Source organism: Ochotona curzoniae, unplaced genomic scaffold, assembly GCF_017591425.1.
Source record: "Ochotona curzoniae isolate NIBS_2020 unplaced genomic scaffold, NIBS_Ocur_1.0 contig_4792, whole genome shotgun sequence".
NCBI classification, from domain to species: Eukaryota; Metazoa; Chordata; class Mammalia; order Lagomorpha; family Ochotonidae; genus Ochotona; species Ochotona curzoniae.
This window is the reverse complement of record NW_024466389.1, coordinates 5,932,491-6,213,993: the sequence shown is the minus strand read 5'-3', so window position 1 is coordinate 6,213,993 and position 281,503 is coordinate 5,932,491. Positions and strand designations below refer to the sequence as shown.

Genomic DNA, 281,503 nt, shown 5'->3' with positions numbered 1-281,503 from the left:
AAAGCGCTGCCTAGCGCAAGACCCATTAATTTCCTGACGTGTGCAGCGGCAGTTTATCTGTGCGCCTCAGCTGTGAAGGGTGCGGGGTGCCCGCTTCTTGGGCTACTCGGAGCTTTGCCAGGGCCAGGAGGAGTGGGGACCCCGCGAGTGGCTTCCGGCCCATCCATTACAGCCGGCTGGCGGGGTCTGGCTTTCAGCGCTGTCCATGGGTGAAATTACGTTACATTCTGCCTGGTAATGAGGTGTCGCCCGCTGTGGCCCAGGGCCAGGAAATGGGCTAGCAGAGCCACCCCGCCTCCGCTCTGCGGCCAAGACTGATGTGGCCCAAGCAACGGGGCAGGAGGTGTCAGGGCAAGAAGGAGCCAGCAGAGGCAGCGGCGGGCAGCACCCAGGCGACCCAGGGCCATGGAGGTTTGTGGGAGGTTGCGTGCATGTTTAAGAAAATGTTCTTAACGGTTTTTTAAAAATCGCTTTCATTTATTTCAAAGGTAGGCAGAGATATACAGAGATCTTCCACCTGTTGATTCACTCCCCAGATTCTCTCAACAGCCCGGATTGGGCCAAAGCTGGGCACCTGGAATTCAATCTCTCTCACATGGGACTCCTTAGTCCTAAATGGGTGTCAGGGACCCAGTCTCTTGAGCGCCACCTGGTGTTTTCCAGGGTGTGCGCTGGCGGGAAGCTGGGTGAGGAGTCAGGGTTCAAGCGGGAAGCAGGTGTCCCCCGCAGTAATTGACTAGTGTGCCAAATGGCTGCCCTCCCCTCTTGCTACTTAAAAAACTTTTCATGTATGCTTTCCTTTATCTGGGTGGCAGAAAGAAAGAGACTGAAACAGACAAGATCTTCCACCTGCTGATTCACTGTCTCAATGCCCACATCAGCTGGAAGGGGACCAGGCTAGGACCAGGATCAGGAACAACAGTCCCGATTGAGTCTCGATTGAGTCACCCCCTGCCGCCTCCCTTAGCACCTTAGCAGGAAGCTGCAATTGGAAACAGCTGACACTGCAACGCACACACACACACACACACACACACACACACACACCTGTGCTCAGGTCTCAGGTTTCGCTGCCTCCTGGCAGGGGATACATCTGCCTCTCTCCAGCTCTGGTCCTTGTGTCCCCAGGGGCCTTGGGAACAGCCAGGACTTGAACTGGCCCCGTGGAATGATGTTTGGACATTGCAGGTGACAGCCAAAGTTGTCTGTGTCACCAAGCAGGTCCCCTTGTCATTGGATCAGAACTCATGCACAAAGTGTCCTTGTGATCTAATGACATCTGCAAAAGCCCGAATTCCCAATCAGGCCACGCTCTTGGGTCCTGAGGACTTAGGGTTCCCATGCACCATTTTTAGCCACCCATCTGTGACAGCAGAGCTGGCATTTCCCTGACTGCTTGGTCAAGGTCCTGCTGTCCGCTTGGAGCTGCTCATGAACTCTTGATTGGTCCCTGCCAGCACAGGTTGGAAGGTCTGGTTAGGCACCAAGGGACTACTGAGAAGACAGGCTCTGAACACAGCCAAGAACGGACAGGCCCCAAATCTGGATCCCGGCTCAGGAAGATGTTACAGTCACTCCTCCTGGACCAGCACAGCAAGGGTCATGGCGGGGAGGAGGAGGACATGGAGTAAGGACGTCCAGGACACCAAGGGTCTGCAGTAGGGACACATGGTACAGAGGGAAGGGAGGCTTCCTGGAGGAGGTGACTCAAGAGCAGAAAGGCAGAGTTACATACAGAGAGCCAGATCCTGCATCCGCTGGCTCATTCCCCAAATGGTCCCAACGGCCAGATCTGGGCCAGTCCAAAGCTGGGATCCAGGAGCCTCCTCTGGGTCTCCCGCATGGGTGTAGGGCTCCTAGGCCTTGGACCTTCTGCTGTTACCCTCCCAGGCCATTATCAGGGAGCTGGATCAGAAGTGGAACAGCCAGTACTAGAACTGGCATCCACATGGAATGTCCACACCACAAGTGGCGAATTAGCCCACTGCACCACCACACTAGTCCCAGAGAAATAAGGATTTATTTTTGTCTTCTTTAATGTGAACACAGACTAGTGCTGTAACTGGCTCCATCCTCTCTAACCTGGGGCAACATGCATGACCAGTCTCCCCTGCCCGTCATGCTTCCCTGTCCCCATTCTTTCTGGTCAGATTCTAGTTGCTCCGAGAGTGTCTTGGTGGGCTCAACCACGATCCTAAGGCCCCTGTGAATACAACAAGAGTCAAGCTCTGTCTCTTCATAACTGAGCATCCTTGGAACCTCTCTGAGCTCCTGACCACCACTGACTTACCTCACCCCACTGGATCATGGGAAGAAGATGGTTGGGAACCTAAAAGGTCACTGTGAGAGCCCATCACACTCGGGCCTCCCCACCCCCAGCATACCCCGCCTGCACCTGCTGCCTGCTCCACTCTCTCACCCCCGGGCCTTTGCACCAATTGTGTTCACCTGCAGTGTCCGCTCTCTGTCCCTGTCCTCTGGCAGGTGTGCAGCTTTACAACTTGCTGACGGGTGGCCTTGGAGAAGTGACCGGATGTGTCTATGGATCCGTGGACGGCAGCTTCTATGAGACATGGCTCATGCCTGGCCTGCTTCCTGGAGCTGCCATGAGAATCCGATGAGGTAATGTCCCTAAGGCTCTTTGCACTGCTGGCACTGGCTGACGAGGGGGCAGGGACGGCTTCCAGCTGGGACGCTGCTGGTGGCCCCATGCTGTCCACCAGGGAGGGGCAACAGGGCTGAGGGCATGAGGCTTTGGATCTGACTGCAGATGCAGGATATGAAAAGGGAATCAGGACCCTGCCTCCCAGAATGCTAACCACTTGTCATCCGGCCACACCTCCAGGCTATGCCCGGGTCACCCGCCCCACCCCCTGCATGCCCCGATATCCTCTTGCAGATGGGCGACCATTTGCCTGGAGTCTGCTCAGCTGCTTCAGAGGAACTCATCTCAACCCCTTGTCTTCCCCGGTCCTCCTGGCCAATCCCGAGAACGTGAACTCTACGGAGCACCCCCAGGCTTTCAGGCCAAGCACGGACTGGCTGTTTCTTGACGAGTTAACAAATGCAGCACTCAGCGAATGAACACTGGGAGAGGGAACCCAGGACAGAATCATTGGCCCTGGTGGAGCAGGGACCCACAGAGGCTCTCAGCCACCCTTCCGGCCTCTGTCCTCTCCTTGCAGGGTGGCAGCTGCTCTGCTCATGACCCCTGGCCCTAGTGGCTGGGACTTGCCTGCTGTGGCCTGCCTTTTCTTTCACCTCCGTAAATGGAGTCCCTGACAGTTATTTCTGGGGCCAGGAGAGGTGGCAAGGATGGGGTTGATCACAGCGAAAGGGGGTCTCTCTAAGCTATCCGAGTCCTGCTTCTTCTCCCCCGTTCCCCGGAGCCCTGTATCCTCACCCACTGGGTGGGTTCTCTGTGGCTCGCCCCCTGATATTTAAGAAAATTAAGGTCATGTCCAGCTACTAAATATTTGTCTAAGCTGAACAGAAGCTGGTGCCAGAGAAAAAGAGCTCGGACTTTGTGTGTGAATAAATTGTCTGGGGTGGGTGGGAGCGTGGGGAGCGGGCTAGGAGCTGCATGGACCAGCATCTGGTTATTGAGCGCAGAATGGGCCTCCCAGGCTCTGGTTGGTGGTGCTGTGGGGGTTGGGGGAGCTGCTGGGGTTCCTGGCCATAAAATCTTCGCTCTTTCCCTTCTCTCTGTGGATGGAGGAAAAGGCAAACCTTCCCCAGGAAGAGATCTTGCCCTCCTCTGCCAAGTTCAAGATCAGTGACCACAGGACCTGGCCTAGCAAGGTGGGGGTAGAGTCAAGGTTGCAGAGGAGTTCCAGGTCACTGACCTTATGACCTTGAGGTGGGGAGATGGTGTGGTATGTGAGGTGCTGGAATGGGAGGGGCAATGCATTGAAAAATTCTTGACCTTCACAGTGCTATTTGAACCACGGGGTTGGGCGAGCATGGGGATAATGTGCTACTGTAGCCGTGGGAACCAGGTGTAGCTGCTGATGTATGCCACCCAGAAGTCCCTCCACAAAAGTACCACGGGGCAGGCATCTGGTGCAGTGGGTAAGGCACTGCTGGGGCTGCTGGCACCCATGTCAGGGCACCTGGCTCATGCCAGGGTCCTTAGCTTTCTGTGACTGCACACCTGAGAGGTGGCAGTGATAACTGAAGGGCTTAAGCCCTGCCACCCACCTGGGGGACCTGGGTGCACTTCTCCGTGGCTAGCTTCAACCTAGCCCAGCCTTGGCTACTGTGGTCATTTGGGGAGTAGACCTGTGGATACAGCGTGTGCTCTCTCTGCCTTTCAAATCAAAATTCGAAAATAAAATCAAACTACACCGAGTGAGTGAATAGAAAGGACCCTGGTCCAGGCCTCAAAGCCCTTGAACCTGCCTCCAGCCCTGCCCTAGCACATGTCATCCAGGAAACTCCCTGAGCTTTGGAACTCACTTCTATGAGCTCAGCAGAATGGGCTGCAACTCATTTCCTTGTCTCCGGACTCTAACTGTCCCATGCAAGGTGCTGGCTCCCCTTACTCCACACCCCTTCTTTCCATCTGCAAGCTGTTCTGGCCAAGACTGGTGGAGCCAGTGCACACCCCGCACCCCAGCAGATGGTTAATACAGTCGGGAGGAGGAGAACTGCTATGTGCTGACACCGCTATGACAGATTGGGAAGAGCGACAGAGTTAATATCCTGCCGTTTGCCTTCCCCAGCCCGGGGACCAGAATTGATTAAATAAACGAGCGCTTTGTAGGCAAACCGCCGCAGGTAAGTTGTCTCCTTCCGCTGTCACTGTCCGGCCCCTGCCCAGCTTGCCCCAGCCTGGGGCTGGCTCCACTGGGCATCCTGCAGAGCACAGGCATCTGGTCCCCTCAGCTCACTCCATGCAGAACCCTGAGCCAGCAGGTGAGATGGGCTGGGACAGGCTGGGGACGTGGGGGTGGGGCAGAAGAAGAAGAACTGCACAAAGGTAGGTTGCAACCCTCCCTCCCTGGCGGGGCTCCCAGTGTCGTGCCTGCTGCATGTATGCTCTGTTTGGGGCTGGGCCTGGGCTAGACAGGGCAACGGGAGCCCATGGCAGAAGCCCAGGATAGTAGAGATGGGGAAGGCCCTGTCCAGGGGTCTTTGTTGCTGAGCCCTGCCCCTGCCTCCCTGCACATAGCTCTGGCCCCATCCACCCCTGCCGGCTCCTTTTCTAATTCTTCTGGCAAGCAGCTTAGGGAATGCAGGCTGCTAAGCCTGGAGACTCGGGAGGCAAGGGACAACTCAAGTGTGGGGACTTGCAGTGGAGTGCAGCTTCAGGCTCGGTTCAGCCAGAGCACCTGACTCGCCATGGCCAGCTGGGGTCCCTGCACCCCTCCCTGAGTGATGTGCAAGACCACAGAGCTTCCATAGGCATTGCTTCCCCCACCTCACTACCCACCACCGTGGCTTTGATCCTCCCAACCACTTACAATAATCAGGGTAGCTCCTGGTCCTTTGCTTTCTGTAACGCTCAGCTCTTACCTGCCCGTCTTCTCAGAGGAGCATACTGAGGTCAGAAAGGGGCATGGGCTACCCGAGGTCATCCCATGGCGGCCCAAAGCCCAGGCTGCCTGGCTGTGTCCCATATCAAGGCTTGTCCCATCACATGGAGACACCTGCTGGGGGTGGAGGAGATGGGGGCACAGGGGCAGGCTGCAGCTAGGTCAGTGGCTTTGGCTCTGAGCTCAGAAACAGAATATGAGAGATGGGACTCGGGGCCTTCCATGCTCCTAGGGCTCTGCCGAGACATCACGGACTGATGGGACAGGCTCTGGAGTCAGTGCAGCCAGGGCTCTCCCATGGACCTCAGGCCCTCTGAAAAGCCCTCAAGTTTCTCAGAGCCACGTATGTTGAGAATGAAGGCATTGTCCCTGTGCCTGTTCAGGCTGACCCTGGGTGACCGAGTTGCCCTCTGGTCCCAGGTCTGCTTGTGGCTTGTCTGAATTCCAGCGCTGAGTTCCTGAGTGCCGGGCTGTGTTCCACCATCAGGCACCTGAAGAAGCCCGAAACCCAGTGAATGCCCAGCATGGATCGGACACTGACAGGTATGTGGCTGAGGCACCTCTGGCACTCGGCCTCATCCAGTGCAGACTTGGTTGGTGGTCCAGCAAGGCAGCCCTTCCAGAACTTCCTCATGAGGACTGGTCAGTAGTCCCTGAGACACCTGCCCCCAACCGCTGGGATCTCAGAGCTTCTGGGAGGAAACAAGAAGGTGTTTCGTCTGCTCTTTCTCTTTCAGCCTGGGACACACCTGCTCACAGGTATGACACCGCCCAGTTCTGCTATTCTGTCTTGAGCAAGCCCTTCCACTTCTTGCCTTCCTGTCTTGTAATCGAGGTGGGCAGGTGGAGATGAACGGGAGATGGGACTTAAGAGAGTAAGGAAGCTGAGGTCCATGCGGAGCTGATGCCTGCCTGCCAGTCCTGCTTCTGGCAGCCACAGCCAGCGGGGAGTGTCACGTCTGAGCAGTTAACTCCTACTAGGGTTGAAATCATTCCTGAGGAATGTTTATCAATTCCTTTTCAACCACGGCTCAGCAGGGTCTGCCCTGCCGGGGTGGTGTGGGACACAGTCTCCTAGGATCCTTGCCATAGAGCCGGGCCACTTGGACAAACAGCTTCTTCTTTTTTCTTTAAGATGTGTTTATTTTCATTGGAAAGTTAGATTTACATACAAAAGGAGATACAGAGAGAAATATCCGGTTCACTCTCCATGTGGCCATAACAGCCAGAGCTGAGCTGATCTAAGGCCAGGAGCCAGGAGCTTCTTCTAGGTCTCCCACACACGTACAGGGTCCCAAGGCTTTGGCCCATTCTCTACTGCTTTCCCAGGCCACAAGCAGAGAACTTTATCGGAAGTGGAGCAGCCAGGACATGAACTGGCACCTATATGGGATCCTGGTGTGTGCACGGCAAGGACCCCAGCCACAAGGCTACCGCGCCGAACCCAACAAACAGCCTCTTTCCCTGGGGAGCCCACAAAGGAGGACACCCTGCAGTGCCAGGCTTCAGTTTGCCTGAAGGTACCCCATATGGGTTGGAGCCACGAGGAGGCGAGAAATGAAGGCCACCACATTGCAAAGCACAGCTTCTGTTCTGGGGGCAGGTAACAGGTGGGCTTAGCAAGCATTAGAGGGCCTGGTAGGGGAAGGGGAACTGCGGCCAGGTCACTGACAAAGAGCTCCAGCAGTGGCTACAACACATGGTTATTAGAGAGGTCCTGAGATGCAGGGCAGCCTGCTCAGGCCACCGAGGCTGCTCCATCCAGCCACACACCTGCTGTTTGCCCTGGCCAGCGAGGCTGGGACCCAGTAGAGTCTCCTCTTTGAAGGCCTGTGAGGAGGACCAGAGACTCGCAGGACTGCCTCAGCTCACAAAGCAAGCCCTGGAAGAGTCAGGGACGTCAGCTTCATGCCCAAGGCACAGCACAAGCACTGGCCCATGGGTATCTCCTGCATCCCAGCTGGGCACAAGAGACCCCTGCCATGGCTTTAGAGCTTGTGCATGCTGTAAACTGTTCTCACAGCACACAGAGCAGAGACCAGCCACCAACCCTTGCCCCTCCTCCTATCTCTCTGCCCCCTCCTCTTTCTGGGTTGGAGCAAAGACACACAAACTTTCCCATTTTAATCAGATTTATTCATTTCCTGGAAAGGCAGTTGGATAGAAAGAGGGAAAGAGAAAGATCTTCCAGCCTATGGTTCATGCCACAATGGCCAGACCAAAGCCAGGAGCCAAGATCTGAATCTCCTGTCTTGGTGGCCCCAAGGACTTGGGGCACCATCCATTGCCTTCTAAGGCGCACTAGCAGGGAGCTGGATGGGAACAAGCACTCTGCTATGGGAATCTAGCATGCAGGTGGCACCTTAACTTGCTAGTGCCACAGCCCTGGCCCCCTATTGTCACCAGCCTTACGTGGTCAGCTGAGTGGCACACGTGGCCATCAGCACATCCATCTGCAGACCTTTTCCTCTTTCCTGAAAACCCAGTCACTGTCCTTTGCCAATCCTTCCTCCCTCCCTCCAGTCCCCAGCCAGCTCTGTCCTATTTTTTGTCTCTGAATTGGACTGCCCCGGGTCCCTCCATGAGCAGGATCTGTCCTCCTGAGCCTTACCCGACTCTCTCCCCAAGGCACCCACCTGTCCCGATTCCTCAGTTCCCTTCCCTTCGTGGAGGAGTCTGGTGCCTCCTTCAACAGGCTGCCTTCTTCTCCAGCTCATTTTCATTCAGGAAGGCCATCGTTTCCCTCCCAGTGCCTAACTGTGGCATCCAGGCCTCTTCCCTGCCCACTGTGAGCAAGCCTGCACACTGGGCACAGAGCTCCAGTACACATGGTGACTCTGGCCAGACTTCTTGGAGTGAAACTGCTGGGTTAAAGAGCTGCATTTTTTTTCCCCCTAATGCAGTTCAGTTTAAGAGGCAGAGAGAGACAGATTGAGTTCCCCTCTGCTAGTTCACTCCTCAAATGCCAGCAGTGGCTCTCACTCCAAGTCTCCTATGTGAGTGGCAGGAACCCAATCAACCAGAGCCATCACCACTGGCTCTCAGGGTCTACACTGGCAGGAAGCTGGAGCCGAGATCCAGTCCTGGCTTTCTGCTGTGGAGTGCAGGTGACCTAAGCACTAGATCAAACACTTGCCCCAGGTGTAATCCTGAGAGATGCTTCTGTCACCCTCCCCCCTGCCCAGGGTAGATGCTGTAATGGAGGCAGGGGAGGGACCCTGGGCAGTGAGGGCAGAGAGCCTGGAATCCAGCCCTTCCCTGCTTCTTGCAGCTCTCCTGGCCATCCCCTGAAGCAGGAAGGGGATCCCCAAAATCTGCTGTCCTGGGTCTCCCTGCAAGCTCTCTCTGCCTTGTCCCCAAGCGGGAAGTTCAGGCCAGGAACTTTCCTCACAGCTTGGGGTTCCCTGACTCCCTGGCTATGTTATAGCCCCAAGACTAATTGAGCAAGCTGGGAATGGGGAGGCATTGCAGACCTGGAGGGAGGATCTAAGGAGGAGGAAGAGTAGAGAGAGGCCAGGGACATTGCAGGAAAACAGCTGGGGGGTGTGATGGAGCGAGCTGCAGGCTGTATGGGGCACAGCAACCCCCTCCTTTGCCCTCTTCGCGGTCAAGAATTCCAAGCAAAGCAACAATAAACTAAGATTCGCAACCCTTGCTCACCAAGCTCTCACGTGGGCTCTCACATGGGCCAGCCCTAACACTGTAGGTGCTCCCTCGACTCTTCGCATTCTCCAGCTCAGATGAGATCCCACTTGACAAGAAGAGGAAGCTGAATTGAACAAGGCCCGCTGATGGGCCTGGCCACACGCTCCACAAGGATGCAGCTGGGAGTCTGGCCTTCCTGGCCTGGCCTGCAGCTCCAGACCCCCATCCAACTGGGGCAAGAAGCCTGGCTTTCAGGACAGAATCTGCCCTGTGCTTGTAGGGTCACCAGGTTCCCTCACCTTACCTCCCAACAGATGGAGCTGGAAGTTTCCAGACCGCGCTCCCTATCTCCTTGCTCAGTGCGGTCATGTGGCTGTCAGACTGCAGGTGTGCTGAGGTGGTGCTGGCCACTGCCCTGGGGATCAAGGCAGAAGACGCATCCACCAATCCAGTAGCTACTGGGAGGTGTGGACGCTTCTGGAAGCGAGTCTGGGAAGTCAGCTTCAGCCTCTTCCACACCACCACCCACCTAGACCCACCTTGGGACAAGCACAAAAAGCCATTAGCCCCTGATTGGACCACTCGTGTGACTGGTGGGCATGGACCCCAGACTGCAGACCACCCTACATCTCTGCCCTGTAAACCACTGGCCCCAGGGACCTGCCTAACTCCTCCTCTCGGGTCCTAATCTTATAGGATTCATTGCTGACAATAATTAGGTCTCACAAGAATAAAACTTAAACGAGTCCAAAGCCTTCAGGGACAGTATTAGTGTGCTAACTCTGTTTGTGGTTTAAATATTAATGTCAGGGTGTAATTACTGCTCCTTCTGTCGAAGGCAGTGGTTTGGAAATTATCAGCCCTACAAATGGGGCTCATCCATCCTGGATGGCAATGTTCAAGGGGGAGAATTTGGCATTCTAGAACATTCTGGAGCACTTAGAATGTGGGGCATTTGAAATAGTGATTACATAGTGACAGCTGGAGGCCCAATCTGGCCAGCAAATCTGTTTTAAAGCATTAGCCTACAGCACGTTCCAACACAAAGCAGAAAGGTGTACAGACCTAGAAAGATCATTTCTCGTTGAGCTTGGGGAGTCAGAGACGGGAGGGGAACTTGCCCTGAGTGGCAGGTTGTCCCTTGGAGATGGATGTCCACCTGGATGCCGTAGTCCTCATCACTCCCTATCATACCCTCTCTGGATCATTTCACCCATTTGTGTCATGTTTCTGGGCCCTAAAAACACTTCATTTCCACTTGCCGCTCCTCCTGGCTTAGTATCTTGAAAGTTCAGAAGTGAAGAGGGTTGGAACCAAAGAGCTGTGGCTCCAGAAGCCCTGGAAGGAAACCAACTGTCCATCTAAGAGAATGAGACAGGCCTGGTCAAGGGCTGGGGATCTGTCTTCTCTGTCCTGCCCACACACTGACCTGCTTGGTTGGGGACCATGCCCAAAGCACATTTGTTCCAGAAATTACATCGTCAGGAGAGCGAGGGTGAGGTCAAAAATCTTGAGTCTTACCTCCACAGGTTATTCTCCTCCTAAACTGCCCCTGCCACCATCCTCCCCATTTCCAGCCTAGAGCGAGAGCCATGGGTTGGGGCAGCTGGCAGGTGACACTGGACAGAGCCATGGTCTCACACATTCTGGACTGCCCACCTTCTTATTTCCTTCAGGGCTCTAAGAAAGGGAAAGCCCTTCACCATGGGGCCCAGCATGGTGTGGCATCTAGTTCAGAGTGAGCACCCACCTTAAGGTGGGTGCTGAAAGGGCAGATTAGGGCTGGCAGTGACTTTAACACTCCAGGGGCTGCCGGGTGTGGCCAGAACCAGCTGAGCAGAGATGCGGACAGGACAGCAGGACAGTATAGCACGCTGTGGGGGAATCGTAGGTTGACACCAGCTCGGGCACCCTACCCTCCTCAGGCACACTGCCCTGCCCAGGCAGGATGGGCGAGGAATGGGAGCAGAGGTCAGGCAACCAGGCACATTTTGCAGTGGGCAGTGTAGTGGAGGCTGGCGAGCAGCTGTCTGGCTGAGTGGGTAGTGATGGACGGGGTTGAGATTCTAGCAGATGGAGGAGGAAAGCAGGTGCAAGGGCAGAGCCCCAGGCAGAGAGGCTGGGACGGGCTGCGGAGGGCCCAGGAAGCAGAGGCGGGAAAGGAGAGAGTGCAATTCATTTCACTTCATCTCTGTTCATTTTGGACAAATAGAGCAGAAACTGTGGACCAAGGGAAGAGGAAACAGGGCATGAAATTGTGCTGGGCCTGGTAATAGCTCCACAGGCAGGCGGGCCGGGGTTAATAGCCCACCACATGGCCTGGCCCGCCTGGGCACTGGGGGCGGCACAGCTGCTTGCTCCCCTGCTGCCCTGCTGGAGGAAGCTCCCTACACGTTCATTCCATCCCTCCCACGCACACACCCCCCGGGGGCTAAGTGACCCCTGAGCCAGGAGCTGCTGGGAAGACTGATGTCACACCCAGGAGCTAGTGAGGCCACTGGAAGGGACCTTGGAGACCTGGTGAATTCACATCACGTGCACCTAGATGGCCGGGAGCACTTCCTGGGGCAGCCTCTGGCTGCATGCTGGCTGCAGACACTGCCCCTTCCCTCTGCAGGAGCCTGGGGGGCTGGGAGTGGAGGAGGAGGTATGGGAGAGGGGCAGACCCTGTGGGATGTGGGGATGGCAGAATGACCTACATATTTGACCGCTATCGCTGGGGACACCTTGCTGCGTGTACACATCAGAAAAAGCTGTAGACACACAGAACAGAAGGCATTCCCTGCACATGAACTCTGGGGGCCCCCTGTCCAGGTGGTCCTCCAGGCACAAAGCAGGGGTGAGGCCAGGGCAGGGCCCCACGCACTCTGGGGCCCTGCCCCTCTGACCCCATATTTACCCCCCAGAAAGGTAAGCCTCCCTCCAGCTCAGCCCAGCGCTCCCCTGGACCCATTGGCCTTAAACTAAATTACACCAGCCCACGTGGCAAAGCCACCGTTCTGGGCCCCAAGATCAGTGTCAAAGCTGGAGTCTTAGGCCCTGTTTCTGGTGCCTTTCACAAGGCCAGGAGCTCGTGCCTGGCTGCCAAGCCCCTGGGTCCTCCTCTCCCTGCTGACCACTGCACATCTGCCTCCTCCAGCTGTCCCTGTCTCCTCTCCTTGTGTGTCCCCTTGTCAGGAGGTGGGGAGAGGAGGGACCTGGAAGGAGGGGCTTCCCTCCACCACTCCGCCGTGGACAGACACTTTCCCTGCTAATTTGGCCTTGACACAGCCAACCCCATAGCCACGGTCATTTGCATGCTCCAGGGATGACAATATTTGATGTTATCAACTTATTACAGCCCTAATCACCATGCAATTTCCTGCTTTCCAAGCTTCCAACCACACTGCTACCCAAAATAAGCCCACTATGAAATTCTCGGCTGAGAGGGAACCAGGTGGCGATCCCCCAGCTGAGGGGTGGTATGACATTGGACCTGCATGGACCCTCCTCCTTCCTCTTCCTGTTCATCCCTCCTCATCCTTTCTGTCTGCTCCATCTCCTCTCTTCTCTTTTTCTCCTTTCCCTGGAGGCCCCACTCTGTCCACATCACCCATGATGTGTGCTCTCTGCCTGGCTGCAGCCTTACCACTGATTCACTTCCTGGTTGTCCACCACGAGCACAGCTGAGCCAAGCCTAAGCCAGGATCTCCCTATTGATCACCCTGCTGGTGGCAAGGACTTCATCTAGCACTTGTGCCATTGCTGCCTCAGGGAGTGCATGTTAGCAGGAAGCTGGGTCTGGAGCAGAGCCGAACTCTAGCAGAGAGCTCCAAAGCAGAATGTGGGCACCCCAGGCCTGCAGGGCACAGCCTGCCGCCAAGTCCTGAGGGACTGTGGGCACTGCAAAGCCCCAACCACCGCGTGTCTGGTCATCCGACAGCTGCCCGCTACAGCCCAGTGAGGACCCCAGGGCCAGGGGTTCCTCACAGCCTCCTGTGCTCACAGCCAACACCTGCCAGGGACGCAGTGGCTGCTGGTCTCATGTGAACATTTACCTGTGTACCGAGTGTGGCTGGGTCATCCTCCGGGCGTCTGCCAGGGTCGGTGAAGAGATCCTGTGGGCTAACCAGGGAGCCCCTGGGGGAGCCATGGGACCAGCCCAGCCCACTCAGCAGCTTCCGGCCCCAAGGTGGAGGCCCCGACTTTGTATTTGTTGTTGGTGACTGTGCCACAGGTAGTAGACCTGGAAGAGAGGATGGGAAAGAGTCCTGGGGTATGCCCGCGGAAGGGCTGCTGCAGGGGCTCAAGGAGGGGACGGAGCCAAGGAGGGGACAGGCAGCCGGGTCTTCCTTGTCCTCAGCCTCATCTCCTGGAGCCCAGACAGCAAGAGGCAAACAAACAGGCTTGCCCCTTCAGGTCACGAGAATTTCTGGCTTTTTAGAATTATTTTTATTTGAAAGAACAACAGAGAAGGAGAGATGTTAAATTTGCTGGTTCTGGTACCTTCCATGAGGCCAGCGCCCCATGCCCAGCTGCCGAGCCCCCGGGTCCTCCTCTCCCTGCCAGCCACTGCCTGCACATCTGCCTCCTCCAGCTGTCTCCTCTTCTTGTGTGTCCCCTTGCCAGGAAGTGGGGAGAGGAGGGACTTGGAAGCAGGGGCTTCCCTCCACAGCTCCACCGTAAGCAAGCACTTTTCCCGTATAGTCACAAGGGACCGGTCCAGACTAAAGCCAAGAGCTAGAAACTCCATCAGGGTCTCTCACGTGGGTGCAGAAGCCCAAGCACCTGGGCCGTCTTCTGCTGCCTTCTCAGGCCCATTAGCAGGGAGCTGGACTGGAGACAGAGCAGCAGGATTAGATGCTGGTGCTCCAAGTGGTGGCTTAAGCCACAATGCCACAACACTGTCCCCAAGACAGGGCTCATGTACACCCAGCTCCAAGCAGATCTTCGATGAACTTGGAATATTGGGTATCTCAGTGCACAAGCAAAGATGTCGACAAGCCCACCCCTGGTCTACAGGGCCCTATCAAGGGGAATCACCTGCAGGAGGCAAACCCTAGGCCAGACCTCGGGAGACACGGACCTTCCATTCTGACAACCACAGAGCTGGGGTTCGGGGTCCCCTCCCCAAGACAGCCTTGCACAGACAGCCCCCCACACCCTAGGAGAACCCTGGTCACTAAGCACTGGATAACCAATACTCCTCCAAGGAGATGATCACTAAATACTCCTACAGTTATCTGACAAATCGCACCCTTTTAAGCTGTCACAAAGAGAAGAACCTGGGCTTATGCCCACCCTTGCTGGTTCTCATGGATTTCCAGAGGTGATCAGCAGGTCATCTTGGGTCCAGCCGGCCGAGGAGCGCGGCAGGAAGGACAGCCTGGGGGGAGGAACAGGGAAGCCACCCATGGGGAGGCTTTCCCAGGGAAGCAAAAGGAAGGAGGTGCATGAGGGAGTTTGAGGGACCAGCTCGGAACCAATGAATTAAACATTTGTGGAGCTCTTTCATAGCAGCTGCTTGCGAAGAGGGGAAGTGCTTTAATTAATGAAGCACAGTGAGAGGAGCGAGCTGTTTTTCCAACATTACACCCCAGGGCTCTGAGAGCAAAGTCAACAAAGCCAGAAGCCCACAGCCCCCTGCCAGGGCCCGGGCTGGGAGGGGCAGGACCACCCCTCTCCTGCTTGGCAGTGCCAAGGGGATCCCCGAGCAAGTGGGGCTGTCCTCACCCGACCTCCAGCCCCAGCCTCCCCAGCTGAGGTCCCTGCCCCAGCAAGACTGCATTTGCAGAAGAAAGAACCCCGGACTAAAGGTTGGGGTGGTGATGTTTTCAGCTTTAGTGTGATTTCAAGAAAGTCCAGTCTTGGGGCTGGCAGGCTTTGGGGCACGTTAAGCTGCCACCTTGGACAATGGCACCCTGTATTGGAGTGGTAATGCCAGTTCAAGTCCAGACTGCTCCACTTCTCATCCAGCTCCTTGCTAACACATGTGGGAAAGCAACGGAAGATGATCCAAGGGCATGGGACACTGCCATTCACGTGGGAGACCCGGACAGAGTCCCAAACTCCTGGCCTAGCCACAACTATTTCAGCCATTTCTGGAGAGTAAATCAGTAGGTGGAAGATCTCTTAGTCTCTCTCTCTTTCCATCACTCTACCTTTCAAATAAGTAAATCTTTTTTAAAATGCCAAAAAGAAGTAAAATTCCACCTGTAGACCTTGAGCTCCTATCGGTTGTTCTCAGCTGGGCTGTGAAGAGCCAGCAGGTTTCTGGAAAGATGCCTGGGCTGTCTCGGGAAGCAAGGCACACGAGGCCCAGAGTGGCTTTGCCGGTAACTACGGATCTGCTGGGCTGTGCACGTGCTAGTCTTTGAGAAGAGAATACTGCAGGTTTGACAAAGCTGAATGCTGTGGGCTTAGATGCTTCCCGCTATCTCTCTGGGAGCCTGGCTTCAGAGTTTGCACCTGCTTGGCACCAGGCACCAGCTGCTGGGAGCTGCAAGGAGATGAAAGGCACCCAGCTTCTTTCTGGGGGACTTCCGGTCTAATCCAGGTGCAGCAGACATGTGGCCTGTGCCCCCTAGCTTCTGACTTGATGCCTTTGGCGGACATGACTAATTAATCTCAGCCTTCTCTCTGAAAGAGGTCGGCTATGACTTCACACTCTTTTTCAGCCACGACTCATCCAGCAACTTGGCTACATGGAATAAAATCTCCCCCTGCTGTTCTGCCTCACACAAGAGGAGTGCACATTCCTGCTTGTCCACTCACTCCGCAGGTGTCTGCTGAGCCTGTACCCTGGACCGGGAGCTGACCCACAGGAGCAGCGGTTCTGGAAGGCCTGACAACAGGGAAAGAGGTGGGTGAGAAACAGGCAAAGTGAAGGGCAAGGGCATCTCAGATGGAGCAAAGGCGTCCGGACAACTCCAGCTGATGCGGGCAGGTGGGCGGGCAAGGGGTACAGGGAGAAGTCCCCAGCTGGCCCTGACCAGCCCTGGCTGTTACAGGCAGATCCAGCAGGTGGAAAAAGCTCTCTCTCTCTCTCTCATGCTCTCTCAAATAAAATGAAGAATGTGTAAGAAAACAGAGTGCTCTGAGCCAAGAGACTAGCTGCCCATGGTCCCTTGGCTAGCAGGGTCCACACCAACTCTCTCACCTGTCAAACTGTTTCCTGTGCTTCTCCCCCTCCACTTCCGGCCACTTCCAGGCTGATGTCTGAGTGTGTGGGTATCAGGGGCTTGGCTCATGAGCTTCCTGTCCCGGATAACTCAGAGTCTGAGAGGAGGATGACAGAGGAGCCCCCTTAAACTTGACATCTGGAAGCCAACACTCTCTTCCTTTTCCCTGCTGGGGGGCAGAGGAGACACAGAAACCAGGCCCCCTGGCCTCACTTCCTCCCTGAGAAGTACGGAGAGGGGTGGGGGCGCATGCACAGAAGGGTGCAGCCAAGACAGCAGGGGACAGGTGGCCATGGGCTGCCGGTAGCTCATGGGCAGCCCAGAAGGGCAAGGAACTGCCCAGCCGCCGTGGGGGCCCAGGACCCTGCCACCACCCGGGCCCTCTCGGTCTCACCATCCATCTCTCTTGTATCTTAACTGACCTTCTAAAAGCTTTGGTCCAGATGACAAGAGGGGGGAAAAAGCCACGGTGTTCTCACTCCAAACCAAGGAACGAATGGCCACAGAAAATAGCATCCCGTGAGCAGGTGGGACCTGGGGCCCATCAAGCCTCTTTGTTTCACTTGGCTGGCACAGATCTCCCCACAATCATGGCCCGGCATGGCCTGCCAGTGGTGATGGAGGCAGGCGGGCAGCCCGTCCTTCACATTCTGCCCATGGGAGACACAGCCCGGCCTCCTAGCACAGCACAGACGGCAGTGCTGGCAGTGGGCATGCTGCTTGCGGGCCCAAGCCCCACCTGCTGCTGAGGAGCCAGAAGGGCATTTGGACACTGTTTCCTAAGACAGAGGGTCCCCTAGGGGTCTGGGAAGACAGAGAGAATCTGAGCACCCCCACTCTAAGAGTGGGAGTCTGGTGTGGCTCTGGATGCTTGGTCCCAGGGGCCTTGCTGGAGGCGGGCCTGGAAGTGGATGCAGACAATGCCTCCTCTAGAAGTCCATGTCCTGGGCACCTGCTCTGCTCCCCCCACAGGGCTGGCACGAGCTCCCACAGCTGTCTCCTGCTGCTGCCATGAGAACCCCCAGGGAGCCGTGCAGGTTGCAGCCAGCAGCAGGGCCAGGTGGGAACCGCAGGTGGTGGCGAGGAGGACAGAAGGTAGAGGATACCGGGGACTTGGCCCTTCCTAAACCACACGCCTTCATTCTGTTGTTCCTGCAGCCCAGCCCTTGCTCTGTCCCCTGCCCGAGAGGGCCAAGGTGGTGATGAGGATGCCAGCAGGGGTGGGCATATGCCCAGGAGCTACACTCCAGGGACCCAGGCGGAAGGGTCTGGGCTGGTCACTGGCACCCCAAGCCGTGTGATGACTCAGCTCTTCAGGAGGGTTTGCACACACAGAGGTAGCGACAAGTTCCATGTAACCCGCTTCCCATCATGCACCCAGGACAAGGGTTTGCCACGCACCTGCACCACAGCCTACTGGGATTGTAGACCCCACCCCAAACCCCCCCTTGACCCACTGTCTGGGATTTGGGGTGTGGTGAGGTAGTGATCCATTCATACAACCTGCATTGTGCTGGGATCTGGGGGGCAGCGAGGGGAGCGGCTGGGAGCCCCCTGGGGCTCCAGGCTGACACACCAGAGCACCGTGAATTTCCATGCAATTAAATGAAGGATCTTAGGAGAGATCACCTTGGATCACCGGTGACAAATGTCCTTGTGGGAGAGAGGCTGAGGGAGAGGGGAGGCCGTCCGGGACGCAGGCTTCCCGGGGCAGGGAGGGCAGGGAGGGGAGGAGGGCAGGGAGGGAGGGAGGGGAGGAGGGCAGGGAGGGGAGGGAGGGTAGGCAGGGAGGGCAGGGGGTGTGCAGAATGAGGATATACTTCTGCTGTTTGAAGATGTCAGGACCCTAGCCATTTCTTACTGCAGCCACATTAGGAAACCCACATGGAAGCCACCCTGTGGGAACCAGCTGAGGCTGGAGCAGAGGGAGGATGTGCGAGTGTTGGCAGAGAGGATGGGGCAGTAGAGTGGGAACTGTAGAGGGGCTGGTGGGGAGGCCGCACAGTCCTAGCCTCACTGCCCGGGATGGAGTGCAGAAAGGGGAGTATGAACAATTGTTTGCGGGTAGGGGTTTCCTGGCGGGCAGCAAGTCCCAAAGGGAGAACTCTGTGTGGGGAAGGGGGAGAAGGGAGTGCTTTAACATAGCAAGTTAATCTTCTACCAACAACACTGGCATCCCATATGGACGCCCCTCTCTTTCCTGGCTGCTCTACTTGCCATCCGGCTCCCTGCTAATGCGCCTGGGGAAGTGATGGAAGATGGCCTAAGTGTCAGGGCCCTTAACATCCCATGTGGAAGACCCAAAAGAAGCTCCTGACTCTTGGCTTCAGACCCGCCCAGCTGCAGAAGTGAACTGGTGGGTGGAAGATCTCTCTCTCTCTCTCGTAAATCTGTTTTCAAATAAAAATAAATAAATCTCTAAAGAAAGAAGCATTCAACACTGTAATCAGCATTCCCAAACTAAGAGCTTTCCACACATGTTCTCTTTCCATCCTCTTTCTGCTAGCCCCATTGTACAGATCAAGAAACCGAGGTTCGATCACACATCACCAAGCTGGTGAGAAGCAGAGCTAGAATCCGACTGTTGGAAGGCGTCCCTGAGACTCCCTCATATCCAGTGCAAAGGGAGGGTGGAGGAAAAGAAAGAAGAAAACTCCCCTAAGGCTCCCAGGCAGGAGCAGGCTGCAGCAGGGCTTGGGCACAGGCCCCCCGAGGCTCGTGAAACACAAGCCGACACTCACACGATGCCCCGTGAGTTACCTGCCAGAGCTCAGAGATGGGGGAGCTGGCTAGCGTAGGCCGAGGGCTGCCTCCTCCACGCCCAGTGGAACAGGTGAGGGCCACGTCAAGGTCACCAGGGTCCTCGGCTGCTGGCCCAGGGAGAAGCCCGGCACCCCCCACGAAGACCATCAGCCAGGCCAGAAGCCACCTGGGCCTTGGTGACACACCTCTCCACTTCTCACCCTCTTCTGGATTCACAGTGTCAACACTGCCCGAGCAAAATTAGCCACACGCTGGCAGCTCATTTTTAATTGTTTCCAAATATGCATGCTAATTATTATGCAGTCCTAAATAGGAAGTGATGGCAGGAGTGGCGAGTCAGCCTCTGCAACACGAGGAGTGAGGGATGACACGTCCTCCACGGCTGCCTCAGGGACTCAGCCCCCGCCTTCTCACCCGGCCTTCTGTCTCTTTCTGTAGCTGTTCCTAATAACCACATCAAGCCGGAGAGCGGAGCAGGGGGCTGACACCTTCCATAAAACCACCGCAGTGATCGGGCCCCAGGGAGGCTGGCCTGACGGGCAGCAGAGCAATGGAACATGGCGTGGGCGGCGGCAGTGAGGCCAGCCCTGCTGCGGCAAGGAGCACAGGGGTGCACGCTGCTGCTGCCCGGGGGCCAGTGTGCTGGCGGGGTCACAGGAGCGGACCAGGAAAACAGAGAGCAGGAGCTCACCCCTCCCCCTTCATTGTCCCAGCACATGTTCACACGCGCGCGCACACACACACACTCATGCACAACCACACTTGTGTTCATATGCACCTTCATTCAGTTCACCTGTATCTCCAACCTTGGAATGAACCGTCAATCAATAGCACACAAATAGTGAGTGTTGGGCCTGGCGCGATAGCGTAATGGTTAAGGTCCTTGCCTTGAACACGCCAGGATCCCATATGGGCACTGGTTCTAATCCCGGCAGTTCCACTTCCCATCCAGCTCCCTGTTTATGGCCTGGGGAAGCAGTCGAGGATGGCTCAAATCCTTGGGACCCTGCACCCACGTGGGAGACCCAGAAAAAGTTCCTAGCTCCTGGCTTCAGATAGGCGCAGCACCGGCCGTTGCAGCCGCTTGGGGAGTGAATCATCAGATGGAAGATCTTCCTCTCTGACTTTCCTCCTTTCTGTACATCTGCCTTTCCAATAAAATAAATAAATCTTTTTTTAAAAAAAAAGATTTTTTTTTTATAAAAAAAGATTAAAAAAAAAAGATTTATTAAAAAAAATAGTGTTGGCTGATGGGCTATATTTGAAAATTCAATCAAAGCTATAGATTTTGTGCCCTGGACACACGTGCAAGTTCAGGGGCTTCCCAGGCCCCCACAGCCTGTCCAGGTCCCCTGGTGGAACTCTGGGCCAGAGTGTGGGCTCAAGGTGACTCACCTGGGTCAGTGTCAATTCTATTCCTTGCTGAGTCAGGAGGACCTTACACACACCCGGGCCTCTCCAGGCCTTGGCTTCTGGGCCCTGTGGTGACAAACAGCTTTGCTGAGAGGCTGTTGACAGGCGGAGCTCACACACACACGTGGGCACGTCGTTAAGTACTGGGTCCTGAGCCAGACACAAAAGACGCCAGCGCTGGCCTCTCAATCCTAGGAGAGAACGCGCGGGCAGCACCGTAGGTCGCTGCCGCTCTCTAGCCATCAGCGCTACTCCTCACAGAGCTCATTTCTGGATTCTCGAGTTTGTTAAAAGCAGAGATCTAGAGCTGTGAGCTTTTAACCATAAAGGGAACCAAGAGCCCTGGCCCCACCCCCAAAGAGCTCCCCCCACTGGCCTCTAGCAGGTGGCTCTCCTGTGAGGGTGGAAATGACCAGGAGGAGTGGTCAGGAAGGGCTACCCAGGGAGTATGCCCAGAGCTGAGACTGCACAGCAGGAGGAGTTGGCACCCAAAGAGAGGCAAGGCAGACATGGAAGACAGCGTCCAGCTGGGGGCCCCAGAGCCAGCTCTCTTCCCTGGGACCCATGCCTTATGGACCACTGCTTTCTCAGCACCCTTCACAGCTCCCACATAACAGGTGCATGAGAGAGGCCAGCAGACGGGTAGAGAGGGCACACTTCCTGCCACTGGCACTGGGGGTCCAGACCTGCTCCTGGGGTTCCTCCAACAGTGGTCAGGGACTGCATTTCGGTTCCCAGCAAAAGGCAACTGATGAGCAGCGGACACCAGGGCAGCAGAGAGGCCCCACCTGGAAGCCAATTACACTCCCTGGAGACTGGGTAATTGAGTCCTCCACGCTCTGCTCAGAAGCAGCACTGCAGGTGCTGGGCCAGCGACCTGGAAGTCAGAGTGTGAAGGGCATTTGCTCTCCCTGCCCTGCAGAGGGGCTTGGCATGATAGGGCCAGGGACTGTACCAGGGCTGGGTACCAGGAAGGGGCAGGGGGTGTCTCGGGCCTGGCAGACCTTACCTTTGCTCCCGATGCGCTATGAGTCACGCAGTGTGCTGTGGTATCACTACCCTGTCAGAACCTCAGTGTTCCCACCTGTGAACTGGACACTAGACACGCCAGAGACTGAAGCTATCCACCCACAGCTTAGCGCAGTCACTGTGTCCCCCCGGGTGAGGAGGGGATGGCAATCGAAGTCCCTCCAATCCCACTGGCGGTGTGGGGTCAGGGAAGCCCCCAACAAGCCTAAGGCCACAAAACCACATTAGGGTCCTAACTAGGCCTCTCCTTAGAGTCCCTTCCTGGCTATGTCACAGGGACCACCCAGAGGGGTGAAGCTCCTCTGAGACCATGAGGAGTTCTCTATGGGTCATCTCCTAGGGAAGGGCCACGGGTGCTCACTGGTCTGGGACTGTGGGACTCCAGGACGTAGCTGTGAACAAGCTCTGTGCTTGTTCTGGTCATCTTGGTAACTGGTCATCCCGTCTACAGTTCCCTGTGCAAGCAGGAAGAGGGCAGCTGAGCTGTGGAGAAGGAAGTACACCTGTCTGATTCTGAAATGAAGGGCACCTGTAGCCCAGGACGGCAACGCCGGAACTCAAAAGGTGCTGCAGAGCAGGTGTGTGACCTGAGATGCAGCTTTGAGACTCCAGCATCCTATATCCACTTCCTGAGGTGGGGTCCCAGCTCCAGTGCCTGGTCCCAGCTTCTGTGAGAGCAGTAGGTAGTGGTGACAACTTCTAGTTCCTGGCCACCCACATGGAAACCTGGATTGAGCTCCAGTGCATGGCTCCGGCCGCAGCCCAGCTCCAGCAGCACTGCAGGCAGTCAGGGGAATCAGCTAGTCGACAGGAGAGCAGGCAGCAGGTCTCACTGTCACTCTGCGTCTCAGACAAACAAATCCTGAGAGGATGAAGGAAGGAAATCTGGACCACATGGATTTCTGGGGTAGAGGCCTACAAGGGAAGAGGCCACGAGGCACCGGTGTAGCCAGGGGGTTCCAGCACAGCAAGCCGGCAGGTGAGGGGCAAAGAGAGGAACCAGAATGGAAACACGATCAGAGACCGGAGACGCCAGATCACAAGGAAACATCGACTTTTATGCCGAGTGAGATGAGAAGCAGCTGAGGTTTGGCAGAAAAACGTCACAGGGTTTGATTTATGCTTTCAGAGGATCCACCTGGCTGGGGGGGTGGTGCGTACAGAGAAGGGGCGGGAGCAGGAGTGGAGGGGGGCTTCCCTGAGAGGAGTACAGCCAGATGAGGCTACGAAGATGAGAGGGGGAGTGGAAGAGAGAGGAAGTGAGACTGCCTGCAAGTGTCTGGCTGAAAAGGATGCTGCCACTGTGCCAGGCTGTAGGCGAGAGGATAGGGGCAGGGCTGGCCAGCCCAGCAGAGGCTCTGCTTTGGTCAGTTAGCATTGCAACGGTCTGTGGTCCTCCAAATGGAGACACTGGGCAGGCAGCTATATCCACATGTGCCTGCTGAGATTCAGCTAAAAGCTGAACTGATTTTGGTGTGTGAACCCACCTTATGGGCTGGTGTTACAGCAGAGTGGGTGACCCCGCTGCCTGTGACACTGGCTTCCCACAGGCACACCAGTTTGAGTCCTCAGTGCTCCACTTCAATCCACCACCCTGCTAACGCAGCTGGGAAAGTGGTGGAAGTTGGCCCAAGAGCTCGGACTCTTGAACCCACTGGAGAGACCCAGAGAAGCTCCTGGCTTTGGCATGGTCCAACCCTGACCAGTATGGCCCTCATGGCTGTGAGCCAGTGGATGGAGGATCCGTATGTATGTCCCTCTGTCTCCTCTCTAACTCTGCCTTTCCAATAAATAAAATAAATCTAAAAAATAAAACACCTCATGATCTATGTGCAGACATGGATGTTGAACAATTTTTGCACAAAAGCAAACTTAACTCAAAAGTATCTTTTGCATGAACTTTTTGCGGTACACGGTATGGGTTCAGAGTTCAGGGGACATATGGAGGCGGAAAACAGGCATTGGAGGACAGCTTGAAGTAGGGGATGTTTGGATGAGTTTCTGGGGAGTGAGTGGAGGAGGAAAGAGAAGTGCTGGATCTGGGCCCTGGAGCACTCGGAGTTAGAGGTGCAGCTGATGGAGAAAGAGCAGCAAATGGACAGAAAGGATGCCAACCTGCAGACAGGTGTCCTGGACGCCTGGACGTTCAAGAGGAGGGGATGCTGAGGAGCCAACAGCTGATTGGAGGCTGAGCAGGAAGCAGAGCAGTGAGGTCGGAGGTCAGCGGGGATCCTGACAGGTGGCTTTGATGGAGCTGGGGTGGATTCCAGAGAGATGGGAGGTAAATGGGGAGTGCCAGAGAGGGTGAGGGTGACAACTCTGCCTCACATTTTTACTGTGAAAAGAAAGAGGAGAGCTCTGGACTGCAACTCCTTGCTGTGCGACCCAGAGCCGGTTGCTCTACTTCTCTGAGCTTCAGTGTTCCTCTAAAAGAACGAAAGTGATGGGACCTACATCACGGACTCACAAGAGGATCTCAAAGACCCATGTGCCAGCAGAGCTGGCAGCTCCCGGGCCGTGGGAAAGTGCCCCCAGGGGCTCCCAGCCCCTTCCAGGCTCACCCTGCGGTCCCTCCCCGTCTCCCGCACCCCCACGTGTGACCCTCGGGCACCTCAGTGATGAGAGCGAGCCCTGGGATCGTGCTGTTCCCAGCCGCGCTGCCCCTGCCTCCCTTCCCTGCGAGGAAGCACAGATGAGTGACAGTGACCTTATTAGAGAGAGAACATTAAATCTACTCCGCTTGATTTTTTTTTCTTTCAGAGCAAATTACTCACCGGTTTGGCACATCAGAGATTATTAGCGGTGTCTCACTCGAGCACGCTCCCAGCTGAACTGCTGGCTGGACTGTGGGCAGTCTACAGTGCAAGTTGAAAGGAACACACCAGCCTGAAACCTGCCAGCAGGCAGGTCAGTCATGGAGGACTTCCTGGTGGAGGCAGCTCTGAAGCGAGGAGGACTGTGGCTGGGTAGAGAGGCTCCCCAAACTCTATTTTCTCTTCAGCAAATATGTGAGCAGGTGGATTTGATTGAAGGTTCTTGAGTGACTACCTGCCAAGTCAGAGCCACCCCTGGCCTCCCCAGAGACCTAGCCCCAGGCCAGAGACCCAGCACTAGGGAGGTCTGACTCACAGTGATGAGGGAAAGGGCCCCGGGGGCACAGAGAATTGGACCAATCCACAGCTGCCCTTCTGGACATGGCTGACGCTGCTGTTCTAGCCACAACCCAGTGGTCAGCCCAGGAAGGAGGCCGGGGCATGAGAAGGTGAGGGCATGGAGCAGCCACCGTGAGAACGGCTGCAGCAGGTGCAGCTCCAGGCCCTGCCTCTATGCGGACTCTGGGTGGGACTCCTGCATGGTATCCCCGACCCCTCCTAACACCCTCCAGGAAGGTGCCAGTACACCATTTAGCAGACACACATAACAAGGGCCAGAGGTGTTGGCTAACGTGGCCGATGTCACACAGCTGAAAAGGAGGCCCAGCAGGACTGAACAATGACTGAGCAAAATCTAATGTGTAAGTCCAGAAGGGAAGCCAGGACTCCACAGGGCGCAGAGTCTGGGCCACTTTGCATATTGTGAGCCAAAGGCCAAATCCACTTACTCCTTTCTCGTGTGGGTTCTAGAACTTCAGAGGTCACACGCTAAAAATCACTTCCCAGACTCCCTTGCAGCTAGGACTCTGGCTACCAAAGAAGTTGTGCCAATCAGATGACCAGTATTCAGGTCCTGTTATCCGCAAGCCAGCTGTGCTCTACAGATTGCCAAAGCAAGGGTCATGGCCAGCTCTTGGGGGCAGATTCAGCCCAGAAGGCAATGGGAGTGACAGGGAGCAGGGACCCGGAGGGTTCAGAAGAGGCGGGCAGTCCAGAGAGGACCACAGACAAGGCTGTGCGGGTAGATATTCTGGACATCAATCCTGTCTCTGTCCACCCGCCCCCTGGCTGTGTGACCTGGCCTAAGTAACCAGACCTCTCTGTGCCTCTCTAAAGTGGGGGTCCTATGACTATGTCATCATGAGGCTGGTATGACATCACCAACAAGACCTGGTACAGGAGAATGTCAACACCACAGCCTAGCATCTGTTTACACAAAGCTCAGCTCCCGGGAGGACAGCTGACATCAGCACACAGTCCCCTGCGAGGCAGGGCTCCCAGGCTACGCCTGGCAAGTTGGGGGAGGGTAGGCGGTGAGGCCACATCCACCCTCCCTCACGGTGTCTCTCAGGGAGGCAGCAGAGTCTCTGCAAGCCCACAAGCGCAGGGCATCCCAGGGTGCTGCCTCTGCCTCACCCCACCGCCAACAGGGAGCTCTGAGCCCTGGCACTGTGAGTTCAAGGGAGGGGTTAGGAGCAGTCTGGGCGGGCTTCCAGGAAGAGGTGACACATCTAGGCCTGAAGTGTGACAAAGGAGAGGCTAGCCAGGAGAGGGGGGGAGGTTCCCAATAGCCAGGGTGAAGGCGTGTCCTAGAAGAAGGGATTTGGGCAAGTGTCGTGGTACTCAAGACGCCTCCCGTGAACCAGGACAGGCCCCGCCCTGCTCTGGGGCATGTGCGGGCAGTGCCTCCCCTGAGTCACCCCTGCAGAAACTCCCAGGACCTGTGACTAAATTCTGAGATCCAATTAAGGGCCTCACCACTAGGATTGTCTGTGTGCGCAGGCCCCGTCTGCTGCTGGGCTGGTGCGTGAGTCCTGCTTGCTTTGAAGGTGGACAAAGGGCAATGACCCCAGACACCCAGCAGAAGCACAGTTATGGCTGTTTTCACCTAGAACACTCTGGAAAATACCCAGCCATGAAATCTGCTTTTAGCTTCTCACTGCTGACACTGTAGATTGATGCACTGCTTTAAGCCACCTCGTTGGTGGGAATTTTGTGCAGCTCCTGAGCAGCGAATCCAAAGGCAGTTCATATGGGGTCCTCACCCAGGACCAGGGCAGGGGTGTGGACACAAGCCTGGGTGCAGCTCTTGAGCATGGTGACATAAGGTTCTGCTATGTCCTCTGTGTTACCAGAAATGCCCGCTGGGTTCTTTCCTCAGCTTAGTACGGAAATAAAAAGCTGGGAATCTGTTGCTAACAGAAAGGTTTATTTGCGAAGGGACCAGGGAGCAGGGAAGGGAGGGAAGGGGAAGCACCTCCAGAAAGGAAACCAGGAGGTGGGGTGCCTCTCGGAAGAGGAGGGAGAGAGAGACACCAAAGGTTTGAGGAAGGGTCTTGGGGTTTTAAGCATTCCCTGACCCCTCCTTGTTGGGTGGGGAACTTACAGGTAAGGTGTTTCCCATTGGTGGTCTCTTAATTAGTTAGAAAATGGGTGGGCAATGCTGGTGCCGCCCACCTGAAGGTGTGGCCAAGACCTGAGCAGGCCTGGATGCTCTCACTCTGTGTGGTCCCCGGTGCTGTCCACTCATCACACATGGCTGATGCAGTCAGGGTCCTGGAATTCTTATTTTCTTTTATATGGATTTAAACTGCCTTCACCACCTGCGCTGGAGGCTGCTGGATCACACAGAAAGTTCTAGTGCCCGGGGCTGCAACTCAGAACCGAAGCCCAGGGGGTGAAGCTGAGCCAGCAGTGGGGGCCGTGGGCCCTCACCCCGCTTGCTCTGCAGGGCTCCGTCTTAGGGAGGGAACCCTGCCTGGGGACCTCTCCAGGCCTTTATGGTCCCTGAAGTCCCCGAGAGAGCCTGGCTCCACTATGCTGTGCTGACTCACATTCAAGAGCAAGACCCTGCGCCCGTGGAACCAGGAACCAAGTCTTTCCTGAGCCCAGGCATTGCTGCTTCTTTCTATTTTATTTCATTTCGTGAAGATTTGTGTGTTTACTTGAAAGGCAGTGTGAACACAGAGAGAAAGAGAATGAGAGAAGCTTGCACCTGCTGCTTCACTCCCCAAATAGCCACAAGCGTAGGTGCTGGCCAGGAGCCTGGGACTCCTCTGGGTCTCCCCAGCGGTGGCAGTGCCCAAGCCATCCTTCCCCGGATATATGGGCAGGTTGCTGGAGCAGAGCTGCAGAGCCCCCAGGCAGAACCTCTGGATTTCTCGGAGATTAAAGGCACCTGGCACCTGTTTCCAAGGAACAGCCTGGTATTGTTTCCTGGTTTTCCCACCTTCCTGCCCTGCCAGGAGACTGGAGCCCCTGAGAGGAGATCTTGGTGTTACACCCTGAGTATCAGGGTGCATTTTTCTGAGGGTGCTGGGGAGCTCTCGCCAGGTTTGTAAAGGGTTCTGTGAGCCCCCTACAAAGACTAAGCACCACTCTGCTCCGAGGGGCCTCCAGGAGACCGCCCCTCTCTCCTCCCAGCCCTCTGCCTCCCCTCCCCTTCCTCACCTCCGCCTGAGCCTGGCTCTCCTCCCCTGCCCTTTCCCAAGGCTCATTCATTGGGAAGCAAAGAGCCTGGAGCCAGGCACACTTCCCAAGGGAGCTGGAGGGGGAAGGAGCAGGAGCGAGTGCGTGTACAAACACACCGATCTCCAGAAGAGAGGAATTACGTGAATTACAATTGATTTTCCACCGTTAATGAAGCATGAACCCGTGTGATTGCATCTTGAAAAGATTTATAATTATTCATTGAATCTTGGAAGATAATTAAACTTCATTAAGCACCGACATGACAAGCAAGACCTCCATGCACAGTGGCAGATCCGAGCAGAAGATGCAAGATGAGGGGCCCTGCCAGGGGGCGAGGAAAGAGAAGATAGCGGCGGGGTGGGTGGAGAGAAGGCAGTTCCCTGGAAAATGCAGCCCTCCCAGTCCTGTCATTCTTTCTCTCTCCACTCCCCCCACAGGGTCCCCCACCTTCCTGCCACCAGCTTCCCCCCAGTTCTTGCTGTACCCCTCCCCCTCAGCAAAGGTAGCCTTCTGGGAAGACCTGTGGGTGCCACCACAAGATTGGGGATGCAGAGCCCCAGTGTTGGGCATGTTGCATGTGGGTGAGCATGCATGTGTGTGTGTGTGGCCTGTTGCCCACAGTGTGTGGATGTGTCCACGCAGGGATATGTGGTGGCCCATTGCATGGGGGTACACATCCACGCATTCTGGAAACCCATCCAGCCAGAGAGGTGCCAAGTGGCTGCCTTTGCGGGGGGTCGGGGGAGAGGCACAGGCGGGGGAGGGACTCGCTTCCTGGGGACTTGCCTGGCACTCACAGCTACAACCCACGCGGCCTGAGGACTGCTTAACCCATTATCCACAATCCGTTCAGCGGAACATCAGGACTGAGAGGCAGACCCAGAGCCACGTGTGCTGGGGACAGGTGGCTCCAAACAACCCAGTCTTTCCTGGGGAGGGTGCAGAGTCCCATGAGGGCACAGGTGTGCGTCCATACACATGTATGAATGTGCGTACATGTGTGTGTACACATACAATGTAAGATTGATTAGGTCCAGTGTGAAGAAAATTCCCCACCGTGCTTCTACAAGCCCTAAAAGAGTCAATCCCAACACAGAGGTCCTTCCTGGAGAAGGCATCCCATCCTCGCCCATCACCTACTCCAGGCCATCCAGCTCTTCTTCGGGATCTCCTTCAGAGGACCCCCTCCCCTCCTTTCACCCATCCTGGCCCCTCTGCCAGGCTTCACTCACCCTCCTGAATGATGCCATCAGACTCCCTCCTCCTGGGCGCCACCATTGTGGCACAGCAGGTCAAGGTTCAGCCTGCAATGGACCATTGTGGCACAGCCTGCAATGGTGGTGTCTCGTTGGGGTTCTGGTTCCAATGCCACCTGTTCCGCTTCTCTCCCAGCTTCCTGCTGAATGCACTAAAGGAGCCATGGAAGACAGACCATGTGCTTGGGCCTCTGCCGCCCACGTGAGGGAGCTGCATGGAGCTCCAGGCTCTCATCTCCAGCCTGGCCCAGCCCTGGACATGGTGACCATTTGGGGCAGTAAAGGAATAAAGAGAAGGTCTGTATCTCTTCTCTCTCTCTTTCTGTCGCTCTTCCTTTTAAATAAGTAAAGTTTAGAAAAGAAAAGAAGACCTTGCCCCCTTCCAGGTTCACAGCCTCTGTCTGTGAATTTCTGGTCTCTCTGCCCAAGTGACAGAAGGAAAGAAGCTGCCCTGGGCTGTCCTAGCTGTGTCCTTCTCCTCGAGTTGCCTCTGGCGAGCAAGAGGTTGGGCCCAGTGTGGGCCTGGCCCACATGGCAGGGCAAGGCCATGAGCTCACTGTAACGGACAGATGGTGAGCCAGGAGGGAGACTGGACTGGTGCCAGGGGCTATCTGTCAGGCAGGATGGTGGAGAGAGGAAGCCAGCGCTGAGTCCAAAGGCTGAGACCCCTGCTGGAGCCTGCTTCCCAGCAACAACCCTGCCACCTTGTGACCCTGTGGCCCCTCTGTGCCTTGGGACACTGGTTCCCATGAACTGGCCCTAGAGGAGCAGAGTCTGGCAGGTGTCTGTCAGGTGCCTGCAGGCAGAGGCGCTAGTGGGGCAGCAGTGTCGCCCCGGTATGCTCTGCATTCCCCCTCCAAAGCCTCCACCCGCTTTCTAGGGCTCCTGGGTCGTGATGAGCTCTCAGGAGCAGGTACCACGCCCCATGGGTCTCTGAGTTCTTTCCCTAACCCAGGATGTGGCCGAGATGCTTGAGGAAGTATACATGCCACAAGCCAGAGAACCAAGAATGAACAAAACTGGACCAGGGTCATTTTTCTTTAAAATAAATAAATTTATTATTAATAATAATTGTTAATAAACTTATTTATTTATTTATTTATTTGAAAGATTTGCAGAGAAGACAAAGACAGAGAGAATCTTCCATTGGCTGGTTCACTCCTCAAATGGCCACAGTGGTCAAAGCTGAGTCAATCCAATGCCAGGAACCAGTAGCCCAGAGGTCTCCCTCATGGGTGCAGGTTCATCCTCTGCTGCTTTCCCAGGCCAGAAGCAGGGAGCTGGATGGGAAGTGGGGCAGCTGGGATTCAAACCGGCGCCCCTATGGGATGCTGGCACTGTACCTCAGTACATCTAGACTGGCTGGATCGGCTCCTTCAAATGCTTGAGATGCATGAATATGCTTGTGGACTCAAAAGGACCTTTTGGAGACCAGAAAAAGCAGGGATGCCACTTCAGAGCTGCATGTGCCCTGGCATGGAAGCCAGCACGCTCCTGGGGGACCCTGGCCAACTCCGAGCTTCAGTGGCCACACCTGGGTTAGAGAAGCAGGGATGAGGTCTGAGGGGGGCCAGGTATGGCTCCAGCCACCCATTCAGCACAAGCATAATCGCCTCATGTGGGCAGGGAAAGGCTAGCCTGGGTGCTGATGGGAAGAGGAAAAGAATAGGGGAGAGTCATGTATCAGCCTCCAGGAGGGCACCAAGACTCAAGCTCAGCCCACTGTGGCACGATTGCACACCAGAATTCATTGTACATACCACACAAGCATTTGCCCTGAGAGTTAAAATGTCCAAGTCCCACCCAAGTGCCCGGGTTCAATCTCAGCTCTGTTCCTGATTCCAAGGCAGAGGCCGCAGGCAGTGGGTCAAGAATGGGTCCCTGCCACCCATGTGGGAGACCTGGCTGGAATTCCTGGCTCGCAGCTTCAGCCTCACCCGACCCCAACCACTGGAGGCATCTGGGAAGAGAACTAGCACATGGAAGCTTTCTCTCTCTCTCTCTCTCTCTCTTAAGAGTGTCTTAAGAATCAGTAAGAAACACACACACACACACACATACATATATATGTATATATACATAGATATATATGTATATATATATATATATATCTATATATACTCAGCAGAAACAGCTACAACCAGATGGTCTGCACAAATGGCAAATGTTGAATTATCAGAAATTAAACAGATATGAAATCATGCTTCAAAAAGAAACCTTGGGGATCAAAAGTAGGACAATGGCTAATGAGATTATGAAAACTTGCCAGGTAGATCTGAAAAAGAATCCAATAAAATCTCTAGAAATGAGAAGTATAATCATTGAAATTAGAGAATTGATGGATGGATTAAACAGATGCTGAGACATGGACAGGAAGAGAATTGGTGAATTGGAAAAGAGATTTTTTTGAAAGATTTATTTTATTTGTATTGGAAAGATAGATTTACAGAGAGAGAGAGATCCATTTCCCAAATGGCTGCAAAGGCAGAGCTGATCTGGCCAAAGCCAGGAGCCAGGAGTTTGCTTCTGATCTCCCACGTGGGTGCAGGGGCCCAAGAGCTTGAGCCATCCTTCACTGCTTTCCCACACCACAAGCAGGGAGCTGGATCAAAAGTGGAACAGCTGAGTTTTAAGCCAGTACATAAATGGGAAGCTAGCATCACAAACAGCAGCTTAACTGGCTGCCAATGCAGCGGGGACTTGAACCAGCACCCAGATGGAATGCCAGTGCCATAGGCAGAAGCTTAGCCTGCACTGCACTGTGATGCCAGCCCCTGGAAAAGAGACTTTTAAAAAAAAGTTTCTTTTAAGACAGCAGAGAGAGACAACGAAATGGAAAAGAACAAGAGAGGAAGCGCCTCAGGAGGTAAGGTGAGATGACAAGCCTGTGTAATCAGAGCTCCCGAAGGAGGCTTTGCGGAGTCTGGGGAGCAGCGACCTCACAGAGAGAACAACTGAATCTTCTGGCATCTGGAAAAGCTCCAGTCTTCAGGTTCCCCAGCTCACAAATCCCACGCGGGCTCGGCCCCGGAGAGTGCCCACCTGAACATGCTTCGGGAGCCCCCAGACTGTCACAGACAAAGGGGAAGATCTACAGAGCCTCCAGACATGGAAGTGAGAGTAGCTTGTTAAAGAAATGTCAGACCCATCACGGGTTCCCAAGGAAGCTCTGGGAGCCGCAAGGCGCGCAGGAAACCACCTGTGAATTTATAACTTCGGAGCAAAATCAAGACATTCTCAGACAAAAACTATCACAATTTGCGAGCCAAGATCTCACTAAAGAATAAACTCCAGAACAAAAGAAAACGACTCCAGCATGAAGAGGAGAGATGCCAAAGAAAACAACGGAGTGAAAAAAGCGAAGGTGAACGCTGGCTGTTTGCTACACGGGTGCGAAAGCCAACGAAGACGCGGTCATGAAAACGCAGGTGGACAATACTATGTGTGTTAGAAGGATGTGCCTGCGTGGGCACGTTTTAAGGAGCGGGGGTTGTGGAGGAAGTAGACAGAGTCATGAGTGACTATCACACTCCAAATACGCATGTTCTGTTTCCTGAGAGGATTACAATTGAGCAGATGTTGCATGCGCTGAAAATGCAAAGGGCTTCAGAGAACTTTCTAGAATGCTCTAATTGTTCCCTATCTTGGTCCGAGTGGCGATTACATGCGTGAGTGCAAGTGAAAAATTATTAAACTTTCTACTTGCAGAGTTGTGTCCTATGCACTGGGCGTCTGGCACAGAGGCTTAGCTGCCACATGGGACACCCACATTCCACATTGGAGAGCCTGGGTACCGATCTTGGCTCAGTTCCCAAGTACATCCAGGGAGGCAAAAATGATGGCTCAAGTATTTGGGTCTCCGCTATCTAGAGGAGAGAACCAAACGGAATTCCTGGCTTCAGCCTGGGTCCCTGGGTACCAGGGAGGTGATGGAGAGGTGGCCCTGGCCTCTGGGCACCTCACATGCCCACTTGAGCAACTGCACAGCTGCTGGCCCCAGGCTGCCCCTGCCCCCACTCCCACTCCCCGCCAGGGTCCCAGCAGCGAGCCCCACCCCTCTCTCTCACACTTTACTGCCATTGTCAAACATAATGATTCTTACCCTGGAGAGAAATTGGGTTCCATTTTATATTTTATTGCCTCAAAAAGGACATTTTTTAGCTCCCCGCAGTCCGCAGCCGGCAGGAGTAGCACGATAAATCTCAGAAAGGTTCCTGCTGAGGTGGATGCGCTGGCGAGCGGGCCATGGTGTTCCAAGCAAGCGCACGTACTGCTGTGCCACCCGCACTACCTAGCCCCAGCCCTGCAGGGCCCGGGCCCCAGGCCACCTGAGCAGCCGTGGGGACCGCGAGGTGGGAAGGGGCTGTGGCTCCAGGCCCCAGGGAAAGGCCAGGTGCTGCCATGACTTCTTCAGCTTGGGCTGTGTGCCGGACGCATGCTTCCTCACAGGCCCTGTGACACAGACGTGTGTGTGTGCATGTGTGTCTGCGTGTACGTGTGAGTGTGTCTGTGTGTGTGTGTGACCCCAGTATACAGATGAGGGAGCTGAGGCTTCTTTTGGGGGATTCAAGGAGCAGCTGGGAAGGAGCAAGCCTGGATGTGATTAGGGAGCTTGCATGAACCCAATGATGCTTTGGATAGAGGCTTCCATTCAGTTCCCTTCCAGTTGGCCAGGGCAGATGGCAACACAAATCCCACCACTTCCGGGGTGGCAGTCACCCTAAGCCCCTCAGGCGCTCAGCAGAAGGCCTGACCCAGTTCTCCTACACAGGGCATCCTACAGGAAGAGTAGCGACATCTGCAGTAGCTGCCCCAACTTACTGGTGTCCTGGTACAAGGTCCCGAAGATAAAGATGGAACTGGGACTAGACGGTAAGGCCCCGGCCTGGCTTCTCACCTGGCATCCAGGAGGGGAGGGGAGGGAACTCCTTCCAGCCCCTGTCGTTGGGGAGGGGAGCAGTCTAGGCTGCTTGCGCTGATGGCCGCACCACAGTGAACACGCTCCAAAATGCCCAACTGCACGCTTGACATGGGCTTGCGTTCTGGCCTGAATGTTGGACCTCCACAAATTCACTTGATTAAACATTGTTGGCCTTTCCCAGTCCCCTGTGAGCCTCTGATTGCGCACGGGAGTTAACGCTAAGGGATTCAAGGCCCCTGGCTCGGATGCCGGGAGGAATTCGCTGTCTCCTCTGAGGACGACACTCAAGAGCATCATTCCTTCCTTCCACGGTGTTCTAAGCCAGCACTGGCACGTGAACTTGACACGGTCCTCTGGCTCACTCCCCAGATGGCTGCAACAGCCAGAGCTGGGCTGGTCCAAAACCAGGAGCCAGGAGCTTCTTCCAAGTCTCCCTCCTGGGTGCAGGGTCCTAAGGCCACAAGAAGGGAGCCGGATGGGAAATGAAGCAGCCCGGATTAGAACTGGCATTGTGACACAAAACTCCCTCTCTCATCTTCCTCCTGTTTGTTCTTCCTCTTCCATGTCCCATCCCTCCTCTGGGAGACAGGGATGCCAGAGGAACTACAGTGGAGAAGGGAAAGGGGGCCCAGAGAAGAGGGGTGGGAAATGAACGAACCCACCCACCCTTAGGGGGAGCCCCCAGAGACCTGGGCGGGGTCTGGTCCCTCCCCAGTGTGGGGAGCCTGCAGGGCCAGAGCGGCTCTTCCAAGCAGAAGAAAGCCAGTTGGCGGGGCAGGGGAGAGAAGACACATAACTGAGCCCAGACACTGACACCGCCAATTGGAGGAATGCAAATGACCTCACAGAACAGGTGGCTTTTCTGGTCAAACCCCAGGTGGCAGTGCTGAGAGCAGGTGTCTGAGCTGGGTGGGGCGCAGCGGGGCAGGGGGTGGGGCGCGGCGGGTCCTGAGTAGCCCCGGGGTACCTCAACTTCACACTCCACAGCACCGCGTGTCAGCAAGTTCCACCCAACGCACCAAGACCACGCCCCTGTCAGGATGTGGCTTGCGCTGCGTCGGGAGGTGGGGGGGCGGGAGGGGGAGAGAGAGAAAGGAGGAGAGGAGGGAACAGTGCAGGATGTGGTGGGTTAGGACAGGTGCCCTGCATACCCGCTATGCCCTCAGGTCCTTGCCTTCACCATTCCACCACCACAGGGTCTTAACACACAGGATCTGTGGGTGGGTCAGCTGAGAAATATCCAAACCCCAGAGGGTAGCTGCTGTCGTAGGTCACTCCAGGCCAGCCTGCCCTGTCCAGGTGGCTTTCAAGGGGAGGGATTTGGAGCAATTTCCTCTCACTCATCTGGCTGGAAGTTGACTCCCCAAGGGAACCTCCTGGCTCATGGCAATTCACTGCTGGTGGAGGTGGGGCTAGAGCCGGGGCCTCCCCCACACTCTCTGCCAAGTGCCAAGATGTGGTTTACAGCAGTGGCTGCAACCCTGGGGTCTCCAAAGGTGTCGTTGCTGCAAGCAGGGTGATTCCCTCCGCCACCCCACATGTCCCCCAGAGGGCAAGCAGGCAGAGAGCTCCCAGCACACAGGGCCACACCTGTGCCCGTGAACTTCTGGCCCTAAAGGAGGTAGAGGTAGGGCAGGGAGGCAAGGACCCCGGGGAGCCTCAGAGCCCAGAGTAGACAGCTAGAAGACTTCCTGTAGGTAGACAGGGTTCCTGTTGGAGAAAAGAGAGGCCTGATGGCACCCTAGCCGCTGGCACCTCCTAATCCAGAGAGCCTGGGCTGTGGGGAACAGGAGGGGACAGTTGACAGAGAGCATCTGCCACACAGCTGGACACGCCCTGTCACAGCAAGAGTGAAAACAGCGACCAGAGGGACGGACGTGAGCCTCCCCAGAGTAGGACGCCTGCAGTCTCACCTCTGATCCCTGGCCATCCTCCGTCCTTTTCCTTATCCACTTGCTCTGGGTCATCCCTGGCCATAATCCCACTTCACAGATGAGAAAAGTGAGGCCCAAGCAAGCCAAAGGCATTGTCCAGATTCATTGAAGCAGAGAGTAGGGCTCTGGAATCTCAGGAGGGAGGAGGCATCCAGGCTGAACTATGCAGGCAGAGGACAGTGCCAAATGGGCTTTCCTTCGGAGAAGCAGCTCCCAGGAGCATCCCCATGCAGGGCTGGGTGGGAGGGAGAGAGAGAAGACGGGAGGGAGAGAGAGAAGACGGGAGGGAGCTCAAGGCTCTGCCTGCAGGGCTGCCCTTCCATGGGCTCCAGATACCCCCCACCCCCTGTTCTCACTCTGCGAATCCAGGCCAGCCCACTCCTGGGCTCCAAGGAAAATGTCCCTGGCATCACTCCACCCAGGGCCTGTGGGGGCTGACCTTGACCGTGGAGGCAATAGGAGCCGAGCCAGCTGCCAGCCTCCAGGAAGGCCAGGGCCAGAGCCCAGAAGCGGGGAGCGGGGAGCAGAGTGAGTCCCGGCTGCCCAGGGTGTGACACAAAGCTGCTCTGTTTCCTGCAGGAAGGGGCCACAGCGGGACCTTCGGGGCAGGGTTGTGGGGCTCTGCGCAGACACTCACCCTCTCTGGGCAACTGGGATTATGGGACACTGAAGGTCTTCTCCCTGCCTCCCTGAGCAAACCCAAACCATGAAGCTCTTCCTGGGGAGGATACCCTCTACCTCTCCAGGCAGGGAGCCCCAGGCCCTGCCCCCACCTGGGGGAGCACTTCCTTCTAGTACCTTCCAGCACCTTCCAGCACCTCCCCTGCCGTAGCCACACCCAGCTCTGAGCAGCGCAGTGCACTGGCCGTGCCTTTGGCCTGGTTTTTCCCCTCCAGAGGCCCTGGTCTCAGCCATTTGGCCAGCTCAGGAAGCACCTGTCTGCTGTTGCAGACCCCTACCTTCCACCCTGTCACAGCTGGGAGGCTTCTGGAGAGGAGCCAGTGCGGGTTCATCTCTTCACCCCCACCGCACCTGGCAGAGCGCCTAGAACTCTCAGCCCTCGGCCAAGGCTGGCTCCGTGGACAGATGGGTTTGGAGTGGACAGCTGGGTGGGTCGAAGTTCTGCAATGAGGAAAGTTGAATTCCATGCTGTGGCAGCCTCACCAGTGCTTCTAGAATCCCTGAGTTGACATTCCCTAGACAGGACGGCAAGCTCCCTTCTCCCAATCAGACCTGAGATGGCCAGAGCCCAAGAGGCGAGGAAGCTTGGGAACTTGGGAGATTGGCCAACCTCCTTCCAGCACCTGTGGCTGTGGGGAGCCAGCGATGTTCTTGGTCACGGGAAGGTGGGAAGCAGAAAAGAGAGAAAGAACACAGCCTGTGTCTTTGAAAGACTTTCTGGAAGTCCAATAAGTGGCTTTTCACTGGCCAGAACTCAGTCACCTGGGCACACTCGTGTCTGGGGTCTCTGGTTGGTTTATGTTCCCTGAGAGCCACAAGTGAACACGAGCATGGAATATCTGACTTGGAGCAGAGCTGGCCCTGAAGAGGCCCCACCTCAGCTGTCAGCGGACCTGTGCCAGCAGCCCCCAGGGTTGGAAACCAGCACTGCCCATTTTGCTGCTTGTGGTCTTAGCTACTAAGCACTATCACCCGGAGTTTCAGTTGTAACTTCACCCTGGCCTGGCTGTGTGACCCTAGGAGAGGCCTCGGAGCCTCAGCCCCAGAAAATTACAGCAGGTGAGACAGCTGATGGAGGAACAGATGTGTGCCACATGCAGCCCGATTCCAATGCGCGTGGCAGAACTAAGCAACCAAGGATCTCAATGCTTGAATCACAAGAAAAGTCCTGGGCCCCAGTGTCCCCTAGATGTAGTCACAGACCATGCTGATGGGACAGTTCATTCTGCAGTAAGAGGGGGATGCCTGGATTCCCTAGAAAAGTCCATTCTATAGCCCAGCGAGGGGGTGAGGACCCCAAGTTCTCCAAGATGCCCACGAAGGGTCTGGCAGAGCCCTTCCCCATCGCTGCCAGCTGGTCCAGAGAGGAGCTGACTGCAGAGGAGGTTGCCCATTGCCATGGAAACCGAGGCCGGAGCCCAGCACTTACAGCACCCCGCAGCTCCCAGGCTACAAGGCGAATGTGCTGCCTGTGTGCCCAGATGTTCTCCCACCCAGCTCATGCACATGCAGACACACACATGCAAAAACACGCATGTACACACACAAGCACACAAATGCAAAACACACGCACCCCCAGCAACGAGCTGGCTGATCCAAAGGATGAGCAGTGCTCCCTTCCTCGCACAGGGCTGTCTCCGAGGACCACTCTGGCTGGAGACGGCAATCCCTGTGGTCCAGGACAGCAAAGGCTGTCTCTTTGATCCACAGGCCACTGAGGACAATCCTGGGTTGTCACTCAAACAAAGTCCCCTCCATGGGCCGTGCCGTTGCGTGGTGGGGCACACAAACTACTGCCAGAGGCAGTGGTAAATGAGTCTTATCCCAGCCAGCACTCTGCGAATACAGCAGCGTGCCAGCAAGCCCCTACAGTTCCTCCTCATCACTGAAAGGGAAAGACGTCTTTCCAGAGAGGGAACATAACAGGCATCACCCTTCCACAGGACCACAGGCAAGGCCAATCAAACGAGGACACACTGGCACAGCACACCTCCAGTCCCAGGGGCATCGCACGCACTGCTTGGAATTCCCACCAGAAAGGCCAGAACAGAAGCAGGGCACCAGGAAGGCATCAGACACGTGCAGGTTGTAGGGCGTTTCTCAAGACATCTGATAGGGACTCATCAAAATGGTGCCAGTGACAAGCAAGACCAAAGGCCTTGGTGTAAGGAGAGGGACGGACAAGGCACCGCACCATCCCTCGGGGGAAAACCAGCTCCCAGAGAAATCCTGACTGCAATGTGAGAGTGAAAGGGGTGACAACAGCCGTGTTGAAGTCCTCCGTGCAGGAGGGGTAGGGTGGGGGGACACGCGGGAGGAAGCCCTGGTGTGGTGGGGATGTGCACTGATTGTCAGGAGTGTGTGGTCAGGAGTCTAGAATTGACTCGAAAGGAATCAGAGCAAAAAGAGAGAGCCGAGTGATGAATGATGCAGATCCGAGCGAAAGACAGATCCGGGCCGGCTCTGTGAGCTGCACCTATGACTGAATTGCTTCCATCACAGAGCATAAAACTTAGGGGGGGCCTCTAGTGAAGCTAGGAAGACACGGAAAAGGGCCCAAGAGCTTGGGGTGTAGGCAATCGGCCCAGGTCCCTGTCCTGCTGCCTGGTGGGCGTGCCCATGGCCCAAGGCACAAGTCCTAGGCCTGAACCTTGAACATGACCTCTGACCTCTGACTTGACCAGAAGGTCAAGGGAAACACACATATCTTGTAGCCAATTACCATGTCTGGTTGGAGGGTGAGGGGCCTGCTGGAAGACGCTCTCCTGCCCTCCCCTCCCTAAGCCTTTGTAACCCTGGAATTAGTTCTCAACAGACATTCCTCACCAGCTTGTCTCTGCTGGTTCTTGCGGCCAAAGAACAGGCCGTTGCCTCACCCTCAGTGACCGTGGGACCTGCTGCCAGGCTTAAACCCTGAGAACTGGCAGCTGAAGGGGGACTTGAACCCTGGGTTGGGTTCCTGCCCCCCACATAGGAGACGTAGATGGAGCTCCAGGCTCCTGGCTTCAGAGTACACGGAGAAATGGGAGCCGAAGGACCAGTGCTTCTGGTTGCTTGGCCTCCAAGAGCCACTTTCCCCAAATTAGTTCCTTTTGGGGATCTTGGCATTCCCCACAACTTCCCACAAGCTCCCTTCGCACTCTCCCTTCTCACGGGAGCGGGAACCCCTTCCTCTCCTCCAGGGGGAGGCAGACATTGCAGGAGTCTCCGGATCAGGCACCCTGTGGTGGACCCCTCCCTGGGCTCCAAGCTCACTGCTTTGCAGCCAGCACCAAGCGGCTAGTCTCTCTCCCTGCTCATCTCCCCTTCTCTCTCACTTTCTGTGGTTACTGAAGTCGCTTCTGACCAAAACCGCCCTCAGTGTCCAGACCAGACAGCACCAGTGTAACCTTGGGATCCTGGGAGAAGCCACACTTAGTCTTCCCAACTCTAAATGTGGCCCTTTAAGAAAACATGAGGCTTGGACCCTGCACAGTAGCCTAGTGGCTAAAGTCCTCACTCAGTTCATGAAGAGTCAGCTCCAGCCATTGCAGCCACTTGGAGAGCGAGACAACAGATGGAAGATCTTTCTCTCCATCTCCTCTCTGTAAATCTGACTTTCCAATACAACCAAATAAATATTTATTTAAGAAAAAAAAAAGCAGAAGGCTTTGCACTGCTCTTTGTAACAAGAATGGTAGCACTTTCTGAGTAAACAGACATTCCTGCACCCGGTGCTCAGAGTTCATGGCCTGTGACATTCGCACAGGTGCTCCAAGGGGCGGGGTGGGGGCACCCAGGAGTGACTGATGCACGGTGACAGAGAGGAGCTGCCTATACTGGACCTCCTAAGACACTGTCTCCCTGGGTCACAGTCCTAGGTGGAGGCTGTGAGGTTTGCCAAGCATCACCCAAGTGCCCAGAGGAACAGAAAAGCAAAGTGAGTACAATGCGTTGGCTCCCAGGCCCTGGACACCTCTGATGGCCCACACTGCTCGTCTCTCCCACAGGGAAGGAGGCTGGCGGGAAGGCCACATGGCAGAGAGACCTGGGGAACTAGGAGTGCAGTTGGGCAAAGGGCCGTGCAGGTGTGTGATTTCAGGGGGCACTGGGCTGGACTGGCCTGGCCTTGGAGCCTCCTTGGGTCCCAGGGTCTGGATGCTGCTGGATGAAGCATCATGGTTGGAGGGGAGTGGACAGGAGCTAAAGGAAAGTCCCTAGTAACAATGGGGCTCAGGGCAACCATGCAGCACCAGAAAGGCCTGGGGTGCTTACCCCAAAGCAGAAAGTCCCCAGGCCAGGCCCTACCTTCCCTATGATCTCCCCCATGTCCAGTCTTGCCCAGAGGTGCCACCCTTCCCCACACCCCACCGTGCTCCTTCCTGGCTCTGAGCAAGTCAGAAGACTCAAGGAAGATGGACTGGAAGAGACTGGCAGCTTCCACAGAAGTAGTAACAATGAAACCAGGAGACAACTGAGTGCGGCAGACAACTTACAGCTGGAGTCACTTGAGTGAGGAGTTCCAGTCGCCATGCAGTTGCCACTCTGACTCAGAGGGCTGTGTGAGGGCTCAGTGAGCAAAGATACCTCTGAGTGACTTAGTCGTTGGCTTGCCCATTTTGCAAGGAAGAAGACTGAGATCAAAGTGAGCTACCTGCCCAAAGTCACTCAGTAAAAGATAAGGAGTTAAGCATTTGATCTAGTGGTTAAGAAGCCTAAACCTCACATGGACACACCTGGATTCAGCCCCCGGCTTCACTCTCGGCTTCCGCCTGATGCCAAGCCTGGGGGACCGCAGGTACAGCACAGGCAATTGAGCTTCACCAGCCCCTTGCGAGACTTGGTTGGGAAACTTGGACTGAATTCCAGGCTCCGGCTTTGGCCCTGAGCAGTGGGCAGGGCAGCATCTGCAGGCATCAGCGTAGTGACCCGGAGATGGGAGCACTCTTTGATAGCTGTTTATTAGATTAAAAAAAAAAGTCATCAACTCCAACCCACAGGCCGTGCTGACAAGGGCATGCCTGGCAAGGATCCCTTCAAGCTATTGGCCCCAGGGATGTAGCCAGGGGTGTGGCAGGCACTTCCTGAGACCACCCACAGCCAGGTCTGAGGAGGTCAGAGTGTACGGGGTAGAGACCCAGGGTCAGGGCTGCGGGAAGGTGACCGAGGAAGGAAGCATCCAGGATCTCACTCCTTCACGGCCCTCTCGCCGCCAGCTCCAACACACTGGGCTCAGGCAGGACAAGTGTACACTTCTGGGTGGACCCAGAAGAGGCGCGAAGGACAGTGACATGGCCTCCACAGTCCCCAGCAGCGGGACTCCCCAGTTCCTGCGGTGCTGCACTGTGACCTCAGCAGATGCTGGTTGTACACCTGACCCCACCACTCAGCAAGTGACAGTGCTTGGTCACTCCCCCTCTCTGAGCCTTACCTTTCCCAAGTGTGAGCTGGAGATTAGGCAAGTTTTGTCTTCCTAGAACCCCCTGAGCATTCAGGGAAGGAAAAGTTCTTGTAAACCACACTGCCTGGAAACCTGAGCCTATTACTGTACTACACCAGTGGGTGTGAAATGTGCTGGGAGCATCTGCCAAGATGAATCCCAGGGCAATGAACTTCACAAACATGAGTCATCCCCATGCGCCTGCTTTGTCAGCCTGGATGCTGGTTTCTTGGGGGCTAAGTCCACAACTCTGCCTTTCCCACCTTTTTCCTCATCAGCTGCTGTGCCTCCTCCCCCTCCCATCCCTCCGGCATTCTGCACGCCTCGCTGCAAAGCACAGGAGAGGCTGCAACAGCTCCCAGCTGACCCCTGTGGGCCTGGTGTCCAACCAAGGGAAATGGTGATATCCACAGGAGATGCAGCTCCCTGAGACGGTCGCTTGCTGGTCTGTGCCCTGTGTTCTGGGGGGTGTGGGTGGTTCCTGTGCTTGTAGGATCACCCCACAGCTGTCGCTGTCAGGCTGATCGGGGAGGGCCCCAGCACTAGGAGACCCAGAAGTAAGCTAACGCAGCTTTGCCAACAGAGCATCAATCCCCAGTACAGATGGTGCAGCTTCAGGCCAGAATTCAAGGGATACAAGCCGTCATCATTCTGTTGCCATAAACAGAGTGTCTTCCCACCCTGGCTGTATCTGCTACCGAGAGTCGCAGGACCCCAGCCTCAGCTGGAGAACCCTGCCCTATTTGGTTCTCTCTCCACGTCTTCCATGTCCCTTGGTAAAGTGACCTGCAGCATGCATTGTCAAGTGCTGGATGTATGATTGGAAGAACCCAGAAAGAAAACGCTGTGTTTCCTTCTGAGTGAGATGTGGGAGGCACAACGTGCAAAAGGCTTGGCCCTTCTATGGAGGGGCTGTCCTGCTTCCCCCAGCTTCACTGATCCCCGCTTCTCCTGAAGCGCCTCTGCTGTTTCTCAATGTTTGTGTTTTTATTTTCACCTACTTGAAAGGCAGAGTGTCAAAGACATAGAGAGAAAAGCATCTTCACTCCTCTTGTTCACTTCCCAAACGGCTACAAGAGTCAAGATCAGACGAGGCCAAAGCCAGGAGCCTGGCACTCCACGCAGGTCTTCCATGTGGGTGGCAGGGACACACGTGCTGGGACCATCATCCGCTTCCCTCCCAGGATGCATTATCAGGGACCTGGGTGAAAAGCGGAATAGACAGAACTGGAACCCACAGTCTGATATGGGATGCAGGCACCACAAGCAGTGGCTTAGCCTGTTACACCACAACACTGGCCCCAGAAGTATGTTATCACATCAAAGCTTCCGAAGAACTTGCCACTTCCTGCCTAGCCAGGCTGGCTTACAGAACATCACTATTGGCATAGACCAAGGTGTGTTGCTGCCGTAATGGACCAGGGTGCTGTTCCATGGAATGCTGAGATGGCCCAGAACCTTTAGCCTAGGGTTTGTCCATGTGACTGCACTGTGGAGCAGCCTGCTTTTTGTTGCACAAACCATCCCATGTATTGCAGGCATCAGCAGCATCCCAGCCTCTGCCCTTGGCTGCGGGAACATGGCCACACACTGCCGAGTGTCCCAGCTGAGCACCAGTCTGAAACTGTCATGACTGAGGGTGGCAAAGTCAGCAGTGCCCAGAACAGTTCTGTACACTTGTGCTCTTATTCGTCCCATGTGAAGACAAACACATCACGATTCCCAAGAGAAAGGCAGACAGAAGGCATTCAGCAGCCACGTGCCATGCACCCAAGGCTGTGCTGGTGCTGGGCAGCCACAGCCCAGTCAGACACAATAGCACGTCACAGTGGACATCACTGCCTGGTGACATGCAGTGATGCATGCAGGTACACCATCTTCTAGAATTCAATTGTTTGGTGTTATTTTGTTTTGGTCCCATGGGATCAAACTAGTAAACTGAATGAGAATAAGATAAGGGTCCTAATCGATGCATCCCAAGTCTTTCAAGGGGCTGCTGGCCCGGCTGGCACAGCACGTCAGGCCACAGCTTGCATCTCATTCCAGGACTGGTTCCAGTCCCAGCTGCTCTACTTCCCATCCGGCTCCTTGCTAATGGGCACATCGCTTGGGCCCTTATGCCACATGTGAGGAATTCAGATGGAGTTTCTGGTTCCGGTTGTACCCTGTGCCAGCCACTGCTGCCATCTGGGAATGAACAAGTAGATGGAAGATTTTCTCTCTCTTTCTCAAATAAATAAATTCTTTTTTAAAAGATTTATTTATTTTTATTACAAAATCAGATATACAGAGAGGAGGAGAAACAGAGAGGAAGATATTCCATCCAATGATTCACTTCCCAATTGACTGCAATGGCCGGGGCTGTGCCGATCCGAAGCCAGGAACCAGGAACTTCTTCCAGGTCTCCCATGTGGGTGCAGGGTCCCAAGGCTTTGGGCTGTCCTCCCAGGCCACAAGAGGGAGCTGAATGGGAAGTGGAGCTGCCAGGATTAGAACTGGTACCCATATGGGATCCCGGGCGTGTTCAAGGCGAGGACTTTAGCCACTAGGCCATGCTGCCGGGCCCAAATAAATAAATTCTAATGGAGAAGAAGGAGGAGGATTTAATGCATCTTGGCATATGATGTGACATGAGTCTCCTCATTCTTCTCTTGGCCAAGACAGAGACCATTTCAGAAAGCTGTGTTTGATGCCAGGGAGCGGGTGGGTTCATGGACCCAGGGACCCACTCTTGTTCAAGCCTGGGCTGGGACTCTCATTTCTAGCTCCATCTACCTCTAGTGGGAGGAGGTGATGCCATTTAATCCCTGTACATCCATGTCATCCTGGACCTCACAGCCACTGTCCTGGAAGAGCAGGGTCGTCTGCCTCTCATCAGGGTTGTTAGCCATGTGAATGGCTCCAGGTCCCTTGACACAGGGCTGGGGTACAAGATGGAAACACTTGCCAGGTGCCATGGGCTCCTCCTTCCTAGGGGTGCAGCTTCTCCCTTGTTGAATATGTTCCCATGCCAGCTCCATCCCACTAAGGGACCACTGCTTTGCCCTCTGGCCTTCCACCCTTCAATTCTCCCAGCTCTGTGAAGGACCTAAGCTTCTTTTCCCTGAGAAGAGTGTGTGCAGGGAGTCCACCTTCAGAACTCTCGCAGGTACCCACCTGCCCTCCGAGCTGGGTACGCAGCACAATACATCTGCCTGCCTGGCCGAGCAGGCTCCACTCCATCGCCAGGCTCTGGGATCCCAGGCTTCCAACATCCCCGCCGCGGGCAGTTCTGTCACAGCAGCTGTCAGCTTTGGCTTCGAAAGGACAGCCGTCATTGAGCTCAGCAGCCACACTGTCACCCCTGTCACTGGTGCATGGCAAATGGTTGTCCTCTGGGTATCCGCCAGGGCAGGACTGGCAGGTGGGCTTGCTGGCTTGCCATGCCTGCTGCTCCAGCCTTGTGATCCTCGTCTTGCCATCTGCCATGGCAGCACTGGCATTTGCAGTTCACCTGCCGTGAGCCTCTGCTCCTCTCAGGTCTCAGAGACACATCCCAGCAGGGACTCAGCGCCGTCTCCCAGGGGCCCCATTGGGATGCTGAATCCTACCTCCGGGGAGGGTGTCTCTCACAGATGGGCTCTCCCCTCCACCTTCACGCTCCATCACCCTTGATCCCAGCCCTCTGGTCAGTAAATCCCACATCAACTCCACGGGTCTGAGCCAGTGAAGGCTGCCTGCCTCCGTCGGCCACCTCAACCGAGAGTCCCATCACTCCTTGCTGGCCATCTCGTAACTGGCTGACAGGTCATTGGGTAGAAGAGGAGGGTGAGACACAGCCTGAGGCAGGTGCCCTGCAGGCAGGGCAGGAATGGGCTGCAGGCACAGACCCAGAATATTTAGGAGACTTGGGGTGTTGAGGGTTCCTGGGTGCAACAACGCAAATGTCCCCACCCACCTGGATGTCATATCTCAGTGTCCACTCCCAGCCATTGAGGCCATGACCATAGCATAGAGAAGCCGACTCTCTCTGAGACTGGCCTGCCCTTCAGCCCTTGCTGCCCTCCATATATAGGAGTTGGGAGTTTCTTGACCTGGGTGGCCTCCGGGGAGGCCCTCTGGGTTTCACACCCTGAAGGTGGTGACCCCCTTCAGCCTTTTGTAGCCTTCTGCAGGGTCAGAGTGCTGTCTGACTCAGTAGTCTTCATGATGCATCAGGGGTCTGAGAAACTGCACCTCCAGGGTCTTCCTGCCACGATTTTCTATCCCAGTTTACCAGCGGTGTTAGGGTTTCTTTTTAAAGATTGATTTCTTTGTTTTAAAAGCAAAGTGACACAGACAGAAAGTGAGAGATTCCATTAACTATTTCACTCCCTAAATGGCCTCAACGACCAGGTTGGACCATAGCAAAGCCAGCAGCCTGGGATTCCATCCGAGTCTCTCATGTGGGTAGCAGAGGTCCACGCACTTGAGCCTCCTTCCGCTGCTTTCTCAGACATATAAACAGGAAAGCGGGTTGGAGCACAGCAGCTGAACTCCAATATAGGAGCAATGCAAAATCCCACAACAGTTTGAACAACACCACCACTCCAGCATAGGGGTGAGTTTCTCATGGCTAGCAGGCAGGCCCCCAAAATTTGGTCTCATCTCATTTTAAGCTCCGCATCCACAACCTCTGATAATGTTAACCACATTCCTGCAGAAGAACCCGGAGGTCAAATCTCCTGTAACGTGGCAGAGCAGAACTGGACAGAAGCTGCCCTGTGGCGTACTGGGTGCAGAAGTCCCAGCGGTGCTGGCAGAGGTCCAGCAGCCTTCCAGAGCGGCCACCAGTCAACAGAGCTTTCTTGGTTCTCCAAACAACCCTGCGAGGAAGGATGCTCATGGTCTTCTGGCTTTAGATGAACAAACTGAATTCAGAGAGCTGACAGTGACTTGTCCAAGTTCATGGGCTTTTACTGGTCCAGCTAGGATTCCTTTCTCCCTCCAGAGACCTCTTCTGGTTTGTTCAGCATCTCCTGGGGGGCTGAATTCTCTGCTCAGCAGAAAAGAAGTCAGGGAGAGAGGCATTCCCCCAGCTTCCAGACACCGCAGCTCATCATTTCCATCCACTCTCGGTTGACCTGAACATGGTCACGTGGCCCAGACTCCCACCCCCCTGGTTACAAGGGAGGCTGGGAATGTAGTCTAGCATATACCCAGCAGCATATAACTGATTTGGTTCCAATTTCAATCACAGGAAGAAAGTAGAGTCTCTGTCTCTGGCTTCAGGAACGGGCAGGGCAGCCAGAGCCCATCTGTCTCAATCAACTGTTTGTCCTCAGACTGGAGGTCACAGACACTCAGAGAAGCAGTCCAGGGGCTCACTTAGATGGCCCAGGGTGTGTAAGGAGCAGATTGTTCGGATAGAAGCCCGGCCTGGACCCCAGGAAAGAGGTGCACACAGGGACCTGGAAGGTAGAGGCAGCTGTGACTCCAGCAGAAGTGAGTGAGGCCAGGGGCAGGGCAGTGTGTGTCCCTGGCATCTGTGGAGGCCAGGGGGGCTTTCCCCGCCCAAGGAAGGGGTCAGCACACACTCCCATCTTGCTCCAAGAGGGTCCTGCACCATGCGGCCAGCCAGAGGCCACATCCAGCCAGGCACGGGGGGCTCCAGAGCCAGCTGTCCTGCTCCTGGTGGGCTTGGCTCCTGTGCAGCCCCGAGTAGGAACAAGCAGGAATTCTCCCCGGACCAGAGTCCCCAGGCCCCAGGTTCAGGGTCCTCCCGATCCCTCTGCCTGTGAGGAAATGTCATCTGCTTTACATGAGACTCTGAGAAGCCCAACAGACAATAAACTTGATTCTCTTGCTTTCACTCTTCTTTCCTGGCCTTGTCAGAGTTAAGAGAAAAATAATCAAAGCCCAGATGTGAGTTCTCACCTGCAAGCTCTCCTTTGCCAATCAGAGCCTCCAAGAATTGAAGATTACAAATAGCACTTCCTTCCATGTGGGTAGGGCTTGGGTGCCCACAGGTGGCATCCAAGAGTGTCTGCCCCTTAGCAAGTGACTTATAAAATGTGACTCTTCTACTTCCTCCCCAAGACCCCATGCCATAGGGAAAACTGCCCACTGCCCCCCGACACACACATACACACCCCCTGAGATGTCAGGACAACTTGCAAGCTGCTACCTGTCTTGGGTCAGGAGGTTCCAAGTGGCACAGCCATCAATAGTGGGGACAGGCCTGAGTTCAGAAAAGAGGCTGACGCATCTTTCTCCCTCTTTGTTTTATTCTTTTTAGAAAGGCTTATTTGATTCATTTGAAAGGCAGAGTTAAAGAGCAAGGGAGAAACAAAGTGAGATTGTCTGCCTGCAGGTTCAATCCTTAAATGACTGCAACAGCTGGGGCGATGGAGGGCGAGGCCCATGCCAGCAGCCTGGGACTCCCAGGAGGTTTCCCATGCTGGAGGCGGGGGCCAAGCCTTTGAGCTTTCCCAGGCACATTAACAGGCAGCTGGATCAGAAGTAGGACAGCCAGCACTCATGTAGGATGCCAACATTGCAGGCAGCAGCCCAACCCACTGCCACCACAATACCAGCCCCTCCCTCATTACATTGAAGCAACAGTGCAACTGCCACTCAGCCAGCTCTCAGCTGGGAAAAACTCATTTCAGCGTCTGGCTTCTCCCATCAACCCCCAAAGGAATGGCTGTGCCATGGAAGATGGCTTGCTGACAGCTGGATTGCCAGAACCTGACTTACCAGCAAATTATAGGGGATTCTACTGTAGGAAGTGAGAGGGTGGAGACTGCAGGAATGAGTCCCCATGCCCCTGGCTGGCTCCCCAAGCAAAGACCAGATGCACAGGGAGCTGGGAGATCACACCCTATGGAATTGTGTCTGACTCAATCCTTAGCCAAGGGACCTGACTCCTCTGGGCTCAGCTTTCCAGTTTGCCGCCCTCCAAGCGCTGTGTGGGGAACGAGTTTGGCAGCCCCTTGAGTGCTCCACACAGCACACGCCAGGGTGAAGTGGCTTTCAGTAGGATGTACAGAGACAGGCCCAGCTCAGCTCCCCACGTGACTGCTAGGTCTAGGCCCACTCCCTCCTTCACTTCCTCCCTGGATGATCCAGAAAAACAAAGCCAGTGGCTATTCTTCCTTAAGTATGGAATTCACTGGGAGTGGTGGCCCTGTTCCGAAGCTCAGGTACGCCTGCTGAGGCCAGGGGCCGTCCCTGCCCACAGGGAGACTTGCATACCTGATTTCGGGGCCAAGTCTGAGTGGGTCCTGAGACAGGCAGGATCCCCATGACCCCTAGTAACTGATCTGGGCAATGAGCAGCCGCAGCCCCTGGAGCTGAGCAGGAAGGAAAACACACCCCGCCTGGGAGCAGCGGTGCTTGGAATGCTTCACACCCGCCAGTCCTCCAATGCAGGGCCCACTGCGGCCAGACCCGGAGGCTCCTGGGGCTCCTAAACGGCAATCCGCTTGCTCAGCAGCGGCAGCCCGCTGGTGAGCCACTTGCTGGGCTGAGCCAAAGCCGCTGACTCTTCATCCAGCGCTCCTTTCACTCCTGCACACTGCCCAGGGGCCCTGTGGCGGTGAATGGTCCCACAAAGGAGGAACCACAATCCAGGGACCTCCCTATCCTCCGGACAGCCCCCACTGCCCACAGCACCTGCCGTCGTTAGAGAGAAGGAAGGACCCAGCGGTGACCAAGCAGGGCCATCCCAGCTATGAAACCCACGGAGCCTTAGACTGCAAGGTTTTAGAGTAGGTGTCTTGGAGGCTGACAGGCAGAGCACAGGGCACTGTCTGCTCTGCTTCCAGTACGATGCTGCTTCACCTTCCAAACCTCAAGTTCCTTGTCTGTGAAATGGTCATGGCACCCAGACAACCATTTCTTGTCAGGTCAGCGTGAAAACTAATGCAATGAGACAGGTATCTCCCATCTGCTGGTTCACTCCGCTGATGGCCACAATGGCCAGTGCTGGACCAGGCCAAAGCCAGGAGCCAAGAGCTTCTTCCAGATCTCCCACGTGGGCACAGTGTCCAAAGGTTCTGGGCCATCCTCTGATGCCCTCCCAGGCCACAAGCAGGAAGCTGGACGGGGAGTGGAGCAGTGGAGACATGAACCAGCGCCCATATGGGTTGCCGGTGGGGGCTGGTTTCCTGGGTGAGTTGGCGGGGACAGGGAGAGGTTTCTCTGCTTGGCTTGCAGAAGGCCACCTTCTCCCTGTGTCCTCACATGGCCTTTCCTTTGGGTGTGGTCTCTGCCACACTGCCACCAACAACACTTCTGCCACATTAGAACTCTACATGAGCTCATTGAGCCCCAACTACCTCCTTATAAGGCCTAACTTCCAATTCAGCCACACCAGGGAGAGGGAACCAGGCCTGTTCCTGACACATGGGAAGACAGATCCTGCTCTGCAGGATTCTCCTGCCAAGGTCATGGCCTGAGAGTGGAGCACCGCTGTCTGCCATGAGGGATGAAGTGGCAGTGGTAAGCTCACACACCCGAAGCTGCTCCTGGGGCTCCTCAGCTCAGCCATGCCCAGCCCTGAGAACACACTTTACATTTAGTAACCTATACAAGTCTAGCTGGTTCCCCCAAATATTTACCACATGATGGTTTCATGGGCACAGACGCGTCAGACTTATTGGAATACCTGCCTGTCTGTCAATCAACTATACGCCAATATCTCCATAGAGCTGTTCTACAAATAAACACATGGATGATTGACTAGGAAACTGATTGGTTGATGATTGATTGAAATACCATAGACCTCCAACATGGCATTCTGAATTTAATCTTTCCTGGATAAAAAAAAGAAATAGGAAATCAGTAGAAAAGCTGATGAAATTGGAATGAAGCCTGGAGTTTAGTTCATAGGATTGCCCTTGCATTAATTGCTTAATCTAGACATACATACTGCAGTTGCCTAAGATGAAAGTGTTAGAGGATGCTGAAGGGGACACGGGGGTTCTGCTGCCTCTGTAGCTTTTGTGTAAACCTGGAATTATCCTTCCCCACCCCCAAGGGGGGAAAAGCAAGCTAAAAGCAGGGGCTGGTATTGTGTAGTACCAGGTAGTACCAGGTAATGCCATTACCTGTGACGTTGGCATCACATGTGGGTATTGGTTTGCATCCCACCTGCTCCACTTCCCATCCATCTCCATGCTTGTGACCTGGGAAAGCAGCAGAGGATGGTCCAAATGTTTGGGACCCTGCACCCACCTGGGAGACCCAGAAGAAGCTCTGGGCTCCTGGCATCAGACTGGCCCAGCACCGGCTGTTGTAGCCATCTGTGGAGTGAACCAGCAAATAGAAGATTTTCTCTTTTTCTTTCTCTCATTCTTTCTCTGTAATCTGACTTAATAAATAAATAAATAGGCATTAATAAACATGCCAGCAATATGGCATAGCAAGCTAATCCTCTGCCTGTGGCAGCAGATCCTATATGGGCACTAGTTCCAGTTCCAGCTGCTCCCTGATGTGCCTGGAAAAGCAGTGCAGGGCCCGGGTGCTTGAAGCTTGAGCCCACATGGAAGACACATGCATTGGAGCTGCTCAGTTCTGGCTGCTGCAGCCATTTGGGGAATGAACCAGCACATAGAACATCTCTCTCTGTCTGCCACTCTGCCTTTCAAATGAAAAACAAATGGATTAAAATAAATCAAATAAATAAATAAGCCTAAGAATACCTGCATCTACACTCGCCCCACCTCGGGGCTTCGTTAAGCTGCAGGGAGAGGAATTTCTGCGAGGAAGACCCTGCTTTCATTTCTCCTGCTCTAGGAAATGACCCCCAAAAGAGACTTCAGCTCCCAAGGGGAGAACTCCAGGACCACTGTAGTGCAAATGAAAGGCTGGGCTGGCAGGAAAAGGCCAAAATCACCCCAATTTTACAGGCCCCCAGCTGCTCCCCCAAACCACCACCACTTCACAGGCCTCCAGCTGGTCCCTGGTGCTGGGGACAGACAGCCTGGAGCTGCCTGGCGGCCACTGGCCCCATACAACTAACAGGCACTTGCCACACGACTAAGCCAAGCAGAAGTGGCTGGAAGAGTTGACTTAGTACAAAGAACAAAACACAAAATATTCCAGTTACAATCCTTCTAGCAATTACGTATGGAGACACTGCCATCCTAGACAGAGACTGGGTGAAAGGAAATGAAGTCATTACATCTGTTTCTTTTTTTACATGTTTCTCATGGGGCTGATGCTTGAAATATTGAAATTGCTGGCCTCGCATGCAGCTGGACATGGCTGATGGAGAGGGAAGCAGGCCTTGCGAGGGCCTTTAAGTCTAGAAAGCAGGACAGTGTCAGGTGCAAACTCAGGCCCAGGGTGCCCACAGCGGATGAATCCAGGCTGCCAGTGCTGTCACCAAGGCCAAGACCTGTGACGTCAGAGGCGAGGAAGAGCATTAGAAAAGAGGCAGGGTTTACACAAGACCCTTCATGCAAATCTAACCTTTCCACCTGCTGAGCCGTCAGACTGGTGTTTACAGCAGCCAGGCTGCCTGAATTAGAGCAGGCAGCCAATCACAGCAGCCTAGGGAAAAGGCTGGAGGGTCCTGCACCTGCCAGTACAGTCCTCGCCCACAGGGACAGGCTGCAGCTGGGGGTCCTTCCGAGAGCGTCAGGATACCAGACACCCGGGACTGCTCTCCAGGTGCTTGCCCACCTTGGGCCTTCTGTCCTCCTAGCTCCTCCACTCTGAGGCTACGCTTCCTGCTCAAAACCCTAAGGGAAAGAGGCTTCGAGCACCCAGCTCTATGGCTCAATAGGTAAATCCTCACCTTCCACGTGCGAGGATCCATGTGGGCGCCAGTTTTAATCCCAGATTCTTCCCTTCCTATCCAGCTCCCTGCCTGTGGCCTGGGAAAGCAGTAAAGGAAGGCCCAAAGCCTTAGAACTCTGCACGCACATGGGAGACCCAGAGGAAATTCCTAGCTCCTGGTTTCAGATCAGCTTGGCTCTGGTTGTTGCGGCCACTTGGGGAGTGAACCAGCAGACGGAAGATCTTTCTCTCTGTCTCTCTGTCTCTCTGTCTCTCAGCAGGTGGCACATGAGAGTGAGAAGGTAGACAGGTCAGGGCTGTGGCCCGGAGTTCTGGAACACCAAAGCCACATTCTCCAGAGAAAGCAGACCTCCCTGGGAGCTGGTAATCTTTGCCTCCTGATGCTGTAGACCCAGGGCCGCCCAGCAGGCGGCGGGGGAGGGGGGGGTACCCCAGGATCACTGTCAACCCAGGGCAAAGTGGGACCTGGCTAACCACCACCCAGACCCCTGTTGCCTCTGGGCCAGCATGCTGAATGCAACTAGTACCTGCTGCCCTGGTCCCGCATGGGTCTCTCCTTGCTGCCTCTCTCATGCCCCCAGCCACCTGCCCCAAGGCTCTCTCTACCTGGGGTGGTGAGGACCCCCGTTCAGAGCCTGCTACATGCTGCCTCCTTATGGACCTGTCTTGATCAACTAAGAGCAATAGCCCACAGGAGATGCTGTGACTCAGGGCATCCCTTTAAGGGGCTTCTGGGGGGCAGAAGGGGTGCCAGAGGTCAGTCGTCTTCTATTGGACCCCAGCATAGCCCTGCTGAGGCTTCCCCCTGCCCCAGGGAAGGGTGGCTCAGCTGCCAAAGCCAGACCCAGACAGAAAGGCAGTTCCCACTCTGCTAATTGCAGTTCCCAGCTGCTGGGCCCTCCCCTGCCCCTCCTCCTCTCCTCCCTCTCTCCTTCCCCTACCTTCCAAGGACAAGGACGCAGAGCTACAGCCCCCCTGGGCCCAGCTTGTCTCTCTCAAAAGGAGTTTCTACAATGCAATCCACCAGCTAACAGTTGCATGGTGGCTGGCACAGCCCCTAGGGGACAGGTGGCTAGGTGCAGCTGTCGGGGACCCTGGGACGCCGCCTAGCCTAAGGAGCTGCCAGGCTGGAACACAAGCAGTCATTCATTCATTCTTCACTCTACCACTTCTTCACTCAGCCCCACGCCCCCATCAATCAGTCCCTGGAGCAGACATGTGTGGGAAATCCCCCAAACCCCAGCCCTCTGGCAGTAAGGTATCCCTTGTCTGGTCCAGCCTGAGATACCTTCATTGTCCATGCCCTGCTGTGGCCTCGAGGGAGCCCTCACTGGTGGGTGTTGCAGTCATGAGCCACTGGAGCCTGCATCCGCCTGGGAGTCTTGATTCGTAGAGCAACTTGCTGGGAAAGCCCCCCCAACCCATCATAACGACCCTGAACAGACCAGGAGAGGGCTGAGTGTCAGCAGGCTAAGTCACGGCGTGGGGCCTGATTGTGAGCAGCACGGCCTCTGTTGGGGTGGTGTAGGGGAAAGGACTGACTAACCACCTGCTTCCTGTTCCCTGGTCCCCAGCCCTCCCTCCCCCCCGCACTGGAGGCCTGGCTGAGTGTGTGACAGCCCTGACTCCTTCCCCAGAGGGCCTCATCAGGCCGCTGGCTGCTAATGGCTTCTGCAGAACTGACAAAAGACATGGAGCGACAGAAGGCAGGAGCTGACCCCACAAGTCAGCAGCGGACTGGCTGCTCCAGCACCTGCTGGCTGTCCCCAAGGAGAACTCACTTCCCACAGCAGCGCTGTCAGCTAAGGACACAGCAGGACACAGCATCACAGGGGCTGCCATCCTGAGGGCAGGGTGAGGCTGCAACAGGGCCCCCACTTCAGAGGGCCTCAGAAGCCCCCCCGGACTCAGAGGAAGATGCTTGCGGCCAGGGGACTTCCCAATCACCCTGATTGCACGTGGCTCAAGGCATTATGTGGGGCCAGAGTTCTTCAGATTCCCCCCACCATCACTGAGAGAGAGAGGGAGAGAAAGAGAGAGAGGATGCCTGGGACCCTATCTAGAACCCTCCACCCCGGCCAAGTTTCCTTCATGGAGCACCTGTTATGTCTGAGCCTGAACCTGCTGTCTTCAGCCCAGGCTAAACCACAGTCACCACTGTCAGGGAAAGACAAAAGTAAAATGGCTCATTTCATAGGAGTGTGCAGGAGGACTGCATAAGCATACAGCCCAGAGTCGGTGCTTGTGCTGTTTCCTTTTCATAGAAAGACATATCTGACTCATTTTAAAGACAATGTTTATTTATTGATTTGCATCTGCTTGAAACACAGGATGACACAGAGAGAGAGGGAGAGATCTTCCATTTGCTAGTGCCTTCCCCAGATGCCCACAGCAGCCAGGGCTAAGCCAGGCCAAGGACAGTGTCCTAGAACCCACCCCACCGCCCCGGGTCTCAGGGACCCCTGTCCTTGGGCCACCATACTAGCCAGAAGAGGAGCAGCCAGGACTGTGAGATGGGATGGGCATTCCCAGGGGGCAGCTTAACCCTTGGAACCACTGAAATGCCTGCCCCGAGAGGAAGCATCTTAAAAATGATCATGGAAAAAGAGAATTGAAAGATAAGTTTATTTTGGTGCAAACTGGTATTGGAATCCACGTGTGGCTTTTTCATAACCTGCACTTTTGTCGAACTTTCTGAGTTTCTTCATCTGCAGGGAAGACTGCTGAAGGCACAATCAGTGGATGAAGGAATGACCGGGAAGTTCCAGCCATCTGGAGCTAAGTGGGGAGCGTGTGTGTGTGTGTGTGTGTGTGTGTGTGTGTGTGTGTGCGCGCGCGCGCGCGCGCTGGGGATAACCTCACCATGCAGGTGCAGCCCCCTCCCATCTGTTCGCAATTTCACGACTGCCTTAACACTCTGTTCTATTGCCAAATTGCACCTGACCATGTGTTCTAGTTCAGGGGTCATAAACTGTACCCCTTTACTTGTAGGTAATTGAGCTACTTGTGGCAATGGACCAGAACACTCAAAGCAATGTGGAAGTCACCACTTAAGGCAGGGGGAGCAGAGGAGAGGACAGTGTTTGGGGGACCCTGCCCCTGGTGACTGCCTGGTGACTGTGCATGGGGAAATTGGCAGCCCCCACCCAAGCTGATCACTTCCATTACCCCAGGGGCTGCTGGGAACAGATGGAGAAGGTAAGCCAAGGACATGAGGCAGGCTCAGCCACAGACTTCCCAGCCCAGGCCTCACCTTTTGAGCATCAGCCCCACAGCCCTGCCTCTGCAAGGAGAACAAGCTGTCCCTCCTTGGCCACCACCATCCTTGCCATAGGCCATGCTGACAAATCAGGCCGTGTGTCTGTGTGCAGTTTTCTTGCCAGCTTGCAAGACCTTTGTTGCAAGGACTGAGGCTCAGTCACCACAATTCCAGGTACTCAGCCATCAGGATCTAGGGGCTTAATGGATGATGGGTGCTGAGAGGAGAGCTGCTCGGAAGACACAGTGGGATAACAGCAGGATAACAGTGGCCACTCGGGGGCTGACCATCTGCATAGGGCCAAGCTAAGTCACTCCAAGACGTCTCTGCTCACCGAGTTCTCACGCAGCCCTCTGAGTCTGGGATGACAAGGAGCCTGGGGTGGCCACTGTGTGCTGGCCACCATCACGGCTGAAACTCCCCACTCAATACATCAACTCCAGCTGCGGTCTGTCCACCATTCCGGCTTACTGCCTCTTAGTGGTTCGTGCTTCCTGTTCTCTAAACCTTGGTTTATTCATCTGCAAAATAGGACCTGCCATGACTCTCAGGTTCCTACGGAGCATGTATTTGTGGGTTCTCTAATAGGTGAAGCCCACACAGGAACCTGCCCTCGAAGCCACATCCCTGACTGCCCCCAACAGTGACTCCTCCAGGTCCCTGGCACGTGCTCTGGGCACCTGTTTTCCTTTGAGCTGGGATCACCCCTTCCCCACCCCCAAGGATGGGGCTTCCTTGTGTTTGTAGGGAACCTGCCTGATCAGTACAGAGTTCTGCAGTGCCAAGCTTGCCAGGGACAGCTGCGGGGTAGGGGACCCCCTTTCCAAGCCCCCTCCCACCTGCCTCCCAGCAACTTGTCCTCAATACAGAATACAGCACCACGCAGGAGATTGCCTCGCAAGCCACTCCCCCCCGCCCCCACCGGCCTCGACCTCAGCCTGGGGCTGTCAGACGCCCCAGCTCTGTGTTCCCACTACGGAGGAGAAGCATTCTTTGAGGCTTTTCCAGGCTATGAGGAGTTAAGATTGAAATGTCTTACAAATCAGGTTTTATCCAGGTTGAGGTGAAAATTCTCAGCTGGCTGAGCCCTTTCTATCAGGGTGGGCTTCTTGGAAAAGGAGGGGATTCAAACTGGTAATGAAATGAGAGGAGGGAGGTAAGGAAGTCTACATGAGGGCAGAGCAGGAAAAATGACGTTTTCTTATACATCGGAGCAGGAGCCAAGGAAGGGAAGAAAGGCGTGGGCAGCAGGGGAGGGGGCACTGAGACGGAGGTCCTACCCAGAGGCTGGTGGGGGGGACAGAACTGTCCGCTTCCCCCTCCCACCCCCCCACCCCCGTCTCCCTCCCTTAGCTTGGTTTCCTTGTCCAGCTTTTATGGTTGCAATCAACCTCTCACTGAAATGCTCCCCGTGACCCTTACAAGGTCCCAAATCCCTGAACTCCCGAGTCCCCATCCCCTGCACACAGCCCCACACTGCCCACAGCCCACTGTGCCTTCTTAGGGGACATGAGCTGAACTGCCTCTCAGCACTGACTTGAGCGCATGACAACCTCCGCCCCCCCACCCCCAAAACCCACCCGGCAGCCTGGGAAGGAAGCGTGGCAGCCGGGCTCCCTGCTCCAAGCTTTGCAATAAACACTGCCTCTCCCAGCATCCCAGGCCACTAATTGACTTTCTGAGCACAGGACAAGCTGACCCAAGACAGAGGTCGGTGGCCACCCCCCTCACCAGGGCTCAGGCTGCCGACAGGACCATTCAGGAAGCAGAAGCAGGGAAGGCAACCCCCGACCCCTCACCCAGGGCTGAGACTGCAGGGGAGAGGAGGAGAGACAACCCCAGCCCACAGAAAAGGGCCCTGAGCTGCAACCCAGGAATGAATGGTCTTGCTAATTGGCCATTTCAGTTTTTTATGTATTTTCATTAGCAAGATAAAATAACAGCTAATCATGTAGCTGTCTCCTCATTTGGGGAATGAATGCTCGTTAACCACCTGAGTGTTCGCTCACAGCCATGTGGCTGGGTGAGAGGGGGGAGGTCCCAGTCAGGACAGGCTCGGCCTTCAGACTCCAGGCAGAGATGCTTCCACAGGCCCAGGTCCCGCAGCACCTGCTCCACGGGCAGTAGCACACGGAGGACCAGGCTGGAATCCTCCAGCCAGCCCGAGGGATGCTTCCTGTGGAACAGGGAAAGTGGTTTCAGCCATTTGCCCCTCACTTTGCAGACCCCTAGTCCACAGAGCCCTCCCACCACCACAGCTGTCTTGAGACAGGTGCACTGAAGGGGTGAGGGAGCAGGAGGGAAGCTGAATCTCCATGGTGACCCCTTCCACTCCACTCCCATTCAGAAGAGGGGGAAGGGCCGAGGAGGTCTGGTTGGTGGGGAAGTGGGGCAAGGGAGCCCTGTTACCCAGGCAACTCCCTGAGGTCCCAGGCAAGGGCTGGCTCCTGCAGGGGGCGGGGCTGGTGTTGTCATGGAAACTCCTCTGCTGCTCTGGAGGGAGGAGGCCTGGCTCCCCTCCCAGCCCTGGGGCATGGGGTGCGGGAGCCTCTCTGGATAATGTAGATGAAAGAGTGGCAGCCTACTGGGAAAGAAAGTTCCAGAAGATATTGTGCTCTCCCCTTGACCTTTCTGTTCCCTCCCCACCACCACCTCACCCTGTCCTTGCTCTCAATCAGCCTGGAGAATTGGCCGGAACCAGCTTTCACCCTGTGGCACTGGACCCCGTCTCTCCACCCTGTGGCCCCTCTCTCTCAATGATGCCGATCACTGCAGGCAGCAGCTACCCAAGGGTCGCCATGACAACCAGCCAAGCCTTTGGTCTCCATGACAACAAGCTCTCAAAGTTATTTTTATTTATTTATTGGGAATTTCAAAGGATTTTCCACTCCCTTGCCCGGACCTGGCATCTGGGAGATCGGGGTGGCACCATCACTCTCCTCTTAGCCTAGCAAAGAGCAACACTAAGTCCAGGCGTGTTGGAGACGGCAAAACCCCACAGTGAGGCAGCTGGTGTCACTTCCCACAGAGCAGAGTGGCGCTACCCTTGGTTCCCAAGACAGCTTCGGGGGGTGGGTGGACCGGTCGAGACACGTCGTGCTGCCCTCCAAGGAATAACTGGAAGAAGTTACAGAAGCAAGTGTACAGACCCCAACAGAATGGAAACAGATGGGTGAGGATCTCAAGGGCAGAGGGAAAGCCAGACAATGCCAGGCTGGAGGGGCAGTGTGCGTGTACACACACACACACACACACACACACACACACACACACACACGGTACCACAGTGAGAGGGCTGCAAATCTAACTCAGAGCTTCCTGATGGCCACAGCAACGAAGGAAACAAGATTTACAGAGTCCATAAGGACAAAGGGATGGGAAGATGATGGTGCTGGGGACACCTGCCTACAAGGAAAACAATGAGACCGCATTTCCCGTGGAGAAATCTTTCCACTCGGACCTGACCCCGCACCTCCAGTTGGTTTTGTTTGCTGGCTCTGTCTGGTTAGCTTTCTCAACCCTCAGCCCACGCCGTGGAATAGGGTGCAGTTTATCTCCAGAAACCCTGGAGGACCCACCTGGGTGAATAGAGACCCCGACACTGCAGTTTGTCTGCACCTAAAACCATGAAACACGTCCCAAAATAGCTTTATCAGAAGGAATTTCACAGAACAGGATCCATCTGGGTCACTTGCTCCCTGCCAGCCTAGGCCAAGGCTCCGTGAACCGTGCTGTCAGACCAACCAGTGTCTGAGCCCTTTTAAGCCGGCTAAAATCTTGGCCACACCTTCAAATGGGTGGCACAAGAATTGCCCAGCCATTTCCTAACTGGTTGAGAGACCACCAGTGGGGAATGCCTTCCCCGCAGGTTCCCGCCCAGACAAGGAGGGGTCAGGGAACACTTCAGATCCCCAAATCCTTCCTCAAATGTTTGGTGTCTCTCCCTCTGTCCTTGCAAGAGGCACCCCACCTCCCAGCCCTCTCCCATGAGCTGCTTTCCGCTTCCTTCTTTCCACATTCACCTGGTCACTCCACAAATAGAACTTCTGTCTGCAACCAATCCCCAGCTTTTCTTATTTCTATGCTAAGCTGAGGAAAGAACCTACAATGAATCACCTACCTCATTCTCCCCACCCCAAAGCCCTCTAGCCTGGAGCTAGCCCCCTCCCAACCCACCTTGGGTTTTCCGGGCAACTGCCTTGTTTCCAGGCCCTGAGAACTGCGTGTACCCTGGAGAAACAGCTCGGTAGAGTCAGGTGGGAAAAAAACACGTGTCAATGAATTCATTGCTAACCATGTGCTTCACTTCCTGCCGGCTTCTGCAGGTGCAGCCTCCCCAGCCACTCCCCCAGCTGAGGCTCACAGAAATGAACTCCCTTCCCCAAGCTTTTCTTCCCAAGATCTCCAAGCTGCTAGGGGGCAGGTGCATGCTTCCTCTACCTGCCTCCCCCACTAGGCCCTGAGCTCAGCGAGAAAAGACTGCTTCCTCTGCCCACTGCTTCCAGCCACACATGGCGTCCCCCTCTTGGATGCTGCCATTTCCCAACCCATCTGAAGGTGGGCATGGCCCTGTGACTTGCTTTAGCTCGTGAAACGGAAGCAGAAGTGACATGTCACCCAATATAATGGCTCAGTGGCTAAATTCTCACCTTGCTAGCACCAGTTCATGTCTCAGCTGCTCCACTTCCCATCCAGATCCTTGTTTTGGCCTAAAAAGCAGCAGAGGCTGACCCAAAGCCTTGGGACCCTGCACCCGCATGGGAGACCTGGAAGAAAATCCTTGCTCCTGGCTCCTAGCTTCAGATCAGCTAAGCTCTGACTGTTGTGGCCACGTGAGGAGTGAACCAGTGAATGGAAGATCTTTCTGTATCTCCTTCTCTCTGTAAATTTGTCTTTCCAATGAAAACAAATCTTTCGTTAAAAAAAGAAGTGACATGTGTCATTTCTTTTTTTTTTTTTAAAGCATTCATTTGAAAGAAAGAGTGACAAAAGGAGAAGAGACACATACCTGCAACAGCTGAGGCTGGAGCTGGGCACAGGTGACGTCCATCTGGGTCTCCCACACAGGTGGCAGGTGGCCAAGCACTTGAGCCATCATCTGCTGGCCCCCCAAACGTGACAGCAGGAAGCTGAACTGGAAGTAGAGCAGCCAAGGGTTGAACTACTGTGAGTCGGGCATTCCCTCCACAGGATGCTTCCAGAAGGAAATGGAGAAGGGAGAGATGAAGCAGGCAGAGGAGGGGTCTCCTGACATGCACTTGGATTTGTGGGAAGGGCAGAGGCTCCAGGACCCGGCAGCGCCCTCCTGTGGCAGGTTGGGTAAGTGGGTTCCTGTAGCCCCCTCACACACTGGGGTCGCTCACAGAACGGGGATTAGCGGGCTGCTGGGAGTCCCTCCCAGGCTGTAGAGAGGACAACCCGGGGCCAGGAAGCTGGGAGTCATTTCCCCCTCCAGCTGAAGGCTTTTTCCAACCAGATGAATAATTCATTGTAAATAACTTCGGGACAAGTGGAGTCTGCCTTGCCACCTGATTATATGTATTATTGAAGGCACCTGCTGTAATTTTTCCTCTTGCTCATTGCTTGCATGGTGGGCCCTGATGCTGAGTAGCAAGTGCTGGGTGCCTGGCCTGGGACCAGGAGCCCTCCCTGGTAGTGTGCTCCTGGAGGGAGGGGAGGAGGGCCAGGGACTTTGGCCAGGTAGGGAGGAGGACAGGAGGGAGAGAGATGCAGGTGTGTGGTCTGACCCTGGGACCGAGAGCCTGCACTCTGAAAACCAGGGACAGGCTCATGTCTGAGTGATTTCGGCCTCCTGGGCTACAGAAACACACAGCAGGGGCCGGCTGCTCTCAGGAACCCCAGCCAGGCTCCCAGGCGACGAGCCATCAGTGTGTCTCGCCCGCCTTCGGGATGGACCAGCTCTTAACAGGGGAGTAGTTGCAAGGGCTTCACGCCCCAAGGGTCTTTTCCTCCTGTTGACCCCTCCAAGAGTGAAGGCCGACACCCAGGGTGCAGGGGGACAAGCCAGAGTCAGGGGGAGGCGAAGAGGAGGTGGGGAGTGGGGGGAAGAGGAGTGGCACCAAACACAGCACCACCCAAGGCCAGGCCACAGCTTTCTCCCAGCCCCACGCCCAGAGTGGATGCAGCCATCAAGGAACACCCAGGAACAACATCCCAGCCCCTTGTCCCCAGCTCTGTCCTCGTGACCTGCCTGTGACGCACACACTTCTCTACATGCCCCCTAGTGTTATTCTGCACAGACCCTCATTTGAGTGGGAAACTCCAAGGGAGAGGTCTGAACCATGAAGCTGTCTGAAAATGCCCCCATAATAGCCTCATCTGCAGGGCACCCAAACACCCGTGGCAGCTGAACAGAGCAAACTGTGGGTGCACGTGACCATGGAGACGGAGTTGGGGGAAATTCTACTGAGTGAAGGGAATCAGCCAGCTGCCAAAGGCTGCTGCGGTCACTGCATGCCCAGTTTATGCTCATGAATACAACATGGGGGCTGCTTGCAGTGCAGACAGTTGAGCTGCCGCCTGTAATGCCAGCATCCTGTAAGGGCATAGGTTCAAGTCCTAACTGCTCCACTTCTGATTCAGCTTCCTGCTAATGCACCTGAGGAAGCAGTGGAAGATGGCCCAAGTGCCTGGGCCTTTGCCACCTGTGTGGGAAACTTGGATAGAGTCCCAAGCTCCTGGCTTTGACCTGACCCAGCCCCAGCCCTCTGTGGCCATTTAGGGCATGAGACAATGAATGGGAGGTTGATTGCTCTCTCTCTAACTCTGCATTTCAAACAAATAAAATGATGACATGGATGGAGATGGAGAACACAGTTGTGGTTCCAGGCATGGGGTCAGGGTGGGATGAGGGTCCGGTGGATGGGTCATAGAAGACTAGGGACCCTGGTGCCGACAGAGCTGTTCCGTCTGCAGAGGTGCCGATGCACTCGCGTGATGAGGATGCAAAGTTACAAATGAGCCCACGGAAAACTGCTGAAGTGGGCAGGAGATCGAGGGACTCCATCGTATCTGTCTCCTGGCACACTGTCGTCCTGCACTTGGCAGGGTGTTGACATGGGTGACATCGGGGGCAAAGTGCACAGTGCCCATCCCGCTTCTTATACTTGCAGATAAATCCATGATTCACTCAAGATCAAAATTTTCATCATAACTTTGTGTATGTGAGAAGCTGCCTAGTGACTGCTCAGCCAGGGATGACACCATCCACCACTTCAGAATTTTTTTGTTTTGTTTTGCTCAACTTGAACTTGGCATGAATAAATCACAGCCCAGATCAATGCAGTTCACACACTTCCATCTTCCAAGGGCCCTGGCAGAACTGCGCCGTACTCTGTCACATTGCTGCCCACACCTGCCCAGCACGTCCCTCCCCTGCAAGATGAAGCCCTGCGAGAGAGAGAGGGCACTGACTCAGCTCTGCCACTCTGGGCCTGTTAGTGACCTCATCCAGCACCAGTACGCGCACCTGCCTTACAGGTGCTGCTGGGGCTGGCACAAGCAGGGGTTGCAGGCAGAACCCCAGAAAGGAGCCGTTGCTCAGGGGTGGCAGTGTCACTGTGCTTGGTGAGAGGTGAGCAGCTAGGCGGAGGCTTCACTTCCAATCCAAGGCCTCTGTCCACCTCACCTGCCTGGGCCCTGCTCCAGCAGCCCCTCTAGGCACTCAGCAGCAGCCTGGGTAGTGTAGGACTCAGATGGACAAGGCTGGTCCCTGGGGGTGGGCGGGGGCCTCACGTGTCTGTGCGCCGCAGCACAGGGATGCATCCTGGAACTCCCCCCTGCACCAGAAGCAAAATCAAAGTCGCACAATCCAAGGTCCGTGGCTGTCTCCACCGGAGATGCTCTGCTGAGTTCACAGTATAGACAGCTCAGATGTGCAGCCCTGTATGTGCCAACCCCTCTGTGAGTGGGCAAGTGGGCACACACACTTGAATGCTCACACACACACTCATGCTCACACTCACACAACACAACACAACACACATTCACTCATCCTCACACTCACACAACACAACACACATTCACACATACATGCCACACATACATAGCTTGGATTCTCAAGTAAAAAGAGTACTTAAAAAAAAAAGATTTAGTTTTTTGCACGTTGCAGCAACACAGCACCCAGGCTTGCAGAGGGCCTAAGAGATGACATCAGCAGCGACATGTAAGGACCTGGGGCTCACACTCCGGCAGGCAGAGCCAGCATGGAGATTTCCCTCATGTTCTTGTCCAGGCAATGGCAAAGGGGGAGGCCCCTAGGTTAGCTTTTTGGCTTGGTGTGTTGGTGGGCCAGACTTGAGGAACTTTAAATGGGCCTGGAACTTGGTAGTGCAGAGGGGTATGGTTCCAGGCCAGTGCACGTGCCAGAAGCTTGGGACCCTAGTGGACAGGCAGAGCTCCAGGCCAGCACACCACCCCTCCACCAGAAGACCGGGCTTCAGAAGGCTGGGCTGGGAACTCATACGCTCCCAGGAGCAGAGAATGTGAGCTGATCAGGGAGAGGGGAAATGGGATGAATGGGAGGGAGGACCTCTGAGGGAGTATGTTGCAAGGAATGACTTCTGAGGGGTTTCCGTTGGCAAGGTCACTCTACTTGCAGGTAAGCAAGGGAGATGAGACTGAGCAGTTTGGAGGGAAGGAAGCTGAAGGGAAGCTTATGGGTCAGACAGATTCACCAGCCCACGTGGAAGGCTGGGCTAGATAGCTGGATCACCGCCGACTACCACTCACCAATGCACTCTAGGGCTAGAGCTGGGGGCCTGCCTGGCAGGGCTAGATCACAGTACCTGCCAGTGAGAGTTGGAACAGGGATGGGTGATGTTAGGCTGTGCTATAACACTAACCAACATGAGAGAGAGCTGGGTTTGGGGGCAGATTCTGTGGGGAGTATGTGGGCCCACCCTTGTAGACTTCCGTGTAGACTTGCAATATCTGCTAGTTTGCTTAACAGCTGGGAGTAATGATGAGTTGAGCTAGGCGTAACCATAGAACCCTCCAACATTCACAGGTACTGGGGTTGGGAACAAGCCTGGCTGTTCCAGGCTACAACATCTGCAGGCACACCCAAGAATAGGGTGTGGGGCGGGTCAGACTGCAACATCCAACGGCTCATACAAAAGCCGAGACAGAGGGAAGATTATGCCAGGTTAAGGACTAGCACCGCTGGCTCATGTGAGATCTGGTCTGGGAGTGGGTCTGGTGGGGGAACTTGGGAAGCTCCCCTGGTGGGGCAGAGCTCCCCCCAGTGAGCATGTGATTCAGACCTGGGTGTTGGTCAGGCCAGGCAAGGCAAGGCAGCTGCACTCATCCGTAAGTGTGTGTTTGGTTCTGGAGGGGGATAGACTGGCCAGGATTCAGTCAAACCTTAGCCCACTGGCACGTGTAGGAGCCAGGCTGGAGTGCAGGTCATGCCAGACTCAGCTAGCACACCTGCTGGTTTGCATGAGCCAGGAATGGGAGCAGACTGGGTAGGGCTAGGCTGCAGCACCTGCCAGGAAGAGCTGGAGTTCACCGGGTTGAGCTAGGCTTCAACGGCCACTCACATATATGAGAGCTGAATGGGTTGTGGGACAGATTGGGCCTGTCTGCGGCACATGCTGGCAAGCACAGGAACCAGGACTGGGAGCAGGCCTGGTGGGGATTCCAACTAGGCTCCAGCTCCTGCTGGTGTGAGTGAGGGCCGAGTGTGTGGTGGGCAGGGTTGAGCAGGGCCATGGCATTCATTGGTTTACGTAAGAGACAGGACTAGAGATAAAACTGACCGAGCAATGGCAACGACCAGTGTGTGCATAGGCTGATGTGGATGAAGGATTGAGCCAGACCCTGTACTGACAAGCACACACACGAGTCAGGTCTGGGGTCACCTCAAACAAGGTTTCTTTGGGGATTCCCCAACTGAATCACTGGACTCAGAACTCCAGCCATGGGGACAGTGGCAGGATCTGTGGTCAGAAACAAGAAGAACAAAATTTTGAAACAATGGTCTCACCCACTTTCCCCTAATCCTCAACCCTTTCTACCCTAACCAACTGTGTCAACATCATCAAAAATAAAAGTTAGATTTTGTTGTTGTTGTTGATTTGAAAAGTAAGGAGATCATGAGATCAAGAAGTCTGTTCCACACACCGATTCGCTTCCCTGACAACAACAGTCAGGGTTGGGCCGGCCTAAGTCGGGAACCAGGAACTGCATCTGGGCTTCCCCTGGGGAGGGCGGGTCCAGGGACTTGGGAGCAGGAAGCAGATCGGACACGGGAGCAGCAGGACTCAAAAACCAGCACCTCAAGACATGAGGCTGGCCCTGCAGACAGCCACTTGACTGCATCACCATGCCAGCCCCACGTGGGGACTTTTTGAACGGCAAGGTCACTCCTCGCAAATGCCCGTGTTGCCGTACGGAGCCTGGGTCCTCACCTGGGCCAGGCGTGAGCGAGGCAGCGCATGCGGCTGGGACACGGGCACTTCCATTATTTATGAAGTGTTCCTTATTTCACGTATAAATAATCGATGACTGCAAAGTGTGGCAGGCACTGCCGTGGAATATTCATGAGCCACATTTGCGGGGATTTCGGCTGCCACCTGGGCTCCAGATTTACATACATACATACACACACACACACACACACACACACGCCCCCAAATGAAACTCATTGTAATAAAGATTTCATCTGTCAGCTCTCCGAGAGAGAGGTAGATTCTATGTTCTTGGCAGGGGGCTCGGGTGCCTGGGGGTGCCTGGGGGTCCCTGCAGACCAGCCCCAGCCGGCAGGAACGAACAGGTGGCAGGCCTGGATCTTGGTAGGGGCGGCCATCAGGGACTCCAGGCACAGACCTACCGGCTTTCCCTCCCTGTGCCTCCCGGACCCCCGCCTGACTTTCCTCCAAGAAGACGCAACCTCAGAGTCCTGCGTGTTGGAAAAAGTCATGTTCCTCAGGTTCCTGTCTCCCCAGTCCAGAGAACAACGGGACGTGGCCTCCTGCCCTCCCGGGCTCACATGGCATGCGCAGGCCCTGCCCCTCCCCAGCCTCTGTGCTCTCCATGCCTACCCTGCCAGGTACTCTGTCTTGCCCTCTCCCTCCTCTTTCACAAACTGCTGCACCCTTCCCTGCTGGTGCCCAGTTCCTTCCTTCCACCTTGCCCCTCAGTGAGGTGCCACTTCTCAGACCCGCCTGTGGCAGCCCTGACCACAGGATTGTCCAAGATGCCCAGGCTGGCTTGCAAGCCCTGTGACAGGTTTGAGACTGAGCTCAGTTGCAGGCTCACTGTGTGTCCTTGGGTGAGTTGCCCACCCTCTCTGGGCTTCCATACAGTTAGAATCACAAAAGCAAAACTGAAGTTATGCATCCAGGATGCCAGGGCCCAGGCCTGCTCAGTCAGTGGACAGCCTTGCTCTTCCTGTACGATTCCAGTAGCTCCCCAAAGCCCTGGAAGCCACAGGCTGGCAGCAAAGCCACCACGGACTGGCCTTGGGAGCGCTCGTGCCTTCACCCCACTGCTGAATCTTTCACCAAAAAAACCCAGTGTGGTGGCAGGATCGTGCGTCCTTACAACGAACATGGCACTGTAGAGGTATTCAATCACAAAGGTTTCTATGACCCCTGACTTAGGGGGCAATGCCCTGCCCCTTCCCCGTTCCCAGGCTGCAGCCCAGGCCCCCGGGTCTGCCCTCACTGGTGGTGGAGGCACCGGAGTGGACTTGTCCCCTGCAGCCCGCCCCATTTCCCCAGGTTCGGCCCAGGGAGTGAATTCTGCTTTTGCCATCGCAGCCTGGAGAAGGTCGCACCTGGGATGCAGAGCCCTTCCTCCAGAAAGCGAGCAGGATGCTCTCAGGCTCTTCCTGCCCCTTGCCCTGCAGAAGCACCTCTGCAAGAAGCCCCCACCCTCAAGGAGATCGGGCTTGAGTGTTGATTGACCGTGCTGGCTCCTGGGCCGCACAGGTGGCGGGGGAAGGGACCCTACCCAGACCCAGACACACACAGTGCAGACATCTGTGCAGGAGGCCGGCACCCCCTGCCTGATCCTTATGCCAAGCTAGAGGTGGGTGCCGCGGCTGTGATAGGGAGCTGGCCAATGCGGCCTTTCATTCTCGTGGAAATGGGAACTACATCTCGTAGCTGAGGGGACCGCAGGGACTTCAATGCCGGCTTCTCTGTCTCTACTCCATCACTCTGCCTTCCTGCAGTCCGACAGTGCCCAGATTGGCATCGTGTGGATTCACAGCCCTGATAGGTGTTATGTATCATTTCCTGTATGTGCCTGCAGCATCTCTGTACCCCAAGACCACCAGGGACCCCAGAACCAGGATCTGACAGGAAAGGATGCTAGGGGCTAGGGAGCCTGGTTTAGAGTCCTGGGTGTGGCCCAAGACTGCACCACGTTTCCCACACCCGCCCCTTCAGCTGTCAGCTCTCTACCCCAGCTCCCCCTCTGGGCCTAGCATTAGGGGAGGCTGCTTTCCCGGCTCCATCTCTGATCCATGCGGATGAGCCCAGGGCAAGAGCCACCTTCATCGCCAGCTCACTGCACAGCCGGTTCCCTGGTCTGGCTCCTACAGCCACAAGCCTGATCCATGCCTGACGCTGGAGCGAATCTTAGCAGGGATTCCAGAGGGCCCAGCTGTTCTGGGCAGCTGCAGGGGAGCAGGAGGCCACGCCACCCTCCAGGGTGGAGTCAGTTCTGTGTCATGTACCAGCTTGTGCAGCAGGTGGAAGGGTGGAGGAGAAAGCCACGGGTTCAAGGACGGAGTTGCCACTGCAGAGATTAGCTCTGCCTCCCGCCCCACCGCGCTCTGGGAAAGGGTCCCCTGGGAAGTCCGCTCCTGTAGAGGATGTGGCTAATACGAGGGGAGGCTTTCCAGAGCCCTGAGGTTAACTCTGAGCTCAGCATGGACGCGACAGTGATCGCTCAGAGATGTCTGTGCTGGCTGCTGCCTCAGAGAAGGCAACCATGCAGCCACTTCCTGGGCATTCTCAGTCCTCTGGGGAAACACTGATAGTGTCACTGCGAGGTGGAAGGGTGTCTCTGCGTGTGGTTTCTTTTTTGAAAAATAAATTATTTATTTGAAAGGCAGAGTTAGAGAGAGGGCGAGACAGCTCTTCCATCCATAGGTCTACTCCTTACTGCAACAGACAGGGCTGGGCAGGGCTGTAACCAGAAGGCAGCAGCTTCCTCCAGGTCTCCCACGCCCTCCCATGCTCCCAGACAACCCAGTAGGGAGCTGGATCAGAAGTGGCACAGCCGGGATTTGAAGCAGTGCCAACATGGCATACTGATGTTGCAGGCAGAGGCTTCACTTGCAATGCCACCATGCCAGCCCCTTGAGAGATATTTTCATAGCTGCTTGTAAGGCGAGGGTCAGCTCAGCCCCTTTGCTTTGCGCCATCTGACTTGTTTGCTCCCAGCAGGCACAGACCCCACCCACCCTGTGGCCACATTTCCAAAACAAACATGCAGCCACCAGGTTGGGTCAAGGCTGCGTGCCCTGAATCCCTCTCTATATCACGTCTCAGATTGAAACAGTGGTAGCTGCGTGGCAGGGCGCAGATACAGGGCTGAGCGCACAGCAGTGTGCAGCAACAGGGCCTCAGCCATGCTGCTCTCCAGGTCCTTAACACTTAGAAGCTGCAGGAAGCCCAGCGGGTCCCGGATGTGGGAGCTAACAGGCCTGGGCAGGGGCTCCATGAGTGGGTGGGACAGGGCACTCTGCTTTATGGATGGAGACACTGAGCTTTGGGTGAGTTGAGCATCTTGGGACAGCGGTCATGGCCAGGCAGGTTGCACCAGTGCTCGGGATGCTCAGGTCCCGTTTCCGAGTGTCTCGCACATACGAGTCCAGGCTGCTCTGCATGTCTGACCGACCTTCCCACCAGTGCACTCGGGAGGCAGATGGCAGCCCCCGTGCCTGGGCCCCCACCACCCACGTGGGAGACCTGACGGAGCCCCCGGCTCCTGGTTTCAGACTGGCCCAGATATTGCAGCCATTTGCAGGGTGAATCAGCAGATGGAAGAGTTCCCTTCTGCCCCACCCCTCTTCTGTCCCTCTGCCTTTCAAACCAATGGGTGAATCTAAAGCAGAAAAGGCTTGTGTCCTGTCCAGTAACATCTACTGGGGCCTCTGGGCAGAGCCCTGACTTAACAGACCCTGACCTTGAACCTGCCCAAGGTTCTATGCCCACTTCACAGAGAGAAACCAAGCTGGCCCCAAGCAGCTTCCTTAATTCACACAGCAGCTCGGCGGAGGTTGGCACCTGTCCCTGAAGGCCCCGCTGCTCTCCCCACCCCACCCCTGCCAAGGCTCCCTGTACAGAGTGCATCACTTAGTCCAGCTTGGTCTCAGGGCAGCATCCTGTCCATTCCCACCAAAAGAATCCTCCAGACTTCACCAACTCCCTGCTAGGGATCCCACCACTTCACACATCTCTCCTGTCTAGCGTTAGCCCTCTGCATAGTAAGTCCTTCTTTTAGTCTAACCCCAATCCCACTTGCTTTGCATTCGACCTATTTCCTCTTGTCCCACCTTCCTGTGGAGTTTAGCAAAGCTAACTTGGGAGCTTCCGACACATGGACGCTGCAACCACGATGTTTCATAGGCCAGGGAAAGGGGAGATGCCCCGGGCTCCACGCCACAGCAATTTCCCACAAACTGGAGAACACACACTCCCGGGCTGGCGCTCGCTGCGTCAGCACTCCGGCCTGCGTTCCCTCCCGGGGCGCCTTGCCATGGTGATTCATGAGTCTGTCAATCTGCTGGCTGAACCACCGAGACAGCTGGAAGTGGCGGGGTCAGAGCAGGGCCGTGCGCCAGGCCAAGGGGTGCACAGAGCGAGTGGCACGAGCTCCGGGCAGGCCAGATGGACGCCGTGACAGGGAGGCCGCCAGGCCGGGTCAGGGGGGCCACCGGGAGCAGCCAGGGACAGCCAGAGCCAAGCACCACCGACTCGCGCCGCAGAGCCGAACGCGCCTGAGGAGTTTCTGATTCTCTTTATTCTGAAGACAAAAGCGAAATGAAGATGACAGGCAGAGAGAGACGCTTAGCAGGGTTTGTTTTGCTGTAGCCGTGTTGGGCGACCAGGTTGAAATCACCAATTAGGCGCTTCCCTGCAGACTCCTGAATGTCAGGGGTTCTGGGGTGGGAGTCGGGGGGCCTGTCCCACCCAGTGTAGCTGAGGCCTCCTTCCTCCTCCTCGTCCCATCCCTCTCTGCCTGGTCCAGGTTGGCATCCCCTCTCTGCACCTGCTGCCTGCCCCACTTCTCTCCGGTTCTCTGCTTCCCCCCCACCCCCTGCTGCCGTGGATTTTCCTGTTTGGCCCTCAGCAGGGTGGAGGGGTGCCTCCTGACTTGGCCAGCCGCTCTTGCAAGCTCTGTGTCCCTGGGTCCCAGTCTCGCTGCCTCTGGCACTTGCTGTCTCCTGGGGGACTTGCCTCCATCCAGGCAGCTCCCCGGGGCTCTCACTTGGTGCTTTCTCTCTCTCTCCACCGGTCTCTGATCTTGGACCTCGGTGTGCAGTTCAGCCGCTGCAGGGTCCCCACCTGGATCTGGGTGTGGGGTCCAGGTGGTGCGTGCAGACTCTCAGCTGGGATGTGCTGAGGGAGGTGGAGCCCCCGTGTCTCTCTTTGCTGTGGGTAGCCCGGAGTTAGAGCAGAACAGACAGCACACAGCTCTCTCCCATTCGCAGTGAATGTCCAGGCACACACATGCATATATGGGCATGCACACACCCAGACACACCAAGCACAACAGACCCACACCAACCAGCCTCGCGCAGCTGCCCAGGCAGACGTGTCAATTCCTCTCCCTGAGCCCGTTCCCCAGCGCCCAAACCCAAACCCTGGGGCAAGGGGATGTGCCTCTGGGAGAAGCACCAGAGGAGCCGCCTCGCTCAGCCATCCCGGGCTCCGGAGACGGTGGACGGTGAGCAGACACCGTCTGACCCCGACTCAGACCCCGTAGGGAAACCTGCGTTCCTGGGCAGAAGGTGGCCAGGACCACGCGAGTCCCTCTGCTGCCAGGCTTCTGTGCTTGTTTTGTCTCCCCCTTCCTGCGTACGCCCTTGATTTAGGAGACAAGAGGTAAAGATCTCTCCTCATTCGACTTCCTCTAATTCCGAAGCAAGTTGCTCGGATAATAAATCAGTCTGCGTGCGAAAGGCATTTTCCAACCTGCTAGTGCCGCCTCTGGTAGCGGCTGCTCCCGGAAGGCTTCCTGCAGGCGGGGCTGTGCGCCCCCTAGGGGACAGAGCGGGGATGGCAGTGTCCGCCCGGGGACCGAGGCGGGCACATCAGCCTGAAGTGCAGTGGTTGTAATTGTCATGCTGACAGCACACTCGCACACGCCACAGAGGCCACGTATGTGCACAGCAGGCACACGCATGTCCACTATGAGCACATCTCACATACACTATACGTGCACACAGGGGCCTGTTCAGGCATAGCAGGGAGAGGGGAGATAAGAAAGCCAGTAGAAGAGACAGGATTTGGGTTGGAAGCAGAGCTGCGGCTGCAGCAGCTTCACCTGGCAGGACCAGAAGCTTCCATGGGCTGTGTCCCAGGAGTGAGAGACTGCCCTGCCGGGATCCTGCCAGTGGCTCCAGAGCCCCGGCTCTCTCCAGGATGACCACGGGGCCAGGCCACGGGGGCTCTAGCTGTCAGCTGCCTCTTTCTCCATTTCCTTCTGTTCCTCCCAACAGCCAACCCTGGGGAGCAGGGGCAGAAGTCAGAGAAGTTTGGACAGTTTCGCCTCCCGAGTCCTAGGATGCAGACTTGGCTCCTCTCAACAGAGGCCTGGCAGCCGGGGCCACAGCGACAGCGGAACGGCTCGCTGGCCCACCCTGGCTGACTTGCAGGGTCCACGCCCTGAGACAGAGCTCTGCAAGGTCTGGACGTGGGGGACAGGGCTGGTTGGGCCACAGAGCCACTAACAAAACATGACATTTCATTGGTAAGGGGTAGCCAGCAGCGGGGAGGGCTACTGCCATGGATTGCCTGCCTTCCCAGGCGCTCCTGGCCGGCCCTGCTGCTTCTCCCAGGACCACATGCAGGTGCATCCATTTCCCCTGGGGTGGTTCCCACCTCCCCTCACAGCTCAGCACCAAGGGGGAGCACCCAGGTGGGCAGCTCTTAGTGGATCCCACTTCCTCCCTGCTCCCAACACAGATAGAGCAAGATCCTAAGGCGCAGTGGGAGGCCAGGCTGCCTTACTTGGGTGCCCCAGCTAAGCCTCTGCCCCAGGAGAAGGGTCCATTTATTCACACACCAAGCATCTCCTGCGAGGGCTACAGTGTTCTGGGCCTTGGCCGAGACAGTGACCGGTCCCTGCCCTTATGGGGCTGGGCTGACCGATGTGCGCTGGGAGACAGATGCAGAAAGACCACGCTGTCATTGATAAACTCACCCATGAAGTCATCCAACGTCACCCTCACAGAGTTACGTGTGACGAGGGCAGGGCATCGGACTGAGGCCAGGAAGATGGGAAGACCAACTCAGGCAGAGGGACCCGGCCCTGGCAGCACAGGGCAGGGGGCACGTAGATGAGAAAAGCTTGGTGAGGGCAGTGGGCAATGGCTGGAGGAGGCAGGGGACACGAAGAAAAGCTGGGCTCTTCTAGACTATGAGTGGGCACAGGGCTAGGCAAGGACACACTCTGGTGTTCTTAGAGAATCCCTCTGGCTGCGGGTGGAGAGATCGCAGGGTCACGTGGGAGCTGGCAGCAGGGGCACGTGGCGGGGTGTAGACAGAGACTCAGACGTTATCTCTGAGCAATCCGTTGGGTTGCTCCCAAATGCCCACAGGAGCCAGGCCAGAGCCAGGCCAGAGCCAGGAGCCAGGAGCTCCATCTGGGTCTCCCACAGAAGGCAGGACCCGATGGCATGAGCCATCACGGCTGCCTCCCAGGGAGTGCCCTGGCAGGAAGCTGGCGTCACAAGCAGAGCCAGGAAATGCTAGGAAATGCAGACATCCTCTGAGTGTTTGCACTGCAGAGCCACACACCTGCCTGCCTCTTTAAAAACACAAAGTTCATTTCTTAAAAAAAAAAAAATTATTTTTATTCTTTTTTTTTAAGATTTATTTATTCATTGGAAAGTCAGATATACAGAGAGGAGAGACAGAGAGGAAGATATTCCGCCCGATGATTCACGCCCCAAGTGAGCACAACGGCCGATGCTATGCCGATCCGAAGCCAGGATCCAGGAACTTCTTCTGGGTATCCCACACGGGTGCAGGGTCCCAAAGCCTTGGGCCGTCCTTGACTGCTTTCTCAGGCCACAAGCAGGGAGCTGGATGGGAAATGGAGTGCAGCCAGGACACAAACTGGCACCCAAATGGGATGCCAGCACCACAGGAGGAGGCTTAATCTACTAAGCCACAGAGCCAGTTAATTTTTAGGTTGGTCATTTTTGCAGGAGTCTCAAATAATGTCATCAATAGCTCAATGGCCCATGGCAGCAACAAAGATTGGACACAGTGGCATATGAGAGCATAAGAGGGACAGCCACTGCTTCGGCACAGCCCAGAGGTTCTTGCTGTCCAAGTCTGGGCCAGCTCATACTCTGGGACGCCCACCAGGTGAGGGACAGGCGGGGTTGGGCCGGACAGAGCACAGAATGGAGACAAGGCTCCCTCCGGTCATTCTGACTTCCTGTAAGAAGTTAATAAACTCTCAGGGCAGGATGACCCAGAGGACATGATTTACTCAGGCTGGGAAAAGCTTTCAGTCGGTCCCTACGTAAAAAGCCATTAAGGGAGTGGAGTAGCCAGAGGCGAAGGGGCAAGTGCTATAGATTCTGGAGTGGTTTAAGCAAAGGAATTAAAGAGGCATTTGGAGCGAGCTCCGTTACTGATAACCCCGCTGAGTGCGCTGAGAAGGCTTGGCAGGTCCACGAACTCGGTGGATGCTCCTCCTTCAGCGGGTGGGTGCTGGGGAGGGCCCAGCAAGCTGGGGTACCGGCCCAGCCCACTCTCAGGCAGGAGAAGATGGAGGGCTGGTCTCTAGGACCCCGGGGAACACACACCTTCCAGGGCTAGGAGGGATTGCAGGGGACACTCAGGATGTGTTCAGGGTGCTTGTGTCCAAGCCCGAGCTGGGGTGTGCCACCCTGCCCCATCCAGAGGGTCCAGGGCAGCAAGTGCCTCCCTCTTCTTAGAGGCCGCTCTCTCTCGGTCCTCCTTGCTCCAGGGGACTCAGCAGAGCCTGGAGGTTGGCGGGATGAAATCTAGGGCTCCCCCTCCTGTGCCCCAGGCCGCTTGGTTCACCCCTAGCTCCGCTGGTGGATGTCCACAAGGCTTCATCCCTCCTCTCAAGCTCAGATCATGCAGCACCGCTTCCACAAGGTCCCTAGGGACCACACTCCCTTCACATCCTGCAAGCAAAGACACATCATTGCCCAAAGACGCTGGCCCTGCTGGGTCCAAACCTACACTGGGATAACCCTTTTCTCTCCAGTTTCACACCTGTGCTCCTGGAGGAGCCAAGTGGGTGCACGGGGGCCCCGGTGGAGCCTTCACACCCTCTTGCCAGGCTGAATTCTGAGCAGGTCCACCAGGCACCTGCATCCCAGCCTTGGGGCAGCCACGGGATGGTGCCTGACGCCCTCAGCTTGCACCTGCTGAGGCCCAGATGCCACCCAGAGGGCCTGGGGAAGGGAAAAGGTCCCGCTGGGCTTGATGGAATTGAGGGCTTGTGGCTGCCTGCGGAGCCTAGGGTAAGCTGCCTGCCTCAACTCCCCTGTCTGTCTGAGCCACCAAGATTCGCAGCTTCTCCTTGACCATGGCTTCCTCATCTCACAGGTGGAGCAGCTGTGAATGAGATGTGAAATCACACGCCCGAGCTGAAGCCGGAGTGTGCACCCAAGGCTTCCTGGGTACCAGGTCCAAGCCCTTGATGGCCACATGGCACTCGCCAGGGGGCGGGCAGGAGGGGAATCCTATGATGGGATGTGATCACCCATCAAGTATGTGACCTTGGGGTAGATTAATTATGAGATAGGAATGGACCTTTATCATTTATAGCTCTTCACGCATCGTCCCAACCCTGTGAGGTGGACGCTGTCACCACCATTCTGTGGACAAGGAGCACATGCCCAGAGAGGTTCAGTAACTTGCCCAATGATGCCCAGCCAGCAGCCGCACAGCTATGGGATCTGTCCTCTCAACTTGCTTCCACAATGCCAGGGAAGCTTGCTGCCAATTCCACCCTTCCCCTGTGACCCTCCAATCAGCAGCGGCTGTCACTTCTGCTCCTGAGTCCGGGCCAACTTCCCCAACTGCTGCAGCTTTAGAGACGGCACAACCGCTCCTGGGGCCCCCTTGAAGAAGACAACCAATGAGGACCCACACCCTCTGCCTCTTAGTCCTGGGGCAAGGATCGTTGGCACCTGACACACGGGGCTTTGTTTGATTTGATAATTCTGAATTCCTTGGCCTTCTCCATGGGACTGGGGGCTCCCTCTGAATCAGGCCAGGCAGTGTCAGGGCACCCAGGCCTGACACTCCCATTCTCACCAGGAGGATGCCGATTGGCAAGGGGATCCAAAAACATCAGCCCTGCCCCGCCAGCCTCTCCCCTGCTGGCTAAATCCTCTGATGGCCACTGTGTTCCAGCAAGGATTGGTGCCCTCCACACAGGTGGCACCTGCCACCCCTGCGGCCCCAGGCCAGTCTCAGCTGCCCCCCGAGTCTGCTGGGCAGAAGGGAGGTGATTACCCCGTGGAGGGAGGTGGTGCTGGTCTGCCCTGGGCTCCTCGTGGGGAGCCGGCGGCCGCCCTGGGATAATCTCCTTTATTTCCTCCCCTGTTGAACTCTCCCGGGCCCCGGGGCTATGTTCCGTGGAGGGATTTTTTTTTATGTTGGTATTATTATTACAACTTGATACTGTGGAGAGGAAATTAATCAGTTTTTCTTCAGTTCTTGGCTCGGGCCCTGAATACTGACAGAACCAGGCTGGCACCCCCATGGCGGTAGGCTAGGACCCCTTCAGCCTCTTGCCCACTACCACCCCTCCCAGTGCCCAGCATGGGGGAAGGTGTGCAGGGAGGGGAATGCTGGTCGGCAGCTCCCAGCTCCTCGGGCAAGGGTTGGCACCCCCTGAGGAGCTAGGGTATGGGGAGGCGTGCGTGCACCAGCTCCACTCTCAGCTGTTCCTTGGGGCAGCAATTACAGATACTGAACCCCAGACCCCCAAAGAGGCCCTTGTTTCCAGCTCTTTCTGTCCTTGTACTGTCACACTGGAGGAACTGGGACTGAGCAGGATGAGGCAGGCCTTGGTCACTGACAGATGTCTGCCACCATCAGGTGTTCTGGGGTACTCCAGGACGTTCAAAAATGGAGCCAGCACTGTGGTGGAGCGGTAAAGGCTCTATCTGAGATGCCAGCATCTCATATGGACAAGGGTTCGAGTCCCAGCTCTTTCATTTCTGATCCAGCTCCCAGTTACACACGGGAAAGCAGTAGAGGATGGCCAAGTGCTTGGCTCCCTGCCCCCACATGGGAGACCTGAAAGAAGCTCCTGGGTCCTGGCCTCAGGTTGGGCCAGCTCTGGCCAGTGCGGCCATCAGAAACGTGAGCCAACGGATGAAAGATGTCTGTCCTCTATAACTCTACCTTTCAAATAAGTAAATCTTAAAAAAAAAAAAAAAAAAATCGGGCCCGGCGCAGTGGCGCAAGTGGTTAAGGTCCTCGCCTAGCACACCCGGGATCCCATATGGGCGCCGGTTCTAATCCTGGCTGCCCCGCTTCCCTTCCAGCTCCCTGCTTATGGCCTGGGAAAGCAGTCGAGGACGGTCCAAAGCTTTGGGAACCTGCACCCGCGTGGGAGACCCGGAAGAGGCTCCTGGCTTCGGATCGGCATAGTATCGGCCCGTTGCGCTCACTTGGGGAGTGAAACATCGGACGGAAGATCTTCCTCTCTGTCTCTCCTCTCTGTATATCTGCCTTTCCAATGAAAAAATAATAAAAATAAATCTTTAAAAAAAAAATCAAGGAAAAGATTGGCTCTTTCCTTCTTCTAAGTTCCCCTTCCTAGAGTCCCCCTCTCCAGATGAAATTAGCACTCCTCTGCAAGGTTTTTACACTCTCAAATCATTCCTTAAATGTGCATATTAGTGGGCCTGGTGCGGTAGCCTAGTGGCTAAAGCCCTTGCCTGACTTGTGCCAGAATCCCAAATGGGCGTCAGTTTGTGTCTCAACTGTTCCATTTCCCATCCAGCTCCCTGCTTGTGGCCTTGGGAAAGCAATAGAGGGTGACCCAAACCCTTGGGACCCTGCACCCACGTGGGAGACCCGGAAGGAGCTCCTGGCTCCTGACTTTTGCTTGGCTCAGATCTGGCCATGCCAGCCATTTAGAGAGTGAATCAGCAGATGGAAAATTTTTGTCACTGCTTCTCTATAAATCTGCCTTTCAAAAAAAATTTTTTTTTTAATTCAAGGAAATGGAATTAAAATATAACTTTATTTTGGTGAGGAATTTTTAAAATCCGTTCACACTGTTTCTCATGGTATGCTCTCCGCTCCTCTTCCGGGTCTGTGCCCTCGGGCTTTGCACCTGTCAGGGTGTGGAATGAAGCCACTGACCACCTGTGACCTGAAGACACACACCAGGGCTGAGGGAGAGAGGCAGGTCCCAACATCCTCCCTGGGGCATGTGGGGAGGGGCTGGCCTCTCCTTCATTCCTTCAGCCTTGGGGGGGGGAGCGGTTCCTGTCCCGATGAGCATGAGCAGGGGGCCAAGGAAGTGGCCGCTACATAGTGGCTTCGGCTACAGGTAAGTGTGGCAGACTAGGGGACTAGGGGAGCCGGGGACTGTGGGCAGTGAGGGCAGGGGAAAGAGGATCTTCTGCAGCACCAGGGGGCAACAGCTGCCCCCGACACCTGGGAGGTCTCACATGTGTCGACAGGTGCTGTGAGCCTGCTTGGCACGGTCGCCCTCAGTGCCCAGCCCAGCCTCCTCCCAGCCCCGGCTGCAGTGAGTGGCAGCTGAGCTCTGCTCGGGTAAGTTCGACAGTCCGGTCTGGCTCAGCCCGTCATAACTCCCAGTCCCTCCGCAAACACGACGGTGCTGCAATCCCGTAGAGGTGAACCCGCAACTCCCCTACAGTCTGCCCCCAGATCTGGTTTTCTGGTGTTCTGGTGGGTGCTGTGGCCCACCCCCTGCACTGACACTTGTGGTACTACGGCCTATCCCAACCAGGCAAGCCCCCTAGTCCTGGCAGTGCGTGCGCCAGTGGGCAGCTGGCCATGCTGCTTAGCAAGCCCAGGTCTCCCATGTGGGCAGACGCCTTGGCCTGACCCAGACATGCCCTCCAGTTTCCTCCCTTTAAACCACTCTGTCCCAGCTCCCTCGCCTACCTGTGAGTGCAGTGGCCCGGTCTGTGGGAGCTTCCAGAAGTCATGTCTCCCAATCAAGCATGCCCTAGACTCCCTTCCCCCGGCAATCTGCAGCCTTCCTCCCAAGCCTGGGGGCTGGGGTGACCTGCCCTGGCCTGGTGCTCCCTAGCTTCCCCACATATTAAAAAAAAATAGAACAGGCAACTGTGCTGGCACGTGGTACAGTTAACACAAAATTGGCATTAACCAGACTCACAACACCTGCCAGCTACTGGCTGCTTTTCCCCCAGCCATGTGCCAGGCAACATAGGCAGCTGCCCACAGCTTGGGGTCAGGGGCGGGGCTTCAAGATTCCCAGAAGGCCACATTCCAAAATGCAGTAAGCACCATGAGACAGAGACCTCGTTCACCTGGCTTACTGATGCATCAGCCCTGGAATCCACAGCACTTTGTATGTTGAAGCCGGTAGCAAAGCATTTGTGGAAGGGAAGGGAAGGGAAGGGAAGGGAAGGGGAGGGAAGGGGAGGGAAGGGGAGGGAAGGGGAGGGGAGGGGAGGGGAGGGGAGGGGAGGGGAGGGGAGGGGAGGGGAGGGGAGGGGAGGGGAGGGGAGGGAAGCAGGGAGGAAGGAATGGAAAGGGAAGGGGGTAGGAGGGAGGGAGAGTACGAGGAGGGAGGTGGGGAGGGGGAGCGAAGAAGGATGGCTAAGAGGGAGGGAAGGAGCGGGGCCAAAGAGGGATGCTGTGTTACTGTCCACTCTGAGCATTTGCAGAAGTGGACCCCTCTGCCCACTTCTCGCTTTCCCTGGCTAATTCCTCAGACCCCATGGGTCCCCGAAGTCCTCTCCCCGTGCGAAGCCTTCCTGTCCCTGCACGCAGAGGTTACGTAACCCTGTCTTGCACCTAGAGTCTCCTGCACTTCCCTCCGTTGCATAGCTTAGTTCACAACATCAAATTGCTTGTCTGCGCATGTCTCTGAGCCTCGTGAGACAGCAGGGGCTATGAGGTCATCAGGGCATTCCCCGAGGCTTGGCACAACACTTGGCGTACAGCATGAATACCAGTCGAAAGACTGAATCTGTGAACGAACGAAGCAGGAGTGGCAGCCAGCAGCTGGCCGAGTCCGACTCATCCTGCTCTTCGCTGCCCTATACGCAGGGGGTTTGGGTGTTGAGAACGGACAGAGGGAAGTCAGAGCCTGACCGCATGTCTGGGGACCAAGGCTGTCTGACGGGCACCCTATATGAGTTGGGACTTGTATTCCCACAGTAAAGATGCTGATCTCATAGACCAGAGCCTCCTGGGGCTCAGCCTGTCAGGGGACATATCTGTCTCTGGAAACATTTGGGCACTACATCCTCAGGGCTGGCCCCTCCGCCAGCCCCATCTCACCCAACCCCGGAAAGGCACACGGTCACGCTTGGAGCGCCCTCTAGCGGTCAACAGGCCCTGCAGCTTCACCGAGGGTCAGCCTCAAACCCAGGCCAGCTCCCAGGATACCTGTCCAGTTATCACCCATTTGCAAGGGGGAGCAAGCGAAATGGTGCAGGTGGGGCTTCAGAAGGACTGTGGGGTCTCTGAGGAGGGGCCAGGGATCAGGATACGGAATCAAGGTCCATGTGGTGCACTTGGCAGGGGAGTGAGGAGCATGGGGCCGGCGTCTGCTTGGGGCTCAGAAGGTTCAGGGCTCGGAAGGTTCAGTGACAGCACATTCAGGGGAGTACATTTCTGCTACTTTACCCCATAAGCCTCCACTTCTTTACCAACCAACAGGACAACAACATCCACCTGGCAGTCGTGGGGCCCAAATAGGACAAGATAGGCTAAGCTCCTGGTGCAGAACTGGTACTTCCTAAAATTTCTCATCTCCAACCCAACAGTCCCTGCCCTCCAGTGTGGACACCCATGCTCCACTGTGTCCTTCCTGCCCAGACTGAAAGTCACATGGCACTGAGTAGCCAGCCTTGGCCTTTGACTCGCATCTCACAGGATGCACAGGGGGTGTTTCACCTGTTACCTCACTCAGCACAGGTGGCAGAGTCACTAGTCAGCGAAAAGAGAGGACCGTGATTTTCCAAGGTTCCCACAAGTCACTTACTTCTGGGGCCAGCCCACTCCCCACACCGGGGAGTCCTGGGAAAGTTGCCTCCCCAAAGGAGTGGGCATCCGGCTCAGGTAGGCCAATCCCAGAATCCACTCACTCCTCTGGCGATGGCCACAGGATCCGGTGTGGGCGTGGGACCCAGGTAAAGCCACAGTGTGAGCTGCAGGCACTGCTCAGTGAGGCTGGGCCCCCACGGCCCTTGCTGCGTGCTGGGGTGCTGGTGTGGGGCTGGCTCAGGGTTGCACCTACCACGGTGAGAGCAGGTGCCTCCTATCACTTAACTGGGCGCCCTGTGGGTCAGTACTGCCTGGTGCCAGGACGAGCTGGCAGAGTGTGGTGTGCATTTCAGCTCCCCTGGCACCCTTGGATGGTGGCCCACACTGCCAACCTAGGCAGCCACTGCCTTCCCAGGAAACATTGTCACATCCGCAAATCCACCCTGGCCTCCCCTGTAACGTGGAGACCCTGAGGTCCCGTTTGTGTTGAAGTTGCTGCTACCCGCTGCTTAAATGACCTGATTGAGACACACAGCCAAGTTGCTGCCTGACAGTTTCGTGATCCTTGGCTCACCGGATCTGGTCCCTCCAGTGCCCCTCTTCTGCATGTGTATGAAGCATGTCCAGACCAGAACAGCTATGAGCTATGTGGTTGCTGTGAACTGGGCATGCAGCAGAAGAACCAGACCCGCATTCTAGCTAAGCCCACAGTCCCGGGGCTCAGCCAGCCTACTGGCCCCCAACATCACTGTGGCCGGGGTCACAGCCTCGCCCCTGCCAGCAGGTCACCTGTTCAGGCGGTTGGCATCTGTGCCTCACCTGCCTACTGAGGGGCAGGGACTCGGCCCCTCGGGCCTTGGTGTCATCCTTTGCTACGTGAAGGTAACTGCAGTGTGCCACATAGGATTATCAGAAGACTGCAGGGAGCTGATAGCTGGAGTCACACCCAACACGTGGGAGTAAAGGCAGGCCGTGCTGTCAGCAACTGGGAGCCTTTGTTTTAAAATGCATATGTTTAAAGGCCAAGTGAGAGGGAGAGATTGATTCTGCCTGCAGGTATAGTCCGGGTGAGGCTGCTCCTGAGCTGGGGAGTGAGCTTTGTAACTGAAACTTCTTTGACCTCAGTTTTCCTCTCTGTAAAATGGAAGGATTCATGCTGAACCATAGTATAGTAAGTTAAGTCATTAGCAAAGTGCATGGCAGAGAAACACAAGAGCTAAGCCACAAAGAGAACTGTCGGGGTGGCTGTTAACTGTCTCGTTAGCAAGCGAAGTCTCCCCTGATAGTCTCTCATTTCTGGAGACAGCTGGGCTTTCAACTCTGCTTTGCCTATGCACCTGCTACAGCTTCTTTCTCTCAGGAAAACACCTTCCAGAAAGCTCTCTCCTGCTCCCGCTGTAGGTCAGCCATAGAAGCAACCTGCAGGGCCCAGTGTGGTAGCCTAGTGACTAAAGTCCTCACCTTACACATGCCGGAATCCCATATGGGCTCCAGTTGATGTCCTGGTTGCTCCGCTTCCCATCCAGCTCCCTGCTTGTGATGTGGGAAAACAATGGAGGATGGACTGGCGTCTTAGGCCCCTGCATCCACATGGGAGACCTGGTAGAGGCTCCAGGCTCCTGGCTTTAGATTGGCTCAGAGCTCCAGCCATTGCAGCCAGTTGGGGAGTAAATCAACGGATGGAAGATCTTCCTCTCTGTCTCTCCTCCTCTCTGTTTATCTGCCTTTCCAATAAAAAATAAATAAATCTTTAAATTTAAAAAAAAATGCTCTAAGAAGTAGCCTGCAGATCTGGAGTTGCCCAGGGCAGGGAGAGTGTCCGGTACCTCTGTGGTCCCCGCAGGCTTGAGGGGAGGCCTTCCGGGAGCCTCCGAGGCCATCTCGGCTTCAGTCAAGGCCGCCGTGCTCGGGCCCCGTGTGTGAGCCGCTGGCTCAACCCATCAAAAGGCTCCCTGCGTCCTCGTAATTTTCAGAGATGGTGATTTATGGAGTCATCCGTCTTCCAGGCTAAATCTACTTCCTGGGACTTGAGTCATTGTCGATGTAAAACTAATGGAAGGCTTATGAGTTGCTAAGCTCCAGGTGCCATGCTAAACGTGCTCTGGGCCCCTGTTCCCTGCAGGGCAGCAGCAGGGCTTGCAGGTGGGGAGGGAACCTGCATAGAGGGTCATCTCTGCAGGGCACGGGCGAGGTGGGAGGCCGAGGCAGCAGGCAGTCCCTCCTGCCCCCTCCCCAGCTCCTGCCACGAGCTTTACCCTGCTCAGGGCGTCATTAGGGGTGGGGTGTCCTTGAAGTAGGCAGACGCTTCCAGAAAAGACCAAAGGAGAGTTCTGGAGCGGATGGTGTGGGTGTCTGACATCCGCTGGGCTGCAGAAAGGCGACAAGGTGAGTTTCTTGTATAGACACAGAATCGACTGCAATAAAACACCTGACTCCCTGCAGCTTGGGGAGACCCCACTTTGGTTCCTGAACCCCCTCGGAGGGCAAGGCCGCCTGGAGCATCTCCCCGCAGTGCTTTGAACCCTGTCTCTGCCTGCTGAGCTATGGCCTCCACTCAGGGGATGTAATTTCTCATTACAGATACAACAAGCACCAGGCAGCCCAGGCTCTGTGAGAGGACCGCTGAGAGCAGCTCCCGCTCCCTGGGGCTTCAGCTGACCTCAGTCTTCTCATCTCTAACATGGGCAGCTGCCCCATGGACAAGCTGTTAGGAGTTGGTACCTGGACTGGGCTTGGCTGGGACAACCTTAACACCTAGCAAGTACCCCACTCCTGCTATGCCCCAGTCCCTGCCAGGGGCATCTCCTCTGGCATGAAGGGTCAGGAGGTGGTGCAGCAAGGAGAGGATGCAGAGGACGAAGGGCACGGCCTGGCAGGAGCTGGAGGCGGGAGCTGGGGAAAGTGGGAGAGCCAGAGGCCACCTTCCCAGCTAAAGTAAATCACACTGCGACTTCAGAAGGAGGGTCCAGGGACTCTGCTGCCATGGCCTTGGAGGGCTGGCCACACTGGTGGCAGACACCACCCCGACAAGGATCCCTGCAGGCTGCGTGGAGAACATGAGAGGCCACGCAAAGCTGAAATTTTATTATTGTGGCAGGGCGGCCGTCATCTTGCAGGAGGCTGCACCAGAACAAGCAAAGAGAGTTTTAATACTTTTACGAAAACACAGTGCAAGTGGTGGGAAAGCCGGTGCGCAGGGCAGCACCACAAGGGCAGAGTCGCCCACAACAGTTCCAAGCAAAGGGTAGATAAGTAGCTCTCCTGTGGGAAGGAAGGAATCAGGCAACATTCCAAGGGACGACAAAACATCAGGCTCAGGGCTCAGGTCTTTGCAGACCCCAGGCCCAGGTACAGCCCTGCATGGACACAGCGCCCCCTGCTTTCCTCTCTCTTGGAATGCCTGCCAGGCATCCACATCAGGCCGGCCACCAGCAGTGACTCTGGGGTGTTGGGGGCAGTGGGGACCCTGTGTGAGATCTCCGAGGTACCACAGAGCTCCTGGCATGTTCTGCCCCGCGTCACTCCTGCCAGCAGCCAGGCGCCTGTGGATGAACAGCACCGCAAGCAGATCTTCTAACCCCAGGCCAGTCCTCAGCTGGCTGAAGCCCTGAGAGAGCTTACTCCTGGATTCCTGCTCCCTTGGAAACTGGCACAGAGAGAGAGTGGGCAGCTGTTGCTTTGGGCTGCTAAGTTTCGGGGTAACCGATGCAGGCGGGGAAAGTGACCTCGCCCTGGACTGAACACATCTGTGTCTTCCCGCACTGTCTTGGGCTTTAGCTAAGTGCAAGTCACATGCTGACTCCTCTGCCCGCTGCCCCCCAAGGCCCAGCCCCGCTGACGGGCAGCTCCTGGCTGGGGGGATGCTGGGGTCTGGCCCTGTTGCCTGCTGGAGCTCGTACGGTCTCAGGTTAGGGTGTGGGAAGCCTGGGCTGATCCTTCCCTTCTGTCATCTTTCCTGCTTCTCTTTCGCTTCCTGCATTTCCCTATAGGCCCCGCCGGGCTCTGAGATGAACCTGCACCCAGAGGCAGCAAACCACCCTGGCCAGGTCTTAGAAGGCCCGTGCAGGACACCTCCATGTACAGGCATTTCTACATGGGACACCGCTCTGGAATCTGGTCAACTTCCAGGGGCCAGAGGAGCCATGATTGGTGGGGACCCAGCAACCTCAGGTCCAGAACCCCCATGCCTTTGGCTTCTGGCTCAGTCCTGCCACAAGCCCACGAGGTCCCGAGGTGGGTGGAGAGCTGGAGGCCTTGTCGCTCCCGAAGTGGCCGGGCCCAGGAACTTGTGAGGCTCAGGCCATCAGGAGCAGCCTTGGATAGCAGGTGGGACTTGATCTCTCTGCGCCTGCAAAATCCCCAGCAAATAGGGATACAGAGATGAAGGACTGGGTGTGCCCAGCATCTCTTCCTGCTCCCACGGGCTTCTTCCTCGGCTTCCTCTCAGGGAACAGGCAGGCGGTGTGGCTCCAGGACCCCGGAGGCTGGGATGCCAGCTATGCTGAGGCATGCTGCTGGCCCTGCAGTCAAAGAAGCGCACAGAGCAAGACAGGACTCTGTGCACCAAGGCGGCTGCCCCGTGCCTGGGGCACGGGAGGCCCGGAGTGCTCCCTCTCGCAGTGAGCCCAGCATCTCCGGGAAAAGCCCTTTCAACCCAGGTCCCGCGATCTGATGTGTCCAACCCACTCCTTGTCTGCCCTCCCGGTTCAGAAGCAAGGAAAGGGCTCTGGAGGGACACCCGTCAGACACAGAAACCAGGGGGCCATGAGAGCAGGGCCCAGGAAGAGGACATGACAGGGACACATTGACTTGGTTCCTCCCTGTAAGGCCTCATCACCAACCCCGACCCCAGCAAGCTCAGGGCAGGACAGGCAGCTGGGCTGGGTGTGAAGTTCACGGACACCAGTGACCCGGCGGTCCACGCCCTGCCCCTCCTCCCTGCTCTTCGGATAGCCCCAGCTCCTTTTGACTCCCGGCCCCTCCCCGAGGCTGCTTGTGCGTTCGCTGATTCTTCTGGCGCCTTCATGCCACTGAACAGGCTCCGAGCTCACCTGCCTTGGGCATCCATCAGGGAGACACGTGGTGGGGAAAGACTGGGATGAAAACATTCCAGGAAAGCTGGGGAGAGCCTGCAGAGCAGAGGGTACATTTGAAGCGGGTCTTAAAGGTTGTGTAGGAGTTCAACTCAGGAAGAAGAGGAGGCGGGAGGGCAGGCAAGGCCAACCTAGCAGAGGAACCAGCACAGTCAGGACAGGTATGACTGAGAACTGACAAAACACAGGAGCGCATTTCGCTTGGTTAGACAGAAGGGCAGTTGGTGCAGCCACAGCCACTCTTGGAGTGCCTGGTTCAAGTCCTGGCTCCATTTCCAATCCCAGCTTCCTGTTAATACTCACCTGGAAGACGCAGATGATGGTCCGAGTCCCTGCTCCCTAACTTGAGTTCTGTGTTCCCAGATTTGATCCAGTGCATGCATTTGGGGAGTGAGCCAGCAATGGGAACTATCTGTGTGTGTCCCCCTCTATCTTAGCAATAAACAATTGCTTAAAAACCCACAAACATGGGTCTGGTGCAGTAGCCTATTGGCTAAAGTCTTCACCTTGCATGCGCTGCGATCTCATATGGATGCCACTTCATGTCCCAGTGGCCCTGCTTGTGTCCTGTGAAAGCAGTCGAAGACAGCCCAAAGCCTTGGGACACTACACCTGTGTGGGAGACCCAGAAGAAGCTCTGGGCTCCTGGCTTCAGATTGGCTCAGCTCCAGCCATTGTGGCCACTTTGGGAGTAAATCAATGGATGGAAGATCTTCCTCTCTGTCTCTCCTCCTCTCTGTTTTCTGACTTTCCAATAAAGATAAATAAATCTTAAATACACACACACACACACGCAACCCCCTTCACAGAGTTCACCTTGGCCTGCCCACCTATGACCCACATCAGCTAACCAATTAACCAATTAACCAGTTAACCAATTACCGAACACCTTGGTAGCTTCGAGTGTCTGTAAAGGCAGGACCTGGCAGCAAGCTTACTCAGGACATCCCAGGGGGCTGGAGGAACTGCTTCCCAGGCCCCTCACCCACTGGGTCCTGGCTACTGGCATCAGCCTTGGGCCCTCCCCTCACGGTGGCAGCCTTCCAAGGTGAGGGACACAAGGTGGAAAGAGGTGGAGCCGCCACAGATCTGATGACGTAGCCACGGGGGTCTGGCGTAGCCATGCGTAGGTCACCCCTGCAGTATCTTCCGGGGGGGAGGGGGCAGGGAGGGTTCAGATCCATCCTCTGCAGCATGAGATATGATATCAGAGGTTGGGAATGTGGGGGCCATCTGCCACGCTGCCTCCCTGGACGGCCGGCCACAGCCAGGACAGGACCCAGGAAGCAGTTCTCCAAGCGTGTGGCAGGTGCTGGCATCCGTCCTCATGATGTTGCTCCCGGTGGCAAGCTTCCAGTGGTAACCAGCTGCCAGGGGGCGCTGTCTGGCAGAGCTGTGGCCCCCGGGGGCCTGAGGCCTGAATATCTGGCCAAACATGGGCTCTGCTAGGCATAAGATTTAGCTCTTCTCTGGCCGTTGTTCAACAGCCCACTTGGCCCTGGAGTGAGCATCTTCAAAGCCAGCCCCAAATGCACCCTCAGACACTCAACACTGAGCAGCTAAGCCAATGAGCCGACCCTGGCAGGACCTGGACCCGGGGCTCAGAGGGTCAGCTGGTCTGCATATGCCCAGCCCAGGGCCTGGGCACTCAACCCTGCCTGCCTCTGGGCTGTGCCGACCTTGTGTAATTGGAATGCCAGGCAGCACCTGCCGACAATTTTATCACACTCTGTATAATGTGTAAATACCATTAAGTTAGACAGATTTTCTCATTAATTCTCAGTCTGGGTGACAGACCAGGAATTAACACAATTGATTTTCCAGTCCCTACTCATTATCAATCATCGCCCCCCCGCACACACAACCTGGAACTTAGTCACATCTCATCTGTTCCACCTGGGCCCCAGCATCTAGGTGGAGGCTTCAACGCAGATTCAACTAATGAAGAACAATGGGCACTGCCGTGGCAGCCCACAGACTGGTGGGGCAAGCAAAGAAGCAAATCTTGCAGGGAGGGACTGGTGGTACAGTGCGCTAAACTGCTGCCTGCAATGCCAATGCTCGACCCAGCTGCTCCGCTTTCCGTTCAGCTCCCCACTTATGCTTCTGGGAAAGCACCTGAGGAGGACCCAAATGCTTCAGCTTCTGCACTCCTGGGTTCAGTCTGGCCCCGTCCCAGCTACTGTGGTCATTTGGGGAGTGAATCAGTGGATGGAAGACCTTTCTCTGTGAGTGTGTCTGTGTGTATGTGCATTTCAAATAAATACAATAAATCTTAAAACAGAAGCTCTTAGGGAAAAATAGCTCTGGGTTTTGGGAAGACTGGACAGAACATGTGAAGGCGCAGTGCTGGTCCCAGGATGCTGGTGGCTCCATCAGCCATGGACTGCTGGGTGATACACCAGCCCAGGATGGAGTGGCTGGGAGCACCCATTAACCTGCTCATGGTCCTGTGGGCTGGGCTCTCCTGAGCTCCCCAGGGTGCTACGGTCAAGCAGGTGGATGCATGGCTGGAGGCTTGAACCCAGCTGCGTGCCCATGTCTGGCGCAGTGCTGGCAGTGGGCTGGCTGAGCAGGCTCCTCCAGCTGCAAGTGACTTCTCACCTGCAGGCTGACCCAAGGGTCCCGAATGGGCAAAGGCTTCTTGTGGCTGGCCAGCGTGGTGTTGCTGCTGATGGGAACCCCAAGAACTGCTTTATTCCTGACGAAGTATCAGGCAGATGAGCAAACCGAGAAGGTGAATAAAGAGCAGAGGCAAAGTTCCCAGGAACACAGCTTGGTGGAGGAGGGGTTCTCCTCGGCAGGAACAAGCTGCTGAAAGGAAGTGACCTGGGAGTTTCAGAGCCTTGGGAGAGTTTGTGCAAGTCCTTTAAGAAAAATGTGTTTGCAGGGGCTGGCACTGCAGCATAGCAGATTAAGCCAAACACGTGCTTGTTCAGGCCCAGGCTGCTCCACTTCTAATTCACTCCCTGGTACTGTGCCTGGGAGTGCAGCAGAAGATGGCCCAAGTGCTTGAGCCACTACACTCTCAGGAAGATGCTCCTGCCTCCTGGCTTCAGCCAGATCCAGCCTCTGTCATTGCAGCTGGCACAATGGCTCCACAGGCTTTCTTTCTGTCTCTCCTCTCTGTAACTCAGTCATTTGAATAGATTTAAATTTTAAAAAGAAAGAAAGAAAAGAAAAAGAGGGTCAGGTCAAGCTACAGTATCCAACGGCAAAAACCAAAACAGGTGAGGGGCTATGCCAAGCTGGGTCAAAGCAACCACTGGCACACACAAGCTCTATGGCTGGGAACAGGCCTGGTTGGGGAGCAAAGGGGACGCCCTGGCTAGGTTGTGGTTCCCACTGGTGAGTGCAAAGTCCAGAGTGGGCAGGGGGTGCTGCAGTCTGGTCTGGACATGGCTGCAATCTCCCTCGGCATGGATGTGAACTAGGTCCAGGGTGTGCCAGGCTCCAGTACCTACTGGTGTTTGTGAGAACCAGGGTAGGTGTAGGACGGGCTGGGCTAGGTCTCTGCCCCTGCTGAGCCAGGTGTGAGCTGTGTCTGGGTGTAGACCAGGCTTGGCTGGGCTGTAACACTCAATAGTAAAAATTGGAATGGGTGAAGACCAGTCAGGAAAGGCCACTGTTCCTGTTAGGACAGGAGGTAGGCTAAGTAGGGCTGGCCCATGGACCCCCCAGTATGTGCAGGATCTGGCATTGGGAGAGGCTCTGATGGAGGAGCTTGGAAAACTCCTCTGTCGTGACACAGTCCTTGCAGGTGAGTGCAAGAACCATGACAGGGAGCAGCCCAGATCAGGCCAGGGAACGATACACACTGGCATACATTTGGCACAGGTTGGGGCGCGAACCAGGCAGGACCAGTTCATATCATCTGCTGGTGAATCCAAGCACCAGAATGGAGTATGGGTCAGGCCAGGTCAGGCCGCAACACAAGCTAGTTGTGTTTGAAGGCCAGGACTGGGTGTCGGATGGGCTGGGCTAGGCTATAGCCCCCACCAGCATGAGATGGAATTGGGGGTGGGCTGGGCTCAGTTAGGCTACAGTACCCACTGGCAAATGCCAAGGTGAGGCGGACCATGCCAGACTGGGCTGCAGCACCCAATGAGCATACGTGAGACCCAAGAGACCTAGGGAGGGGGCAAAGCTGGCTAGGGGGCTGTGGAAGGCTCCCATGCTGGACCACCACTCCCACTGGAGAGCATGAGTTGGGATAGGGGCAGACCAGGCCGGGCAGAGCTACAATACCTATTGGCTTGCATGTGGGCTGGATCAGGGAAAAGCCAGGCTGGGTTATTGTTCGTATAGAGGGAGTGTGGGTTGGTTGGGCTTTGCCACGGCATCAACTGGCAGATGCTGGCATGGGGGCCAAATTCTGCCAAGTTAAACTCCAGAACCACCTGAAGAGCACATGATCCAGGGGTGGGAGTTGGCCCAGTAGGAAATCAGTGGGCATCAGTTGTTGCCACTCTGGTGGGCATGAGAACCAGGACTGGGGCAGGCATGGCTGGACAGAGAGTGGCATCTGCTGGCATGTGTGTGGGCTGGATAGTGGGGCTGGCTGGGTTGAACTAGGCTTCAATGCCCATCCACATGTATGAGACCGGAACGAAATGGGGACAGACTGAATCAGTCCACAGTTCATGCTGGCAAGCATAAGAACCGGGGGGGGGGGCTGGGGGGGTCATTGCGGGTTGCTCCAACTAGGCTGCAACTACCACAAGTTTGCGTAAGGGCTGAATATGTGGTGGGCAGGATTGGACTGGACTGTAACACCCATTAGTTTGCATAGAAGACAGGACTGGAGACAGAACTGACCCAGCAATTGCAACCACCAGCATATGCTGGTGGGGCAACAGACTGCCAGACCCTGTATTGGCAAGCATACACAAGAAACAGGTCTCAGATCATCTCAGATGAAGTTTCTATGGGGATCCTCCCCAACTGAATTGCTAGACTCAGAACCCCAACCATGGAAAAAATTGCAGGATCCATGGTCTGACTGGACTGCATGTGTCAGAGCTGGGCCTCTTCAGTGGCTTAGACGGAGCTGTGGACAGCATATCCAGATGCACATGGAGGATATGGCAATCCATTGGATTCTGCAGAGGACACCTGGTACCACAACAGAGGATAGAGGACAGAACAAATTGGATCAACTGCCCCAGCCGTGTTGGCAGTGAATAACTGCACAAATGGAGACTCTAAGGTGGACTATGTCAACCAGTGGATTCTGGGGAGTTTTCATTGTGCTTGGAGTGGTGAGATTGGCAGTAATTTGGAACTGTTGAACTAACAAAACATCATGAGCAGGACCCTCAGAGCATGCCCCCCATCGGGGACCCTGGGGTGGTGTCGGGTGGCTGCCCTCCATCCCAGAGTGCGGAGGCGTTTGGGAGGCTGGGTGTGGCTTCTCTCCTTGTGTCCCTTCTTCACCTAGACACAGGAAAGAAAAAAAGAGAATGTGGAAATGGCGATCTCACCCGCCCTCCTGTAGCCCTTGACCCTGTTCACCCTAATCAACCATGTAAAAATCATCCAAACTAAAAATGATTCATAATTTTAAAAAAGAAAAGGAAACTCTTAATCCTGCCTCATTGGATTTCCTTTCCACCTGCTGCGCACCTGGACCAGCACCCCCTAGAGGTGAACAGTGGGCATGCAGAAACTGCCAACTTCAGGCAAACAGAAGCAGGCACCCGCCCAAACAGAACGTTCAGACAAGCACCTGCTGTGTGTCCCCCTCTTGCTGCCAGGCCACGTAGACAGCAACTGGGCTGAGCCATGCCATCCCCTGTCTGTGCCGTCCCTTCCTAACAGAAATCACCACTATGCATGTCCTAACAATCTCAGCTTCACAAAGGCCTCCCTGGGAACACTGCTGGCTGGATTCTGGCTGGCCTCCGGGAGAGGGTACATGTTAAGCATATTGCTCGGTGAGTTGGAGCCGAGCGACTGCACCTGTCTAACGCTTGCAATGCACGCCTAACAGGGGCCGTTGTGCTCCGGACCTCTGATGACAGATGGGCTCTGCAGTGGTGTGCCTGTGGTTTTGGAGGGGGTGGGGACAGACATGCTGCTACGAACCAGGGACTCATCTCCCAGGGGAAGAGGGTGATCAAGAACACTCACCCGGGCATGAGTGCCTTGCTTTCGCACCAGTGTGGGCATGAAGGGCCTGGGGGTTGGCACCAGTGTGGGCAGGCCCTTGGGAGCCTGGGGGTTGGCACCAGTGCGGGCATGAGGGCCTGGGGGTTTGCACTCAGGCTGGCAGAGTGAGCCTGTGAAGTCACACAAGTGCTTGATCCCAGGCAGGTGAGCAGGTAGGGGGTGGCATGCTGGCACAGTATGCTGGTGGAACAGGCTTGGGGAATCATGAATGTGCTTAGGTCTCGGGTGGGTGGATGGGGTAGGGTCCTGGGCTGGCACACATGCTGAAGTTCTGGGTCTAGGGAACCAGGCATGTGTTTGGACCCTGGGTGGGCAGGCAGGGCTCCAAGCCAGCACGTTACTCAGCTGAAAGACTGGGTTGAGGAAGCCGTGTGCTCCAGGCCCGGGGGTGGAAGACTCAAGGAAGGAGGTATGGGATAGGAGGAGGGAGACTACTGAGGGAATATGTTGCAGGTGAGGTGTGACTTCTGGGAGATTTCCACCAACAAAGCCACTGCCCTTGCAGATAAGCAAGAGGGCTAAGACCGAGTCGTTTAAAGGAAGGAAGCTGGAGGAACTTTCTGGGTCAGATCAACGCACCCTCCCATGTTAAAGGGTAGTTAGCACCTCCCACGGTTGACCACCACCTACTGGCATACAAGAAAGCTAAGGCTGGGGGGACCTACCTGGCAGGGCTTAACCACAGTTCCTGCTAGCGAGTGTGGGAACACGGGATGGATCACGTTAGACTGGGCCATGACACTAACCCACATAAGAGAGAACATTTGATGGCAAAGACCAAGCTGGGTGATGGGTTATGCCAGGTTAGGTTGGAGCAATCACCAGGAGTGGGCCTGGTTAGTGAGCTGGGGGTTGCGATTCCCACTGGTGAATGTGAGAGGTGGAATGGGGGTGGCAAACTGGGCTGGATGTGGCTGCAGCCTCCCTTGACATAGGTGTGGACTGGGTCTGGGGTGTGCCAGACTGGGCTGGGCTACTGTTTGTGAGTGCCAGGGCTAGGTCCTGGCACCTGGGTCTGGGGTGGACCAGCAAGGCTGCCAGGCTGCAGCACCCAATGGCAAGAGCCATAATGGGTGTGGACCAGTCAGGTAAGGCCTTTGTACCTGCCAGGACAGGAGATGGGTCAAGTCAGGCCGGGCCAAACACCCACCGGTGTGGACAAGATCTGCAGCTGGGGGGTGGCATTATAGAGGAGTTTGAGCAACTCCTCTGTCAGGACGCAGTCCCTGCAGGTAAGTGTAGGAACCAAGTCGGGGAGCAGCCCAGACCAGGTCAAAGTATGGTACCCACTTGCATATGCAAGGCTCGGGTCTGGGGGTGGGCCAGGTTGGGCCAGTTCACAGTAACACTGGCACATGTGGGAACCATGATAGAATGTGGGACAGGCCCAGGTTGTGCCACAATGCCAACCAGTTCACATTAGGGCCAGGACTGGAGGCTGTACAGGCTATGCTAGGCTGAATCACCCACAAGAATGAGCTAGAACTGGGGGCAGACTGGGCCAACCCAAGCTGTAGCACCCGTCAGCCAGTGCCGAAATAACTGGGCCGCAGACTGGGCTGCAGCACACACCAGCACATGTAAGTCTGGGGGCGGGAGGTAGCCCAATAGGCAGGCAGTGTGGGCTCCCCTGCTATAGCACTGCTCCCACTGGGGAACTTGAGAACTGGGACTTGGGGCACACCAGGCTGGGCAGAGCTATAACACTCACTGGTGTGCATGAAAGCTGAATTAGGGGAAGAGCCAGACTAGGCAAAGCAAACATATCCACTTGGACAGGAACGCATGAACCAGAGTAAGTGGGGCTAGTTGAGCTTTGCTGCAGCATTAGCTGGTAAGTGCTGGGACTGGGGCCATGTCCTGTCAGACTAGACCACAGTACCACCTGGAAAGTCCAAGATCCAGGGCTGGGACTGGGCCTAGTAGGAACACTGTGGGCACCCCTCTGATGGGCTGCAGCTCCCGCTGATGAACATTTGAACCAGAGCTGGGGGCAAGCCTGGCTAGACAAGCAGCGGCACTCACCAGCACAGTGGGATCGGTTGGGATGAGCTATTACCCATTGATGCGTGCAAAAACCAAATGGAATGAGGGACAGACCGGACCAGTCTGCTACACATACCAGACACGCACAGAAAATGGGCCTGGGGGCAGGCCTGGTGGGGCAGAACAAATCGGATAACCCTCCCGGGCAGGCTTTGACAGCAAGTATCTTTGCAAGTGGAGACTTAAGGTGCCAGCTAATGGACCTTGGAAGGATTTCCTCAACCTTGGAGCAGTGAAATCAACATCTCGGAACAGGCTTCACACTGGGGACCCTAAGACATTAAGTGACTCCCCCATCCGCGGATACTGATGCAGTTGGGAGCAGCCCTCTCCCCTTCTCTGGCCCCTGCCCCCAGATACAGGAAGAAAAACAACCGGAGGCAATTGTCTCGCCCACCATGACTAAGCCCTCCCCACCCTAATCAGTGGTCCACATAAGTATATATCCTTCTCAACTATGTAAATAACATAGAAAATAAGAGACCCAGTCACTTGGAGCCAGCACCACAGCATTGCATGCTAAGCCTCTGCCTGTGATGCCAGTATCTCATATGGGCATTAGTTTATTTCCTGGCTCACCACTTTTGATCCAGCTCCCTGCTAATGTGCTTAGGAAAGCAGTAGAGGATGGCCCAAGTGTTTGGGTTCCTGCACCCACGTGGGAGACCCAGCCTGGCTCCCAGTTTCGGATTGGCCTAGTTCCACTATTGTGGTCATTTGGGAAGTGAACCAGTAAATGGAAGATCTGTCTGTCCACCTTTCGTTTGCCTTTCAAACATAAATAAATAAATCTTTTTTTTTTAGAGTTGTTGGATCCAGAGTCTGGCTTGCAGCTTATCAGGGCCCCCTCTCCTGAGCACTGTGTGTCTGCCATAGGGCAAGGCCCCATGCTGCAGAGACCTCTGGTGTGTGGCCAGAGCCTCGCCTGGGCGTGGGGGTAGGACACGCAGGCAGAAGAGGCAGGGCTACCAGAAGTCAGCATTTCGTTGAGGCTTCAGAACAGCTTCCTTCCATCCCTTCCTGGACTGCGTTCCTGGTTCAGTCTTCCGGCCCCTGGGAATGTGGGACCAGTTGCTGAACACGGGGTACCTGTGGAGGTGGGACAGCTGGCAGAGAGGACCGTGGGGTGCGGTGAGGGCTTGAGGAGATTCTTCCCTGACAAGGGCCAAAGCTGTGCACCTCAAGGACTGGAGGCTTTTGGGGGGAGGGGAGGACCTGCCTTGCCCCCACTCCTCCAGTTCACACCCCCACCACAAGTCATTGTTGGATGGTAATAATAATTGTCTTTATGGAAATGCTTACAATGGATTTTAACAGGCTTTATTATGTGAATGTGACTTTTTCAGAAGCTCCGCTACAGGCAGGTGAAATAGATGGTGAATATTAAATAGGCAGAGGTTACAGAGGGCACCTCCTGCCCCGTCACTAGCTCCCGGGTACCTGGCAGGTGGAAGAGGGTGCAGCGACAGGGCCTTCCCGGCCTCCCACTCTGCTCTTATTCAGGTGGGCTGACCTGCATCCAGCCCTCAGCTCCAGCGGAAGATGAAGTGAGGCAGCTGGGGTTGCAAGGGCTGGGACGTGGGGTCCCCATCTCTGCTCTGAGGTGTGCTGGAATGTCCTTAAGGGGGCGCACTTGGCTCAGTGGCTGGGCTCCCTGGGTTTTGAGGATAAAAACGCATCCTGTGCATCGACCAGGCTGGTCTGGCTGTGCCTAGCAGGTCCCTCCCTGCTTTTTCTGCTGGTCTCAAAGCATAGCAAGCAGCCAGGGCTGGAGGAAGCCGGGCCTCTCCCGCTGACTTCCTAATTCTCCCGTGCTCCCTGGGCAGGACCCCCTCTCTCCCCTTCAACCGGTGAGAACAGAGCACCCCACATTCATGCTGAGCCCTCATCCTCTGCTCCCCTGCTGACAGGCAGATATTTCTCCCCACCATGAGAGCCTTCCTGTAGCACGCAGAAATTTGAGCAAAAACCTTTGGGAAATGCAACCTGCTGGGCACTCGCAGGGCTGACAAATGGCGGAACCAGAGGCGCCGCACAGATTGTCACAGAGCTGTTTTTCGGGAAGGGAGAGCTTCGGAGTGCCCATTAGATCAGAGCCACGCTGGCGGGGCAGTCAGCAGGGGCTATCCTTCCTGCAAGTCGGCCAGCTGCCGGCCGTGGGGGTCAGGAGGCGAAGCTTTGGAGAATGCTCAGACAGGGAGCGAATGAATGAGTGTGTGCACACCAAACAAGAGGGCAGCAGATGACCTTGATTTCATCAGCCCCTGACCTTGTCCAAAGCCAGGGAGGCCAGTCAGAAGGCCAGCAGCTCCTGCAGCCCCTCCCTCTAGCCGCAGGGTAGGGTCCTGTCTGGGTGGCAGACCGCAGATCACAGAGCGGAGGCAGGTGCCTCCCCCAAAGACTAAGCCTTAGCACCCCCTTGCCTGGGGATGGCCATTTTCTCCCAGAGCTGCCCCAGGAATGCTCGGGGCAGAAGGCCCTTCCCTGTGCCCACTCTGTCCCCACCCCAAGTTCAGTGTAAGCGCACATCTGCATGACCAGTCCACAAGGAACCGGAGACAGTTTCAGGTTCCCATTCCTGCACAAAGCGTGTGTCAGCGCCCAGGTTCCACTGCAATCCTGCAGCTGCGGAAGCGACCGGCAGGGGGAGCTTTCTCCCCCCACCACTGCTGCCACAGCTCCCACCTGCCACATGGGTGGAAGGAGAGCTGTGGCTGCCTGCCGGCCCACCTCAGCCCTGCCCTGTCAGAGGATGAGACCAAAGGTGGGAGCCTGGACCACACCCCAAGACGCAGTGGCACTGGGGTGGGAGACCCAGAACTTGGCTTCTGACCCAGATCTGCCATCCTGGGCTGCTCCCACCCTCATATCTGGGAAGCTTGAAGGCAAATCATATAACTTGCTGAAGGCGCCTCAGTCTCCTCATCCACAAAATGGGAGTCACTGTAAGTCGGCCATGGCATCATGATCTCCACACAGAGAACTGTGTGCCACCTCAGCGCCTTCCTGTAGGTGATGCTGGTGGGGGCTGCTGCTGCCTGCAAGCCCCTGCAGCCAGAGCCCAGACCCCGGGGCAGGGGAGGGTGTTGAAATGGCTTCTGATGGCCAGACTGCATAGGCAGACCACCCCCTTCTCAGTCAGTGGGGACGCTCCCTCCGATGAGGGCCCTCCACAGCCCAGGAAAAATGGCCTGAGAAGCCGGCCGTGCATGAAGGAAGAGCGGAAAGGGTTAAAGGAGGAGAAGGAAAGGCAGGCAGGCAAGAGAATGGGAAAGGAAGACAGAGAGAGGCAGGGAGGCTCTGTCAACACGGTAGGAGGGATCACAATTGAAAATGAGATGTATATTAACAAGGACAACAACAAAAACTCCCCCCGCCCAAGAAAAGCAAGAGCTAAAATGCTAACAGGTTTTAACCCAAGAAGGGCTGCCCTCAGAGTCTGTCCCTGGAACCAGTCACCCTCGGACTGGGCCGCACGCACGCTGGCCATGGAGTGGCCAGAGTGAGAGATGCATGGGGAGGGGTGTGGTGAACGCCAAGGAGCCGCCTGGATCCTGCAGAGGGAGCTGAGTGCAGTCAGGTGGCCTGCACACTGCCGTCACTTCCACAGCCAAGGGGCACAAGGGAATTTTCCCTGCAGGCAGTGGAGTTTCTGGGGTGAGGGAAGCAGATGTGGTTCCCATGCTTAGAAAGAGCCTGTCAGCCAGCAGCCACTTGGACCCGGGGCCCCGGTCACAGTGCGCTCTGCCCCACAGGACCCATGCACACTCTGCATGCTTCCCCTCTTCTCAGCAGCCCAGCCCGGCCCCGGTGCCAGCCTGGCTGCACATGAGGACGAAGCCCTTCCCACAGGAACTACTTCACTCCCTGCATATGGCTCAGATCCTTTCCAAACATCTCTCACAGGTGCCGCCATCTCTCACTCCACAATTACTCTGGAGACCAGATCTCAGCATGAGGTTTCAAGGGGATGAGCCATATCCAAACCATGGCCACTGTCCCATGGGGAACAGCTATACCCGGGCTGCAGAGTCTTGCGCTGGTGCCAGAGCCCAGCAGCCCCTCAGAGACCCACGCGAGGGACCCCTTCTCCCTGACCCCGATCAAGCTACGATCACAAAATACTGCAGACTGCATGGCTCCCAAGCAACAGCAACCTGCTTCTCGCAGCTCTGCAGGCTGAGAAGCCCAAGAGGGAGGCCTATTTTCCAGATCACGGATGGCACCTTCCAGCTGTACAGTCATATGGCAAAGAGGGCAGGCAGCCCTCCAGGGTCTTTCCCACAAGGGCACTCAGCGGAATGGGCATCTGGCATGGAGGTGAAGATGCCATGTGGGTTGCTCACATCCCACGTCGGAGGGCCTGACACGGTCCCTGCTCCTCTGTTTCCAATCCAGCTTCCTGCTGCTGTGTACCCCAGGAGGCAGCAACCGACGGCCCAAGTACATGGGTGCCTGCTACCCATGTGGGAGAGCCAGGCGGAGTTCCCGGCTCCTAGCTTTGGCTGGCCCAGCCCTGGCTGATACAGGCATTTGGGGAGTGAACCACCAGAAAGGAAGATCTCTCATTTGTGTCTTTCTCTGTCAAAAAAAAAAAAAAAAAGAAAGAAAAGGAAAGGAAAGGAAATGAAAGAGAAGAAAAGAAAAGGAAAGAAAAGAAATGAAATAATTTTGGAAAGAAATAATCGCATTGACGAGGCCTCTGCTTTTGGGACCCAGTCACCTCCCGTCATCACCACCCACTGAGGGTTTGGTTTTAAGAAAGGAATTTGGGGAGGATGTAAACATTGAAGCCATGGCTCCCAGTTTCCCACTGAGCAGTCATTTTTTTCTTTCTTACGAGTTCTCTGAGGACAAGGGCCTGGTCTTTCTCTTCTCTTAGCTCGAGTTTCTAATGCGATGCCCAGGTCTTGTCAGAGAGGTGATAAACATTTACCCGGTGAAGAGCAAACGCCCCAGGAATTACAGAGAGCACAGTCCTGCCAGCTGCGGGTCTTCTGCCCTTTGGTAGAAATGAAATGGCACAAAAGCATGTGAAATATGCATCCGGAAAAGAGGCGATAAATGCCCACTCCATGCCAGGCACCAGGCCCAAACCACTTGCATTGAATAACTACCCTCCTTTGCACACGAGGAGCTGCACACCCACAGAGGCTGCAGGGCTTGACCGAGAGCACCCAGGGGCGAGGAACAGGGCTGGAGCTTAAACCCAAGGCTGTCTGTCTCTAGCTCTCTGTACTTTGCCAGTCAAGCTCCATGAGAGAGACAAGCAATGCCTGTTCGTCCCATCAGACTGTGAGTTTTCCGAGGATAGGAGCAGGTCTTAGTCATCAGCACGTTCCCCTCCCCCCAGATACAATGAAGTGTCTGGAATGTAGTATTTGCTCAATAAATTGACTTGTCTGGCAGCCACTTACAGACGGTGCCATAGGAAATGCAGAGAGCAGCAGATAGTGGAGTGAATTGATCAGACTCCAAAAGAAACAACGGGACAGGGAGAAGTCAATCCTTCCTGTCTCCCTCTGCACCTGGATGCTCAGGGCAGCATCACCATTGCTGTGCCCTGGGCTCCGGCTCGGGACAAGCTCACCGATGCTGTGCCCTGGGCTCCGGCTTGGGACAAGCTCACCGATGCTGTGCCCTGGGCTCCGGCTTGGGACAGGCTCACCGATGCTGTGCCCTGGGCTCCGGCTTGGGACAGGCTCACCGATGCTGTGCCCTGGGCTCCGGCTTGGGACAGGCTCACCGATGCTGTGCCCTGGGCTCCGGCTTGGGACAGGCTCACCGATGCTGTGCCCTGGGCTCCGGCTTGGGACAGGCTCACCGACGCTGTGCTGGCTCAGGGCAGGCTCACCGATGCTGTGCTCTGGGCTCTGGCTCCGGGGGAGGCTTTCAGAGCAGAGACATGCCTCTTCAAACAGGGCAGGCATGCGACTGGGGGAAGGCTGATGATAGCTGATGCCACTGCTGGCCTCAGCCTCCCTTGGCATCTCCCCTGAGTCTGGATGCCTCCTTGCCTGGCAGTCTCTGGGCTGACAGATGCCTCCAGCTCATGGGCTCAGTGCCCATGACCCTACTGGGCACTGTCCCTGTATCCTTTCCCTTCTTAGGATCATTCATCAGGTGTTGGCAGCCCTGGCTGAAGAAACATCCCAAACCCTTCGCTCCTGCTTGCTGCTCAGCAGGCAGATGTCAGGCTCCTGCACAGCATGCCCAGGTGCATACGGGGACAAGATGGCCAGCTCACCTGGGCCTACAGAGGATGCTGAGTGCCAGTCAGAAGATGGAGAGCAGCAGAGGCAGGACAACTCTCCTGGCAGAAGTGTCTGGGTGAGTGGATGTACTGTAGCGGGCTCTGTCAGCCAACGGACTCAGAACTATCAAAACCACACAAGCAATACCTTCAGGACATTCTTCTCTATTTCAGGGTTTCTAAGGTGACATCAAGTGGACACCCCTATCTCCAGGTACTGATGTAGTCTGGCAGATGGGAAGATGGGAGCATCCTTCCTCTCGTCCCACCCCCATCAGATGCAGGAGAAAAGGGAAGGAAAATTGGAAGCATTTGGCCCACGCATGCTCCCCCACACCTCCCCACCCTAATCAGTTGTTATCCTGGGCGTGCATCCCTGTCAACTATGTAAACATCGAGAGAGAGAGAGAGAGAGAGAGAGAGAGACAGCTTCCCCAGGCACAGGCTCGTCTCTTCTACCAGGTGCGAGGCCCTGTGCTTCTGCCAGTCAGGAAGCAGCCCACACACCACCGTGGGAACCCCCTCTCCTGGGCAGGCAGGACCCTCACAGCCCCTCCCAGGTGGGTCTGCGGCCACAGTCACAATCCCCCCACACCCACCCTGGGAAAGCCCGGGCAAGTCTCCTGACAGCTGGTCTGGGCTTACCCTGTTGCCGTGTGACTTTCCCAGCTCAGTTCAGAGGGAGGGCTGTCCCAATTTGAAGAAGGGCAAATCACAAATGTCAACCGGCTGAGACCCAAGTGCGGTGCCTGCCAGAGGCGCTGCTTTTACACGGGCACGCACAGTCTGGAGCCTGTAATGAGCGGCAGGCAGTCGATTAGCAGCAGAGTGGGGCTGGGGCTTGAAGGAAGGCAGCTGTCATCCACCTCCCTTCAAGCTGGCTTCAAGGGTGAAATCCACTCTGTGGGGTGCCCGTGTGTGTGTGCGCACGCACATATATTAGAACAGGAAGGGCAGTCCCAGCGGTGGCTACCACAGCAGCAGACAGGCAAGCTTCTGACACCAGACAGAAGGAACAGCAACCTGAGCCTTGAACTCCGTCCTCCCAACCCTGGGAACAAGTCTGAGATGAACGAATCACAGAACCAGGAGCCTCCTCAACCAGTTCCTCTCCTACGTGACACCTCACTTGAATAAGGATCGTCCTTTCGTCCTTTCGCTGTATACCTTCAGCCACAGGGTGCCGGAGTCCAGCTCCAGCTGAGTTCGGGACTCGCGAAGGGTGCGTGGATGAGGCGCAAAGAGAGTAGAGAGAGACTGACCACTACAATTCCAAGATCATTGTGGACAATGCGAGAAAGCTGTCCGCTTTATTTATACAGAACTGGTCAAAAAATCTGGCTCAGGCTTTTTACGTCATGGTCAAGTGGGTGTTTCTGAGGATAATTCTGTAGTCTGTTTCACCTAAGGCAGGATGTTATCCATCCTGGCGCCGTGGTTAGGAAGTTCTCAATAGAAGGTGTATATCAATCAGTAACGCATTCCTACTACAATCCTCATTCTACAGCTTAGTCTTGAATCAGCTAAGGGAGGAAATGTGTCACAGAAGGCAGGACCTAAAGATCAAACAAGGAGGGAAAGAATAGATTCCCAGTACACCTGGGGACAGAACACCCTTGATTAGCATATGGTCAGCTGGGGAGTGAGCACCCTTGATCAGCATATTGTCAATGGGGGCAGCCATGACAGCAATAATGAAAAGCTTTTTTGCTAAAAACGGTATCAGCAACATCAGCTTCCAATCTCACATTGATATTAAACATTAACTCCGCAGAGGCAGACAATGCCCAAATAGATTACAGAAATCTCAGTGGGGTTGTCCGGTGTCCATGCAAAGGCAGGCAGAGCTGCATTCAGGCGGCCGTAGAGACATCCGCCGGGCCCTGCCAAACAGCGGGAAGTTCCTTGCAGCCCTGCCTGCAATGGAAAAATACTCCTCACACCTTCCTGTCTTCCACACCCATCACACGGACCCCAGCAACGGGGAACTCACCACCTGCTGGGACTTCTGAACATCCTACCTCCAGACTCCTCTGCCGTCTCCCTGATGACCAAGGACGTTAAACATGAGGCCTTTAGCGCCAATCCACTCATTCTCTTCCTGCCCGTTGATGTCACATCCTCTCTCCTTAGTTAGCTCTCTGCTAAGTCTGTTTTGCCTCCTGCCGCGGCTTTGTGTATCAGCCGGCAGACTCACCTCCACGCCTTCCACCCAGATCACAGTGACATTCAGGGACGAGGGGGTTCATTCCTCACTGGCTCAGCCAAGCTCTGGGTTTAACATGGGAGAGGTGTATAGAGTAACACCTGACCCCCAGAAGAGGCTCGCACCGGGTGGGACTCCCACTGCTCTGAGCGGGGTAAGTGGCAAGGGGGTAGGATGGCATGGCAGGGAGGAAGATCAAGGGGCGACTAGTTCACTGAGACTGAGAAGCCAGAGTGGTGCCCCACAGGCCCATGGTTCCTGTTGACAGGTTTCTGAACACTCTGCAGGCAGCAGTGCCAAGGGCAGCCTCCAGGGCCCAACCCAAACCTCCACAGAAAGAGAGATGACCTTACAGCCAACCACGAAAAGAGCCCAGCCAAATTCCCCAGCCTCGGGGCCCACAGGTGAGGAAGGCTGAATCTCCACTTCTCTCACTGCGGAGCCCAATATGTTCTACTCAGAGAAATAAAGGCATGTGGTGTGTGCTCAGACTGATAAAACTCACAGCCAGTGAGAGCTCCCACACCAGGGATCTCCCCTTCCCAGCATCAAGCTGCTGATTCGGGGGTCCCAAGGACCTTGCTTGATATTCACTCATGCTCTCTTCCCTCTGACCTATCAAAGCAGGCTCCTGATTTATAAGCATCTTGGTTGCCAGACGTGTGATAAGCTCTTCCTCCTCCAAGATTCAGGTGCTGCTGTGTTCCGGCCAATAATCACAGGTGCCGAATCCAGCTGGGCAGAGGGCAGGGCTGGCACGGGTCACTGAAGGCCCCTTGCCACTGTCGCTGTCTCCCACAGCTCACTCAGCCACCTAACTGCCCTGTGTGTGAGGACAGATTGTCGAATGCCTCATTGAAACCTGAACGCGCTCCACATATCACATGCTCTCCATTAGCACAGTGAGCCCATCAAGAAAAAAAAAAAAATGGGCACAGGCAACGACAGGAGATGGGGCTAAGCTGGCCTGCCTGCTCTTGGCAAACCTGAGTGGTTCCCAATGCTTTTTCTGAAAGGCCGTCAGAGGGACTGACGTGACACAGCAGGTGGCTACAGCCTGCCATGCCAGCACCTCATGCAGGAGCACTGGTCCAGCCGGAAGCCCTGCTTCCCACCCAGCTCCCTAATGCACCTGGGAAAGCAGCTGAAGATGGGCCAGGTGCTTGGGCCCTGACAATCATGTGACAAGACCAGGATGAAGTTCTAGCTCCTGGGAGGTCACTTGGGGAGTGAACCAGTGGATGGGAGAAGGAAACTTAAAGAAAAAATAAAAGCCCATTAAATCTGGTCAAACTCTGCCCAAACTCATCACAAGAATTAGCTGTCCCCCACCACCCCAATTGTGCCAGGGTCCTACACTGAGCCAATTGACAGGCATGAGTCAAAGCTCACAATCCAACAAGAGAAACAGGACAATAAAGAACTGGGATCCAGACCAATGATGGACAGCTTAGCCACATTTTTTTTTTTATTCATAAGTCTAAAGAGAACCTTCATGAAATCAGAAAACATAATACAAATTATGATGATTTGTCTACAAAACCTGGAACCCAATTTGGCGTTCTGGGAACATCTAATATATAAAAACAGTTACAATCTGCCCCTGTGCGTGCTGGCGAGAGCGGCCAGGTCTGTGGATGCCCAAGTCCTGGGTCTTCTCGTGTGGCGAGGCCACATGAGCACAGCGCTCAGAGCAGGACCCGGTGAGCACCATGCGGTGCCAGGAAGCAGGGAAGGCTCTTCTGCCGCAGGAGCTGGGCTCTGGCAGACTGCAGCACAGCTTCTGTGACTTCCAACCACGCTTTGCTAAGGATGCTGCAGCTCAAGGAGCTACACCTGAGGGAGCTACATCTCAGCTTTTGCAGACTGGATGGCTAGAAGCACATCAAGGTCTGGTACAATGGCTCAAGAGCTAAACTCTCGCCTTGCGTCCGCTGGGATCCCATGAGGGCACTGGTTCGCGTCTTGGCAGCTCCACTTCCCATCCAGCTCCCTGCTTGTGGCCTGGGAAGGCAGTAGAGGACGGCCCAAAGCCTTGGGAGACTGCACCCACGTGGGAGACCTACATAAAGCTTCTGGCTTCAGTTCAGCCTCAGCCATTGCAGCCTCCTAGGAAATGGACCAGCAAATGGGAGATCTTTTTCTCTGTCTCTTCTTGTCTGTGTAAATCTGATCTGACTTTCCAATAAAAATAAATACATCTTAAAGAACAAAAGCAGCAGCACATTAGAAAAGCTCCACGATGATGGCTCCGACCCATTCTGGGCTTGACCAGAGCCGCTAACCTGTGTGAGCAGAGAGAACACTTCGCAGGCAGGGCAGCGGAAGGCAGCTACCACCTGCCTGGGACACCCGTGCCGGGCGTGACCCTTGGAAAGCCCTCAGCTACTTCTGCATGAGGCAATGGCAGCTGAGGAAGACGGGGTTGGTAGGGGGTGGTCAGGACTTCACATGTCTTCAGCCCCTTTTTGGCAGGGCCCCGTGCTCAGGCAACCTGTGGCCCAGGGCTACACTGCGTCCCTGCCTGTCACATGGCTCCATGAAGAGCAGCAGTCGACCCCAACCTGCCTGCTCACCCTGGGCAGCCTGGCTCTACGGACAGAAAACCCAAGTGGTAACCCGGGCCCAGGGAGCAGCAGGGAAGGGGCGGGCCTTGGTGCAGTGTTTCACATCTGGGGCTCCTGACAGGTACTGAGAACGCTGCTGGTCCTTGCAGCTAGCCTGCAGTACTGCTACCTAGAAGTGCAGTGACCTCTGGGGCTGCCTCCCAGGTGGGCGTCTTCCCCCCGTCCTCACCAGAGTGTCATGCTGCAGGGCGATCAGTCACAGCTCCTCCACCCTGACGGCAGATGCAAGAAAGGAGAGATGAAGGACAAACAGGGAGCGGGGACAGGGATGACGACACGCAGGGGGTGATCACAGCTGAGGCAAAAGAGCTGGGAGCCCCAGAGGCCGCCATGAGGGCCTGTGCCAATCACGACCACGGCCGGGAGCCCCAGAGGCCGCCATGAGGGCCTGTGCCAATCACGACCATGGCCCGGAGCCCCAGAGGCCGCCATGAGGGCCTGTGCCAATCACGACCACGGCTGGGAGCCCCAGAGGCCGCCATGAGGGCCTGTGCCAATCACGACCACGGCCGCGAGACCGGGTGGAGTGACGGAGACCTCAGGACAGCAGTGCCTTTGCAGAGTCTTGGGGTGCACGGTCTGGAGCAAAGGGGAACTCCAAGGGCTTTACTGTAAAGCGACATGACAGCACCCTCTAGTGGGTATGATAAATAAAACAAGCAGTGTTGAGTACACCCTCTTCTGATACCAAGGTGGCTTCAAGACTGCCTAAGAAAATGGAAACACAAAAGCAGACAAAAGCCCAGCGCATTGTTTAACAACTTAGTAACAGTTTAAAAACGTTTTCACTGCCAAATCATACTCCTCTTGTGATCACTGGACTTGAGTATTAAGGAAGGTGAATGTGCCGTGGGGGGGTGAGCTGCTGGTCCCTTCAGAGCTTGGGCAGACTGCCCGCTGGTGCCAGGATGATCCCAAAGACGTAGAAGAGCCCCAGCAGGAGGTTGAGCTTGGCTGTCCGCTGGGGCAGCTTGTTGAAGGCCTGGCTGCGGAACTGCCTCTCGAGGGAAAAGGCCAGCGGAATGGTGAGCAGGGGCAGTGCCAGGCTGATGCTGCAGCGCGTGGCCAGCAGGCTGAAGACCAGGTAAGGCAGGAAGAGCAGCGCCGTGTAGAGCACGTAGGAGAGGGTGGGGCCGATGAGGATGGCCAGCGTGACGATGCCGGCAGCCCGGTCGGACTCCATGTCCCTGGTGTTGTTGGAATGGAGGATGGCCTCGGTGCTGAGGGCCAAGGGGATGGCATAGACCAGTGGGAAGATGGCCAAGGACCCCACCTGGACAGCGTAGGCGAACATCACGGCCAGCGGGCCGAAGGTGATGAGGATGATGAGGTCTCCCAGAGCCACGTACTTGAATCCAATTCCTACGGCCAGAAAACCCAGAGAGTGGGCATGAGATCAGGGGCCGGGGACGGAGGCAGTGCGATCAGCCAAGATGCTGGCCACCTAACGTCGGGCACAGTGAGTCAGGGAGGGTGGGTGTTGCTGTGGCTCCCTCCGCCCCAGAGCAAGATCTGGTGTTGTCTTCCACGCACAGCTGTAGAGCACCCAAGGAGGTGCTGGGTTTGCCTGTTCAGGTTCAAGTGCAAGTCTGCCCTCATACACACACCAGGTTGCCAGGTACCATTCACCCTTCACCAGCTCCCAGCAAGACCACACTGGAGCGCTTGCCCAGGGTCTCTGTTCCCTAAATACATGCAGGCATATTCCAGTTTTTAAAACCTGCAGAGAATCACAACGAAACTGCAGGAGCCCCAGTAGTACGCATAAAGAAACCTCGGCCATTGGGCCCAGCGCGGTGGCACAGTGGTTAAGGTCCTCGCCTTGTACGCCCAGGATCCCATATGGGCGCCGGTTCTATCCCAGCAGCCCCGTTTCCCTTCCAGCTCCCTGCCTGTGGCCTGGGAAAGCAGTCAAGGATGGCCCAAGGCTTTGGGACCCTGCACCCACGTGGGAGACCCGGAAGAGGCTCCTGGCTTCAGATCGGCATAGCATCGACCGTTGAGCTCACTTGGGGAGTGAATCATCGGATGGAAGATCTTCCTCTCTGTCTCTCCTCTCTGTATATCCGCCTTTCCAATAAAAAAATAATAAAAATAAATCTTTAAAAAAAAAAGAAACCTCGGCCCACACGAGTGAAACAAGGAGACAATGAAAATGGTAGTCCCACCACGCCTGCTCCTGCTCCTGTCTGCTGGTGACGAAAGGCCCGTCTACCCCGCTTCTCCTGAACCTGCTTGTTCTCTCCCTCCCCAGTACCACATCTCATCCACCCCTCTTCCCTCCCCAGTCGGGCCTGGGTTATCACAACAGCATTCTAGCAACTTCCAGTCTTTTCACAGCCTCCCCTGCCCTTGTAGTCAGAGTGATACTGGGCCAGCACCATGGTACCATAGGCTAAGCTTCTGCCTGTGGTGTTGGCATCCCATGTGGGTGCTGGTTCGAGTCCCAGCTGCTGCACTCCCGATCCAGCTCCCTGCTAATGGCCTGGGAAAGCAGCAACAGACGAGCCAAGCCTTCTGAACCCTGCATCCATGTGGGGAGTGAATCACCAGAAGGAAAGTATTTCTCTCTCTCTTTCTCTGTATCTGACTTTCTTTAAGTAAATCTTTAGAGGAAAAAAAAGTCCCCGCTCTCCAACCTGGCCACATTGGGCCCCATTTCTCTGTGCCTCATCCTGAGCTCCTTTGCTGTCTCCAGTCACATCTCTCAGTTCCTGGGAGACCTTCACCTGTCAGTTCCTGGGGGACCCCCTTCCACCTGTCCGACTCCCTCTTCAAGCCCATTCAGAGAGCTTTCCTCTGAGGCACACTGCATCTCACTTCCGATGACACCTGTCTTTCCTGGGAAGCTCCGTGAGGGTGCAGCCTGCTGTCTGGTCCCCAAGCCTAGGACACAGCGGCACTGAACACACCGCGCCAGTAACAAGCCCCTTGGAGCGGGTCAGGAAACCCCCCACTCGGAGCCTGGAAGAGCAGTCTGAAAGAGTTGAAGATGGTCCCTAAGGGAGGGGGAACACATGCCTGGGGAACCTCCGGATCTCACCAAGCCACACACACGCTGCAGCCTCAGGATCAGGACACCCCGCTCCTGTTTTGCTGCCTGCTAATGCATCTGGGAGGCGGCAGAGGACAGCCCAAGTGCCTGGGAGACCCGGGGGAGTTCTCCGCTTCCGGTCATGGGGGACATCTGGGAAGTGAACTAGTAGGTGAAAGATCTCTCTATCACTCTGCCTTCCAAGAAGAGTAAAATATGCCAGGCATTCGAGTTTATACTGAAATAAATAAATACGCAAATATAAGTAAAGGTATGGTTCACACTGAATGGTTCCATGGATACAATGTTCTAGATGAGAACCTTGTATGTGAAAGAAATCAGGGCAGTGGCTGCCTGGAGAGCAGGACAGTGAGAACGAGATGGGTAGGGAAGCACTGGGGGGTGATACAGGCGCAACATCTGGTGCCGGAAGGAAGCCTGGTGAGGGAGCTGGAGCATTCCCCTGCTGGGCTGTAGCTCCTTTTGGTGAGCACTAGAGCCAGGGCTGGGGGTGCGCCAGGCTAATCAAGGTGGCAGTACCCGCTGGTATGCATGTGGGCCGGGTTGGGGAGCTGAACTAAGCTGAAAGACCCATGTGTGTACAGGAGAGCAAGATGGCATACGGCATGCACTGGCCTAGACCATAATACATGCTAGCTGGCACATGTAAAAACGCAGCTCTCACTGGGGGGAGAGCCTGGTGTGAGTTGTTGGGGGGTCACCCCAACTAGGCTGTGGCACCTGCTAGTGTGGGCAAGACCAGGCCTGCAGCAGGCTGGGCTGGGCTGAGCTAGCGGGGCTGGGGGCAGAACTGACCAGGAAGCCGCATCTACCAGTATGTGTAATTGCACTGGCTGGTACAGGTAATGACCAAACCTAACCCTAAACTAGGTGGCACACACAAGAGTCAAGTCTGAGGTCATCCCAGGCAAGGTTTCTTGGGGGACTCTCAGAAACTAGATGACCGGACTCAAACCCCAGCCACAAGGAGAATCGCAAGATATGAGGTCTGACCTGGGAGTGCATGTATCGGGACCGGGCCTTCTCTGTGCTGAAGCCTGAAGCTCTGTGCTGGACAGCATGCCTGGATGCATATGGGGGGTATGGCAGCCAGCTCATCCAGGCCAGAAGAGGATGCTGAATGCCTCACTGGGGGATGGAAAGCACAGCAGCGCGAGTATCTGGGTCAGTGTACACACACTGAGGTGAACGTGGTCAGCCATTCGACCTTGAAAAGATGTTCTCAACCCTGATGCGAAAAAGCTGATGTCTCAGAATATCAAACCACTCAAGTAACTCCCTCAGAATATTCTTCCCCATGTCAGGGTTCTAAGGCATCATCAAGTGACTGTCCTCCATCCCTGGGTGCAGATGAAGTTTGACAGCAAGGAACAGGCCAGCACACCATTAGAATAAAAAGAACAGAACGGAAACATGTATCCTATCCACCTTCTTCCACACCTTGACCTTCCCCACCCTGATGGGAGGCTAACATGAGCACGCAGCTTTCTCAACTATGCAAACAATATGAAAAATTAAAAAAAAATTATGTCATTACTCTGCTCAACATCAGTTCACTCAATGATTTTTTTTTAAAAGATTCATTTATATTTTTGGACCCGGCATGGTAGCCTAGTAGCTAAATCCTCGCCTTGCATGTGCTGGGATCCCAAATGGGCGCTGGTTCATGTCCTGGCTGCTCCGCTTCCCATCCAGCTCCCTGTTTGTGGCCTGGGAAAGCAGTCGAGGATGGCCCAAAGACCCTGTGCTCACGTGGGAGACTTGGAGGGAGCTGGCTTCTGCTTTGCTGCAGCTGCTGCATCCACTTGGGGGTGAACCAGAGGACAGGGCTAGCTCTCTGATTTGTTTTTGTATTAGAAAGGCAGATTTAAACAGAGAAGGAGAGACACACAGAGAGATCTTTCATCTGCTGGTTCACTGGGCAAATGGCGGTAAGGGTGGGAACTCGGTCAGTCTGAAGCCAGGAACCAGGAGTTTCTTTCAGGTCTCCCACATGGGTGCAGAGGCCCAAGGAGTTGAGGCATCTTCTGCTGCATTCCTAAGTCATTAGCAGGGAGCTGGATTGGACGTGGAGCTGCCAGGATTACAACTGGCACCCATATGGGATCCCGGTGTGTGTAAGGTCAGGACTATCCACTAGGCTACAGTGCTGGGCCCCCTTGATGGCTTCACACCAGGCACTGGGCCAGGCGTTGCTCAGAGCTCTTGGAGTTCTGCCAATGACAGAAACCAAAAGTGCAGGGAGCTTGCTGTCTAAGCGGGGAGACGACTGAACCGTTGGCAGGACGTGGGGAGAAGTTCTGAGGCCCCACATGTATTTAAAAGGAAGAGTCAATAGGATTTGCTAACAAATAGGGTGCGAAATAAGGAAGGAAGAGTCCAGGACAACGGCCGTGACTCTTGGCCTAAAGAGCTAGAAGGACGAGGTGGCCACTGGGTGAAGTGGGCAGGGCCGCAGCGGGGACGTTTTCCCTGGAGGGATGATTACGAGTCTGATTTTAGCTATGCTGGGCTAGGGGTGTCCAAAGTTCCTGATAAGGGCAAAACCAGGGTGCCAGTGTGGTGGGAAAGCACTGTTTTCACTTTATCTCTCCTCTCGGCAGCATCTGCTGAGTCCCACAAGGGCAGGGACCTGTGCCTGTGACGTTCACTGAGAGTGGTCCCTGACACACGATCCAGGCTCAGTCTATAACCACTGGCCCACCACTACCTTCGGCAGATTGCTGCAAGAATTTCCCCGTTAGTGCCCTTGTGGTGGCATTGCAGGTAAATCTGTTGCCTAGGACACAGACACATCCCATAGGGGTGCAAGTTGATGTCCAGGCCACTCCACTTTCCATCCAGCTCTCTGCTCATGGCCTGGGAAAAGCAGTGAAAGATGGCCCGAGTGAGGGGACCCTGTCCCCGCCCCACCCCACAGGAAACCTGCATGAAACTCTTGGCTTGGGCCTGAACCAGGCCTGGCCGTTGTCGCTATCTGGGGATTGAACCAGCAGATGGAAGATGGAATGACAGAGACCAGTCTGCAATCAGCGTGGATCTGTGACATCCCTTGCTGGGTGGAAGACCTCCTGTTCCTGGAGTTTCTCAAATTCCTTCCAGAACATCAGAACAGCCCCCTTGGTGTAGGGTGGAGCAGATGCCCCTAAAACTATGCTGTCTCCCCCCGAGGGACTCACCCAACCAGGTTCCAGAACAGGTCACTGCTGGTCTGCCTCCCCCCATGGCTGGCTTCCTCGTTCCCACACACCAGCCATCTTCACTCCCACAACGACGTCCCAAGCCACTGGGACCCAGCTCTTACCTCCCGTGTAGAGAAAGGAACCCGACAGGCCTCCAAAGTAGATGAGAGCCAGGTGCTCCAGCCTCAGGGGGGACAGGCAGTAGAGGCCAGCGGCACAGACGCAGCCCAGCGTGTAGAGGCAGACGCCGAACCGGACCACATCCTGGGGCTCCAAGATGCGGTCCACCAGGGTCCTGTCATCGCTCTTCTTGTGATCGATGCCCTTGGAGAAGTCATAGTAAGTGTTCACCAAGTTGCCGGCCCCGTGCACGGCTAGGACGGCCACCGCACAGCCCACCAGGAGCCTGGGGTCCAGGGAGCCTTGCGAGCGGTAAGCCAGGGCACTGCCCAGGGCCACCGGGGTGAGCGAGGCGCTGAAACTCCAGGGCCTCAGGGCCAGCACGTAGGACGCGCACTTGTGCCTCCAGGAGCGCGGGGCAGCGCCGTCCGGCTCGGCACAGTCCTGGCCCAGTGGGGCCGCGGATGTCTCTCCCGCCTGGATGCTTATCTTGTCCCCGACGATCGGCAGGGCCGCCATGGAAGTCCCACGAGGTGGGGCGGCCGGCCTGACCTTCCTTCGGATCCACACCCCTCTGCAACCCCCCGGAGCAGGGATCTGAGTTCTGCGGGCAGTAACCGACGTGCTTTGCACCTCTCGAGGGCCGCTCGGACCCCTTAGATAACCCTGTGTCCGTCTCGGGCTCCCGTGCTAGCGCCCAAGTCGAGCCGCGGCCACCTCCTCCTCCTCCTGCGGGCCGCGGGGGCCGCCATGTTGTGCGCTAACCTCCGGAGGTCCGCACGGAAACAGCAGCCGGTGGCGTGGGAAGGGCCGGAGGGCGGGACTGGGAACGGGGGTCGGGGCGGATTCGGAGGAGCACCCGAGCCCGGCTCCGAAGCTGGCGGCAGCCTCGCTGGAAAACCTCACTTCGTGTCGTCAGAACGACTCCGATACCTGTTGCTTTATGACTAACTGGAGACTTTAACTTACTCGAATTAGTTTAATCAGTCTACTCAAGCGAGAGCGTTTAGCGAGCGCCTACGGTGTACAGACACCCCTGGAGGGGTTTTTTTGGGGGTCTATGGTGTGTGCATGGTTAAAGTGCTTCTCCTGTGTCTCCATAAACCCATCCTAAGTTGAAATGACCAGGCAAAAATGCATTTATGTTGCGGTTCTGTCATTAAACTGACACCTGGGACTCCCACGTCCCATGTCAGTCGCTTGTAGGACTCGACTTTCTGTCCAGTTTCCTACCAATATGCTTCCTGGGAAGTGGCACTTAGGTTGTAAATCTCTGCCTTCCACATGGGAGACCAGGATGAAGCTCTGGCATCTGGCTGTTATTGGTATTTGGGAGTTAACCAGTGGATGGAAGAGACTTCTCTGTTTCTCTGCCTTTTTTCACATGTAAAAACCAATAAACTTATTTTTTGTCTTTAAGATAGACTTTGTTTGAGAGGCAGATCTTTGTTCGAGTGGCAGATCTTCTGTCTGCTGGTATACTCCCTGGGACCAGGTGGGTCGTTAGCCAGAAACTCCATCTGGGTCTCCTGGGTGAGCGGCATCCTCTTGCCTTCCCAGGCACATCAGCAGGAAACTGGATCAGATGCAGAGCATTCAGGACTCTGATATGAGATGCTGGTGTCGCAGGCAGCAGCTCTGCTAGCACCACAAAATCGGGTACTTTAAATGATGCAGTATCTTCCTCTCTGTCTCTGCTCCTCTCTGTCATCTGACTTTGCAATAAAAAAAAAGGGGGGGGGGTGACCGAGCTTGGTGGCCTAGCAGCTGAAGTCCTTGCCTTGAATATGCCAGGATCCCATTTGGGCTCCGGTTCTAATCCTGGCAGCCCCACTTCCCATCCAGCTCCCTGCCTGTGGCCTGGAAAGGCAATGGAGGACGGCCCAAAGCCTTGGGATCCTGCACCCACGTGGGAGACCTGGAAGAAGCTCCTGGCTCCTGGCTTTGGATTGGGTCAGCACTGGCTGTTGCAGCCACTTGGGCAGTGAACCAGCAAACAGAGGCTCTTTGTATCTCCTTCTCTCTGTAAAATTGCCTTTCCAATAAAAAATAAATCTTTAAAAAATAAAAAGAAAGAAATGTAGCTGAGTGATGATTTCACTAGAGTCCAAACCTAGAGTCATGACCACACATTAACAAAACAGCTGCCCAAGCATTTGTCAGCCACCGAATGTATGCACACATCTCTTACTACGGCCGTTTCACTTTAAAAAATGCTTATTTTTATTACACACTCCCTGGTGATCACAGAGACAGGCAGAAATCCCCTCAAATCCCATTATACCTGAGTTGCGTCTTTCACCCAGGGAAACACACATAATATGTATAAAACATCTAAAGGGTTAGGCTACAATAACTTTGTTAGATAAATCACAAACCTTTCTTTTCCTAGCAACGATCCGCTTACGTGATCATTACTAATGACTACCGAAGAGTTCCGGAATGAAAACGCCCGATTTATTTCACCCGATTCCTGTCTTGTGAGAATTTCTCACGTGTGTTAACACAAACGACCCTTGTTTAAAAAAATAAAAAAAGAACTGCGCTGTCACATTCCACTTCTGCTACTGGTATTTTCCAAAGTCTTTATTACGATGTTGACAAAAGAGAAGTCGCGAACACCCGCTCCGGCTGAGGTGATCTCGTTGCTCCCACCCGGCAGGGTCACCGAGCACGGATCCAGGCACGATGCACAGGGGAATCCTAGCAGCGATGCACCGGATGTGTGTGTGGAAGTGACTGACATCAACTCACGACCCATTGGTTCTTCCGAGTTGACCTAAGACTCCTTTCGCCTGCCACTGGCCGCCTGGTTTGTCTATTTGAACAGTCCCCGCCCTCCGGAGAAGCCGGTCCCGAAGCTTCACTTCTCCTTCATTCCTATTGGTCAGCATGCCAGTCTATTTTCGTGTTAGCCCTGTCGATTGGTCTTCAGAGCTGTGAGCCCGCCCATCCTCCCTCCCGGCTTAGAGGACAGCGGGGAAGGCGGGCGGTGGGACTTGGGGGCCTGAGGCAGCGTTACCGGTGCTGGCGGCGGCAGCTGAGGCCTTGGCCGAAGCCGCGCGGTGAGTCTTGGGCTGGGCACCGAACCTTGGAAGGCGGCAGGATGGCCGGACGTACGGCCAGCCTGGTTCGGGGTGGTGGTGGGGGTGCCCCGGAAAGCTGCCTGACCAGGACGTGGGACCCACGATCGGGACGCCGCCCGAGCCCTGGACTCCCGGCTGCACCCCACAAGGCTATGTCCACCTCCCAGGGACACCTCGACCTCCACCCTGGAGACGCCCAGGTCCGTGGGCCTGCCGTGGGTCCCAGGCTGGAAGGCCGGCCCATCCGCTCCGGTCCTGCGGTGGCACCTTTACCCGTCCCTGGACCCCTTTCCTGTTGCGGGTCAATGTCAGTCCCGGGCGCCGATCCCATCTCTGGGATTCCTGATGTCTGGCCGTCCCACTCTGCCCGAAGCCTTGCTGGCACCTTGGGGAAGTTTGGCTTGCAGGTGGGGCACCTGCTTAAACCCTGTCCAAGTGCACGCCTTTTCCAGCGAGGGGCAGTGCCTTGGCAGCCTCCTCCCTGCTCCTCACACGCACACACCAAGCGTAGTGGTTTCTTCTTCTTATGCTGGATTTTGGTTTCCCCTCCTTCCCCTCCTGGCTAATAACCTTTGCCCTGGAGTCTTTGAGGACTTTTCAGAACCAGTTATTGCCACCTTTTTTCCTCCTCATGTCACAAATTTGTTCAAGAAGAATTGTGGGAGATTGTTTTTCTAGACTGATCTGGACACAATTGAGTGTGTGTTACTTCTGATGCAGTGGGGGCCCGAGCCCTGTTCTGGCCACTTTCACGCCTGCCAGCTTGTGTTTTCCTGTGGGCTGTCAGGGAGAAGGGGCAGTGCAGTGGAGGGGTCAGTGGCCAGTGGCCAGGGGTATCAGGTGTCTGAGCTGCTGCTGGAAGTGCAGCCGGGCTTGATATTTGCGGGAGGATCTGTCTCAGGACACTCCCAGTGCGTAAGGATGCTCCAGTCACTTGTGGAAAATGATAGTGTTTGCGTTGGCCCCTGCACACTCTTCCCTTGGGCTGGCTCCAGTCACGCCTAGAAGAGTCCCCGTAACAGGAGCAGGGCCTGGATGTGTTCAGCGCACACTCAGCTCCTGGCTACAGATGGTTGATTGCACGTGTGGGACCACATCTGTGTTCTGTAGTGTGGACTGCACCGCCCACCGCAGGAACCCACCGGGAGAGGCTGAACTGTGGCAGCTGCACACAGATGCCTCAGTGTGAATGTTCGCCAGAACAGTAGATACTTCACACACACACAAACCCCTAGAAGATTTTATATTGATTATATGTTCCAATAATCTTGTGGAAAGATATTTAATTACATAGAATACTTTAATTTCACCTTTTTTTTTTTTTAAATAAACTTATCTTGGGGCCAGCACTGTGGAGTAGGGAGTTAAGCTGCCGCCTGCAGTGCTGGCATCCCCTATGTCCCTATGTAAACAGGTTCAAGTCCAGCCCCTTAGGGATGCAGCTGTTAAAGCAAAGCAACAGCAGCAGCAAAGCATGGCCCAAGTGCAGGGGCCTTGGAGCTTGAGGGAGACCTGGAAGGAGCCCCAGGCTCCTGGCTTTGCCCTGGTACAGCCCTGACTGTTGTAGTCACTTGGGCCTCTGTAACTCTGCTTTCAAATAAATAGGTAGATCTTTAAAAATAAATAAGCTTATCTTTAATCCAGGCGCTTGTTTTTTAGATGTATTTATTGATCGATTTTATTGAGAAAGATAGGTTTACAGAGAGAAAGAAATACAGAAAGATCTTCCACCTACTGGTTCACTCCCCAAGTGGCTGCAATGGCCAGAGCTGAGCTGATCTGAAGCCAGGAGCCAGGAGCTTCTGCTGGGCTTCCCTTGCAGGTGCAGGGTCCCAAGGCCTTGGGCTGTCCTCTTCTGTTTTCCCAGGCCACAGCAAGAAGCTGGATGGAAAGTGGAGCAGCCAAGACATGAACCGGAGCCCACATGGGATCCTGGCACATGCAAGATGAGGATTTAGCATTAGGCCTTAGTGCTGGGCCCAGGTTTTTGTTTGTTTGTTTTGTTTTTAGCGTTCATTTATTTGAAAGTCAGAGTTACAGAGAGAGGGAGATGGAGAAAGAGCTCTTGCGAGCGTTGGTTCACTACCCAGATGATAGTGACATCTTGTGACTTGGTGAGACCAGGAGCAAAGGACCCATGATGCACTGCTTTCCCAGTTGCATTGGCAGGGAGCTAGATGGAAAGTGGAACAGCCGGGACCCAAACTTATTCCAGTACGGGGTGCTGGCATAGCAAGCAGCAGGTTAACCCATTGTGCCACAATGCTGGCCCTCATCTGTTTGTTTCTTTTTCTAATATGACTCCTAGCAAATTAAAAAAAAATTATTATTGGATATTGCTGCTTTATAATTGCAGTCTCCTTCATTAGATTGAACCTCGTGACTAAAGGGACAGTCTTAGTCATTCGTACTTCTTTTCCTGCCTCCCTACCTCTCAGCCAGGTTCTGTGCCGACTGCACAGCAGCCCTGGGAGTACTGGCTAGCAGCGACCGAGGCGTAGCTACATGCCGGGCTTGGCTCTTTGTCCTGGTTTAAGGATTTCCCGATTCAGAAGGTGGGGTGGCGGTGCTCACCTGGTGGCAAGGTACCGTGATCTCGCAGGGCAGCTCAGCCCTTATACTGCACATACCCTGCCAGCTATAGTTTTCCCAAATGTGGGAAACTTGACTGCGTGGCTAGTGGTAGTAGGGGACTGCATTTACACTTCCCCCGAAAAGGTTAAAAAAAAAATAAAGGGCAGAGTGACAGAGGGAGAGACAGGGAGATCTTCCCTCTATTGATTTACTTCCCAAATGCCCACGACAACAGGGAGCGGGCCAGGCCGAAGCCTGGAGCCAGGTGCTCCATCTGGGTCTTCCCCGTGGTTGCCGGGGACGCAGGTTACTTGTTCTGATCTGCTGCCTTCCAGCAGCTTGAGCAGGAAGCTGGATCAGAAGCAAAGGAACAGGGACTCCGTTCCCAACCCTCTGACGTGGGACGCACACGCCCTGAGCCACAGCTTATCCTGCTGTGCCATGACTTCCTCCCCTAGTTGTGTTTTTAAAAGTGTTGTAAACAGACGTTCACTCAGTTAATCTTCACGTCACTCTCACGTGCATTAAGTATCATTTTGTTTGTATCGTTGAGAAAACAGAAGATGTAAATGTTTTCTTCAAGGTAAATAAATCTGGAACAGGATTGAAAGCCAGGTAGTCTAGTTCCATAGCCCATACTTTGGCCTGTCACGCTAGACATCAGCTGTTATTGATTAAGTCTAGGCTTTAGAAAATATATATTTGTTTATTTATTTGAAAGAGTTAAAGAGAGAAAGATTCTCCATCCACTGGTTTACTCACCAAATGGTCACAGCAGCCAAAACTGGACCAGCTTCTTGTGGGTCTCCCAGGTGGGTACAAGGGGCCCAAGGACTTGAGTCAACTTTAACTGCTTTCTCAGACACGTTAGCAGGGAGCTGGATCAGAAGTGGAGCAGCCAGGGCTCGAACCAGCACCCAAATGAGATGCCAGCATTGCAAGTGGAGGCTTAACCTATTGCAGATTCAGCTCCATGCTAACAGCTGTACAACAGCCGCAGCCAGGAGCTTCTCCTAGGTCTCTCCCGAGGGAGGCACGGGCTCAGCGCAGATCACTAATGTGGACCTGCATCGGAAGTGGCATTCATGGCATGCTGGCATTGTAGGTGGAGGCTTTCGCTGGCACTCCACAATGCCCACTCTGAATGTAGGCTTTATACGTGTGCCTCAGTGTGGTCTGCCACCCTGTATAAAGCCCACTAGCTGCCTGGGGATGGTGGAAGATCTCTCCTGAAGAATGGGTGCTGTAAGTTACTGCCGTGGTTTGTTATTTGAGATATTAAAGAAACATCTCTCCGAAGAACCTCAGGGCAAGATGCTTGGGACTGGGCCTACCGCCGCCACCTCAGCTGCCACCACCTCGAGCAACGTGAGTGTCCTGCAGCAGTTCGCCAGCGGCCTCAAGAGCCGGAATGAGGAGACCAGGGCCAAGGCTGCCAAGGAGCTCCAGCACTACGTCACCATGGAGCTCCGCGAGGTCAGCCTGCAGGGATCTGTGGCACGCTTGGGCCAGCACCGGGTTGTTTTTTTATTTTCAAAAATTCTACTTATCTGGTCTTCATTTTGAAAGGTAGAGAGAAGGAGATCTTTTAGCCTCTGACTCATTCCCCATAAGGCTATAGGAGCCAGGGCTGGGCCAGGCCAAAACCAGGAGACAGCAACTCTGTCCAGCTCTCCTATCAGGGTCACAGGGACCTCAGGACTTGAGCCTGCTGCCTCCTAGGGTGGACATGAGCAAGAAACCAGATTCAAAACAGTGAAGCTGGGGCTTGAACCACTCACTCACCTGTGGGGTGTGGATATCCCACGCAGTGACCCAGGCTGCCACGCCACACACCTGCCCCGGCACCACTGGCTTCAATCCCTTTGGACAGCTCAGTGAAGCTTTGGAGAATTCCCCAGTGCCCCGTCCTAGAACGAGCAGATCTCTGCTGTGGTGGCTCACTCCCTTGGCCTTTGTCATGTATGTGTTCGCATTTAGGGCTCACATTATTTCTGTGGTCAAAGTGGTTGGAGAGTTGGTAGAGACCTGCATCTTGTGCGTCCCGAGCCCTGCTGGAGTGGATACCCCGGAAGTAGTTGTTCAGTAGGGATGGAGTGTGAGTTCAGTTGCTCTCTGGTTTCAAACTATGGACATGGACTGCACTTTGTCTTCTGTGGTTTGAGCCACAGCCGCTTCCTCTCTGGCCTTAACCTTCAGGCCCCAGCCATCCCACCCAACCCCCGCCCTCTTCAAGAAAACCTTGGAAATTGTTCTGGGTACGTCTTCCTTTGCAGATGAGTCAGGAAGAGTCTACTCGATTCTATGACCAGCTGAACCATCACATTTTTGAATTGGTTTCCAGCTCCGATGCCAATGAGAGGAAAGGGGGCATCTTGGCCATAGGTAAGGACTGAGTGGGAAGAGTAACAAGCAGAACTCAAGGACTGGTCCCCTCCATGTCCCCTGTGCCCGTGCCCACCACGTATTACAGGCTAGTTCCTGTTTGTTTAGTGAATTTGCAGGACCATGGGATTACACTAATTCTAGGACCAGTCCTAGGATGTAGGCAGAGCAGATATGTTTACATGTGGCAGCTGAATCTCAGAACCATTAGCAACTTCTATGGGGCCAGTTTGTCAAAAGTGGAACTGGAAGCCAACTTCCTACCGCCCCCATTGCCTTTAGCAGGCTCTGGTTTCTCTGCAGCGCTGGGTTTGACATAGCGGGGCTCGTGAAGGAAGAAGTGAGATTGTGACGCTGTTTGTACACGACAGATCATTTTCAGCTCCCCAGGACTGGTCGGCAATCCTGGGAACAATTATGCAGTCCTGGGTTTGTGGGTTTTTTCCCTTATTTCTTGAGGTGACACAGTATATATACTAAAATGACATCATTTTACTATTAAGTCATTGTGGCATGAAGATGAAGACTCATGGCATAGCAGTATGCCCAGGGTGGAGTGAAGGTGGCCCTCACCAGCTCCAGTCACAGCTCCCGAGTGTCCTGGCCAGCATGCTCCCCTTTGTCACCTTTTCCTGTCTTCTCTTCCAGCTAGCCTCATCGGAGTGGAAGGTGGAAATGCCACCCGAATCGGCAGGTTTGCCAATTATCTTCGGAACCTCCTCCCCTCCAATGACCCAGTTGTCATGGAGATGACGTCCAAGGCCATTGGCCGCCTTGCCATGGCTGGAGACACTTTCACTGCTGAGTATGTGGAGTTTGAGGTGAAGCGAGCCCTGGAGTGGCTGGGTCCTGACCGCAACGAGGGCCGGAGACATGCAGCTGTAAGTGCCTGCCAGGAACAAGGCCTGGGGGCCATGGCACTGTGTTGGGGTCCCTTGCTTCCTTCTAAGGTTCACCCCCCAAAAAGGATGCTCTGGGCTGAGCTTCTGGGCTGTGAGGGGGCACTGCAATCGCTGTCATGGGGATCGGTGGCTTTGTGCTCAGCTCCCTCTTTAGGGGACAGAGATACCAGGAGGGAGTGGGGACCAGGCCAGGGAATCGCGTGAAGACCTCCTGGCTCAGGTCTTGGCTTTGTCACATCCTAATTCCCTGGAGTTTGGCACAACTGCTTCTTCCTGCTTCTTCCAGTTTCTTCCTAACAAATGAAAATAATAACAAAGTTAAACATTAAGCAAGTGTATTTATTCAGTCAATCCTTAGGAGTACATATTTCTCTGGGCTGTCACAATAATGATGTAAGAAGCATGAAAGTGAGCCCTGATCCTGGGTTTCGGCACCAAAAAAAAAGAAAGAAAGAAAAAGAAAGTGAGCCTTTCCAGAGCTTGTTTTCAAACATCCCAAGGTCTCTGTCTTTGTAAGTGGCCTGGCCATACGAGCTGGGAGATGTGTGATCCATGTCCTGTCCTTGCTTTGCACTGGCTGCGATTGCCTGGCTTCTCTTCCCAGCAGGTGTAGTCCTGAAACAATAGAACAGTCTGGTTCGAATGGCAGTTCTCAGTCAGCCCTTTCCCCCCAGGTCCTGGTTCTGCGTGAGCTGGCCATCAGCGTCCCCACCTTCTTCTTCCAGCAAGTGCAGCCCTTCTTTGACAACATTTTCGTGGCCGTGTGGGACCCCAAACAGGCCATCCGTGAAGGTGCTGTGGCTGCCCTTCGCGCCTGTCTCATTCTCACCACTCAGCGAGAGCCGAAGGAGATGCAGAAGCCCCAGTGGTACCGGGTGAGGAGCAGGCCGGGTGGGGCGGCCCGGAGAGGGGCGGGCTCAGGGCGCCCAGCCTCAGGCACAGCGCCTCTCCCTGGGTGCAGAGCCTGTGTCACGTTTGTTGTACTGTCAGACATCTGCAGTACCCTCAGTAGGAATCAGTGGTTACCCTGCTGCATTCCATGAAAGCACAAGTCCAGTGATAGACAGAGTGCTTGGTGTGTCACTGAGCAAGAAAGCATGTGACTAAGCTGTGACTCTGTGTTTTTAGTGCTGAGACATCTCTTCAGCGGCAGAGTAATAGAAATGCCTCTTGCAGGCTCGTTCATCAGCTGTATGTAGCTGATACTGATTCAGAAAGGGCTCATAGCTGTGTGCCCACTGCTGCTGTGACAGGAACACCTATGAGCCTGGAATTCCAGAAAGGGCCAGACACGTGGCCTGGGAGACCTGGCCTCTGGCTTGCTGTGATGGGTGAAGTAGGATAAGTCACTCAGTTTCTTCGAACCGGGGGGGGTGGTTTGTTTGGTACAAACTGTGGGTGCTAATGGCTGTGGCTGCAGTGGCATGGTGTCCGAGTCAAAGAGTTGAAGCTAAATGAAATAATAGCATGGTAAGTCAGTGTTGTCGGTGCTGGTATGAGACACCGAGCCCATAGGCTGACACCTGAACCCCAGAGGTGCGTGGGGTGGACGCTGGGTGAGCACAGCATCCTGTCTCCACAGCACACATTTGAAGAGGCAGAGAAAGGGTTTGATGAGACCTTGGCCAAAGAGAAGGGGATGAATCGAGACGATCGGATCCACGGAGCCCTGCTGATCCTCAACGAGCTGGTCCGCATCAGCAGCATGGAAGGAGAGGTGAGATGCGGCGACCGAGCCGGCGGGCAAAAGCATGTCCTCGGGGAGCTGGCACCCCGGGAGGAGCCCCTGTGAAGAAAGCAAAACAGGAGATAGTGAGGGGAAGGTGCAGGAAGGCTCCGTGGAGGGCTGCCTGCGTGCCGTGGAGGAGCCCCTTGGAGCAGCCATGGGGCTGTGTGCCAGGCAGTGGCTTTCAAGGAGGAGGGAACAGTGGGTCAAGTTTGAAAAATGAATGGGGGGCCCAGCATTGTAGCCTAGTGGCTGAAGTTTTAACCTTGTGTGTGCTGAGATCCCATGTGGGCGCTGGTTCATACCGCAGAGGCCCCACTTCCCACCCATTTCCCTACTTGTGGCCTAGGAAAGCAGTCGAGGACGGCCCAGGGCCTTGGACCCTGCATCTGTGAGGGAGACCCAGAAGAGGCTCCTGGCTCCTGGCTTTGGATTGGCTCAGAACCAGCCATTGCAGTCACTTGGGAGTATGGAAAAGCTTCCTCTCTGTGTCTCCTCCTCTCTGTGTATCTGTCTTTGTAATAAAAATAAAATAAACCGCCCCCCCCCCAAAAAAAAAGAGAAAAATGGAACCGAAAGAGAGGAAGTGTGGCTGGTGCTCCCCGAGAAAGGAGCAGGTGGGAGGTACAGTCCGAGGGAAGAAGGGCCCCAGTTCACAGCCTCGTGGCTTTTGTTCTGGTTGCAGGGGTAGACAGTAGCAGCGGGTACACAGGGGAGTGACTGATGCCATGCCTTTTCTGGCATCCCTTGTTGTTGGGGAGCAGGGTACGGGGAGGTGGGAATAAAAGGGAGACCAGTCAGGAGGGGTATCAGCCTGAGAAGACAGGTGTGAAGGGACAAGGTGGGGAGTGGGGAGCTAGCTGTGCAGGGAGAGGCTGGAGAGCAGTCAGGCTGCCTTCCCCTGCTGACTGACTGGACAAGAGGGGGAAGACAGGCCGCCTAGAAGTCCATCCTGGAGGGCCAGCGTGGGCTCCTCAAGCCAGTGTCTGCTGTGAAAGGCCTGTGTCTCCCAGGAATAGGCCTGCCTGCTCTGTTCTGTCATCAAGGTGTGCAGCCCATGAGAACTTGGCCTTGGCACAAGTTGGTTGGTATCTTCCAGAGCAGCAGCCTGGCCCTTGGTCCTTTAGGCTGCTTGGACTTGAAAGTCTCAGGGAGCTGTGAAGGTGGTCTGGGTGAGCTAAAGCTGTGGCGGTGTAGATGCTGACAAGTAGATGGATTCGGGATCGATTTAGGAATTAGAGCTCCATCTGTGATACTTTCTGTGGGAAATGTTGGTGGAATTTTGTCATCCCTGGACTTCCTGGTGTAGCACTCACAGGGGTCATATAGGACAGGTTCCAGTCCCAGCTGCCCTGTACACTGTGGGGCTCAGGCCCGTGTGCCCTATAGTGTGGTGTGTTCATTCCTGTGGGATCCTTGTAAGCACCTCGGCCTCTGGGAGGGGTAAATGTAGGAGTGCGGAGCCCAGCACCAGATACTGGAGTTGTTTTTTTGGATTGATGGTTGACACATAATTATATATATGTGTGTGTAAATTATATATATGTGTGTGTAATATACATATATATAATTGTATATGTATATAATTATACATATATTTGCACACCCCTGTTATGTTTTACTATTGTATACATTGTGTAATGATCAAATTTGAGTAATTTGCATTTATCATTTCTTTGAGGTGAGAACGTTAGAAGTTCTCCACTAGCTAGTTGGAAATATAAGCTGCATTATTGCTAACTGTAGCCACCCTACTGTGCCATTGGTGCCAGAGCTATTCCTCTTAATTGTAACATTGTACCCACTAACAGCTTCTGTGAGACGCACCTTGCTAGTAGAGTTCCCATGTGGGGTCATAAGTGTGGTGCCTGGCTTGTTTCATCCAGCATAATGCCTTACGGGTTCTTCTCTAGGGTTTCAGATGACAGGATTGGGTTTATGGCTGAATAGTATTCCATTATATCCATGTAATGTATTTTTTTTTCTTCTTAAAAGCATTGAAATTATTTTATTTGACATGTCTGAGAGATGTATGGAAAGCGATTTTCTATCCCCTAATTCATTCCCAGTATCCCCTAGGACTGGGCTAGGGAAGCCAGGAACCAGAAACTCAGTCCAGCCACATCTGCTGCCCTCTCCTATGGCGTGCACTGGCAGTAAGCTGGATCAGAGTGGAATCACCCGTACCCAAACTAGGCTGGCACTCAAACCTGGAAGATGGGATGCGGGCATCCCAGGAGGCAACTGAAGCCCCGCATTGGGTGCCCCATATGCCACGTTCTCATTATCCATTCATCTGTGGATGAATACTTGGTGGATCCCGCATCTTGGCTATCATGAACAGTGCGGCAAGATCATACCCAGTGGTGGGATCGCTGCATTACACAGCAACTCTGTTTTTAATTCTCTTTTTAAGGATATTAAACAGTTTTGTGCCAATTGCTTTGGCAGCTTGTGTTAAATGCACATATTTCTCAGAAACAACAATTTAGAAAACTCAGATTTTAAAATTGCTCCATATGTGTTTAGGAAATTAAATTAATTTTAAACGAGACATTTGAGGAAGAAATAAGAGCTCAACAATGTGTTCTTTCAGAAAAGGGAGATGGATCCAAGTAATTTTAACTGATTTTAGGAAACCAACATAACATTAATGCCAAAATCAAAATCAGAGTAAAGAACTAAATATATAAAAACTAAATATATAAGAAATCAAATCCAGAAAAATATTTTTAAACATATGAATCCTTTTTCTTCCATTCTGTATCTCTTCTGAGATGATACTTTCATTTGTTTTTATGATGATCATTGTCATATATTTTATTTTCAAGATTTATTTGTTGAAAGGCAGATTTACAGAGAGAAGGGAGTAACAGAGAACAAAAGTCTTCCATCCACTGGTTCACTTCACTGGCTGCAACGGCCAGTGCTGAGCCAATCTGAAGCCAGGAGCTGGGAGCCTCCTGCAGGTCCCCCATGTGGCTGCTGGGGTCCAAGAACTTGAGCCATCATCCACTGCTTTCCCAGGCCACAAGTAGGGAGAGGGAGGGGAAGTGGAGCAGCAATAATCCTGGTGGACCCGCTTCCCATCCAGGTCCCTGCTTGTGACCTGCAAAAGTAATAGTGGGTGGCCCAATACCTTGGGACCCTGCACCCTTGTGGGAGACCTGGAGGAAGCTCCTGGCTCCTGGCTTTAGATTGGCTCAGCTCTATCTGTTATGGCCACTTGGGGAGTGAATCAATGGACGGAAGATCTTTCTGTATCTGCGTCAGCTTATGAATCTGACTTTCCAGTAAAAATAAATCAATCTTAAAAAAAAAAAAGTAACTGCTGGATATAGAATTCTTGGCTGGCTTATATTACCACCACCACCACCACCACCCCCCGCCCCCGGACCTTGAATATTTTTCCTGTTCTGTCCTACCATGTCAGGCTTAAGCTAAGAAGTCTGCTGTTAATCTTGTGGGAATGCCCTTGGGGCTTCTCTCTCAATTTTCCTTGTTTTTGACAGTGTAGCTGTGAGGTCACCTGGAGGGGAGGTCTTCCGGTCATGTCTGTTAGGAGCCTGTTTCAGCTTCGTGGACTTCGTGAATGTCTCCATGTGTCTCCCTAGACCAGGGAGTGGTCTGTGTCCGTTCCATTGAGTACCTTGTCTGTGCCTTTGCCCTCAACTCTTCACGAGGCACCTATAATGGGCATGTTTGTAGGTGTTTGTCCCATAAATCTCTAAGGCTTTTTTTGTTCTTTTTAATATTTATTTTCCTTTTTGTTGTTGCGGACCGGGCTGGGTGTTTGTCCTGGCAGGTACGATGCCCACACCCCACATAGAGTACCCAGGTTAGCTCCTGACTGAGCTGCCTGCACGTGCAGATCGAGGAGTGGGCTTGGTGGTTGACGTAGCTGGGTCAGAGATGAAGTAGCCAGGACTCAGATCAGCCCATGTGGGCTGTTGGCATTGCAGGTAGCCATTTAACAATGCAGACGCCACCAGGTTGCTCATGAATTGTCTTCCTAATGTTGTTGAATATTATATTCTCATATGTCATTGAGTTTTCTTAAAATCAGACAGTTCATTGGCTTCCCTTCTCTGGGCTCTGTTATTAGAGGGTTGCTATGTTGGTTTGGGGACATCCTGTTACACTTCGTGCTTCCTGTGGCTCTAGGTTGGCTTTTGTACATCCAGTGCATCAGTCCTGTTGGCTGTTTTGACAGGTGGCTTTTCTGGTAGAGGACTTCCTGTTGGTGACCAGTCCTAGGTTTATGGTTGTGTGCTCTCTTGGATTCAGTTCTTGGTGGTGCTGTGGGCTGTGCTTCTTCAGCTGTGATCCTCACTGCTGCTGTCTGTGTGTTTGTGGGTCTCAGCGGCCTGGGCTTCGGGGTTACAGGGCTGCCTTACCAGTCGGGATGCAGTTCCCTCAGGCTGGAATGTGCTGGCAGCACTGTGCACGCTCACTGGTTACAGATGTGGTGTTCCTGCTGGTTTCTGCCGAGCCACCTTTGTTTACCCAAGAGGATGTGGCACAGCATGCCCAGGAACAGGGAAGCCCTTGGCCCCAGGTGTGCCCAGAGGGGTGCCTGTCGGCGTTTGGGAGGCCCACGGGAGCTACTTGCTCTGGGAGCCCTGCTGGCAGCTCACTGGATCAGCTGAGTTGGCCTGAGCATCTGTCTCCCAGGCCCCCTGGCCTGAGTCTGAGAGCCAGCTGCTCAGCTGCTTCTTGAGATTACAGGTGGATGGACAGAGCTGCCAGGAGGCTCCCCAGGAGGCTTTGGTGGCTGAGTCACTTTGTAAAAGCCATGTGGTGCTTTCCAAGGCTATGGATGGTGCTATCTCTTTAGGCCCAGCCACTCAGGGCTGGTGGTTTGTTTGCTTCCCTTCCCTGTCCACGTTTGAATGGTGCTTCCCCTGAAGCCCAGGCAGCTCTGATGTCTTTGTTTCCTCCTAGTAAAACAGAACAATATTGATTAATATAGAAGGTTCTTGTCAGATTCAAATGAAGTGGTTCTTATTGACATGCTTCGTGAATTAATAAGGAGCTATTTAAATATAAGGTATAATTTCTTGGTTTGTTCACTTGTTCATCAGACATTAATTGAGCCCCTAGTAGGTACCTCTTAAGAACTAGAGTAACCTAACAGCCAATGAACATGTAAGTAAAAATAAATCATGTGGTGATACATGCTGCAGAGAAAAGTAGGGCCAGGGAGGGGAAGAGAGAACTATAGCATGGGTTAAGGATTGTATTTTAAACGTTCTGGGCCATTGGAACACAGTTGAGAAGGGGTAAGAAAAAGCCGTTCAGATAGCTGAGATTTTCAGACAGCTGATTCAGTGGCTACAAAGGCCCTGGCACAGGTGCAGCAAGAATGCCACTGTGCCTAAGTGAGTGGGCACAAGAGTTGGTGAGGGATGCAGTCAGAGAACTGCATGGGGTGGGGAAAGCACAGAACATGGGGCCCGGAGCACACTGTGTGGACATTTTGCTGGGGGTGGGAAGCTGTGGGTAGGCTTTGAGCATTAGCATACATTTGACTCATGTTTCAAACAGCCTGGCTTAGCTACTGTATTGAGAATGGGTCGCTGAAGGGCTCACGGTTGAAACTGAGAACCCAGCTTGGAGGGAACTAGGCAGTCTTCACAAGGGATCTTAGCAGCTTACACCACAGTGGGGCAGTCATGGAGTACAGAGTGGCTGGGGTCTGGGTTCTGGGTTTGGGGTTCATTGAGAGTGGAGCTGGGTGGGAAAGAAGGCAGTGTGTTTGCCTGACAGCCTACAGACATGATACATTGATCATGGTGGGAGAAGCTGGCCAGGAGTTTAGATGGGAACATAAATTTGAGGTGCCTGTTGGGCTGTTCTGAGGAAAGCTGTGGATGAGAGGAACAGATTTGGGGTCATCTGCATCTGGGGGTTACTTCAAGTCCCGAGGCCAGGTGAGGATCCCAAGGAAGTTGATGTGGGTGGGGAGGAGCTGAGGTCTGTAGCCCACGGTCAGGAGGGGGAGAGGACCTGATGGGACAGTAAGGGAGGGGAGGGTGCCTCGTGGAGTCAGTGTCCAAGAAGCCCGGGAGGAAGGCGCTTCCGGAGCAGGAAGGTGACTTGGATCCGACTCCCCAGTTGACGTGAGGATGGAAGCTTGGCCGTTGGATTCAGCAGCTTGTGAATCCTCTGTGGCCCTGACAAGAGTTGTGGGTTAGATTTTCTGAAAAATGAAAACACATATGTTAGGAACAGACTGGAAATTTTGAAGGCTGTTTTATAGCCTCTTTCTTTTCTTTCTTTTTGTTTTAGAGCGAGATTTATTTACTTGAGATATGAGAGAGAGAGAAAGAGAGAGAGATCTTCCATCTGCTGATTCAGTCCCCAGATGGCTGCAGTGCTCAGGGCTGGGCCAAGCTGAAGCCAGCAGCTTGCTGCAGGTCTTCCATGTGGGTTGCAGGGGCCCAAGTGTTTGGGCCATCTTCTACTGCTCTTTGCAGGCCTTTAACAGGGAGCTAGATTGGAAGTAAAGCATCCAGATGGTGCCCAGATGGGACGCTAACATTGCAAGCAGCAGCGTTACCCACTATGTCACAATGCTGGCCCCTCCTAGTGTGTTACTGTGCACTGTTTGGAGAATGAGTAACTCAGCCCTTCAGAAAGGGAGTAGGTGGGAGAGCTCAGCCGATTCCTACCGCCTTTGCAGGCCTAGAATTCTGAGATGGTTACTTGCCTGTGCACCTGCCTAGCATTCTAGAAAGAGGCCAGTCTCCTGACTGGGTTGCTGGCCTGCGACTGCCCTCCATGTTTGCAGATTTCCCTGTTGTGTTTGCAAGGTGGCCTGCCCAGGCCATACAAGAAGGTGAGAACCTTGAGCAGCCGGGCTCTACTCCCTCCTCAGTGATCAGTAGAGGGTGCTCTTCCTCATAGGTCAGGGTGAAGGTGGGTCCCCTGCTCTGGGGAAGTTGCAGTGCTCCCCTTGGAAAGCGTGCTTTGTTTCTGGGCCGGCACACACGTGGTTCTGTGAACTGCACAGTGCTCGCAGGGAAGAGCATTTGTAAGTGAGGGTAATCTGTCTTCTCTCCTGTGTGTAGCGTCTGAGAGAAGAGATGGAAGAGATCACACAGCAGCAGCTGGTCCATGACAAATACTGCAAAGATCTCATGGGCTTTGGAACAAAACCTCGTCATATCACACCCTTCACCAGCTTCCAGGCCGTGCAGCCCCAGCAGTCGAATGCCTTGGTGGGGCTGCTGGGGTACAGCTCTCACCAAGGCCTCATGGGATTTGGCGCTTCCCCCAGCCCAGCCAAGTCCACCCTGGTGGAAAGCCGGTGTTGCCGAGACTTGATGGAGGAAAAATTCGATCAGGTAAAGTGGGGCGTTGCCTCTCCCCCTTTTTCCCAGCTCTGTGCTTCACTTTCTTCTGCCAACCCTTTCTCCTTCCTCTCTCAGGTGTGCCAGTGGGTGCTCAAGTGCAGGAATAGCAAGAACTCACTGATCCAAACGACAATCCTCAGTTTGCTGCCCCGCCTGGCTGCGTTCCGACCTTCCGCCTTCACAGGTGAGCACTTCGGTGGAAGGCAGCAGGCAGGAAAGTGGTGGTGCCGGGAAGCTGGATCTGCTGCTCATTTGCACCACACCAGATAGGGGCTTGTCTCCGATTTCTTGGGCTTCTGCCCAGTTCCAGTGGTGTCTAGGCACGGGAACAATCCATTTGTAGAACATTCTGGGGCCCAGCAAGTTGCTCTGTATAGAAGCCAGCAAATTCATGAATGGACTAAAAAGAGATAGGTGGTTTCAGTATTGATCCTGTGGCAGCTTCTGGGTAACGGTCCAGTCGCCGTCCTGCCTGTGCCCCTGAAGTGGCCATCCCACCACGTTGGTATATGTAGGCAGAAGGGACTGACTGCTGCCCAGGCCCTGTCTGCAGTGGGCAGTGTGAGTCACTGCCCAGCTCAGGTACTGGTATCTTCCACGAAGCCCTTCTAGGATTGTTTGTTTCCTCCTTGCTTGTTGACCTCAGCCGTAGAAAGGCTCTGGCATCAGACCTAGGTGAATCCACTCTTGATCCTTAACTGTGACAGCTGGGCAGGTTATTTGACCTTCCTGATCCTCCACTTCTGACTTATAAAATTAGATGAAGGGCATTAATGCTCAAGCACCAATTATTCTAGTGCTACTGTTAAGCTAACAAAAATCCCTTTTGAAGTAGGTATAGGTAATAGTTGTGGAAATGCTCCAGTTGCCTGTTTATGCTAATGTGCTGCTCTTAACCTCCTACCTGGAGAGCGTGAGATGCCATTCTTGAACATCCTTCGCTGTGTACACATGGCCTGAGCTCCTTACACATTCAAAATCCAGCGAGAGCCAAGAGCATGCATGGGATGCCATGCCAACCCTCAGCAGCTTCCGTTCATAGCACACATTCTTTCCACACCACCCAGCCGGATGAGGTTAGCTGGTAAGGTGTTAGGCATGCTGTGAGCAGTACACGGTGGTAAGGATGAGACAGTTTGTCACGTGAAACTCCTGAACAGAAGGAAGTGATACAACAGAAGTCATTCGTGGCTTTTCCCTGTTCCTGCTGGCACTCAGCAGGTGCTCTCTTGCTTAAAGTTTAGTAGAGCTTCAAGTGATCTTGGATTGAAAGTCTGTGGTTCAGAAGAAGTGAATAAACAGCATGGGGGAAGGGTACGGGGAGGGGTTGGGGGAATCCCATAGCCTATGAAATTGTATCACTTAATGCAATGCAATTAATAAAAAATATATATATATATATATATATGAATACGCAGGCCAGGTTGTAGAATCAGCTGCCTTGGGGTTCCAAAGGCTGCCCTGCAGCAGGTTGCAGAGACTCAGGCTGTTAGAGTTATTGGTTTGATGTGAATTTGCTATTGTATTCAACACTTTACTGAAGTATGTTGGTACAAGTCTGTGTGCACAGCTCTCCTAAGCATATGCCTCATTGCTTAAGTTACACTTGTTTAAAACTTGTTTGGAAGTCACTGTGTGAACTTCGCAATGATGTAAGCTTGGGGAACCAGAGCCATTCACCTGAGGTGGGGTTGGAATCTACAGTGCAAAATTTCTATTATCTTGGGGTGTTGAATCTTAGGAGTGAGGCTGGTGTCCCGCTGAAGTGCTGTCCCCATAGGGGAGGCCAGCTGTCCTTGTAGAGTCACTCTGCTTCTAGGACTATATCATTTTGCTCTGCCTGTTTTCAGTCCCCAGTATGCCTGTTAGTTGACCAAATAAACAGCCGTAGAAGACCTTTCTCATTAAACTAGCATTGACATGTGTGTGTGCCTGTTGAGAGTGTAGTGGACTGTCTAAATGTGGTTTTGGAAGCCCTCAACACCCCAGCTTTGTCTTGCATGTGCGATCTTAGGCGTGCTTATGGCACACAGACTTGGGGTATGCTCTGAGAAGAAGAGATAAAAGGAAGGCAGGAATCTCAGCTTTCAGAGAAGTAGAACTCTTTTTGTTTAAGATTTATCTATATTTATTTGAAAGTCAGTCATACAGAGAGGAGGAGAGACAGAGAGGAACACCTTCTGTCCATTGATTCATTCCCCAAGCAGCCACAATGGCCGGAGCTGAGCTGATCCGAAGCCAGGAGCCAGGAGCTTCTTCTGGGTCTCCCACACGGGTGCAGGGTCCCAAGGCTTTGGGCTGTGCTCGACTGCTTTCCAGGCCACAGGCAGGGAGCTGGATGGGAAGCTGGGCCTCCGGGATTAGAACAGGTGCTCATATGGGATCTCAGCACATGAAAGGTGAGGACTTTTAGCCACTAAGCCGCTGTGCTGGGCCCAACAGCACCCTATCTTAAGTTGCTCAAGAATTGCCACTCCATGCTCACGGGCTTCTGTCACCATAAATGAACATACAAATGTGACCTTAAATTGCCAAAACTTGTTCTAGCACATGTCAGCTATAAGGGACAGGCCTGTGACTCAGCGGGTTTGCATGCCACTTGGGATACCTGCTCTGTTGAAGGGTCTAGGATTGAGTCTCACCCCTCCTTCCGATCGAGCTTCCTGCTAAGGCACAGCCTTGGAGACAGCAGATGATGCCTCAAGTGCTCTCATCCTGCAACCTGCACAGAGACCCACACAGAGCTCCTGGCTCCTGGCTCCTGGCTTTGGCCTGCCCAGCCCTGGCTGTGGTGGGCATTTGAGGGCTGAAATAATAGACGGACAATTGATTTCTTTCTCTTTATTGCTCTTCCTTTGAGATAAGTGAAAATGTATAGATCTAACACTAACAAATATTGCTAAGCAATCACAGAGTGCCTCTAGGCCCAGACTGGATAGAAAAGCTTGTTTCTTTCTTTTTTTAAGATTTATCTTGCAAAGTCAGATATCCAGAGAGGAGGAGAGACAGAGAGGAAGATCTTCCATCCAATGTTTCACTCCCCAAGTGACTGCAACGGCCAGTGCTGCGCCGATCTGAAGCCAGGAGCCAGGAACTTCCTCCAGGTCTCTCACACGTGGATGCAGGGTCCCAAGGCTTTGGGCCGTCCTCAGCTGCTTTCCAGGCCACAAGCAGGGAGCCTAGATGGAAAGCGGAGCTGCCGGGATTAGACCCGGTGCATTCAAGGCGAGGTCTTTAGCCACTAGGCCACTGTGCTGGCCCTGAGAAGCCTGTTTCTTATAAATCATACTGAATTTTACATTAAGTTTCATTGTAATATGAAATACTGTAGATTATCTTTGTTTTAAAATAAGATATAGCATATATTTTTGAAGGACAATTTTGTGATATAATTTTGAAGGTTGATTAGGTTTTTTGAATGAAGGAGAATACAGTATTTCTAAAAGATGTTATGTGAGAATTGATGACCAGACTTCAGGTAATAGTCCCTCTCGATTGGTGATGTTGTTCCAGCAGGCTTTCTTCACTTCAGTGCTTTATAGGAACCTGAACCTTCAGTGTGCAGACCAGCTCTTGATGTTGAGGCATCCACTTTGTCTTTTTTTGCCCTCAGATACCCAGTACCTCCAGGACACCATGAACCATGTCCTAAGCTGTGTCAAGAAGGAGAAGGAACGGACCGCAGCCTTCCAAGCCCTGGGGCTGCTTTCTGTGGCTGTGAGGTCGGAGTTCAAGGTCTATTTGCCTCGCGTGCTGGACATCATCCGGGCGGCCCTGCCCCCCAAGGACTTTGCCCATAAGTGAGTACCTCTATTAGGATTTCGCCCTCCACGCTCTGTGGTTGGAGAGGAAGGATGCCGCCTGCCACTGGCATGGGGTAAGGCCTTTCCATGCTCCATTGAGCTCTGGGGCTGAGAAAATAGAAAGCAGAACAACCTTCCCCCACGGAAGCACTGCCTTTTCCCGATGAGATGATGTTCCTATAAATGCTTCCTGAGAATATGTCAGGGGCTGCCGCTGCTCTCGGGTGCCCTGTTCATGGGGAATTCCAGAGTGTTCTCTTTTCTTTGGATTTCAGAAGTCTTTTTTCGATGTAAGACCTAAAGAAAGGAATTCTTGACTGGCACTGAGAGGAGCCTAAAAGCCGTCTTTTCCCTTACCAGGAAAGCTGGAGGAGATGCTGCAGCTCTTTAAACTTGCCCATCGCTGACCTGCAAGAGCTCAGTGTCCTGCCACGTGCAGAGTCCAGGGCACAGCATTAGTTTTTTCTTCTCAGAGTTGTGTCTCCATGATTCCCTGTTTCATTGGAAGATTGCTCTGCTGCGTTAGTAAACCCCACCAGTTCTAAAGCGTGGACATCTCCTGTGGTCCCTCTGCTGCCTGAGGGCGCGCAGCTCAGCTGGCTTCCCCACGAGATTGCTTGGTCAGCATCATCCTAAACCTGTAGCGTGCCCTGTGTGAATTCAGGAAAGGGTCCCTTTTGCTTCAGATACGTGACTAAGCAGCTGGATTGCTGACATCAATGATGAACCTATAGTGACTGAAATGATGAGGGGCCTCCCCTCGCGAATCATACAGTAGATACGTGTACATTCATCCCTGGTGGCTCTGCCTCAGTGACCTGTTCTCTTTGCACCAAGGTGACTTTGGTGCTCTTCTTGGTCCTCGTGCATCATCTTATCACAATGTCTGAAGCGGTCGCTCTGTGTTTTCTGTAGGAGGCAGAAGGCAATGCAGGTGGATGCCACCGTGTTCACGTGTATCAGCATGCTGGCGCGTGCCATGGGGCCGGGCATCCAGCAGGACATCAAGGAGCTGCTGGAGCCCATGCTGGCTGTGGGGCTGAGGTGAGTGTCAGGACAGGAGCGTTCCCTGTCCGAGTCAGTGGGAGGCTTGACCAGCAGTATTGGCACTTGGTTAAAAGAACACGATATGGTTGTTCAATTGTATAGACAACATAGGATAATTCTTATAATACACATGAGCTGTTTTGTTTGTTTGTTTGTTTAAGATTTATTTATTTACTTTGAAAGAGTTAAAGAAATGGGGAGAGACAGAGAGAAAGATCTTCCATTCATTGGTTCACTCCCTGGATGGCTGCATCCGCAAAGCTGAGCCAGGACAATGCCAGGAGCTTTACCTAGGCCTCTTTTGTGGGTGGCAGGGACCACACACTTGGGCCATCTTCTGCTACTTTTTCTAGGAGCATTTACAGGGAGCTAGGTCAGAAGTGGAACAACTGCGACTCCAATTGGCACCCCTAGGCGATACTGGCATTACAGGCAGTGGCTTTACCCATTATAGCACAATGGAGGTACCACAAGTAACTTTTTTTGTGTGTGTATACATATGTATATTTTTGTGGGGGAGGGAGGCTAGGCAGATTTACAGGGAGAAGGAAAAATGCCTTTCATTTTCTGGTTCACTCCCCATGTGGCCACAGCAGCTGGAGTTGAGCCGATATGAAGCCAGGAGTCCCTCCAGGTCCCCCACGGAGATGCAGAGTCCTAAGGACTTGGGCCATCCTCCACTGCACTCCCAGGCCTTAGGCAGAGAGCTGGAAGGGAGTGGAGCAGCCGGGCCATGAAATGCTGCTCATGTGAAATGCCAGCACTTGCTGACAGAGGATTAGCCAATTGAGACATACCAGCCCCTCCCCACCCACCCACCCTCAGTTACTTTTGAATCCTGGTTGTGTCACTAGCTGTGTGATCTCTTAACTTTTTAAATAATATATTTATTTATTTGAAAAAGCAACAAAATGTGGTTGGGTAGAGCTTATCTAGCCACTAGTTTATTCCCTAATGGCTGCAGCAGCCAAGGTTGGACCCATTTGAAGCCAAGAACTTCATCTGGGCCTCCCATAGGGGTGGCACCTACAGCCATTTTCACTACTTTCCTAGCACATAAGCAAAAAACTGGATCAGGAACATAGCAGTGAAGACTCAAACCAGCATTCTGATATGGGATGCCAGCATTGCACATTGAAACTTAACCACTGGGTCCAGCGTGGTGGCTTAGTGGCTACAGTCCTCACCTTGCACGTGCTGAGATCCCATATGGGCACTGGTTCTAATCCTAGCAGCTCCACTTCCCATCCAGCTCCCTGCTTGTGTCCTGGGAAAGCAGTTGAGGACGGCCCAAAGCCTTGGGACCCTGTACCTGTGTGTGGGAGACCTGGAGGAAGTTCCTGGCTCCTGGCTTTGAATCAGCTCAGCACCGGCTGTTGCAGTCACTTGGGGAGTGAATCATCAGATGGAAGGTGTTCCTCTGTCTCTCCTCCTCTCTGGATATCTGACTTTGCAATAAAAAAAAATGTAAATATTTAAAAATAAATAAATGAAAATATATTTCAAAAATTAATAGAAACTTAACTACCACGGTGTTGGCCCCACAAGACATGATCTTGACTAAACCCAGTGCCTGTACATAGCAGTTGCTCGATAGATTTTTATAGGTATTGTTGATGTTATTATTCTTGAGGAAGTTGCTTAGCCACTCTAAACCTTAGTTGCTGTCATCTGTAAAATAGGAAGATGTCCTTGATTTGCTTCCCAGAGTGTTTGTTGAGATGTGGTCTTCTATAGAGGTTGAATTATATTAAACAAGTTCTGTGGTAAAAACCAGAAGCTTCTAGATTGTTCTGGAATTTTAGACCAGGCCAAGAAAGTTCAGTGTTTATTGGTATCCTTGACGCCCCATCAGTGATGAGCCTAGTCTCCTTGGCGAGCAAGAAGGGTTGTTTGTTTCCAAGAACGGATTAACGGCCACGTGCCCTGGCCTGAGTGTGACTGGTCTCCCTCCCCTCAGCCCTGCGCTCACTGCTGTACTCTACGACCTGAGCCGGCAGATTCCGCAGCTGAAGAAGGACATCCAAGATGGGCTGTTAAAGATGCTCTCCTTGGTCCTTATGCATAAACCTCTCCGGCACCCGGGCATGCCCAAGGGCCTGGCCCATCAGCTGGCATCCCCTGGGCTCAACACCCTGCCTGAGGCCAGTGATGTGGGCAGCATCACGCTTGCCCTCCGGACCCTTGGCAGCTTTGAATTTGAAGGTAAGGACTTAACCTTTCTCCTGTTAAGATAGCGAGTGATGCTGCCACCTTGATGAAAGGACACACCTGCCTAGAGTTCCTGGGTCTTCCCAGTGTGCTGCAGACAGGCTCCTTCTCAGGCCCTGTGCATTACTGCTCATCCCTTGTCCCGTACCTGTCAGCAGCTCTTGGTTAGGGAAGGTAAGCACTGATCTGAGACAGTCTTGGTTCAGAGACGGAGAAGTTGGAGTCGCCTCCCACGCAACTCCTCACACCTGCTGTGGCTGAGGCTTCAGAACACGCAAGCAGAGCCTCGGTGTTTCCGTGCCAGAGTGCTGAGCTGTGGGCTTCGGTCTGGAGTTCCAGGGTGCAAATAAAGCCACATTAATACCTCAGGGAGGGATGTCAGGACAAAAAGTGAATGCTTTCGAATTTTGGAATTATGTGGCTAATACTGGCTAAGCCTGCAGGGGAGCTAGCAAGGACAAGAAGGCCCAGTGTGCAGTCAGAGGCTTAGCCCGCCATGCCTTCCCTGTTAACATTCCTCCACTTGGAGTGATTAAGAGGAACCATAATTCTTTTCTGATGAATAGCAAGTAACTTGTTTAAACCCAGTTTACATCAAACACTGTGGTATTTCAATCCGACAACTGAAATTAGCAAGGTCAATTTGATCAGGAATTGTTTTCCCCTCTGGGAATATAATGGATTGGGTCACAGTAAAAGGCAGTCATGCCTTCCATGAAGGGAGTATAGAAAAGCACAAAGTCAGGGCCACCTTTCTGCCACTCCCTCCTCCTTGTCTGCCCCCTTCTGCCTTTCTGCCTATTAGAAGCCACAAATGGAAAGTACAGCTAGCAAGCTGCTGCTGCAAGTTGCAGACCCGCCTGTCTAGAGCAGTAACCTTCATTCTGTTTCCTCTCTGCCTTTGTGCTCAGGCCACTCTCTGACTCAGTTCGTACGCCACTGCGCCGATCACTTCCTGAACAGTGAGCACAAGGAGATCCGCATGGAAGCTGCCCGCACCTGCTCCCGGCTGCTCACGCCCTCCATCCACCTCATCAGCGGCCACGCACACGTGGTCAGCCAGACTGCGGTGCAGGTGGTGGCCGACGTGCTCAGCAAACTGCTTGTGGTCGGGATAACAGATCCTGGTAAAGCGAATGGGACAGAGGCAGCCTTGGGTGTTCGGGAGCTCGGGCAATCGGAAGTAGCTAGTTTGGCTACATGGCCTCTAAGATCTCAGCCTCGACTGGTGCTGGGTTGGTTCTGTCAAGGCTTGGCACCAGACAATCTGTCAATCCCATCTGACAGTCTTGTCAAGCCCATCAGCACCAGACAATCTGCTGTTAGAGCTTTTATTCCTACAAACAGAGAAAAGAATGACAGTGAGATGGAGAAAGGTGTCTGATACCTTCCAAGCAGGGTGATGGCAGTGGAGGGGTACAGTGGGAAAGGGCTGACACAGTGTAAGATCATGAAGATGTGTTCAAAGGCTCCATTGCTTTCACAGACCCTGACATCCGCTACTGTGTCCTGGCATCCCTCGACGAGCGCTTTGATGCGCACCTGGCCCAGGCTGAGAATCTGCAGGCCCTGTTTGTAGCCCTGAATGACCAGGTGTTCGAGATCCGGGAACTGGCCATCTGCACTGTGGGCCGACTCAGCAGCATGAACCCAGCGTTTGTGATGCCTTTCCTGCGCAAGATGCTGATCCAGGTACGGGGGTGACAGTCAAGCTGCAGACAGTGGGAAAGGAGTCTCCGTGAGAACTGCTGGAAGGAGAGTTAAGGACAAGGAGTGGGGGAGAAAGACTCAACTGCCGGTGAAAGCCACACTTGGCTTCAAGGGCCCATGTGTTTTCCAGGCTTTCTAATGGCAGTATAGAGTTCATCCCCTTCTAGGCCTCTTGTCTGTGTAATTCCTGAGTGCTTCCCTATCCCATGCCAACCTCTCCCTCAGCTGCGTCTCATTCTTGGCAAGTCACCAGCAATTCTGATTTTTGGCTTTCTTCACATACTTCCATGCCCCGTCTCCTGTGGTTGGTCTTAGTCCTCCTGGCATCTTTTAGCCTTGCATGTGGCTGCTAGGCCACTGTTGTGAACACAACCAGGAAGTGTGAGCGTGGTTGCAGCCTGCTTCCCTACTGCCTCGCCCTTGGTATGTGGTACCTTGCTTCATTCTTAAGTGCTGCAAGATGCCAGGCTTAGCTGAAAGCAGTTTCAGGTTGGTGCTACTGCTAGGTCTGGTAGGATTTTCAGTTTCTGCCGAAAGCTGGCTTCTCAAGTTTCTTCCTCACCTACACCCCCGGTAAGCTCTCTGGCTTCCCTTTGAGTGGTGTGTGGGCCCACTCTCTCAGCTGTAAGTTCCTGCTAAGCTCTCCTGCTTTCATATGGCTCACCCTGTCATCTTCTGTCCCCTCACGTCTGCCCCCTCCTGGCCTTACCCCTACTTCCTCACCCTCCCCATGATTTCTTCTGAAAGACACACTTTTCATGCTTTGTGAGGAACTTGAATTTAGGAACCCGTTACTGTATATAACTCGCCCTAGAGAAAAGCCAATGCTTGTGTCTTGTAGAGAGCTTCCTCTGTTTTTCTCTAATAGTTTGATGGTTTCTGTGCAGACTTAGGTCATTAATCCATTAAGAGTTGGTTTTTGTGTAAGGTGACAGTGAGGTCTTGCTTCATATTTCTGCAGGATGATGTCCAATTGTTCCAGTGGCATTTGTTGAAGATACAAAACTTTTTTTCCTGGCTTATTTTCAGTTCTCTTGTCAAAGATTAGTTGGCTGTATATGTGTGGGCTCCTTTCCGGGATTTCTGTTCTGCTCCACTGATCTGTTTCTGTACCAGTACCACTCCCCTGTAGCATGTCTTGAAGTCTGGAATTGTGATTCCTCCTGCTTTATTTTTATTCTTCAGGATAGCTTTGGCTATTCATGGGCTCTTATGTTTCCAGATTAATTTTTGCATCATCTTTTCCATTTCTGAAAAGAATGTTGTTAGGTTCTGATTGGCATCGTGTTGAATATTACTTCTGGCAACATGGACATCTTGATGATGCTGATTCCACTGATCCAGGAACATGTAAATTTCCTCTTCTTTTAATATCTTCTTCTATGTTTTTTTAAAATGTTTTCTAATTTTCATCATAGAGGTTCAAATTAGAAGGTTATACTTACGTTAGCACTCCTGGTTTTAGCCTAATGAGTTATGTCTGAAATACTGGTCTGCCTAAGGAGCACCTGTCATTTAAAGTCTTTCTGAAGTACTTAAGGCTTTGGGAAGGTAAAGGAATCCTTCTGGAACCTGCCAGCTCAAAGGGTGTTACGTGTGACGCAGAAACATCTCCTAGTGAGAAACGTCAGTGTGTTCATCCCACCAGCAGCTGTTTCGTGTGGGCACCGGCTGCTGGGTGCTCAGGGGCAGCCGTGAGTAACCAGATGTGTTCTTAAAGCTCATGTGAAGCTGCCAGGCGTTTCTGAGCTCACGGAAGGTGGAATTGAATCAGTGCTGAATTGTCCTTGAAACGTCAATGTTCTAAATAATGTTTTGGTTTGTTTTTTCAAACTTGGGCATGAATCTCTGGAGACTGACTTGTACAGTTCCCTGCTAGGATAAAGGTTTGGCCTTTCCTTGAGGCCTTGGTCAGTGTTCATTGGGAGCTGAGAGGCTCTGGCTCTGGAAGTGAACTTGGAGTCTTTGGTTTGACCCTGGTTTGACCCTGAGTCGTGGCCTGCTCCTGAGGGTCGTTTCTCCTTCTTTGATGACTCTCTGCTCTGGCTGGGAAAAAGGCTGGAGGTAAGATCCAGAAAATCGGGGAAATCCAAGACAAAGTATAAAGCCACCGCTCCTCAACTTACAATGGGGTTGCTCCCATTAAACTCTTAGGAAATCGTGAGTCAACCCAGCATGTGTCTGTCATTACATTGAAGACTTCTCTGCTACCAGCTGGGTTTTGTGACGTTCACTCTCCTCACTGCTCTAAGATTTCCTTCTGGCATCTTCAGCTATCCAGAAGTCTGTATGAAGATGTCTGTGTGTGCCCTGAACTCAGTGGGTTGATCTGCTGGTGTGCTAAGGATGTCGGTAAGAACAGCACATTCTCTCTGTTGTGTAAGATCAGAGGATCCCATTGCTGTGAGCCCCGCCTCCATGGCTTTATTGAGCTAGATCCCAAACAGCTGTGGAGTATCAGCATTTCCCAACATCCCAGCTTTTCTCACTGATCATCGATTCCTTTATCATCATTTATTGACCCTCTTGGTGATTTGCTGTCCGGGCAAAGATTTTTCTCCCAAGGAGCCCTCTCTTCGTTACTCATTTCTACAAAAGCCTACTCACAGCTCTGCTTGTTGATTCTCTCAATTTTCAATGACAGTGCTGCACTGTGAAAAGTTGTGCTTTGGAAGAACTGTGAGTGCTGTGTTGGAGGCCGGGGGATCCTCTCTGATTGTGGCTTTATTCCTGGCTGTTCCATCATCTGCAGAGGTGTCACTTGCTTATTCGTTAGCTAACAGCTAGTTTATCCCTCATGGAAGTTTGATTCTGTCTCCTAGTTACGCCTCCCGCCACATTTTTCTATTCGGTACGTAGTTCCTTTCTAGCCTGTTCCCTGCTACAATGAGCCTTTCTTCTCTTTAGATTTTGACAGAGCTGGAGCACAGCGGCATCGGAAGAATCAAAGAGCAGAGTGCCCGCATGCTGGGGCACCTGGTCTCCAATGCCCCCCGCCTCATCCGCCCCTACATGGAGCCTATTTTGAAGGTACCGCATAACAGACTGAGAGACCAGCACTTACTTCCTGGATTGGCTGTTTGGGAGGCAGGAGTATTTCAGTGGGCACTAAACAGAGGGATAGTTCCCACACTGGGGTGAAGGCCATATCCAGCACATTCACTTAGAAAATACCAGAGCTCACCACTTGCAGGAAAGTGCTGTCCTTAAAAGAGATAAGATGTGCTGCTTCAGGTATGTCCTCAGATGCGCTAGGGAAAGAGAAGCAAACGAGTAACAGCAGCAAATAGCCACCCCAAAACTCAGAAAAATGGCATGTAAAATCTGAAATAGGGACCAGCATTGGGTGTGGTAGTTAGGATGCCACTTGGGACACCTGCAGCCCATATCCGAGGGCTGTTCCGCTTCCTGGAAATGGGCACCCTGGTCAGCATCGGGAACGGCGTAAGTGGTTGAGTCCCTGTTGCCAACATGGAAAATCCAGATGGGAGTTCCTGGTTCCAACTTTGGCTGGACCCAGCCCTGGCTGTGGTGGGCATTTGGGGAGTGGACCAGCAGTTGGGTGTCTCTCTCTGTTTTGCAAATAAATAGCAATTAATTTTCAGAAATCTGAAGCACTCTTCAAATCTGTATACAGAAGAGTTATGTAAAGTCTTTGGTAACATGTGTGCATCTGGACAAATGATCACGGAGATATAGGTCAGAGGTGATGTGGGGAACTTTTTAACTTGTGCGCCCCAGCTCTCTCATGTCTCACCTGTACTTACTGTAGATAAGAGAATGAGGATGCACATTCCAGAGAAGTCCTTGATGCATAAATTCTAGCAGTATTTTAGTTATCATGGAGATGGTCCCTTGGGTAAATTTGCTTAGGTAAAATATTTGTAGTAGATCCTAATCTGCATGTGTTTTCTTGTACCTTCTTTCCATAGGCTCTAATTTTGAAATTGAAAGACCCGGATCCTGATCCAAACCCAGGTGTGATCAATAATGTCTTGGCTACAATAGGAGAATTGGCTCAAGTAAGAGGACAAATACTGTTTTCATTGGATGAAAATAAATTGTGTAAGCTCTGAATATGTCAGGCACTTCTGAAGGCCCAAATCTCTTAATGCTAAATGCCAGCATCCTCTTCCTCTTGCAGGTTAGTGGCCTGGAAATGAGGAAGTGGGTCGATGAGCTTTTCATCATCATCATGGACATGCTGCAGGACTCCTCTCTGCTGGCCAAGAGGCAGGTGAGGGCGCACTGCCTGTCCGCAGCTCTTATTTCTCCTGAGTCACCTGAGACTCCTGCCGGTGCCCAGAAGCAGTAACACGTGGAACCAAAACTGGCTGTCACCTGACCTAGAGATGTTTGACCTGTGTCATCTTCCTCTGTGCAAAGGAGAGGCAGATAGAGCCTCCTCCCAGCTCCAAGAGGGAGAAGAAAGCCTAGGCCACCCCCTGGGGGGACGCCAGAGCTCCAGCTCTCAGCTGGCCCTGGTTCCACTTCTGTCATGGAGGGTTGCTAGGCTCAAGTTAGGAAGAGTCGTAATTACCTTGGGAATCCCGTTGATCTTCGGGATACAGAGGGACAGAACTGTGTGTTCCCTTGGAGCTAGGTGGGAGGATTCCTTTTCAGCCTGTAACTGTTGTAGGTGTATACTTGGTTAGCCTTGTTTTTGTGTCTTCTCAGGAATTGTGCTCATGGTTAGTATCTTTGTTGGGTACTTCTCATGATAACCTCTGACACTTTGTTGGGACCATTATACGGAAATCATAGCTCTACTTGCTTTTCTGTCATCCTGGCTTGAGGAACCGATGATCTTTTGTCCTTGCAGGTGGCGCTGTGGACCCTGGGCCAGTTGGTAGCCAGCACGGGCTATGTGGTAGAGCCCTATAGGAAGTACCCCACTTTGCTTGAGGTGCTGCTGAATTTTCTGAAGACTGAGCAGAACCAGGGGACACGGAGAGAGGTAGGGAACGGGGTAAACTTGGGAGAATAGAGGACGAGAAGCTGGTGGCATGTAGCCATCAGGCTCTGTCTCAGTTTGGTTTGTGTAGTTGTTGTATGTGAACTGGAGATTGTAGAACGTGAGAGCAATCTCCATGCAAGCTGCTGTAGTCAGATGCTGTGGTAAGTTCCTTGTGTCCTCCTGTTCTTGCCTAGGCCATCCGAGTGCTGGGCCTTCTAGGGGCTCTGGACCCCTATAAGCACAAAGTGAACATCGGCATGATTGACCAGTCCCGGGATGCATCTGCCGTCAGCCTGTCCGAATCCAAGTCCAGTCAGGATTCCTGTAAGTGGAAGGCAACCCGCAAAGACCTGCCAGCTTCCCGGCTCACAGAGCCCTCGGTGCTGTGTTCACACAGCGTGTCAGGCTGGATGACTGCACAATTAGAGGATATCAGCTTGTTTTGCAACTTTTGAATTAAGAATAGTGTCTGTTTAAGTGCCAGGGGGATGCTGCTACTAGTATGGCCAGAATTCACAAGTCTGTATTGCTTGTCAAGGGGTAACAGGCCAAGTCTGCTCTCCCAATGGCAATAAGAGACAGGAGTTGTCACCCTGTCACCTCTGCCCATCACTCCTGTGTAAGTGCTTTGATGCCATATATTTCTGAGGCATCCAGGAAAGATAGGATAAAATTTATTCTTGCTGTTGTAATTTGTAAGAGAAAAGTATCTAAGGCAAAACTCAGGGCTCTAGGGATCAGGTAGCAGTCGGAAGTCTGGGGCTCTTTTGCCGGCAGGTGCTCTCACACTGAGCCCCTTGCCTTCTGACAGGTAGCCCAGGTGTGGGTGAGAGGATGGGAATGCGAGAGGCGTTTTCTAGACTTAGCCCATCGCTCGTACGGGCAGGCCGGCTATTGAAACCTGAAGTTAACCGTGGCTCTCCCAACTATTCCAACAATGCACTATTTTCCCCAAAACTAAATAATTTGTTTCTAAACTCTGTGCGTGGGATGATACTGGTCTGAGCTGCTTCTGCGTGTTTCAGAAGTGTGGCTGTGGTATCAGCCTGTGAGGCTCAGGACTCTCAAGGGCAAGGCGCAGCTCCAGAGCTTCTTGGTGTCCTTTATGGTGCTGAGTCACCTTCCACACTGCGTCACTGCTTGTCGGTCACCAGCCCAGCCCCACCGCCCGCCCAGGAAGAGTCCTTAGGGTCCTTGTTGTTCAGGCCAGGTCACGTGGGCCGGCTCCTTTGTCTGAATACCCTAAGGGATGAAGCACCTGCTGGATGAGTTTGCTTACTTTAATTCCCTTTACTTTCATTTGACGGAGTAATTCATTTTATTGATGGTTTCAGCTGGAATGGTAAGAAGCCGAGTTAAACAGAGCAATTTAAAGGAGATTCATCATCATTCAGCTGTTTTAGGTGTTGGTGATGAGGTCATGGAAAGGCCAATGAGTGTTTAGTCTTGGATGGTGAGGGTTTATTCGTTGGCTCCTGACAGATTGCATCCCCGGTGTGTTAGAACAGGGAGAGAGGTGTGAATGCTAATGTCCGTCAGAAGGCTCTCGTTTGCTGTCTGCCTTGGGCTGCGTGGGGGCAGAGTCCTGTCACACGCGGCTGGTGACTGCCTCCGTGCTTCCGTCCTAGCTGACTACAGCACCAGCGAGATGCTGGTCAACATGGGAAACCTGCCTCTGGATGAGTTCTACCCAGCCGTGTCCATGGTGGCCCTGATGCGGATCTTCCGAGACCAGTCCCTCTCGCACCATCACACCATGGTGGTCCAGGCCATCACCTTCATCTTCAAGTCCCTGGGGCTCAAGTGTGTGCAGTTCCTGCCCCAGGTCATGCCCACCTTCCTGAATGTCATTCGTGTCTGTGACGGGGCCATCCGGGAAGTGAGTATTGTGCCCTCAGCCCTCGCTGCTCTCTGCTCTGTGTCACAGGTGCATAGATAGAACAGAGATCCGTGCACACCTCAGCTTCCTGATGCTGCACTCAGCTGGCTCGTGAGCCCAGTGCCCTTCCCCCACTTCCACCCAGCAGCCAGGTGCACAGTCAGCTCAGTCCAGTTTCTGGTTGTCCCCTCCAGGCAGCCAAGATGGATGGCCTGGGGAAAGGACAGAACTGTGATTCTTCATGATACAGAGTTCAGTCCAGTTGTACATGTCCCACAGTGTGAATTTTTCATTTCTTTATGATTAGATTTTGCTCATATATTTTGAGAGAAAACTCTACACAGTGTAAGTTGCATATTTCTTACTGCATCTCATAGTACCAGCTTGCCCCATCATTGGCCAGCCTACATTTGAGCATGTAGTGGAGCTGGTACCATCTCTAGTAGAGCTCTCCTTTTTCTTGTGCCGCTAATCTGATCTATAAGGTGACACCTGGGAGGCTGTATGACTGTGCTGTTTCCCAACTGGCTTTTACCCCGCGACTTTAGCACTTACTGATGATCCTTGCCTGAGTCAGTATCACACTGTTGCTTGCAGAATGCTAACTTATGGTTCTATTATTTCTATTTTGTTAGTGGACTTTTTTGTTCTTTCTTTTTTTAAAGATTTTTTCTTTGAAAGACATATTTATACAGAGAAGGAGAGATAGAGAGCGAAATCCTTTCACTCCCCAAATAGCCACAATGGACAAACTAGGCTGATCCAAAGCCAAGATTCAGGAGTTCCTCTGGGTCTCCACAGGGTGCAGGGGCCCAAGATCTGAAATCACCCTCCACTGCTTTCCCAGGCCATAAGCAGGGAGCTGGGTGGGAAGTGGAGCACCCAGGACATGAAATGACATCCATATGGGAACCTGGTGCCACAAAGAGGATAGCCTGCTAGGCCACTGCACCTGCCCACGTGGAGATTTTTCTGTGGAAAGGAATTCCCCGTTGCCTCCTGTCTCATGTACATTCTTTTTTCTTTAAAACACAGAGCGTACAGATTACACGTTACACTTCCTATGGCAGACCCGCTACATCAAGTTCAGCATTTCCACTCTTCCTGAAATACACTACGATGTGTTTACACTCTCACGAGATTTTGATTCATTCCTTTTCCCTCTGTGATCATGTTACCCGCTTGCTGTACCTTTAAAGGTGACAGTATTATTTTAGAAATTCTGTTTTCTAACTTTCTATCTGGAGTGTCGAACACGCTTTATTTTTACACGTTCTGCTTTGTAACTACCAACCTTATTGGAGTCCTAGTAATTCTAATTATTTACATATAATTCTTTTCAAGTTTTCACTGTAGATAATTATATAGTCTGAAAAAACTTAAGACACTTAATTTTTTTGTTTTGATTTGTTTTAATATTTAAACAATTTGTTTTCTGTATTTCATTTTTAAGACCTTCACCGCAGAGTTGATTACACACAATGACAGTAGAAATCTTGAGTCTTGTTCCTGATTTTTAATGGGACTGATGTTACAGTTTCACCTGGAAGAGTGGGCACTTAGCTTGGTGGTCAGACACCTGTGTCCCCTGTCGCAGGGCCTGGGTCCGGGGCTGACTCTGGCCTCTGGCTGTGCGGGCTCTGGGAGGCGGTGGGTTCCCGCCACCTACGCAGCAGGCCTGCATTGAGTCCTTGGCTCTTGGAGTAACCCCTATGTTGTAGACACTTAGGGAGGAACCAGTGAGTGAAGTATCTGTCTACCTATCTGGTCACACATAAAAAACTTGAAAAATAGTGTTTAAAAGCAGTTTTATTTTATTTTTTCTATTTATATAGTTGAAGGATACACGCCCACGCGGGCCTCTGATTAAGGTGTGGAGGGGCAGGGTACAGAGGAACGTGCTAGGGCAAATGTTCTTTTTTTGTTGTTGTTGTTCCTTTTTCTGGTTTTGTTTTTCTCCTGTGTCCACAAAGGGAGGAGGGCTGGGGTTGCTCCTTGCTGTCAGACTGCGTCAGCACCCAGCGATGGGGGATGGTTATTCAGTAATGCCTTAGAGGCCTCAGTGTAGGGAACAAATGTTCCGAGAGTGTTAATTAAGTGGTTTTGATCATTCGGAAACACTGTCAGCTCCAATGAAAAGAATCCGTTTCATGAGGCTGGCGTTGTGGTGCAGCAGGTTAAGGCCAGTAACCCATGTGAGCACCAGTTTAGTCCTGGGTTTCTGCTTCTGATCCACTTTCCTACTCATGGCCTGGAAGAAGCAGCGGAAGATAGGCAAGAGCTTGGGCCTCTGCTACCCAAGTGGGACGCCTGGGCTCAGTCCCGGCTCCTGCTCTCAGCCCGGCCAGCCTTGCCCATGGCGGCCAGCTGGGGAGCGAAACTCTGCCTTTCAAGTAAATATTATTTTTAAACTGCACCACCAAGTTTTAGCTTTGCTGTAGATTTAGGGTAGATAGCTTTTTTAAAGTTAGAATTTTTCTTTATGCTCTTAGTTTACCAAGCAGCTTTTTTTTTTTTTAATGATGAGCACTATTTTTTTTTTTAAGATTTATTTATTTTTATTACAATGTCAGATATATAGAGAGGAAAATCTTCCATCTGCTGATTCACTCCCCAAGTGACCACAACGGCCGGTGCTGCGCCGATCCAGAGCCAGGAGCCAGGAACTTCTTCCAGGTCTCCCACGTGGGTGCAGGATCCCAAAGCATTGGGCCATCCTGGACTGCTTTCCCAGGCCACAAGCAGGGAGCTTGATGGGAAGTGGAGCTGCTGGAATTAGAACTGGCGAATGCAAGGGATACTGGTGCGTTTAAGGCCAGGACTTTAGCCACTAGGCCACGCCGCTTGGCCCTACCCAAGCAGCTTTTATCATAAATAATATTTTATCATCTTCTGTGATGATCATATGGTTTTTCTTCTTCATTGTGTCCATGCGTTGACTTACATTGATCTGTGTTCTGATGTTGAAACATCTTTCTTTATATTATTTTTTTATTTGAAAAAGATGAAATGATCTTTTTTTAAAAAAAAATGTATTTATTTTGTTTGAAAGGCAGAGTTAGAAAAGGCAAAGAAGAGAGAGATGTTTCTTTCGCTGCTTCACTCTGCAAATGGCCACAACGGCCAGGGCTAGAATAGGCTGAAGTCAGGAGGCTGACACTCCATGCCGATCTCCCAGGGGGCTGGCAGGGACCACCTGCTGCTGCATCACCAGGTACACCGCCACTTGGATCCAAGTGGAGCGACCAGGACTTGAACCAATATTCTGAAGGGATGCTGGTATCACAGGCAGCAGCTTAGCCCATTGAAATTCACAGGGCTTTTGTTTGTTTTTTTAAGATTTATTTGAAAGTGTAAGTTACAGAATAAGAGGGCGAGACAGAGATAGTCCATTGGTTTACTCCCCAGCTGGCTGCAGTGGACAGTGCTGGGCCAGGCCCAAGCCTTCTTCTCAGTCTCCCGCTTGTTTGGCAGGCAGTCAAACACTTGGGCCCGTCTCCCGCTCATGGGTTGGAAGTGGAGCTGCAGGCACACAAGCCAAGCCAGTGGCCGTACTCTGCAGTTTCACCAGTTGTCTCACAATGCTGACCCTTTTTAAGAAATTCTTGAGACAGTTTTCATCACTTTTTCCTTTTAAACAAACTCTTGCATTATCTAAATGATAACATTTATTAAGTTGTTTATAATTCTACCTTAGTTTGTTTTTCAAGAAGATTCATCAGTTCATTTATTTGAAATACAGAATAACAGAGAGAGGGGGCGAAACAGAAGTTTTTGTCTAGGGGTTCATTCCCCAGATGGCCGTTACAGTCAGCTCTGGGCCAGGCCAAGGCTAGGAACCTCCACTTCCCCACCCCACACACCCCCATCCCCGGGCAGCAAGGGCCTTTTAATCACCTTCTGCCTTCCCAGCCATTAGCAGGAAGCTGGGTCCAAAGTGGAGCAGCTGGGATTTGAACTAGCACTTTGATATGAACTGCCTATCCTGCCGCACCATAGCACTGGCTCTCATCTTAATTTCTTACTGGAGATTTCGTTTTCTTTTTTCTTTTTCCTTTTCTTTTTTTAAGACTTATTGATTTATTTTTTATTGGAAAGTCAAATATGGGATCCCAGTGCCTATAAGGCGAGGATTTAGCCACTGAGTCATTGTGCCAGGCCCTGGAAATTTTTAGAACATATATTTTTCAAAAATATTTATTTGTATTAGAAAGTCAGATTTACAGAAAGAAGGAGAGACAGAGAGAAAGATCTTCTGTCTGCTGTTTCACTACCCAAGTAGCCGCATTGGCCAAAGCTGAGCCGATCCAAAGCCAGGAGCCAGAAGCTTCTTCTGGGTCTCCCACGTTAATGCAGGGTTCCAAGGCTTTGGGCCTTCCTAGTCCACTTCTCCAGGTCTCAAGCAGGGAGCTGGAAGGGAAGTGGAACAGCTGGAAATTGAATTGAACTGAACCGGCACCCATATGGGATCCCAGCGTATGTAAGAGGAGGACTTTAGCTGCCAGGCTATTGTGCTGGGCCCTGTAGCATTTTTTTTTTCAACCAGTGTTTGCCTTTGTTCTTCTCTTATGTGGCTTTATTTTCTATTTCATTGATCTACTCTCTCACTGCTTTCCTCCTCTTTATTCTGCTTCTTTTAAGCAGTTTGTTGGTTGGAATGAAGAGATCGTTAATTGTCATCTTTGCTCTTTCCCTGTCTAATTTTTAAGGCTGCAAATTTCACTCAAAGTGTCACTTAGCTGCATTCCAAAAGATTTTAAACTTCCTTCAGATGCAATTTACATGACATAAAACCCACTCTTCTTGAATTTAAAATTCATTGATTTTTAATATAATTGAGGAGTTGTGTAATCACTTAGCAGTCCAAATTTTAGACAATTTCCTTGGTACCTGCAGGAAACCTCCTGTGCAGTTGCAGGCATTTTCCGTTATTCCCCCTTCCCTAGGCAGCCAGAAATCTACTTCTTGCCTTTTTAGATTTACTTTTTCTGCACATTTCCTTTCATTGTGATTTTAAAATTGTGATCATAGAAAATGCAGTTGGTTATGTCTTTCTTAGACTTAATGGTTTGACATTTGTCCATGTTGGAGCACGCACCAGTAACTCACTCCTCTTTATTGTTCAGGGAAGCGCAGTGTTTTCATTACTGTTCAGACAGAAGTATTCTCTAATGTGTGTTAGGATTTCTTTTATCCTTAAGTTATTTCTCTGAGGATACCACATTTGCAGATTCACGGGGTTTTAGATGTTTCTCTTTGACATATTGGTATCTTTTTTTTTTTTTAAGATTTATTTATTTTTATTGCAAAGTCAGGTATACAGAGAGGAGAGACAGAGAGGAAAATCTTCCATGCATTGACTCACTCCCCAAGTGACCACAACAGCCGGTGCTGCGCCTATCTGAAGCCAGGAGCCAGGAGCTTCTTCCAGGTCTCTCACGTGGATGCAGGGTCCCAAGGCTTTAGGCCGTCCTGGACTGCTTTCCCAGGCCACAAGCAATGAGCTGCATGGGAAGCAGAGCTGCTGGGATTAGAACCGGCGCATGCAAGGGATCCTGGTGTGTTTAAGGCGAGGACTTTAGCTGCACACGAGCAGGTTCTGCTCTTTCCATTCACATTGTCCCAGTGGACTTGACTGTTTTGTGCTGTTTACATAGCCCAGCAGTCTCAGTTGGGGCTTGCTTTCTTTCTAGTGGAAACCATGATATTCTAAGCTTGTCAGATGCATTTTTCTCAAGCTTGGGCATGGCCACTTCCAAGGAGATCTGATGTCGTTCAGTGAGAATGCATACAACATAGACGGTTGTCACTTAACAAGTCATCGGGACTTGTCACAGTAACATCATGGAGTACACTTTCAAACTGAGGAGTTGCGCTACTGAGACGATGCAGTCCAAGGGGCCACTGTAATATAGTTATGGTGATTATTGCATTATTATATGGTCCACAGCTGTATACTTTGTCTTATGGACAATGACCGTTATTAGTAATAGCATTTTTTCCTCTAGTTTAAGACTTTTTCCCCCAGCTTTTGTTGTTCTTAGACGTATCCAATAAGAGGTGTGCAGAACACATGCCTTGATTGAAGTCATTTGAAATCATTCTCCCCTGAGGGTTCAGCCAGTTTGACTTATAGTTAAATTCACTTATTCTGGTTTATTTTTAATGTTTGGCATACTACTTGAGTCTTTTCGAATTTGGTTTGTATTTCTGCTAAGTAAAACATTAAAATAGTTCCATGCTTAAAATTGGGCAGTAGTGTACAAGGTGTAGCTCCATCCTCATCCTAGGCCTTCTTCCTGTATTACTTCCTGTGGCTACTTTTACAGGTTGTTACACATCTAGTGGCTTGAAGTATTGCTGTTGTATTATCTTACAGCACAAGTCTCAGTAGTCTAAAACCATTGGGTTACTGACAAAACAACCCTCTAAGTCAGTGATTCAGTGATTGGACCGAGAGACAGGTGGGAGGGTACTGCTGAGTCAAACCCATGCCCTCCGGTGACCTGACGCTACTCCCTGCTGATGGCCTGGGAGAAGCAGCAGAAGATGGCATCCAAGTGCTTGGGCCCCTGCCACCCATGTGGCTACCCCCATGGAACATCTGGCTTTGGCCTTGCTGAGCCTCTGGCCATTGTGGCCACCAGCAGATGGAAGATCTCTCTCTCTCCTTTTCTCTGTGTACCTCTGACTTTCTTTTTTTTTTTTTTTTTAACAGTGAATAGTAATGAGACAGCAACAAATAAACAAAAGGTGTGCCTATAGTCGATTAAAGTGCTCATGTCCTTTAAAGATCTTTAGTGACCGGCAACCTTCCAATGGCAATGAGCCTTCACTGAACAATATTCCTGTCCTGCTCTAGCGATTTACACTTGGTGTTGCATCTAACTCTTGTGACAAGCTCAGGACACACGTCCTGCTCTTCTTTTGTCTTTCCCACTGAAGAACCTAGGCCAAGGAAGGTTGGTGAAGGTTACAGAGCTGGTCGGGGGGGAGTGGCTCAGGGAGACTGTTCTGTCCCTGCATGCCTGCTGTGTGGGAACTGGCTGGCCTGTGCACAAAACTCTGTCCTCTTCAGCGCTGCAGGTTGCCAGTCTGTCTTTGGCACCTGCTCTCAGTAGGTGGGTAATGTGGGGACCAGTCTTATGGTTGTCTTTACTCATGCGTGTGGACTCAGGGTCACCCCGGGATGTTTGCTGCCCTGATGGCACAACTTGCTGCCCTCTGTTCTCAGTTTCTGTTCCAGCAGCTGGGGATGTTGGTGTCGTTTGTGAAGAGTCACATCAGACCGTACATGGATGAAATCGTCACCCTCATGAGGGTGAGTACGTGCAGGTGCTCCAGCCTGCTGCTCCTTGGGAGGACCGAGGGAAGCCCTGAAACAGGTTTGGGTAATGCAGACATGCTCCCGCAGATCATTCTAGAGCTATTGCAGCACAGGGATAGAAGGTGACTTGTGGCAGCACGCCAGATTTTGAGGAAGTGGAAGAGATATTGCTCTTGGCTCCTAGTGCAGAGCACAGCCTGTGAAGTCTGGAGTAATTGTCCTGACAGCAATAGACTTGCTAGTGATTTGCCTCATATAGAACCAACTTGGATGTCACAACAGTGCTTTTCTGTTTGCATACAACGTCCTCTTCCTCACTCCGCCTAACAGCATGGCCTGCAGAGGAGCCTGGGGCTTGTGCTGCTCAGGAGCTGTTAGATGGGGACTGAGGAACAAGGTGTGTTCCCTCTGCAAGCGTAACTGTCACCTTGAGATTGCAGTAGCACGTGAGAAAAGGCACAGACCCCCAGGTTTTACCGCACGCAGCCGGCAGGTGCCAGGAGCCGCCCTGTTCATGGCGTTGTTTTCCCTGCTCTCCTAAATCACTTAACTAACAGTGTTGGGAAGGTTGCTTTGTAGAGAGCTGTGTCCTCAGGGACTTGGAAGATGGACTCTGTGCTCCTGTCCCAGACCTTTGCAGGTCACAGCTGACCCAAGTTAAAATGTCTGTCTCCCCGATGGAGTGTTCCGACACCCGGGCCTAGAGCAGCGAACTCTGGCCTGTGTGAATCATTAAAGACTGCACTGTTGCCACTCCTTGCACAGGGATGTCTGTTCCGGGTAGAGCTGAGCAGACTGCTAGACTCAGGTGGATGGTCTCTGTGGGAAGGGGTGAGGGTGAAGCAGTACACTCGCAGTAGGAAAAGGAGGGAATCTGACTTATTCTCCAAAAGACACATGTGCCCGAAGCTCAGGGATTTGAGGCAGGGAGCCCCAAACCTGCAAAACACAGCTCCTGCTTCATCACACACAGAGCCAGTGTGGCAGGGGCCCCTGTTGGCCCCGAGCCTGGGTAGAGGGGAGTCTTTGTGAACGGTGGTCCCGTGCCGTGAGGGGCAGGCAGGTCCAGATGCTCACAGTTGTGAAGTAGCTGAAATTTCTCGCAGGAAGGCAGAGTAGATACAAAGGAGTGGATCTGAGGCAGGTTTGGGGTGCCATCAGATCCGTGGGGTCTCTTGCCCACAGTTTTCATTCAGCAGACCAGAGAATGCTTCTCTTCATGCACAGAGAAGCCACGTTTTCCCTGCATCTTCCAGTATGGTTTACTTTCTGACCTGTAACTCTTTGAAAACTCTTACTTGAATGGCTAGAATATTCCAGGTGCTGGGCTAAGATTGTGCAAAGACAAATGGGTTGGTGAGGTTTCTTCAAACAGCTTTTAAACAGCGTATAACTTAGAAGAAGGTTGACAAAGTATTCCGATGTAAAGACACCTGCGTGGAAGTGAGAAGAAATGATGGGTTTAACCGAACCAATAATGGGACTCTGCAAAAAGATAACATGAGCAAATCCAGGAAAATGAGGGTGCCTGGTGTGTCTGGGGAAGCTTGGGCTGATTGGTTCAGTGTGGCCAGGACACAGGATGCCTAGAGAGCAGTGGGGGAATGCGGGCGGAGTTCGAGGGCAGAGAGTGCCCACCGTGTCTCTGTGTCTTTTGGCCTTCCCCATTGCTTGGTTCCCTGTCAGCAGATGTGTGCCTGTCGGCCCTTCTTTGCAGGAATTCTGGGTCATGAACACTCCGATCCAGAGCACCATCATCCTGCTCATTGAGCAGATCGTGGTCGCTCTCGGGGGCGAGTTTAAGCTCTACCTGCCCCAGCTGATCCCACACATGTTGCGTGTCTTCATGCATGACAACAGCCAAGGCCGCATCGTCTCCATCAAGGTGAGTACCCTGGGGCAGTTTCCAGAGATTGCCAGCTTCCCATCCTGCCCCCGCACCCCACTGGGAAGATGTGGCACCCTGTTGTGACCTGTTAATGCCTGTGGTGTGAAACCGAATCCCAAGGGTGCTAAGAACTTGTGCTTGTGATCTACAGTGGGGAGTGCTAGTGATGGTCTCAGTTAGTGGATTGTTCTTGATAGATGGTTAATCCCAGGCAAAATTTCTCTATTAGCCAATAACTGCTCCTTTATCTGTTGAGACAAGAACAGAAAAGACAGTGTATGTAAACAAAGGACAAGAGAAAAGGGGCTACCAAAGGAATGTCGTTGAGAGTCCCTTGATACGGACTTTCCAGAATCCCTGTGGGATTTGACTTACCCATCCGCTGCCGCCTCTGTGTCCTTAGAGCCCTGATAGCCAGTGGCAAGTGATCCTCACCACTTTTCCACTCTTTTGCAGCTGTTGGCAGCAATCCAGTTGTTCGGAGCCAACCTAGATGATTATCTGCATTTGTTGCTGCCGCCTATTGTGAAGCTCTTTGATGCCCCAGAAGTTCCACTAGCATCTCGGAAGTAAGCACTTGCCTTTGAAATTAAAAATAATTTTGCTTTAAAAATGTCCTTAAATTCTTAAGCTGTCTTGCTATTTTTTTTTTTTTTATTCCCACTCCTGTTGTTTTAGTGTAGAACTATGCCAGGTTTATGGAAATCTTAACTGTCTCTCTTCTGCTGGAAAATATATTGGACCCATATCACCCAAAATACCTCTGAAGTCATTCCTTCAGGGTCTGTCCCTTACAGGTGGTATGTTTGCCATGCCTGTATGTCACCAATCGTTGTAGGGCAGCCTTAGAAACAGTGGACCGCCTGACGGAGTCCCTGGATTTCACTGACTATGCCTCCCGGATTATTCACCCGATTGTCCGCACGCTGGACCAGAGCCCAGATCTGCGTCCCACGGCCATGGACACGCTGTCCTCGCTTGTCTTTCAGCTGGGGAAGAAGGTAATACATGAGTCCCGAACAACAGATGCTTTTCTGCCTTGTGTGGGAAGACGACTGTGTGAGCTTCTCCATTTGTTGGTCAGTAGGCCTCAACTACCGTTAGAACAATTACTTGCCTCCCCAACCCCTTCATTTGTTCAGCAAATAGTTATGGATCTCTGGGTAAGTGCTGTCCTGGGGATACCACAGTCAGCTGAATAAAGCCCTTACACTCCAGTGAAGCAAAGCACAGAGACACATTCTGTCTCGCAAGAATGATGGGTGTTGGGGGTGCATAGCATGGTGCAGCAGGTTCAGCTAGAGCTTGGGGTGCCTGTACTCCATTTCTCAGTGCACGCTTGAGTCCCGATTTGAGTCCCGGCTCCCCCACTTCTAGTTCATCTTCTAGCTAATTGGCCTGAAAAGGCAGCAAATGATGGCTCATATGCTTGGGATTCCTGCCACCGACATGGAAGACCCAGATAGAGTTCTGGCCTCCTGGCTTTGACTTGGTCCAGCCTAGACTGTTGCAGGGGTGTTTGGAGAGTGAGCCAACAGGTGGGAGCCAGCTCTGTATTTCTTGACCTCTCTTACATCACTTTGCTTTTCAAAGAGATGAACATATAAACCTTCCAAGAGAAAAGAAGGAATGATAAGTGGATGTGGGGAACAATATTGTTTTTAGAATGAACCAGAAAGACTTTCTGGTTAACTAATGTTTGAACAAAAATCTACATGCTGCTATCCCAAGAGTAGATTCAGATTGAAGGCAGAGCGAATGCAAAGCCATAGGTGACAGCGTGTGGAAGGAATTCCAGGCCCAGTAGGAGAGCAGAACAGAGGCCTTGAATGAACAAAAGGAAAAATTCTTAGAGCTAAGATCTTCAAATGAGTTAGGGGGGAGCTAGCTCTGGTAAGGCAGTGGATCTCAGAATGTGATCCCACAATGCCAGCTTCCCAAATGAGCTCCAGTTTGAGTCCCAACTGCTCTACTTCTGCTTCAACTCCTATAATGTGCCTGGGAAGGCAGTGGAAGATAGTCCAAGTGCTTGGGCTTCTGACAGCCTGTGGGAGACCTGGAGTTCCTGGCTCCTTACTTTGGCTTGGTCCAGCCCCTGCCATTGTGGCCATGTGGGATATGAACCAGTACATGGAAGATCTCTTGCTGTATGCCTTTTTGTCTCTCTCCGTAACTTTGACTTTCAAGCAACAAACAAGCAAACAAACAAAAAAAAACCTTTTAAAGCAGAAGGGAAAACTCTGATTCTCACAAAACAAGATCTCAGGCCTCACCTCAAGCCTGCTGAGTCAGCAGCTGGAGCTGGAGCTTGGCCCACTTCCCAAGCCTCTAGATGATTCTCATGTTAAAATGGTCCCTGTTTGGGGCCATTGTGAGTACTTTGGCTTTTACTCTGAGCAGGACTGGAAGACTTCAGAGGATTGGAGCTCAGGAAAAATGATAAGACTTTTAAAGTGATAACTCTCTGTGCTGTGACAAGGTATAAGCTATGAGGGCAAGAGTGGAAAGAGACCTTTACAAGGCGGCCAGCATGTAGAACCTGATGGAGACTTGGACGAGGATTGTAGCAGAGGGGGATAAAATAGAATTCTTCAGAAGAGGCACCTGTGACGTCAATGTGGCGATACCCTCGCCGCCACTCTCCACTCTCTAGAACAGTGGTTTCTGATCTCTTCCCTTTCCTGTTCCAGTACCAGATTTTCATTCCAATGGTGAACAAAGTTCTGGTGCGACACCGAATCAACCACCAGCGCTACGATGTGCTCATCTGCAGAATCCTCAAGGTGAGGTGCCCCTCCTGCAAGTGCCACGCTGTCTCCCGCTCTGCGTTCTTGTTACATCCGTGGAGTGTGCATAGCTCTTGGCCTGGAGTGGGGATGGCCAGAGGAGTTTTGTTTTTCGTTTTGTTTTGTATTTGGGCTTTGTAGGCACGTGGTCTCTGTTGCAGCCCCAAGGCAGCTACACAAAAGACTAATCAAGTGCACCTGGTTGTATGCCATACCACTCATCTGTGAACCCAAAGCTGGCGTTCTCTTGCAGCCTTCGTGTGCTGTGAAATATGCATTAGCATTTGATTTTTGTTTCCCAACCATTTCAGAAACAAGTGGTGGACCGTTTGCCTCCTTTGCTCTGAAAGCTTCATCATTTTTAGCGAGGATCTCAGTTCAGTCACCTTCGCCCGTTGCCAGGTTGCCTGTTCCCCGTCCTCAGGCGGTGCTTGTCACCATCCTGGTGTGACCAGCAGGGTCTGATCTGTAGTGGGGAATTTACCCATCTGAAGCTTAGGCTTGCTTTCTGCTATTAGCTTTTTACTGTTTGTTGAAATTTTAACTGTTCCACAAGGTCTGACTTTCCCCATGCTTATGGATAATTTCCAAAGTGGAAGCAGCTGGTGGCTACAGGTGTTTTCTGCACACAGGGATACACCCTTGCCGATGAAGAAGATGACCCCTTGATTTATCAACATCGGATGCTGAGGAGTGGCCAAGGGGATGCGTTGGCTAGTGGACCAGTAGAAACAGGACCCATGAAGAAACTACACGTTAGCACCATCAACCTCCAAAAGGCAAGTCCGTGATTACCAGGGCTGGGGAAGCAGAATGCTGCTCTTCTTTCTCGTCAAAAAAATGTCAGCCTTTACCATGTTCAATTTAATCCCAGCGGAAACTAGCCTGAGCATTTCCCCAGAAATCTAGATACACGAGAATGTGATGATTCTGAATTCTTCTGAATTGTGATTTTATTTTTAGTGGAGGAAAGGATGAGAACAGGTATGTTTTTGTGTTTCTTTGAAACATTGATAATAGAACCTTCTGTTGCAGGTGCCATTTTCAGTTTTCACATGTACAAAGCAGAGCTGGCGTACTCCCTCATGAGCACTGGCACTGACGTGGGATCCTAACAGCATTGCCTTCCAAGCTTCTCAGACTCATTGGCCTGCCAGTTGCTGGATATCTGGTTAAGATGTTGGATCCTCCATCTGTTAGTGAGCGCAGGAGTCGGGGCTGGGCCAGGTTAAAGCCAGAACCAGGAACTCTGCCCTGGTCTCCCATGTGGGTGGCAGTGGCCCAAGCGCTTGGGGTCATCATCCATTGCTTTCCCAGGCACATTAGCAGAAAGCTGGAGTAGAAAGCTGGCACTCCAACATGGAATGCTGGGATGGCAGACAGTGGCTTAAACAGCTGCATCACAATAGTGACACCTAAAATGCACATTCTGGTGCAGGCCTGGTACTCTGCATTTTCAAAAAAAGTTATTTATTTGAAAAGCACAAAAACAAACAAACAAAAAGATCTTCCATTGTTTGGTTCACTTCATAAATGGCCACAACAGGCCAGGTAAGCTGAAGCTAGGAGTCAAGAATTCTATCTAGGTCTCCCATGCAGGTGGCCAGGGACCAAGCACTTGTGCCATCTCCTTCTGCTTTCCAGGTGCTTGAAACAGGAGCTGGGTCAGAAGAGGAGCAGCCAGGACTCGAACCGGCACTCACATGAGATGCCGGCATCAAAGACAGCGGTTTAACCCAGTATGCTACTTTGCCAGTCCTGATGACTTTGCATTTCTGACCAGTTGTCAGCTGCTGTGGCATTGCTGGTTCAGGGCCCAAAATATGAGTAGCGGGGTTTTAGATGTTTTCAAGCAAGCAGGGAATTGTCTCTGCTGACGAAGCCTGGCCTTTTCATGAATATGCCACTAGCCATTCGTCTGAAACAGGCAGTTAGCTGGTGAACCTAAACAGAATAACCATAGTTGCCTCACTGATTGTTAAGTAAATTTATCAGGTTTCTTATTTTCCATGAAGCAGTTTCCAGTTTGGGTCCAACATAGGGTTAGCCTTCATTTATTCATCGCTGACTTATGACAGCTGTACGTCCTGTGTCACACGGTGGCCGAAGGTAGAGAAGTGGGCAGTACTGTCCAGCTGAGTTGTTGTGTTCTTTCATGCAGGCTTGTAATAGTCTGAACACAGCCGTGTGTGTGTGTGTGTGTGCACGCACACACCCACTGCCAGAACGGAGGGATCTGTCACTGTCTGTTCCGACAGGGTGTTTCCCTGGAGGAGCCATGTGCTGGTGAGCACTGCTCACAGATGTTCACTGAGGCGGAAGGGATGGAAGCCCTTGGGTCAGGAAGGAGCTTGCTTTCTCTCTGGGGATTCCCTGACTGCTGGCCTGAGACTCCAGGAGGAAGAGCAAGGTCCTCTGTGCCTAGCACTTCCGGGCAGCTGTGGTGGTCACCCTGCTGACACCTCACACTGGAGGGAGGGCCTCGGGGAGGAGGTCAGAGGCAGACTTCCAGCCAGATGTTTCCATCCAGCTTGGGTTCAGAGTGTCCTTCCAGCCCGGCAGCTGGCCACCCTGCTTGGGAGCTTTGTCCTCTAATTTTAGGAAATTTCCCAGTAGTCTAGTTTGCATCCAGGACTTGGAAAAATAAGCATAAACTTCACCAAACAGACATCTCACCTGAGAGAACAGGTCAAGTTTAAAACTCCCAAGCAAAATCCTCCACAGCTGACTCTTGGGTCTGTTTTGTCAAAAAGTAAAGTGTGCTTTTCCAAAATCAAGCAGCAAGAATTGGTGTGTTTATTGATTTTAACCAGCTTACAGAAAGTTTTCCACTTAGTCACTGTTCTGGCAGCTTTGCTAATAGAGGATTGACATGATCCAGAAAACATGGGAACCGTCGATATGGGGGAACTTCAAGACGTGTGTGGGAAAAACAATAACAGGATGAGTTGGGGTTGGGAGTTTGACCTGGCAGTTACAGGATGCTGGTCAGTTTACCAAGTGCTAGGGCAGAGGGTCTGAGTTCGCTTCCCACTCCAGCTGCAGCTCCTGCCTGTGCGGAGCCTGGGAGGCAGCAGGAACGGCTGAGTGGCTGGGTTTGTGCCATCCACATGGGAGGGCTGGAGCGGAGGGCTGGAGCTGGGTTTCTGGCTGACAGTTTCGGCCTTAACAGAGGACGCTTGCAATGAACCTATAGGTGGGAGCAGTCTCTGTTTTGTTCTCTCTCTCTAAAGATAAGCTGATATTCATGCAAAAATGCTATAAATTCATGCATAGGTTTTGTTTTAGATACATGTATTTATTTATTTATTTGAAATTCAGAGTTACGGAGAGAAGGAAGAGACACAGAGAGATCTGCTCTCCATTTGTTAACTCCCAAATGGCTGCGTTGGCCAGGGCTGGGCCACGCTGATGCTAGGAGTTAGCACGTCCTCCGGGTCTTCTGCGTGGGTGCAGGACCTAAGCACTGGACCGTCCTCTGCTGCTTTCCCAGGTGCATTAGCAGGGAGCTGGATCAGAAGTGGAGCAGTTGGAAGTTGAACAGCACCCACTGGTTCACTCTCCAAATGCTGCAGCAGCCAGGGCTGGGCCAGAGCAAAGCCAAGAGCCTGTATTTGGAACATCCTCTGCTGCTTCCCCAAGCGTATTAGCAGAGAGCTGGACAGGAAGCTGGGAATTGTATCAGCACCCACATGGGATGCTAGCCCTGCAGGTAGAGGCTTAATCCACTGTGCCACAGCACCCTCCCCTCTCAAAACGATTTTATAGATGTGAATACAGGACATTGAAGGATTAAATAATTTGCCTAGAAGTTGGTGCTGTGGCAGAGTGGGTAAAGCCTCTGTACCCAATATGGCTGCTGATTTATGTCTCTACCACTGCACTTAAATAATTTTTTTTGTCTTTTATTTTTATTTGAAAGGCAGAATTAAAGAGAGAGAGCCTCTATTCACTGGATGGGCACAACATCCAGAGCCTGGCTGGTCTGAAGCTGGGAGCCAGAGACTTCCCATGGGTTTCCCACATGGATTCAGGGGCCCAAGTACTTGAGCTATGCTCTACTGCCTCCACTGTCTGTTCTTATGCCTTCCCAAGCTGTAAACAAGGAGCTGGATTGGAATTGGAGCAGCTGGGAATTGAACTTTGCCTCATGGGGTGCCAGTGCTGCAGGTGGAGGATTAGCCATCTGTGTTAAAACATCAGGTGCTATTCCACTTCTGGTTTAGCTGACTGCTAATGTGCCTGAGAAACGCCACAGAAAATGGCCCAAATGCTTGCGAGACCCAGAAAAAGCTCCTAGCTCCTGACTTGGGACAGCCATTGTGGCCATCTGGCAAATGAATCAACTGATGGAAAATATTTCACTGTCTCTGTTTCTCTCTGTAATTCTGCCTTTCAAATAAATAAATCTTTTAAATATTAGTGGTAATAATTTGCCCAATGTCAATCATTATTACCCGGATTTGACATAGTCTGACTCTAGAGCCCACTTGCTTGACTACTGTGTTGAGTCGTCTGTTTACCTAGGCCAACCTCTTCTCAGGAGGAGAAAGAGAGGAGGAATACTTGCGTCAAAAGTTATGTCAACTTTCAAAGTGCTTTCAGTCACAGCGGTGCTGAGCGCAGACGTGTGCAGGGCCTGGGAACGGTCTGCGTGTTCCCGTTCTGCCATGCGAGGCTCTCAGTCCGGTCTTGGATGCTCACTGTTTGAAGCGCAGGGTTCTCGCTGTGCGGCCAGTAGCATCTTCAAGTTTGTCTCTTGTGCTGGCTCTGTTTCGGGTCTGACAGCCTTACCCACTTCACCACACAGGCCTGAAATGGGCTTTTTCCTGCTGCGGTATATACAAAGTTATTTTTGCTTTTTATGTTTTAGCTAAATATTGTTTTGTGTTTATGCTCAGAGTAATTTTTATCATGAGAGATATAATTTTATAAATCTGAAAAATAAAATAATCACTAAATAGAGAAGAGCTCTTGACAAGTGGTGCTGGAAGCTAATGACATTCCACTGTTCCCTGTGGGATTCCAGGCCTGGGGAGCTGCCAGGAGGGTCTCCAAGGATGACTGGCTGGAGTGGCTGAGACGGCTGAGCCTGGAGCTGCTGAAGGACTCCTCATCCCCCTCCCTGCGCTCATGCTGGGCGCTGGCGCAGGCCTACAACCCCATGGCCAGGTATGGTGTGCCAGGGCCCCTCCCAGTTGGCTGTTGATAAGAATGGAGAGGGTCAGTACCGAGGAAAGGATGCTTGGGAATTAATTTCCGGAAAAGATAATAGTAAAAGGGTTGGCCTTTTTGGTTTTGCTAACTCATGAGACAAAAGAAAAAGACAAGCAAGGTCATGTTAAAGGAAATGCATCTGTCATAACTTTGCACTGTAGTACATTATAGATAAATTCCTTCACTTGATGCTCCTAGTGGAAAGCTCCAGTTGTGATCTCAGGTCACAGTCAAGTTGCAATTGTACTAAAAGTGCTGCATCCGGTCTTCAGGCCGGCAGGGTAGGAGAGTATACAGTATGTTGGGTTAGGGGATAGACTTGTATCCCGTGCCTAAGCTATCTCAGTGTGTATGATCCATTTATTTGCAAATCTGAATTCTGAAACACTTTTGGTCACAAGCATTTCAGATAAGGAATATACAACCTGTAACAAAGTAACCTATTTCCAATAATAATGATATTCTAATTATTGCTGTGCTGATAAATTCCACAAAAAATAGTGGGCTAAGACAGCAGTTCTTTACTTTGTTCAGCAATCTACACTTTGGATTTGTGTGGACATCATGCTTCACTCAGAACGGATGGTGTTGGTGGCCAGAGATGCACTTTTTTTTTTTTTTTAATTTTAATTGGAAAGTCAGATATACAGAGAGGAAGATCTTCCGTCCGATCATTCACTCCCCAAGCAGCTGCAACAGCCAAAGCTGAACCGATCCATTGCCAGGAGTGTGGAACCCCTTCCGGATCTCCCACAGAGGTGCCAGGGTCCCAAGGCTTTGGGCCATCCTCGACTGCTTTCCCAGATCACAGGAAGGGAGCTGGATGGGAAGTGGGGTCACCGGGACATGAACCGGTGCCCATGTGGGATCCCGGGCATGCAAAGTAAGGAATTTAGCCGATAGGCTACCACACTCTGCCCAGATGGAGAGTACACTTCTGAGGTGGCTCACCAGCTTGCCTGGCACGCCAGGGCAGACCATCAGCTGGCAGCTGACCTTTGGCCGGAGCCTGGACCTCCTTCAGAGGCCCCATTGCCCCATGCATTTCATACTTTCTCGCAGAGGTGGCTGGGTACAAGACAGCGCTTCAAGAGCATGAAGTGCAAGTATGTGGTGTTTCTCTGACCTAACCCTGGAGGGCACATCGTGTCCCTTCTGCCATATTCTCAAAAAAGCCCGCTCAGGCTCAAGGGAGGCAGACTATGGAAGAGCATGTGGAACAGGTGACGCTGTGGCAGCCATTTTTGGAAATTAGAATCTGCAATAAAAATGACATTCTAAGGAGTAAATCTCTTTTAAAAGCCATTGAAGATTTGTTTAATAAAAATGCTTAATGCATGTGAAAGACTAAAATACAAGTAAACAAGATGGAAGGCAAAATGAATACATGGTTTCAACTATTGAAAATTATGTTTATAAAGACAAGAAAGTAATGCAACAGTGGCTATTTTTAACTGATTATTTTCTTTATACTTTTCATATTTTTCTACAATAGGTATTTATTATTTGTAATGAGTCATAAAATAGTGGCTTAATTAACAAGCAACTATTCATTAGCAAAATATTTTTTATTTATTTATTTATTTTTAAAGATTTATTTTTATTATTTTTTCATTGGAAAGGCGGATATACAGAGAGGAGAGACAGAGAGGAAGATCTTCCGTCCAATGATTCACTCCCCAAGTGAGCGCAACGGGCCGATACTATGCCGATCCGAAGCCAGGAGCCTCTTCCGGGTCTCCCACGCGGGTGCAGGTTCCCAAAACCTTGGGCCGTCCTCGACTGCTTTCCCAGGCCACAGGCAGGGAGCTGGAAGGGAAGCGGGGCTGCTGGGACTAGAACCGGCGCCCATATGGGATCCCGGGCGTGCAAGGCGAGGACCTTTAACCACTTGTGCCACCGCGCCGGGCCCGCAAAATACTTTTTAAAAATCAAGGCTTTTATTTCATTTTGACCAGTACAGCTGGTTTACTTTGTAGAGTGAACAGGAGTAGAGTTGGTCTCTAATAAGACTCTTGCTTCATTGCCATTTTTTGAATCCTATTTTTTCTTTTCAAATTGTAAGCATTTTTTTTTTTTAATTCAAGAGATATATACAAAGCTTCCATCTTCTGGTTCACTCCCCAAATACCCACAGCAGCTGAGATGTCGCTAGGATCTGAGATGGCACTCAATCTAGGAACCTCCTGCGGGTGGAGGGAGCCAGCCTCTTGAGCCAGCACCTGTTGACTCCCAGGGGCCACACTGGCAGGAAGCTGCAGATAAAATCTGGGAACCCAGATGTGAAACTTGATGTCTCAACCAACATTGTTATAGTGAGGCCAAGCTTTTTTTAATGCCCTCGGAATAGTTTCCCTGGGGCTGGCACCAAGGTGCTAAGTAGGCTAAGCCTCTGCGTATGGTACCAATATCCTGTAATGGCACAGTTTGTGTTTCAACTGCTCCACTTCCTGTTCAGTTCCCTGCTTATGGCCTGGGAAAACAGTGGAAGATGGCTCAAGTCCCTGGGCCCCCACACCCACATGGGAGACCTGGGAGAAGCTCCAGGCTCCTGGCTTTGAGCTGGCTCAGTTCCAGCCATTGTAGCTACTTGGGGAGTGAACCAGTGGATGGAATATCTCTCTCCTTCCCTGTCTTAAATCTGCCTATTGGGCCCTGCGCGGTGGCACAGTGGCTAAGGTCCTCGCCTCGCCCGCCCGGGATCCCATATGGGTGCCGGTTCTAATCCCGGCAGCCCCTCTTCACATCCAGCTCTCTGCTTTGTGGCCTGGGAAAGCAGTCAAGGACAGCCCAAGGCTTTGGGAACCTGCACCGTGTGGGAGACCCAGAAGAGTCTCCTGGCTTTGGATCGGCATAGCATTGGCCATTGCGCTCACTTGGGGAGTGAATCATCAGATGAAAGATCTTTCTCTGTCTCTCCTCTCTGTATATCAGCCTTTCCAATAAAAAATCTTTAAAAAAAATCTGCTTATAAAATAAAATGAAGATTTTCTAAAAGATAGTTTCCCTGTTTCATAATGTGCAGATTTCATACGGCACCTCTCTTGTGCCTGAGTCACCTCCAGGCACAGTGCCGTGGTACTCTTGTAGCAGATACACTTGTGTCTACCCAGTAAGTCCTAGATAAGTGTGTGGGAGTCCAGTGGACCTTTGGCCTGTAGTAGGAGGATTTATTTCTTAATTCACATAGGACTTCTTTCAGTCTTCATGTTATCCTTTGAATTCCAAGTTTTATTATGTCAATTACAACATTATTCACATTTGTCTAATTTTGCCTTTTAATGTGTAGGCATTGCATCAAATGCTAAGCCCACTTTTAGCAAATCCCATAGTTTCCAACACTTCTTTTTCCACATTCCCTGCAAAAGTGAGGGTAGGATTAAAATTAGATGCCAGAAACGGAAGATGTGTCCACCTGTGTGATGATGTGGTGGTGATGTCACCTCCGGGCCTGTTGATTGGCTTAGAGGATCTTTCAGAGTTACAGGTTTGGGTTCTGTTTGCCAATACTTTTAGTTTATGTTATCAGATTGTAATTTTTTAAAAAAGATTTGTTTGTTTGAAAGAGTTACAAAGAAAGAGGGGGAGAGAGAGAGAGATCTTCCGTCTGCTGGTTCACTCCCTGGATGGCCACAGTGGCCAGGAGTGAGCCAGACTGAAGCCAGGAACCAGGAGCTTCATCTGGGTCTCCGACCTGAATAGCAGGGGACCAAGTGCTTGGACCATCCTCTGCTGCTTTTCCCAGGTGATTAACAGGGAGCTGGATAGAAAGTGGAAAAGGCACAACAAAAAAATAGTGCCCTGATGGGATGCTGGCATTGCAGGCAGCAGCTTTACCTGCTCTGCCACAGTGCTGGCCCCCAGCCCAGGATCCTGATTATAGTTAGAAAGCAATAGCAGATCGATGATGACTGCCTCATATACATTTCTTGGGAAAGTTGAACAAAACATATGAAAACTCATAACTCATTTTCATTGTGACTGAGGTAAAAAACAGAAGCAAGGGCTGGTGCGGTGCCGTACAGGCTAGGCCTCCATCTGCAGCACCAGCATCCCATGTGAGTGCCAATTCAAGTCATCCAACTTTGATTCCAGCTCCCTGCTAATCGCCTGGGAAAGCAGTGGAGGATGGCCTAAGTCCCTGCGCCCATGTGAGACTCAGAAGTTCCCAGCTTCAGACTCGCCCTGCCGCTGATCCTGAGCTCTGACCCTTGTGGCCATTTGGGGAGTGAAGCAGCAGAATGAGGATCTCTGTCTCTCCCTCCTTTTTACCATTCCTGTAAGATACAGTGATTACTAACTATTTAGTTATTTTAGTTTCATTAAAATGAAGTTAAGGGGCCCAGCGCAGTAGCCTTGCAGCTAAAGCCCTCGCCTTGTGTGTGCCAGGATCCCATATGGGCACTGGTTCTAATCCCAGTGGCCCCGCTTCCCGTCCAGCTCTCTGCTTGTGGCCTGGGGGAGCAGTCAAGGGTTATGGAATGCTGGTATTGCAACATCCTTGGGACCCTGAATCTACATGGGAGACCTGGAAGAGGCGCTGGGCTCCTGGCTTTGGATCAGCTCAGCTCCAGCCATTGCGGCCATTTGGGGAGTGAAATCAGTGGACGGAAGATCATCTTCTCTGTCTCTCCTCTCTGTATATCTGACTTGACAATAAAAGCAAAATAAACCTTTAAAAAAAATGAAGTGTGAAATTCACTTACTCAGTTATACTGGCCTCAGTTCAAATGCTTAATGACCACTGCCTGCCCTGTTATTCCAAGAAGACAGAGACCATTCATAGCAAAGTTCAGCTGAGTGAACGAACACATGTGACTGTGACAGCAGAGGTATATCAGTGGTTTGTAATGTCTTCTCCGCCCCTCTGTACCCTCAGGGACCTCTTCAATGCTGCGTTTGTGTCCTGCTGGTCTGAACTGAATGAAGACCAGCAGGACGAGCTCATCAGAAGCATCGAGCTGGCCCTTACGTCACAAGACATCGCTGAGGTCACACAGACGCTCTTGAACTTGGCCGAGTTCATGGAACACAGTGACAAGGTAACACTTCTCCCCCGTTGTTCAGATGGAAGTTGGCAGGAAGCAGCTGGCCTGAGGAGAGGAGTGCCCGTGCGGCGCTGACTTGCCTGTGCTCCTCTGCCACTTTCCTGTGTCACATGCCTTGCTCCCCCCTAGGGCCCACTGCCTCTGAGAGATGACAATGGCATTGTCCTGCTGGGAGAGAGAGCTGCCAAGTGCCGCGCCTATGCCAAAGCACTGCACTACAAGGAGCTGGAATTCCAGAAGGGCCCCACCCCGGCCATTCTGGAGTCTCTTATCAGGTAAACCATAAACCCTTAACTGCTCTTCTTCCAGAATGAGTTCTCTTCTCCCACTGCATGGTGCTACTCTGACCTGAGTTACTTGAAGACTTTGGCCATGTGAAATCTGCCACTGGTGCTGGGCAGCGTGCTGAAATGGCATGTGCTTGCAGGTGGCTCTCCCCCGTGGTCCCGCTCTCATTGTCACTTCTGCTGACTCTTGCCACTTGGGCTTCTGTGGTCTTCCAAGCTCTGTTTTCTTGTCCTGCTGGAATCAGTAAGGAGCAGTTTTAGAGCCCAGGCAGCCTGAGAGAGAGAGGGAGGGAGATTGTGCTGTCTGGGCCGGTACAGTACACCAGCTGCTGGGCTTCCAAGGCCGGTAGGCTTTATCAGCTGAGTCTGCTGCTGTGGGAGTCCTCCTCCTTCAATTCTGTGAATATTCTCTTGAGATGGTTTACAATCTTCTGAAAATGGAAAAAATCAGTTGTTTAATAAAATTTTCCGCTAGGAAATTACAAGCAATCCAACATGTTAGCCTTAATGCCTCAAAAACTGTTCACTTCCTCTAATGATTATCAGAGATTATTAACTCTGAGATTTAATTATCTTCATGAAAATGCTAACACGGTTGGTTTCACTATGGATAATACAGGAAAAATTACCCAGCTGATAAATTGCTCTGCTGGATTTGCTACAGCCTGCTGTGTATGGAAATGCCTTCGTTTGAGAGGGTGAGCCAATAGCCATGTTTCCACTAGCTCTGCTTTTGAGTAGATGCTAAAAGCATTTGTTTATTTTCATTGGAAAGCCATATTTAAAAAATATATTTGTTTATTTTCATTGGAAAGCCATATTTATAGAGAGTAAGAGAGACAAAGATCTTCTATCCACTGGTTTATTCCCCAAATGAATGCAACGGCTAGAGCTGAGCTGATCCAAAGTCAGGAGCCTGAAGCTTCTTCTGGGTCTCCCATGAAGGGGGAACCATCCTCCACTGCTTTTCCAGGCCGTAATCAGGGAGCTCTAGAGGAAGTGGAGCAACGATCACATGGAATCCTGAAGCCTGCAATGGGAGGATTAACCAGTTGATCCATCTCACTGGGCACAGCACTGCGGCTCAGTAGCTAAATCCTTCCTTGTGTATACCAGGATCCCATATGGGAGCCAGTTCATATCCCGGCTGCTCCATTTTCCTTCCAGCTCCTTGCTTGTGGCCTGGGAAAGCAGTAGAGGATAGCCCAGAGCCTTGGGACCCTGCACCCGCATGGGAGACTTGGAGGAAGCTCCTGGCTCTTGGCTTTGGATTAGCTTAGCCCCGGCTTTTGCAGCAACTTGGGGAGTGTATCAGCAGATGGTAGATCTTTTTTCTGTGTCTCCTTCTCTCTATAAATCTGCCTTTCCAAGAAAAATAAATACATCTTTTTAAAAAAAAATGAACCATGGACCAGCGTGGTAGCCTAGTGGCTGAAGTCCTCACCTTGCATGCACCAGGATCCCATATGGGCACTTGTTCATGTCCCAGCATCCCTGCTTCCCATCCAGCTCCCTGCTTGTGGCCTGGGAAGGCAGTCGAGGATGGCCCAAAGCCTTGGGACCCTGCACCCGCATAGGAGACTTAGAGAAAGCTCCTGGCTCCTGCCTTCAGATCATCTCAGCTCTGGCGATTGCAGCCACTTGGGGAGTAAATCAGCAGACGGAAGATGTTTCTCTCTGTCTCTCCTCCTCTGTATACCTGTCTGCCTTTCCAACAAAAATAAATAAATCTGTAAAAAAAAAAAGTGAACCAAAGGGTAGAAACAGAATCATATTATAGCTTGAATAAATTGGACTTTGAGAGAAATTATTAGTTTCTAAAATATTGTGATAGAGGGTGTTTGACCCTGCTTGTGACCCCCACATCCTAAACTGGAGAGCCTGGGCTTGAGTCCTGTGCCCCTAATTCCACTTCCTGCCCATGCATACCTTGGGGAGCAGCACACGGTGTCTCGGGTGGTTGACTCCCTGCCATACATGTTGGAGACCTGGGCCGAGTGCCGGAGACCAGGGCCAGGTGCCCGAGACCTGGGCCGGGTGCCGGAGACCTGGGCCGGGTGCCAGAGACCTGGGCCGGGTGCCGGAGACCGGGGCTGGGTGCCCGACTCCTGGCTCCAGCTACTGTGAGCATTTAGTGAGGAACTTTCCATCTTTCTGTCTATCTACCTTTCACATAAGATGAAAAATACCAGTTGGGAGCAGTTATAAACATGCCATTGTCTGAAACTTGGTCCTGTTTCAAATTAGGAACAGGATACATCCATGCAATTGTGCCCTTTCTCCTCGCCTGTGCAACTTTGGTGACGCAGTCTGATTTGCTATCCAGTGGCGGCTCTGGCAGTCAGTGTCAGATAGCTGCTTTTACACATCATTTCCCTGGTAACGTTCTCCATTTGAGTCCTACCTTTTGTAACTCCTGATTTTTTTTCCTCCCCTATTTGAGAGTGTTCTAGTTATTGCAGATTTATAGTAGAACCAGGGGCCTAGAAAGTGTTCAGAAAAGGTCATTTAGCTTCTTGAGCCTGTTATAATTGACAGTAGAGCCTCGGAAACCCTGCAGGTTGATCTTGACCGCCCCCCCTTAGCTGTGTTCCGAGGGTCCCGCGCCCTAGGCCTGGTGGTGCCGTCAGCGGCTTAGCTCAGCGTGCCCTTCTAGCCCACTTCACTTTTGTGGCTTCCCACACCAGTGGCAGCTTTGCCTCATGATGTTCTAGGGCTGCTTGTCCTACGTACCGCTGTGTTACTGCAGAAAGGCAGTGGTGGTGGTTTAAGATTTGTTTACTATTTATTTGAAAGGGAGAACAACAGAGGTCGAGGAAGGGAAAGACGCAGAGAAAAGTCCCCCATTAAGCTGTTCACTCCCTAAATGTTCACATTGGCTGGGGCTGGGCCAGATCAAAGCCAGGTGCTTGGAACTCCATCCCGGGGTGGGGGGATGGCAGAGCAGCCAGACTTGAACTGGCACTCTGACGTGGGATATTGGTGTCACACACACAGCTGCCTTATGTACTGTGTGGCAGTACTGGCCCCCAGAGGAAGTGTTAAAAAGGTCAGCTCCAACAAATGCGCTTTTAAGGAGCCAATTTCCAGGACTGTCCTGCAGGAACCCCCTGGAAATTCCTTCCAGGGGCCAGACCACTGGTGCTCATGTCCCTAGGCCACCACTTCGGTCCAGTTTTGAAGTTGCCATTCAGTAACAGATGGAATTCTCTTCCTCAGTATCGGCAACTGGGGATCTTGAGGCTAACCTCCTGGCCCCGCTCTCAAATTTCGGGTGCCTCACCTATGTTGAGCTAGAAGCCCCACCCCTTATTTTTTCTATTCTTTTGTTACCCTTAACCAATTTGTCCACTTTATTTTTTAAAGAAATTATGGTAATATATATGCAGTTGTCCCATGTATCTGCTCTGAGTCGGTCCCCCCAGACACTGTGCTCAGGTCCCTGGTGTAGAATGGCACGGGGTTTGTGTAAATCTGTACACAGCCTCCTCTATATTTGACATCATCTCCAGGTTGTAAGTGCTGTGCAGACAGTTCCTGTACTGTCATGTTTAGACAATAATTATATTAAAAGAAGAATCTGCACATGCTTGCAGATCCCAGTATGGAGCCAACTGCCTTAAAAGCTTTCTGAGGCAATCAGGGGGATCGTACACGGCTGTTCTTTATGTTTTGCCCTGGAAAGTTGTGCTCTGCTGACACTGTGGTTCTCTTGCTGCTGGCGTAGCCTCTAAGTGTGGCTGGGTGTGGCCTTACTACCTCTGCCCAGCACAGACAATCCTCTGTGTGAGCCCCAAAGGAGGGCTTCCCATGGAGTCGGTGTGAATGACTCCAGCTCCACAGAGCTCCACACATTTGTCAGTAAGATTGAAAAGGCAGTTGGTTATAGAAAACACACACACGAAGACAACTTGTGGGTCTTTTGCTTGGTTGCCCAGAACATGAGGACAAGGTCTGCTGGCCTTCCTGTCTCCTGCCAAGGAGCTACTCAGGGCTAGATGGCCTTCAATGCCCAGCTTTGAAATCCTCTTTTGAAAACTGTTTCTGATTGTGACATTTGCAAAATCTAAAAGACAAGCAGAGATGGGAGGGAGTGGGTATTTGGCTCAGCGGTTAGGCCGTATTTAGGGAGCCATTGTTATCTTACGAACTTGGGCCCTAAGTTCAAGATCCTTTCATTTCCTACTTCCCGTTTCAGCTTTTTAATTGTATATTCAGGAAGCAACAGATGATGGCGCAGGTCCTTGGGTCCCTCCACCGGCAAATGAGACCTGAACCGAGCTGGTAGCTTTAGCCTGGCCCAGCATTAGCTGTTGCAGGATTTGAGGAGCAAATCGTGGAGGGCGTGTCTCCGTCTCAGTCTGCCTTTCAAATGAATTTTAGAAACAAAGTATCAGCCGGTGTTCTTGTCAGGCTGATTCTTCCAAGTCTTCGTGAAGGAACCTACCTTCTTAGTGTAGTTTAAAATGTCTGAGAGATCTGAGCATTCGTAACCTTCAGGAGCCACACCAAGCTCTCCTCTCCGTTCCTGATCATCCTGTCTGCTTCCAGGCAGAGACCACATGCCACTGTCGTCTCTCAGTCCTTGCTGTCCACATCCAGTGGCCCTGAGCAGGTGCTGTGGAAATGTGTCACCTCTCTCTTAGAATACCTAATACCGAGCAAATGCTGTGGCAATGCTAGTTATACTCTATCGTTGAGGGACGAGGGAAAAAAAAGTTTTTGCAATACAGAGGCCGTTTCTCCCCCCATACAGAATTCTCATTTCATGACTGGTTCATCTGTAGGTGCAGGCTCGACCCACACAGCTGCCGGGAAGTGGGTGTGGGGTGTTCTGTATGTCCCCTGGCAGCCGCTCTCCCTTGGCCCTCTGCCCCTCTCTCTCTAGAAGTTTTTCCTCAGACAGGAAGGAAACCAGAGGCTGACTTCAAAGCCTTGGATTGTCCTGGTTGCAAAGTAGATAGGAAATGAGAGGGAGTGTAGTGACTGCATTCAGCAGAGAGTCTTGATTCATTCTTCCTGCTGGCATGATCTGAGCGCCTCCGCTCCTCCTCCTCCTGGAGATGCTTGTTTCAGTGTCTGTCCGTGGGGAGCCCCGTGCCAGGCAGTCCTTCTGTACCAACTTGGTTCCTTTGAAAGTTCCCCAGGTTCTTGTTTTAAAGATGAGATGGTTTCCCATCAGTGGAGGGGATATTGGGTACACGGAGAATATTGGCCAAGAATACTGGCTCATCTGACCTGACTGGCTCCTGTCAATAACAGGAGTGATTGTTTGGGAAATATTTTGAAACCAGATGGTGTCCATGGGCTCCAGGGGTAGGTGAGGTGGCCCAGGATCCAGCCCCACTCTGGGGGTCCTGGCTTCTTTTACCGTTGCTATTTATCTCCAAATCCCTGCTCCTCCACCCTGGCTCTGTCACTGCTTAGCCTCTGGTTTTCTAGCTTGGACTTGAACCTTGTTCAAAGTGGTTATGTAAGAAATGAGAAGGAGATCCACAGGTTTTGAAGGGGTTTAAAAAGGATGAAAGGGGGGCCTGGCACAGTAGCCTAGTGTCTAAAATCCTCACCTTGCAAGCTCCAGAATCCCATACAGGTGCTGGTTTGTATCCTGTCTGCTCCACTTCCCTTGTGGTCTGGGAAAGCAGTGGAGGATGCGCCAAAGCCAAGGGACCCTGCAACTGCATGGGAGACCGGAGGGAACTCCTGACTTTGGCTTGGCTCGGCTCTGGCTGTTGCTACCACTTGGGAAGTGAACCAGGAGGTGGAAGATCTTTCTCTTTGTCTCTCCTATCTGTAAATCTGATTTTCTAATGAAAATGCGTGAATACATAAATCTTTAAAAAGATAGAAAAGAAACTTTGTTTAAAACCCAAACTAGAATATTTTATTTTTACTAAGCATGACGCTTATATACAGCATGGATTTATAACCATAGTAGTTTTGATACCTGTGTTTTTCAGTTATTTTTTTTTATCAACAACATTTCTTACAAAGTAAATAAAAATAGATATATCTAAATGGACCATGAATATTTGAAGGCAGTTTGGGGCAGGTGACCAGGAGGGACTGTCCTTAACTCCCACTGGTGTCCTAGGTCCTCTCAGTGGCAGAGGCGGGCACCGAGCGGGCAGCAGAGGCGGGCACCGAGCGGGGAGCAGAGGGGGCGCCGAGGTGGAGCCAGGGTCTGGCTGCTCGGCCCAGGACTGTAGAGGCTCCCAGCGAGTCCAGCCTGGGCCACTGCATTCCATTTAACGCTGTGTTTCACAAAGCTGTGTGGAGTGATTTAAAAGAAGGAACGTGGCCTCCTCCACCACCCTCTTCCACTCCTTTCCCCTGACACTCAGACCTCTCCTATGAGAATCAAAATAATGTCATTTTTTAGTGAAGGAATTTGGGTTTTGCCCTTACATAGCCTAAGCAGTCTCACAGCTTTTTCCTCCAGACAGCCACTGTGGAAAAGACAACGTTAGTTAAGTTAGGGGTCACAGGCCAAGCGATCCCACTCGGGTCAGTCTCTTGAGAAGCACTGGGCGGGACCCGTTGGGGGAAGCACTGCGTGTGTGGACCACCACATCTGTGCGCGTACAACTGTGTTGACTGACTGTCATTGGAGATTCTAAGCCCTGCCCCCCCACGCTCCCTTCCTGTCCTTCACCTTCGTGCCTCTCCTTGTGTTTAGGGTTCTGAAGCCCTGCTCCACGGCAGTTTCCATTCAAGGCTTAAAGTCTTCCGGGCGAATTTTCATCTCCACCCGCTTGAGGGAGTAACTGGCTCCATGCCAGCCATACCAGGTGATGCCATCCAGGTGCTTGTCATGCTCTCCCTGGCGGTAGTAGACCCCGTTGAGGTTGGAGTCTGTGCAGCAGTTGTACCAGTATCCACCTGGTGCAAGAGACAGAGCAGGGTTCAGCAGCAGAACACAGCACTCTCCCCACAGAAACAGGCAACATAGTATATATCCGGTCATGATTTTAAGCAGGAAGAAAGAAAATTTAGAGCCTGTATCAAAAAGATTAGCCATACCAGAGCATGGCACAGTCACACATTCACCTTCTCAGGTGAGACCGTGCGCTTGTCCTGACCCTTCCCCAGCTCCCCAGAGCTCACCTTTGCGCAGCTGTGCACACTTGTCCAGGCAGTTGTCGTTGTCCTTGTCCTTGGTGCTGAAGGCTGTGTTGTTATGATAGTAGAGGGCATCATTGCCCGCATTGCCACTGTAGTTGCCCAGGAAGAGGCGATAGCTGTTGAGCTCATTGCTCAGGACGAAGTGGCTGTACTCTGCATAACGCACAGTGCCCTCCCAGTCCTGTTGGGAGGAGCAGAGTCTTAGGCTGCGGCAGCAGGGCACTGCTGCATTTTCTATAGTCCTTCTCTTGCCCTGAAAGTAGGATTTCATTCCTTGTTTACCTCTAGTTTACCAGGCTAACCCAGGTCTAGGTCAAAGCTGCTTCTAGACACCATCTGGCCTTAATTGATCCTCATTCTCATTGATCTCTCTTGTCTGAAAGGAGGGGAGGTAGGTGTGTGTTGCTGCTCAATTTTGTTCAGAGATGTAGAGGCACAGGGACTACTTGAAGATCTCTTATAAGGTTTGCTAGTCAGTACCTATAGACTGGTACCTCAAGGACCCCATGCCCCAGGTCAGAGTGGAGGCACTGGTGTTTCAGCCCAGCTCTGTGATGGGCTCTGCTCTGGCCTGGGCCTGTCCACCTCTGTGCCATCTACAGTCCACTTGGGTGGAAAAAATAGGATAAGAATTGCTATTGTTAAGCTGTGCAGGAGAATCCTAGTAACCTCCCATCTGCAGTGACTGAGACCTCAGGTGGCACCTGCAGCAGTGCACACTCGTGTGTGGCAGCTCTGGGCCAGGCCCAGGGTCTCCAGCCTCAAACTCACCTCCATTTCCACACGAAGCCGGGTTGGCTGTCTAGAGAGCCGGTGGATATGTTCATTCCCCAGCCAGAAGTCCCCACGGATGCTGCCAAAACCTTGCTTATACTGCTTCCAGTCGCGGTAGAAGGAGACCAGGCCACTCTTGCGCCTCTGGATGAGGGTCCAGCCTCCACCTGTTGTGTCCATGTCACAGAACACCTAGAGCAGAAAGGGTGTTCTGGCCAGAGACTAACAGGCATGGGCAGCAGGTGCATGAGAACGGCCTTTGCCACCCTTTGCCTTGTCCCCACAGAGCAAGGGGACATGCACACTTCCATTGTCACACTGGCTTACTCTGCTGCTGCAGTATTGGTGGCCAGGCCACAGAGACAATTAGTAAGGCTAACGAAGGCTGGAGTTAGTGAGTTTACAGCTTAGAGGTGGAACTTTGGGTCCTGTCTAAGTTCTTTCATGTTGCCTTCATGTTCTTTCTTGTCCCCCAAAGAAGAGTTGCTTTAGGACATGGCAAGAGATTTGAGTTAGTTATGAGTTAGAAGAAGTATCTTATGTGTGAAAGTTTAGTGTTTGATAAGAATTAAGGGAACGAAACAGATACTTAATATTTTGGGGAGAGAAGGAACCCAAAGATTAAATGTGACGTAGGTCTTTACTTCTCTGTTAGGAGTAACCCTTTAGTAGGCGATGACTAGCCTCTGTGGCTGCTCACTTTTGAGGGCTGGATGGTGGAGGGTCAAGGTGGGCAGGGGGCAGCAATGACTCACCTCCAGCTCTGGGCTGCCCAGGAAGTCATTAGGGGGCAGTCTGTATACCCCGGAGATGCGGTAGTTCTTCTGATAGAGAGATGAGCAGTCATAGATGGCATCTGTAAAAGGCATAGGGCACAAAATGAGGAGCCAGACCTGGACTCAGTGGCGGCGGAGTGTCCCTGCCATGTTCCTGGTGCAGCTGAACTTGGTGACAAATTGAACCCTCATTTCCAGTGCGGGGTTCCCATGGGCCTTACCCCCAGGAAGTATGGTGTTTGGAGAAAGAGGCCTTTGGAGATAAAAAGGAGTCATGGCTGGGCTTCCCCCAAACACTGATGGGATGTTAGGGCCAGGAGCCCTTTCCCAGGAGAGTGTCTGTGGGACCACCAAACAGGTGGCCTCAGGCTACCTTGAGATGGGTGATCCTGCATGTTTCTAGGCCATGGGCTGCAGAAATAAGACAGTGTCTGGGAGCCCACCTAAGAGATATCCCTGTAGTAGCATTCGGATTTCTTGCCACCTCTGTTACAAGAGAAATCACAAATACCTCAGAGTCAGGGTTTATATTTCCTTGATTGGCAGGATTTTGTTGTTTTCCAGAAGTGCTGGCTCCTGGTGACTGGGATCCTAATTAAGGGAGATCGATTTTGCAATCTCACCTTTCCCTGCTCAACCTAACAGGGCCATCCTCAGAGGCAAGTGAAGCAGTTCTGAGGAGCACTTTGAGGCCTGCCCTTAGAAGCTTTGTTGGCACACAGAACTGAAAGCCTGGGGCTGGCTGTCACTGGGGGTGTCACGTGCTGCCCTGGCTGCCATGCACCTGTGCTCCAGGGCAGGTTTTGTCTTGTTGTTGTGGACAGCAGGGCTTCTGAAAGGCGTTCCTGAACTGATTTGGAAAGTTGGGGCCCTCCAAGCCAGGTGCATTCATGCCTTCTGTGTTTGGGGATTTTTTTTTCCTCGCTGGAGACCACTGCTCTGGGGCCTTAGAAAAGACAGCAAGGATGGCAGATGTCTGGGGTGTCTTGGTTCCTCATGGAGCAGGTAGGAGGAGAAGAGACAGGGTACACTTGTCATGACCCTCAGATTTCTTCCCTTCCCATCGCTGATGAATACATCCACTTACTGCTTTCTCCAGGGATGACCTACTCCTTGGAGTATAGCGGTGACCCAGCCCCCAGCCACAGAGAAGGAGAATAAGGATAGCAGGCCTAGCCAAGCCAAGCCAAGCCAAGCCAAGCCAAGCCAAGCCAAGGCCTGCCACCGGGCTGTAAGTGGCCTGCAGGAGGCTGCCTACTGGTTGCGGGGGCAGCAGGTGAATCTGAGCTGGCCTTCCACATGTCTGATTTCATCTCACAGACCAAATCAGGACTCACTTGTCTGGAAAATAGCTCAAGAATACCTTCACAAGGTGAGAAGTCTACACTTCAAAAGTGATTTATACACAGTTCAGAGAACAGAATTTTGAAGCTTAATTTATGTTAGAATTTTAATTTGAACTGAGGAGATAAACAATGACTTCCTCATTAGAAGATAATGTCTTTGTTCTTAACTTGGCTGATAATATGACTAGTCATTTTTATGTCACCAGGAAATTACCTATCTATAAGATATATGCCTTATAATGAATATTTTCCTGGTAACTTCAGAAATTAAAAATGGTCTCTGAAAGATGAATTCACATTGGCTCATCCAAGCCACACTAACAAGTAACTGAAAGCTATTTCTCAAAAAGAAAACATTAAATGGATTTTATTTTTGGCCTGTAAAAACCTATAATTCAGTATCACATTTTCTTATTACCTATATTATTTAGAATGTGAGTGTACAGGGTGAAAAAAATACTGAGGAATTTTTAGGAGCCTGTCCTTAGGTGAACACAAAGGACTCATTAGATGGCTGTGGGAGATGCCTGTGCACCGAGTTCCAAGCAAGAAAGAGAAGAGAGGGTTGCACAGGGAGGACAAGGAATTCCCTAGTGCCCAATCCAGCTGCGTCCCGGGGGCACCAGGAAGCCTCCTTGGCAGAGTTTGTCTCCTGGAGCCACCAGTGTGGTCATGCAAGGTTCATTCCCACTTCTTGGGAGCTGAGGGGGCAGCCTGCCACCTGCTCATAAGGAATTGACATAGCTGCACCTGCCGGGAAGACTTGAACCCTGCATCTAAGACTCAATCTAAGACTCAGTGATTGCCCAGGGCTCCAAGATGGCTAAGTTGCTAAAACATTGTATGCCTAAAAAGAAAACATGAAGGCGTTGGATAAACTTTCAGAATCAAGAGAAGTGGTCCAGTGCCTTAACTAAAGAGAAGACATACCCCCATCACACCCCACCCCCATCTTGCTGACCAACTGGTCCCGAAGCAGCAGCAAACAGGAGGAACTGGGCTGTTGGACGGGGAGGTACTGAGTGGCAGGTGGACCTTACCTGCCGAGGTCTGAGTGAGGGTCTGCGCCGCCTGCAGCTGCATGATGTCCATCTGGTTGTTCATCTCCGAGTACTTGCTTTCGGCGTCTGTGAGCCGAGACTCCATGCGCTTGCCGTTGCTTTCCAGCTCCATCACTTGCATGACCACGCTCACCCAGTCACGCTCCTGCTTCTCGCTCAGCTTGCCCAGCAGACTGCTCAAGTTGGCGACCTGGGCCTTGAGCTCCTTCACCTCCTTGCAGCAGGCAGCTGCCTTGGGCTGTGCAGGCGTCTTGGGCTTCGGGGGCTTCTGCAGCCACACTGAGTGGCTGACAAAGGCCACGATGAAAACGCAGAGCCACGTGAGCGCTGAGAGAGCCTTTGGCAACATCTTTCCTGGGCCTGGATGAGAAGGGCTCTCCCTGCGGGAGAACCTGGGGTCCCAGCTGAGGTCTGCAGGGTTTGCAGCAGACCCAATGCTCTTCCTCTGGCTGGCCTCACCACTTGGTAGTCTTCTTTTCTTCTCTGCTTGGTCTTCACCTTTCTCAAAGCTTGAGTTTCTGAATGTGGAGCTTCGTGCGTAGCCTATGGCTTTCCTTCCTGAGTCTGAATGACCCAAAAGTCCACATCTTAAATATCATTTGCGGCCTGCACCTCCACCCAACCTTGGCCATGCTTGGGGCTTTAGCCCCTCCCAGCTCATCTGGGAGGGTCAGGTGCCTGCTGGGTGAAGTCAGCGCAAACTTAGGCCAGAGGAGGGGAGGAGGAAGACAGGGCGAGTCTTTCTTTCCTTGCCTGCAGCCTCGGGCTGAGACCAGAGGGCTGTGAATTTGTGTGGCTCTAGTTTGGCATATTAGATTCTGCCCCTGCCAGCCACTGGCTCAGCTCTATCAGCAGCAGGGCAGGTTGGAGGAATTTCCAAATTCCTGTCTAAAGGTTACATAACCACAGGCTGAGAGTGAGGTGGACAACACTGTCCTCCCTGAAAGGGACTGCTAAAGTAGCTGGTGCTGTGAGTGTGGAAGCTGCTGCCTGGCCAGCGTGAGGCACCATGCTGACCATGCTTTCAGTGGGGCTGCTCATTCCTCTGTCTCATCATCATTCAGTGCTCCCCGATCCTTTGTCCCACCTGAAAGTAGCTCTCACGTTTGAGAATTTCCAACTTAGAAAAGTTCTAGAAATACATGGATAGACTAAATCTCATAGAAAGCAAAGCAAAAAAAAAAAAAAGTCATTCTAAAGAAAGAATATGCTTTCTCCTTTAAAAGAGTAAGCCAGTGTCAGCTCTCACACTTGACCTTTTGCAGTGAGGTGTCAGGAGGTTACAGCAGAGGTGAAAAGGCAGGAAGCCGCGTGTGTTTCTAGGACTGGTCACTCAACACGTCTGTCCATGTTCAGGCCAGACAGGGAACAGGCCCGTCTTGTCACAGGGTTCAGAACTCAGAAACACGTGAACGTATAGAAACAAGAATTCCTGGCACCTGGAAAATCTGTACAGTATGGTTGCAATTTGAAAATATTTTCCTTCTATCTATATTAGACTTCGTACCCAAAAAAAGATACTATAATTTATTCATGTACTATGTTTCAAGAGCACTGTGGGTTTTTTTTTTTCATGTCTTAAAAAAAATAATAGTAAAAACAAAACAAAATTAAACCTCCGGGCTGGTACAGTGACGTAGCAGACTAACCCTGCACTTGCAGCACCAGCATCCCACATGGGCATTGGTTCCACTTCTCGTCCAGCTCCTTGTTTGTGTGTTGGGAAAGCAGCAGATGGCCCAAGTCCGTGGGCCCCAGAACCCATGAGAGACATGGAAGAAGTTCCTGGCTTTGGATTGGCTCAGCTCTAGATGTAGCAGCCATTTGGGGAGTGAACCCAAAAAAAAAAATTTCCCTTTCTGCATATCTAATTCTTGGATATGAATAAATAAAATCTTAAAAAATAATAGTAACCAGGCATTTCCACAAACATCCTTAGAATAAACTTTTCACTGAAACTGCGTCCAGAGGTCCTTTCATCCTTGAAGCAGCAACACAGTCTTCTGGACACAGGACTGCTGCTTCCATGTTCTGAGCCTCTGGAGCGGCTGTTTATCCTGCAGGAGTTCAGGTGGAGTCCTGCCCACACTAGCCTGATACCTGCCAGCTCCCCTTTCCGTAACCCTCCCGCCTTGCCACTCGGCTGAAGTCACCCAAACCTGAAATGTACAGGGGCCCGGGGGGTCAGAGTGCTATCTCCCTTCCCCGGTCTCCCGGGCTGCTAAGGGCCAACGGTGTTGCTGGCACCCACAGACACTTACCCTGCTACCCAGAGATTCTGTTTAGGGCTGTCACTTTCTGCTTTCCTTTGGTTAGCCCAGCAGGACACCACAGCCTTAACTATGTATACAGAGTTTGCTTCACTAGGGAGAGCTTGGGCCACGATTGGATTGTTAGCATCTCACAGACACTGAACTCCATGGTGACCTTCAAGGTTTTCCTGGTAGTTAAATGACCCTGAGCTTCACTGTGTGCCACAGTGTGTGTGCCATGAAGTCACGAACAGCGCCCCACTCGCTCCTGCCACCTAGGAAGGATGGTGATGCAGTAGAGAAAGCAGGCAGGGGCCCACAATGGGGCTCAGCGGGTTGAGCCACCACTTAGAATGCCTGCGTACTGTATCAGAGTACTGGTTCAAGTCCCAGCTGCTCTTCTGACTCAGCTTCCTGCTGATGCTCCTGGGAAGGCAGCAGCAGATGGCCCAGATGCTTGGACCCCTGTCATCCATGTGGAGTTCCTGGCCCCCGGCTCTGGCCCTTCCCAGCCTGGCTGTTGCAGGTGTTTGGGGAGCCGGCAGGTAGAAGATGCAGAGCTGTGTCTCAGCATAGAGGAACAGGGGAACTTGACGAGCCCCAGGCAACTGCGTGTTTAATCTTCCAGGAAGCTGCTTCTCCTGGCCAAACAAGAAAATGTTGTCAGTTTCCATATTCAGGAAGATAATGAAGCAACCATCCATTCATATTTATAACCCATGTAATAATCTTTTTTTAGAGATGGTTGGAGGGGGATTATAAATTTGGATTGTCTCTGACATTTATTTTCTGGAAACTGATTTCTAACATAAGGCATATCTTGGAGACACAAGCTTTTCTCACTTGAAGATTTCCCTAAATTGCCTCAGCTGCCCACATGTCAACAATTTCTTCAATGTTGAAAAACAATTGTTAATTAAGGGTCATTTCTATGCTAGAAGATTATCCACAACACTATCATATCCCTAAATTGTGAATTTCTTCAAGAAGGGAAGGTCAACCCTTGTTGTGAGCACAGCTAAGTCAGTGGGGGAAAACCATGAAGAGAGAGCGAGACTTAGGGCTTCCTGCCCAGAAAAGCCTGCAGTGCCTGCTCTGCCTTTCAGTGAGCAAAGGGCCAGTAAGGCCAGGAGTCGCTGCGGAAGCCTGGGCAGCCTGGCCTGGCTACCATGTACGCCACATTTCTGGCTGCTGGTGGAAGAGGACCAGTGTGGCACTCCTGGGAAAGATGCTGATGGAAATAAAGCTTAGGTTCATTTCACATTTGCCAGTGTCCAGCCTGCTGGCACCAAAAATTAGAACCATTCAGAGCAGAGTCATCGAGTTGGAGAGGACAAAGAGGGCTTCTGCTACCCAAGTTGAAAATGTCCCTGATGGAGAGTTGACTCCTCCTCTGATGTGTCCCCACCAATGCTTCAGGCGTCACTTGTGCACCTGATGAGAGAAAGCAGTGCCTGACGCCAGGCTGACACCAGGCTCGGCTGTGGCAGAAACCCATTTCAGAAGAGGCTGCCCTGCTGTAGTTTCATTGTGTGCTTCACCTGAAGCCTTGAGTGAGACACAGCCCGCTGTGCTGTACTCAGCCACTGACCTCTGACCTCTCCATCACTCGGCTGAAAGCCCAAACCCTGCACCAAGGGCCTTTCCATGTCCTCCCTGAGCTTTCTAATTGTTCACTTCTGCCAAGGCCCACGTCCTGCACCTGCTACCGTTCTGGCCCAGCCTCCAATGCCTCATGGTCCACTTTGAAAAACAGACCGCTGAACTTCAGGACAGTGTGATAAGAGCCGGGAGGGCACAGAGGAAGGGTGGTCACCCCAGAGGATGCCCTGCGTGTCCAGAGGAAAGGGTAGCCAACAGTGGGGAAGGCTTCGTGTGTGTGTGTGTGTGTGTGTGTGTGTGTGTGTGTGTGTGTGTGTGTGTGTGTGTGTGTGTGTGTGTGTGTGTGTGTGTGTGTGTGTGTGACAGACCTTGCTAGGTAGAGGGGAAATAGCAGAGCCTGGCCCAAGGATCAGAAGAGAGAGGGAGTAGGCACAGAGTAAAGGGAGGCGTGTGACTGTCGCTCTGATTGCTTTACTTCCCTGAGACCTACTGGGAGATAACCTTTTGAAGTTGCTTAACGATTGGAAATGAACTGGAAGTGGGGAATTTGAAGCATTAGAAGTTCTTAAATTGTAATGCATTCACGTTAAATGGACAGACTATCGTCTGGCTTTAGGATTAAGGAGGCAGTATGTAACGTGCCCCTTGAGTTCTTGGGTCTAGAATCGGAAAATCACCTCATCCCTTCCCTGGATGTGACAGTGGATAAGTTACTTTGCTAACTTTACCAGTCTGTGAAATGGAGATAAAATCAGAGCTTCCTCACTACACAGAGTTTGGCAACATTAAGTACAGTGAAGGGTTGAAAATAGCTAACACTTTTGTGTGTGTTTTTATTTTTAGTTTATTTTCAGGAATGCAGTATACTAACTATCCTCACTGCCATACCGTAGCTTCCTTCAGCTTCCTTCTCCCCTCGGGCTGACTGTGAGTCCTTTTCATCAGCGTCTCCCCAGCTCCAGTAACCTCTACTCTCCATTTTATGAATGAGACTATGCAGTATGTCTTTGCCTGATATCTTTTCATTTACCTCTCATGTTCTCCAGGTTTAGTTTTATCCATGTTATAAATGCAAGATTTTTTTTTTTTAGGATTTAGTTATTTATTTGAAAGTTACAGAGAGAGAGAGAGAGATCTTCCATCCATTGTTTCACACCCCATATGGCAGTACTTGCTGGGGCTGGACAAGACCAAGGCCAATAGGCTAGAACTTCATCTGGGTCTCGCATATGGATGGCAGGAGCCCAAGCACTTTGGCCGTTTGCCACTGCTTTCCCAGGAGCGTTAGCAGGGAGATAGATTGGAAATGCAACATCTAGGACTCAAACCACTTCCATATAGGATATTGTTACAGGCAGTAGCTTAACCCACTATGCCATAGTGCCGGCCCTGACAGTTTTTTTTTATAAAGATTTATTTTATTTTTATTGGAAATAAATTTTTATTGGAAGTTCAGATATGCAGAGAGGAAGAGAGACAGAGAGGAAGATCCTCCATCTGCTAATTCACTCCCAAGTGACCACAATGGCCAGAGCTGCGCCAATCCAAAGCCAGGAGCCAGGAGCTTCCTGTTCTCCCACGTAGGTGCAGAGTCCCAAGACCTTGGACCGTCCTCAGCTGCTTTCCCAGGCCTTAAGTAGGGAGCTGGGTGTGAAAAGGAGCCGCCGGGATTAGAACAGGTGCCCACTATGGGATCCCGGTGTGTGCAAGGCAAGGACTTTAGCCTATAGGCTACTGTGCCAGGCTTTGACGTTTTTTAATAAGAGAAATAAATTTAGAGAAATGATTACTGCTGGATATCAAGCTGCAGTGAATGTTTAAGGCAGTGTCCTCAGCATAAGTATAGACAATTGTACAAATGGGACAGAATCATTTTTCCAGAAGCAGATCCCATGCTCCTGGAGACTTGGCTAATAACCACATCGCAGCTTGGGTCAGCAAGGCCTACAGTGTACCATCGCTGCTGGGTTATCTGAGTAGCCTCAAGACAGTGAAGAAAGGCTCTTGATCCTTACTTTCCACCCATACAAGTCCAGGGATTTCAGTTCCACATGGCGAAGGCAAAGCAATAAAGCTTCCAGAGGATAACATGGGAGATTCAGGCATTGTCAGTGTGCTTTCCTAAGCAGATTTACATACAATGCCGAAAATACCAGCCACAAAGGAAATAATAAATATGATAATAAGTGAATGTAAGAAATATGGTTTTAAAATAGGAAAAAGGTAAAGCTGATGATTTTTTTTTACTGAAAGACAGGAAGAGAATGAAACAAGGAATGTTTTCAGTATGTACTCTTGCACATCATGTATCCAAGGTAAACTCCTATCACACAGTAAGGGACGGGAACTAGACAGGAGTTCACGGAAGATCTCCAGGAAGGCTACAAAGGCTGCAAGGCTACTGCGTCTCGTCTGTTGTGGGTATTCAGATTACAATCCCAGGAAGAAGCTGCTGAGCAGCTGGAGGGCTGATGTGGAAAAGCCTGCGGACGCTCGATGCTGACAGCAACATGAAGCAGCTGGCAGAAACATAAATGGGGAAAACCACGCTGGAGAAGTATGTGTCAGTATCTTATGAAGGTGTCCGTAACCCTAAACCCTGCAGTTCTCCTAGAGAACTAGAAGGTATTTCCATAACAGAACTGTGAGCACACAGGAAAGGCAGGCACAGGAACATTTGCAGGAGCAGCATTCGTCTCAGCCAGACGTGACAGGTGCATGTTGGTGTATTCGTTCAGCAGAATGCCATTCCTCGGTAGAAGGAGGAAAGTGGCGTACAATAGCACAGATGTGTCACACAGACGTAATGCCGAGTGAAAGTCTGAGTGCCCGTGTTTGCATAGCTGCCCCGCTTCCGATTCCGCTTCCTGTCGGTGTGTACCCTGGGAGGCAGCAGGTACTGGCCTGTGTATCCGGGTCCTTGCCACCTGCTTGGGCAGTCTGGAGTGGGTTTCAGACTCCTGGCTCACCCTGGTCGCTTTGGCCATTGTGGGCATCTGAGGACTGGACTGGTGGATGGAAGATCCTCTTCCTTTGTAGCTCTGATTTCCCAAAATAGGCAAATTATTTTTAAGAATGAAATATAAGTTGTTTTGTTATAAAAACAATTTGAAATCCATGCATAGTAAGGTCTTAATATATAATTCGCATTAACTTTTTTGAAAAAACTATCCATGGATTACAAAATTTCTTTGCATTGAAACATTTTATTTTCGATAAACTTTCTAGAGATACCTCGAAAGCTTTGCTGACATACGTGTGGTACTTTAAGGTGTACAGCTATGTGTGCATGTGTGACATGTCATCAGTGCCCAGCAAATACTGCCACTTGATGAGATGAAACGGTACTTAACTGGCACCTAGTGAAGGGAAAACGGGTTCCATGCAGGAGATTCTGACCCCCTGAAGACCCACGGGCGCCTTTCTCTGCAGTCATTTCCGGTGTTTTGTCATAGGAAGGTATTGGTCCTAGGCCATACCTTCTCTTCTGCTTTGTGTCCATTTCTGTCCTTTCATTCTTTAAGTTTTAATCTTAGAATAAAAGAAAGTAAAGACTAGGACAGTTTAAATCATCTGATTCAACCCTCTTATTTTTAATCAATAGTTTGAGGTCTCATCCAGGACATCCCTACTGTATCATGACTTCCTGTCCCTGGAAGGCCACCAATTAGTGTGGCTAGCAGGCAGCCTGCAGTGTCTTATCTCCCTCGTGTTTATTGCAGAGGCCTGTGTGGATGCCACTGTGATGCTGACCTCTCGGGTCACATGTAGCAGCAAAGGTTGAAGGCAAAATAAAGATAATAATAAATCCCTACAAGAAAAGTGTTACCTCTGGGCAGTTATATTCCCCACATTTAATGCAGGACCCTAATAACCACTGTTAGCTAGAGCCAAACCCCTGTCAGAGGCTGCAAGCCAAATTCCAGCTCTACACCCCACGCCACCCCAGGAGCTGCAGGGCTTCTTGAGGCTGACTTGCCACCGTGCTGATTTGGGCACCACTACTGGAAAACAGACATGTCATTCTTGAGGAATGCTTGGAGGTTTGTGCCAGTTGTGCCTGAGCCATCAATCAATGGCGAGGGTGGCTGGGTTTTACAGTCCACAGGTAAGGGGTGAGTTAGACAGACAGAGCCCACTCTGTGCAGACTGTAAGCACGTGGTGTCACTGTGTGCTGCTTAGAAGTCTGAGCTTTGCTGGCTTCCAGCAAAGGTATAGGTCCTGCTCTTCCCACCCCCCCAGCCCCATCTCAGCTGCAAGAAAAAGCCCTCAGGCCAAAGGGGAGAACTTGCTCCCAGCCAGACACATTGACAGCCTCTGGATTCCGGTGGCCCTCAGAAATGCCCACGTGTCTCTAGAAATCTATACCCTTACGGAGAAGCTCCCTGTGGCAGAGGGAAGCCCAAGCATGAGTTCAGCGACCCCATGGCTTCCTTAGTGCCCTGGTAGATTCTGCTCTACCCAAGAGGTCAAGTCATCGACCGGAACCCCGTGGATGTGATTATCCTTCAGACTTTTCATAGATTCACTGTATAGTACCTTTCCTTCACGGAGCTTCTTACAAACCTCAAAGACACTGTTTTCTTGCAGGAAGTAGGCTGACAACAAGGAGAGCTCTGGGGTTTCTGCTAAAGCCGGCCGAGATAACCGAGGGTCTTTTGCAACTGTTCCGCAGCAGGAGGCTCACTGTAACTCATTGGAAACCTCTCTCTTCCCAGACATCCAGCTGGTAGTGAGACAGGACCACTGTTAGGGGAGTTAGAGCACCTGCTTCTGACTTTGACGTGCCATTTGACAGGTGGGGGAAGCACGTACCACTGGCAGTTTGACGGTCTCAGTGCTCTGAAACTGGGTGTGTGCTGCCTCCTGAACGCGCACCTTAAGGTGCATCTTAAACCTGAAGAGGTGTCGCCGGGCTGACATCTCCCTCCTGGCCACCTGATGGCCGTCCCAGTGACAATACAGGGTGTCAATAATGGCACCACTGGCCTCTCCCAATTCTGTTGGGTGTTTCACTGGCTGTGAATCTTGGTAATTCAATTACAAGGGTGTCACCGTTCTCATCTGCATCTTTTCTCCACCAGGCTCATTGGCATATTTCTTCTCACTGGCCCCTGAGTGAGCATTGGTATTCCTGCAGTATAGCCCATCTTCTTAGTGGAAGAGAGGCTTGTTACATCTGCTTATTCAATTAAATGTGGGGAGTTTGGAGCTGCCAGGTCACTGGGTGCCAGCTCATTTAATTTTTGTTTCCCGATTTCATCCACTTGATAGATTGAGTCAGAGCTCTGGGGTATACAGAAGCCAAGAAGTCAGGATTATACCCAAAAACCCCACTCTGCTGTGAGTCAGGGTAGATGGCAAGAGTGGCGTTGTTTCCCGGGCTGCTGTTGGTCCCTTCCCCTGTCCTGTCCCTGATAGTCCCTTCTTTTTAATGGTCCCTCTAGGAGCTCTTCATTTCACTCTGGATCTAAGAAGCAGAAAGGGGGAGATAAAACCCCCAGGCAGCAGCAGCAAAGGAGCAGTGCTCATTGTTGTAGAATACAAAGATAATGGCCAATTTGTCAAGAAGTGTTGACAAGAGAGATAAAGTTGGAAGTAATTAACTGGCTGACATGCTGGGAGCATGAGCCTGCCAATAGCTCCCTAAATCAGCCAGAGCCTTGGGATTGTGACAGCCATTCCTCATTTTTACACATACCCGGACAGCCCCCTCGGTTGGAAACCTGGCCAGCACCACTCCCATTCTGACACCCTGAGCTGTGTGTACCTCTCTGGGCCTCTTGCTGATTTGTGCTAGGGCATCCAGGCACCATGTCCAGCCAGGATATGCCTGGAAGTGCAGCCACCTGACTTGCGACTGGGCAGTGTACACCCTTGGGCGTGGGCACTGAGACCCTTGGTCAGCTTCCTGAAGGGATACGGGGACAGTCACTGACAGGCAGAGGGACATGACTGTGAGCACCCTGCTGGTGACCTGGGCACTCAGGATACTGTTCAAGCACCCCAGGCTGCCACTAGATGAAACGATAATGCAGCCATTCCAAGTCATTGCACAAACTCAAATACCCGTGGCAGGTGGAAAAGCAGGATGTCAGTTGTGTGCTTGATTGAGTTTTCACTGCATATGAAATAATATAAATATACACAGGTAAAAATACTTCATTTTGTTGTACAGAGCTTCCCTCCCCAACATTTTCTTACTTAAAACAAACGAACAACAACAACAAAATAGATGCTTCCCCCAAGCCATTTTCTACTTTCTTTTTAATTTAGGTGGCTAATATTATTGCCTCCCCCCACTTTTTAAAGATTTACTTCTTTTTATTGCAAAGTCAGATATACGGAGAGGAGGAGAGACAGAGAGGAAGATCTTCTGTCTGATGATTTACTCCTCAAATGGCCACAACAGCCGGTCTGTGCCCATCTGAAGCCAGGAGCCAGGAACTTTCTCCTTCTGGGTCCCCCCGAGGGTGCAGGGTCCCAAGGCTTTTGGCCATCCTAGAGTGCTTTCCCAGGCCACAAGTAGGGAGCTGGAAAGGAAGCGGGGCCTCCACGACTCAAACAGGTGCCCATATGGGATCCCGGCGCATGCAAGGGTAGGGTACTAAGCTACCATGCCGGCCCTGTCCTTTCCTTTTTAAATTACTCAAAAAAAAGGGACTCTTACATGCCTGACTTCACGGGTCAGAGCTTTGGTTAGCTTTCTGACCCAGGCATTATAGTCCAGCCAATTCTGCATCTTAGTGGCTCAGTGGGCGAATCAGCCTGTTTTCTTTTTAGTCCTGCATTATGCACAGAGCTTCCCCTAGGGAGAAGCTCTGAGAGGAGTGAGCTGAGAGGATTTGAAATGGTTTCCACTGTGGAAAATGAGAAACGTTGCTTGATGCAGGGTGGAGACCCAGAGTGCTGTCCAGTGTGGCCTGCTCAGGCCCCTGGCACAGCCCTGGCAGCTGTCTCGCATGTGTCGCCAGCCCAGTGCCAGGAGAATCCAGAGAATTCTTATTTGACAGGGAACCAAATGAAACGCAGACAAGAGTCTGCACTGGAAATAGACAGGAGAAAGAAGGCCTGGAGCTGTTTGTCCTCATGAATTCCTGATGGGAGCACTCGGCAGTCTGAGTGTTCCCCCAGATGTGGCTGCCCATACTCCTCAGCTACCCAAGAACATTCTAGCAGCTGGAGCTGTGTGCAAGAGTCCCGCACCATGTTGCGAATGCCCAGGGTGCCAAGGCTGAGAGATGAGGGCCCGAAACCAAGCAGGCTAGATAGGGAGGACAGCCAAGCCCTAGTGCTATGGATTTGACCTTCATGAGGAGCCTGTAGGAAAAGTGACTAAGGAGAAAAATTCATCCTCTAATAAAATCTAAGCATTGGGACTGGGGCATAGAGGAGGTGTGGGTGAGGCAGGACCTGTCTGTGGAATCGCCTCATCCACTGCTGATTCTGTTCCACCGAGTGTGTCTCATCCTTTTGCCACCAGGTTCTGCTGTGGGCTCTGGGTTTATTACACCAACCGACAGTTTGTAGAGTCGCAGCTGAGTAAGATGATGGCCAGGTATGCTCACTGGAAAATGGGTGCAAATAGCCCCTCCTGCTGAGCTCAGACAACAATGGGATCAGTATCCGGGAGTTCAGAAGATGCTGTGATGCCATTATCTTTTCTCCTGGCCTCAGTGCCAGATGCTTGAGAGGCATGTAGTTGTGATGGCTGTGTTGACTTGGCCAGGCTTTGGGTCCTTTAGTCCTCTTTATCAGGTCTTTTCACTGGCCCAGCAGCAGTGGAGTCTGGCTTTTGTCATTAAGTGCACCTCTGCAGGCACTTTGAGCAGCATGACTTGTAAGCCTACCATGTTAATAGGGAATGCCCGAGGGAGTGTTTATGGAGTGGACTTTGATAAAACTCCCAGCTGCTCATAAAATCAGAGTTGATCCTAAAGTGGGCTGATGAGTAAAGGTGGCTTCTTTCCACGTGCCGGACATGTCTGTCCCTAGCATCTCATGAAAGCCCATCTGAGTTTAAAAGGGGAACATTTCAAGGACAGCCTTGTGTCACCCAAGGAGCAGAAGAGTGGGAGTTCATAGCTGGCAACTGCTGATCCCATCAAAGTGTGTTTCACCTACACACTGTGAGCTGCACTCAGGCCTGGCAGCCGTGGGCACACTGCCGGGGGAAAGCCTGCCACCGTGCATGCCGACTCCCACAGACTACTGTAGCGACAGTAGTCGCTTTGGAAAGGAAATCAGAGGGAAATGATGGCCATGGTGTCAATGAAGATGTCACAATGAAGGTACAGGGACTGGGGTGGGAGGGAGAGGCTCCTTTCTCCTGTACAACTGATCACAGAGAGAAAGCATGAGTAGCTAATTGAGACATCTCCCTCCTGGCTTCCCATCCCTCCTCGTACAGCTGTTCCCTGAGGGCCTGATGAGGCCAGGTGTGGAACTCTGAGAGTTTATGGCACATCCTTGATTCTTACTTAGAACACATTTAGATGGCAGTGCTTTCCCAGGACAATTGCCAACAACCTGTGACCTGCTGGCCACGTTTCCTTATATCAAATGGGAATATTAGTGCTAGAATTGTCTTCATAAGGTTGAGACTTGGTGTCCACATAAGCAGTGAACACAGTGCCTCAAACATCCAGTAGGCTCCCGGGGTGGCTTTGCTCTTGTTGCTGTTGCAAGACATTGCCTGCCGGGATAGAGTGCCACAGTCCTGGAGGAAGAAGGAAAAATGAAGGTCCCTGACAATCCGACCAGCGCCGTTGTTCGCTGGGGCTGTGCTCACTCATCTCCCTGGAATGCCCCCACCAACAGCCTGGGAGGCTTTCGATGCACAAGCCCTGGAGGAGAGAAGATACAAGTAGCTCCAGAAGGAAGTTCTTAAGAAAATGAAAGTGATAAAGAGTCCTGGCTAGTGGTGCAGCTGGTTAAGCCACCTGCTGCGATGCCAGCATCCTATATGAGTGCCAGTTCAAGTCCTGACTATTCCACTTCCAATTCAGCTCCCCCTTATTTTCCTTGGAAAGCAAGGACCCAAGTGTTTGGGTCCTTGCCACCCACGTAAACAAACTTAAAAAGTGAAAAGAGGTGAGGAGGAAGGAATAAACAGGGCAACAGTAGCTGGTGCAGTTAGACTCTCTATCCTGAACCTCAAGGCTCCCTTAAAGTGCCCAGCTGGAGGATGCCTTGCCTTCATGCAGCCTGCCTGCCTGCACACGCATTCGAGTGGGAGGTATGCTGAAAGGGTATCAGAGATGCTCACGTAGGCCCCACCCGGGTTTGTGCCTTGTATTCTCTGGAACCGTACACAGGGCCACTTGAGCCACAGTGGGAGTGGCCACAGAGTGCTGTCAGGGATTCTGGGAGCAGAGGCCGTGGCAGCCCAAGGCGGGAAGCTTATGGAGGGGGCCTTTGGCCAAGCCCTCTGCCTTCCCAGGCCTTGGTGCAGGGCAACCCGGAGGCCTCTGAACGCCTTCAGCTTGCTTCCCACTGGTGTGACGGTCTCTTCCATCAGGCTCATCTCCCTAGCTGAGCCATGCCCTTGGTGTCCTCGCCAGGGAATGTTCTTTGATTCCGTACCTCAGGGCTGGCCTGAGTGTTCCAGTTTTTCCCGCCCTGCTTTCCTTTTGATGACAAATTCTATCTTTGAGTCATTTTTTTCCCTCTTACATCTTCATGTGGTTAGAAATAGCCTGGACCCCTTGCTGTTTGGCTATGTCCTCTGCCACATACATGCATTGTTCTTCCCTGGCCCTTCCATGAAGCCTTTGGGCATGGACACAGTCTGACCAGCTGCTTCTCCAGTTTAGGGCAAGGATGGCCTTTGCTGTGGATTCCCATCTGTCCTCAGTTCCGTCTGAGGCCCCAGAGGGTCGAGCTTGCTGCTCCCATTCCCATCACATTCTGGCCCCAACCACTTGCATAATCTCTGAGGAGTTCCAGACTGTCCCTCGTCTTCCTGTCTTCCCCTGAACCTCCATCAGACTCTTCCAGCCTCTGCCCATGCCGCGTGGCACAGCCACTTCCGTGGATTCAGTGGTGTGTTGTTGGCCACAGGCCCGCTGCACAGGATAGCTCTGGTCATGGTTGGTGTTCTGTTGCTGTTCCTGAGTGCCTCTGATGGGGTGTTTTCTAAGGAGCAGGATCTCTGGAGGCCGGGGACCTCAGAAGAAGGCACCACTTGTCTGGCTCCTGGGGAGGGCCTCCTGTGGGGCTGCTGAGCACGCAAGCCAGAGACCTTGCTCTTGGGGCAAAGCCTCTCACTACCACAGGAAGCCCACTGAGGTGCGCCTTTGGGAATAGTTTACAACAGGTGAAACTCAGGACACTGCTCAAACCTTAGCCTTCAGCATCCCCCCCTCGCCTTTCCCTTTCCTGGCCTTCATTTTCCCCTGACTAAGCCGGGGCTGACAGTACCGTTCTGTTCCTGCTAGGAATTGCAGGAAGTCGAAGGAGTGATACGTTGGAAAGATCATTTCAAATACGCTTTGTAAACATGAGCTGTTAGATTATTACTTTCGCACATGTTAACTTCTGCTTCATCTTATTTCTGGGCAATGCTGTGTTTTCTTGGAAGAGGTGTGTTGGAATTTGAATTTTTTAAAATAGTATTTGTAATAGCAATCTTTTGCCATTTTACCACATTGAACCCGAGTCCTGGAATTTCCTGCTACCGCTTGAACATTAATTCTGGGCAAATAGACAGTGTGTGCTCAGCACCGCGGACTGGATCCCCTTGCTCATTAAACCTGGATAGGTTTCCAAGTTGATGTGTTCCGTTCTTGCCTGACCAGCGAGCAGGTCGGCTGTGGACATCCTTGTGACTTTCTCAAGCTCCTCCCCCTCCCCTTTCCCCTTCTTCCCATAATTCAGACTTGTGTTTTGTTACTTTTTTTAAGATTTTATTTATTTTTATTGGAAAGTCAGATTTATACAGAGGAGAGACAGGGAAGATCTTCCATCCATTGGTTCACTCCCCAAATGGCTACAATGGCCACAGCTGGGACGATCTGAAGCCAGGAGCTCCCAGGTCTCCCACACCTGTGCAGGGACCTAAAGCCTTGAGTCGTCCCCTGCTGCTTTCCCGGGCCCCAAGCAGGGAGCTGGATCAGAGGTGGAGCAGCCAGGATATGAACTGATACACATATGGGATTCCAGCACTGCAGGTTGAAACTTAGTGTATAAACTATGGTACCAGCCTCAAAACTTGCGGGATTTCTGTTTTGTTTTGTTTTGTTTTGTTTGTTTGTTTCTTTAAGATTTATTGTGTTTTTTTTTTTTGAAAGTCAGATAAACAGAAAAGGAGAGACAGAAATATCTTCTGTCTGCTAATTCATTTCCCAAGTGTCCACAATATAGCTGAGCCAATCCGAAGCCAGGAGTTTCTTTCAGGTCTCCCATGTGGTTGCAGGATCCCAAGACTTTGGACCATTCTCTGCTGCTTTCCCAGGCCGTAAGCAGGGAGCTAGAAGGGAAGTGGGGCAGCCAGGACACAAACAAGCACCCATCTGGGATCCCAGTATGTGCAAGGTGCAGACTTTAGCCACTAGGCTACTGCACCAGGCCCAGTGCTTGCATTTTGTGTTGGGTTTAGGTGCATGATTCCCTGTTGCAGCAAAGGTCTCCAGCTTATAGGGCCTCCTTGCAGTATCTCTGGCTAACTGGGGCTGGCAGCAGGCCTTTGGAAACATTACCCCATGTCCCCCTGCATCACAGCAATGATGCTACTCTGCTGCTCATACAGTTTTGGTTCTCTAGCACACGGTCCATGTACTGCCCAGAACTGACATCAGCAAAGCAGGTGTCACTGGAGGCCAGCCAGAGTAACGCTCCTGTGCTCCTTTTGCAGCCTGCTGTAGAGCAAGGGGTAAGCATCTAAGTTGGAAGGGAACAGCCACCAGGGCTGCACATCCGGAGGGCCAGGCCCATCAATGGACCAGCCGCAGGGCCGCCTCTGTTCTGCCTGTTCAGTGATTTTGATGAACTTTGGCTGTTCCTGTTCCTGAAGGCGACCTGTGAGAAGAGGGAAGGGTTCATTCATGAGAAGGACTCCCAGTTGCACGCCACGGCAAGAGCAATTCTGGGTCCAGGAAATAAACAGGTGCTGCCTGCCTGGCAGAAGCTGGGGGCAAAGCAGTCTGTGCCTCTCTCCCGCTACCATCAGCTGCAGGGAAAGGGTCAGGAACCCTTCCTCCAATGCCCTCAGGGGAGCTGAACTCCCTGCGGGCGGGTAGGGAGTGCTGCCCTCTGTGTCTGCAGGATCTTGTCCCCAGCATGCTCCTACCTACCTGCACGTGACCAGGAACCACCCTCAGACCTGTGGACTGTAACCATGTCCTTCTGTTGTTTCCTCAGCATTAACAACAAGCTCCAACAGCCTGAGGCGGCTGCCGGGGTGTTAGAATACGCCATGAAACACTTTGGAGAACTGGTAAGTGCCTCATTCCTTCTAGAAAACAGGCAGTAGCGACCTGGTTAGAGAAACACTCGGCCACGAGCTTGAGAGAGCTCCTTTTCCTGTTCCGTTTCCCCCACCCTCCCATGTCAGTCTGTTACTGACATCCCTGTTGTATCTGAGCTGGAATCTCATTATCAGCCATCCCAAACTCCGAGCAGGTGCCAAGCCCTCTGCCAAGTGCTATGCATACTCCATTGAATCGAGTCCCTACAACAGTGCTGTGAAGCAGTTACTGATGTATTATTCTTAGTGATCAAAGTGTGTAAGACCCGACTTCGTGAGCTCCACACTGAATCCCGGAAGGTCAGGCCTTGCGTCCGTGTGTCTGGCAGGGAGTCCTTGATGAGGCATGGCGCCCACTCCGTATTGCCAGGGTGTGAGCCCGAAGAAAGCCCTGGCTGCTGCGCAGGTTGTTGTCTGATTGGCATTTTGTCTCACACAAGTACTGGCAAATTGGACTGACACTTTCAAGGGGATCTGTTACCCTCTTTGGCACATGCTGTCTGTAACCAGACTGAAATAGCACCTGTCCAGATGGTGCCAAGAGGGAACCGAGCCTCACCTCATCCATCTTTGCCACAGTCTTCCTTTGCAAAAGGGAAGAAACTAGGCCAACAGGCATGTAGTGTTCTGCCAGAGGCCAGCTCCAGCCGAGTTCGGAACTTAAGAAGGGCGCGTGAAATAGGTTTAGAGAGAGAAAAAACAGACCACGACAATTTCAGGATCATAATGGACAGTACGAGAAAGTTGTCTGCTTTATTTATACAGAAGCAGTCACAAGCTCTGGCACAGACCTGTTACGTCATGGTGCTACATCCACTCGACCGCAGAGTGCGGGCCTCGAGCAGTACAATTATAAAGTTTTCTTTACGGGCAGTTTGACATAGCTTCAAGGGGGCACAATTTACAACAGGTGAGTGAGGAAGGATTAGGCATTCCTTGCTTACATCGGCTAGCCAGTCCCTGCCTGCTCTCCTCAAGTCTTGGGCTCTAACCTTGGTGCCACCTGTGACAACCAGACCTCGATCTTGAACTATCTATGGGTTAGTGAGTCTGGGGCCTTGGTTTATGGGGATTGGGACCATTGGCATTAGTTGCCTGCAAGCTCACACAATTATGTTAGCTAAGCAAGTAAAGCAAGTAAAGGCAAAAAAGAATTGCAGTTAGCAATGAGCCATGTTTACTCCATTTTGATTTCAGCTCTACAATGCACAAGTGGATGCTTCCAAAGATAATTCTGCAAATTGTTTCATCTTAAGGCAGGGCATTATCCATTCTGATGCTGCAGCCAGGAATTCCTCAGTAAACAACACACATTAATCAGTAACACACTCCTACTACAGTTCTCATTCTACAACTCACCAGTCAGAGGAGGAAATATATCACAGAGGGGAAAAGATAAAAGATCAGAAACAGGAAAACTACAAACATAAATTCCCACTACAACTACAGACCCAATAACCCTAAGTTAGTGTGAAAGCATGTATTATGATGTTAGCACAGACCTTCTTGAGCTCTTCCAGCCAAAGGGCCATGAGAGCAACCGAGACAGCATACATTGTTAAAGGCCCGTCCACCAAGACATTGTCAGCAGCATTAACCCCCAAGCTCAAGATGGTTGTAAAAGCCATCTCGCAGGGGCAAACAACAATGCCACAATAGATTATGGAATTCTTAGCAGGTTGGTCATGTGTCCTTGCAAAGGCAGATGGAACTGCATTCAGGTGTTTGCAGAGACATCCTCTGGGCCCTGCCATGCAGTGGGAAGCTCCCTGGGGCCCTGCCAAATAGGGAAGCTGTTCTCTTCACACCTTCGTGTCGTCTACACCTGCTGCACAGACCCCAGCAGAGTTCTCCGTGTAGACTGTGCTGTACTCTTCTTTGATGTCCTTAGAGCTTAGCCCATAGTAAGTGTTGATTGAAACAAGGGACTGTGTCGACATCTGGCACTCAGGTGACCTGCCAGCAGGTGGCTTGTGCTCTGAGTGCCAGCCTCCAATGAAAGTGTCTCCATCTTCAGCTCCTGAAGGTGGCCATGGCGCCAGGATTACTGCTAAACCCAGGGTGGATTTTCTGTTATATTGAGATAGCTGAATCATATTAAGCTTGACAGTGGTTTGCTTTTGGCAGAGCCTGCGCTTTCTCAGCATGATTTATGTAACAGCAATCTCATTAGAATTCTTTGTGCTTCATTCCTTAAACCTTATAGTTTCTGTAATCTATGCAGCTCAAAGCACCATGCCCTCTGTTTGACCTGCACTACGTGCTGCCCTCTGCTTTCTGCTTGTGCACATTGAAACTTCGTCACTCGTTGTTTTCTTTTCCACTGACATAGTAATTCCAAGTGAGAAATTTACCAGTGCTATTTTCATGAAAGAGATTTTAATTTCCTTTTTAAAATTATTTGAAAGGCAGATTTTACATAAAGAGAAGGACAAAGAGAAAGATCCTGCATCCACAGTAGCCTAGCAGCATAAGTCCTCGCCTTACACATGCCAAGATCCCATATGGACCCTGGTTCTAATCCCAGCAGGCCTGCTTCCAATCTAGCTCTCTGCTTGTGGCTGGGAAAGCAGTTGATGATGGCCCGAAGCCTTGGGACCCTGCACCCACTTGGGAGACACAGAAGAGGCTTCTGCATCCTGGCTTCGGATTGGAGCAGCTCCAGCCATTGCGGCCACTTGGGAGTAAATCGATAGACGGAAGATCTTCCTCTCTGTCTCGCCTCCTCTCTGTATATCTAACTTTCCACTAAAAATGAATTTGTAAAAAAAGAAAAAAATAAAAAAAAAAGATCCTCTGTCCACCGGTTCACTTCCCAAGTGGCCACAGTGGTTGGAGCTGAGCCAATCTGATGCCAAGAGCCAGGAGCTCCTTCTGGGTCCCCCACACAGGTGCAGGGTCCCAAGGCTTTTGGCCATCTTCAACTGCTTTCCCAGGCCACAAACAGGGAACTAGAAGGGAAGTAGAGCAGCTGGGACATGACCTGGCGCCCAGATAGGATGCCAGCACCAACAGGTGGAGGATTAGCATGCTGTATTTACTACTGCACTGACCCCAAGAGATTTTAATTTTCCACGGTCTGTAGTCTCTTCTCTTAGTGTTCTTTCCTATTAAGGCATAATAGAGAGGCATTATTCTGGAGAAGCTTGGAAGATTAAGCTCAGAGAATATCCCTTCCACAGAACCAGATAAAAGTACCTATGTGAACAAACTCCACAGCCAGAGCAGGGGCAGCAGAGGGCATGGCACTCCCAAAACAAGCTGGGGCTGCAGGTATAAGCTGACAGTCGAAAATACAGTTACCTTGCTGACAGGTTCCAGGGCAGCAGAGTCATAGTTAGCTTGTATTCTAGGTCAGCATCTGTTTAAGAAAAAGGAGGACAATGAAAGAAAAGGAAGTGCAGACTCTGCACTGTACCCTACAAGTACCACTGTGGAATCGTATTATTAAAGAAAGCCCCGGAGAGCTGGACCCCGGCCTGCCCGAGAAGCAGTCAGATACTGAGCTGAGGGTGAAGAACCTCAGAAGTCAAACTGAGGTGGAGGGCAGACAGGAGACACATCAGACAGCTTCGTAGTCATTTCAAGAGTGACTTTCCGGCTCACGTGGGCGACGCTCAGTCTCAGCGTGGCACCCCAGCCTCCAGCTGCGCGGGGTAATGGAATCCCTCCTTTGGCGCCTGACACAGGCAAAGCTGCCAGGCGCCAAGCAGGAGAGAACGTTGGACAGGAGACTGTAGAAGAAGCATGGAGAGGGTTTTCCATTTTAAGTGGTAGCATATTTTACATTCTTCTTTTCTGAAAGTTTTAAAGTACATTAAGAAATGCAGAGGATCAAGAACTTTAGACAGTGAGTTGTTTTCCCCCAACAAAGATGCAGGTGTGGCTTGGTCTCTCCTCCTGTCCCATCAGGAAGCAGCGAGCTTCCCTGCCACATAGCCCGGCACCAGCACTGGCACTGGCACACAGCAGGCCAGGGCCTTGGCACCTTAGTCAAGAATCTGCTTCTCACCGTACCTGAATGGTTTCCCATCCATCTCCCCATATGTTGGTACCTGGTGGTACCTGGTGGTCCCTGGGCCTGGGCAGGAAGAGGAGGGGCTGAGCACAGCCCCGCCATCTGCTCAGATTGCCCCTGGTCCTGTGTTAGTGTTTCAAGGAGCCAGCAGGCCGCCTGCAGCAGCCACAGTCCTTTGATAGACTGCACTTCCTTGCCTTCCTCGCCACCTGCTGTGACAGGTGCAGCGTGCAGCATACAGTGGACAGCACCTGAGGAAGAAGCATCTGGGTTCATAGGGTGTGTCCCATTCTCTGGGCCTCATCACATTCCTTTCTCTCCTCCAACCCCCGGGCAGGAGATCCAGGCCACGTGGTATGAGAAGCTACACGAGTGGGAGGACGCCCTCGTAGCCTATGACAAGAAGATGGACACCAACAAGGATGACCCCGAACTGATGCTGGGCCGCATGCGCTGCCTTGAGGCCCTCGGGGAATGGTGAGCTGCCCCCAATGGAGCAATGGAGCTCCCACTTCTCGCTCTCAGTGGGTTTCGCTGGATGTTTCCCTGAAATCCTCTGTTGCTTTGGTGGTTCTATCTCTCTTTTGTTTTAGCTGCTAAACAGCGCTTTTTTTTTTTTTTTTTTTTTTTTTTTAATATTAGTGCTTCAGCTCAGGGCCATGCAGATGTACACCCATTCCTTCCACTTGTCTCTCCACCTCCGCCGATGTGGTACAGACCTCACGTTTTCACACTGTTGCCTGGTCGCCTCCTAGCTCTGGCCCCTGCTGCTACTAAAAAGGGGCAGTGCATGCCCCCTGCGGTGACTCACCTTGTCGGATGCTTACTGTGTGCTCAGCACCCAGCCCGGCTGTAGGGATACAGAGGGCCCCAGGTCAGGCCCTGCCTTGAGGCTCCTGGGATGAGCACACACTCAGAGAGCTGGAGGGTCATTGGCAACGGGGCACTGAGAGGGGAGTGGAGTGACAGTGCAGTGCTTTCTGAAGGAAAGGCTGAGTGTTAGGTGCTGGGGAAAGAGGGGAGGAGGTAGCCAGGTAAGCGAAGCAACACTTTGTTGAGAACAAGGTGGGCTTGGTTTGTGCTGGCAGAGTTTGGGGAATGTTGAAAGGAAATGGTGTTCATTCTGCTTCTAGCACCAAGTGCAATTTTTAAAAAGCACTTAGAACAAAGTTCTATACCACCATTGTTAGAAAAACTTTTTATACTTTATTTATTTATTACTTGAAAGGCAGGGTTAGAGAGAAGGAGAGAGAGATACTGCATTCTTAGGATCCTACAGCCAGAGCCAGGCCAGTCCAGTGCCAGGAGCCAGGAGCTTTCTCTGGATCTCCCACTTCGGTGCAGGGGCTCAAGCGCTTGAACCACCCTCTGTTGCCCTCCCAGGCACATCAGCATGGAGCTGGATGTGAAGTAAAGCAGCCAGAGCTCGAACCACCACCCACCCGGGATGCCAGCACTACGGGCAGAGGATCAGCCTGGCCGTGGCACCAGCTCCCACCGTTAGATAGTTTTAATGATTCAGACCAAGTGCTGTGTAACCTTCCCACTGGAGAATTATCCCAGTTCTCTCTTGACCCTAATACTGTGGCCCTCTGTTCAATCAGTGCGTCAGCAGTTAGCATGTTCCTGTTTGTTAACTAATATCTGGAGCAGACCTTGGGGACACAGCAATGAGAGACAGACACAGTCCCTGCCCTTGCAGGACGGACAGCAGGCATTTGGCAGCGGAGCCCTCAACAGTCATAAAGGGGCAGCATGGGGCCATGACTGATGGGAAGCTCCCTGATCCAGGCTTGGAAGACTTCCAGAAGGAAGTGACATGTAGTTGGTACTGTACCATGAGCAACACAGTATGTTCAGGGCAGCTGAGGGCTGGGTGGGGTTTGGAAAGAGGTCACCAGGGGCCAGGTGAGTGGGCAGGAGCTTGCAGACCTTGTTCGGAGTTCAGACTTCCGCCCCAAGCTGCTGGAAACCACCCAAGGATCTGGCAAGAAGCAGGCGAGTCCGGAGGGGCTGAGGAGGCTGCCCCAGGGCTTGTGGAGACCCAGCCATGAAATGGCTGCAGAGAGGCAGGGTACAACTGAGCTTTCAGATTGCAATGAGGCAGGAGCTTCCAGAGTTGCTCAGGGGTCAGACCAAGCCGTGCCCGAGATCCCTGAAGCCAGGCCTCCTGAGCAGTGTGGAGGGAAAATTTTTTAGAGTCCCGTAGGAGTGTGAGTGTGTGTGTGTGTGTGTGTGTGTGTGTGTGTGTGTGTGTGTGTGGCACCTCTGTCCGCCAAATCTACCTGATGAAAAAAAAATTCCTTATTCTTAAAGCATTCTTTTCTTAAAGATAATGTACACTGATAGAAAATTCCTGAGCATATAGTGATGGGACTGTGGAATCTAAGCCCTGTCCTGTCCCTGCTGTCACCCAGGCTCTGTGACCGGGTCCCTGTGGAGCCCTCCGGGGTGACCCAGGCACAGGGGCCAAAAAGGATCAGTTCCTCTCCTTGACCTGAGGTCATGGCTATGGCCTCGTAACAAAAGGTGGATCAATAAGAGAAAAACATGCCATTATTTAATGAAAGCTGTATGTGATTTAAGAAGCCCCTAAGGAAATGAGACTTAAGCAATTGTTTTCCTGTGGTGGACTTTAGTGAGGAATCTGTAGTCGTGGAGGCGTGTGGCAGGGCAGAAGGCGAGGGGCTCATGGCGACCAGTGGGCAAGGCCAGTGTGGTCAGACTTCCCTGGCGCGTGTGGTGCCAGGGCTAGGGGGAGCTCCTTTGGCATGAGGCCTGCTTTGGGGAAGGGGTGGGCCGAGAGCCCTTTCTCCGTGTTGAGACCTGCTTCAGGGAGAAGGGGAGCAGAGGGCAGAATGACCCTGCTGTGTGGTTTTCTTAAAATATTCAGTGCCCAAAGTGCCATTTTGGGGATGATGTGTCTTGAGCTCCCATGACAAGCATATTAACCACAATGAGTGTTTGTACCATTTTGTGCCTTGTTTTTTTTACATCACAAGATTTGTTCCATTGTCATCACTCAGAGGATTATTGCCTATTGCATATTTATTTTTAAAAGTCTGTCTCACCAAAAAAAAAAAAATCAACTCTCATCAGTCCTGCAGTGCTATGATGTCTGCCTGTTCTCTTTGAATTCGTATGTAAATGTTCGATTCTCCAGTCCGCTTCTCCAGCCCGTTTGTCAGTGCGGCCTGTCTCACAACCTGAGCCCTGGCCGTGTTACTTGCCCTCTGCTCATTTCTCCACTTCCCTCTTCTCTTTCTTGAAACTCTTCCACTGTTTCTTCTTCCTTGAAACCTGTCCTGGTCCTGACCGCTTCCCCTTGTTTCTCTTTGCTTGCTGGCTTTGTGAGAGTCAGAGCCAGTAGAAAGCCACTCCATTTGGCTAGGTGAGAAGGGACAGCTTAGAGCGTTGAAGGACATTGGAGGTGTGCTCCTGAAAGTTGAGACGCCACGTCCGAGGTCTCTCCAGAGCAGAATGGTTGATACAGGTCCCCTTGGCTGCACTTCTTGGTCCCTTGGGTTGTTTCCAGTTCTGTAATTACCTAGAAAGAGCAAGTGGCCTGGAATGCTGCCTGAGGGATTTAAGAATGCAGGGCAAGTCTGAGAGATGTTAGACTTAGCACAGGAGATGCTTTCAGGTTTAGGGTGTATTTCCTGCATTTGATTTGCTTTGAGCTTGTATCCAGGACATGCCTGAAGTGGGATCATGGACCATCTTTGGTTACCAGTAAACTGAGACCCTCACTCCCTTTTCCCATGATCCTCTGCCTCAGGGAGGCTAACTACAAAGACAGCCCCTACCCGCCCCCCAAAGTCCCACAGCACAAACCGCACCTGCAGCCAGGTGAACCCCTGCTCACGCTGCGCCAAAGAGCCTCTGGGGCTTTGAAAACAGAACCTTCGGAGGAGATCACAGACTTTCTAACTAAGTCGTTGGCTTTTTATTTTATTTTATTTTATTTTATTTTAGCTTTTTCTTTTTAATATGTATTTATTTTTATTGGAAAGCAGATTTACAGGGAGAAGAAAAGACAGAGAGAAAGCTCTTCCAATCGTTGGTTTACTCTCCAAGTGGCCGCAGTGGCCAGAGCTGAGCCAATCTGAAGCCAGGATCCTCATGCCAATCTCTCCCATAGGCGCAGGTGCCCAAGGACTAGACCTGCATGTTTTCCAGCACAACTGGACAGCTGGAAGGGAAGTGTTCTCACACTGCCGTGGTGAAGGCAGTGTCTTGTGTCACCGACTTGGCCACCTTCCCAGTAGCTCCTGACTGTCCCCTGCTCTGTCCCCAAGGAACAGGTTGTTGGCTGTACTCTCTGAGCTTGCTCTGCCTACACCTGCAAAGGCAAGACAGAACCCGAAAGCATTACTTGCCTGTGGCCACTAGCTAGAAACGTTTAGGTTTTATATTAGAAGAACATCACTTTCTGTCCTACTTCCAGGCAAAAGCATCTCCTGTGCTGTTTATTTTATTTGCTTTCATGAAGAAGTGGCGCATGGGAAGGCAGCAGTCTGGGCCGTGGAGAAGGAGCTCCTGTATGAAGAGGGCTCTGCTGCCTGTTCTGGGTCCCCCAGCACCACATCTCATAGCCCCACCCACATGCACAGAACTGCAGTTACACGAGTCCTCAAGTAAATGTGGCCACTGGAGGGCCTTGTTCCGATACAGCCTGGCTTCACTTTCGACTGAAGCCATCTGTGTAGCACTTTCACAGCCACTTCTCTTATAGTTTGAGTACCATCTAATGTCCAGACGTGTCTCCTCAGATTGCTTTCTCTGTACACCTGCCAGCAGGAAGCAGCTCAGAGGTCATTGGCATAGGGTAGAAGTTACTTAATATTTATGCAGGGTGCAGATGTTCAGGACACCTCACATCCACGTAAAGTTAGACACAATCCTTACTCGCAGTAGCCTCACTCTCAGATAAGCCGTGAGCACCAGCCACAGAAACCACCAGTAGTCCTGTTGCTTTTTTATTATGACACCACCAGAATACGCTCTCTACATGAAGGCTTCCAGCTGGAGGGCAAGCCCATGACAGCAGTTCCCCTGTGGCTCTTGGCTCACTCCAGGGGCGGGAGGAAGACTGGTAGGTTACAGTTAAACTGACTGGTACTTCTCTTCCTTCAGGGGGCAGCTCCACCAACAGTGCTGTGAAAAGTGGACCTTAGTGAACGATGAGACTCAAGCCAAAATGGCCCGGATGGCTGCAGCAGCAGCATGGGGCTTAGGTAAGACTACTCACCGGGGCACTGGTCAGGTAGGAAGAGAAGCCTGGGGCTGCGGAGAAAGACACTGGAGCTTCAGAGAGGTGTTGGACCTACACCAGCACGCAGGACATGGCCAACAACTTCTACTTCCGCCACCCTCCTTCCCATCTCATGCGTTCTCTTGACTGGCTAGATGTGGCTGAAGATGAACACTGAGGGACCTGGCGCAGTGGCCTGGCATCATCACAGCTGCAGCTGTTGCAGCCACTTGGGGGATAAATTCTCAGACAGAAGAGCTTCCTCTCTCTCTGTATATCTGCCTTTGCAACAATAACAACAAAAAAAGGGTGATCATTGAGAGAAACCAAGGAAAGCAGTGTGCAAGCTTTAAACATGGAATGCAGTAGGTGAGGGCAGCACACGTGGGACACTCCTGTCACCAGATTTGGTCTGTTGGTTTACTCCCCAAGTGGCTGCAATGGCCAGAGTTGCACCAGTCCAAAGCCAGGAGCCTCTTCCAGGTCTCCCACGCGGGTGCAGGGTCCCAAGGGTTTGGGCCATCCTCAACTACTTTCCTAGGCCACAGGCAGGGAGCTGGATGGGAAATGGGGATGATGGGATTAGAACCAGCACCTATATGGGATCGTGGAACATGCAAGGCGACGATTTTGGCCGCTGTGCTACGGTGCCGGGCCCATCCTTTAATATCTAAATGTGCATCCTGGAACTTAGCTGACACACAGACAAGGGAAGCTAGAAGCCTGTCCGCCTTGCACTTCCCCAGTGGTTAGAAGCCTCTGAGCACCTTGCACGTTCTTGTCCTTGCGGTCTGATACTCATCTCACCCCTACTCACGGAGGATTTTAAGAGCAGAGACTTCCTTTGAATCCCTGCATGCCCAGCCTCAGCAGTGCATGTGCTAGGAAGTGAGCTCCATGAGGAGGGCAGCGAGGACACGGGGGAGCGAGGGGCAAGCTTCACCCGAAGGCGGGGAAAGGTTACATAACCTGCCTCGTTCCATCCCTCCTGAGTCACTGAGCTTATATCCTTCCCTTTCATGAGCCCTGGGCTGGATCCGGAACATTTTAAAAAAACAAATTGCTTCCTGAGGAGTCATCCTGTGCTGTTTGCTTTCGCCCAGAGGCATAGAGAATAGATGAACTGATGATGTGCAGTGGAAGGCAGGAAAGCGCCTTGTAAAACGGGCAGCCCTGCGGTTTGCAGCTAATGAAGCTGATATCTTTTCTGCAGATGGTCTCGGAAATCCTGGCATACGAAGCACACCCTGCCCACCAGGGGAGGCGCATGTCTCTTCCCGGATGCAGCTGTTTTCCCCAGCTGGCATGATTGAGACCACCACACTGTGACCTAACCCATCTCTCTCTTCTAACAGAACCCTTTAAAATATTGATCTGCCTCCTGAGGCACAGATACTGCTAGTAATGTGGACAGGCTATTTGTCTGCTCCTGTCCTCTGCCTGTGTAATGGCCATTTCCAGTTGTTTGAGGAAAATCTGATTTGCTTATGTACCACCGAACCCTAAGGTGCTTCCCTGCTGAGGGCTAAAGCCCTGTGTCACTGCCGGCAGTTGGAGAGCCACCTAGGTCGTGTGCCACCTGCAGGCTGACTATGTGTTTGTACTTGTGTGTTCCTCACATCTCTCATGGGGTTCCTGGGAGCAGCAAAGAGTCCTATGTCAGGAAGACAGGTGGGACCTTGTGAGGTCAACTCCCGCATGTGTGGGAAGGTGCAACGGGTACCCTAAGCTAAGAAGAGGGATAGCAGCAAGGCCTGTGGGAGACACTGCTACTGTCTCAGGCAGCTGACCCTGACGCCGTGTTGCCTGTCTCTGTGTGTGTGCGCCTAGGCCAGTGGGACAGCATGGAGGAGTACACCTGCATGATCCCTCGGGACACCCATGATGGCGCATTCTACAGAGCCGTGCTGGCGTTGCATCAGGACCTCTTCTCATTGGCCCAACAGGTAAAAACCTCCGTGTCCCCAGACCTTCCAGGAAGGAAAAGGTAGCCTACATAGGAGCTTGGTCAGTAGGCAGTTGTCCTTCAGCTCTGGGACTGTATTGACTTGATTCTGTGAGCTCCTGCCATACTCAGTAACAGCTCTCACTGTGCTTGCTTTAGGAATTTGCTTCTTGGGTCATCGTTGCTTCCTTTTGTCACCTTGCCTTAGCAAGGTTTGTTATTGCAGAGAGAAGCCAGGAGTTTCGCCAAGGGAGGATTCAGGAATCTGGGTGCCACAGGGCTCTCCAGGCCACAGCAGAGTGGCCACATTGTTTACTGTCCACAGGGGCAGGTGCTGTGTGCAGAATGCAAGGACAGTGGAATCACAATGTGACGCTGTCTTGGAGGAGGTGGTTGGTGGGTGACTCATCTGACCCCCACAGAGATGGGGACACAGTAATTAACCCGAAGCATGCACAAGAGCACAGGGCAGACTTTTAACTGATGGCCCTACAAGGCTCATATTGCTATCCTCTGGCATCCCCTGGGCTCTGATTTGCATGATAAGGTCATCCCTGTCAAACTCCAAGGCTGAGAGATCCCTGCAGATTTCAGAGAGCTTCTGTATGTGCGTGCAAGCCCAGCAAAGGCAAGTGAAGGAAGGCAGAACCCCAAGGGTGTCCTGAGCTTTGGGCCACAGCCTGCTGCTGCACTGCACCTGTCGCTCTCCCTGTGGCCACCCTAGGCTGTGGCCATGGCCTTAGGTGTCAGGCTTTTAGCTGCCAAATGTTTCTGTTAGTGAAAAATTGGATAGTACTTTTCACTCACTGTTCAGATCTGGGAACAGCTTGTTTGCTTATCTCCTGTGAAGTTTTCTGAAATTAGAGAGAAAATAACGTTTGCAAGTCCTTGGCAAGTCTGGAGCTCGGGCCCAGGGTTCTGTTTCTCTCCTAGTGCATTGACAAGGCCAGGGATCTGCTGGATGCAGAACTGACCGCCATGGCAGGGGAAAGCTACAGCCGAGCGTACGGGGTGAGTGTCACGTACTCTGGCCTTGTTGGTTTTGAAGCATCTTTCAGTTCTTTGTCTCAGACTGCTATTGGGAATGTGCCCATTTTCTCGGGTCAGCAGAGACCCTGACACCGGAAGGGAAGAGTGAAGTTAATCCTGTCTTCTGGATTGTTCATGCAGTAATTGGGTTGGAATGTGTTTTGCTTCCATCAGGCCATGGTTTCTTGCCACATGCTGTCTGAGCTGGAGGAGGTTATCCAGTACAAACTTGTCCCCGAGCGACAGGAGATCATCCGCCAGATCTGGTGGGAGCGACTGCAGGTGAGGCTGGTCGAGGGCCGCGGCTGAGCATGGCGCCCCCGCTGCACTAGGCATGCTGTGCCTGTGTCCTTCCGGTGCTCGGCGCTGGCCCACCAGACCCAACACTTGCCCTTGGCCTGAGCTCCAGTGGAGAGAGAACAGCTGATTTTCCAGATTTTCTCTTCTCTAGGATAAGGAAAAATATAATTTTTTATGATTAAGAAAGGAAGGAAAGAAAAGAGGGATGGAAGAAATTAGCACTGATGACCAGCCAATGAAAATCAATAACCTCACAGTCAGTGATTCTCAGCCTTAGGTTAGCGGCACGAGAGCTTCTCCTGGAAGGCTGATGCTGAGGCCACTTCCGGACCAGTGAAAATATATGGGGTAGACTCAGAATCTGTCTTTCAGGCCCCCTGCATGATTCCAGGGCAGCCAACACAGAATCCCTGCTCCAAACACATTCATGCACCCACCCCCACGTCCAGCTATTTTTTTAAGATTTATTTATTTTTATTGGAAAAACAGATTTACAGGACAAGAAAAGACAGAGTGTCCACCTGCTGATTCACTCCCCAAATGACCACAATTACTGGAGATGAGCCGATCTGAAGCCAGGTCTCCCATGCCTGTGCAGTATCCCAAGGTTTAGAGCCATCCTCTGCTGCCTTCCCGGACCACAAGCAGGGAGCTAGATTGGAAGTGGAGCAACCTGGACTTGAATTATCACCGTATGGGATGCTTACACTTGCAAGCAGAGCACTAGCCAGTTAAGCCGTTGCCCTGGCCCCACATCCAGTTGTTTTAAAACATGTTGCCAGGTGTTCTCATCACCGCCTCCTGCTGTCTGCTGTTCCCTGGGGTAGAATCGAACACTTCTCACTGCAGTTTGCATTTAAACAGAACCCTTTGCAAGTCTTCCATCATTTTCATTGTAGCCTTCTGGTCACCATAGCCCAAGCAGATGTCAGTTCTAGAAGTGGGAGTTAGCCGTCTCTGGTGTTCTTGGAGAGGGCAGCTGGCTCCCCTCTTCTGTGAATGGGCAGGAGGGAGAACCGCTCGTCTCCATGCTCTTCACAGTTGGCCTTGCAGTTATGATCCGTTTCCTCTTGGCCAGCTCTGTGCCTATTTCGGTTCTCTAGTAGGCCGTTTGAGATCTGTGCTTCCAGACTTTCATAAGGCCGGAAGAGAACTTTTTGACTCCCAGCTCCATTCGGCCCTAGCAGGCTCGGGCCACATTCCCCTGAGTTGGAAAGGCCATAGCAAAGGGGCAGACGTCTGTGAATGCATTCGTTCGTGGCTCTGGAGTGAGCACATACAGTTCTTCTACATGTTTTATTAGTAATCATGAGATGCCCAGTCTGTGTTTTGATGGAAAATTGTCTACTGGGCACAGAAAGAAATTCAAACACTGAGCCTTTCTCCTGGCTTAAGCACAACCTGGATTTTTTGAGTGGCTGTTACAGGTTGAAGAGGTTCCCAATCAGTCAGAGACCTGATGACTCTTCTGACAGTCTGACAAGTGGGACTTAATCCAAGTAGAGACTTGGACGGGTAATGGGTTGAGTGAGTGCTCAGGAGGGCAGGCCCATGTCTGAATTCCCCAGCACCCCGTCATCACTTTCAGCCTGAGAGACTTACCTGTGTTGGGGCGCCAAGATGGCTGTGGCCTAAATTGTTTCAGCATCTGGGAACAACTAAAAACTACCCATTGATGAGAAATAAGCAAAACAACCACTCAGTGTTCTTTTTTCTGTTTTTCTAAAACAGTCACTCAGTGTACTTTTTTCTATTTTTCTAACTTTCCAAGTCATTATTGTCACACTTAATGGGATGGAAAAATATCGTCCAGGGCCTGCAAATAAAGCACTACATTGTGGTGGAAATCTGGCTCTGTGTGGATGGCTCCCTGCCCACGCACTCAATGAACTGCCTAGGCTGGCCCAGGGCCATTTGTGGTCAAGTCATCTCAATTGAAATCCCCACCCAGGAACCTCCCGCAGGATGGGGTGGAGAGGTCAGCTGGCCCGCGCTGGCTCTTCTCTGACCTTGAGTCCCATGGGCAGGCTCAGGCTGCAGCCCATCATGGTCAGAAGCCCAGGCTCATTGCTGCTCGGTTTCTAAGTGAAATTTCCAGAGGGCGGCTCTGTGGGTTTGCAGAATTCACCCGTGGAGACCAGATGGCAGGAGCCTCACCACTCCTCCGGTCTGACTCCTTGCCAGTGAGGATGGGAAAGAAATTCAGTCATTTGATATAAAACTAGCTCAGCTCTTTGATAGTGATTAATTTGCTCCTTTGTTTAATTATAAGGAGCTCGTATGTGTAAACTAATGAAGCTTTTCCCCTTTCCATTTGTAGTCTCTGATCAGAAATGTGGAAATTAAGAAGGCATCCAAGGCGGCCAGTTCACATGCCCCTGGAAGTCAGGTTCAGGCTTAACAACTCAGGAACATAATTGCTCCCAACTTACATTTCACAGCATTCGGAAGTGTTAAATGTATAAGCTGCTTTTGGTTTTTTTAGTTTTGAATGATATCGGTATAGTTTCTGTCGTCACTGATGGTCATCTTCAACCAGAGAGGCTGAAGCCTAACACTAAAGATTTAGAAATGACTTACTTATAATCCACAAAAGAAATTGAAATAACTGGGGGCCAGCGCTGTGGCACAGCAAGCTAATCCTCTGCTACAGTCCTGAGATGATATGTGGGTACTGGTTGAAGTCTCAACTGCTTTGCTTCCCATCCAGCTCCCTGCTAATGGCCTAGGAAAGCAGTGGAGGATGCCCAGAGCCGTCTCACTCTTGTGAGAGACCAGGTAGAAACTTCTTGTTTCCAGTTTCGGTCCAGGTCTGGCTATTGTGGCCGTTTGAGGAGTGAACCAGTAGGTGGAAAATCTCTCTCTTTCTGTCTCTCCTTCTTTCTTAACTCTGTCTTTCCAGAAAAAAAAAAAAGTTTTAAAGCATTTTAAGAAAAAAATGTTATGTAGATTGCCCACTGTCACATAAACGGTAAATGGCAGAGCCAGGGCTTCAGCTCCAGACCTCTCCTCCCCCGCTCTCTTGAATGGCATCCCTAGTGTGGAAAAGTTTAGGTTGTATCATCGAATCTCCTCTTTTGCTGTAGGGTGGGTTTCTCTGTTGCTTGAGGAAGTGAAGAGACAGCAGAGAATGTGCCTAACCCTCATTGCTGACCATTCTAGGGCTGCCAGCGTATCGTAGAGGACTGGCAGAAAATCCTCATGGTGCGGTCCCTTGTGGTCAACCCTCACGAAGACATGAGAACGTGGCTCAAGTACGCAAGCCTGTGTGGCAAGAGCGGCAGGCTGGTGAGTAGCCCGCCGCTGAGGCAGGAGGCCGGTGCTGCTGCTCTGCTTCCCTTTGTGACCTGATTTCTCTTCTTTTCAAGGCTCTTGCACATAAGACCCTAGTGTTGCTTCTGGGAGTTGATCCGTCTCGCCAGCTTGACCATCCTCTGCCAACCGTCCACCCGCAGGTGACCTATGCCTACATGAAGAACATGTGGAAGAGCTCCCGTAAGGTGAGCTGTGTCCATCGTCCAGGGGGTCACTGCAGAATGCTCACCTGGCCTGCCTCTCGCGACTTTCTGAAAGCCCACACTGGACACAGTGGGTCTGTCTAGAATCCCTCCATGGCGGGGAGTTCCTTCGTGTTCCAAAGCTCCTAGGCTACCATCCACACAGAGAATCCTAGCTGAGGTGCATGTATTCCATTGGTCAGAGCAGGGAGAGACATCAGTTAATCCACAGAGTGCTAAGATATGAAAAGCACAATTTCTGACTACCGGAAGATGGGCTGGCTGTCCTATACAAGAACTGCGTGTTTGTGACAACACGTATGTTTCAAACAAGAGCAGTTTGGTTTTGACAGACTTCTAGTCTCCTTTGCCATCATCAGTTTGGACTCAAAAGCAAGCCCACAGGGTGTGTTGCTGGAATCTTGAGGCCAGTGGGAACTCCTCTTTCTTCACAGGCAAGCCATTAAACAATAGATGTGACTGCTAGTATTGTAGGTTTTTTATTTTTTAAATAATCTGCTTGTGTGATGATGGTGACTAACAAAAAGTAGACCCCGGAGACAAAATCAGCGCCTCCTTTGGCTCTCTGCTTTCTCTCCTTACCAAAAAGGATGACCAGGGCTTCTCTTCCTCTGTACTGGGGCTCCCACAGTGGATCCCGAATTGAGAAAGGAGTGAATTCCAGCACCTATTAGAGCCCTGGTTGTAAAGTTCTGATTAAAAAAAGTTTGTGTCTGATGAAAGGGTCCTGAGAAGGCCTTGGGTGTCACCTGGAAGCTGCCTTCTGCAGGGACCCTTCCAGGAGCAGGGTCTGCAGCCGCACACAGCCAGGCACTGCCTTCTGCTGCCAGGTGATGGTGCGTGGCCCCAGGAGCGGGGTCTGCTCCGCACACAAGCAGGCACTGCCTTCTGCTGCCAGGTGATGGTGTGTGGCCCCAGGAGCGAGGTCTGCTCCGCACACAAGCAGGCACTGCCTTCTGCTGCCAGGTGATGGTGCGTGGCCCCGGGAGCAGGGTCTGCAGCTGTGCACAGGCAGGCACTGCCTTCTGCCGCTGCCAGGTGATGGTGCGTGGCCCCGGGAGCGGGGTCTGCAGCTGTGCACAGGCAGGCACTGCCTTCTGCGGGATTCGACCTCGATGCTGAGCACCCAGGCTTCTTTCTCCCAACATGTGATTTGGTGAATTTGCGTTTGTTGTTTTGCTTTGTCTTTGGATCTGTGGTAGGCTCCCAGACCACAGCATTTCTGATTCAAAACCTGACCTCTTCCAGGCAAATGAGAAAACCAGAAGGTGCTGGGTCTGAATGCAGTCTGGTTTCCTTCCTTAGCGAGGTCTCCAAGACTGTTACTATCCTGCCATAGGCAAGCGGAAGAAAGCCTTTTGGTAATATTCCAGCCCAACATGATTTCTTTCAGCATCTAATCACAGCCCAGCTTCTCTGCAGAGGACTGGCCCGCATTCTGCTGGAATTAAATACTTAGAAATCCGTGTCAAGTTAGGTGCTTGGATTTGAAGCCCAGAGCCGGAGATTCATGCTGCACAGTTCAGGAGCTGCGCAGAGAAAGCCAGCTACTCATTATGCGTGCTGCTGAGCCAGTCACTTTTTTTCTTTCTTTCTTTCTTTTCTTTTTTTTTTTTTTAAGATTTATTTATCTTGATTTGAATGGCAAAGCTACAGAGAAAGTACAGAGAGAGCTCCCATTTACTGGTTCACTCCCACAATCACTTCAAGGGCCAGAACTGGGCCAGTGTGAAGCTAGGAGCCTAGAACTTCTTCCTGGTCTCCCACCTGGGCCATCTGGCACTGCTTACCAGGCACAGTAGCAGGCAGACGGATGGAAGGGAACAGCTGGGACTTGAACGCTGCCATCATGGGAATCCTGGCTCTGCAGGCAGAAGCTTAATCTACTGCTCAACAATACTGGACCCTCTTTTTGAAGATTTATTTATTTATTTGTTTATTTGAAAGGCTGTTAAGGGGTGGGGTGATGAGGGCTGCTGGCATGGTGACTTAGCAGCAAGCTGATACTCAGCCTGCAGCACCAGCATTCCACGTGGGTGCTGATTTTTCTCCTAGCTGATCCACTTCCCACCCAACTTTAGGGCCTGCGAAGGCAACAGAGGACAGCTCAAGTCCTTGGCCCCTGCACCCAGGTGGAAGACCCAGAAGAAGCTCCTAGTTCCTGACTTAAGATCAGCCCAACGCTGGCCATTGCAGCCATTTGAAGGATGAGCAAGTGGATGGAAGATCCTCTGTCTGTCTCTTTCCCTCTCTTTGTCCTTCTCCCTGTAAATCTGCTTTTCAGATTAAAAAAATAATTAATCTTTACAAAGAGGGCAGAGAGAGAGAGAGACAGAGAGGTCTCTCCAAATGACCCCAGTGGCCAGAACTGGGCTGATCTGAAGCCAGGTCTATCACATGGGTGCTGGGGCCTGATGACTTGGAAGCAGCCAGGACTCAAACCAACAGCCATGTCGATGCCAGCACTGTGATGAGGCTTCACTTACAACACCACACCAACTCCTCTTTTTTTTTTTTTAAGATTTATTCATTTATTTGAAAGGCAGAAATAAGAGAGAGGGAGAGACAGAAAAAATCTTCCATTCATTGGTTCACTCTGCAGATGGCTGCAGCAGCTGGGGCTGGTACATTCTGATGCCAGGAGCCAGGAGTTTCTTTTTAGTCTCCCACATGAGTGCAGGAGCCGAAGCACTTGAGCCATTCTCTCCTGCTTTCCCAGGCCCATCAGCGCAGAGCCAGACTGGAAGCAGAGCAGCCAGTACTCGAAGTGGCACCCATATGGGACACCAATCCTGCAGGCAGTGGCTTCATCCGCTGTGGCCCAGGACCAGCCTAGAGCCAGTTGCTCTGACAGGGTGGTACACTCATTTCACCTGCTACACCCGAGAGCCTATGAGAAAGGACAGTGCCCATGTGCAGGAAGGCATCGGGACTAGGAGCCCGTGGGATGGGAGACGCTCCAGCCATCCAGAGCCAGGCTTGGCCTTCGGTGAGATTTCCCTGGGCCGGGGACGACATTCTGCACTACAGATCACCCAGGCAGGCAGGAACTGGGAACTGCGCCCAGCCTGCACTCTGTTGGCCTGGCCTGTGGTGGGCTGAGAGAGAGAATAAATCAATCGCTTTTTCCCACTTGATTATTGAGAGTGCAAGAAAGTTTTTCCTTTACCGTGTTTTCTGTTCCTGGAAAATAAATTACCTTTGCTATTGGATAGAGTCTCAGATTGAGTAAACTGATCCGAACTAATACCAAAGCTCCCTGGTTTAAGGTTTTTTGTTTGTTTTTTGCATTCAACCCCTGAAGTGCACCAGAAAGAGCTTGAACTCTGGGCCTGCATTGTCGGGCACACTAGACTTAGCATCTGGTGTACACACACACACACACACACACACTGTGCCGAGTGATCCACCACCAGTGTTCTATCTCTTCAGTACTGCCTCTCAGTTCATTTGCAAAACATCAGATTTAAGTCTGGCCAACGTAGGTGGAAAAGCTGAAGGAACATTTTATCACTTCCCAGGAGTGAGATGCTAACGGAATTCATTTGTCAAAGTCATCAGTGAGTTGTGGTGCGCTGGGAAGGCAGGTGTCTAAGAGACAGGTGTCTTGTTCACTGGGGGGACGTCTGTGTGTCTTCCCAGCCTTCATGCATGGTTTGGCTGCCAAATCACTTGTTCCTCATTGTTATCCTGGCTCTGGATTTAACCCTATCTGTTGATGTTAATTAATTCCTCCTGTTGAACCTGAGGTTGAGCATGACCCCAAAGCTGGGAGAGTTCTGTTTTTCTTCAAGGTCATCATCACTAATTTGCTTTCATCTAAAAACGAAACAAACAAGAGCCTCAGGTATAATTTGCTGTACAAAGGCCTGTAATTTATTTAAGGTGTGGATTTTTCTTCCTCCTTTTCTGCGACAGAGAACACAGTGTCTTTGTAGATTCTCTTATAGGTTTTCTTCCTCCCTATGTTAGTAGATTTCGGTTGTTTCATTTCCCGTTTGAGCTTTGATGCCTGTAACCTTTCCCCATCTCCTTCCTGGAAACGCTTTACAAACGACATGCATGACAGTCAGGAAAACACGGGGCAGTGCAGCGTGCCCCCCACTTTGTGCAACTGTGTCTGCCCTTTCCTGGTTCACTTCTCCGATCCTAACACCGCTACCCCGGGCTTGTGTAAGTGAGTCTGTCTCCCCGGGGGGTGTGCCAAGCACATGGCTCCCAAGCTGCTGAGTTCAACGGTGCCTACTCCCTCAACTCAGGGTTCAAGAGGTTCCCTCACCCCACTGCCCTGCATTCTTATTGAGGGTTTTATCTGGGTTTAAATCTGTGGTTTTTCATTAGGCTGTGGTGTCCAAGGTACTGTGGTGTTGTAAACAGCTACTGAAGTCTCATTAGCCTGAAACTATTCCCCATAAGCACGATTTCCCCCGGGGCAGTGTGTTCATAGTGAAGTAAAGAGTTGTTTTTCAGGGTAACAAGACGTGGAACGTTCCCAAGGCTTACGTAAGCTGGGAACTGTAGTTGGCAAAGGAGAACTAAGGCTTGAGTAAACTGGTAATCTTCATGAGAAACACAGTCCCCTGCCAGCTCCGTGCCCTGGACCCCTGTCTTGTGGGGTCCTTAGCTGAGTGCTGGGTCTTTTCATTTGGGGGTGGGTTGACCGAGCATCCTGTCCGACGAGTAGCAGTTTCTTTCCTGTGAGGTTGGAGCGCATGTTAAGTGGCTCTCTGTGTCTTTGCCGCAGATCGATGCCTTCCAGCACATGCAGCACTTCGTGCAGACAATGCAGCAGCAGGCTCAGCACGCCATTGCTACTGAGGACCAGCAGCACAAGCAAGAACTGCACAAGCTCATGGCCCGGTGAGGTTCCCATGACCCCCGCTCTGGGCCAGCCACATCCCAGCCCTCCCAGAGGCCCCTGCACGGGGGGACAAGGCCAGGCTGCCTGGACAGCTGGTGGCTGGCATCTCTCTCTCCTCCTTCCTGGGGACCCGGCAGCCATGGATATTATGCTGCCCAGAGACTCGGCCCTCCTTTCCCCAAACCTCAGCAGCCTGAGCACACCCACGTGTTCTTCTTGATCTTGTTTCCAAACCCCAAAGAAGCTGGTAATTAGATGTGCGACTCTAAAGAACTTGCTGAACCTCTCAGTGCCTCCGTTTCCTTATCCTCTAGAAGACATAGTTAGGGTTCCCGTCTCCAAAGGCGGTGTAACTTGGAGTGAGGATGTGAGGATGGTGCGGAGAACATACAATGTCAGGCATTCCAGGCTGCCTGCAATACAACAGTGGTCAGTAAACGGTAGAGAAAGAATGGAGGGGACGGGAAAGGAGAAGCCATACAGCAATCAGCAAGAAAAACAGTTCACAGTGACTGTGACCCACCAAAATGGGCTTGGCCTGGAATGGTCTACCTGACCTTGAGGGGTCGAAATGAAAGAGATGATACCTTAGAAGGCTTTCCCAGAGCCTGTCGCACTCCTGCTGTGCCACTGACAGTTCTGCTGGTTCCCTCCTGTGGCTGCCTGGGAGCAGTGGACACCAGGAAGGCCTTTGGATTCCACAGCGACACAGGCTTGGGTTCTTTCTTTGCAGCTGTTTCCTGAAGCTTGGAGAGTGGCAGCTGAACCTGCAGGGCATCAACGAGAGCACCATCCCCAAAGTGCTGCAGTACTACAGTGCCGCCACGGAGCACGACCGCAGCTGGTACAAGGTGAGGCACCAGCCCGCACGTAGCTGTGGCCTTCCTCTATGTCAGGCCCAGGCCAGGAGCTTGCCTCTCCCGTGGAGAATGTCTGTGTTGGAAAAACCTTGGTTGGCAGAGTGTGTGCTGCGCCGCTGCTGTAGGGGACATGGAGGGCTGACCTGTTGCTGAGCCTCAGTGCCAGCCTCCGGCAGCGTCTCAACACAGGGTTCCTCTCTGCAGTGCTGTCCTTCCTTGGGCCACCAGTCCCTGCCCGGTTTCTCTCTGATTTCCATCCCTGCTTGCTTCTCAACTAGGAATTTTTATTTTCACGATTTAATTATTTTTATTGGAAAGTCAGCTATACAGAGAGGAGGAAGGACAGAGAGGAAGATCTTCACTCCCCAAGTGGCCACTACAGCCAGAGCTGCACCGATTTGATGCCAGGAGTTCAGGGACTTCCTCCAAGTCTTCTGCACAAAGCTTTGGGCCGTCCTCAACTGCCTTCCCAGGCCACAAACAGGGATCTAGATGGGAAGCAGGGCTGCCGGGATTAGAACCAATGCCCATATGGGATTGTGGTGCATGCAAAACAAGGACTTCAGCCACTTGGCTACTGTGCCAGGCCCTCAGCTAGGAGTTTAGTTTTCTTTGTTTTTTAAGTGTTTGAGCAACATCTTTTCAAAACGATGAAGAGTTAGGTCATGTAGAGCAGACATGGTTGGTGCAAGGCTGGCTCTGGCAGGCATGTGTCTTCAGTGAGCACACGCACTCTCCTCTCTTAGTGTATTTGGTGAGTGGCGTCTGGTGACAGCTGCTTGATGTAGCGTATGTCGTCGGTTTCTTTTCCAGTGCCTCTACACTGGCTAGCGCTTGGTGACTTAATCCCTCTGAAAACCGCAGGTGCGTTCACAATCAAGTTTACCCTCATTTAGTAAGCACGCTGTATCTGATGCGGAAAAGGCCCAGCGCCTGTCCAGAGGTGCTAACTGTCCAGTCAAGCCTTGATTAGCTGAGCCCTGACGAGGCAGAACTGTTCGCTTTCAGAGTTACTTAAGTCAGCTTTAGTCCCAAACGGGGATCTGAAACTAGTTTTAGAGGTTTTTGTTTTATTTTACAGATTTGTTTATTTGAGAGGAAGTGTTAGAAGAAGGAACAAATATTCCATCTGCTAATTCTCTCTGCAGATGGCTACCAGGAGGCCGACATCTGGACCTCCCATGTGGTGGCAGCGGCCTAAGCACTGAACCCTCCTGTGCTGCTTTTCCCGGGCCGTTAGCAGGGAGCTGCACCGGAGGTGGAGCACCTGGGATACAAACAGGAATTCATATAGGATGACAATGTCGCAGGCAGTCACTCAACCTGCTACTTACTACTTTTCATTAAAAAATAAATAAATAAATAAGAAGAAAAGATTTATTTGGAAAGTCACATTTACAGAGTGAAGGAGAAACAGAGAGAAAGGTCTTCCATCCACTGGTTCACTCCCCAAGTAGCCACATCGGCTGAAGTTAAGCCAGTCCAAAGCGAGGAGCAAGGAGCCAGGAGCTTCCAGGTATCCCTCACAGGTGCAGGGTCCCAAGGCTTTGGGCTGTCCTCGACTGCTTTCCCAGGCCACAGGCAAGGAGCTGCAAGAAAAGTGGAGCAGCCCATATGAACCAATATGGGATTCCAGGCGTGCAAGGCGAGGACTTTAGCCACTAGACTGCCAGGCCCTAGTTTTCATTTTTAAAAAGCATTTCCTAGAGGTCAGCACAGTGGTGTAGCGGGCTAATCCCCCCCCCTCGTGCAGCACTGGCATTCTGTATGGAAACCCGTTCTAATCCCAGTTGCTCCATTTCTTTTTTTTTTTTTTTTTAAGATTTATTTTTATTATTAGAAAGTCAGATATCCAGAGAGGAAGATCTTCCATCCACTGATTCATTCCCTAAGAGGCTGCAGCGGCTGTAGCTGTGCCAATCCGAAGCCAGGAGCCCAAAGTCTCTTCCGGGTCTCCCACGTGGATGCAGAGTCCCAAGGCTTTGGGTTGTCCTCGACTGCTTTCCCAGACCACAAGCTGGAGCTGGATGGGAAGCGGGACTGCCAGGACTAGAACTGGAGCCCATCTGGGATCCTGGCATGTTCAAGGTGAGGACTTCAGCTGCTAGGCTATTGTGCTGGGCCCCAGTTGTTTCATTTCTAATCCAGCTTCCTGCTGGTGGCTTAGGAAAGCAGCAGAGGATGGCCCGAGGCCTTCGACCCCTGCACCCTTGTGGGAGACCCAGAAGTAGCTCATGACTCCCAGATTGGCCCAGTGGCCATTGCATCCATTTGGGAACTGAACTAGCAGATGGAAGATCTTTGTCTTTCCCTCTCTATCGCTGACCTTGAAGTAAAAAGTGAAGAAAGCTTTTTTTTTTAAGCATTTCCTACCATAATGTGGGTTCCTTGGTGTTTTGTTTTGTCTTGTTCCTTCTGCTGGCAATCTTTTAGCCCTGTATGCCTGCCAAGATTTCCTGTCTTCTTCACCGTAACCCCAGATTGGTGCCCGCTGCGTGGTGGACATGGAGCAGGTGTCTGTTAGATAAGTGAAGGTGTAAAAAGACATCGTGAGTCACCATGGAAGTTTGACTCACCAAGTAAGCGTCGGTCAGTCAGAGCTGCCCCAGTGGGAAAATGGGCGCCTCGAGGCTAAAGGCTTTTAGCAAGGGACACAGGAATTTCCCAACTCTCCAGAAAGTCCAATTAGTAGTAGATTGCTTGATATCCTGCTAGCGTGGCCAAGTGACCATGTCCCAAATCCAGTTCTGTCTCCCAGGGAATGATATGCTCAAAAGTAACCATAGCTCCAAGCCTTAGGGACATGAGGAGCTCTCCGTTATCCAAATAAACGCAGAAACTGCTTGCCGCCATCTGCTGCTGGGCCTGCCTCTTTGCAGGCCGTGGGCCCCATGTGGGGGCCAGGCAGGCAGAGGAGGCTCTCGCTCCGTCAGGCTGCTCCGCTCTCCGTATCTTCCCTGGTCCGCTGTCATGTGACCTTCACCGTGACTTCTGTGAAGGACGGGAAGCACTGGCTGCCTGCACACGCCTCTACTCTACCAATTGTGATTTTAAACGTTTATTTATTTGAAAGTCAGCATTACAGAGAGAGGGAAAGACAAAGAGATCTTCTATCCATTGGTTCATTCCCTAAATAGCCACAAAGGCCAGAGCTGGGCCAGGCCAAAGCCAGGTGCTTCATCCGGGTCTCCCACATGGATGCAGGATTTCAAGCACTTGGGTCATCTTTTTCTGCTTTCGCACGCACATTAACTGGATCAGAAGTAGAGCAGCTAGGACTTGAACTGGCACCCATATGGGATGCCCACATAATACACACCAGCTTAACCAGCTATACCACAGCTGTCCCTGTGTTCCAAGCATTTTAAAACTTGGTGCAGTTCCATTTCTCTGAAAGCAGACATGGACCTGCTTGGCACAGCATGCCTGCCATCCTGTCATCTGCCTCCAGCCTTTTTTTGCCAGCTTCCCCCTCTCTGCTCTGCTGTGTGTGCCCCAAGCTGCTCAGGTCCATTGGCTTGATTCCTGTGGACACTGTCTGCTCGCCCTGCATGTTCTTCCCCTGTCATCCGGGGAAGCATATGTCATCAGTTTCTTCCCACCCAGTCGGTCCTTCCTGCTGCCCACTCTTGTTCCCTTCTGCAGCTTATTCCCATCTATAGCTGCCTTGAAGGCCCATTCCAACAGTCCAAGTTCCCCTTTTCCGTAAGGCTCTCAACTCCTCGGGACTCCCACTGTCCATTTCTTCGTGGCCTCCACTGGCAGAGGGCACAGTGCGAGCTCTCCTGCAAGGGTGTGAAGGTTTTGCAAAACCAGGCCCCAAACTTCCCCCTGTGGCTGTGCCTCTTCCCCGTAGCAGTCACCCCGGACCTGGAAGTGCTGCACCAGTGCCTCGGCACCTGGAACTCAGTGTACTCTGCCACTGCCCTGGCTGTCTCACAGAGGCAGAGCCTTCTTCTGCTGACCACAGAGAAGAGGCAGTCCCAGCTCTTCCCCCAGCTTGGCTGCTGTCAGCACAGCCCTGGGGTCTGGCCTTGACTCTTGCTGCCCACGCCCTCCAGGCCTGGCATGCGTGGGCAGTGATGAACTTCGAAGCTGTGCTGCACTACAAGCATCAAAACCAAGCCCGTGATGAGAAGAAGAAATTGCGCCATGCCAGCGGGGCCAACATCACGAACGCTACAACAACTGCCACCACAGCTGCCACTGCCGCCGCGGCCACCAGCACTGAGGGCAGCAACAGTGAGAGTGAGGCCGAGAGCACGGAGAACAGCCCCACTCCCTCCCCTCTGCAGAAGAAGGTCACTGAGGTACCTTGCCCTCTCCCTCGCTAGGGGCCAGCCAGGACACCAGCTCTCTGAGGCTGCAGAAAGAACTGAGGGTTTGTCCAGAGTCCTGGCTAGAGCAAAAACGTACTGCCCACCTGTCCTGCGGGGCATGCTGTGCTGTGCATGTTGGTGTCTGCGCAGCTCCCGCAGCCCCACAGCTGAACAGTGCGGCCCTTGTAGTGAGTTCACACGGCTGAGCCATTCTCTCCCTGTGTGGACATGCCCAATCTATGGGTCTGCTCAGGGCAGGCCCTGGGGATCCCCTGGGACCATCAGTCAGAATGGTGTTCAGAGATCCTTGGGCAGGAGACCTCGTTAGCTAGCCCAGGGTGCACTTGGGGTCCCACTGGTGGTTGTTCAGTGCGTGCCGAGTGCCAGGGCTGGTGAGCAGCTTTCCCACATTCACACCCACCCTGTGAGGTAGGCTCTACCCACACACAGGACCCATTTCACAGAGATGCTGAGGCTGGAGTGTCACTAACATATGCGTGTTCCAACAGGATTTGTCCAAAACCCTCTTGATGTACACTGTCCCTGCTGTCCAGGGCTTCTTCCGTTCCATCTCCTTGTCACGAGGCAACAACCTCCAGGACACACTCAGGTATCAGTGAAGCGGAACAAGAACCCAGTCACTGGGTTAATGGGAGGGCACGCAGTCAGCCCTCTGCTGCAGCTTGGGGAGTCACAGGTGACAGCCCCACCTTGGGTGAAAGCTAGAGTGACAAAGAAGAGATAGCGTGAGAACTCTCATGTGTGGTTCAAAGTGGAGGGAAAATCAACCCATCTGTTGACCACATTGTAAAGTCCCCCTGACTTCAGCGGAGATTTTAGCCAGTGAGTGACCTGCTCGTCAGTCCAGAGTGCAGCAGGACCAGAGGCAACCTCTGCTTCATTTGGGGCACTCTGACCGGTTGGTCTTCCGTAGGTCTGCAAATCAGGCATTCTCTAAAGGCTCTCCTGTCTTGTACATTCAGTGTCAGGATGTATACCACAGTGACCCCTCAATCTGATAGAGGGCAAGGTCCTCATTCATGCACATGCCTCATGTTCTGCTTCTGCCCAGCCACCTGCTGAGCCTAAGGAGTGCCGAGAGCAAGTGCACTTGAGATGCCCTGATCAGAGTCCCCATCAGTTCTCTTTCTGTGAATCTTTTTTTAAAGATTTTTTTAAGATTTATTTATTTTTATTGGAAAGTCAAAAATAGAGGAAGAGAGAGAGGAAGACTTCCTGTCCACTGATTCACTCACTAAGTGGCCACAACAGCAAGGACTTTAACTGGTAGCCCACTGTGCCAGGCCCATCTTCCTGTAAATCTTAAGATTATAAAAATGTGGGCCCGGTGCAGTGGTCTAGTGGCTAAAGTCCTCTCCTTGCATGTGCTGGGATCCCATATAGGCGCTGGTTCTAATCCCAGCACTTCTGCTTCCCATCCAGCTCCCTGCTTGTGGCCTGAGAAAGCAGTTGAGGACAGCCCAAAGCCTTGGGACCCTGCATCCATGTGGGAGACGTGAAGGGGCTCCTGGCTCCTGGCTTCAGATCAGCTCAGTTGTGGCCATTGTGGTCACTTGGGGAGTGATACATTGGATGGAAGATCTTCCCTCTGTCTCTCCTCCTCCGAGCATATCTAACTTTGCAATAAAAATAAATAAATCTTAAAAAAAAAATTATAAAAATGTGTGGATGTTTGGGATAGCAGATATTCTGTGACTTGCTCATTTTTCTTTTCCAGAGTCCTGACCCTGTGGTTTGATTATGGCCACTGGCCAGATGTCAATGAAGCCTTAGTGGAAGGGGTGAAAGCAATCCAGATTGACACCTGGCTACAGGTGAGGGTGCTGGCAGAGGGGCAACTGGGCCAGATTTCTCTTTCCTGTGTGTCTTCTTTTGATTCATGCAAGGCAGTGTGTGTTGGAGATCAGTAAGGAGGTAGGGCCTGGCCCCACCATCTTAGACTCCCTATTTCCTTCAGGTTTTCTGAGAGAACCGACAGGAATGATGACAGTGTCTATCAAATAGTTTATGGAAGTCCATCTTTGCCCAGAAGAATAACTGGGGTGGTTTCCATCTCACACTTTGCCTGCTGTGTCTCTCTGCACACCAGGTAATACCTCAGCTCATTGCGAGGATTGACACGCCCAGGCCCTTGGTGGGACGGCTCATTCACCAGCTCCTCACAGACATCGGTCGGTACCACCCCCAGGTACGTGCAGACCCCGCACACTTTCTCTTCAAATCCCTGGTTTGAGGCTCACCCTTGCTAAATCTGCTGTCAGCACAAGAGCAGGGAGGGGAGGCCAGTGCTCTGACCTGCCCCGGGGTGGTTCGTGTAGCCCCACTGGCCCACAGCCTTCCTAAAGAGAGTCCTATGGTAGACCCTGGTGGCTGTATCACCCTTCCTGTGTCACCCTTTGCATGTGTTCCTGTGTTGGCCGCAGGCTCTCATCTACCCGCTGACTGTGGCTTCCAAGTCCACTACAACAGCCCGTCACAATGCCGCCAACAAGATTCTCAAGAATATGTGTGAACACAGCAACACCCTGGTCCAGCAGGCCATGATGGTGAGTCCAGAGCCAGCATGGGCTTTCACTTGGCACAGCCACCTGCCACAGGTCCCCAGGACGGCGGTGCATGCCCTCGGGCCCACCATCCTTTGCCAACAGACCTTGCAGGGCGTAGTTTATCCTGGACCTTCTCTCCTCCTTCTCTTCCTCAACAGGTGAGTGAGGAGCTGATCCGAGTGGCCATCCTCTGGCATGAGATGTGGCACGAAGGCCTGGAAGAGGCGTCTCGTTTGTATTTTGGGGAGAGGAATGTGAAAGGCATGTTTGAAGTACTGGAACCCCTACATGCCATGATGGAACGGGGCCCGCAGACTCTGAAGGAAACATCCTTTAATCAGGTATGGAATAAAAAGCATGAAAGGACATTACTCGGGGTTTCGGTGTGACTCCTTTCCCACAATAAAGTGCTCACCCGTGGAGGTTCCAGGATAAAGAAACGTCAACAATGCATTTTGTCACCAAGTGTCAGAACCCCCCTGAAACTGTAACTCAAAATCCCAGGTTCCTCCGGAGATCATTCTGTCTCTCCCGGATGCTTCCCCTAGCTAATAAACCTTAGAGTGAGCTGAGAACTTCGGCCAGAGACGTGCTCGGCTTCTGTTGCCATCACCTAAGGGATGTGGATGGTCTGCTTGGGTATTTAGCCCCCTTGCTTAGTGGACACCTTAAAATCTCCCATGTTCCTTGTCATCTTTCCCCTGCAGGCATACGGCCGAGATTTAATGGAGGCCCAAGAGTGGTGCAGGAAGTACATGAAGTCAGGGAATGTCAAAGACCTCACCCAAGCCTGGGACCTGTACTATCACGTGTTCAGACGAATCTCAAAGCAGCTGCCCCAGGTAGAATCTTCTGTCACCAGTCCGCCTGTTCTGTGTGAAGGCCCGAGCAGCATTTCATAGCAGCTGGTCGTACTTCACCTGCAGACTCTGGGACAAGTCATTGCTCTTAGCACACTGTTGAACATTGCTCTTCCTTTCCCTGAAGGTAGGAGGCTAAATCCTTTGATATTTGTTCACAGCTCACGTCCTTAGAGCTGCAGTATGTCTCCCCAAAGCTTCTGATGTGCCGGGACCTTGAACTGGCTGTGCCAGGAACATATGACCCCAACCAGCCAATCATTCGCATTCAGTCCATAGCCCCGTCCTTGCAAGTCATCACGTCTAAGCAGAGGCCCCGGAAGCTGACACTCATGGGTAAGAACCGTTATGGACTTCTGTCACCCGCCTCTCCTCCTGTCTTCTGAAATGACCATTTGCTATCCCACTGGTCACCTTTTGGATGTAGCGTCTCTCCTGTGCTTACTGAGAGTGGAGGTGTAGAGCACAGTGGATTCCCCCATTAGCTCCTCCCCAGGACTCTGAGTTCCTCACGGAGCCGTGCTGGTTTAGAAGCAGTGGAGTGGTCACACACAAAGGGTTGCCTTGGCACACACAGAGATCAGACTGGACAAGGTAGGTGCTGGGAAATGGGAGGCCAGCAAAGAGCATCTGGATGCGTGCAAATATGGATGGCAACCAGCTACTCCGGAAGGAAGAAAATGTGGCCCCTTTTTTACCATCATAGTCTATATCGGGGAAAATGATTACATAAAATAGCTTCTCAGGGTCCAGTGCTGTGACACTGAGTTAAGCTGTCCCCTGTGAAGCCATCCACACTGGAGTGCCAGTTTTGTATCCCATCTGCTCCATTTCTCATCAGCCTCTCTGCTAATGTTCCCAGGAAGGTGGTGGAAAATAGTCCAAGTGCTTGGGCCTCTGCTACCTAGGTGGGAGATCAGATGGAGTTTTAAGCTCCTGGCTTTGGCCTGGACCAGCCCCATTCAGCCATGTGGGTAATGAACAATGGATAGAAAATGTCTCTTTCTCTTTCTCTCTCTCCCTGTCTTGCTCAGCAGTTTAAATAAACAAGGCTTTTTTCTTAAATTAATTCTCCTAGTAAAGGCTGTTAAACAGCAGCCCTCTGGAGTTTGCCTATGGGGAGCGCCCCTCACCTGCCTGGGACTCTCTCTTGGTCCCTTGAGCCTGCTCTCTCTGGATGACACTCTGGTTCCTTAAATACCGTGGTCACTTATCAACAGCCCTTACTTGTAGACCTCGTGGGCTCCTGTGTTCTGGTGCTTAGCCTGTGCTAGTCAGGTGCTCAGGATGCTCAATCAAGGAAGTTCATGAAAGAGCTATGTCTGCAAGCAAAGGTCAGAGACCGAGTAGGGAGCACGAAGGGACAAGCCAAGGTGAAATTACTCCCACTCACACCAAGCCTCAGACCCGAAACCGCACTGAGTCCTGCAGGCATGATAACCTTTGAAAAGGCCATCCAACAGCAGCTGCCACAAAGCCGGGGGAGGATGGACTGTCCCAGAACTGTGGGGGGCAATCACTGACCCTTCTTTAGAGATCTCTGACCTCCTTCCGGTGCCCCCTGTTAGCCACATCCTGCAGGGACCCCAGGTGAGCTGACGTGTAGGGGTGTCAGGCTTCTCTGGACAGCGAAGGATACAGTGAGTCAGGGTGGGGCATTACGCGGAGTGATAATCTGCAGAACGTATTTTCTTTTGTTTTCATTTGGTCACATTGGCCTTTGGGGAACAAAGGCAAACAGAACTATTTTTCTCTTCAGTTCCAGTGTTTGATCTCCTCCTTTACAGAAAGTGAGGAGATAAGACGCAATAGTCTTGGGAGGTTTTGGAAACTCACCATCCCTCCCTGTCTTCTCTGACCCTCACAGGCAGCAACGGGCATGAGTTTGTTTTCCTCCTGAAGGGGCATGAAGACCTGCGGCAGGACGAGCGGGTGATGCAGCTGTTCGGCCTGGTTAACACCCTCCTAGCCAATGACCCCACGTCTCTGCGGAAGAACCTCAGGTATAGAGATCGCAGGGAGAATGCCAAAGCTTTGAGTGGCAGCTCTGCTTGTTTTTCCCTCCGTCTAGCCCTGTAGTCTCAGACCTGGACAATCAAGCTGTCAAGTCATTCTGACCTGGCAAAAGATGTACTCTGCGGTGTCTAGGGAGTGTGCGTTGAGGAGTGGCTTGCACTACTTCCAGAGCATCTGGAATGCAGTGCTTTGGGACAGTTCACCTGCAGGAGTTGCGACGGTGATGTGTGACTCTGACCTTTCCTGTCCCCGCTACTGTTGCTGCTCCTCTGCCTAGCAAGGGCGTGAATGGCTCCCTGAGAGGTTACTCAGAGAGATAGTCACCCGCTTGTTCCCAGACCAGCGAGCTTGCATCATTAGTGCACTGTCTTCTGTGAGCTTGACCCTCCCCAGCTCCTGACACAGCAGCCAGTTTGGCAAATGGGGTCCGTTAGCAATGGCACCTGCATCCTGCTCTGATCCAGAGTTTAGTCTTCCTAGATGGCCGCAGCAGCTGAGGCTGGGCCAGGCTAGCGCCAGGAGCCAGGAGCTTCCTCGGGGTCTCCTCTGTGCGTGGCAGGAGCCCAGGCATTTGGACCATCTTCTACTGCGTTTTCCACACCTTCGGCTGGGAGTCGGGTCAGGTATGGAGGAGCCGGAACAGGAATTGCCTGAGTGGGATACCAGTGTCTCAGATGGCAACTTTACCCACTAAAACTTTACCAAACCCTAAAACTAACTTTTTTCTTTTAAAGATTTATTTATTTTTATTACAAAGTCAGATATACAGAGAAGAGGAGAGACAGACAGGAAGATCTTCCGTCCAATGATTCACTCCCCAAGTGAGCGCAATGGCCGATGCTGCGCCGATCCAAAGCCGGGAACCAGGAACCTCTTCCGGGTCTCCCACACAGGTGCAGGATCCCAAAGCCTTGGGCCGTCCTCAACTGCTTTCCCAGGACACAAGCAGGGAGCTGGATGGGAAGTGGAGCTGCCGGGATTAGAACCGGCGCCCATATGGGATCCCGGCCTGTTCAAGGCGAGGACTTTAGCCGCTAGGGCACGCCACCAGGCCCTAAAACTAACTTTTTAAAGTACTAACAATTAAGTGTCTTTCTGTTGAAAAGCCCTTTTGTGATTCTTAGATTTTGTTTCATTTTTCAAATAGGTTAAAAAAGTGTATGCCATTGTTAATGTAGAAAGCTGAAAATATAGTACCGTGTCCTAAAGGAAGTAATTGGTAATCTATTTAGCAGTTATTAGCTGTTATCTTTTTTATGTATTTTTTTGTCTTTCATGTTTGTAGTTGAACTCATTTTATATATTTTATATAAATATATAAAACACAGTTTGTATACTGTGCTTTTCATTTACAAATATTTTTCTATATCAATTAGAGCTCTTTGAAAACCTAAGAAGATGAAAACATCATTGGATGACAATAAGATATGAAAGAGCATATTTGATATCCCATTTATTTTTTAAAAAATTAAGAAAAAGCAGGCTGCGTGAATACAGAAAGCCAACTGAAAGGAAACATTCAAGGATTCATAGCTGCTATTTCTGCTTTATAGTGTTTAGTTTTCTTCTTTGTACCTTTATATTTTCAAATTTTCATCCGTTGTAATTTTTAATGTAAAAGAAAAAATTACTACAATGTAGGAGCACAATAGATAATGATAATATACTGTGGATTTTTCTTTAAAAAAAAAAATGGGGGGGGGGTCGAGGGCATAATGGCTCAATGGCTAAATCCTCACCTTGCAAGTGCTGGGATCCCATATGGGCACCAGTTTGTATCCTGGCTTCCACTTCCCATCTAGCTCCCTGCTTATGACCTGTGGCGGACAGTCCAAAGCCTTGGGACCCTGGACTTGTGTAATTGCCCCAAAGGAAGCTACTGGCTCCTGGCTTCAGATCAAGCTCAACTATGGCCATCATGGCCACTGGGGAGTGAACCAGCAGATGGAAGATCTTTCTCTCTATCTCGCCTTCTCTCTGAAAATATGATCAGCCTTTCCAATAAAAATAATAAATAAACCTTTAAAAGAAAAAGTTGAGCCCGGCGAGGTGGTCTACTGGCTGAAGTCCTCACGTTGCATGTGCTGGGATCCCATATGGGCTCCAGTTCTAATCCCGGCAGCCCCACTTTCCATCCAGCTCCCTGCTTGTGGCCTGGGAAAGCAGTCGAGGATGGCCCAAAGCCTTGGCTTTCTGCACCTGTGTGTGAAACCTGTAAGAAGTTCTGGGCTCCTGGCTTGGAATTGGCACAGCTCTGGCGGTTGTGGACACTTGAAAAGTGAATTGACAGACAAAGGATCTTCCTCTCTGTTTCTCCTCATCTCTGTATATCTGACTTTCCAATAAAAATAAAATAAATTTTAAAAAAGTAGAAGAAAGGATTTTGAATGTTTTTATCATAAAAAATGTTAAATGAGCTTTTGAGATATATTTAGTTAGACATTACATTGTGTAAACATCTGTAGAAACATCTCATGGGAATCCATAAAAATGTCAATAAATATATAGAAAGATTCATTTAAAAAGCTCTGCCGTGCACTAACCCTGCATTCCCGTTGGCGCACCAGCATCCAGCGATATGCCGTCATTCCTTTATCAACCAATTCGGGCCTCATTGGCTGGGTCCCTCACTGTGACACGCTGCACGCCCTCATCCGGGACTACAGGGAGAAGAAGAAGATCCTGCTCAATATTGAACACCGGATCATGTTGAGGGTATGTGACGAGGCTGCCAGACCCAAGGGCCGCGATGCGCTGGAGGCAGAGCTCCCGCTCTGGGAAATCGGCGTGATTTCTCCAGCTCTGTGTGTTCATCACTAGAAAGTCTGTTCAAGGAAAGTTACTTGAAGGTTTCATGAAGTAGAGTCCTAAACAGATAAGAAACACGGGCCCCTAAATTTCTAGAAGGTTCTCATCATCCTAGAGGAAGTCAGAATCACCTGACATGCAGGAAGCCCCATGGCAGGTCACGGACAGTAGAGGTGCGAGCAGTCCGAGCTGTGTCTGCTGGGCCAGTCCTGGCCTTTCCCCTGCTGCCCTGGGAGGACACGTGGTCCCGTGTGTACTTGCGCAGTATTCCTCTGTCCTTTCTCCTTTTGGTGGAGGTCTGGACCCCAGCCTCGCTCCCCCTGGAGCTGAGCCGCCTGACTCACGTCTGTGCCTGTTCTGCTGCAGATGGCCCCAGACTACGACCACCTGACCCTGATGCAGAAGGTGGAGGTGTTTGAGCACGCGGTCAACAACACAGCGGGGGACGACCTGGCCAAGCTGCTGTGGCTCAAGAGCCCCAGCTCCGAGGTAGGCCCTCCCCGCACCCGAGCCCGCCCGGGCAGGCCTTCCGGGGTACGTAAGGGGTAGCAGCTTTAAAAGAGCAGGCAGTAATGCCAGGCAGGCTGGCAGACTGAGACGCAGCAGTTCCTGTAACTCCTGCATCCAGTTAATAACATTGCAGATCTCTGCAAGTTGATAGTGTTTGTTTTCTTTTTTTTACATATGTTACCAATTCTGTGTGTGTTTAGTTTTGTAGTTTTGTTAATGGTATGTCTTTTGAATTGAGATTTTTATTTTGTTGATATATATTTTGTCACTTTCTCTGACAGTGAAAGAAAGAAAGAGAAAGGAAGAAAGAAAGAGAAAAAGCGAAAGAAAGAAAGAAAGACTATCCCTTCACCACTGTTACTGAGATTTAGCTTTTTTAAAAAACTTATTTAAGGGTCCGGCGGCATGGCCTAGCGGCTAAAGTCCTCACCTTGAACAGGCCGGGATCCCATATGGGCGCTGGTTTTAATCCCGGCAGCTCCACTTCCCATCCAGCTCCCTGCTTGTGTCCTGGCAAAGCAGTGGAGGATGGCCCAAAGCTTTGGGACCTGCACCTGTGTGGGAGACCCGGAAGAGGTTCCTGGTTCCCGGCTTCGGATCGGCGCAGTACTGGCTGTTGCGGTCACTTAGGGAGTGAATCATTGAACCAAGATTTTCCTCTCTGTCTCTCCTCTTCTCTGTATATCTGACTTTCCAATAAATAAATAAATCTTTAATAATAAAAAAACTTATTTAACTTTATTGGAACGTCAGATTTACAGAGAGAGGGAGAAAAAGATCATCCATCTGCTGGTTCACTCCCCAAATGGTCACAACAGCCAGAGCTGAACCAATCAGAAGCCAGGAGCCAGGAGCTTCTTGTGAGTTTCCCACGCAGTGCAGGGCCCCAAGGCTCTGGGCCATCCTCCACTGCTTTCCCAGGCCACATAGTGCTAGATGGGAAGTGGAACAGCCAGGGTACGAACTGCTTATAGAGGATCCCACTGCATGCAAGGCAAGGATTTAGCCACTGAGCCATCGCACCAGGCTCTGAAACTTTATTTTTGTTACACTAATTCTTTTGTGCTCCTGGATTTCTTGCTGGGGAGTCTGTTCTGTGTGCCTTGCTCTTTCTGCTGAAATCCCATACTGCTAGTATTAATACAAGACTCCTCTTATCAGCTGTTTCATTTTTTTTTCCCTGCAGATAAATTTTGGGGTAGTGTTATCAATGAAACTTGAGAAAAAGCTGCCACTGCATTTTTTATTGCAATCCTATTAAATATTCCTAATAATCCTGAAGGATTTAGCAAATTTACAGTCTTTTTAATGATTTTTTAATTTTATTTTTGATGATGTTTACATAATTGAGAATGATGAGTGCCCATCCTTTATTTTCTCATTTAATCAAGCCTGTACCTACAAAAAGTCTCCTTATTAATCTATGTTCTTTACATTTCTAATTAAGTTGATTCTGGAGTGCAGTGTGTTACTTTTCAGCTGTGAATGAAGCCCATCACGTATTCTATCTCATCTTTGATGGGATATAAACAGACAGTTGACTGAGGTAGAATTAGGTTGAATCCGTTCAGGTTTCTGAAGAGTGGTCCACATGTGTCGCGTGTTCCCTTGTTCCTAGGTGTGGTTTGACCGAAGGACCAACTACACCCGCTCTTTAGCTGTCATGTCCATGGTGGGCTATATTTTGGGCCTAGGAGATAGGTGAGTGCGTTTAATTTGTTCCTCTTTTTTGTTGATTAGTTTCATCTTATTTCCCAGTGCGATTTATGTCCATTTGATAAAGCAGCATTGTGTTTGTACTCCTGACCTGTCCTATGGCATTAGCCTTCATCCCCATTTGTTGAACAAGCTCAGCGATCAACATGGGCGACTGAAGGGAAGAAAACCCATAGTTCCAGGATGTTACTCTCTGTACAGTGTGGTGTAGTATACTAAAAATCATATTAAAGTAGCTATTTTTTACGGCTCCGACCGTAGCTGTGGTCACAGCCACTGGTGAGATTCTGCACCCATGGCCACCAGGTGGTCTCAGCTTACCCCTACTGTCTGGGAGTGAGGGGGTGAATCCCAGGCCCTGATAGGTGAAAAGAAAAGAGAAAATTTTAAAAAACGTGTTTTAATCATGCAGATTCTTGTTTATTCATTTTAGAGGTAGACAGACACGTAGAGCACTGCCTGCCAGAGCCACTTCTCCAAAGCCCACAGTGACCAGGGCTGGGCCAGGAGCCAGGACCTGGGCCAGCTCTCCCAGGCACGAAGCCACCCGCTGTCTCGGGGCTGCGGTAGAGGAGGCTGCAGTTGGACGTAACCGGCAGATGCTGCCCCGTGCACTTGGAAGCGGGGTGTAGGTCTCTTAACCACTGGGCTAAACACCTGCATGAGCACAGTATGGTAGTGACTGTGTCAACCATTTGTCAGTTACCGCTCTGCTAAGAGAAGTAATCCTATTCCCATGGTTCAAATCAACCAAAGTATAATTTGCTGATTTTTTAGTGTGATCTGTTTTTGTCCAAATGTACTGACAGAGGAAGTCATTTACAAATATTCAGAAACTAACATGCAATTAGATAAAGAAAACTGTTTGTCTGGGTAGTTTTTTCTTAGTATCATATGCCAGATAGCCATTTGACAGTAAAAATAATTGCATTCCCAAAAACATCATAAATTGTTGTTTTTTAAAAAAAGACTAGCAGAGGGGTGAGTATTGTGGTGCAGCCAATTAACTCACTGCATAGGATACCCACATTCTGTACTGGAGTGCTGGTTCAAATCCCAGATACTCCCCTTTGAAGACCACTTCCTGCTGTCAGACCTGGAAAGACAGCAGCTGGTAAATCCGAGTACCGGGGACCCGGTTGGACTTCCTGGTTCCCGGCTTCAATGGCTATTGGGAATATTTAGGAAATGAACCAGCAGATGAAAGATCTCTACCTCTCTCCCTGTCTCTCCTCTCTCTTCTGTCATTCTTTCAAATAAATACATCATTTAAAAAAAAAAAAACCAATGGAACACCAGTTTGAAAGCCAGGTGATCCATTCTGGCTTGGCTCACTGCTCAAGGAAACAGGTCCTCAGCTGTCGTGGTAGAGCCTCACCATGCCGAGGGCCAGCACTGCCAGAAACCGCTTGTCAGGCAGCCACAGCCCTGGGAAATAGATCACCCTGGTGCAGTGGGCCAACCTGTGACTCACGCAGATAAATCTCCGCTCAGCCTCAGAGCAGGAGTTGGCAGGCTCTGCTGAGCCGGACCAGCTAGTAGATGTTCTCGGCTCTGTCAGATCTCTGTCCCAGTTGCACAGTTCTGCTGCTGCAGCATAGAACAGGCACAGCCATCCCTCGTCGGGGAGCCTGGCTGTGCTGCAGGGAGTCGGAAGAACAGCGGGAGCTGGGGATGCCGTGGCTGGTGGGTGGCCAGCTCTGGCTGGCATCTGCGTTTTGGGGTGCTTCCTCCTTTGGTGCTGCTCTGTGACCCTTGCCTGGTCTCCTTTGCTTTTCAGACACCCATCTAACCTGATGCTGGACCGGCTCAGTGGGAAGATCCTGCACATTGACTTTGGGGACTGCTTTGAGGTGAGCACATGTTAGAACATTGCATGGAACTCACTGACAGTGAAGGCACATTTAGCCCCCACATGCCCTTGTCTCACACTTAACTGCTACAGACACAACACAAAGCTAGTCTAAACTATGAACCCCTGCCCTCCGTTGGACTCAGCCTTCTCAGGGCTGTGGCCATGCGCACTTTGCCCTCCCGCTCAGGAGGACCCAGCTCACAGGCAGCCCACCGGTCCTCTGCTTCCCTGTTCTCTCTCTCTGCTGGTTTGTTGTTGTTGTTGTTAGTTTTCAGAACTCAATGGTGAGCCCCTCTGTTAAACGTGACATACTTGATTTCTGTGCTATAACTAAAATCAGTGCTGGGCTCGGCATGCTACTCTAATGGCTAAAGTCCTCTCCTTGAATACCCCAGGATCCCATATGGATGCTGGTTCTAATCCCCATGGCCCTGCTTCCCATCCAGCTCCCTGCTTGTGGCCTGGGAAAGTAGTCGAGGACGGCCCAAAGCCTGGGGACCCTGCACCCGCATGGGACACTTGGAGGAGGCTCCCGGACTCCTGGCTTTGGATCGGCTCAGCTCCGGCCATTGCAACCGCTTAGGGAGTGAATCAATGGATGGAAGATCTTCCCCTCTGCCTCTCCTCCTCTCTCTCTATATATATATCTGACTTTGCAGTAAAAATAAATAATTCTTTTTTTTTAAGATTTATTTTTATTTTCGTTACAAAGTCAGATATACAGAGAGGAGGAGAGACAGAGAGAAACAGCTTCCATCCGATGATTCACTCCCCAAGTGCTGCGCTGATCCATTGCCAGGAGCCAGGAACCTCCTCCAGGTCTCATGTGCGTGCAGGGTCCCAAGGCTTTGGGCTGTCCTCGACTGCTTTCCCAGGACACAAGCAGGGAGCTGGATGGGAAGTAGAGCTGCTGGGATTAGAACCGGCACCCATATGGGATCCTGGCGCAGTCAAGGTGAGGACCTTAACCACTATGCTATCGTGCTGGGCCCAAAATAAATCAATCTTTTTTAAAAAGTCAGTGCAACTGATCCAAGATAGAACTGTGTGCCTTTACCTGGCTTTCACTAAAGAAATCAATCTAACTGCAAATTGTGGGGTTTTTTCCCTTTATTCTCCAGGTTGCTATGACCAGAGAGAAATTTCCTGAGAAGATTCCATTTAGACTAACAAGAATGCTGACCAATGCTATGGAGGTGAGTGGGCATTGCAAACAAGCTGCTTGGAAGTGGGGTCCACACAGTTGGAAGGCAGACTTGGCTGATGGATCTCCATTGCCCCACGACATGCCTGTGTTCCATCTGTAGCAGTGTCTTGCGGCTGCCCATTGTGTCAGAACGGGATCCACAGTTCACAGGATCTCACCTGGCTTCATGGCCCCACGGCCCTCACTGGCCCTCTCCTAGCCAGGGACTGTGCCCAGAGAGCCGGAGTTTGTGGTCCTCATGGTGAGAGGCCCTGTCCCTCCGCTAGGTTACAGGTCTGGATGGCAACTACAGAATCACCTGCCACACGGTGCTGGAGGTGCTGCGGGAGCACAAGGACAGTGTCATGGCCGTGCTGGAGGCCTTCGTCTATGACCCCTTGCTGAACTGGAGGCTGATGGACAGTGAGTATTACCAAGTGTGTGGGAGCCGGGCTCGACACCCTCCCAGATGAAGAGTATCCAACAGCTTATATCGCAGTGACCTCTTGCCCTTACATGACACTCTCCTGCAGCAGCTCTAGTGGCCAAGCATGCATGTCTATTCTCTAGAACAGAAAACTCCTATCACCAATCTAGATGCTAATTAAAATATTTTGCAGGATTAGCTGCATGCCCCAGTGGATTTGTTTATTTGAGCTTCATAAAGAGGAGTCAGTTGAAATTTCAATTAAAAATGCACAGTTGAGATTCGAGACAGCAATGTCTTTATGGACCCTTTGCTTCTGCCTCCTTAGAGGCCTCTGATCTGCTGCAGCAAATTCTTCCTTGACCTCACATTATGTTGTCTGAATCTAAATCCATAGATGGAGCGTCACCCTGGGTGTTACATCACATGCTTACACCCACCTTCTTCCTCTGAAGAAATATGTCTTTGTTCTCACTGCAGAGTTACAGCTTTTGGAAAACTTATATTTTCGCTATCATAAGAAATTTTATCAACAGATCTCTTCAAGTCAAAGTTGGAAGTAATTCTTTTCCCAAAGATATGTTTCTTAATGTGAAAGGCAGAGTTTTGAAGAGAGAGAGCAGAGAGAGAGGGAGAAATCAGGAAGAAATCGTCCATCCACTGGTTCACTCCTCACATGGCTACAACAGCCAGAGCTGGGGTGGTACAAAGCCAGGAGCCAGGTGCTTGTTCTGGATCTCCCATGTGGGTCCAGGGACCCAAAAGCTTGGTCCATCTTCTGCTGGTTTCTCGGCACATTAGCAGGGATCTTAATCAGCAATGGAGCAGCTGGAACTTGAATCAATATCCATATTGTATTCCACCACAAGTAACCGTTTTCCCATTATGCCACAACACTAGCACCTTTTTATTTTTTAGACCTGCCAGGGCTAGTACCGTGGCATATTAAATTAAACCTCCAACTACAGTGCTGATGATTCTCAAATGTGCACTGTTTCAAGTCCAGCTGCTCTTCTGCTGACCTAGCTCTTTGCGTATGGCCTTGGAAAGTGTGAGAGATGGCCCAAGTCTTAGGGTCCCTACCCTCCAAGTGGGAGTGAACCAGCGGATAAAAAAGATCTTTCTGTCCTAACCTATTTGTAAATCTGCCTTTCAACTAACAATAAATAAGTCTTTAAAAAAAGAGAGAGAGATGAGAGAAATACCTTCTACCTGCTGATTCTCTCCTCAAAATACTTGTGACAGGGCAGGGCTAGGCCAGACCAAGACCAGGAACCTCAGGAAGCAGGAACTCTGGCCTGCTCCACGGATGGCAGGAAGTCAAGTGCTGAAGTCATCCTCTGCTTTCAGGAACATTAGCAGAGAGCTGGCTCAGTGGAGGAGGAGCCAGTATCTGAAGCAGGCATTTCAGAATGAGATGCAGGTGTCCCAAGTAGTTGCTGACCATGCCAGGCCTACAGAGCCTGCCACTGAAGAACTCTTTAACGCTCTTTTTCTTTCCCCAGCAAATACCAAAGGCAACAAGCGATCCCGGACACGAACAGATTCCTACTCGGCAGGCCAATCAGTAGGTAGGTGCATGCCAGGGCCAGTCACAGCCCCTTTGTCCAGAGTGTTTCTAGGGTGGGAGGAGCTATAGCACAGCCCTGAAGAGCTGTGACTTCCCATGGCTGCCACATATGCAGGAAACAAAGCTGATTTCCTTGTTGTATTGTTTCATTTTACATCAGACAAATCAGACAAATACCATCCATCGTTTTCATACCAACTACCTACAATCACCATGCCAGCTCTCCACATGCGTGGCAGGCACCAAAAATCCTTCAGCTATTACCTGCTGCCTCCCCGGGGGCACATTAGCAGGAAGCTGGTACTGAGAGCAGAGGAGGGACTAGAACCCGGGGACTCAAGAAACTCCTGGCTCCTGGCTTAGGATTGGTTCATCTCTGGCCATTGAGGTTCATTTGGAGAGTGAACCAGAAGATGGAAGATACCTCTCTTTGTTTCTACTCTATAACTCTTTCAAATAAAAATGAATAAATCTTTAAAAAAAAAACAACTAAACAAATACAGGGGTTTTTTTTAAGATTTAATTTGTTCGTAAAACACAGTTCCAGAAGCAGAAAGAAATCTGTCTGGTGATTCACGCTCCAAGTGGCTGTTGGGCCAAGCTGAAGCCAGGACCAGGAACTGCTTCTGCGTCTCCCACTTGGATGGCAGGGGCCCAAGGTCTTGGATCATCTTCTGCTTCTTTCCCAGGCACATTAGCAAGGAGCAAGACTGGAAGTAGAGCCACCAGGATTTGAACTAGCACTCATATGGGATGCTGACTTCATAGGCAGTGGCTTGACCCACTATGCCATAATGCCAGTCACAATAAATAATCTTAAAAAGAAAAAAAATGAAAGCTAATGCCAGTTATGGCTTGTTTGTGTTTAAATTTTCTATTAATTGATTTTTTTCCCCCTAGAAATTTTGGATGGTGTAGAACTTGGAGAACCAGCTCATAAGAAAACGGGGACCACGGTGCCAGAATCCATTCACTCTTTCAGTAAGTTCCCCTGTGGAGTTGCACCAGGGAGTAGCTGTTTGAGAGAGCAGCAGCTGTACTGGTCACAGGGGGTCTCGGGGATGGAACAGCAAGCCAGCCTCTGAGCACAGAAGGTTCCGTGAATTCCTTGTTCTAGCCCGAGGGCAAAGCTGGACACAGAGGAAGAACTGCTCAACATCTACACAAGTGAGAAAACAGCGGCTCCCACTGTGTCTGCTGCAGTCTGATTCTCTACGGTTATTTTGACGTTTGTGTCTTCTAGTTGGAGACGGTTTGGTGAAACCAGAAGCCCTGAATAAGAAAGCTATTCAGATCATTAACAGGGTCCGCGATAAGCTCACAGGTGAGTGTGTGTGTTAACCTGATCATAAAGCAGGAGACTGTCCTGCCCGGGTCCTGATGCTGAGCATTGGCCCCATGCATCTGCTTTCCCTGGTACTTGAAGCTGCACCTCGTTCCCAAGCAACTATTCTGCCCAGGTCCTGATGCTGCACCTCGGCCTCGCGCAGCTCATAGCTCTGAGATGTCAGCTAAACACCCTCATTGTCTCCTAGCTGATCACAAGTAACAATGAGACAGTGTTTGTGGAATCTCTTTTAACTCAGGAGCTGAATGAAATTATGTTGAGCCCAAAGTCATCCAAGGGAGTGTCCGTCACCCTGACTTGACGCGAGAGCCAGTCTCACCACTCTGATTTCACCTCTCTATACTTTTGGGGGCTTTTGGAAGTAATTCATTACTATTAAAGAGAACAGACAGGTATCAGGTATCACAAAGATACAATTCTTGGAGTACAGTGATGTTTCCCTCAGTCCCCTCTTCCTCCCTCCCTTTTTTTTTGCAGTAACATTTTTAATTTACTTTAGTCACAGGCTTAATGCTCCACTAGTACAAAGCAGGAAGACTGCTGTCCAGCAGGAATACGGGCAGGGCTGTACACAGCAGGCGAGTCCAGAGATGTCAGCTTCACTCAAATGCATTGAATCATCTTTGTCCTCTCTGAGTACAGAAGAGAAATGAGCACAAAGAAGACACGACATTTGTCTTATTTTCACTACATGTGAGGGTCTCCAGTTGCATCCATTTTGTTGCAAACAGCAGGATTTCATCCTTTTTTGTGGAACGCTAATTCCATTGCATATGTGCACATTTTCTCTATGCAGTCATCAGCTAGTGAGTTCTCTGCGCTCTGGAGAGAGAGGACAGGGAGAGGAACATATTTTTTTTTTAGGATTTATCTATTTTCACTGGAAAGTCAGATATACAAAGAGGAAGACCTTCTGTCCACTGATTCATTCACCAGGCACCACAACAGCTGGAGCTGAGCTGATCTGAAGCCAGGAGCCAGGAGCTTCTTCTGGGTCTCCCACGCGGTTGCAGGGTCCCAAGACTTTGGGCCGTCCTCAACTGCTTTCCCAAGCCACAAGCAGGGAGTTGGGTGGGAAGTGGGGCTGGCACCCACATGGGATCCCAGTGCATGCAAGACCAGTAGGCTACTGTGCCAGGCGCAAGACATATACTTTTTTTAAGATTTATTTATTTTTTATTACAAAGTCAGACATACAGAGAGGAGGAGAGACAGAGAGGAAGATCTTCCAACTGGTGATTTACTCCCCAAGTGAGCGCAACAGCCGGTGCTGCGCCGATCCGAAGCCAGGAACCAGGAACTTCTTCCCGGTCTCCCACACAGGTGCAGGGTCCCAGAGCCCTGGGCCGTCCTCGACTGTTTTCCCAGGCCACAATCAGGGAGCTGAATGGGAAGTGCAGCTACTGGGATTAGAACCGGTGCCCATACGGAATACCGGCACGTTCAAGGCAAGGACCTGGATGCTAGGCCACGGCACCGGGCCTTTAAGACATATACTTTTTAAAAGGAGATATCATATGTCAGTCATCTGTCTTCTGACCAGAAAGTGATAGAATGGGTAGGAGCTGGAGAGGCCAGAGACTCCATCCTGCACCCCACACCCCCAAGTACAGCCTGTCCTAGGAACCCCTGGTTCTCTGTCTGGCAGTCACGATAGTGCCTCCCTCTGAAGCAACAAGGGTCAGAGGCAGCACAGGGTGCTGCAGCCTGACATCATGCCTAGCAGCTTAGCTTTGTAGCCAGTGTGTGTTGGCTAGGCACTCACATGTTGGATGCTTAGGAAATCATGATGGCCTTGGACTCCCCCAGGTGGAGCCCTGTGTGTAATGAGACAGATTCAAGGCCATGATGCTTAGAATGCTTCCCTAAGGAAGCAGCCTGTGTGCCAGACTCTGCAAGTGGAATGTATGAAAAGGATGTTCTTGAAGGCAGACTGAACATACAGGCCAGGCCTATGGTATCAGACAGCAATGGCAAGAAAAACGGTCCCAAAGCAGGCCAGCCCTACTGCCCTAAGAATAAGGGGAGCACCTGAGAATGGCTGGCTAGGCCATAGCCCCATCACATAGGACCTTTATATGTATCCTACATCCCATCCTAAGGGCAGGAGGAAGTCAAGAAGGGTTCTCAGTGGAGCAGGGAGAGAGATCTAGGGTCTAGACTGACATTGGGAAACTCTGCCTCATGCCGCTGTGGCAGGTGGAGGACGGGGCAGAGGAAAGCCATGACCCTTCATTAGACTTGGGATGGCCATGAATTCAAAAATTTTCAAGAGGCAAAGTAAGAAAGAGGATGGGGAAGGGGGGCAGATGTAGGTCAAGGGTGGCTGTAGGTCGATGGTGACACCTGAGAACTGTGGTGAGCTGGCCGCCTGACTAAAGAGCACAAAGTGAGAAGGAGAAGTAGGAGAGCAGTTCAGAAATGCCTGAGCTGGGTGTGCACGGAGAGACGGGTGTGGGACAGGAACTCAGCCCCTTGATGGAGGGGACGGGTGTGTCCCTGCTGTTAGCGGTGGAGGAGCTCGGGGAATGCCCGGGTGTCAGAGCATGCCTGAACATCCTCTTGAGCACGTCTGGGTTGGGAGAAGCAGTCTGTTACTCCGTCCAACTGTGGCGTGCCTTTCATCCCTGGGCGAGAGGATGAGCTGATGGGGCTGCGTGGAGCGCTTTGCCACAGGACAAGGGATGCACTGGCAACCAGGCACAGAGTCAGAGGTTTCTGCCTCTCCCACCAGGTCGGGACTTCTCACACGACGACACTCTGGATGTCCCAACGCAAGTTGAGCTGCTCATCAAGCAAGCCACATCCCATGAAAACCTCTGCCAGTGCTACATTGGCTGGTAAGTGGGCATGTCAAAGCAGCTGTGCAGCATCAGACAGGCAAGGCCCCACCCTACGCCCCAGCCCAGGTGGCCAAGAAAAATTTGTCTTCACCGTGAGTGCTCACTGTCGTAAGAGGCCTAGGAGTGCATATTTGGAAGGCAAACACTAAAAGAAATGAAAATCATGCCAAGAGGAATGGCTTGAGGGAGAGGCAGGGCTTGGCTGGCTGAGAGGGGTCCTTTTTGCATTTTTGCTGTCACTCCAGTTCTGAGATTGAGGCAAGGTGAGAGAAGCCGGAGCAGTGACAGAGAGATGAAAAGACAGATTTATGACCTAAGAGCCTAGCCTCAAGGACCAGCTGGGTATGCTTTGATCAGCTGTCGGAGGCACGCCCAGAGGCAGCAGCAGGTGTCCCGTGTGGGGTGTGTGGGGCACAGGCGGGTGTCAACCTGAGCCAGAGATGACAGTGTGTCCCATGCAATTAGTTGTGAATGAGCCCCCAGAGTGCCTGGGCTGTCAGAGCTCGGTCTTGCCCTTGTCAAGGTGACTGCGTAAAGCTTTGAAGAAACTCACATTATTAAAATATTCCTTTTCTGCCTGCCTTCCTAGGTGTCCTTTCTGGTAAGCGAAGGCTCAGACGTGCCTGCAACATTTCCTCCAAGGCTTTCATTCTTTGGTGTATGTGTCCACTATACCGAAACTCCAGTCAGAAAGCTCGACTTTGTTAAATATGTTCAAGTGTAAATGAAAAGACTACTGTATATTCCAAGTTGGTCTGAACCGACTTTCTAGCTGCTGTTGAAGAATAATTGTCAGAAACACAGGCTTGCTTTGGTCCCCAGGACGGTGGATCAGAAAGCCCGGGTGAAGCGAGCCATTAATCCGGAGGAACACAAGATCCTTAACATTAGATACGGGTTCTACTTCACTCACAAGAGGTCTCATCATATGTACCTGCTGACAGGCACGGGCTCGCCCTCCTCCAGCACTCAGCATGGGCACAGATCACACGCCCCTGCTGACAGGTGCGCAGCCTCGCCCTTCTCCAGCACAGGCACGGACTACACGCCCCTGCTGATGGGCACGGCCTCAGCCTCCTCCAGCACGGCATGGATCACACGCCCTTGCTGATGGGCACGTGGCCTGGCCCTCCTCCAGCACCCAGCACAGGCATAGATCACACGCCCTTGCTGATAGGCGCGGCCTCGCCCTCCTCCAGCACGGGCACGGGTCACACGCCCCTGCTGACAGGTGCACAGCCTCGCCCTCCTCCAGCATAGGCACGGACCACACGCCCCTGCTAATGGACACATGGCCTCGCCCTCCCCCAGCCCCCTCAGGTCAGGGAGGACATGGACCAGTGGACGACACCGACTTCATCCCCTCCACCCTCCATTACCTCACTGGTGTGGGGACAGCAAAGGTGTTGTTCACAAGATGGGCAAGTTGGGTGTGCAAGATCTGTGTCCTGCCTGGCCCAGTGATGCTGCAGCTCACACACTGCAATCCGAGATGGGAGCCACCCATGGGCAGCCGGAGCTAAGCAGACACACAGAGGTAACCATGGCATGGCAGGATGGCCCCCCACTAGCCTTCCCAGCACCGGGCTGGAATGCATACACTGATCCGACTGCTCTGGCTCCAAGAAACGGCTTGGGAAACAAAAATTGCTGTCACAAAGAGGAGAGGTCAAGTATATGTTGGGAATTATGAGCAAAATAAATATTCAACTAAATGCACAAAGTATACAGTGTAGCCATGTCTAGACACCCTGTGTATCTGAATAATTTTTGTGCCAATAAATGACATCAGAATTTTAAAAAGTATTTGAGTGACTTTTTGCTCATAATTAGTGTGCGAAGGGTACATTTGTTCCTTCCACATTCCCCTTTTATTAGCAGTTAGCACTTGGGGACACAAGGACTTTCCGGGCCAGCCAAGTGCTGACAGTGCACGCTTAGCTGGGGCCCTGCCCCCAGGCCAGGAGAGCCCCACATGAGCCAGAGAGGTGCTGGGAAGGTCGCCTGGCAAGGAGAAGGTTGGAAAGGTCTTCAGGGAGCAGTGGGGACACTGAGCATGACGGGGGCTGAAGTGAGGGGTGGCAAGTATGCAGGCACAGTGCCCTCGGATGACAGCATGCGTGGCGGCAGGCGTAGTTCTGGACTGCCGGTGTCACCCTCAGAGCGCTGGCTCGCGCCCCTGCTAATGCACCTCAGCCAGGTGTCTGGGGTCCTGTTGCCCATGTGCAGGAGTTCCCCCTGGCGTTAACCTGGCCCAAAGTAGCCACTGTGGGCACTTGCAGTCAATCAGCACATGGAAGATACATACCTCTCTCTCTCCCTTTCTGTATTTCTCCCTGTCACCTGGCATTTCAAATAAATCAATCTTGAAAACAAAACAAAAAAGTAGGCCCTACCTGGGTAACTGTGTGTTCAAGTAAACGACCAAGAAGAAAAGGTAAAAAGCTGAGTATCGGGCCCAGCACGTAGCGAAGTGGTTAAAGTCCTCGCCTTGCACACGCCAGGATCCCATATGGGCGCCGGTTCTAATCCCAGCGGCAGCTCCACTTCCCATCGAGCTCCCTGCTTGTGGCCTGGGAAAGCAGTGGGGGATGGCCCAAACCCTTGGGACCCTGCACCCAAGTGGGAGACCTAGAAGAGCTCCTGTCTCCTGGCTTTGAGTCGGCGAGTACCGGCCATTGCGGTCACTGGGGAGTGAACCATCGGAGGGTCTTCCCCTCGGCCTCTCCTCTCTGTATATCTGCCTTTCCAATAAAAATAAGTCTTGGAAAAAAAAAAAACCCGCATATCCTGAGGCAGTGGGATAGCAGGTAGACGGCGGCATGTTCTGTGGGCACCAGTTCCAGTCCCAGCTGTTCTACTTCCCATCCAGCTCTTTGCTGATGTGCCTGGGAAAGCAACAGGAGATAGACCAAATCCTTGGGCCCCTGCACCCACGTGGGAGACCCAGAGCAGGCTCCTGGCTTCTGGATTCAGAGGGTCCAGTTCCAGTCCTTGCAACTGAAGAACCTAGGTGTTTTCTGCTTTTGTGATTTCTGCCTTAATTGCTTGGCTGGGGGCTGTGTGAACTCCAGGCCTGACAGTCTACGTGACACCCGGCAGGACACCTGGCAGGTCACATAGGCAGACCACTCCTCAGGAAGAAGTACCTGGTGTTTGGTAGACCCCCTACCCTATAGCTCATCGATTTGTACTTTTTGAAAGTTGCTTGCTTCAGACCCACCAACAGAAGCCTGCTAAATCATGACTGTCTAATTAATGGCCTGAGATGTATAAGAACCACTGTGCTGTTCAACCTGGGCTCTCTCTGGCTTTTCCTGCCCTGCTGTTCCTGCAGCAGCCTCGGCTGCAGCGGCCCCTTCCCCTCCAGCCCTGCTGGGCTGGGGCAGGTGGCTGGGAGACCTAGGCTAACCTGAATAAACTGCCCTTTATGCTCTAGCACCGACTTCAGACTCGATGATTTTCTGGGGATCTCAGAAATCCGGCACAAACACAACTATTTACAGAGGGAAGAAGCAGATGGAAGCTCTCTTCTTACCTCTAATTCTGTCAAATAAATAAATAAATCAGCCAACTATCCTGTTATGAACAGGGTAATAGCCAACATTCAGATCCCAACATAACACTTCAGCTTAGTGAGTTGTGCCACGTCAGGTTCTGGGGACAGGCTGCACCCAGCAATCCTGCCCTGAGTCCACCCTGCTTCCCGCTGTAGCAGGCATTCGGGATGCGGGGCGGGGCAGCCTGCCCGCCAGATGGAAGGAGTGCAGAAAGCATGGAGGCCCTGTCCAGTTCCCCTGCGGAGGGCAAGGCGAGCCCTGAGGTGGATAGGGTGAGTGCGGTCTCCCCGCCCTTCAGTTTTGGGAGCGATGTCCGTGAACGAGTGGGCTGCTAGGAACGAACCCCAAAAGAGACGTTGCAGGCGACGGAACGTGGAACCCCAATTTGGGCGGAGTAGTACTGCAAGGGGTTCCGGGCCCATCCTAGCTCACGGTAATAGTAAGAGGCCTTTCCCAGGTGCCCCGATGCGACAGGCGGGAGCTCCCGCCACCACTACCGCCTCCCGCGGGATGGCAGCCTTTGCACATGCGTCGTGCGCGCGCGTCGCGTCGGCAGACACTCTCGCGAGAAGATCCTCGCGGGTCGCAACATGGCGCCTCCCAGTCCCCGGGAGCCCAAGGTGCCGTCGGCGACAGGCGCGTCTGAGGAGATGGTGCTGCCCGGCTTCCCGGACGCAGACAGCTTCGTGAAGGTGAGTGCGCGGGAGCTTAGGGCCGCCGCTCGGCGCCGCACAGCCCGGGCATGGGTGCTCCGAGGGGGCCCGAGGCCAACTCCGAGGAGACGCCCGGCTTCCTGGATTCGGTCCTGGCAGACGATCCCGGGCCGGGTCGCCGATCCCCGAGCCCGGGAAGGCTCCCGTGCCCGAGTCCGCTTCTCCCCAGGATCTGGGGGAGATGGCCCTGCTCCCCTCGAGGCGGCAGCGCGTTGGAAGGATCTCGGAACTCAGCCGGTGCACGAACGGGAAACCGGGTTCCAGCTCGGCCCAGCTCTCACCAAGACCTTAAGTTGCAATAACTCTTTCCCCAACCTCCGCAGGTTCCGCTCCCCGTAGTCCTCATGCTGTTTATTTTGGTCCTCGCTACTTCCTGCCCCGTGAGCTGCAGTCCTGACAGGTGGCCTGCTTGCTTTTCAAGCTGCCGTGTCCCCTGCCAGGACTGGATTTTCAATCTCCCGGTTCTCGTTTTTCTCTTGCGAACTGTTTATTCACACAGTTCACGGTAGTGTTTGGGCTGTCGTGGGGGAGCGTCACCTATTTAGGACAGGTGTTTGTCACTGCAGCAGTTAGATGGGCTGCCTGTGTGGCCCGGGTGCTATGTTGCAGGCTACCAGGAGTCCTAACACCACCACTGCCCATCCAGTTCTCTGCTCCTGCCACCTGGGACACGGCAGCTGATGGCTCAGTGCTTGGGTCCCTGTCACCCATGTGTGAGACCTGGATGGACCCGGTTGGAACCCGATGGAGCCTGGCTGTGACCTCACGCAGGCATTTGGGGGAATACCTCTCTCTCCCTTTGTTGCTCTACCTTCCAACTGAGTGATAACAAGTACATGAACATGCAGACATTGGAAAAGATATTGAAGTAGAGAACCAGGGACAGGTGCCAAGCCTAGCAGTTGAGATACTTGTTAGGTGGGCACATTAGGTAACTGGGTCCCCCACAAGTCTGAGCTCCTGAGTCCAGCGTCCAGCCAGTGCAGACCTGGCTGCAGTGGTGACGGCTCAGGTAGCTGGGCTCCCTCCTCCCATCGTCATGGGAGTCCTGGACCAGGTTTCTTCCAGTTGAAGAGCATTTGGGGAATGAACCAACAAGTGAGAATGCCATATGCTCCGCCTCCTTCTCGAATTATGATAATAACCTACTTGGCACCAACAACTGTAGACACCATTCAGTTGTGGGTACTAGTCAACCTATATATTGTTTTCAGATGTGTATCAAGATTAAATCAACAACAACAAAAAAATGATAAACTCCTGTAGAAAGCTCCCCTTGCTGTGCCTGAGTGGTATTAGCAGTAGCACGTTCGTGCCAGGTCCTGGGTCAGTGCTCACAACTCCGTGGCATAGTCACGTTTTATTGAGTCAGTTTACCAGCAGGACACTAAGGTCAGCGTAAGTACCTTGCTGAAGATCACAGTCAGTAGCAGAACCAAGATTCGAACCCAGACTCTTGATCCTAGTCATAGTGACACATTTGTTCCTTCTGACCTGTCTCCCAAGAATGTAAGCTTTGGGGTTGGCATTGTGGCAGAACAGGTTAAGCTGCCACCTGTGACACAGCCATCCCTTAGGAGCACCAGTTCAAATCCCTGCTGCTCCACTTCCTATCCAGCTCCCTGCTAATGTACCTGGCTCTTGTGCATGGGCCTCTGTGTCTGGTTCCCGGCTTTGGCCTGGCCTAGTAACAGCCACTACAGCCATCTGGAGAGAGAACCAGCAAGTAAAGGTTTGTCACTCCCTCCCTGTAACTGCCTATCAAACAAGTAAGAGTGAATTTGGTTCTGTGTTCATTTTATTTTTGGGGTCTCAAATATGGCTTGGGTAAAGTTACGCTGAATGTCTGCTGGGTGCGTGGTTAGAGAAGATGCTTTGAAAACGATTTGCTGAGTGAATGGACATCTGTGATTAACGATGGTCTCTTCTGGGTTGGACAGTTTGCGCTCGCATCGGTGGTGGCTGTCACCAAGGCGTCTGGGGGCCTCCCACAGTCCGGCGATGAGTACGACTTTTATCGAAGTTTTCCTGGCTTCCAGGCTTTCTGTGAGACACAGGGAGACCGCTTACTTCAGTGGTACGTACTGTGTGCATGTTAACATAAGAAATTAAAGAGGAAGACATTGTTCAGAAAATTTTCTTTAATTATAGTTGTTTTGCTATAAAGAGATATAATAAGGCAATGGATTTTGCTTTGGGAGATATTACTTGGTAAATTTCTTCTTCATTTATTTTAAATTATTGAGTAGGTTTGGCTTTATGGCAGAATGGATTAAGGTGCCATTTTTCGATTCTAGCATCCTGTATGGAATGCTGGTTCAACTCCCAGCTCCTCTGCGTTTTTTTATTTTCTTAAAGCAGATTTACAGAGAGAAGGAGAAACAGAAAGAAAGATCTGCCATCTGCTGACTTACTATCTAAGCAGACGCAATGATGAGAGCTGAGCTGATCCGCAACCAGGAGCCAGGAGCTTCTGCTGGGTTTACCATGTGGGTGCAGGTTCCCAAGGCTTTGGGTCATCCTCAACTGCTTTCCCAGGACATCAGCAGGGAGCTGGATGGGAAGTAGAGCAGCCAGGACACGAACCAGCACCCATATGGGATCCTGGCAGATGAAGGCAAGGATTCAGCCACTAGGCTACTGTGCCAGACCCAGCTGCTGTGCTTCTAATCTGGCTTCCTGCTGATATGTCTGCAAGGCTGTAGAAGCAGTCCAAGTGCTAGGGCCCCTGCCACCCCTGAGGGAGACCAAGATGGAGTTCTAGGCTCTTGATTTCAGCTTGGCACTTGCCTGGCCATTGAAACCATTTGATAAGTGAACAATAAATGTAAGATCTGTATCTTTCCCTTTCTGTCACTCTGCCTTTCAAATAAATATTTTTTTTTGGGGGGAAAAAAGATATATGCAGAATGTATATATAAGACTATATGTATTTTTTTCAGTTTCAATATTTATTACTTTACTTGAAAGTCAGACTTAACAGTGAGAGAGAGAAAAAACTTCCATCCACTGGTTCACACCCCAAATGGCAACACCGGCCAGATCTGGGCTGATCCCATAAACACTGAATTTTTTTTTAAGATTTATTTATTTTTATTGGAAAGTCAGATATACACAGAGAAGGAGAGACAGAAAGATCTTCCATCTGCTGATTCACTGGCCAGGTGGCTGTAATGGTCAGAACTGAGCCAATCCAAAACCAGGAGCCTCTACGTGGTCTCCCACGTGGATGCATGGTCCCAAGGCTTTGGGCCATCATCGATTGCTTTCCCAGGCATAAACAGGGAGCTGGATGGGAAGTGGGGCTTCTAGAACATGAACCAACACCCATGTGGAATCTGCACCTGCAAGGTGAGAACTTTAGCCACTATGCTACCATGCCGGGCCTGACACTAAATTTTTTAAAGACATACTTAAGTTCATTCCCCAAGTGATGCACCAGCCAGGACTGGGCCAAGCTGAAACCAAACAGCCTGCAATTCCATTTGGATCTCTCTCCCACATGGGCTCAGGGCCCAAAGAGTTGAGCTCTCTTCCACTGCTTTCCCAGACGCATTATCAGGGAGTTGGATGGGAAGTGGAGAGATTGGGGTTTGTGCAGTATTCATTTGGGACACTGGTGTTGCACTGAATGTTCTGTCCTATTGTGCCACAGTGCCGGCCGCAAGAAATCTCTTGGAATTAATATGAGACTTGGAAACTTAGATCCAGTATTCTGTCAAGTGAATTGTAAAGTCACAGATTCTTTATTTCTATTTAAATATTTATGTACTTTATTTGAAAGTCAGAGTTAGAGAGAGAACCAGAGAAATCTTCCATCCGTTAACCAAAGCAGCCAGAGCTGGGCTGATCTGGATCTGGAGACAGGAGCCTCCTCCAGGTCTCCCATGTGGATTCCAGGGCTCCAGACTCTGGGTCATCTGAGCTGCTTTCCCAGGCCATCAACAGGAAGCCAGATCAGAAATGGAGCGGCCGGGACTAGAACCTGTGCTCATAAGAGAGGATTTGTGGGGCCCGGAGCGGTGGCGCAAGTGGTTAAAGGTCCTCGCCTTGCACGCCCGGGATCCCATATGGGCGCCGGTTCTAATCCCGGCGGCCCCGCTTCCCTTCCAGCTCCCTGCCTGTGGCCTGGGAAAGCAGTCGAGGACGGCCCAAAGCTTTGGGAACCTGCACCCGCGTGGGAGACCCAGAAGAGGCTCCTGGCTTCGGATCGGCATAGTATCGGCCCGTTGCGCTCACTTGGGGAGTGAATCATCGGACGGAAGATCTTCCTCTCTGTCTCTCCTCTCTGTATATCCGCCTTTCCAATGAAAAAATAATAAAAATAAATCTTTAAAAAAAAAAAAAAAAAAGAGAGGATTTGTGGCTGTACCGCCACACTGGCCCCACATACTTTCTAATGAATATGTTGGGAAACATAAAAAGTAAACGTTGATTTTTTTTTGTGACAGAGTTAGAGAAACTATTAAATTTAAATTTATCACGTTAAACAATTAATGCAGTTTACATTATTTACATAGTGTCATGTTTTTAGAATTTAAAGAAGCTTTCAAGTAATTTCACCTACCTTTCAGTTAATAGCTGAGAGAAGTGAGTCTTAATAAGAATTGATGAATTGCCCACAGCTACACATGTCTCAGTATTTTTTTTTTTTTAAGATTTATTTATTTTATTGGAAAGGCAGATGTACAGAGGAAGAGAGGCAGAGAAGATCTTCCGTCCAATGATTCACTTCCCAAGTGGTCCTCGACTGCTTTCCAGGCCACAAGCAGGGAACTGGATGGGAAGTGGAGCTGCTGGGATTAGAACCAGCGCCCACATGGGATCCCTGTGCGTCCATGGAGAGGACCGACCTTAACCGTTATGCTATCGTGCCAGGCCCATAGCTTTTTAAAGCTTGTGCTAAAGTATACATATTCTACTAGTTTGATTAAAAAGTTAAGAATAATCTGATCTGTGCCTGGCACAATGGTCTAGTGGCTAAAGATCTCACCTTTCATGTGCCAGTTCATTTCCCAGATGCTCCCACTTCCCGTCCAGCTCCCTGCTTGCGGCCTGGGAAAGCAGTAGAGGATGGCCCAAAGCCCTGGGACTCTGCACCCATTTGGGAGACCTGGAAGAGGCTTCTGCCTTTGGATTTGGATCAGCTCAGCTCTGGCTGTTGCGGCCACTTGGAGAGTGAACCAGTGGATGGAAGACCTGTCTCTCTTTCTCTCTCTAAAATCTGCCTTTCCAATAAAAAATAAATCAATCTTTAAAAAAAAATACTAGACTGAGGCACTTGAGCATTCTCCTAGATTGTAAATAAATAGATGTACACGGGCTAACTTTGTGTCCTTTTCCCCCAGCATGAGTAGAATAATGCAGTACCATGGGTGTCGCAGCAACATCAAGGATCGGAGTAAAGTGACTGAGCTGGAAGATAAGTTTGACTTACTGGTCGATACCAATGATGTCATTCTGGAGAGAGTGGTGAGTTGCTCCCCTTGATTTCAAGATAACTGACAAATAAAGAGACATCTGTATTCTTAACGTAGAAGTAGCAGCTCTAGCCCCTCGAAGATGCAAACAAAGTGTGGCAGTCTCACCAGGGATGCCCTTCCCTACTGATCCTGCGTACGGACTCTGAAGTAACAACTATTTTCTTTTCTTTTAGCTTTTAAGATTTATTTATTTTTATTGCAAAGTCAGATATACAGAGAGGAGGAGAGACAGAGAGGAAGAGCTTCCGTCCGATGGTTCACTCCCCAAGTGACCGCATTGGCCAATGCTGCACCAATCCAAAACTGGGAACCAGGAGCCTCTTCCAGGTCTCCCACGAGGGTGCAGGGTCCCAAGGCTTTGGGCTGTCCTCAACTGCTTTCCCAGGTGACAAGCAGGGAGCTGGATGGGAAGTAGAGCTGCCAGGATTAGAACCGGAGCCCATATGGGATCCCGGCATGTTCAAGGCGAGGACTTTAGCCACTAGGCCATTGCACCGGGCCCACAACTATTTTATTTCAAATGTCCCTGCCCTTTGAAAGTTCATTTTAATTTATTTACTTATTTTCATCTACTTAAAAAGACAGTGGTGGGCCCGGCACGGTGATGTAAGTGGTTAAGGTCCTCACCTTGCCCGCCCGGGATTCCATATGGATGCCGGTTCTAATCCCGGCAGCCCCGCTTCCCTTCCAGCTCCCTGACTGTGGCCCAGGAAAGCAGTTGAGGACGGCCCAAGGCTTTGGGACCCTGCACCCCTGCGTGGGAGACCCGGAAGAGTCACCTGGCTTCGGATCGGCATAGCATCGGCTGTTGGGCTCACTTAGGGAGTGAATCATCAGACAGAAGATCTTCCTCTCTGTCTCTCTGTATATCCGCCTTTCCAATAAAAATTTAAAAAATAAATCTTTAAAAAAAAAAAAGACAGTGGAGAAAAGAGACAACACATGATAGTTTGATAAGCTCATTGAATAATCTATTCTGATGGATAATTCTCTTTGTTTCTTTAAATAGTTAGGGAGTAAACTGTATTATCCTTGGGAAGCAGCTGTTGAATTCATACCTTGTCTATTCTTAGGGAATTTTACTGGATGAAGCATCAGGTGTGAATAAGAATCAGCAGCCTGTCCTTCCTGCTGGGCTGCAGGTCCCCAAAACCATCGTGTCCAGCTGGAACCGGAAGGTAAGGCCCCATTTCAGGATTACCTGAGGCTCTTCCTGTCAGCTCTGCGGATGGGCTTTTGCCCATTCATGTTTGTATTTCATTTTGTTTTGTTTTTGAACAGGCCAAATCTTTATAAATAATATTCAGTAGAGAGAAATGACAACTGCAATTCATCATCAAACACAGCACTTAAGGGTGGACGAGCAGGGCGGCTAGAGGCCGGCTCCTCAGTGTTCGAGACTGTGGTGGGCATGAGTGGGCCTGGGTGTCCACAGCACTGGCGGCAAGACAACACATGACGGGCACCAACACACTGCATATTTTCAAGCCAGATACTGAGGGGGCAGCTATATTTGTATTCCTGTCCCAGCTACTGGCCATAGGACTGCCCCTGCCTCTCTAGGTCTTATAAACACACACAACCCAGTTGTGCCCTCTTCACTTTGTACCCACCGCTTTCAAACAGACATCTTCCCTCCTTCCTTCCTTCCTTCCTGCCTGCCTGCCTTCCTTCCTTCCTTTCTTTTTTCCAAGATTTATTTTATTGCGAGGTGAAATTATAGAGAACAGGAGAATCTTCCATCTGCTGTTTTTCTTCCCAAATGGTCACAGCAGCCAGGACTGGTCCAGGCCAAACGAGGAACTTCATTTGGGTTTTGCATAGGTTGCAGGGGCCCAAGCTCTAGGGCTATCATCCACTACTTGCCCAAGTGTATTTGTAGGGAACAGGATCCTAAATGGAACAGCCAGGACTTGTACTGGCACCCATATGTATACCAACATTGATTTAGTCCCTTTTTAAGATTTGTTTTATTGATTTTATTATTTTTTTTAAATTTTTAGTATTATATACATAGTTGAAAGAGGTACATACGCATGTTGGTCTCTGATTAGGTATGGAGTAAATTGGCTGAGACACATGTTTCAGCTTTGTTTATTTGTTTATTTTTGTTTTTCTGTATCTGCAGTGGGGCGAAGGGAGGGCACTGCTCCTTGCTGTCCAATTATACCTGCACCCAGGAGTGGGACAGTCGCCTGATGAGGCCGTAGAGCGCCCAGTGTGGGAAACAGTGTTCCAAAGGGGTTTCTTTGAGTGGTTTTAATAGTTCTGAGACATTGTCAGCCTCATTGCACCAGGGTTGAGAAAACCTTTCCAGTTGGCTGACCAGGTCCACCTTAGTACATCCACAGACCCAGACACTTACTGCAGAGTTTGGCTGTGAGAATGGTCCAACCTGTTCTGCTTTCCATCCTCTAACAAGGGAGTCGACGTTCCCTGTCAGCCTCGCTGAGCTGACTGTCTTGTCTTGTGTGTGCATGTGAGCATGCTGTCCGCTACACAGGCATCAGCAACTGAGGAGGCCTAGTCCTAACACATATACTCCACTAATCCTGTGATTTTTCCAGTGGTTTGGGTTTAAGTTCAGCAGTCTAACTGGGGGATCCCCCAAGAAGCCACTTCTGAGGTGACCTCCGACTTGACTCTTGTGTATCTCAGCCAGTGCAGGACAGGTTTGGTCTATCACCTGTACCAACCAGTGCACATACCAGTGGGTGCAGCTGCCTGGTCAGTTCTGTCCCCAGCCCCATCACTGATGTGAATTGATGAGTGCTGCAACCTAGCCTAGCCCAGCCTACCATAGCCTGGTCTTCCCGCATACCAGCAGGTGCCACGGCCTAGTTGGGGTAACGTTAAATAACCCCCACCCAGCCTGCCCCCAGGGCTGGCATGTGCTGCACCCTAGTATGGCAAGACCTGCATTCCATCTGGCTCTCGTGGGTACTACATCCATGGGTGCTGCAGCTTAGCTCAACCCGTGACCTGTCGCAATTATATGTGGATGGGTGCTACCACCATGGCCAGTGTAGCCACCCCCAGCCCTAGTTCTCATGCTTACCAGCAGGAGCGTGTCCACACTTTCCCTACCAGGCCTGTTCCCCAGCCCCTTATCTTTTTTTAAAGATTTATTTTTATTATTTTTTTATTGGAAAGGCGGATATACAGAGAGGAGAGACAGAGGAAGATCTTCCGTCCAATGATTCACTCCCCAAGTGAGCGCAACGGCCGATGCTATGCCAATCCAAAGCCAGGAGCCTCTTCTGGGTCTCCCACGCAGGTGCAGGGTCCCAAAGCTTTGGGCCGTCCTCAACTGCCTTCCTGGGCCACAGGCAGGGAGCTGGAAGGGAAGCGGGGTTGCCGGGATAGAACTGGCGCCCATATGGGATCCCGGGTGTGCAAGGCGAGGACCTTAGCCACTGCGCCACCGCGCCGGCCCCCCCGCCCAGCCCAGACCTTTATCTTGCACCTGCCAGGGAGGTACGGCACTCCAGTTCGACGTGACTCACACCCAGTCCCAGCACTTGCCAGCAGGTGTTGTAACCTAGCCCAGCCCGGCCTGCCCTCGGTTCCGACCCACAAGCCAGCTGACAGGTGCTGCAGCCTTGCTAAGACATGCACGCACCCAGTCCTAGCTCTCACGCTCAGTGGGGAAGCAATGAGCCGGCAAAGGATTTTCCCTAAACTTCCTTCCAGGCCTGCACCCAATTCCAGGCCTCGTACACTCTGGCAAGACTAGTTGGGGTGGCAAGGAGTCAGATTGCCTGTGACCATCCCAGTTGTCACTGGTGGATGAAGCAGCCTAGCCCAGTCTGGTTTACCCCCAGCCCTCATGTGAACTGGCTGGTGTTGTGGTGCAACCAGACCTATCCTATACCTTTTCATAACTCTCACTTGTGCCAGTGTGTGCTGTGGACTGACCTCACCCTGTACCAACTGCCCACAGCCCCAGCTCTTGGACTCATCAGTGGGAGATACAGCCTCGCCTAGCAGGAGAGTTCCCCTGACAGTCCCACTCCCAGCCCTTGATCTCATATATGCCAGTGCATGTCACAGCCCTGCCTGGCATGCTCTGCCCTCAGTCCTAGCCTTTGTGTATGCCAGTGGGTACTACAGCCTGGCCCAGCCTTGCATGTTCTGCCCTCAGCCCTAGCCTTTGCATCTCCGGTGATTATCAAGCAAATTCCACAGCCCAGTATGGCTTAGCTGGTCACTACCCCCAGCTCTCACGCAAACATCCGGGAACTGTAGTCCTGCAAAGGCAAACAAACAAGTCCTGCACAGAATATGCAGTTCTTGTGTTCTAGTGGGTGCTACATCCCAGCCTGACATGACTCATCCCCAATCCAACACTCATGGGCAAGTACTGCAGCCTAGCCCGCCAGGCATGCTCCCCAGCCCCTGTTTTTGCATGCACCAGCAGGCAACAGGCAGTGATATTTAATGTAGCCCAGGTCTCCCACATGAATGGGTGCCTTGTTCTGACCCAGACATGCCCTTCAGTTCCCCTCTTTGTTACCTGATTTCAGCTCCTGCTTACCTGTGAATGCGGTGGCTGGGTCTGTGGAACCCCCAGAAGTCATTCCTCCCTGTCATGTCCTCCCAGCTGCTCCCAGTCCAAACAGATGCACCCTCTCCCCTCCATCCCTCCCTGGAGTGGCTAGGGTAACATGTCCCGACCCTCATTCCCAACCTTTCCCACATATCTTTAAAAAAAAAAAAAAATAGGCTACTGTGCTGTCACATGCCATAGTTAACACAGATTAGATATTAGCCAGACCCAGAATGGCTGCCAGCTATTGGCTGCTTTTCTCCCAGCTGTGTAACAGCTTATCTAGCTATAAGGCAAGCTAGGCAGCTCCGTAAAACTAAAGGGGTCTCCAAACATTCTGTGAATGGTTTTTGCAATGTTTTGCCTCCTTGGAACAAACCAGTTGGAATGAAATTGTCCGGTCCATGAAGTTGTGGGCTACAGAGTGTTTGCATGTGTTGGTCCTAGGCAGCAGAGTATGGCAAGAAAGCAAAATCAGAGACTTTCAGGCTGCTTCACGCAAAAAACATCATCCGACCTCAGCTCAAGTTTCGAGAGAAGATCGACAATTCCAACACCCCATTTCTCCCTAAAATTTTCATCAAGCCCAACGCCCAGAAACCCCTTCCACAGGGTAGGTAGCTCCAAGCTTTGCTGGGCTGTGGGGAAGGGGGCGTCCTTCCCCTGTGAGGAGGGTGCTGATGGAGCCAGACAGAGCCTTCCTAGCCAGAGGGGAGTGAGGGTGTTTCCCTGTGGTGATGCTGTGTCTGTCACTGCTTGGGTCTGCAGCCCTCTCTAAGGAGAGGCGAGAGCGCCCGCAGGATCGTCCCGAGGACTTGGACGTCCCTCCTGCCCTGGCCGACTTTATCCATCAACAGAGAACCCAGCAGGTTGAGCAGGACATGTAAGTGTTTCTGCCTGAGCTCTGTCTTGTGAGTACTTGCTTTTTTGCTGCTGCGCCTTCCTTGTTTCCCCTTTGTAGACTGTGTACGAGATGGAAAGGAATCTGAAGAGTCGGTGGCTTTCGCCTGAGCTGCTCACGAGTCTGAGTGCTAGCAGCTCCCGTGTGCTCCTGGGCCAGCAGGCCAAGTCCTGTTTTACAGAAGAAGGAGCACAAGTGGAGGTGGAGGTGCTCGCACAGTTAAGATGCAAGTGCCTGGGTCAAGTGGCAGCTGCATTCTGGACTCCAGGTTCCTGCTCTTGCACAACCTTGGGAAGGCTTGAGTACCTGGATCCCTGCTGCCCATGGGAAAGACCTGGGTTCAGCTCTGACAGTTAGGGAGTTAGGGGGGCTGCCAGGATTAGAACCGGCGCCCACATGGGATCCCGGTGTGTGCAAGGCAAGGACTTGAGCTGTTTGGCCATGGTGCTGGGCTTTCAAATGATTTTTTAAAATAAAAATTTAAAAACTGCTTGAGTATCTAGCTCTTCTGAAGAAATAATGTAGTTGATTGAATTTTAATGTGAGCAAAGGGCCCATATTGTGGTATACTGGGCTAAATCCTCAACTGCAGCACCAGTATGGGGCCTGTTCTTGTCCTGACTGCTCCTGTGCCTGGGAAAGCAGTGCAAGATGACCTACATGCTTAGGCCCCTGCTACTGCTGCCCACATGGCACACCCAGATGGTCTCCTGGCTTCATCCTGATTCAGCTGTGGCCTGGGCAGCCATTCGGAAAGTAAACCAAAGGAAAATCTTTTTTTTTTTTTTTTTTTTTTTTTTTTTAATGTGAACAGGGATCATCTAGTTTATTTGGTACACTTTATAAAGGGAAGGTATTTTCATTATGGTCTTTTTCTCTTGCTTTTATAAACTGCATCAAAACCAGTTTTGTTTTATTTTTGGAAAGGCAGATATAAGGCACTGGAGCCCATGTGGATTCCTGCCAGATATAAGGCAAGGACTTTAGCCGCTAGTAACCATGCTGGGCCCAAAGCCATTTTTCTTTTCAATCATCAGCAATTTATCAGTAAGGTTTTTCATTTTGGTTTATTTGCCCAGGTTTGCACATCCTTACCAGTATGAATTGGATCACTTTACTCCACCAGACTCAGTGCTTCAAAAGCCACAACCCCAGGTTGGTGCCAGCCTTAGGGCAAATGTCTTGGTAGTCCTGACAGAATCAGGTGATTTAGACTTTCCTTAGTGTCGCCCGTGGGTCGCAGACATCCTGACCATGTGATTGGCTTTGTGCTTGGGTGGGAAAGGTCCTCAGTACTCTTCCCTGTGTTTGCTGTGCTTTCCTGACCTAGATGTCCAGGCCGCTGGACGAGACCCCTTGCCAGTTCATAACCTCACTGGAGAAGCTTGTGGAGCTCAACGAAAAGCTTGCCAACTGTCAAGAGTTTGCTGTGGACTTAGAGGTATCTTGCACTGGCCTTGCGAGGAATTTTTTTTTTTTTTTTTAGTTTTCTGAGTTGAGTAATCATTTCCACCCATGGTTTGCTAAGTGATGAATACTCCTGTAAGTTTACTCTTCAGCCTGAAGTGGTTGTCTTTGCCGACTGTCCCTTGTGTGTCCCAGCACCACTCTTACAGGAGCTTCCTGGGGCTCACCTGCCTCATGCAAATCTCCACGCGCACGGAAGACTTCATCATCGACACCCTCGAGCTGCGGAGCGAAATGTACATTCTCAACGAGAGCCTCACCAACCCTGCCATTGTGAAGGTCAGCCAGCCTTGCCCAACCCGTGCCTGGGAGTGCAGACTTCAAGAGGACTTTTTTGGGGCTCCGTGCAGTGGCCTAGTGGCTAAAGTCCCACACCCTGGGAGGCAGCAAGAGTGCTTGGGTCCCTGCCACCCACAGAGGACACCTTCACTGAACTTACAGCTTCTGGCTTTGGTCTGGCCCAGCCCAGGCTTTGAGGGCACACAGGGAGAGAACTAGGGGGTGGCAGATCTCTGTCCTGTCTCTTTCTCTCTCATTCTCTCTCTCTCCTTTTAAAATGAATTTTTTTTTAAAGATTTATTTTATTTGAAAGGCAGATATAGAGAGGAGAAACAGGGAGGAAGATCTTCCGTCCGATAATTCACTCCCCAAGTGAGCGCAACGGCCGATGCTATGCCGATCCGAAGCCAGGAGCCTCCTCTGGGTCTCCCACACGGGGTGCAGGGTCCCAAAGCTTTGGGCCATCCTCGACTGCTTTCCCGGGCCACAGGCAGGGAGCTGGAAGGGAAGCGGGGCTGCCGGGATTAGAACCGGAGCCCATATGGGATCCCGGGCATGCAAGGCGAGGACCTTAACCACTGCGCCATCACGCTGGGCCCTAAAGTGAATTTTAAAAATTATTTAGTTCATTTATTTGAAAGCAAGAATTATAGAGCAGTGGAGTTTCTAGAGAATTAGGAAAAGACAGAGAAATAGATCTTCCCTCTCTGTTTCACTCCTCAAACGGCTGCAACAGCCAGGCTTGGGCCAGGCCAAACCCAGGAACCATGAACTCCGTCCTGGTCTTCCACCCACATGGGTGGCAGGACTTCTGTGGTCCCAGGAGAATTAGCAAGGAGCTAGATTGGAAACAGCAGTAGTGTGGGATGCCAGCATGATAACCAGCAGCTTAACCTACCTGTAACACTGGTGCCTCGTGCAGGCACTGATGTGAGTCCTAGCTGCTGCACTTCTGATCCAGGTCCCTGCCCAAGTGCCCAGAAACATGGGCAGGGAAAGATGCCCCAAGTGCTTGAGCCACACACGCACACAGTGTGACATCAGCCTGGCCCAGCCCCGGCGGTCGGGGCCATTGGGAGACTGCGTCAGCACGTGGAAAATCTCTGCTTCTCCCCTTCCTTCTCTCTGTAACACTGCCTTTCTTTAAAAATATATATATATTTTTAGAACTACACTTTTTATTCTTCATGCAGGTGTCTGATTTCAATGTTCTGGTAACTTAAAGGAGCAGTGAATTTCAAATCCAAAGTGTCGTGATCCCAGGACCCTGGTTTGGTTTTCAGGTCTTCCATGGTGCTGACTCAGACATAGAATGGCTCCAGAAAGACTTTGGGTTGTACGTGGTGAATATGTTTGACACTCACCAGGCAGCGCGCCTTCTGAACCTGGGCAGGCACTCCCTGGACCACCTGTTGAAACTCTATTGCAGCGTGGAATCAGACAAGCAGTACCAGCTGGCCGACTGGAGGATACGGTCAGTCAGGCTTGCTGACATGTGTGGGTACAGAGGAGGCTGTGGTTGTTGGGTAGCCTTGGCCGTGCAGACCTGTTTTTCGTCCTGAGATGAACGCTTCAGGCTTGTCTCCAGGTATTTTCAGCAGTGTGAAGGCAGCAGGACATTTCAGGGTGCTCAGGTTGGCCTCAGGTTGAGCTATTGTGGCATACGGTGCTTCCAGGGAACGCGGATGGAGAAACGTGCACTGTCAGAATCTGGCTGCGTGGAGGGCTCCCACGAGGGCTGGTTGTACACACGTGCGAGGGCCTCCCCTTAGGGACAAGACGAGGCCTAGGTACTTTGTTGGCTGTCATGTCCGGTTGCAACCGGGTTTTGCTGCATGTTGTGGCAGACTTGTTCTTGGCAGGCATGTTTAGATGGCTCACTGCCTCCTTTGTGCTCTGCAGTTCCACCTCCCATAGCTTGTGAATTCCTATTCAGAAGTGTATTTGAACTAGCAAAGTCAAGTGTGATGAAAATTGAGCAGTATTGAAACCACTTCCTGTTATGAAGCACTTTACTCCTGCCAAGCGCTGGGTGCTCCAGAGATGTCATCCCATGCCTTCACAACACCTGTGGGTCCTTGGGCCCATTTCCCTGGTGAGACAAAAAGGCTCAGAAAAGTTAGGGAACTCATCCAGGGACAGGCACACAGAGCTGAGCTTCAAACCCAGCAATGCCCTCATCTCTAACCACAGTGAAAGTACTGGCTCGTCTTAAGGACAAGTGCCAGATGTGGTAATATTACCAGCTTGAGTATTGGCTGCGCAGGAGTCTGATCTAATAAAGCCCGAGCAGACCGTGAACCCATGTTCTCTGTTACCAACACAGTCCCTTGCCTGAGGAAATGCTCGCCTACGCCCGGAATGATACCCACTACCTGCTCTACATCTATGACCGAATGAGGCTGGAGCTGTGGGAGCGCGGCAACGAGCAGCCCGTGCAGCTGCAGGTGGTGTGGCAGCGCAGCAGGGACATCTGCCTCAAGGTATGGCTCGGCTGAGCGTGCTGCCGCCTGATGTTTCTGACGGGCTTGTGGCTCTGAGCTGCGCCCTGCAAGTAGATGACAAGCAAGTGTGTGAAGTGCCTGGGCCTCATCTTAATCTCTATTGATCTTGGCTGTTCTGTACCACTTTGCAGAAATTCATCAAACCTATCTTCACCGATGAGTCCTACCTTGAGCTGTACAGGAAGCAGAAGAAACATCTCAACACGCAGCAGCTGACTGCCTTTCGGCTGCTTTTTGCCTGGAGGGACAAAACAGCTCGCCGGGAAGATGAAAGCTACGGGTAAGGGATCAGAGATTCTTTTAATGCCTCAACTGAGCAAGTCCCATAACAAGGAAATGACGGATTTTTCTTTTGCCTTTGAAAGCCGCTTGCTTTCCCCGTGCTGCAGCATTTACTAGAACTTCCTGGCGGAATTTAACAGGATCCTGTGGTGTGTTTTATTGCAGATATGTACTGCCAAACCATATGATGCTCAAGATAGCTGAAGAATTGCCGAAGTGAGTCTGAACACCAGACAGTACACCGTGGCTTTCTCAGTAGACTTGGGTCCTTCAAAGCAGGCTAGCTTGATTGCTGTGACCCACGGCTGCTTTGCTCAGAGAGATTGACCGTTGTAAGCCTGGCGAGTAGGGAGCGCGAGGAATCCAAAGCTGCTGCCCAGGGCTGCCGTGTAAGAACTGAAACCTCTGAACTGGACCAGCTTCAGTCACTAGGCCTGCCTGAGCTCAGGGCCAGTCTGTGAGCCTGTGGCATCCACCTTCCCGGGGAGAAGTCTCACGCTGTCTGCTCTTTTCTTTCTTGCCGATCAGAGCATCCCTTTTCTGATTTTAAACATTTGGTGGTGTTGTGAAGAAATAGCAAGAGTTAAAATTCACATATTTGAGAACTAGCGGAGCTGTGAGACTTGCCTCTTGTTTTTTCCTGGAATGCAAAAGTTGGGCTGTGAGAGCCTGGTGGTGCGGCCAGAGCCCCCTGACACAGGGCTGACCCAGGCCATGGGTGTGCTCTTCAGTCTATGGTTAGCTGTGCAGAACTCCCTGGCTTGTCCCAAACGCCTCCAGGGACCGTGTCCCGGCTCTGACCCACCACGTGTTTGCGCTTGTCCTCAGGGAGCCCCAGGGCATCGTAGCCTGCTGTAACCCAGTGCCGCCTCTTGTCCGGCAGCAGATCAACGAGATGCACCTTCTCATCCAGCAGGCTCGCGAGATGCCCCTGCTAAAGGTGAGATGTTGGCCCGCTGCCTGGCTGCTCTTGCTGGCAGCTTCCCCCCGTCTGCACGGGAGCTCACTTCTAAATCATCCTAAGAAGGAATTAGACCTCAGAAATCTAGTGGGGTATCTTTGAATTTAGCTGTTTTCTGTTTGTGATAGTCTGATGTTAAAACTCAACCACTTATTCTTCAGTCTTGTCTCTGCTGGCCCAGTAATGAGTAACCTGCAATGGCTACACCAAGTAACTGTGGTTCAGAAGTGCTTAATGTGACAGAATGAACTGGAGGGGCCCTGCGTGTGACAGTGCCCATGGGGAACGTGAGCACCTGATGAGGTGTGCCCATTCCAGGGAGCGTCCAGAGTGCCTGAGGAGACGGTTGATGGGCCTTTGTAATGAGCTTAAGTGCCAGAGGAAGTCGTTCGAGTGGCAGCTGGATTTAGGGTGATACAGATGGTGTGAAGGACCTCTGAATTTAAAACCTGGGTGGCAGGAGGCAGAACCGTGGACAGAAGTGGGGATTGAGAAAGCTGAAGGAGAGGGTTTTCAGTTCAGACCAGCGTAGCTGGAAGCCGGCTGTGCAGCTCAAAGCACAGGTGTGGCATGCGTGTGTGTTCAGGGGTGCATGTGTCTGCATGTAGCTCATGTCATGTATTAAAATAGATTTGCATCTTTTGATTTGCATTTTATTGGGACACTTTAACATATGCAACTCAGCAATACATGGTAAATCATATTTGTGATATTTTGAGAGATTGTTGACCTAGAAACATTCAAAATTGTCTTAAGTTGAAAAAGAAAAGAATCTGAGAATAAATGCATTTATAGTGCTGGTGTTAACATTTCCTTCGTAGCTGAGCAAGCACTTTGTTCCAGTAGAGAAAGGAGCGCCAGCTGCTAGAGAAGGGTCTTAGTCAAGCTCTTTGGAGTCCCTCATGTTGTGCCATGTTACAATAGAGAGCTCTGTCCCATCGTTCCACTAGCAGCTTTAGGGTGCCAGGCACAGGCAGGGTGAAGAGGTGAAAGGACCTCTCCGGGTCCCGTGCTGGGTGTGTGTGTCGCCGAGGATGGGCAGCCCTGCTCATGCCTGTTTTTACTCCCTAGTCTGAAACCACAGCCGGAGTGAGGAAGAGCGGACCGCTGCCTGCTGCCGAGGTAGAGTTGCCCGTCCTCCCCCGTGAGGAAGGTGTCCGCGCCAGGTCACACAAACTCTGAGGGAGGCTGACCAGAAGCTCCTGGTGCACCTGCAGCTTTCACACCCCACCTGCTGGTTTCTCTTTGATGCAGACATTGGAGAATGTTCTCTTTGGACCTCATGACTGCTCCCATGCCCCTCCAGATGGCCAGGCGATCATCCCAACCAATGGTAACAGCGAGGTCCCGGACTCTCCCAAGGGGCTGGGCCAGCTGCCTGGTGGGAAGTCCCCCAGGCCTTGACCTTGCTGACTTCCATGCCTCTAGGATCTGTGCCAGTTGAGAAAGAGGCAAGCCTCTTCCCCGACCAAACTGCAGAGACTTCCTTGGATACCAAATGTCTCATCGCCGCTGCTGTCATCACATTATTCAGTGTGAGTAGTGTGGCAGCGTCACTGAGGTGATGTGGACTTGGGGCCTGACGGGGTTTTCCAACAGGGTTCCTGGCCAGAGGGTTGCGTGCACTTTTGAAACTAATAAAAAAGTAAAACCTAGTCTGCGGGAGGAAGGGGTGGAGACCTGCACCCACGCCCTGGGGGAGTGGGCTGCGGGAGGCGGCCGGAGGACCCTCAGGAGCTCCATGTGTGAAGCAAAGAAAACTGGAGGCCTTGGAACTGACCAGTGCCTGGCGAGGAGAAGGGCACGGACTGAGCCAATGGCAGCAGCCCGTCAGGACACAGCCGTCCAGGCCAAGCATCCGTCCAGATGCCCAGCAGGGCAGAGTGAGCGCTTGCTGATGAGTTGGAGAGTGGGTGCTGCGGCGCCCTCCTGCTGACCTCTGCACCCTCTCTGCATGGCCTGGTGACGAGGAAGACACTCTGGAAACTTCGGTGCTGTGGCTCGCAGAGACAACGAAGACACCGAGCACCCTCGGGTGGGCAGATTCATGTTTCCTGTCCCTGACAGACATGGGACAAGGGAGAGGCTGTGGTCACGACTGCCATTCTGCAGACCCCCGGGACTGGCCTGGGCTGGAACGCGTGTGACTGAGGAGCCTGCTTGCCTGGGCTTTGGGGTCTACCAGCAGTTGAAACTTGAGGCTCTTCACAGAAGACCAGAGTGCCTTTGTAGGCTAGAATGGTTGAACACTGAAATAAACAAATGAAAGAATACACAGAGAAAGCTGAATACTGCAAGCAGCCAGAGAGAAAAAATGCAGAGTTTTCAGAACTGTGAAAGGCAGGAATCCCCTGGGCCTCGCATAGAAAAGGTGGCAAGCACAGCCGGTGCTCAGACAGCCCAGAGAAGCAGGTGGGACACGTCACGGACTCAGGCTCCGGCCATTCCATGCGCCAGAGTTGGGCCCGAGCCAGGAAGCCCGAGTGGCACCTGCAGGAAACCTTTCCTGGGACTTGACTCTCTTCTTTATTTTTAATAATTAGCTACTGTTTTTGAAGAAAGATTTCTTTATCTGAAGGGCAGAGTTAAGAGAGAGAAAGAAAACTCTGTCCACTGTTTCAGTCAGCAGATGGCCACGGTGATTGAGTCTGGGCCAGGCCAAAGCCAGAAGGAGCCCAGCACCCCGAGTCTTCCTCGTGAGTGACAGGGGCTCACTGCACTGCACTCCCAGGTGCGTGAGCAGGATGCTGGATGCGAAGTGAAGCAGCGAGGACTTGGTCACTCATACAGGACGCCAACTTTGCAGGCAGCGGCTCAACCCTCTGCAATACTAGCTGCAGCTTTTGTCTTTTATAAAAACTTTCACTCAACTTGAAAGGTAGAGAGAAAGAGATCTTCCATGTGCCAGTTCGCTCCTAGCATGCCCACCACAGCCAGGCCTGACTGAAGCCAGCCAAGAATTCCATTCCAGTCTGCTGCGTGGGTGGCAAGGATTCAAGGACCGGGACCTTCCCCAGCTACCATATTGTGAATTAGCGGGAAACTAGCTTAGCCGTGCACAGTGCCTGGGCAGGCACTCCAGCACAGTCTGAGGATCTCAGGTAGCACTCTTAGCTGCTGTACCAAATGTCTGCCCCTTTTTTCTTTATTTTTTTAAGATTTTTTTTTTTTTTTTTTTTTTTTTATTACAAAGTCAGATATACAGAGAGGAGGAGAGACAGAGGGGAAGATCTTCCGTCCGATGATTCACTCCCCAAGTGACCACAATGGCCGGTGCTGTGCCGATCCGAAGCCAGGAGCCTGGAACCTCTCTCCGGGTCTCCCACACGGGTGCAGGGTCCCAAAGCCTTGGGCTATCCTTGACCGCTTTCCCAGGCCACAAGCAGGGAGCTAGTTGGGAAGTGGGACTGTCAGGATTAGAACCGGTGCCCATATGAGATCCTGACACATTCAAGACAAGGACTTTAGCCACTAGGCCACGGCGCTGGGCCCTGCCCCTTTTTTCTTTAGCTCGAGTTTGGATCGCCTCTTATCAACAATTTGTGAGAAAGAAGTCAAGGTGTCATGAGGTGCAAGGTGATTTGTCTGAACGTGTCGGCATAAGCTGGAGGCTGCAGTCAGTTGTGCTGTTCCCCACCGTGTAGCAGGGGCATGCGCTACGAATTAAACAACATGACTCCACTGTTTATATGCCTCCAGGTGGGAGCAGCAGACTTGCCCAATTTATTGCCCCTCATTAAGGTTTATAGTCAGGTAAGACTGTCAGGTGTTGGTTAAGACCTCAAGCTCTAGGGCCAGCTGGACCTACACTCCGAACTCGTTCTGTCCGTACTGCTGGAAGACTCGGAGGTTGTCCTCGCCAAGTCACAGTGTCCTCCGAGGCGCTGAGAGTGACGGCATGTACCAGAGTGCCTCAAGATATCTGTGGGAAAGTGGGATTAAAAGATGTTTATTTTGGTGCAAAATAATTTTGAGATTAGCTGCCCATTAACATAAGGCCATGCACTGTGTGATGGTGCCTCAGACTGCATGTACAGTGCAGTCCTGTCAGATTGTCACCCAGGGTGGGCATAGCTGTCAGAATTTATGCAAGTTCACTCCGGGATGTTCATACAGGGACAGGTTTCCCTCCCCCACCGCCCCCTGAGTATCTCCCTGTCCTTACGTGATGATGTGCCTGTACGTAGTAGGTCATAGGGACGTAAGAGTTCACTGATTCAGCAAATACTGTGGGCTGTTGCAGACCCAGTGCCTTACAACAAGATGAGCTTAAGAAAAATTAACCATTTTTATGTATTTGAAAGAGTGACAGAGAAACACAGATCTACTATCAACTGGTTCACTCCCCAGATGGCTAAAACAGGCCAGGCCAGACCAGGAGCCTGGACCTCCGTCTGGGTCTCCCACATGGATGGCAGAGGTCCATGTGTTTGAGCCATCTTCTTACCCAGGCGTATTAGCAAGCCTATGGGGGCAAGAGTGGAACAGTGGGGATTTGAACCAGCATTCCGATGTGGGATGCTGGTGTCTGAACACAGCTCCAAACCCTAGCCATTGATCACTGATGTTCGTCTTACTCTCCTGCTTGCCTCCTAACGTCACAAGATTAGCATGGTTTCAAGAGGTCGTTTTTGGTCTGTCCCTACAGGAACCTAGTGCTGAAGAAAATGGAAAGGGTCCATTAACCATCGCTCAGAAAAAAGCCCAGAACATCATGGAGTCCTTTGAAAACCCCTTTAGGATGGTAAGCCAAGGTTTGTGCTCAGGGATGATGGAAGAGGCAGAGATCTCTGCACCTGTAGGCACCTTTCAGCCTGGGCAACCAGCTGCCTGCAGAGAGAGGAAGCCTGTGGGCACTGCGTGTGTCCGCAGTCCAGGTCAGGGCCCTGGGCTGGGGTCTACTAAAGATCCATTCATTGGCACAGGTATTGTGATACAATGAGTCAAGCTCCTGCCTGCAGCACTAGAGTCCCCTGTCCCAGCTCTTCCACTTCTCCTTCAACTCCCTGCTGATGCACCTGGAAAAAAAACAATGAAACATGACCTAAATACTTCAGCCCCTGACAACAAATATTTGTTTATTCTCTTGAAAGGCAGAGTGACAGAGAGGAAGATCTTCCATGTACCAGTTCACTCTCCAAATGACTGCAACAGCCAGGCCAATGCTAGGCTGAAGCCAGGAGCCAGGGACCTTAATCTGTCACCTTCCCAGATGCATTAGCAGGGAGCAGGCGCAGAACAGCCAGGATGTAAACTGGCACCCCAGGATACAATGCCAGCTAAACAGGTGGTGCTGGAACCTGTTGCCCCACAGCACCAGTCCCTGAGCCGAGCCCTTCTGAGTCAATATCCCAGTGCCTCTGGCTGTGGGTCTGGACTCTACTCAGAGCTTTCCATGGTTCTTCACTTCTCCAGTTCCTTCCTGTGCGGGAGCACCGGGCTCACGTCTCTCAGGCAGCCAAGCTGGATCCATCATCGAAGATCTATGAAGTAAGTCAATTGGGCACGCTTTCTGAAATGTGTGCTAAGAAAAGGAGACTTGGTGACAGGTTCAGGTTTCTGTTTTAGACATGCCCGTAGGTGGAAGGCTGCTTCTCCAGAGCCCTGGACGGTGAACAGGGACGCTCTGCTTTCCAGGGAGAGCAGGTCATCATTGATTCTCTACAGCTCTGGCAAAACCCAAGAAGCAATTCAGTGTTCTTGCTTGCTGGTTGGGGTTTAGCTTGCATGTGGTAGAACACAGTGATACGTTTCATAGCTGTTGTGTTAAAGGCCCCAGAAGGTGATGACTTACAATTTCTCAGGTCTACCTACTTAGTTTCGACAGCATTATATGTTACCATAAGAGCAGCCTGTCCCTGCCCCTGTCATTGTCAGCGAATGCCCCCTGCTGGGAAGGACTCGCACTCAGGGCACCCGCAGCTGTGGCTCTATGCCCACTGCTTTTAGAAGTGGGAAGTCAGGTAGGGTTTAGTCCTTCCCCCACTAGCTGTGCCACTGGAAAGAGCTGAGCATACTTGATCATGCTTATCTCAAGTCAGCTGGATATGCTGTAATGCCACAAGTGAATGTGGAGGCAGATATACAGCAGACCTGCAGAAGTCCTGCCCCAAGCCCCAGCTCCACCTTACTTACCGGATCCCTTGGACAGCAAGTGGCTTGGCCTCCCCGTGCCCACTTCCCCAGTGGCATGAGAGGTGTTGTCCCCAAGGGGGAGGGAGTGAGATGATGGCTGCAAAAGCCAGGTATACTGCATCCTACTTATAAAGTTTTTATGAATGAAGCCACTATGAAGGTTTGATTTCCATGTCATTCACAGCATCCCTGCATCGCCTCATTTTTAAAAAGATGCTCTTAGGTGTTTGTGTTATGGAGCTTTTGTTTTCATTACAGATTAGCAACCGTTGGAAGCTGGTGAGCCAGGTGCAGGTACAGAAAGACTCTCAAACTGCCAAGAAGAAGGCAGCTGAGCAAACAGGTAGCATTGCCTTCCTCGTTCCATCGTTGTTTGTGAAAGAACAGCTGGGCATATTGGGCTGTTCATTCAGTCATTCCACAGCAGGGAGCATGACAGAGCCAGCCCTGCCCTGGGAGCTGACCTCTGCCAGTGCATATGACTAGGTCAACCACAGAGGGACCAGCAGAGTGCCTGGGCTGCTGAGGGGTCAGGTCCTTGCTGGCAAAGGTCTGGGAAGCTGGCCTCACAACCGGGATACTCACCAGAAACCGCAGCAGTCAAGGCAGCGTTGAGACTAGTGGCAGAGTAAGCCGCAGACCTGGAGTGCAGACCTTGCTGGACCTGCTCTAGGGGCAGGCAGGGGGCCCGTGGGGCTACCAGCAGGGGAGAGATGGGAGATGGAGATGGAGGAGAGCAGTGGGCTGGGCTTAAATGTGATACCTTTTAGTCCATGTGTGCTGGGAATCCTTGGGGCCGCTGAGTGGGGGAAGGGCAGGAATCACTCTTGCCTCTGCATGGAGAGCAGATTGCAGGGAAAGGCTGGGAGCCCAGTGAGGAGATGGGCCAGTGCTGCAGGTGGCTGTGTGACAACACAGGAGCTGGTGGGCTTGTCAGAGCCCTGACCTGGCCCACAGGAGAGCTGACAGTGTGTGGTGATGAGTCACATGTCATGGGGAGAGGGCAGAAAGCGGTCAGGGTGAAGTTGCCACCAAGGCAGGAGGAGGCAGAAAGGGCTGGTAATGGAAGTACCTTTGATTCTTGATATTGTTGGTTGCCAACCCTATTAAGCTTCCTCCAAGGTCCGATGGGCGTAGATGTGCCATACCAGTTCTGGGGAAACCATAGCATTATACTGGGTGGGGATGTCAAGTGAGCCATGCCCAGGCTGAGCCCTGGGAGGGAGAGCAGCTGCGCTGACTCCTGGGGGCAGGGCAGCCCTGCAGTTCCACTGACACACCTCTCTTGCAGCTGCCCGGGAAGTGGCCCCGGAGGAGAGCAGAGGCCCGGCAGGGCAGGCGATGCCCGTGCGGCAGCAGGCAGCGGTAGGTGCTGATGCTGCCCTGGTCTCGGGCAGAATTCCCCTCAGGTGCACTAGGAGGTCTGACCTGTGTGCCCCACCCCGTGCCGCCGCCTTCCCGGCTCTCCTGGGCTGGTCACCGCTGGGGCTGCCATGGGTCCCTCAGAACACGGATGTTGAGAGTCCCCTGAGCAGTTCCCCCGCCCCCCACCTTGAGGTGCATGTGCCAGCCACCTGGACTTGAATAATGGCCAGATATTGAGCCCTGCTGTGCAGCCTCACTCAGCCTGGGGTACTTGGAGACTTCTCTCCATCCTTGCCTGTCCAAAACGTCCTGGTGTCATGGTCCCAGCTGGCACCACCTGTCAGTGCTTGTCCTTATCCACAGTCTGCTCAGACTTCAGCCCCATGTCCCTTCCCACCGCTGGCACACAGGTAGCCATGTCCCCAGCTAACACAGATTGAGCATCTATATTGGAACAAAGGAACATTCTAGAAAATTCAAAACTTTCTGCAGCACTGATGGTGGTACTCCAAGTGGAAAATTCCACACCATGAAACCATGTCATACACAAACACTCAAAATGCTTGCGATACAACTATAAATGAACTTGTGTTAATGCTTGGATCCCTTCCCCAAGTTGCATTATACACATCTGCATATACAGGTGTGCCACGGTGCAGAATATGGACATCTGGTCCCAAGGGGTGCTCAGCGTGTCTGCGCAGCCCCTGTACTTCATACTTCTTCCCCTGGGTGTGTTCCACGTGCAGCTAGAAAACGCCGCCAGGAAGAGAGAACGATCAGCAAGTGACACCAAGACCACAGAGCAAAAACAAGAAAAGAAGCGACTCAAAACTTCCCAGAAGCTGAAGGCCACAGAAGCCTCGGTACCTTCAGAGAAAGAGTTTACCCCTTACGACTACAGCCAGTCTGACTTCAAGGCTTTTGCCGGTGAGAACAGACCCAGGGCCCTGTGGGAGGGGGAGCATGGGTCAGGAAAGCCCCGGGCCAGCCTGGGAGTAAGAGCAGCCCAGGCTGCCATGGGGACGCGGGCTGAGGCCAGACACAAGCTGCACATTCTGGTCCTTCAGCCTGAGTAAGTCCATGTACTTGGAAGGGGCAGCCAGTAGCCCCCAGCTCCAGTGGAGGCAGAACAGCATCATCCCCCTAAGGGTCATCGAGGCTGGATGCTGCCTGGGAGCCCAGGCCCCCCGGTGGCCACACGCGGCCCCAGGTGGAGCTGCATGGGGAGAAAGGACCAGCACCTGGATCACCCACTTGCCAGCACCCCGAGAACACATCTGTGGGGGGCTGCCCGCCTTGCCCACTGACAGTCATTCTGACCACTGGTCTCTCTTCTCTCTTACCCTTCAGGAAACAGCAAACCTAAGCCTTCCTCGCAGTTTGATCCAAATAAGCAGAACTCATCAGGCAAGGTAGGAATGCCAGCTGCAGAGCTGCGGGCACCCAGGGCGCGGCTTCTACTACTCCCCCTTCTTACCACCCCAGAAACCACCGCCCTCTTCCTGGGGATAGATGGGACCCACTGATTGTCCTAGTGTCTTTTTTAAAAGTTTATAAAAGCTGGTATATGGCTTTCACAGGCCATACTTGCTGCTGTGGAACTCCAGCCACGGGCCACACCCTTTGGGGTGGCGCCAGGCTGCAGGTGTGTAGGGGAAGGCTGGATGGCTCTCCTGGTCCTGGCACAGCTCATCCGGATAGTTCTGCCCTTTAGAGGGATAGGCACATACAGCCCAGGAAGCCAGAGCCGCCTGTGGAGCCGAGGCCCACACCTGGCTGGCTGCCGCAGCCATGCCTTCCCAGCCCAGCCAAGTGCCCCTTACCTTTACAGAAAAGCATCGCAGCCAAAAAGCTCAAGCAGGCCGTGGGAAACAAAAGCATGTCCTTTGCAACCGGGAAGTCTGACAGGTACGTGGCAGCAGCGGGGCCCAGGGAGCCTGGTGGGAAAGTACTCCCCAGCCCCGCCATCCCCAAGCTCAGAGCACTTCTCCTGGCTGCAGCCTTGCCTGTCACTCAGCAGGAGGGGAGAAAGAAGGGGAAGCGGTTTGCTCCAGGCCACCTGTCCCATGGCCCCTGCCCTCAGGGGCCCCCACACCTCCATCACTCTGTTTCCTGTTGTTCCATTCCCCAGAAGCACTGGAGAACAGTCTCCTGGGCCAGCCTGTTTCTCAGGAATGAGGAAAAAATAAGTGAATGTGGGTTGTAATTCAGGAATGTTTAGTGAAAAGCACGAAATCCTAAGACCTGGGGCAGACTCGGGCCCTGCGATGGGGCTGGGCATGCTGCAGGCCCGGTCCATTTCGCTAATGTCTGCACTGCCGGGCTCTGTGGCTCTTGAGCAAACCCTTTCCCTCAGCTGTGCGCAGCTAACGCTGTGTCAGACTGACACATTATCCCTTAGCTGTGGGGTGTTAGCTTTACCATGCTGGGCATGCCCACCAAGTCCCTCAGTGTGGGTGTTAGGCTGTGCCATGCTGGGCATGCCCATTAAATCCCTTACTGTGAGTGTTAGGCTATGCCATGCTGGGCACATCCATGGAGTCCCTCACTGAGGGGCTAGGCTGCACCATGCTGGGCATGCCCATTAAGTCCCTTACTGTGAGTGTTAGGCTGTGCCACGCTGGGCACACCCGTGAAGTCCCTCACTGTGGGGTGCTGGGCTGTGCCATGCTGGGCACACCTGCTGCACACAGGTTCCCCGCAGTGGGCACAGGAGTGATTCTTGTGTCCCTCTGTTTCTGCAGAGGCTTCAGACACAACTGGCCAAAGAGATAATGCCGGAAGAGACCCCGGGGCACCTGCGGTGGCCAAGCACCAGGTGGTGCTGCTGATTTTGTACAGATACATTTTTTAAATATTAAAACTGGTTCTTACTGAGAGAGGTTGGTCCCTGACTGCTCTGTGGCTGCCCTTATAGCTGTCCTGCACAGGTTGATGGAGGGTAAGTGTGCCCTTGGAGGTGACTGCTTTCTGCAGAGTCGCAGCACCAGTGTCCTGGAGAAATGGAGAAGTTGCTGTGACTTAGAAGAGGGCAGTGTGGTTGTGTGACTCCGCCTTGGGGCCCTGCAGGGCATCATACACCTGCCAGTGCCATAAGGTGACAGGAAAGCCAGTCGGGAAGGGAACTGTGTGGCATCGCAGAGCCACCTGCAGCCTCCAGAAGACTTTGTCCTCCTGTGTCCCTATCTCTCCCACTTTTACAGAAAAAAGTTTGTTTTTCCCTGTTGGTAAAAGTACTGACATGTTCACTATAAGAAATACAGAAAACAGAAAAATGTGAGGAACATTGGGACCTGTGTAGCTCACGTGCAGGTGACGTAGCCACTGGATCTCCTTCCCGACCTTTTGCTGAGCACAGGTGCTACTCTGCCAACTTCCTCCACACCCCGATTCTCCCCCATCCTTAGCTGCAAGTTTTTCAAAATAATTCTGTCTTTGTGGTAGGTTTTATTTTAGAAGGAAACCAAATAATAGGATTTTGAGGGCTTTGTCGATATTCCACTTCTCACAAGAAAAAGTTGGCAGAAGTCAGAGGTTTAGCCACCTTTGGAAGCTGGGTAACAGCCAGAGCTCTGACCACCAGCAGCATTGCTGCAAAAGGGCCACGGAGGACGGGGCCCTGGACACCCCTAGACACTTGTGGGTATGTCTGTGCCTGTCAGCAGTTGCCCACTGACTCCAGCTGTGGGAGATGATGGCCGGGGGCCAGGCCAGGCCCCAGGGCCAGAACCCCAAGAATGTGGGAGCAGAAAGGCTCCGAGTTGTGACAGAGACACCATGTAGCAGCCCCTCATCTAGGACTACATCCCCCATCAGGCCCCCTAGCCGCTCCCCCACTCTGCTGAGCTCCCGGCCATTCGAGGAGGATGGGGTAGTCAGCTCCACCGACAGTGGGCTCCACAGTTCAGTCTGAACCCAGAATTCACCATCCTTGCAGTCGCACGGCATCTGGGCTCCTGGGGCAGTATGTGGAGCACTTGGCCTGTAACTAGTTCAGAGCACCTCCTGTGAACTCCAGCCTGAAGGTCTCCTTTCTGTCCTTGCTAGAGACCAGGCCACATTTTCACCTACAGGATCACCAGAAGCAAGTAGCGATTCACTCTTTGTCACTTGGTGTGGACAACAGAAGCTGTAGGACGGATGGAGTGAACTTGATCCTGCACCCCAGCCCCTATGTACCCTGAGATGTGCCTGTCCGGAATCAGACACACATCCTGCAGAGGCCACGCCTAGCCTAGAGGGGAGGGGAAGCAGGAGCGAACTGCAGGGCTAGACCCAGGCAGGGTCCTGGCTGACTCCATGCCATCCGCCTGAGATCCATGACCTGCTGCTGTATCGCTGCAGTGCTGGGTTTTTGTCAACACCTGTACGAAGCTCTCCATCAACATGGCTGGCCAGCCTGGAGCGACTTCTGGAGGAGGGAAGGGGTGCTGACAAACAGGGGTCTTGCTCCCACTTCCAAAAGAACATCCTTGACATAATGTCACAGGAGCTTCGCCCAGGTTCATCTGCCTTCCTTGGCATTCAGTCTGCGTGCATAGCAATTAGCATTTAATATTTGGCAATTAGCATGCTTAATGTGATTCTGAGAAGTTCCTTGACATTTTCTTAAAAACAGAAAGCACCTTCCCGCCCACCCTTCAAAGAGCAGGACCCGGGTTGTCAAAAAATAAAAAACGGCATGCCAGTCTTTTCTGGTACTGAATATTCATGTGTTGGTCCTCTTCCTGGACACCGATGGTAAATTTAGAAACTCGCTCAGAAAAAAAAAAAAAAAGCACCCAGACGTTCGTGGCTCAGAATCTACGGGGAAATCCACTCAGGTCCAGCCGATACCTTCTACTCCCCAGGGACACGGCGGCCGCGCACTCCAACGTGGCCAGAGGCTAAAGCCACATCCCCAAGCCCGAGACGTCAGCTCCTGCCCCTCTCCCGGGCCCCCCGCTCGGCCTCTCCCGCCCCCAGAAAGCAAACAGGAGCCCACGGCCAGGCGCTGGAGGGAACCCCTAACCAAAGGCGCCGGCCCAATCGCCCCCGGAACCCGCCCGGCGTCGGGGCCGGCCCCACGTGGCCCCGGGAGCGGGCCTCACTACCCTGCTGCAACTGACGGACAGCGCGCCCTGGCCACTCGGCGCCGCGCTGTGCACTACGGCCAATGAGCGCCCGGCCAGGGCGCGCCGCCGACGCGCTGCGCGCCGCTCCCGCCTCGCCATTGGCGGGCCCGGGTCCGCCTCCACCCCCGCCGGCAGGCCGGGTCCCGCCTCCGAGTTAGGTTGCGAGGGGCGGCGGGCGGAGCTGGTCCCGTTGTGCAGCGGCTCGGCGCGGCCTGTAGTCCCGGGCCCGCCGCCCCGCGCCGCCCGCCCGCCCACCAGCCATGGAGCCCGGCCCCGACCGCCCCGCATCCCCAGGCCCCGACGCCATCCGCGAGGGCTGGTTCCGGGAGACGTGCAGCCTGTGGCCCGGCCAGGCCTTGTCACTGCAGGTGGAACAGCTGCTCCACCACCAGCGCTCGCGCTTCCAGGACATCCTCGTCTTCCGCAGGTACCACGCCGGCCGCCCCGGGAACCCCCTCCAACACGCGGCCCTCCAGGCCTGCTGCTGCCGGGGCGCGGCCCAGACCGCCTCTTCGGCAGGCCAGACCCGGCCCCGCTCGCTCTGCCGCCCCCCGCTCTGCCAAACTGTCAGAAGTTCTCACCAATTAGGCCGGCCCCTGCCGCGGCGCCCTCCCCAGCCCTCATCCCGGCGTCTCTGGCAGGGCGGGGGCTGCAGGAGCGCGCGCTCCACGTGTCAGTCCCAGGACGCGTCAGAGCCTGGCCGACCCAGGGGTTCCGCGGCCCCCGCTCGCCCGCCCATCTGTCCTCGCCACGTGTCGCTCCACCGCCCGTCTCCGGGGTCCCCAGCGGGGCGGGCGGGACTTTGGAGGGTGCTCTGCCTTGGGCCCGAACCCAAGCCCCCAGACTGTCACTCCACCGCCTTGCAGTAAGACCTACGGCAACGTGCTGGTGCTGGATGGCGTCATCCAGTGCACGGAGCGGGACGAGTTCTCCTACCAGGAGATGATCGCCAACCTGCCCCTCTGCAGCCACCCCAGGCCGCGGAAGGTATGGGGTCGCCTCGCCTCGCCCAGGGGGCATGTTCCAAGCCAGGTGGCCTCGGAGCGGCTCTCTGACTCGCCCACCCCCATCCTGCAGGTGCTGATCATTGGGGGAGGAGACGGGGGCGTCCTGCGCGAGGTAGTGAAGCACCCCTCGGTGGAGTCGGTGGTCCAGTGCGAGATTGACGAGGTGCGTGGGTGCGGGCCGCCCCAAGCCGGCTTCCTCATCTGGAGAGCAGATGTGGGGAGAATTCCTTAGCAGAGCTGGGCGGGAAGTGAGCAGCTGTGCCTGTCCGGTTAGAGCTGGCTTTCGGGTCAGCCCTGGGCCAGCGCCCAAGCCCGGTTAGCCGCCATCATGTCTGCCAGCGCGGTAGCATCTGCTGCGGGCCGAGGCCCCTGCCCCTCCGGAACCGCTGTTCTGGTTATGGGGGAACATGCAAGGTAGGGTTTGGGGGTAAAGGGGAGGGCAGTTCTGGCCAGGCAGAAGTCTGAGCTGAGGCCTGAAAAGCTGCTGGCTGTGTGCAGGAGGGGTGTCCCCTCTGATGTGGGAGACCCTGCTCAGGTGAAAGCACTGGGTCTGGGGAAACGAGACAGGGATGGTGGGAGACAGAGCGGCAGGTAGGAGCCCTCCCACCCCGTGTGGGGCCAAGGTTTTGCCCATTTGTAGAGTGAGGGCAGGGCTGGCTCACAGTGACCGGTTGTGAGAGGTTGAGCCAAGGAGTCGCACCTGACCCCACAGCCCAGCCTGGTCCTTCCCATCCCCCTATCCAGGATGTCATTCACGTCTCGAAGAAATTCCTGCCAGGGATGGCCGTTGGCTACTCCAGCCCAAAGCTGACCCTCCACGTGGGCGACGGCTTCGAGTTCATGAAGCAAAACCAGGATGCCTTCGACGTCATCATCACTGACTCTTCGGATCCGATGGGTGAGCCCAGGCGGAGGAAGGAGGGGTGCCACACTGGGGCCGAGGAGCAGTCTGTGGTGTCTGCCCAGCTAAACTAAGGTGCCTAGGAGCCCCTCTTGTGCCCTAACTGACCGGCATTGGGGTGGGATTGAGGCCCGTGTGGGATTGAGGCTGCTGTTCTCAATGTCCCAGGAGTGGGACTGAATATGGAGCCCTCCAACCCCTGCGGCTCAGGATTGGATTCCAAATGCTGGAGACTTGGGTTCTTTTTTTTTTTTTTTAAGATTTATTTATTTCTGTTGGAAAGCCAGTTATACAGAGAGGAGGAAAAACAGAGAGGAAGATCTTCCGCCTGATGGATAACTCCTCAAGCGGCTGCAACGGCCGGAACTGAGACAGTTTGAAGCCAGGAGCTTCCTCCGGGTCTCCCACACGGGTGCAGGGTCCCAAGGCCTTGGGCCGTCCTCGACCACTTTCCCAGCCCACAAGCAGGGAGCTGGATGGGAAGCAGGGCTCCTGGGATTAGAACCAGGGCCCATATGGGATCCGGGTATGTTCAAGGCGGGGACTTTAACCACTATACTATTGTGCCAGGCCCCGGAGACTGGGTTCTAATCCTGGAACAGCTGCAGGGATCTGTGAGGTAGGTGACCCTCATCCCTCTGACCTTGCAGGCCCTGCCGAGAGTCTCTTCAAAGAGTCCTACTACCAGCTCATGAAGACAGCACTCAAGGAGGATGGTGTACTCTGTTGCCAGGGTGAGTCCGGGGACAGGACGGGCAGAAGGAGGTGGGACCCCCTACCTGCCGGCCGGCCTGCCACTCACTCCACCCTGGTCGTCCCCTAGGGGAGTGCCAGTGGCTGCACTTGGACCTAATCAAGCAGATGCGGCAGTTCTGCAAGGCGCTCTTCCCTGTGGTGGGCTACGCCTACTGTACCATCCCCACCTACCCTGGCGGGCAGATCGGCTTCATGCTGTGCAGCAAGAACCCGGTGAGCAGCGGAGAGGGTGGGGAAGCGGTCACAGCTGGGCCCAGGAGCCTGCCCCTGATGCCCCCGCTCCATCTCCTCACCCCCAGAACACCAACTTCCCGGAGCCCGTGCAGCAGCTAACACAGAAGCAGGTGGAGCAGATGCAGCTGAAGTACTACAACTCGGACGTGCATCGCGCTGCCTTCGTGCTGCCCGAGTTTGCCCGCAAGGTCAGTGGCTCAGGGGGCAGCTATGGGTTACCAAGTTCCCCTGCCCATCATGTATCTTGCAACACACACAACCCCCCGTGGCATCCTCCTGCCTGATTTCATGTTCCCTCCCCAACCAGGCCCTGAATGACATCAGCTGATCCCAGGTGCTGTTCTTCATACCCCCAGGACCTCGGACCCAGGGCCTTCAGGGTGCCTGAGCCCACCAGCCCTGGGCTTCGCCCTTCCCGGTCTCACCCACTCACCAAGTGCTGCCCAGCCAGCTCTGTTGGGTGGGTGGGCCCTGGGTATGTGTCCATGCAAGCCTCGCCAGCTGTGTACAGCACCGCCTCTGCCTTCTGGTACCCCAACCAAGCACGAATATTTATAGCAAAACCACGAGTCCTGTGTCTTCCAACGCCCATGGCCTGAGACCCAGACTGAGGGGGTGGACGGGATCTGGTGGCGCCTCATTTCTTGGGGGGGTTGCTCTGAGGGCTTACGGGGGGTGGGGACTGCTCAGGACTGGACATGACCTCTGCACAAGGCGGCAGGGGCATGGTTGATCATCTAGTGCAGTGCGTCAGGAGCTCAGCATGGTGCAGGCCACACAACTGACTCCACTGGATTTCAGATCCTGCCTGTCCCCACTGCAGGCAGAGTGCTGGGAGCCCACCACCACTGTGTGCTGTGAAGTGCACCCTACAGGTGCCTGTGGCCCCAGCAGGGAGTCTTGGGTAACCAGCTTGTCCCCTCTCCAAGGTGCTGAACTTCGCTGCAGGGCCCCTGGTGCCAGCCTGCCTGCCCAGGAACTGAGAAGACAGGCCTTGAGGGGCCAGCGGGGAAGTGCCTGCCACCTGTCCCTTCCCTGGCCTGAGCAGAGGAGGGACCAGCCTTGGCAGCTTAGGGATGGTGCCATTGTTCCCCTGCCCCTTCTTACCCTTAGATCCCTGGCTGGGACGTCTGAGAAAACGAGTAGTGGGCAGGGAGCCAGAGTCCAGCTTTGCCACCCCTCAAGCCTATGCTCGCGCCTCTGGCTCCAGAATGATCTAACCTTAAACCAATTTCCAGTCCACACTCTGATCTCGAATGATCCTGTGGGGCTGGGAGTCATGTCACTTCAGGCTCCCACCTCTGGCAGTCAAGGGCAGGTTGACCAGGGCTGGACGGAATGCAGGCCCAAGCAGGAGGGGGCTGGACCACACCTATCAGCCCACACAGAAAGGAGGTGGCATACCCAGAGCTGCCTACAGCTGTGTGCTCAGCCCCACCCTGCCCGGAGCAGCTCCATCCCTGAAGTCCCAATGGGGATGCCCACTCTACCAGCCAAGCCCCAGGCAGGGAGAGCTGCAAGGAAGGACAGTCCAGAGCCCCACCTCAGAGTTCTAGTCAAGACATGGAGCCAGTCTCAGCTTGTATCTCCATAGCCCTGACTCATAGTCCACGAAAAGTCTGCATGACACTACTGTAAACTATTTCCCAGCTCTCATTGCTGCCCACTGCACCTGCCTGCCCCCTTGAGTGTTGTGCACTGTGGCAAACCCTGAACCTCACATCGGGGTGGGACAGGGGCAGGGAACAGCTACTTGGCTATAGCAACTTGTAAGGACATGGCCCGGATGCCACAGATCTGAGAACCGCAGGCCCAGGCAGTCACCCACGAGAACCACACTGGTCTGATCCATGTTACAAAGGCTTGTCCAAACTAACCACGGTGGCCCCAGCTTAAGGACTGTGCTAGCTCCATGTGCTTATCAAAAGGAAGCTCACAGCTTCCTGCGTCTAGCCAGTCATTTACCTCCTGTGCCAAAATGCACAGCTTGGCTCTCCCCAGGACCTGCCTGCCACAGTTGCTGAAAACAGATTTCTTGGCCCAGGTGCTTTGTTGCCAATAGATCCTCCTGAGGAAACCTGGATTCATGTGAAGATGGGGCTTGGGGTGCAACCCCAAGTGGTTACAAGATGGGTTCTCAAAGCTCCCGGCTCTTCCCCCCCACCCACAAACATACACTTCTGGGAAGGGGTTTTGTGAGGGGTCCAACTGAACCCCGACTGAGGTACCCCAGATGGAGGACATGGGGGCCCCCACATCTTGCTCTGTGCTGTTCCTGCTTGTGTGTGATTATTTCCCATGCAATTTTTAAAAAGTTTTTTTGAGGTTATTTTTGTTGGGAAGTCAGAGGAAGATCTGTTCCCCAAGTGGCCACAAGTACTGGAGCTCAGCCGATCAGGAGCTTCTAGGTCTCCCATGGGGGTTGTAGGGTGCCTGGACTTTGGGCCGTCCTCCACTGCTTCCCCAGACCACAAGCAGGGAGCTGAATGGGAAGTGGAGCTGCCTGGATTACAACCGGTGCCCTATGGGATCCCAGCATGTGCAAGGTGAGGATGTTAACCATTAGGGTAGCGTGCCACCCTGCCCCCCTTCTGCAATATTCTAAAAATGCTTAGAGGGACTAGCAGCTCAAGTCTGCACGTAGAACCAGCATCGCATTTGAGTGCCAGTTTCTATCGCTGCTGCTCTAATTGCAGTCCGCTCCCTCCCTACTTAAGGCCTGGGAAAATAATGGAGAATGTCCCGAGTCCTTGGAGCCCTGTACTGAAGAGCTGGAGCTGGGTCAGGCTTAAAGTCGGGGATCTGGAACTCAATGCAAATGCCCCAGGTAGATGGCAGCCCCCACCCAGCTATCACCTGCTACCTCCGAGAACACACATTGGCAGGAGTCAGAAGCAGAGCCACAACTGGGCCAGGCATTCCAAGGTGGGATGCCGGTGTCCCGGCAGGAATGCGACCACCATGCCATACACCACGCCTCGCTGGCTGGCATCCAGGTCTCATCTTCCTTGGCTGTTCATGTTCACCAGATCGGGGGATTCACTGCATTGGAAAGGCAAATTTACAGAGAGGAGACAGAAGAATAACCTCCGTGGGCTGGTTCACTCCCAAAATGGCCGTCACAGCCAGAGCTGAGCCAATCAGAAGCCAGGAGCAATTCCTGGGTCCCAAGGCTTTGAGCCATCCTCTGCTGCTTACTTGGGCTAAAGGAGTTGGATGGGAAGTGGAGCAGCTGGGACATGAAGCAGCATCCATATGGGATTCTGGCACGTGCAGGACAAGGATTTAGCCACTGAGTCATTGCACGAAGCCCAGGGATTCTGTGTTTTCACTGGCAAGAACAGAAAGAGCTCCATCTGGTGTCACTGCCCACATGGCCACAATGACTGGCCAGAGAAGCCGGGAACCAGGAGTCCTGTCCAGTCTAGGTGTCATGGCTGACAAGAGCCCAGCCCTTGGAACTGTCACCACCACTTCCCAGGGACTGCGTTGGCAGGAAGTGGAGTCAGAAGCAGGGATGAGACTCCCGTGTGGGATGGGAGCATCTGGGACTCTGAGCCAACAGCCAGCT

The 281,503-nt window shown here is 52.5% G+C and overlaps 5 protein-coding genes, 1 non-coding gene and 1 pseudogene across 8 annotated transcripts; 5 read left to right on the top strand and 2 right to left on the bottom strand.

The window, feature by feature from the left end:
- Positions 1–105,536: 105,536 nt before the first annotated feature.
- UBIAD1 (UbiA prenyltransferase domain containing 1) lies at positions 105,537–113,066 on the bottom strand. Its single transcript, XM_040987908.1, has 2 exons — positions 112,317–113,066; positions 105,537–107,319 (listed from the first exon to the last, which is right to left on the bottom strand). Exons 1-2 carry the CDS (start codon positions 112,831–112,833, stop codon positions 106,832–106,834), a joined length of 1,005 nt encoding a protein of 334 aa, XP_040843842.1. The 5' UTR covers positions 112,834–113,066; the 3' UTR covers positions 105,537–106,831.
- A 2,206-nt stretch (positions 113,067–115,272) lies between these two features.
- On the top strand, positions 115,273–243,524 carry MTOR (mechanistic target of rapamycin kinase). Of its 2 annotated transcripts, none has more exons than XM_040987904.1 (58): positions 115,273–115,379; positions 119,275–119,450; positions 120,251–120,359; positions 121,008–121,240; positions 121,936–122,136; positions 122,844–122,978; positions 130,061–130,336; positions 130,421–130,529; positions 133,959–134,145; positions 135,064–135,192; positions 137,156–137,400; positions 138,318–138,533; positions 138,893–139,098; positions 142,024–142,146; positions 143,049–143,138; positions 143,261–143,353; positions 143,939–144,073; positions 144,268–144,397; positions 145,702–145,952; positions 153,187–153,273; positions 154,997–155,164; positions 155,624–155,736; positions 156,006–156,168; positions 157,858–157,950; positions 158,586–158,732; positions 162,983–163,125; positions 168,050–168,212; positions 168,348–168,493; positions 195,803–195,878; positions 200,264–200,403; positions 205,063–205,163; positions 207,011–207,126; positions 208,059–208,136; positions 208,329–208,436; positions 211,617–211,742; positions 211,823–211,954; positions 216,717–216,832; positions 217,567–217,684; positions 221,755–222,003; positions 222,522–222,622; positions 223,751–223,847; positions 224,123–224,221; positions 224,457–224,579; positions 224,738–224,920; positions 225,287–225,421; positions 225,601–225,775; positions 227,307–227,442; positions 230,023–230,170; positions 230,630–230,752; positions 232,392–232,474; positions 234,270–234,342; positions 235,466–235,540; positions 235,818–235,953; positions 237,463–237,528; positions 238,428–238,508; positions 238,771–238,851; positions 241,610–241,715; positions 242,308–243,524. In XM_040987904.1, the coding sequence occupies exons 2-58, from the start codon at positions 119,289–119,291 to the stop codon at positions 242,321–242,323; spliced, it is 7,650 nt and encodes a 2,549-aa protein (XP_040843838.1). In that variant the 5' UTR covers positions 115,273–115,379; positions 119,275–119,288; the 3' UTR covers positions 242,324–243,524. The 2 variants fall into 2 exon arrangements, with proteins under 2 accessions (XP_040843838.1, XP_040843839.1); XM_040987905.1 differs by having other exon boundaries at positions 115,273–115,383; positions 119,250–119,450.
- Positions 167,069–167,160, top strand: LOC121161582. Its single transcript, XR_005884694.1, has one exon. It is a non-coding gene; the product is annotated as a small nucleolar RNA SNORD116 (small nucleolar RNA).
- ANGPTL7 (angiopoietin like 7) lies at positions 175,218–179,936 on the bottom strand. The gene is made up of 5 exons (XM_040987907.1): positions 179,567–179,936; positions 177,160–177,260; positions 176,402–176,596; positions 175,613–175,811; positions 175,218–175,387 (listed from the first exon to the last, which is right to left on the bottom strand). The coding sequence occupies exons 1-5, from the start codon at positions 179,934–179,936 to the stop codon at positions 175,218–175,220; spliced, it is 1,035 nt and encodes a 344-aa protein (XP_040843841.1).
- LOC121161584 lies at positions 232,718–232,856 on the top strand (annotated as a pseudogene).
- A 2,344-nt stretch (positions 243,525–245,868) lies between the features above and the next one.
- On the top strand, positions 245,869–272,799 carry EXOSC10 (exosome component 10). 2 transcript variants are annotated; one of them, XM_040987902.1, is made up of 25 exons: positions 245,869–245,970; positions 247,932–248,068; positions 251,340–251,463; positions 252,548–252,652; positions 256,471–256,636; positions 256,792–256,906; positions 258,004–258,079; positions 258,255–258,365; positions 258,527–258,670; positions 259,954–260,144; positions 260,997–261,153; positions 261,306–261,454; positions 261,622–261,672; positions 262,285–262,396; positions 263,489–263,539; positions 263,672–263,750; positions 263,846–263,952; positions 267,066–267,161; positions 267,833–267,907; positions 268,811–268,895; positions 269,844–269,917; positions 270,667–270,847; positions 271,271–271,332; positions 271,752–271,828; positions 272,665–272,799. In XM_040987902.1, the coding sequence occupies exons 1-25, from the start codon at positions 245,869–245,871 to the stop codon at positions 272,693–272,695; spliced, it is 2,658 nt and encodes an 885-aa protein (XP_040843836.1). In that variant the 3' UTR covers positions 272,696–272,799. The 2 variants fall into 2 exon arrangements, with proteins under 2 accessions (XP_040843836.1, XP_040843837.1); XM_040987903.1 differs by lacking the exon at positions 267,833–267,907.
- A 2,385-nt stretch (positions 272,800–275,184) lies between these two features.
- Positions 275,185–278,501, top strand: SRM (spermidine synthase). The gene is made up of 8 exons (XM_040987662.1): positions 275,185–275,461; positions 275,901–276,021; positions 276,112–276,204; positions 276,786–276,939; positions 277,593–277,676; positions 277,766–277,911; positions 277,998–278,120; positions 278,240–278,501. The coding sequence occupies exons 1-8, from the start codon at positions 275,295–275,297 to the stop codon at positions 278,258–278,260; spliced, it is 909 nt and encodes a 302-aa protein (XP_040843596.1). The 5' UTR covers positions 275,185–275,294; the 3' UTR covers positions 278,261–278,501.
- Positions 278,502–281,503: the final 3,002 nt, after the last annotated feature.

Excerpts from the sequence above, each read along its gene's own strand:
- EXOSC10 (XM_040987902.1), top strand. The coding sequence starts at position 245,869 with ATGGCGCCTCCCAGTCCCCGGGAGCCCAAGGTGCCGTCGGCGACAGGC. Across the intron at positions 262,397-263,488 it reads GCGAGATGCCCCTGCTAAAG|TCTGAAACCACAGCCGGAGT; the intron begins GTGAGATGTTGG and ends TTTACTCCCTAG. Across the intron at positions 263,751-263,845 it reads GGCGATCATCCCAACCAATG|GATCTGTGCCAGTTGAGAAA; the intron begins GTAACAGCGAGG and ends CCATGCCTCTAG.
- SRM (XM_040987662.1), top strand. The coding sequence starts at position 275,295 with ATGGAGCCCGGCCCCGACCGCCCCGCATCCCCAGGCCCCGACGCCATC. Across the intron at positions 276,022-276,111 it reads GCCACCCCAGGCCGCGGAAG|GTGCTGATCATTGGGGGAGG; the intron begins GTATGGGGTCGC and ends CCCATCCTGCAG. Across the intron at positions 277,912-277,997 it reads TGCTGTGCAGCAAGAACCCG|AACACCAACTTCCCGGAGCC; the intron begins GTGAGCAGCGGA and ends CCTCACCCCCAG.
- MTOR (XM_040987904.1), top strand. The coding sequence starts at position 119,289 with ATGCTTGGGACTGGGCCTACCGCCGCCACCTCAGCTGCCACCACCTCG. Across the intron at positions 122,137-122,843 it reads AGAAGCCCCAGTGGTACCGG|CACACATTTGAAGAGGCAGA; the intron begins GTGAGGAGCAGG and ends CTGTCTCCACAG. Across the intron at positions 230,171-230,629 it reads AACACCGGATCATGTTGAGG|ATGGCCCCAGACTACGACCA; the intron begins GTATGTGACGAG and ends GTTCTGCTGCAG.
- UBIAD1 (XM_040987908.1), bottom strand. The coding sequence starts at position 112,833 with ATGGCGGCCCTGCCGATCGTCGGGGACAAGATAAGCATCCAGGCGGGA. Across the intron at positions 107,320-112,316 it reads TTCCTTTCTCTACACGGGAG|GAATTGGATTCAAGTACGTG; the intron begins GTAAGAGCTGGG and ends TTCTGGCCGTAG.
- ANGPTL7 (XM_040987907.1), bottom strand. The coding sequence starts at position 179,936 with ATGTTGCCAAAGGCTCTCTCAGCGCTCACGTGGCTCTGCGTTTTCATC. Across the intron at positions 175,812-176,401 it reads GGCTTCGTGTGGAAATGGAG|GACTGGGAGGGCACTGTGCG; the intron begins GTGAGTTTGAGG and ends TCCTCCCAACAG. Across the intron at positions 175,388-175,612 it reads GTGTGCACAGCTGCGCAAAG|GTGGATACTGGTACAACTGC; the intron begins GTGAGCTCTGGG and ends CTCTTGCACCAG.